Source organism: Patella vulgata, chromosome 4, assembly GCF_932274485.2.
Source record: "Patella vulgata chromosome 4, xgPatVulg1.2, whole genome shotgun sequence".
Lineage (NCBI taxonomy): Eukaryota > Metazoa > Mollusca > Gastropoda > Patellidae > Patella > Patella vulgata.
In genome coordinates, this window is record NC_065882.2 from 33310516 (window position 1) to 33598873 (window position 288358).

Consider the following 288358-nt stretch of genomic DNA (forward strand, 5'->3'; position numbering starts at 1 on the left):
CTGGCAGCCGCTGGTTTTTATTTATAGGCACTTTACATTATTTGTAGCAAAATTTGCAATTTGTGTTGATTATTTATCCCATTATGATGTTTTTATATGCCATATTTACACTTTATGTTAAAATTAATTACAATACAGATAACCGATCGGTCGGTTAATGGATCATACAGTTAATAATACTGTGTAAAAGTTATTATATTATAGTATACAGGTCACAATTCTATGGAATACAATTACTGCTTTTTCTCAGTAAAAAGCAGTAATTGTATTCCATAGAATTGTGACCTGTATACTATAGTTCAATTACTAAATGCCATTGAAACAGTTTATTATATTATACCCTGCTTAAAAAGACCTTATGTGATATATTGGAAATGAAATGAAATGGGGTTTAACGTCCTACTGTTCTGCTCCGACTTGGCTAATGAAGACTGGCATACGTAATGCAGTGTTCTGTGAGGGAAATGTTGCCCGGGCAGCGGCACTATGGCCTACTCTTATATCGAATTCCAACTGCCAAGGGATCTTTTACGTGCACGCCAATGTATACACGGGACCTCTGTTTTTCGTCCCATCCGAATGTATAAATAAAATATTAAAAATTCATGTAATACCGGTTTTTTAAATTTGTGGGATGAAACGACCCAATAAAAGTGGGATGAAAGGACCCATGTAAATTTGGGATGAAACAGCCCGAGATGAACCGGTAGGGGGATGAAACGACCTGATCCCGGTGTTTATTAGGTCAATGCCTGGGTGGTGTTCGAGGATGAGCATTTTCCGCTTAGTGTAAGCAGAGATAAGCAATTTGATTGGTTGATGCTTTGGGACACGATAACTTTAGTTCTAATTAAGTGATAGTGATGAAACTTGATGTATAGTTTCATTACATCAATACCTTGACTAAGTTCGATAATGAGTATTTTCTGCTCAGGGTAAGTAGATTGATAAGCAATTTGATTGGCCAAGATTTTGGAACACAATAACTCTCCTTCTAAGTGAGCTAGATTGTTCAAACTAGGTGTAGGTTTTTTTTTGGTCAATGCCTTGATGGAGTTCGAAGATGAGCATTTTCTGCTTAGGGTAAGCAGAGATAAGCAATTTGATTGGTTGATGCTTTGGGACACGAAAACATTAGTTCTAATTAAGTGAGAGTGAGGACACTTGGTGTATAGCTTTATTACATCAATACCTTGATTAAGTTCGATAATGAAAATTTTCTGACGAGAGTAAGCAGAGCAATAAGCAATTTGATTGGTCGAGACTTTGGAACACAACAACTCTCCTTCTAATTGAGGTAGAATGTTCAAACTTAGTGTAGGCGTTCATTAGGTGAATGCCTTGATGGAGTTCGAAGATGAGCATTTTCTGCTTAGGGTAATGAGCGATAAGCAATTTGATTGGTCAAGAATTTGGAACATAAAAACTCTGCTTTTAATTGAGGTAGAATGTTTAAACCTGATGTAGATGTTCATTAGGTGAATGTCTTTACTGATTTCAATGATTAACATTTCAAGCTAAAGTTAAGCAGAGCTAATCAATTTCATTGGTCGATGCTTTGGGACAAGATAATCTTGAATCTATCCGATAGAGAGTGATGAAACTTCGATACTTTTGAAAAAAATAAATGTGCGATTAATTAATATGTGTCATCTATTTATTTGGGGATTTCGGCGGGGGACATCAGCTCACTGTTGGCTTGTTTAGCTTGTTCTCTATCCATCTCTTGCAAAATGTGGGCGTATCCTGCCTGGCAGCCGCTGGTTTAATAATATGTTTTTTCAAATCAGGTATTGGGGTCATCGAGAGAATGAAGCTTATCGATTTTCAGCTTTCCACAACTTTCTATTCATTAGTAATCCATCCTTTGTCAATGCGATGTGAATGCGATAAAAGCTACGTTTTTTTTAATTTGGATTGAAGCAATGGGGTTAGGAGAGAACGAAGTCCTACGAATCCTATCGATATTGAGCTTTCTGCTACTTTTTTTTTCAGAGTTATCCCCCTTTTGGTGAAAACCTTGTCATCGGATTTTAACGAATGTTTGGTAAAATTTGGTGTGAAGCATTTTCCGACTTTTTGTTGCCGGAGTTATGCCCCCTATTTCTTCCAAAACTTTGTGAACGCATTAAAGGCTATAGTTTTTAATTGATCTTTTTCATATTTGACTTGAAGCATTGAGGTCATCGATCCCTACCTATCCTGAGTTATCCCCCCTTTGCCGAAAACCTTGTGAACCCAATAGAGACTATACTAGATTTTTATATGCCCACGTGGAAATGTGGTTGTATATTGCCGTTGCCCCGTCCGTCCTCCATAATCTCTTGTGAACACTCTTCGTATATGTTGTTTACATTATTAAGATTAAGAAGACTATATATTTTAACAATTTCCGTTAATTACTTCTGGATTTTACAGATTTGGCATATTTAAAATCTGAGTAACCTATCAATTATTTACTGCTATTGTCATATAAACCTTGTAATCGTAGTTTTCGAGACCTTTTTTTCAAACTTGCTGGAATTCTGGAAAAAATGTTTTCAAAATATTGAAAAATTGGTGACAACTTTTGCAGATAGTGCCCAAGCTGCAATTGACTGTATGGTTACATATATGCTTATTAAAAAAGGGGTGCCTCTTTAACAGTATCTTGTTGTATTTTACAGTCCTTAATTCCATTAATATTATTATTGTATATTTTTCAGACGTATGTGAATGAAAGTAGTAAGAAATTTAATGAAATGACAAAGAAATATGGAGAAGGGGAATGTGAACCTGCCCATGTTTAAGATGCAATAATTTAACTTTGCTCAAAATTACAAATCATTTTATCATATCATACTTAATATTTTCCTCATCTGATAATGTGTACATTTACAAATAGATAGATTGGCCTATATTTTGTACGCTTTGTAATATTGTGATAAATGGCATAATAAGAATATAAGTGTACCATTTCATGATATACATGTATTTCTTTCACTCTCAAAATTTTAAATATATTACAAATTAGAAAATATATATTCAACTTAACGCTAAAATATTTTTGTTAACAAAAACATCATGTCTTGATGAGGTACAAGGTCAATAAATGGATGAGCTATATCAACTTGTGAAAGATACTCTTGCTCCTCTTATACCAGTGGCAGAAACTGGGTCCTGTTTCGCAAAAAATAGATTTTAACTAAAATTAAAACCGAATTTTAAATTATATACATTTTACGGAAATTCGATTGTAACTTAAAATGGAATTTTAATAGATTTCAGTTAAAATTGCTTTCACCTGGGTTGTGTCGTTTTTCAGTAACGGGCATACGGGTGTGAAGAGATCTCTTAGTCTCCGTCTGTCTCAAAAGACAATGGACTGCGCCTGGAATGTCAATTCCTTGATGTGGAACAGCGTTGACTGTGACTGTGGCGTCCAATTCTCGAATGGCAGTCTCTGTCACATTTGCTGCAGCTGTATTATGTTGGTATTATTAGGTGTGTTGAGGCTGTTTGCAATCACTGCCGCTCCCTCCTGTTATGCCACTGCTGCTCCCTCTTTGCCTCCACTCTCTCCACCCCCCTGCACACCACTTGATGCCAGTTGCTGCTATCGGCCACGACTGCTTCCCATGTGCCTGGAATGATGTCAGCAGACCTCATGTCTCTTTTGCAGTCATCCTTGTAGGGCAGCTTGGGCGGCTAACTGGTCTGGAGCCTGATGTGTGCTCGCCATAGAGAACATCCTTCAGCAGGCGACCATCCTCCATGCGCCTCACGTGTCCAAGCCAACGTAGGCGTCACTGAGGGAGCATGGCGATGATCATGCTTTGGATGTTGGGGAAATGAAGACGGGCATACACCATACAGTGTGCTATGAGGGGAAAGTTTGCCCGGACAGCGGCACTACGGCCTACTCTTATATCGAATTCCAACTGTCAAGGGATCTTTTACGTGCACGCCAATGTGTACACGGGACCTCGGTTTTTCATCTCATCCGAATGACTAGACAGCTGTCCTTGTCAGGCCCTCCGTACTGCATCACTGACAAGGGGGAACCACGCCGGAAAATCTGGATGAACTTTCTCGGCCAATGCAGGGATCGAACACCCGACATCCAGGCTAGCGAGCCAGCGCCTTACCCACTTAGCCACCGTGATACCCTCAGTCTGGTGAGTTTGGTGTCGATGATGGTTGTTTTCCTTGATTCGTCAATCTGACGCAGGCTGTAGTTTCTTCTTCTTACTTTCTGTTTTTGTTTTGCTTGGTTCGATGTTGCGATCTGCTTTTCGAGCTTTACTCTAAGCTCCAGGCAACCACTGAAGCAGACGGACCATGGCGGGTCAGCGCCTTACTAACGCTTGAGGCTGCTCGGCTTGAGGCGGGCGGTAGCTGACCACTGGGATACGAAGATCCCTCCCACTGTCGGAGACAACCCATAGCGCCCTGACCTTCGCCAATTGGTCTGGGCTTATCACTCATAACTGCTGTCCCCCGTGTTGTTTCTGACGCTGTGAACAGTGACACTGAAGTGACTTCTCCAGGGCACATACCTGGGCGAGGTGTATGGAGATCCTGGGGTGCCCAGTCGTCAGGATCACCCTCTCGGCCTCAACAATGTTGTCCAAAGGAAAGCAGAGCAATACATTTGGCATCGCTTTGGCTGCAGGAACTGCCAGAAAGAAGTCGGAAGTCGGCTATCCATCCGCCTTAGGGTTCCACTCCGGATTTTCCCTCAGGGTTGACTCCCGAAGCTTTTCCCATGGGTGGGTATGGCCGCAAGGCAGCGGAGGTTTGAAATCAGGGTTTCCTTCCCCTAGGTGAGCTGCCTTCCTAAGTTCCTAGGCTGACGAGCCCCATCTTCCAAAAGCAACTGGTTTTAAGGCGCCAGTGGCCCCTTCTCCTGTCAGTAAAAACAGTTTCGCCAGGCTTAGAGGCTAAGCCACACAGGAAGGTCAGGAGTTGGACTATTAGTTGACAGAGGCTGTTGGAGACGCACGCCATGGGGGCACTTTATAGATAGTGGGAGCTTATCCCCACTACCACCCCCGGCTATGACAACCTTGAAACCAAGATACGGAACTGAAAACTGTTTACAGGTTGAACTGGGAGATTTTTATGCATTTTCGCCATGTTTGCACAAGGTCTGACAGTTGTAGAGATGAAATAAATTATTGGAATGAGTTTATTGCATTTTGTTCAATTAGAAACATATCTTTGGGTTAGCCTTGAACTTTTGTCGCTTTCATGACCTTGGCATTTGATTTACTAGCTGTCTTCAATGGTAATAATGCGTATCGACGAATGAAATTGCTTGAATTTCGTAGTTTTATGGTATTTTTGATAACAAAGACTATTGAGAATTGTCACTTAGTTACAAACATATGATATTTATGGGTGTGTTTCGGGAATTTATAAAACATGATTAATATTTTTAAAAGGTGAATAAACGGAACTGAGCGATGTAAGGTGCGACTCAAACGACTGCAATTGTGACATTTTACAAGTTAATCAGGTGGTAAATTATTGTCGAATTTTAAAAGTATTGTTAAAACAGCTTTAAAATTAATCCACCAAATGACCATTGTTCTGATGCCTAGATTTGAAATGTAATCCCCATTAACCCTTTCAAGGCTCCTTCGAAAATGCCAAAGTGCCACATTCCTTATCAGATAAGACCTATGTATCTTATTCAATTATAATGATTTTTTCCCCAAGAAAAAATACTGTGTGCTTCTCTGATTTTATCTTATGTTATTAACGCCAATAACATTTTTCAATAAACAGATGTGAGCTTACTGATTTATCTTTTTACAAATAATCATAACCCAGGGCCATTTTAAACCAGGACAGTTTTTTTAGTATATGAGTGCTCTCCTGCCATGACATAAGGTATGAAGTGAGTTCAGATTGTTTTGTTGGTTTTTTTTTGGGGGGGGGGGGGGGGCTGTTCATGATTTAAAAACATTTATCATTTTAAACCAGGATGATATTTTTTTTTGTATATGAGTGCTCTTCTTTCCATGACATTAGGTATAAAGTGAGTTCAGATTGATTTACTTTAAGGGACTTTGGGGGTGGGAAGGGGCCTGTTAATTATTTAAAAATAGTATAATTTATAATTTTAAACCAGGACAATATTTTTTTTTGTATATGAGTGCTCTTCTTTCCATGACATTAGGTATGAAGTGAGTTCAGATTTACTTCTAAAAGTACTTTGGGAAGGAAGCTGTTTTTTATTTAAAAAATAGTATAATTTATAATTTTAAACCAGGACGATATTATTTTTTTGTATATGAGTGATCTTCTTTCGATGACATTAGGTATGAAGTGAGTTCAGATTTACTTTTAAGGGTATTTTGGGGTGGGGGCTTTTAATTATTTAAAGATAGTATAATTTATACTTAAATCATATGGTAATATATAAAACAGTAACAAAGGCTTTTGTTTGCTGGGCTTTTTAGTAGGGGTTTGTCTTGGGGGTTCTAATTTGGGGCGTCATCTGTTTTTGTGAGTAATGGTATGGTAAAATTGTGTGACCCATTAGCTAGAATATTAGCCCCAATCAATGTTTGTTAATGTTGTGATCTTAAGTTAGGAGAGGGAGACGGCTCTACTAAGTGAAAATTAATATTAGTTAAAATGGTCGCTAGAATAGTTTTGTGAAACACCACTATCTTATGCTGAGATAAAATTTTAACTTAAATATTATATTAGTGAATTTTAGCTAAAATGCTAAAATCATCTTTTAGATGCATTTAGTAACTGGACTAAAGTTCAATGCGTAAAATCGTTTTGTGAAATTCATGTATCTTAAGTTAGGATGAAATTTTATTTTAAGACGATTTTAATGAGATTTAAGTTTTTGTGAAACGGGGCCCAAGTCTGCAATTGTTATTTATTGTTATATACACCCACATCCTGTCAACAGATTCAGCCAGTGTAATTGACACATCATCAAGCTCCATAGGCAGCCCTGCAGCAACATCTTCTCCCAAGCCAACATCAACCAAGCAGGTAAACCACCCCAAAAAAGGGATACGTATGCTTATAGCGAACTTCCAAAGCATTCGAAATAAAGCTCCAGAACTAACTGTACTGATTGTGACATCAAAGCCAGAAATCATAATAGGCACCGAGACCTGGACAAACAAAGATATGCTCTCATCAGAATTTTTTCCATCAAATTACTTGGTGTATCGGAGAGACAGAGGCACAGATAACTTTGGAGGCGTTTTGGTAGCAGTTACCAACACGCTCACCTCAACCGAGATCCTCAACAGCAAGACCGTGGAGTTACTGGTAGTGAAGATCGACCTGCCGAATAAAAGATCTCTCCTTGTGTCGTCATTCTACAGACCCCCAAGATCAGATGAGCAATACATCTCCAATTACATTTCCGACATCAGGGAACTACGAACTAAACATCATAATGCCATCTTCCATATTGGAGGTGATTATAATCTCCCAGACATACAATGGCCAGACGGGATCATCAACGGCAACTCCTACCCACACAAGTATAGTGAGGAAATCATAGGAGGCAGCGAGGACCTAGGACTGGAGCAAATGGTACAATGCCCGACAAGAGGTGACAACACGCTTGACCTACTGTTCACGACACACCCATTAGTGGAGAAGATTAAACCATTACCATCAATAGGGAAGAGTGATCATGATATTGTCCTCTGTGATACCGACATCAAGCCTACAAGATCCAAGAGCCCACGGAGGAAGGTGATCCTGTGGAAGAACGCGGACGTGGAGACCATCAAGGAGAACTTACAGAACTTCAGCATAGAGTTTGACTCGCAGCACAGAGACAAGGACGTAAATCGTATGTGGTCAAGCTTCAGATCAAAAATTGAACAGCTAATCTCGGCTCACATACCATCCAAGATGACGGCTACCAAACAATCGCATCCATGGATGAACAGAAACCTCAACCGATTAACCAGACGCAAAAAACGAGCGTACAAGAGAGCCAGAAGAAACAACACAAATAGGGAATGGATACGGTACAACACCCTTAAGGCAAAACCCCAAAGAGATATCCGACGAGCACACGACTCCTACCTTCAAGATATCATCAGTGGAGACATGAGACTCAACTCAAAACGATTCTGGGCTTACATAAAACACAAGAGGCAAGACTCAAACAGTGTAGCTCCCCTTAAGAACAACGACGGCCTACTATACAGCGAATCTGACATCAAAGCTGAAATCCTGAACAGGCAATTCCACTCTGTCTATACAAAGAAGAACACGACAAGCATCCCAGAGAAGGACCCCAGTCCTCATCCAACCGTGGATCACATCACCGTGGATACTCGTGGGGTCCACAAACTACTGAAGGGCCTAAAACCACACAAGGCCAGTGGACCTGATGAAATACCAACAAGATCTTTGCGCGACTACCTTGATGAATTAGCACCGATCCTCACCACCATCTTCCAGACTTCCCTAGACAGTGGCACAATACCAGATGACTGGAGGGAGGCGGCAATAGTCCCGATCTTTAAGAAGGGAGACAGACATCAGCCATCCAACTACAGGCCCGTCTCGTTAACATCGGTGTCTTGCAAGGTGCTAGAGCATATCGTACACAGCCAGATAATGAAGCATTATGACATCAACAGCATCTTAACTGACAAGCAACATGGCTTTAGATCCAAGAGGTTGTGTGAATCTCAGCGAATCATCACCATCGATGCCCTTGCTAAATCACTCGCCAGAGGGGAACAGGTCGACGTGATATTACTTGATTTTGCCAAGGCCTTCGACAAGGTCCCTCACCACCGACTTCTCCAGAAGCTTCAGTTTTATGGGATAAGAGACAACACGTGGCAACGGGTGAGAGTCAACCTTGATGGGTGTTCCTCCTCCTACGCAGACGTCATATCTGGAGTCCCCCAAGGCACGGTGATGGGACCCCTTCTGTTCCTTACGTTCATCAATGACCTGCCCGAATACACCACCTCAGATGTCAGACTCTTCGCTGATGATGCCCTCATGTGTTGACACATTCACAGTGAAGAGGATGCCCAGGCACTACAGAAGGACCTATCATCACTTGCCAGATGGGAGTGTGCATGGCAAATAGAATTTCACCCCCAGAAATGCACGGTAATACATGTCACCAACAAGAGAACCATCACCAAGTACAATACAACCTGCATGGCCACACCCTAGAGTCAGTTACCATCAGCAAAAACCTAAAGTGGAACGAACACATCAGCATCATACGATCCAAAGCCAGCAGGACCCTCGGTTTTATCAATCGCAACCTGAAGGGCTGTAAACAACCAGTGAAGGCCATCGCATATACCACCTTAGTGAGACCCACACTGGAATATGCCTCGTGCAACGGAGAGCAGCTAGATTCGCAACAGGCAATTACTCTGATAGGACCCCAGGCAGCGTAACATCCATGCTTCAACACCTACAGTGGGAGTCATTAGAAACACGCCGAGTCAGGTCTAGACTAGCCATGTTCTACAAGATGACACATGAGCTGATAGAGATCCCACCGCTAGACTACTTAACACCAGGCGATGGCAGAACTAGAGGAACCAACAAGTACCGTCCACCACCAACTCACAGAGATGTGTACAAGTACTCTTTCTTGCCAAGGACCACCACAGATTGGAACACAATGCCAAACGAAATAACACAAGCCACCAACATCGAGGAGTTCAGAGTGCAGCTAAGCAAGATCCCAGCTGCACAGCTGACCCCCAATGTGTGAAGTGAACTGACCTGCTTTTAAAATGTTTTTAACTGTACATACAAGCCAGATGGTTTTTAGCTGTCTTTCAAGATGCGCCAGTGCATATTTACGCTCTACTAAAGTCAGGCACTATAGAGGAAGAAGAAGAAGACATTTCCGTGTGAGCGTATTCGTCACCCTGTCTGTCGGACTGTCAACAATTGGATTGTGAACGCGATATAGGCTAGGGTTTTAGTCAGATTATTTTCAAATTTGGGGTGAAGCATTGTGGTCATGAGAGGACGAACCCTACGTACCGATTTTCAGCATTCTACAAAAAAAACGCCTGCGACTACGGGTTAATCCGAATGAATGGTGTCCTACAATATTGATGGTTACCTTTGGGGAATCGGCGCATTGAATTACCCAATAACACCCAATATAGCTCCAAAATAACACATGGCGTTTTTGTGAGTCGATTAGATTAGGTTTTGATTTGCTAGTACGATTTGGTATGATTTCGATTTGATTAGCTATGGTCCACAAATGTGAAATTTGATAATTACGATTTGGTACGGACACCGATCAGAAAAAAAAATTGTCTCTGCTAATTATTGATGACTTGTTAAAGACAAATGAAGGTTATCTACGCAAAAAAGGAAAAATGGTTGCCGTTAGAAACAATCTCCTATGTCCAACAAGTTCAAGTATTTTTTTGAAAACTGAAGTGACAAAACATGTAAAAAGTTTACTGAGAAAACCTAGGATCGAGGAATATATTGAAAAAACTGTAAATGAATAAAATTGCTTAGAGGTGATCTAACATTCTTGTGGACTATAAAGTTAACATTAAACACGTCAAATGCGTTTTAAAAAAACATTTTTTATGGAAAAAAACAACAATAAGCATTAAAAATTACTTACGACGTCGAACATTCCGCCATTTTGAAAAAGTCAAATCTAATCGCCTAAACACCTCCTGGGACGATTAGGTCGATTTGCCTAATCAGTTGAGTTAAATCGTCTCACAAATGTAACGATTAGCATAATCAACTTGGTTCACAAATGCGTATAATAGCTAATCGGTCTAATCTAATCGGTTCACAAAAACGCCTCTAGTAACTCCAAAATGTTGACTTTGGAAACATAAAATAACAGTTTAGTTGAATTTAATTGCTCGCTGTGCCCAAATCACTTGCCTGAAACGAGATAACTCGTGTATGTGGGTTTTTGCTGACACTAATGTTCGCTTTCGTTGCAATTCGTTGTAATGTATTGTAATTAGTGATTGATTAATATTATATACAGTGCAATAAACAAATTAATATTAATTAGGCTATCAGACTTTTGTCTGAAATCCTATTGGGATTACTAAAACTATTATTAGGCTTTCAGACTTTTGTCTGAAAGACTATTGTTTTTACTAAAATTATTATTATTATTAGGCTTTCAGACTTTTGTCTGAAAGACTATTGTTTTTACTAAAATTATTATTATTATTAAGCTTTCATATTTCATATGAAAGTTTATTGTTTCTGTTAAGATTATTATTAAGCTTTCATATTTCATTCTGACCTATATTTCGATGATTTTTTTTGAAAATTTTGATCCTTAATTTCAATAAGGGGAGATGATTTAGCAAATTTCTAATTATATTTTTGAAGTCGCATCGGTAAGATCTACTTACATGCTAAATTTCATGAAAATCGTACAACTATTAAAGAAGTTGTCAAATTGGTCATAAATACCGGTTCGAAATCACAGCGACGAATTTTCGAAATTAGAAAATCTGAATCTGCAGATTTGAAGTAATTGTCTCAAGGTACTCAAAGAAAAAATAGGTCAAATAGTCACAAAATTACAGCATTGTAGGTCAAATGCATTCGTTCGTAAAATTCGAGGATTTCGGATTCGTAAAACGTTTTGAAAATATATTTAATCAACAGCCACCACCCATTTTTGGGGGGATAGGTAAAAGTTTCAGAAAGATCCTATGGTTAGATTCTGAGAAATCCGATTTGTGGATAATAATAATAATAATCTTAACAGAAACAATAAGCTTTCATATGAAATATGAAAGCTTAATAATAATAATCTTAACAGAAACAATAAGCTTTCATATGTAATACATATGAAAGCTTAATAATAATTTTAGTAAAAACAATAGTCTTGTAGGAAAGATCACTTTCGTTTTAGCTTGTTTTCTATCTATCTCTCGAAAATGTGGGCGTATCCTGCCTGGCAGCCGCTGGTTTTTTATTGGGGGAAGCTAGATCTCAGCAACTATAAGAGATAGAGGTTTGAAATTTGATTTTCTGTCGGAAAAGTAGTGTGCAGCTACTGCTTAAAGCTATTTCGAAATTTGTGCGCATAGCGGAAATGAGTCAAATCTTTAACGTGCACGAAAATTGATAATCGGCCATAACTCTGTTAATTCTCTATCGATTTTTGAGATGTGTACATTTTCGGATAACGGGAGACATTTCCGAGCAGATAGCAGTTCAAAACTGTGGAATTTAGAAACTTTGTTGCTATCATTTTTTGGGTGAAAAATGGGAAATTTTCAAAATTTTCTAAAATTTTTATTTTTGGGAATTTTGAAATTTCAGTTATATTTTTGGATAGCTGACATCAATCCGATTCCAACAATATAAGTTTTGTTCTGAAATGTTGAATTTGATTTTTCACTTTTTGTCGCATTTTGGTCAAATCGTAGAGTTCTTATTTTTTTTAAAACGGCTCCAACGATTTTTATGAAACTTCAGGAATATGAAGTCGAAGGACCAAACCAGTCCATGAACTATAAATGAAAATCCTCTAATCACCGGAAGTAGTCAAGACAGGTATCCAAACTTTGACAAAATTGTGAAAAATAGGTGCCTGTGCGGAAAATGCGATGTATCAATTTTGTTCTTGTCGAGTAGTTAAAGTTTTATATCGTTTAATAGCCAATTGAATTGTCTATCGGATGGTACTAAAGCGGCATGTTTCTATCAAAAATTTAAAAAGTTATGTGACTTTGAAAAGTAACGTTTTTACGATTTCGAGCAACTTTGGACGCATGTTTCTCGGAAACGCCCCCAACGATTTTTTAAAAACTTTCTCAATCGAGAGGCTAATGGGTACTCTGTTTTGTGAAACCACTCTATCATTTTTATACGCCCACATTGAAATGTGGTCGTATATTGTCGTCGCCCCCGTCCGTCCGTCCGTCCGTCCGTCGGTCCGTCGGTCCGGCGTCCACAATTGCTTGTGGACGCTCTAGAGGCTAAAGTTAATATCTGATTGACTTTATACACAGTGTTTAAGGTCTTGAGACGAAGAATCCTATTGATTTTCAGCGATTTCCGATAATTACTGCCAGAGTTATGGCCCTTGATCACTTTGATAAATCTTGTGGACGCTCTAGAGGCCAAAGTTAATATCCAATTGACCTTAAATTTATACACAGTGTTTGAGGTCATAAGACGAAGAAACCTATTGATTTTCAACGATTTCCGATAATTACTGCCAGAGTTATGGCCCTTGATCACTTCAAAAAATCTTGTGGACGCTCTAGAAGCGAAAGTTAATATTCGATTGACTTTAAATTTATACACAGTGTTTAAGGTCATTAGACGAAGAAGCCTATTGATTTTCAGCGATTTCCCATATTTGCTGCCAGAGTTATGGCCCTTGATCACTTTTAAAAATCTTGTGGATGCTCTAGAGGCCAAAGTTAATATCTGATTGACTTTCAATTCATACACAGTGTTTAAGGTCATGAGACGAAGAAGCCTATTGATTTTCAGCGATTTCCGATAATTACTGCCAGAGTTATGGCCCTTGATCACTTCAAAGAATCTTGTGGATGCTCTAGAGGCTAAAGTTAATATCCGATTGAGTTTAAATTTATACACAGTGTTTGAGGTCATGAGACGAAGATTCCTATTGATTTTCAACGATTTCCGATAATTACTGCCAAAGTTATGGCCCTTGATCACTTTGCAAAATCTTGTGATGCTCTAAAGGCTAAAGTTATAATCCGATTGACTTCAGATTGATACACAGAGTTTAAGATCTTGAGACGAACAAGTATATTGATTTTCAATGAATTTTTATGACTTAAACAGTTAAATCCGTGATATTAAAAGCTTTGCATACAAAACGTTAGCATGGGGCAGAACTTTATAAAAACCAAACAAATTCTAATAGTTTTCTGATAATTACTTCGTGAGTTGTTGCTCTTAATCAGATTTTAGTGTATTATAAATGTTTCATTACCGAAAAAAGTAAAAATATGCGACAACCCTTGTTGACTGCCCGGACGATTTAGTTGCTGTGTGTGTATGTTTCGTTGCCTGGCAACCTATCTTTTGAAATGTCAGGGGTAGCCGAAAAAGGAGATCGAAAACGTCGTATTTTTACGATTTGGAGCATTTTTAGAGGCCTATTTCTCGAAAAGTCAACATAATTCTTTTTTTGGAACTTCTTCTACAGAGAGGCCTATCGGTAGTGTTATACATAAAACGATTGTACAACAGTCCCAAATATCAGGAGTAGGAGAACAGAGGGATCGAATATTGAAAACGGCAGCTATCATTGTTAAGCGAAACATAGGGTGGATACAATCTGTACGTTTTGTCAACGTATAGAGCCTGTTCAAGAGTGTTTTTTTTTTTCTTTCACATTGACGATATTTTGAATTAAAATTATTTCAACTATGAGTGTTTACTTCTATCCAGTGATTGCAGTGTGTAATAATTAGTCTTTGAATTAATATTGTTGCTTCTTTGTCAAGATTATCTTATAACCGTAATCATCTAGACAGAAATGGACGGCTCGCGCTGTTTATAAGCAAATCCAATTTTTTAAATTTAGGGAGTAGTATCGTACAGATGTATCGAATATTGCACCTCTGATAAAGTCATGACGTTGTTTGAGCATGGACTCTATCTGAAATTATTATTAAATTTTTATATGTTAGTGACGTCAGATATTTTACGTGCACGAAACCAGAAAATTGGCGATATTTCATTGAATATTCAATCAATTTTTGAACCAGTTACATATTTGAGTAGCTGACATGAACGCGATTCCGAATTCTCGTGTACAAATTGGTGTGACCGTAAAAGATCCCTTGGCAGTTGGAATTCTATGTAAGAGTAGACTAGCGCCTCTGTACGAGCATGTTAGAGGTCTTTTTCCCAAAAAGGCAATCTAATATTTTTCTGGGAACTCCTTCTATAGAGAGCCTAATTGATATATCTGTGTATGAAACCACCGTACAACTGTCAAAAGTATCAAGAGTGGCCAAACAAATGGCACTGTATATCGACAAAAGTCCGAAATGGTCATAATCGGAACGTTTTGCATACGTATAAAGCATATATAGAGACCTTTTTTTAAATGGCAATATTTGAACTAAGGGTATTTTACTGTCAACCAAAATACGGAATTGGTGCTTCTAGGCTGAAAATAAGTTATTTTAGTAAATAACATTTAGTCGTAGAATTTATGTGCGAGGTCATTTGTCTACATGATGTCATCACTTGATACCATTGAAAATAAAGGAATCCGATGCGGCTATTTATAAGGAAGTCGCCTTCTTCTCATCAAAAATGAAAATCTAATGCTTGTAAGTATGTTTTAGGTTTTGGTAGTTATCTTAGCCCTAAGATTCCTTTTTTGTCCCATTCGGAAAACTGTTTTGTTTATTCCTTTTCTAATTCGTGTAGATCTTTGAAACTGTGACAGGTAGAGTTCTGAATATTGATTTTCACATGTTTTAAACTGTTAGTACTTATAACTATCGCGAAAGTTATGAACAGACCTGAAGTGAAGTAAATCTTTAACGTGCACGAAAATTGAAAATCGGCCCTATGTCAATTCCCAACCGATTTTCGAAAAAGGTATATTTTTGTACAGCTGGGGAAATCGCGGATGCGATAACGGCCGAAGTGAGATATCGTGTTGTTCTCATTTTTTCTTCAAAATTTGAAAATTTACTAATATTGTTATTTCTTGTAATTTTGAGTTTTCGATTACATATTTGGATTGTCGGCATGTGTTCGATTCTACCGATCTAGGATTATCATGATGTGAATTGTTCAGCTATATTTTTCAATTCCCTTCTATCGTAATGCGCATGAAAAGAACTTGTCAATATCTGAGTTATGCAAGTATGTGATTTTATGTGAGGGTGGGGGGAGTGGCGGGGATAGTTTTTGTCATGGATCTGGCGACCGTGTGACGCCTTGGCTAGGGTGAAAGCCTTCAGTCTTGCAAGCAAGTCTAGTTATTAGGCTTTCAGACTTTTGTTTTTACTAAAATTATTATTAGGCTTTCAGACTTTTGTCTGAAAGACTATTGTTTTTACTAAATTTATTATTAGGCTTTCAGACTTTGTTAAAAGAAACGCCGTAGTATTAATAATAATCATCGAATTTTAACATATGATGCATTTTGACATAGCCGGAGACCAGGCACATAGCTGTGCTACTTTTGATATTTGATTGTCGACGAATCTTCGTAGATATTAAGCGCCAAATTTCGAAAATTTAAAATTTTACACTTTACGATTTTCTACTAGTCACTTTTCAAGGTTTTTGGTCTATAACAGTGTCAAATATTATTCGATTTTCATAAAATTTTCACCATGTCATGCCTTATGCCATTTCTGATTTCATAAAACTAATTTAACATTTTCATTCTCACCGGAAGTAATGTCATTTTAGCAAAAACTGTATTTTTAGCCTTCAAAACAATTATTTGTTTGAAGTGAGTTATATTTAGTATTCGTTTACCATTATGATATTTCATTCCAATGGAAATATAGATTGGATCAATACGATCATAAATATGTCAAAAAATAGCTTCTAGCATCTTCTCTTGCAAAGAAATAACCAATTTTGTCAGGATCACTTTTTAAGACTTTTCGCATTTTTATTACAGTTTATGGGTTCTAAATTAATTATTTATTACCTGATTTGTATAAAACAAAAGCTCGTATACTCCTTGGTGCAAATTCTCAACTTATTTCTACCTGTAAAGTTTTCTGTCAGCACCGGAAGTGAGGTAATTTTGCCTAAAATTTAAATTTTGACGGGTCGGGAGCATGGGTTCCACGTCGGCCGTATATGCCGGTCGAGACCTACGGCTATGGAAAATGACCGTTCCTAGATCTGACCTAACGGTCATTTTGCACGCCGGAAAAGGGTCTTTTTTTTAAAAAAAAAAAACAATTTCAAACATGGCTACGATCGACCTTCACTGTGTAACTATACAAGAATGCACGTCGTCTAGAAGCCAATCTCGTGATTGGTGTTATAGAGTTGTATATATAGTCGTCAACAGATTATACTGAGTGTTGTGTTGATAATTAATGATGAGTGTCTGGTAGTAGAACAATAAATGTTAATTGATAAGTGGGAATCTAATCAACGGCGTGAAGCGGCCCATTGTTAATCATTCACGTATTGTCCACGTGTCATAAGAATTTTCAACAACAAAGCCGTTTACCGCTATTACGGTCAGGCACAATGTAAACAAGGTTATTATGATCTTCGAAAAAGGGCAATTGATATGAAGTATTGCTCTTCGAATCCAACCAACTGTCATATAAAATAAAAAAAAGCATAGAAATTACGTAACTTGTCGTAAGTCCTCAACAACGTACGTGTTGGGAGAAAAATGCATTTTAAAATGTTTATAGCGGTATTACGGCCTTGTGGAAATTGTTGAAATAAAATCTAGAGATTAGTTAACTTGCTTACCGAACAATTAAGAAAAATACGTATTCCAGTTCTATTGTGCAGCAATATTGATAATTCCACGTGTAGAAGAAATGTCGTGTATATACGATTACTCTTATACACGACCTTATTCTAGGGGGCGCTAGTGTCGCTAGCCGTGAAGTTAGCTATCCGTTAGTCATTTAATTATACATGTACATTATTAGGATTTACGTCACAATTCTGCGGCCCGCAATTCCGTAAGAGATGGTCTAAAACCAAAAAAAAATGTGAGATATATGCCATGGATTATTATATATTTATCTTCATTTCAAAGTTATTGTATTACAACTCAGAATTATCCAGGTCAGTGTGTTTTCTATAGAGCACGTTAATTACGTGTGGGCTACTGAAATGGTTTTTCTCCGGCCAATTCAACTATTTCGTTATTTAAGTAGCCAAAACGGAATATTTAATTATTAAATAATTATCATGAGCCTTACTAATATTTCATTTTTAAGTCAAATGTATTTTTTTTTTTTTTTGTGCACCCCATGGTGACAAAGTGGTATAGACACGTGAATTCACAATACCCTACCATAAATAAAAAACATGAAATATGAATTTACTTTGAAAAGTTTTCGTGCGTTATCAAAAATGACCGGCAGTGGAAAAAATCTTAATTTCTACAAATCTTATCAATGAAGATGACTGCTCCTACTACAGGCGCAAAATATGTCGGGCTTAGTTTTTTTTTGTTTTTTTTTATATCAGTTTTGTATTTGCGCCATTTGGATATAAGGTTGAAAAAAAGGAGTAAAAATCAGCTATTTACAACCCATTCATCGTCTTCATATTTTAGATTATTTCTACGCAACTTTCATAATTTTGTAGCATCAATCCATACGAGGACAATGTATGTCAAAATTAGATTGTAATATGCGCAGTTTCAAAGAAATAGGCAATTTTGTTACCATGTGATGTCTCATGCGACCTTTGACTAGGTCAATCCAATTTAACATTTTCACGGTCACTGAAACTGACGAAATTTGGAAAAAAAACCATACGACCATACAGATATCACAAAATGGTTTCTAATTTGTTCGGTTGCAGAGATATAGGTTTTGGTCTATAAAAGTGTCAATTCTTATTCGATTATCATAAAATTCTCACCATGTGAGGCCTTATGCCATTTATATTTTCATAGAATTAATGTAAAAATTTTATTATCACCGGAAGTAATGTAATTTTGGCAAAAACTGTATTATTAGCCTTCAAATTGTTTTGCAGTGACTTATATTAATCATTCGTTTAACATTATGATATTTGATTCCAATGGACATATAGATTGGATCAATACGACCATATAGATGTCCAAAAATTGTTTCTAGCATCTTCCCTTGTCGAGAAATTTCCCATTAAAAAGTCAGCCAACTTAGCTGTAAGTTAGTAACAAATTTTGTAATGATAACTTTTTTGACATATGTAACACATGGTAACAAATGTATAAATGAAATTAATATTGCTGGGTAACTGGCACCGGAAGTGGCATAAGTTCAAGGGTAATGTGGCACTGGTGAAAGCCGTCATTACTGCATCGCAGTTCTAGTTCTTCTTATTATTATTTTTTTTTCCCACTTGAGCATATCTCAGAAACTATTTGTCGGATCGTGGGTGTGACTTAGAGATTAAAGCCATTTCGAACTTTCTGTGACAATGCGAAATGTCCGAAATCATCGAAGTTGTCGTTTTTTGAAATATTGCCGTAATATTAACAATCATTGTCGGATTTTAACATTTGATACATTTTGACATATTAGGCGCCAAATTTTGAAAATTTATCTCGGCTGCTTTCGATATTGGCATGTATCGGATCGAAACTTCATGGATTATGGCCCCTGATGGTACGAAAAATCACGTTTTTAGCTTGTGGATCCTATAGGGGTCACAATTTTTATCCGATTTTTTTGTAACTTGAAATCTAAGTTTATAACCCAAAGATCCCGGTTCCTTTCGATATTCGCGCATATCGGACCGTAACTTCCTGAATTATGGGCCTTGATTGCACGAAAAATCGCGTTTTTAGCTTGTGGACCCTATAGAGTTCATAATTTTTATCCGATTTAAAAAACCGTATTATTATATCACCGTTACACCCTAAGGATGGCTGAGTTCGAATTTCGTGAAAATCGGCCCAAAATTGACAAACAAAATGGCCGCCGTTCCTCTCAAATAGCGTAAAAATATGGTATATCAAGGTTGTGGACCCTATAGAGGTCACAATTTTTATCCGATTTTGTTGAAAATTGAAATATAAGTTTATAACCCAAAGATCTCGGTTCTTTTCGATATTCGCGCATATCGGACCTTAACTTCCTGAATTATGGCCCCTGATTGTACGAAAAATCGCGTTTTTAGCTTGTGGACCCTATAGAGGTCATAATTTTTATCCGATTTAAAAAAAACGTATTATTATATCACCGTTACACCCTAAGGAAGGGTGAGTTTGAATTTCGAGAAAATCGGCCCAAAATTGACAGACAAAATGGCCGCCGTTCGTTCTCAAATAGTGTAAAAATATGGTATATCAAGGTTGTGGACCCTATAGAGGTCACAATTTTTATCCGATTTTGTTGAAACTTGAAATGTAAGTTTATAACCCAAAGATCTCGGTTCCTTTCGATATTTGCGCATATCAGATCGTAACTTCATGAATTATGGCCCCTGATTTTACGAAAAATCGCGTTTTTAGCTTGAGGACCCTATAGAGGTCATAATTTTTATCCGATTTAAAAAGCCGTATTATTATATCACTGTTACACCCTAAGGCCGGCTGAGTTCGAATTTCGTGAAAATCGGCCCAAAATTGACAGACAAAATGGCCGCCGTTCGTTCTCAAATAGTGTAAAAATATGGTATATCAAGGTTGTGGACCCTATAGAGGTCACAATTTTCATCCGATTTTGTTGAAACTTGAAATGTAAGTTTATAACCCAAAGATCTTGGTTCCTTTCGATATTCGCGCATATCGGGCCGTAACTTCCTGAATTATGGCCCCTGATTGTATGAAAAATCACGTTTTTAGATTGTGGACCCTATAGAAGTCATAATTTTTATCCGATTTAAAAAACCGTATTGCTATATCACCGTTACACCCTAAGCACGACTGAGTTCGAATTTCGTGAAAATCGGCCCAAAACTGACAGATAAAATGGCCGCCCTTCGTTCTCAAATAGCCTAAAAATAGGGTATATCAAAGTTGTGAACCCTATAGAAGTCACAATTTTTATCCGATTTTGTTGAAACTTGAAATGTAATTTTATAACACAAAGATCTCAGTTCCTTTCGATGTTTGCGCATATCGAATTGTAATTTCCTGAATTATGGCCATTGATTGTAGGAAAAATCACTTTCTTCTTAGCTTGTTCTCTATCCATCTCTCGAAAATGTGGGCGTATCCTGCCGCTGGTCATTATCACCGGAAGTAACGTCATTTTGGCAAAAACTGTATTTTTAGCCTTCAAAACGGATATTTCATTCAAATGAGTCTGATTTGTAATGTTCTTAAAATTATGATATTTGATTCCAATCAACAAATAGATTGAACCCATACGATCATACAGATACCAGAAAATGGTTTCTAACTTGTACGGTTGCAGGGGGGATCACGGTGGCTAAGTGGGTAAGGCGCTGGCTCGCTAGCCTGGAGGTCGGGTGTTCGATCCCTGCATTGGCCGAGAAAGTTCATCCCGATTTTCCGGCGTGATTCCCCCTTGTCAGTGATGCAGGACGGAGGGCCTGACAAGGACAGCTGTCTAGTCATTCGGATGAGACGAAAAACCGAGGCCCCGTGTACACATTGGCGTGCACGTAAAAGATCCCTTGACAGTTGGAATTCGATATAAGAGTAGGCCGTAGTGCCGCTGTCCGGGCAAAATTTCCCTCATAGCACACTGTATGGCGTATGCCCGTCTTCATTAGCCCAGTTAGGAGCAAAACAGTAGGACGTTAAACCCCATTTCATTTCATTTCATTTTTGTACGGTTGCAGAGAAATAGACGGGTTTCTACAAGTCACTTTTCAAGGTTTTTGGTCTATAAAAGTGGCAATTATTATTCGATGTACATAAAATTTTCACCATGTGATGCCTTATGCCATTTCTGATTTCATAAAACTAATTGAACATTTTCATTATCACCGGAAGTACTGTACACTTACATGTAACAAATGTATAAAATCAATTGATATTGCTGGATTTGGTTGATTCGGCGTCCATTTTATTTGATATGTGCAATGCTTATGTGGAAACCTGTTTAATGGTTTTCTCCGGGTCCTCCGGTTTCCTCCCACTGCTAAAGAACCCTACGCGCAAGCGAATTATGTTAATAAAATTAAACCATATTTTGTGTCGAGTGGACGTTAAACCCCATTTCTCTCTCTCTCTGTTTAATGGTTTCATTGGTACCGGAAATGACATATGTTTAGGGTAACGTGGCACCGATGAAACCGTAGTCATAAAAATATTCGATATTAAAAAAACCCAGTAAAAATCGGTGCTCTTGCAAAACTCGTGATTTCACCCTCGGGTTTGACCGGATCAAAACACCTAAATTATCGTTTGGTAGCTCGATGAATGGGCTATTGTATGACACACTTCCTTGCTGATTCCTGAAAGCCAGTTCAGTGCTGCTTGCAGGTCTAGTTCTTATTATTAAGCTTTCATATTTCATATGTTTCTGTTAAGATTATTATTGTTATTATTATTTTTTTGTTTTTTGTTTTTTGTTTTATCCACAAATCGGATTTCTCAGAATCTAACCATAGGATCTTTCTGAAACTTTTACCTATCCCCCCAAAAATGGGTGGTGGCTGTTGATTAAATATATTTTCAAAATCACCGAATTTTACGAACGAATGCATTTGACCTACAATGCTGTAACTTTGTGACTATTTGACCTATTTTACTAAATCTTTTTTCTTTGAGTACCTTGAGACAATTACTTCAACTCTGCAGATTCAGATTGTCGAATTTCGAAAATTCGTCGCAGTGATTTCGAACCCGTATTTATGACCAATTTGACCCTTTCTTTAATAGTTGTACGATTTTCATGAAATTTAGCATGTAAGTAGATCTTACCGATGCGACGTCAAAAATATGATTAGAAATTTGCTAAATTATCTCCCCTTAATGAAATTAAGGATTAAAATTTTCAAAAAAATCATCGAAATATAGGTCAGAATGACCTAAAAATTTTTCGATACTAGACAAGTAATTACTGATTCATATACAAAATATGGAGTTTGTCGATCGAACCGGAAATGCCACCATCTTGAAACGTGAAAAGTCTTAATAACTTTTGCGATATTGCACTTACAGACATGGGAGTTATATTTTCTGAATCCCTGAAGGAATGCCTAAAAAACGTTCAGACTAGAATTTTGATTTAGGTCAACTGATGGCCGCCATTTTGAAGTGAATATGAAAATAGCGAAAAATCGACATTTACGGTCTTCTAAACAAACACAATAGGGCATAGTATGTTCAATACGTCTCCTATTTCTGAAATTAATACATTTCAGGATAGTCGGGATACGGGTCGAATGTTTGGTATTTGAATATTTCAAAAATTCGAATTTCGCCTTTGATGTTTTCCGTGCCGACAAGGTTGTTTTCGAGTGTAGACCCGCGCATGCGCGTCACAACCCTACTATCGTGCACACCAACTTGAAACTCACCGGGTATCTGGCTTATGGCCCCAAGCACAATTCCAAACAAGAAATTTTAGGGCCCGACCCATGGGGGGCGAGCGGTGGCCATTTTCCCGGGGGTACATAAAGTAAAACAAGAAAATAGAGATGGAACTAGGTGTTCGGTTTTAATCTGGAGACAATTTTTGGATGCGCCGAGGTCGGAAATGGGGGGTTAGCCGAAGTTTCGAAGAGATAGGTACATTTTGTAAAAAAATCCCTTCATAACAAACATATTTAGCTGTTTTTGACTTCGCGCGTGCGCAACGCTGTAACCAAAGGTACCATGTCTACCAAATTCCGGCGAGGAACTTTTCACGTTGGTACCTAGGTGCCCTGAAAATTTCAAGACGATACCTGCATTCCTTCAAGTCGTTTGTTCTTGGCTCGGTTCCAGGTCGGTTTTTTTTTCTAAGTCAATTTACGGCTTCCGTAAGGGGAAAAAGGGGGAATTTCGCCACGAGACCAGAACGGATTGTCCGAGAACCATGAAATTTGGAAACAATACACCTATTACCCCCCCGCTGATTCTGTACTTTACTTCCATTTTGATCCGATTAAAAAAAAGATTTTTAGCAAAAAAAAAACGATTTTCGGAATAATAATTTTAATTAATTTTGAAATTGCAAATGCAAAGGGATTTTATCGCCTCTTTCGTATATGATAGGTATTAGTACTATACAAATTATCCTTAAAAGACAATTTTTTAAAATGACCGCAACGATGTTTGCGACACTAAAATCCGAAATCGCCTATTTTGACCTTTTTTGACTGCGGAGGCATCCTTCCGGTGGTCAAAATCTCTGGAATTTCTAGCGGTTGGCTGCGCCGCGATGATATTTATCACATATTGAAAGGAGAAAATACTCAGATATCAAGAACAATAAAAAATCGATAAAATACGGCAAGTTTTTAAGCAAAAAAACCATTGATGGGTGGGAGTGGGCTTCGAATTTATTTTCAACGTTCTCGGAATTCCACACTCTTCTATTTTTAATATGTAATAGCTAGAATCCCAAGGTACATTCCGGGCAAATTTGAAGGCAATCGGACCAACGGAACGTTGCCTGGGCAGAGCTAACTAACCCCGGTCGCGAAAATTTGCTCATTCTTTAACGTTATTATAATATTGTATTACGACCGCCATCTTAGATCCATCTGGGTCCCCAATCCACCGTCACTTACCAATCCACTCCCAAATAGACCCAAAATCGACCTTAATTTCTTTTGCCTTCGCGCATGCGCCACGCTGTTACCAAAGGTACCATGACTACCAAATTACGGCGCGGAACTTTTCACGTTGGGACCTAGGTACCCTGAAAAATTCAAGGCGATAACTGCATTCATTCGGGTCGTTTGTTCTTCACACGGTTCCTGTCGTTCGGCGTTTTCCGCCATTTACGGCTTCAGTAAGTGCGAAAAAAGTGGAATTTCGCCACGACACCGGCACCGATTGTCCGAAAACCATGAAATTTGGACACAATACGCCCATTACCACCCCGGACTTTGTGCGTTACTCCCGTTTTGATCCGATTAAAATAAAAAGAGTTTTAGCCAAAAAAAAAAAAAAGATTTTCGGTAAACTGATGGTCTCCATTTGGAATTGAATATGAAGAACAGTGAAAAATCCACTTGAACAGACGTGAAAATAACACAATAGGCCGTAATATGTTCAATGCGTCTCTTATTTCTGAAATTAATGCATTTCAGGATAACTATGGATCAAGATCGATTTTTCGCCTTTGACCTTTTACGTGCCGACAAAGTTGTTTACAGGACAATTTATGCCTTTAATTTTCAAAATTTACAAATTTAACCTAAATATTCGAACAGCTAAGGTCAAAATATTAGTTCCGTTCAAAGTTATTTCATTTATTTTTTTGATATTTTCCTGCCCTTTTTTATATGCCCACATTTTCATGTGGACGTATTATGCCATCGCCCCTGTCCGTCCGTCCGTCCGTCCACAATTGTTTGTGGACTCTCTACAGGTCACAATTCTTATCCGATTTCGACGAAACTTGAAATATAGGTTTATCCCCAAAAGATCTCGGCTGCTTACGATATTGTCATGTATCGGATCGAAACTTCATGGATTATGGCCCCTGTTTGTACGAAAAATCACGTTTTTAGCTTGTGGACCATATAGAGGTCACAATTTTTATCCGATTTTGTTGAAACTTGAAATGTAAGTTTATAACCCAAAGATCTCAGTTCCTTTCGATATTTGCGCATATCGGACAGTAACTTCCTGAATAATGGCCCCTGATTGTACGAAAAATCACGTTTTTAGCTTGTGGACCCTATAGAGGTCATAATTTTTATCCGATTTAAAAAACCGTTCTATTATATCACCGTTACACCCTAAGGATGACTGAGTTCGAATTTCGTGAAAATCGGCCCAAAATTGACAGACAAAATGGCCGCCGTTCGTTCCCAAATAGCGTAAGAATATGGTATATCAAGGTTGTGGACCCTATAGAGGTCACAATTTTTATCCGATTTTGTTGAAACTTGAAATGTAAGTTTATAACCCAAAGATCTCGTTTCCTTTCGATATTCGTGCATATCGGACCTTAACTTCCTGAATTATGGCCCCTGATTGTACGAAAAATCACGTTTTTAGCTTGTGGACCCTATAGAAGTCATAATTTTTATTCGATTTAAAAAACCGTTCTATTATATCACCGTTACACCCTAAGGATGAATTTCGTGAAAATCGGCCCAAAATTGACATGCCTATTGAGATTACTAAAATTATTATTATTATTTACCGCGGGAGCCTATTTCTCCATGATCGGAAACAGATATCGATCTGGAACCAAATTTTCTATCCGGAAACCATGTGGTGGTTACTTGATAAAGTATTTTTGAAACTTCTGCCCAGACCGGAAGTGGCCGAATTTTGAACGGTAGCAATAAATCAAAAAGCGGCCGTGGTTTCGCCAATTTTTTACCTATTTTAAAACAATTCACATATTTGGAAACCCCGAATCTTTTCCGAGACAATGGCTATCTCACATTTTTAAATTTCGAACATTCATCTATGGCTTTTGTCGTTCGAAATTTGAAAATTTAAATTTTTACAAAAAACTTTTTTATTTATGAATATTTTTCAGTCGTGTTTTTCACAAAATTAACGAGTCATCTGACTTGGGCAAAAATGTGAATATTTTTTGTCCCAGTAATTTTCCTTGGCCGCCATTGGCTAATTCAGTTTTTCAGTCCTAGATTAATTATTTATTGCTCGATTTGTATAAAACAAAGTTCATATACTCTGTTGTCTCAATTGTCATTTTTTTGTTACCGCTAGAGATATCTGTCGGCACCGGTGGTGGCTTAATTTTACCAAAAACTACAATTTTGACAGTAAGGTACTATTTTTCGAAAGCAAATATTATTTTTTTTAAAAACTGATATAACTAAAAAAGTGTGCCCTTTAAAGGCGCACAAAATGTTGGGATCGGTTTTTATACGCCCACATTGAAATGTGGTCGTATATTGTCGTCGCCCCCGTCCGTCCGTCCGTCCGCTCTAGAGGCTAAAGTTAATATCCGATTGACTTTAAATTTATATACAGTGTTTAAGGCCATGAGACGAAGAAGCCTATTGATTTTCAGCGATTTCCGATAATTACTGCCAGAGTTATTGCCCTTGATCAATTTAAAAAATCTTGTGGACGCTCTAGAGGCTAAAGTTAATATCCGATTGACTTTAAATTTATACACAGTGTTTAAGGTCATGAGACGAAGAATTCTATTCATTTTCAGCGATTTTCGATAATTACTGCCTGAGTTATCGCCCTTGATCACTTCAAAACATCTTGTGGACGCTCTGGAGGCCAAAGTTAATATCCGATTGACTTTAAATTTATACACAGTGTTTAAGGTCATGAGGCGAAGAAGCCTATTGTTTTTCAAAGATTTCCGATTAATTACTGCCAAAGTTATGGCTCTTGATCACTTTGAAAAAGTTTTAGTGTATTATAAATGTTTCATTACCGTAAAAATATGCGACAACACTTGTTGACTGCCCGGACGATTTAGCTGCTGTGGGCGTATGTTTCGTTGCCTGGCAACCTATCTTTTTGATTTGGATTTCATTTTCGAGCAAATCCGATTAAGAGGTGAAAAAAGGTGTAAAATTGACCTATTTACAACCCATTCAGGCTTTCCAGATTTCAAAATATTTCTACGTAACTTTTATAAACTTGTAGCTATAATCCATACGAAGAAAATGTATGTTAAATATAGTTACCTAGAAATGGGCAATTTTGCATAAGTCAATGTTTTCGTTATTTTGCCTGTAAAATAGTCAATTATTATTGGATTTTCACAAAAGTGACACCATTTGATTCAAAAAGCAAGTATGCGTCGTATCAAATTGATTACAATTTAAAATTGACACCGAAGTGACGCCATTTTGTCAAGAAATGCATTTTAAACTTATAAATCAATATTTTTTTCAACCAAGAATTATTTAATATGTATTAATAATTTTAACTTTTGGTTTACATTCACAATTAATAAAATTCAGAAGGTCATATAGATTTCACAAAATTGTTTCTAACTTGTTCAGTTGCGGAGAAATGGGCAATTTTCAACAGGTCACTTTTCAATGTTTTTGGTCCATAAATGTGTCAATTATTATTCCATTTTCATAAAATTTTCACTGTGTGATACCTAATGCCATTTACGATTTCATACAAGTAATTTAAGATTATCATTATCACCGGAAGTAACGTCATTTTGGCAAAAACTGTATTTTTAGCCTTCAAAACAGATATTTTATTCAAATGAATCTGATTTGTAATGTTTTTAAAATTATGATATTTGATTCCAATCAACAATTAGATTAAACCCATACAATCATACAGATACCAGAAAATGGCTTCTAACTTGTACAGTTGCAGAGAAATGGACGGTTTTCTACAAGTCACTTTTCAAGGTTTTTGGTCTAAAAAGTGGCAATTATTATTCGATTTACATAAAATTTTCACCATGTGATGCCTTATGCCATTTCTGATTTCATAAAACTAATTGAACATTTTCATTATCACCGGAAGTACTGTACACTTACATGTAACAAATGTATAAAATGAATTGATATCGCTGGATTTGGTTGATTCGGCGTCCATTTTATTTGATGTGTGCAATGCTTATGTGGAAACCTGTTTAATGGTTTCATTGGTACCGGAAGTGACATATGTTTAGGGTAACGTGGCACCGATGAAACCGTAGTCATAAAAATATTCGATATTAAAAAACCCCAGTAAAAATCGGTGCTCTTGCAAAAATCGTGATTTCACCGTCGGGTTTGACCGGATCAAAACACCTAAATTATCGTTTGGTAGCTCGATGAATGGGCTATTGTATGACACACTTCCTTACTGATTCCTGAAAGTTGGTTCAGTGCTGCTTGCAGGTCTAGTTCTTATTATTAAGCTTTCATATTTCAATTTGACAACTTCTTTAATAGTTGTACGATTTTCATGAAATTTAGCATGTAAGTAGATCTTACCGATGCAACAAATATGATTAGAAATTTGCTAAATTATCTCCCCTTAATGAAATTAATGATCAAATTTTTCAAAAAAATCATCGAAATATAGGTCAGAATGACCTAATTTTTTTTTGCCGATACCAGACAAGTAATTACTGATTCATATGCAAAATATGGAGTTTGCCGATCGAACCGGAAATGCAACCATCTTGAAACGTGAAAAATTACTTTGCTTTTGCGATATTTTACTTACAGACATGGGAATTACATTTTCTGAATCCTTAATGGAATGCCTAAAAACGTTCAGAGCAGAATTTTGATTTAGGCCAAATGATGGTCACCATTTTGAATTGAATATGAAAAATAGTGAAATATCCACATTAATGGGCTTGAAAACATACACAAATGGTCGTGGCTTAAAGAATCTATCTCCTATTACCGAATTTAATACATTTCAGGATAGCCTGGCTCATTGTCGAATGTTTTGTATTTAAATATTTCAAAAATTCGAATTTTGCCTTTGATGTTTTCCGTGCCGAAAAGGTTGCTTTGAATTTAGCTGGTTTTGATTTCGCGCATGCGCTACGCTGGAACCAAAGGTACCTAGAGTACCAAATTCCGGCGAGGAACTTTTCACGCTGGTACCCAGGTACCCTGAAAATTTCAAGGTGATACCTGCATTCGTTCAAGTCGTTTGTTCTTGGCACGGCTCCAGGTCGTATTTACGGCTTCTATAAGGGGAAAAAGGTGGAATTTCGCCGCGAAACCGGCACCGATTGTACGAAAACCATGAAATTTGGACACAATACGCCCATTACCACCCCGGACTCTGTGCTTTACTCCCATTTTGATCCCATTTAATATTGGTTTTAATTAATTTTGAAATTGCAAATGCAAAGGGATTTTATCGCCTCTCCCGTATGTGATAAGTATTAGTACTATACACATTATCCTTAAAAGACAATTTTTTAAAATGACCGCAAAGATGTATCGACACAAGAAACCGAAATCGCGTATTTTGACCTTTTTTGACTGCTGAGGCATCCTTCCAGTGGTCAAAATCTCTGGAATTTCTAGCGGTTGGCTGCGCCGCGATGATATTTATCACATATTAAAAGGAGAAAATGCTAAGATATCAAGAACAATAAAAATTCGATAAAATACGGCAATTTTTTAAGCAAAAAAACTTTGATCGATGGGGGTGGGTTTCGAATTTATTTTCGGTCAACTGATGGTCTCCATTTGGAATTGAATATGAAGAACAGTGAAAAATCCACTTGGACAGACGTGAAAATGAACTACAATAGGCTGTAATATGTTCAATGCGTCTCTTATTTCTGAAATTAATGCATTTCAGGATAGCTCGAGATCAAGATCGATTTTTTGGTGTTTGAAAATTTTCAAAATTTCGTATTTCGCCTTTGACCTTTTACGTGCCGACAAAATTGTTAACAGAACAATTTATGCCTTTAATTTTCAAAATTTACAAATTTAACCTAAATATTCGAACAGCTAAGGTCAATCTGATTCAAACAATGTTAGTTCCGTTCAAAGTTATTTCATTTATTTTTTTTGATATTTTCCTGCCCCTTTTTAGTTCTTTCCCGCCATTTTCGTTTCATGTTCTCATCCGTCCCGTTTTTAAACGGCTTGATCCATTTTTCTGAAACTTCTGGAACGGAAAGTTATTCCGATTACAGCAATCCAACTCTCAGTTATTTCCCTTTAGTTTTCAGATTATTTTGTTGCCCGGGTGCAATGTTTCTCACTATATTTAGACTTGTAACTTCGCGACTTTTTCACCGATTTTGATAATTATTTTTTGTTCTTTTTTCTTTTAAGATACTTGATATAATCCATGTCACGTGACGATGAATATGAAAGCTTTCATATCTGTATGGGACAGTAGCAGATCTAGTTATTATTATTATTTTTGTATACTTTCTCAGAATCTAACCATGGGATCTTTCTGAAACTTTAACCTACCCCCCCCCCCCCGAAATTGGGTGGCAGCTTTTGATTAAATATATTTTCAAAACGTTTTACGAATCCGAAATCACCGAATTTTACGAACGAAGATATTGACCTACATACCAATAACTCTGTGACTGTGTGACCTATTTTACTTACTCTTTTTTCTTTGAGTACCTTGAAATATTTACTTGAAATCTGCTATTTCCGATTTTCGAATTTCGAAAATAACGTCATTGACACTTCCTCCCGGAAGTAAAACAGAATTGACAACTTCTTTAATATTGGTACGATTTTCATGAAATTTGGAATGTATGTACATCTCATTGACCCAACTTCAACAATACTATTAAAAATGCCCGAACTTATCTCCCCTTGAAGAAATTAAGGATTAAAGTTTTCAAAAAAATCGACTAAATATAGGTCAGATTGCCTTGAAATTTTTTTTCTTTACTAGCTACGACACTTCTGATTCGTTCACAGAAAATGGAGTTTGTAGCCCATTCCGGAAGTGCCAGCATCTTGAAATGTGAAATGTCGCTAAGGCTTTTTTGATATTTTACTTACAGACAAAGGGATTATATTTTCCGAATCCTTGAAGGAAAGCCCATAAAATGTAGGCAGTAGAATTTTGATTTAGGTCAACTGATGGACGCCATTTTCAATTGAAAATGAAAAATAGTGAAAAATCCACATTAATGGGCTTTAAAACATCCACAATTGGTTGTGGCTTAAAGAATCTGTCTCCTATTACCGAAATTAATACATTTCAGGATAGCCTGGCTCATGGTCGAATGTTTGGTATTTGAATATTTCAAAAATTCGAATTTCGACTTTGATGTTTTCCGTGCCGACAAGGTTGCTTTGAGTTTAGCTGGTTTTGACTTCGCGCATGCGCTACGCTGGAACCAAAGGTACCATGAGTACCAAATTCCGGCGAGGAACTTTTCACGCTGGTACCTAGGTACCCTGAAAATTTCAAGGTGATACCTGCATTCCTTCAAGTCGTTTGTTCTTGGCACGGCTCCTATAAGGGGAAAAAGGTGGACACAATACGCCCATTACCACCCCGAACTCTGTGCTTTACTCCCATTTTGATCCCATTAAAAAAAAAAGTTTTACCAAAAAACCGATTTTCGGAATTTAATATTGGTTTTAATTAATTTTGAAATTGCAAATGCAAAGAGATTTTATCGCCTCTCCCGTATGTGATAGGTATTAGTACTATACACATTTTCCGCAACGATGAATCGACACTAGAAACGAAATCGCCTATTTTGACCTTTTTTGACTGCTGAGGCATCCTTCCGGTGGTCCAAATCTCTGGAATTTCTAGCGGTTGGCTGCGCCGCGATGATATTTATCACATATTAAAAGGAGAAAATGCTCAGATATCAAAAACAATAAAAATTCGATAAAATACGGCAATATTTTAAGCAAAAAAACTTTGATCGGTGGGGGTGGGTTTCGAATTTATTTTGAACGTTCTCGGAATTCCAGACTCTTCTCTTTTTAATATGTGATAGCTTGAATCCCAAGGTACATCCCGTGCAAATTTGAAGGCAATCGGCCCAACGGAACATTGCCTGGGCAGAGCAAATCAACCCCGGTAGCGAAAATTTGCTCATTCTTCAACGCTTATTATAATAGATCAATCCGTGCAACGTGCACGAAACCAGAAAATTGGCGATATTTAATTTTTGAACCAGTTACATATTTCAGTAGCTGACATGAACGCGATTCCGAAGTCCCGCATTCACATTGGTGTGACTGTAAAAGATCCCTTGGCAGTTGGAATTGTATATAAGAGTAGTATAGCGCCGCTGTACGTTCGAAACATTCCTTATGGTCCATTCCGAGCAGAATGGTGTTAAACCCCATTTCATTTTACTTTGATATTAATATCTATTGCGACATTGCTTTTCGTCCATTTCGCGAAACTGTTCTTTTAACATTTCGAGTAGATCAACTTTATTTTTCGATTCCCTTCTATCGTAATGCGCATGCAAAGAACATGTCAATATCTGAGTTATGCAAATGTGTGTTTTTATTTGGTTGGTGGGTGAGTGTGTGTTTGTTTAGGGGGTGAGAGGTTGGGATAGTCTTTTGTCATGCATCTAGCGATCGTGTGACGCCTTGGCACGGTGAAAGCCTTCAGTCTTGCAAGCAAGTCTAGTTAGGCTTTCACCTTCGATGAAAGACTATTGTTATTACTAGGATTAATATTATTATTTTTTTTTTATTGGGGGAAGCTAGATCTCAGCAACTATAAGAGATAGGGGTCTGAAGTTTGGTTTTCTCTCGGGAAAATGGGTGGTGGTTAGTGCTTAAATGTAAAACCAAATTTGTGCACATAGCGGAAATGCGTCAAATCTTTAACGTGCACGCAAATTGAAAATCGGCGACAATTCTGCTAATTCCCAACCAATTTTTCTAATATTTACATTTTTGGATAGCTGGAAACATTTCGGAACAGATAGCAGTTCAAAAACGTCGAATTTATAAACTTTGTCGCTTAGATTTTTTTGGTGTAAAATTTTCAAAATTTTCTAAAATTTTTATTTCTTGGAATTTTTATAAATTCTGATTACAGTTTTGGATAGCTGGCGTCAATCCGATTCCAACGATATAAATATTTTTCTGCAAAGTTAAATTTTATTTTTCACTTTTTTTCGCATTTTAGTCAAAACGTAGAGATCGTACCCATTTTAAACGGCTCCAACGAGTTTTCTGAAACTTCAGGAATATGAAGGCGAAGGACCAAACTATGGCTTAAAGTAAAATTGAAAATTGTCTAATCACCGGAAGTAACCAAGAAAAGTACCCAAACTTTGACAAAATTCAGAAAAATAGGTGCCAGTGCGACAAATGCGATGTATCAATTGTGTTCTTGCCGTTTAGTTAAAGTTTTATATCGTTTAATAGCCAATTGAATTGTCTATCAGATGGTATTTCAGCGACAAGTTTCTATCAAAAACTAAAAAAGCTATGTGACTTTGAAAAGTAAGGTATTTTGCGATTTCGAGCAACTTTAGACGCATGTTTCTCGGAAACGCCCTCAACGATTTTTTTAAAATCTGATTCAAACAATGTTAGTTCCGTTCAAAGTTATTTCATTTATTTTTTTGATATTTTCCTGCCCCTTTTTAGTTCTTTCCCGCCATTTTCGTTTCATGTTCTTTTTTCTTTTAAGATACTTGATATAACCCATGTCACGTGACGATGAATATAAAAGCTTTCATATCTGCATGGGACAGTAGCACATCTAGTTATTTTTTTTTATTTTTTTTTGGTGTTTTATCCACAAATCGGATTTCTCAGAATCTAACCATAGGATCTTTCTGAAACTTTTACCTATCCCCCCAAAAATGGGTGGTGGCTGTTGATTAAATATATTTTCAAAACGTTTTACGAATCCGAAATCACCGAATTTTACGAACGAATGCATTTGACCTACAATGTTGTAATTTTGTGACTATTTGACCTATTTTACTAAATCTTTTTTCTTTGATTACCTTGAGACAATTACTTCAAATCTGCAGATTCAGATTTTCGAATTTCGAAAATTCGTCGCTGTGATTTCGAACCCGTATTTATGACCAATTTGACCACTTCTTTAATAGTTGTACGATTTTCATGAAATTTAGCATGTAAGTAGACCTTACTGATGCGACTTCAAAAATATGATTAGAAAACATTGATGGGTGGGGGTGGGTTTCTAATTTATTTTCAACGTTCTCTGAATTCCACACTCTTCTATTTTTAATATGTAATAGCTAGAATCCCAAGGCAATCGGACAAAGGGAACGTTGCCTGGGCAGAGCAAATCAACTCCGGTCGCGAAAATTTTCTCATTCTTCAACGTTATTATATAATATTGTAATATTAGATCCATCCGGGTCCCCGATCCACCGCCACTTACAAAACCACTCCGAAATAGACCCAAAATCCCAAAATCAACCTTAATTTCATCCGATTAAAAAAAAGAGTTTTAGCAAAAAAAAAGATTTTCGGTCAACTGATGGTCTCCATTTGGAATTGAATAACAGTGAAAAATCCACTTGAACAGACGTGAAAATAAACACAATAGGCCGTAATATGTTCAATGCGTCTCTTATTTCTGAAATTAATGCATTAAGCGTCTTCGGTCCTAATGATCTCAGGACATGTCTATTGGACAACAACACCCCTCTAAATGCGAAACAGAAGGTGTTTATCGACATTGTAACATGCTATTTTTTTTTAGAATTTTTAAAGAACTTATTTTATTGTGTAAACTTCAAAATTCGTCTTACTGCAAATCGGTTTTAGTGACGTAAAAAACAATGAAATCAATTTTGACGTAATGAAAACGTCGTGACGTAGCGGGGTAACTGGCTGCTCGTGTTAGATTTGGCTCGCTTATCGTCTGGTTGCTATAGTAGCCGTATGATTATAGACACACAAAAAAAACCCTAAAATTCTCACTTCATTTTTTTAAAAGTAGTTTTTGAAACAAAATTTATGTTTCTGTAATAGATTTTTGAATATTTTTTTGTTTGTAGCTGTTACCTGACAAGGGGTTGGCGTTTTAAGTGCATCTTCGGACATATCTCCAAATATTTCATCTAATGTACCGAGATCAAAATTGATTGTCTCCATTGTGGTTATCGCCATTAAAGTAGTACGCATGATATTAATACGCAGTGATTTTTCTAATTTAGAGGGGTGTTATTGTCCAATAGACAGTGTCTAATCGACCAATCAAAACGCAAGATTCACCCTTCAGCATGTTACAATTCAGGATAACTCGGGATCAAGATCGATTTTTTGGTGTTTGAAAATTTTCAAAATTTCGTATTTCGCCTTTGACCTTTTACGTGCCGACAAAGTTGTATGCCTTTAATTTTCAAAATTTACAAATTTAACCTAAATATTCGAACAGCTAAGGTCAGTCTGATTCAAAAAATATTAGTTCCGTTCAAAGTTATTTCATTTATTTTTTTGATATTTTCCTGCCCCTTTTTAGTTCTTCCCGTCATTTTCGTTTCATGTTCTCATCCGTCCCGTTTTTAAACGGCTTGATCCATTTTTCTGAAACTTTTGGAACGGAAGTCAATCCAAGTCTCAGTTATTTCCCTTTAGTTTTCAGATTATTTTGTTGCCCGGGTGCAATGTTTATCACTATATTTAGACTTGTAACTTCGCGACTTTTTCACCGATATTGATAATTAAGCTTTCATATTACATATGAAAGCTTATTGTTTCTGTTAAGATTATTATTGTTATTTTTTTTTTGTGTTTTGTCCACAAATCGGATTTCTCAGAATCTAACCATAGGATCGTTCTGAAACTTTTACCTATCCCCCCAAAAATGGGTGGTGGCTGTTGATTAAATATATTTTCAAAACGTTTTACGAATCCGAAATCACCGAATTTTACGAAGGAATGCATTTGACCTACAATGCTGTAACTCTGTGACTATTTGACCTATTTTACTAATTCTTTTTTGAAACATTTACTTCAAATCTGCAATTTCGAATTTTGGCATTTCGAAAATTCGTCGCTGTCATTTCGAACCGGAAGTTATTACCAATTTGACAACTTCTTTAATAGTTGTGCGATTTTCGTGAAATTTAGAATGTTAGTAGATCTTGCCAATGCGACTTCAATGATGTCCTTGGAAATTTTCTAAATTATCTCCCCTTGGTGAAATTAAGGATCAAAGTTTTCAAAAAAAATCGTCGAAATATAGGTCAGAATGACCTAAAAAAAAAATTCGATACTAGACAAGTAATTACTGATTCGTACACAAAATATGGAGTTTGTCGATCGAACCGGAAGTGCCACCATCTTTAAACGTGAAAAATCAAAAAGGCTTTTTTGCTATTTTACTTACAGACTCGGGCGTCATATTTTCGGAATCCTGGAAGGAATACCTAAAAATCTATCGGATCAGAATTTTGATTTCGGTCACGTGATGGTCACCATTTTGAATTGAAAATGAAAAATAGAAGCAATTTGAAGGGCCGGGACTTTGGAACACAAGAACTCTCCTTCTAATTAAGCTAGAATGTTCAAACTTGGTGTAGGCGTTCACTAGGTCAATGTCATGATTGAGTTCAAAGATGAGCATTTTTTGCCTAGGGTAAGCAGAGATAAGCAAGCTGATTTGTTGATTCTTTAGGGCACGATGACATTGGTTATAATGAATGGAGGGCAATGAAACTCTTGTCAATCGAGAGGCTAATAGCTGGCCTGTTGTGTGAAATCATTGTATCATTTTGTATTCGAATTTCTCCTTTGATGTTTTCCGTGCCGACAAGGTTGTTTTCGAGTTTAGCTGGATTTGACTTCGCGCATGCGCTACGCTGGAACCAAAGGTACCATGAGTACTAAATTCCGGCGAGCAACTTTTCACGTTGGTACCTAGGTACCCTGAAAATTTCAAGGTGATACCTGCATTCGTTCAAGTCGTTTGTTCTTGTCACCTGCCTTTCGTCGTTTTTTTTCTAAGTCAATTTACGGCTTCCATGAGGGGAAAAAAGTGGAATTTCGCCGTGACACCGGCACCGATTGTCCGAAAACCATGAAATTTGGACACAATACGTCCATTACCACCCCGGACTCTGTGCCTTACCCCCATTTTGATCCCATTAAAAAAAAGAGTTTTAGCAAAAAAACGATTTTCGGAATTTAATATTGGTTTTAACCCTGTACCCAGACAAGATATAGATATTATTATAATCCCTATGAAATATTTTAATTATTTACTGCTATAATATGAATTATCACTTATTCCCCGTTAAATAAATATCGGTCACCGGGTGCAGCTGTACAACTTCAAGGACCCTGGCTTCAAGTCAATTTACGGCTTCCATGAGGGGAAAAAAGTGGAATTTCGCCGTGACACCGGCACCGATTGTCCGAAAACCATGAAATTTGGACACAATACGCCCATTACCACCCCGGACTCTGTGCCTTACTCCCATTTCGATCCGATTAAAAAAAAAAAAGTTTTAGCAAAAAAACGATTTTCGGAATTTAATATTGGTTTTAATTAATTTTGAAATTGCAAATGCAAAGAGATTTTATCGCCTCTTCCGTATGTGATAGGTACTGGTACTATACACATTATCCTTAAAAGACAATTTTTTAAAATGACCGTAACGATGTATCGACACTAGAAATCGAAATCGCCTATTTTGACCTTTTTTGACTGCTGAGGCATCATTCCGGTGGTCCAAATCTCTGGAATTTCTAGCGGTTGGCTGCGCCGCGATGATATTTATCACATACTAAATTGAGAAAAATCCTCAGATATCAAGAACAATAAAAATTCGATAAAATACGGCAATTTTTTAAGCAAAAAACCTTTGATTGTTGGGGGCGGGTTTTGAATTTATTTTGAACGTTCTCGGAATCCAACACTCTTCTATTTTTAATATGTGATAGCTAGAATCCCAAGGTACATTCTGTGCATATTTGAAGGCAATCGGAGCACAGGAACGTTGCCTGGGCAGAGCAAATCAAAGGCTTCTTCGTCTTATGACCTTAAACACTGCGTATAAATTTAAAGTCAATCGGATATTAACAGCAAAAGGGGGGCGACGACAATATACGACCACATTTCAATGTGGGCCTATAAAAAGTAAATCATTGCCAATAGAAAAGACCCACCTTTCCCCCAACAACAACCATGTAATGCACTAGCTATAATGGGGATTTTTCTGGAACACAGCGAAATGGGTCTTTTAAAATGTTCACAAGTGTATCACAAGGAGGGTTTGCTTCTTCTCTATGGGACACCCGATACCACTTCTCAACGAGGAATTCAGTCACACAGCCAACACCATTTTGTATGTTTGTGTAATCTTTATTCAGTATAAATCAAGTAATACAAATAAAAAAATACTTGGATTGATGAAAACATAATTTTTGAGAGTTATTCATACATGTAGCATAATTGTTCTTATTTAAAAAATGTACATGATTACATGTTTGTCATAAACAACATTAAATAAACAATCATGTTTCTTCACGATAACAGTAACAGTATAACAATTGTATGAAATATATTTTCCTTTATTTTTTTTTATTTTTAGAAAGGCCACTTCCTTGGTTTAAAATATATCATAAATTGTAGTTATCTAACATATACTTCCATGTATGTTTATCTAACAGATTACCACGTCGCCTTATCTAACAGAGAGTAAATGGTATACAATATCAAATTATAATCTACCAGCATTACTTGTTTCAGTAATTTAATCGTGTGTTATTCTTGTATTTAAGTGAGAAGAGTGAATAAACTATCATGGGTTGAAACAAATATATTGGAGTAGAAATAAACATTGTATATTGGTTTGCAAATAAATAATTGGTACAGATAATGCAATGTCATACAACATACTTTTTGGATTCGGTACAAATACAACCTTTTTATCATCAATGAAAATAATGTGATTTCAAAGTAACGATGAATAAAAAAACATTGCTTATATAAAGTACATGTAATTGGGTTCATTTAATTCACTTTGTATCTATAATATACATGTAGTATTAAACAATAAATATATTGATTAATGCCAATTCTATACAAATCTCATAGTTGTATTCATGTTTTCTTTACCATAACAAGAAACAGTACAACAGATTTAGTAACAATATATTCCTTTCTACATCCGTCAGAGTGGTTGATGATTCATAGATTCTAATAACCCCTTTTGAAGTTTATATGAAAGCTTTGATATCTGCTATGCAGATCTAGTTAAGCTTTCATATTACATATGAAAGCTTATTGTTTCTGTTAAGATTATTATTGTTATTTTTTTTTTGTGTTTTGTCCACAAATCGGATTTCTCAGAATCTAACCATAGGATCGTTCTGAAACTTTTACCTATCCCCCCAAAAATGGGTGGTGGCTGTTGATTAAATATATTTTCAAAACGTTTTACGAATCCGAAATCACCGAATTTTACGAAGGAATGCATTTGACCTACAATGCTGTAACTCTGTGACTATTTGACCTATTTTACTAATTCTTTTTTCTTTGAGTATCTTGAAACCTTTACTTCAAATCTGCAATTTCGGATTTTGGCATTTCGAAAATTCGTCGCTGTCATTTCGAACCGGAAGTTATTACCAATTTGACAACTTCTTTAATAGTTGTGCGATTTTCGTGAAATTTAGAATGTTAGTAGATCTTGCCAATGCGACTTCAATGATGTCCTTGGAAATTTTCTAAATTATCTCCCCTTGGTGAAATTAAGGATCAAAGTTTTCAAAAAAATCGTCGAAATATAGGTCAGAATGACCTAAAAAATAAATTCGATACTAGACAAGTAATTACTGATTCGTACACAAAATATGGAGTTTGTCGATCGAACCGGAAGTGCCACCATCTTTAAACGTGAAAAATCAAAAAGGCTTTTTTGCTATTTTACTTACAGACTCGGGCGTCATATTTTCCGAATCCTGGAAGGAATACCTAAAAATCTATCGGATCAGAATTTTGATTTCGGTCACGTGATGGTCACCATTTTGAATTGAAAATGAAAAATAGAAGCAATTTGAAGAGCCGGGACTTTGGAACACAAGAACTCTCCTGCTAATTAAGCTAGAATGTTCAAACTTGGTGCAGGCGTTCACTAGGTCAATGTCATGATTGAGTTCAAAGATGAGCATTTTTTGCCTAGGGTAAGCAGAGATAAGCAAGCTGATTTGTTGATTCTTTAGGGCACGATGACATTGGTTATAATGAATGGAGGGCGATGAAACTCTTGTCAATCGAGAGGCTAATAGCTGGCCTGTTGTGTGAAATCATTGTATCATTTTTTATTCGAATTTCTCCTTTGATGTTTTCCGTGCCGACAAGGTTGTTTTCGAGTTTAGCTGGATTTGACTTCGCGCATGCGCTACGCTGGAACCAAAGGTACCATGAGTACTAAATTCCGGCGAGCAACTTTTCACGTTGGTACCTAGGTACCCTGAAAATTTCAAGGTGATACCTGCATTCGTTCATGTCGTTTGTTCTTGTCACCTGCCTTTCGTCGTTTTTTTTCTAAGTCAATTTACGGCTTCCATGAGGGGAAAAAAGTGGAATTTCGCCGTGACACCGGCACCGATTGTCCGAAAACCATGAAATTTGGACACAATACGTCCATTACCACCCCGGACTCTGTGCCTTACTCCCATTTTGATCCCATTAAAAAAAAAGAGTTTTAGCAAAAAAACGATTTTCGGAATTTAATATTGGTTTTAACCCTGTACCCAGACAAGATATAGATATTATTATAATCCCTATGAAATATTTTAATTATTTACTGCTATAATATGAATTATCACTTATTCCCCGTTAAATAAATATCGGTCACCGGGTGCAGCTGTACAACTTCAAGGACCCTGGCTTCAAGTCAATTTACGGCTTCCATGAGGGGAAAAAAGTGGAATTTCGCCGTGACACCGGCACCGATTGTCCGAAAACCATGAAATTTGGACACAATACGCCCATTACCACCCCGGACTCTGTGCCTTACTCCCATTTTGATCCGATTAAAAAAAAAAAAGTTTTAGCAAAAAAACGATTTTCGGAATTTAATATTGGTTTTAATTAATTTTGAAATTGCAAATGCAAAGAGATTTTATCGCCTCTTCCGTATGTGATAGGTACTGGTACTATACACATTATCCTTAAAAGACAATTTTTTAAAATGACCGTAACGATGTATCGACACTAGAAACCGAAATCGCCTATTTTGACCTTTTTTGACTGCTGAGGCATCCAAATCTCTGGAATTTCTAGCGGTTGGCTGCGCCGCGATGATATTTATCACATACTAAATTGAGAAAAATCCTCAGATATCAAGAACAATAAAAATTCGATAAAATACGGCAATTTTTTAAGCAAAAAACCTTTGATTGTTGGGGGCGGGTTTTGAATTTATTTTGAACGTTCTCGGAATCCAACACTCTTCTATTTTTAATATGTGATAGCTAGAATCCCAAGGTACATTCTGTGCATATTTGAAGGCAATCGGAGCACAGGAACGTTGCCTGGGCAGAGCAAATCAAAGGCTTCTTCGTCTTATGACCTTAAACACTGCGTATAAATTTAAAGTCAATCGGATATTAACAGCAAAAGGGGGGCGACGACAATATACGACCACATTTCAATGTGGGCCTATAAAAAGTAAATCATTGCCAATAGAAAAGACCCACCTTTCCCCCAACAACAACCATGTAATGCACTAGCTATAATGGGGATTTTTCTGGAACACAGCGAAATGGGTCTTTTAAAATGTTCACAAGTGTATCACAAGGAGGGTTTGCTTCTTCTCTATGGGACACCCGATACCACTTCTCAACGAGGAATTCAGTCACACAGCCAACACCATTTTGTATGTTTGTGTAATCTTTATTCAGTATAAATCAAGTAATACAAATAAAAAAATACTTGGATTGATGAAAACATAATTTTTGAGAGTTATTCATACATGTAGCATAATTGTTCTTATTTAAAAAATGTACATGATTACATGTTTGTCATAAACAACATTAAATAAACAATCATGTTTCTTCACGATAACAGTAACAGTATAACAATTGTATGAAATATATTTTCCTTTATTTTTTTTTATTTTTAGAAAGGCCACTTCCTTGGTTTAAAATATATCATAAATTGTAGTTATCTAACATATACTTCCATGTATGTTTATCTAACAGATTACCACGTCGCCTTATCTAACAGAGAGTAAATGGTATACAATATCAAATTATAATCTACCAGCATTACTTGTTTCAGTAATTTAATCGTGTGTTATTCTTGTATTTAAGTGAGAAGAGTGAATAAACTATCATGGGTTGAAACAAATATATTGGAGTAGAACTAAACATTGTATATTGGTTTGCAAATAAATAATTGGTACAGATAATGCAATGTCATACAACATACTTTTTGGATTCGGTACAAATACAACCTTTTTATCATCAATGAAAATAATGTGATTTCAAAGTAACGATGAATAAAAAAACATTGCTTATATAAAGTACATGTAATTGGGTTCATTTAATTAAGCTTTCATATTACATATGAAAGCTTATTGTTTCTGTTAAGATTATTATTGTTATTTTTTTTTTGTGTTTTGTCCACAAATCGGATTTCTCAGAATCTAACCATAGGATCGTTCTGAAACTTTTACCTATCCCCCCAAAAATGGGTGGTGGCTGTTGATTAAATATATTTTCAAAACGTTTTACGAATCCGAAATCACCGAATTTTACGAAGGAATGCATTTGACCTACAATGCTGTAACTCTGTGACTATTTGACCTATTTTACTAATTCTTTTTTCTTTGAGTATCTTGAAACATTTACTTCAAATCTGCAATTTCGGATTTTGGCATTTCGAAAATTCGTCGCTGTCATTTCGAACCGGAAGTTATTACCAATTTGACAACTTCTTTAATAGTTGTGCGATTTTCGTGAAATTTAGAATGTTAGTAGATCTTGCCAATGCGACTTCAATGATGTCCTTGGAAATTTTCTAAATTATCTCCCCTTGGTGAAATTAAGAATCAAAGTTTTCAAAAAAATCGTCGAAATATAGGTCAGAATGACCTAAAAAAAAATTTCGATACTAGACAAGTAATTACTGATTCGTACACAAAATATGGAGTTTGTCGATCGAACCGGAAGTGCCACCATCTTTAAACGTGAAAAATCAAAAAGGCTTTTTTGCTATTTTACTTACAGACTCGGGCGTCATATTTTCGGAATCCTGGAAGGAATACCTAAAAATCTATCGGATCAGAATTTTGATTTCGGTCACGTGATGGTCACCATTTTGAATTGAAAATGAAAAATAGAAGCAATTTGAAGGGCCGGGACTTTGGAACACAAGAACTCTCCTTCTAATTAAGCTAGAATGTTCAAACTTGGTGTAGGCGTTCACTAGGTCAATGTCATGATTGAGTTCAAAGATGAGCATTTTTTGCCTAGGGTAAGCAGAGATAAGCAAGCTGATTTGTTGATTCTTTAGGGCACGATGACATTGGTTATAATGAATGGAGGGCGATGAAACTCTTGTCAATCGAGAGGCTAATAGCTGGCCTGTTGTGTGAAATCATTGTATCATTTTTTATTCGAATTTCTCCTTTGATGTTTTCCGTGCCGACAAGGTTGTTTTCGAGTTTAGCTGGATTTATCTTCGCGCATGCGCTACGCTGGAACCAAAGGTACCATGAGTACTAAATTCCGGCGAGCAACTTTTCACGTTGGTACCTAGGTACCCTGAAAATTTCAAGGTGATACCTGCATTCGTTCATGTCGTTTGTTCTTGTCACCTGCCTTTCGTCGTTTTTTTTGTAAGTCAATTTACGGCTTCCATGAGGGGAAAAAAGTGGAATTTCGCCGTGACACCGGCACCGATTGTCCGAAAACCATGAAATTTGGACACAATACGCCCATTACCACCCCGGACTCTGTGCTTTACCCCCATTTTGATCCCATTAAAAAAAAAGAGTTTTAGCAAAAAAACGATTTTCGGAATTTAATATTGGTTTTAACCCTGTAATACCCAGACATGATATATTATTATAATCCCTATGAAATATTTTAATTATTTACTGCTATTATATGAATTATCACTTATTCCCCGTTAAATAAATATCGGTCACCTGGTGCCGCTGTACAACTTAAAGGACACTGGCCTCTAGTCAATTTACGGAGAGAGAGAGAGAGAGAGAAATGGGGTTTAACGTCCACTCGACACAAACTAGGTCATTTCGGGACCAACATATGGTTTAATTTTATTTCAATAATTCGCTTGCGCGTAGGGGTCTTTAGCAGTGGGAGGAAACCGGAGGACCCGGAGAAAACCCACAAGGTTGGACAGGCGACCCTACTCCTTGCGTCAATTTACGGCTTCCATGAGGGGAAAAAAGTGGAATTTCGCCGTGACACCGGCACCGATTGTCCGAAAACCATGAAATTAGGACACAATACGCCCATTACCACCCCTGACTCTGTGCTTTACCCCATTTTGATCACATTAAAAAGAAAAGAGTTTTAGCAAAAAAACGATTTTCGGAATTTAATATTGGTTTTAATTAATTTTGAAATTGGAAATGCAAAGAGAATTTATCGCCTCTTCCGTATGTGATAGGTATTGGTACTATACACATTATCCTTAAAAGACAATTTTTTAAACTGACCGTAACGATGCATCGACACTAGAAACCGAAATCGCCTATTTTGACCTATTTTGACTGCTGGGGTATCTTTCCGTACGTGACAAGGAGTAGGTCGCCCGTCCAACCTGTGTATTTTTTCAGGATCACCCGGTTTCCCCCCACTGCTAGACCCCTACGCGCAAGCGAATTATTGAAATAAAATTGAACCATACGTTAGTCCCGAAATGACCTAGTTTGTGTCGAGTGGTCGATCAACCCCATTTCGCTCTCTCAATTTTAGCACTAAAACTAAATGCAAGGAACGGGCCTATTTACAGAGGTCACAATTTTAACCAACATGCACACCTACATGATATACATATTATTATAATCCCTATGGGATATTTTAATTATTTACTGTTATAATATGAATTATCACTTATTCCCCGTTAAATAAATATCGGTCACCGGGTGCAGCTGTACAACTTCAAGGACCTTGGCCTCAAGTGCATGGGACCAACTCTACATTTTCTGAAATGTCAATAAAAGCCCTGGAATGATTTCATTTAAAAAAAATAATCAGAAAGTAAATCTAGTTTTATTTATATGCTATTTGTTGCCAGAAAATATATTTTGTTACGAGTCTAATTCAAATTTAAAAATAAACAATGGGTCTGAGGCATATTTTATTGATATATAGAAATAAATGCAGTGTTCTCATTATGTGATAAAAGAGTGCCAGAAATGTCTCGAAATTCAGCCATTTGTGTATTTAGTATATCAAGTATATGCGTGTATTACAAAGCTCTGATTTGTGTGATTTGTGTACACCCCCCCCCCCTCCTCGTGTCACTATCATGTACATATCAATTCTGCTGCCAACCCACCCACGCGAACATGACTAAATTATGAAACATTGTCTAGTCGTTTGTATGTTACGACAAAACGAGGCCAGCGTGGCTCATTTGCTGCAGAACGGAAGGCCTTGCAAGGATTAGTGTCTAGTCGTTTGGATGGTACGAAAACCCGAGGTCAAAGTGGTTCCCCGTTGGCAGTGGTGAAGTATGGAAGGCCTAGCAAGGATCTGTGTCTAGTCGTTTCGATGGGACGAAAAACGCCCGTCCCCTCGTCCATGGTACAAGGATTAGTGCCTAGTCGCTTGGATGGTATGCAAAACAGAGGTCCCCGTTCTCTCCCTTTGTCTGTGATTCTTGACCGAAGGCCCGACAACTAACTTTGCGTGCAGTTTTTTAGGTAGGACGAAAAATCGAAATCCTGTGTGCATATTGGCGTGCACGAAAAATAACCTTTTGCATTTGGAATTTTATGCACCCACCCCACCCTCGAACAACGCTTAACATAACATTTTGTTTTCATTACCTACATTGTAAAATTTGTTTGATTTCAGATGACTTAGCCCCGGTTTTTCACAGTGAAAGATTTTGATGAAACTTGACATGCATGTTTATAACCCAAAGATATGGTTCCTTTCGATATTTGCGCATATCGAATCGTAACTTCATGAATTATGGTCCCTGATTGTAAGAAAAATCACTTTATATTTCGCGTGTTCTCTATCTATCTCTCGGAAATGGAATATGGAAATACACAAGCTAGCTAGTGTATTACAGGTTGGTGGTGGTGGGGATGAGGTCTTCTATTTGCAATGATTTTTTGACTACAAAATATACGCTCTAACTCATTACTCAAACTACAGCAAAAAAAAAGCGGAACGGAAACCCGATTTTATATATTCTTACAATAGCAACGCACTTCGGGATTAACTTAGAAATGGTTCCACTACTGATGTCTTCCGCCTGAATCCTGCCACAGTAGTGGCTTGTCCTACGGAGTTCCTTTCCGCAAGTTTTTTTTAGTCAAATGACTACAAAAAGGTTACTGGCCTATGTATAGCTCCCTTAATTTACACATAAACTGACCTAAAACTGCACTGCACATATAATAAACCAATTCCCATTGAAATAAAGGTGAAGCCGTACCGCATAATAATATGATTTGATGAAACCCAACTGCTACCTGAAGTTTCTCGCCTATCGAAGTTATAATATCCGCCGGTGTCATGGCGGCTCGCACATTATAAGAATCATTGCTTTGAAAATGTAGAACGCATTAACACAAAGAAAAACTGATGGGTAACTAGTTTAGTGGTCCAGTCTTCACTATAATTTGTGATAGAATTACTTATTTAAAAAAAACTGAATGATGTAAAAATAAAAATGGTTGGAGTGCCCAAGTTTAAATTTGTCGTTGATTTCATAAAGATGTTAGGATATAGAACGTTAAATACTGTTTGATTCAACATGGCGGCCGAGGGGTTTAATATGATATAAGTACAAAATACATGTACATGTAGTACCAAATGGTTTATATGTATGAGAGTCAAGGTTTGGACTAAATGTCTTGGGGAAGTAGGGGGCGACTAGCATGTGCCTCTCTTTAGTGGACCGATGTGAGATTGCCCATTGTATTAACTGGACGGGTAGGCCTATTCACCTTCAGTTATGTGTCAATGTCAAATAAGCGGCTTCGTATCTGGGCCGGTTTAATTCTACGTATCTCTCGTAGCTGAGAGAAAAAATTTTTTTTAGCCCAGAGAATATCTTCCGTCAGAGTGGTTGTTGATTCATAGATTCTAATAACCCCTTTTGAAGTTTATATGAAAGCTTTGATATCTGCTATGCAGATCTAGTTCACTTTGTATCTATAATATACATGTAGTATTAATTTTTTTTTTGTGTTTTGTCCACAAATCGGATTTCTCAGAATCTAACCATAGGATCGTTCTGAAACTTTTACCTATCCCCCCAAAAATGGGTGGTGGCTGTTGATTAAATATATTTTCAAAACGTTTTACGAATCCGAAATCACCGAATTTTACGAAGGAATGCATTTGACCTACAATGCTGTAACTGTGTGACTATTTGACCTATTTTACTAATTCTTTTTTCTTTGAGTATCTTGAAACATTTACTTCAAATCTGCAATTTCGGATTTTGGCATTTCGAAAATTCGTCGCTGTCATTTCGAACCGGAAGTTATTACCAATTTGACAACTTCTTTAATAGTTGTGCGATTTTCGTGAAATTTAGAATGTTAGTAGATCTTGCCAATGCGACTTCAATGATGTCCTTGGAAATTTTCTAAATTATCTCCCCTTGGTGAAATTAAGGATCAAAGTTTTCAAAAAAATCGTCGAAATATAGGTCAGAATGACCTAAAAAAAAAATTCGATACTAGACAAGTAATTACTGATTCGTACACAAAATATGGAGTTTGTCGATCGAACCGGAAGTGCCACCATCTTTAAACGTGAAAAATCAAAAAGGCTTTTTTGCTATTTTACTTACAGACTCGGGCGTCATATTTTCGGAATCCTGGAAGGAATGCCTAAAAATCTATCGGATCAGAATTTTGATTTCGGTCACGTGATGGTCACCATTTTGAATTGAAAATGAAAAATAGAAGCAATTTGAAGGGCCGGGACTTTGGAACACAAGAACTCTCCTTCTAATTAAGCTAGAATGTTCAAACTTGGTGTAGGCGTTCACTAGGTCAATGTCATGATTGAGTTCAAAGATGAGCATTTTTTGCCTAGGGTAAGCAGAGATAAGCAAGCTGATTTGTTGATTCTTTAGGGCACGATGACATTGGTTATAATGAATGGAGGGCGATGAAACTCTTGTCAATCGAGAGGCTAATAGCTGGCCTGTTGTGTGAAATCATTGTATCATTTTTTGAAAATGTCCGGGGTAGCCGAAAAAAGGAGATCGAGATCCAAAAAGTCGTATTTTTACGATTTGGGGCATTTTTAGAGGTCGTGTAAAGTAAAATAAAGCATGCATATACATATATTATTTTTTTAACTTATATCTACATGTATGTTTGTAATTTGACCATTAATCATATCCGAAATAGTAGTTCACAGCTACATGTACAGTTGTAAATATACTGTAGTGGCTAATTGAAAGGGAACATGTATGTGGGTTTAGAATGTTTATCTTAGTGGAAAAAAATCATGTGGTTCAATGCTTATAAAGTGCTACTGATCTCCATTATTTCAAAAGCATATCACTCAACTACTGTCAAACATATCCCCTGGCTAGAATATGCTACAAATCGACTCTAGCATGTTCCATACAAGCGATAATTTCTGAGCAAACATCCAACAACCAACCCTAACAGGCCCTTGAGATCCAACAAACAAAATAATTATTGGGCTTGTTTGCCCACACCTGGTCTTATGATTCATACAAGACCTGATAGTCTATCAATTACAGGCATTTGACAGAAAGGGAGATAATTCTTTTTTACCGTTAATGGATTTCCACAATTCTTTATTCACCCATGACATTTGTGTTTTGAGCATTTTTATTTACATCAAAATCTGTCCAATAAACTGTTCATTGCCAAGGATGAAGGCATGAGGTGTTTTACCAACTATTTAATTTTATGTCAACTTCAGAATTGTTAGTACACAAATAGCATTTATTTGACAATTTTGACGAATTTCATCTGGCCCTAAATCAATAAATTGCAAACATTTTGCTTGGAACTCCCAGATTTTGTCTTCCTGGCATCATAAGCTTTCCAAAAATGTATAGTTTTTCTTTTATGGAAGACCGTGTAGCGGAGTTGTGTTTCTAAGCTAGCTAGAAATTTTGGCTGCAGGCCTACACCTCCCAAGCTAAATTTCCCTCATGTCATCCTGTATAGCAAAGGCATATGCCTGTCTTAATTAACCCAGTACTAAACACAATTTACTTGTTTAATTTTTCCAGCATTTTTCAGGATAGCTGATGGGATGCGGGTCAAGTTATGCCACTTGTCTATTTAATTATTTACCAGTGAAAAATCGAATTAACTTCACCAAATTTTTACTCATTATAATGATTTTTTTTTTTCTGTTCATATTATTTCTATGACATGTGACAGTGACTGTGAATATGAAAGCTTTAATATCTGCTTAGCAGATCTAGTTATTATTATTTTTATTGGGGGAAGCTAGATCTCACCAACTATAAGAGATAGAGGTCTGAAGTTTGGTTTTCTCTCGGGGAAAATGGGTGGTGGTTAGTGCTTAAATGTAAAACTAAATTTGTGCGCATAGCGGAAATGCGTCAAATCTTCTCATATTTACATTTTTCGATAGCTGGAGACATTTCGGAGCAGATAGCAGTTCAAAAACGTCGAATTTAGAAACTTTGTCGCTTTGATTTTTTAGGTGAAAATTGCAAAATTTTCAAAATTTTCTAAAAAAAATGTATTTCTTCGAATTTTTAAATTCTGATTACAGTTTTGGATAGCTGGCGTCGATCCGATTCCAACGATATAAATATTTTTCTGCAAAGTTAACTTTGATTTTTCACTTTTTTTCGCATTTTAGTCAAAACGTAGAGATCGTATCCATTTTAAACGGCCCCAACGATTTTTCTGAAACTTCAGGAATATGAAGGTGAAGGACCAAACTAGTGTTTAAAGTAAAAATGAAAATTGTCTAATCACCGGAAGTAGTCAAGAAAGGTATCCAAAGTTTGACAAAATTCAGAAAAATGGGTGCCTGTGCGGAAATTATTTATTGTTCGATTTGTATAAAAAAAGTTCATATGCTCTGTTGTCTCAATTGTCATTTTTTTTGTTACCGATAGTGTTATCTGTCGGCACCGGAAGTGGCATAATTTTACCAAAAACTACAATTTTGACAGTTAGGTACCATTTTTCAAAAGCAAATATTATTTTTTTTAAAACTGATATAACTAAAAGAGTGTGCCCTTTAAAGGCGCAAAAAACGCTGAGCTTAGTTTTTTTAATTTCGATTTCATTTTCGAGCAAATTCGATTTAGAGGTGAAAAAAGGTCTAAAATTAACCTCTTTACAGCCCATTCAGGCTTTTCAAATTTTAAAATATATCTACGTAACTTTTATAACCTTGTAGCTATAATCCATACGAAGAAAATGTATGTTAAAATTAGTTTGTAATATAAGCAGTTGCCTAGAAATGGGCAATTTTGTATAAGTCCCCGTTTTCGTTATTTTGCCTGTAAATAGTCAATTATTATTGGATTTTTATAAAAAAAAAAGACATAAAGGATTTTTCTGAAACTTCAGGAATATGAAGTCGAAGGATGAAACTAGTCATTAAAGTAAAAATGAAAATTTTCTATTCACCGGAAGTGGTAAAAAAGTGCCCAAACTTGGACAAAATTCAGAAAAATGGCTACCTGTGCGGAAAATGCGATGTACCAATTGTGTTTTTACCGATTAGTTAAAGTTTTATATCATTTAATAGCCAATCGAATTGTCTATCAGATGGTACCACAGCGACAAGTTGCTATCAAAAAATAAAAAAGTTATGTGACTTTGAAAAGTAACGTTTTTTACGATTTCGAGAAACTTTGGATGCATGTTTCTCGGAAAGGCTCCCAACGATTTTTTAAAAACTTTCTCAATCGAGAGGCTAATGGGTACTCTGTTTTGTGAAACCACTGTATCATTTTTTGAAATGTCAGGGGTAGCCGAAAAAAGAGATCGAAAATCGAAAACGTCGTATTTTTACGATTTGGAGCATTTTTAGAGGCCTATTTCTCGAAAAGTCAACATAATTCTTTTTTGGAACTTCTTCTACAGAGAGGCCTATCGGTAGTGTTATACATAAAACGATTGTACAACAGTCCCAAATATTAGGAGTAGGAGAACAGAGGGATCGAATATTGAAAACGGCTCCTTTTATTGTTAAGCGAAACATAAGGGGGGATACAATCTGTACGTTTTATCAACGTATAGAGCCTATTCAAGAGTGCTTTTATCAGTGATGATATTTAAACTGAAATTATTTCAACCATGAGTGTTTTCTTCTATCCAAAATATGGGTTTAGTGACCCTGTAACAGAAATAGTTGATTGCTCTGTGTAATAATTAGTCTTTGAATTAATATTGTTGCTTCTTTGTCAAAATTATCTTATACCGGTAATCATCTGGACAGAAATCGACGGCTCGCGCTGTTTATCAGAAAGTCCAATTTCTTAAGCGGTTGCAGAAGTATCGTACAGTAGTATCGAATATTGCACCTGTGATAAAACGTGCACGAAACCCGAAAATCGACGATATTTCATTGAATATTCAATCAATTTTTGAACCAGTTACATATTTGAGTAGATGACATGAACGCGATTCCGAAGTCCCGCGTACACATTGGTGTGACTGTAAAAGATCCCTTGGCAGTTGGAATTGTATATAAAAGTAGACTAGCGCCGCTGTACGAGCATGTTTAGAGGTCTTTTTCTCAAAAAGGCAATCTAATATTTTTTGGGGAACTCCTTCTCTAGAGAGCCTAATTGATATAACTGTGTATGAAAAGAGAGAGAGAGAAATGGGGTTTAACGTCCACTCGCAACAAACTAGGTCATTTCAATAATTCTCTTGCGCGTAGGTGTCTTTAGCAGTGGGAGGAAACCGGAGGACCCGGAGAAAACCCACGAGGTCGGACAGGCGACCCCACTCCTTGTCACGTACAACCGTGGAATCGAAACCCCGCCATTTGACTCAATGACAGACCGTATGATACAGCGCACGCGCGCCCGCGTGTTACCCCACCCCCCGTATGAAATCACCGTACAACGGTCAAAAGTATCAAGAGTGGCCAAACAAATGGTACTGTATATCGACAAAAGTCCGAAATGGTCATAATCGAAGTCCGAAATGGTCATAATCGAAAAGTTCTGCATACGTATAATATAGAGAGCTATTTTTCAAAGTGGCAATATTTGGACTAAGGGTGTTCTACTGTTAACCAAAGCTGGCACTGGTGCTTCTAGAGTGAAAATATTTCATATTAGTAAATAACAGTTGCTCCTGAAATTAATATCCCATTTTTTTTTGTGTACATGACGTCATCTCTTTATACCATTTAAAATAAAGCTCTCTGCTGCAGCTATTTATAAGGAAGTCGCCCCTCTATATTTATAAAGAAAATTTGATGTTGATAATTATGATTTAGTGTTTTTAGTTGTTATCTGAGACTTAAAAGACTGTTTTGGTCCCATTCGGAAAACTGTTTTTTTTTTTTATTCCATTTACAATTCGTGTAGAACTCTGAAATTAACAGAGTTCTGAATATTGAGTTTTCCCTTGTTTTTAGCAATTATTACTAATAACTATCGCGAAAGTTGTGAACAGGCCGGGAGTGGTGTAAATCTTTAACGTGCACGAAAATTGAAAACCGGCCCTAATTATGCCAATTCCCAACCGATTTTCGAAAAAATTATATTTTTGTACAGCTGGGGATATTGCGGATGCGATAACGACCGAATTCAGATACAATGTCGTTCTCATTTTTTCTTCAAATTTGAAAATTTACCAAAATTGTTATTTCTTGGAATTTTGAGTTTTCGATCACATATTTGGATTGCCGGCGTCTGTTCGATTCTACCGATCTAGGATTATCATCATGTGAATTGTTCAACTCTATTTTTCAATCCCCTTCTCTATCGCAATGCGCATGCAAAGAACGTGTCAATATCTGAGTTATGCATATTTGTGTTTTTATTTGGGGGTGGGGGGGGTGCGGCAGTGGTGGGAATAGTCTTTTGTCATGCATCTGGCGACCGTGTGACGCCTTGGCTACAGTGAAAGCCTTCAGTCTTGCAAGCAAGTCTAGTGATGATTGTTTTTACCAAAAAACAATCATCCAACACATTGGCCGTTTTATTTTCCACTTGAGTATATCTCAGCAACTGATTGTCGGATCAATCCGATATCTTTGGTTTTACAGGAAAGATGGCATGACTTAGAGATTAAATCTATTTCGAACATTCTGCGACAATGCGAAATGTCCGAAATCACCGAAGTTGTTTTTTTTCTAAATATTGCCGTAATATTAACAATAATTGCCGGATTTTAACATTTGATACATTTTGACATAGCCAGAGACAAGGCACATAGCTACGGCTCTTTAGATTTTTGATATTCGATGAATCTTAGGCGCCAAATTTGGAAATTTAAATTTTTACAATTTTTTTTTTATTAATGAATATTTCTTTATGGTATTTTATCCAGAGCTAAAGGGTCATCTGATTTGAGCAAAAATGTGAACAATTTATTTCTCAGTAATTTCCGTTAGCCGTCATTGGCTAATTTAGTTTTTCGGTCCTAGATTGATTATTTATTGTTCGATTTGTTTAAAACAAAGTTCATATGCTTCTTTTTACAAAATATCATTTTTTTTTTGTTACCGATAGAGTTATCTGTCGGCATAGGAAGTGCCATAATTTTAACAAAAACTATAATTTTGACAGTTCGGTACCACTTTTTGAAAGCAAATATTATTTGTTCAAAATTTGATATTACCATAAGAATGCGCCATGTAAATGTGCACAAAACATCGGACTCAGTTTTCTTAATTTCGAATTCGTTTTCGGGCTATTTCGATTAAAAGGTGAAAAACGGTGTAAAATTAAGCTATCTACAACCCATTCAGCGTCTTCATATTTTAAAATATTTCTTCGTAACTTTCAAAAACTCGTAGCAATTATCCATACGAAGAGAATGTATGTGAAAATTAGTTTGTAATATGAGCGGTAGCCGAGAAATAGGCAATTTTTGCATGCGTCAGTTTTCACCTTATTTTTCCTGTAAAGGCGTCAATTATTATTCGATTTTCATTTTTTTTACCATTTGATGCCTTATGCTAATTTTGACTAGGTCAAACCAATTTAACATTTTCACTGTCAGCGGAAATGACATCATTTGGGCAAAAAATGTATTTTTAGCCTTAAAAAGAGATATTTTATTCAAATGAGTCGTATTTGTTATTTTTTTTAAATTTTGATATTTGATTTCAATCAACTAATAGAATGAACACAAACGATCATATAGATATCACAAAATGGTTTCTAACTTGTTCAGTTGCGGAGAAATAGACGATTTTCAACAGTTAACTTTTCAAGGTTTTTGGTCCATAAAAGTGTCAATTATTATTCGTTTTTCATACAATTTTCAGTGTGTGATGCCTAATGCCATTTACGATTTCATACAAGTAATTTAAGATTTTCGTTATCATCGGAAGTAACATCATTTTGGCAAAATCTGTATTTTTAGCCTTCAAAGCAGATATTTTATTCAAATGTGTCTGATTTGTAAAGTGTCTAAAATTATGATATTTGATTCCAATCAACACATACATTGAACCCACACGATCATACAGATACCAAAAAATGGTTTCTAACAGAGAAGGTTTTTGGTCTATAAAAGTAGCAATTAATATTCGATTTGCATAAAATTTTCATCATGTGATGCCTTATGCCATTTCTGATTTCATAAAACTAATTGAACTTTTTCATTATCACCGGAAGTAATGTAATTTTGTCAGGATCACTTACATGTAACAAATGTATAAAATGAATTGATATTGCTGGATTTGGTTGATTCTGCTTCCATTTTATTTGATGCGTGCAAAGTTTGTGGATATCTGTTTATCGGTTCCATTGGTACTGGAAGTGATGAGTTCAAGGGTAACATGGCACCAAAAGTGACATAAGTTCAAGGGTAACGTGGCACCAGTGAAACCCGTCATTACTGCTTCGCAGTTCTAGTTATTATTATTATTTACCGCGGGAGTCTATTTCTCCATGATCGAAAACAGATATCGATCTGGGGTTCAATTTTCTATTGGGAAACCATGTGGTGGCTACTTGATAAAGTATTTTTGGAACTTCTGCGCAGACCGGAAGTAGCCGAATTTCGTGTGGTGCATAAAATTACAAATGACATTTTCAGAAACCCTGATTCTTTTCTCGGACGATAGCAGTTGAAAATTTCGAAATTTCGAAACTTCGTCGCTGACTTCTAGCGTTCGAAAAATAAAAAATGTTGTTTAAGAGACAATTTTTGGTATTTTTCAAAATTTTCAAATTTGACCTACATTTTTGTGTACCTCAAGGCAATCCGATTCCAGTAATATAACTTTCATTCAGAGTTATCACCCTTTATTTTTCGATTTTTTTCGAATTTTCTGCCCATTTTGTGAGATCGAGTTTCGTTTTACGGCCGAATCGACGTTTCTGAAACTTCTGGAACATGAAATTATAGTCCAAGTCCAACTGATAAAGCTATTTCGACAAGGATCCTTAAACCGGAAGTGGTCGAAAAATTGTCCGATATTTTGAAGAAAACGCAAAAAATGGGTGCTTTTGGGGAAAACGTGATTTCTCCACCCGATATCAACGGATTAAAGAAATTAAGGTATCGTTGGGTGGCCCGGGTATTCGACGGTCATATGATACCCATTTCACACGGATCCTATGGGAGGGCAGCAAAATATGACATGCTGAAAATCAGGTATTTTCTCATTTGGAGCGTTTTTGGACGCCTGTATCTCGAAAACTGCTCCAAGGATTTTTTTTAACTTTTCCTATCGAGAGTCCCTCTGGTAGTCTTGTGCATGAATCCATCCAATAAGACATTGAAATTTCTGGAATAGGTAAAATAACGTACTGAAAATCGAAAAAAGTTGAAAAATCGTAAAATTTTGGAAAATGCTCTATTGCTTTATTATTTAAACAAATTTTTACAAAAAAGTTACATATTCTGATAGCTGACGTAATTACGATTCTAACGATGTATAATATGTATTGAAATATTTAAATTTATTTTTCGATATATTTTATCTGACCAGACAATGTAATATATAATTACATAGCCCTGTGGCTATTTGATAAGCCGATCCGGTTATTAAAACTATCCCGACAATAATCTCCATACCGGAAGTATGCAAAAATGAAGAAAAAAGGTTTAAAAAAATAGCGCTCTTGCGCAAAACTTGATTTCTCCATCAGATGTTAGCAGGCCAAAAGAACTATAGTATCGCTGGATAGCCCCATTAATAGACTATCATATGACATCTGAATGATACGATTTAGATGGCTAGAAAATAATTTATGGTACGCCGAAAATCTAGTATTTTCCGTTTTGGAGCATTTTGAGACGCCATTTTCCCGAAAACGAAAACTACGATTTTTCTTAAACTTCTTTTACTCAGAGTCCTATCGGTGGACTATGGCGTGAGTCCAAAAATAAAAGCATTGAAATAATATAAGTGGTCCAAAAAGAGCCTCAATCTTGGAAAAACGTTGAAAAATCCTTAAATTACTGAAAATGCTCTTCTATTTTTCTTTCTTTGGAAAACAGCTGAATGGATTTTTCTGAAAATTCTTGTACAGAAGGTTAGGTAACCAAACAACTTGTTAAAACAATCCCGACAATGATCAAAAAAACGGACGTAGTCGAAAAAATATCCGATATTTTGAGAAAAAAAAAAACAAAAAGGAAAAAAAAATGGTGATCTTGCGAAAAAAGTTATTACTACGTAATATTTCACCGAATCAAAACAACTAAAGAGTCATTGGAGAGCTCGAACAATGAACGATTGTATGACATCTAAATGGTAAAAATTCGCGGGTTAGGCAATATATAATGAAACGCTGAAAATCTATTATTTTCCTTTTTGGAGCCTATTCAGACGCCTTTATCTCGAAAACTTCTCTTATTTCCTTTCTTAAACTTATGTTACTTAGAGTCCTAACGGTGGTCTATGGTGTGGATCCAAATTTAAAAGCCTCAATATAGTATAAATAGTTCAAAAGGGCCACAATCTTTGAAAAAAGTCGGAAATCGTTATATCTGTAAATCTGCTTCTAATGGTATAAGGGAGGTAACATACATTTCAAGTTATCTACATCGGATTAAAATTGTGACCTATTAGTGTTTCCACAAGCTAAAACCAGAGGAGTGTGGTATAGCTTGTAAATATGACCAAAGATTGCAGGGGGCACAAGTAATTTTACTTTCGGAAGTGCATGAGCAATTAAGAAATAATCGAGTTGGTGAATATGTGGTTTTATGTTTATAATGATGCATGGCTATCTCAATGGCGGAGACAGAGGAAGCATGAAATGTAAACTGAATGTTGCCAACGCAAAGAATAATTTGCATGTGTAAAGATGATTTCAACACTAATTCACCAAGGCGAAAGAACCCTGCAAAAGGGAGAAAATGGCTCGTAAAAGAATGCGATGTACCTGAAGTGGGATGACCAGTGGGAGGACATGCAAGAGGCGTTTTAATAATGGTAGTGTAATTGGTAAACGCTTATCCGACTGGGGATGGAATCGACGTGCTCCACGTAGAAGGTTACGCAGAGAAAAGGAATTAATAGTGTCTGTATAGCCCAAGGATTTCTGAACAAATGCTAGAGCAAAGGCATAGGAACTTATAGTTGATTGGCAGTAACCCAAATCAAACAAGTGGGCACAAAAATTAGTGCTTAAAATGGTTGGAATGAAAAATCTGGTCCAGGCACGGCGGTAAGATGATTCGGGGCTGTTGAGAAACTAGCATCCATAAGGTAGGCAGCAGTGTCACTTAAAGTTTGATAAGTTTGATCAAGTCTGGAGGGATTGACTGTGGTACTGGATCCAGCCACGGAGCCGCTATTCTGGCTTGCTGAAATTGAAAGCGAGATAAGTGATCAGCAACTAGGTTGTGGGAGTTACTGTTTTGGAATCTTTTATATGTATACCAAGGAATAAGGCAAGAGACCAAAGGGCAGACACATGTCTGTGAAATAATAACGCTGCTCACCCAGACAAACAGAAAACCCTAGCAACTCATAGTCTGTAGGGTGGATGGGAATCAACCGGAAAGCACTTTCAATGTCAGCTTTGGCCATGAGAGCCCCTGGACGAAAATGCTTGACCAAACTAACAACATTGTCAAAAGAGTCATAGGAAACAGCAGTGAAAATAGGGTCAATACCAGAATTTATGGAGTGGTGCCAAGGAAAGGAGAGGTCATGGATCAGACGGAAAGAGCCTGGTTCATGTTTAGGAACAATCCCAAGAGGGGAGCAAGTTAAATTTGGGAATGGGGGACTAAGAACAGGACCTATGACGCGGCCAGCGTGTAGCTCATCGTTAATTTTATTAACTAAAACATCCATGTGCTGTGCACAAGATGGGTGATTATTGGCGATAGAGGCAATTCTTGAACCTGAAAATGGTATATGAAAACCGAAAGAGAAACCTGTGATTAAATATTCGACTTCCGTTGGATCATAATCTCGCAGAATGTCTTCAAGTCTATTTACCCGTATTGAAGTTGGGACCTTTATGGGAGGATGTACTTGGTTTACGAAAGGAATATCTGGGTTTTGGGATGTTGTTGGAATAACGCGAGACGAAAGGTTGATTGTGCAGAAGGCAATTGGGAATAGGGAAGCATTGCAGGTGGAGGTAGCATACGTGGTTGTTGGGGGGCTTGCGAAACTGAAGGGAGTGTTCCGGGGTGTGGGACATGTGTGAATAGGTGCAACGGGGTAACTGGCAGCCAGAATGGCTGTTAAATTTTAAGCAAACTCTTTGTATTTTTGATGTATTTGTTCTGGGTGTAAACTGACTAGGTCCACGCTGGCTATAGAGCGTAGGTCCGCGTGAATTTAGCCCCATGGAAGAGAGCTTGATTGTCGTAACAGACGAATTTCGGCATCGTAAAAATTGAAAGCCGCAAGGCCATAAACACTAGCCAGGTCTGTGACCAAGCTATTTACAACAGTAAATGACTTGCGGCTTCTGGGCGTTTTTGATATAAATGTCCATAAATATAGAGAAAGCTTTTTGCCAGCGGTCGAAGAAAAGGGTTTTAGACTTTTGTTTAGGGGAGATAGTTAATGTGGGCAAGTCATTAACATCCTGAAGGTTGAAGGCATACTGGGTGTCGGAGGCCCCAGGTAACAGGGTGGATAAGTCCACATATTTTTCCGACTAGATGTCCAACTTGGCTTTATCTGAAACATGATATGACAAGGAACTAGTGATATTAGTATTACCTTCAACATTATTAAATAATTGAGAGGCTTGGATGGAAAAAAAACGGATGGTGTGGGTACTTCCAAATGGTGTGAGTGGGAAGTTAAGGGATGGTGCCTGGATTGTTGTTGGTTAGGTTCGGGTGGTGATGCAGTTGGTACCGCTGTTGCTGGTGGTTCTGATTGCTGTCCCAGTGAAGATGCTAAGTGAGACGGTTGAGAAGTTGATCGGCTTGAGGGTTGCGACTGGTATTCTGGTGGTGGTTGAAGAGAGCTTGGAGGCTGTATAGGTGAAGGTTGAGTAGGTGGAGGAGCAGCGACTTGGCACGACACGGGTGGTTGGAAAACAATCCCACGTTGCAGCAATTTGTCGATCAGGATGTCAGCCAAACGATCCTCCGCCGTTGACATAGGTGCAACATCTGATGTGCTAGTTACTGTCGCATCGCCTGAAGGCAGCTTTGATTCCAGAACAATAAGCATAAAATTGTAAGGCAGCTTGCGTTAAACCGTAAAGACAGGCATATCAAAAGCACGACAGTATGTATATAAAATAATAAACGATTAAAAATAGGCAATAGAGCACATGCAGCAGGCAAGATTCAATATATAAGCAGCCATTTTTTTTTTATTAATGTAATAGAGCACAACAGGCAAGATTCAATATAGCACAGCAGACAAAGTATATATGTAAAGAAATAAAAGCAATATGTGCAATAGAGCACGGCTGGCAAGATTCAATATATACTCAGCCAAATTAAAAACTTGACACTGATGAATTTCAACAAATTTTTTTTTCTGGTAAGTCAAATAAATTTTAAAGTGTTTCTAACGATAGTAAGTAGTAAGAAGCCTTTAATTTCATAAAATTGTAAAGTCACGTGGATCACGTGACTTTTGAGCATATAAAGATGAAAAACCTGAAAAACACGTGCAAACACAAACTCGTGAGGTCAATCGATGCAAGTTTGCTTAAACTGAACACGCACACGTAACTTGAACTGGAAAAACAAATTAAAATTGTTATTTTCATCTTTGTTAGAAAATGCCGCGCCTTTCAAATGTAGAACGTCTACGTGCTACAGGTAGGCCCTATGCTGGCCAGACAATAATTAATCTTAGAATGAGAGTGCTTCAAACTGGAACTATTGCCGATCGCCCAAGGGCGGGAGCGCCACGCGTGACGTCACTCCAGGAAGATAAAGCAATACGATTACGTCATCTTAGTAACAGATTTGTCACTGCAACCTCCACAAGTAGAGAGATGTTTGGTGGAAGGGTAACTGCACAAACTGTTCGAAATCGCTTGCAGGCTGCTGGTCTTCGAGCTCGGAGGCCCTATAATGGACCAATATTGACACCTCTTCATCGCTGTAACCGACTTGTGTGGGCCACAAGACACATAAGATTTACTCAAAACAGTGGAATTCGGTGGTCTTTAGTGACGAATCTCGATTCACTTTGAGATTTGCCGATGGCAGGGTCCGAGTGTACCGTAGACGAGGTGAACGTTACGCTCAAGTATGCGTCAGAGAAGTTGACCGATATGGTTTCGGCAGCTTCATGGTTTGGGGTTCTTTTTGTGCACATGGACGTTCTCCTCTTGTTGTTGTCCAAGGGAACTTAAATGCTGTCCAGTACAGGGATCAGATTTTGCAACCTGTTCTTCTTCCGTTTATGCAGAGACATGGGCCTGGACTAACGTTTCAACAAGACAATGCTCGACCCCATACAGCAATTGCTACCCAGAATTTTTAAAGAAATGTTAAAGCCGGTGTCCAAGACCTAGATTGGCCGTCGCTTAGCCCCGACCTTAATCCTATTGAACACATCTGGGACGAACTGGGTCGACGTGTTCGTCAGCAAGTGAATCCACCACTGACGTTGCATGACCTTCAACATGCTCTTGCTGAGCAGTGGCGATGTCTTCCTCGGGTAGTGTTAACTAATGTTCTGAGATCCATGAGAAGACGTTGTGTGGCAGTACGAGACGCTAGAGGAGGCCACAACCGTTACTAAACACTTTATTCCGATTGTTCTCCAAGTCTGTGAATTTCATTTTGGGGGGTACTGTGACATCACGAACGTTATCAAAGTCAAGGACTTTCGGCGAGACGTATTCTTGCTTTGTCTTGATGTCAAGGCCGTCTGTGCACAACATAACACTAAAATAGTTGCCTTAAACCAAATATTAAAAATCTAGTCCCAAAAATCCCGAGTGTCAAGTTTTTAATTTGGCTGTGTATATAAGCAGGGTTTTTTTTCTTATTTTTTATTAATGTAATAGAGTACAGCAAGCAAGATTCAATATAGCATAGCAGACAAAGTATATATGTAAAGAAATAAAAGCAATATGTGCAATAGAGCACAGCAGAGTGATTCAATATAGCACAGCAGAGAAGATTCAATATAGCAAAGTAAGCAACCCAAACACGGAATGGTTATGGAACGGAGGTCCACAACTAGATTTGGAGTACGGCCAACCCTCTGGAGTGATGCAAGAGAAAGCGTAAAAAAGTGCGGGTGGTATGTACTTTGACCTAAATAAACGGGCACCAAGCGCAAGGAACTAGGGCGGTTTTCGACACGTCGAAAGTGTGCGCAAATGCAAGAAACAAAAAGACTTACCAACGTAAATTGACAGGATTAGCGGCTCCAAAAACATAAATTTCGAAGAAATTCCTTCCTAAGCAACAATAGCTAGTTGAGATATAAAATTACCAGTAATAAGTCGTAACTAAGCGTGCTGTCCGTATAGCGCCAGTTAGAATTTACTTCAACCGTTGACCTACAAAACGTACGGAAGCGTAATAGCGCTACATATTTTTTTTATTATTCTATTTTCAATTTTTCAAGTTACTAACTTGAATTTTCAAGTTACTAACTGTATTGCCTTATTGATAGCTGTAATTAATGTGAATGTTCTGTACATTAGAATAACAATTTTTAGTTCAAACAGTTTTCGATTATAACCCCCCCAAAATTGATTTAACACTAAGAATTAGTGCATCTTTTTAATTTTTACAGACTACTTGTATGTTATAAGTTTGTTACGGTGCTACTACAAATGGTCAAAATATGATCATCATTCCACAGATAAAAACTGCCATTAAAGTTATTATGTTTATATCATATAAATTCGTTTTTTATACCCTCTTTAGTTTAAAAGTTTGTGTAAAATGCTAATGACATCGTATATGATGTTTTACCATGCTAGATATTTTAACTACATGTAATAAAAGTTATGCCTTTTATTTAAAATAACGCAATTTGTTCTGATTTAGTGTCTGTGTGTAATTGTTGTAGCTTGAGGGAAGGTCCCAGATATTTTTAGAGGATAAAATTGTTTAATTTTGTGTGAAAATCCAATACAAACCCTACCTTAGCCCCGTGCAACTATCCCAAACTATGTGACACGTTTTCAAACAAATATAGCTTAGACTGCTGTACCCATAGAAATATGCAAACATATATAATATATATTTTCTATGCATGTCCCAGCTTTGTAAAAATTGTCTGGAAACACCCGACGATAAGTTCATTTACTTTAACATTGTATCTAAGTGCCACGACCATAAGGCCACTCGATTACTTATTTTGGGTCTAGCCCCCCCCCCCCCCACCGGACATCCTCTCGACATTTGCCTAACCCTAACCCCTAACCACCAGCCTGTACATAAAAAACAGGGATCATGTACCCTAGTTTCAACGCGTAATACATGTATCTAACCCTAACCCTGTGAATAATGGTTCTAGATCAGGTATCAACCCCTATCCCTAAACCTAACCCAGGAGAAATGTCCTGTTTCCATTTATTTAACTCAAAGTAGATAAAAGAGATTTTGACATACGTGTCAAAACGACTCACTATTTTTTGCTAAACAGTTTAAACGGGAGAAATTTATACGTAAAATGACTTTTATTTTTTATCTGAGCTATCAGTTAACATTACTTTTACGTACGACGATTGAAAAGTACAAAGTAAGCCGCCTCATACAACAATACCTAATATCGATTACATATTGGGTGATTTTAGCTCCATATATACAACACAACAGTTTTCAGCATTGGTCATCTATCTGTGCGAACTGTTGTAATGGTTCTTAGTCAAACCCCTTCACCGAGCCCCCCCCCCCCCCTGCCGCAGGACATCTGCCTCTGGGCTTCACCCCCTGGACATTTCCCCACTAGAACATCTGTCCCCTAGGACATTTATCCCCGAACTTTTCCCTCCTGGACATTTCCACCCCTAGGACATCTCCCCCCCCCCCGTTAGGACATCTACCCCCGGGACTTTCACCCCCTGGACATTCACCTCCTTAGGACATCTACCCCCGGATCTTCTCACCCTGCCCCCCACCCCCCCCAAGTATTAACGAAGTTATAACCGACTGTGATGTATATTTGGTCCAGGCTTTTATCCGTTACATATCCGTTACATTTCTGGTAGCCTATATTTGCGTAAAGGCTGCTGTGTGGGCGTATTATTTTTCTTGTATGGCCTTTTACTACCCGAAATTTGTAAGTTATTGACTTTACAGGCTTTAAAATTTAGAAAAGAATAAATTAATGGCCCTATTACGCTTCCGTAGAATTAACAGAGGGGGGAAAGAATATTGCGTTTATACTCAGCTCTGATAAAAAAAAAAACATGTCTTCTCTTCATAAACTGGCAGTATTGACCTAAATAAATGAATGAGTGAATGTTGTTTATAGCACGTCGACACCGTAAATCATGTCAATCTACGTGTTATCGCCGATAATCTGCTTATGTTCTGGGAGTACCCCTAAGTGATCGGATAGGCTGCTCCCACACCTTGTCACTAAGATAGCAGAGAATGGGACTCGAACCCTCGACACCATTGATGGCAGACCAAGGCGTAGCCTATCGACCACCCGACCCTCTCCCCAAGAGTCGCCTTCTACGACACGCTAGGAATGGGGCGATGGACATAATCTACCATGTAACTCTGTACTATTGGCCTGCAGGGGCGTCGTGCAAAATTTTTATCGGGCCCAATTTTCTGCAAGTGTGTTCATGGTAAATTAAATGTACTGGCCGCGGAGCTTGAGGGTGGCAGCGCCCCCCCCCCCCCCACATCGAACGCCGTAGGCATGAGCATGCAAGGGGGGTGCGGGGGGCCCTCTCCCGGAAATTTTTAAAATTAGAAGCCGGGAAACGCCATTTCGATGGATTAGAGACAATAAAGTTATGATTGAAAAATGGTCGGGGTTTTTTTAGTGATAATTGTAATTTATCACTCGAAAATTGAATTATATTTTATTCATCTCAACTTAGATTTAATTATTGAATGGACATTTCGAACAACTTCATGCAAAAAGCCATTCCTTCCTCCACCCGAACCTCTGCCAGGGTTATGCCATTTATGGTCAAATACGTATTTAGATGTATTTGTATTTTAATAAAAAATACTTTCAGCTTTATTTTTGACACCCGTATATGGCTATTTTATCAAATACAACATACAATCATTAATAGGGATTTTCTAGTTACAGCAAACTCTTAACTCCCGGAAATTTTAGATCGAAATGATATGATAGAGTGTACGAAGCGAGGCCGCTGTTGAGCGAGGCCTTATGACATCTAAACTAAAGTGCAATAAACTAAACACAGATAATGACAAATTATACAATTCCTGGAGACCATATGATGACTAAAACAGACGGACAGCCCCCCCCCCCCCGGGCCCCAATGGGCACGACGCCACTGTTGGCCTGTAAAATAATGCACTGTAAAAAAAATTATATTTATTTTACATTGTTGCTTGAAGTACCTCGTAACGTCCAGGCTTCTAAAGGGTGGGGGGTGGGGGGGCAGTGATGTCCTAGGGGCAGATGTTCTGGAGGAAAAATTTCCGGGGGGGGGGGGAAACTCTGGGGGTAGATGTCTTAGGGGGGTGGGGATAGATGTCCCGGGGGGGGGGGCAGATGTCCTAGGGGGCAAATGTCCGGTGAGTAAAAGTCCAGGGGTAGATGTCCTAGGAGGGAAGATGTCTTCAGGAGGAAATGTCCTGGGGGTAAAAGTCCTAAAAAGGGGGGGGGGTCCGGGGGCTGAAGTCGGGCGGTGGAGATATCTAGGGCCGGGGGTGAATGTCGTGTATTACGTCAATAAAAACTATTTTTAGAACACCATTCGTCATTACGCACCACATTTAATTTTTTTTTTTGTACCTCAAAAAGGTTTTCTATAGGGCTCAAAACTGTTAAAATGAATGAATGAATGAATGGTGTTTTATGGCACTCCCGCACCTTGTCATTGAGGTCGGCGAGAACGGGTTCGTACCTCGACCCCAATGATGACAGACCGACCACCCGACCACCCTCAAAACTGTTGGACTAGTAAAATAGAATTTAATGAGATGATTTAAACTAAAGGCAGAACACTAACACATAGAATTAGAATAAGGCCTTTTTTGAACCAGCGAGAGTGGAATTGTCCAATTTAAGAAGATAAATTGTCTACAGATGATAACGCAATATTTATTGTTACAACAGTTCACTTTTTATTTCCCGCCTCAAGTTTAGGTACAAGTCACGCAGTTGAGAGTTCAGTGGTGGAAACTCCCAAGTAAATTCTGTCATTAATATTTCACATATCTCTCTAAATGTCTTGTCACACGCAGAATCACCTTTAAATGTGAATTCGGATCCACACAATCTTAGCGCATTATTTGCGATTGATTTAAGGTGGTCTTCAACTTGATATAGATCTTGCATAGCATACATAATAAAAGGTATACCATGTGATAATTTTGTGATAATTCCAGTTTTCCACCATATCATTGATTTCCTTCTGCAAATAAAATTATTAAAAAATTTCTGGTAAGAGAATAAATCCAAATAAGTGTCCCTGATTGTTATACAAATCATGAATTTTTGATCACTAAAATAATTAGCAATCATTCGGTGATTATTATCAATAATATGATAAAATCAGTAAACAAATAAAAATGCTGTTCAAAATAGTCAGGTTTACAGGTAGGCCTATGATTGATTATATAATTTACAGTTGTTCATACTTTTCGACATGGTTTATAACTAACTATATTTACCATAATACCACTTCTTATGTAACATTTATTCATCATTGTAACATGCTTTCTTTTGACAATAATACCCCCTGAATTAGAAAATTTACAAAATCCTAAATAATTCTATGTCCTGAGTCCTGATATTTTTCATAATTCATTAGAGCGCGCGACGCGTCCTAATGGTCTCAGGACATATCTATTAGACACCCCTCTAAATGCAAAACATGGAGTGTTTACCTCCTAAATACTAGGAGTTTCTAATATAAACTCTCACTATAATTATATTTTATATACAGCAATACAAACCTGAATTGCATCCAGATAACAGAAGATAACTAAGTTTTTATCCAGAAAATCTACAGAAAAATATCCATCATATTTTAAATTTTTAAAATGTTGAATCCAGTAGTCTAAACATTGTTTTCTTAAAATGCCCCACCAACTCTCAATTCTTTGATTTAATGTACTTGATCCATATAGAAAACTATTTTTCGCCGCAAATTCGTCAACGTGTTCGAGTCTTAATAAATATTGGAGTTGTTCAATAACTCGATTTTCTGTTCCTTCATCAGACCTAATTCGTTCAGAACATCCATCTAATCTTTTGACAGTTTCTATAAAATATCCTGCAGTTACTTTAGGGTCATTATTTATCGACCAGGCTTCCGCCCACAGAACATTCCTCGAAAAGCCATTAATACACCCGTGGATACATATTCCATAAGGTTTAAGTTTATCATACCCATCTATATGCCATACAGAGTTTGGGCCTTTTGATCGATATTGACGCCTACGAAGTCTCCGCCGCTTTCTTGAATCAACCCCATCGGGATCTACTTAGCCAAGCAATATACGAACAGTTTCTTGGTTAGTGTTAATTCCAGCTTTACGTAACTCACGATACATCCATCTATATCCATGCTGACAACTAGAACTTTTACAAAGCTCGCATATATACATGGCTATATCTAAAACATCTGAATAATGTTACCGTTATAAGATAATTTTGACAAAGAAGCAACAATATTAATTCAAAGACTAATTATTACACACAGCAATCAACTATTTCTGTTACAGGGTCACTAAACCCATATTTTGGATAGAAGAAATCACTCATAGTTGAAATAATTTCAGTTCAAATATCATCACTGATAAAAGCACTCTTGAATAGGCTCTATACGTTGAAAAAACGTACAGATTGTATCCCCCCTTATGTTTCGCTTAACAATGAAAGGTGCCGTGTTCAATTTTCGATCCCTTTGTCTAAAAATCTGGAATATTCACAGAAAATCTCCAGATTCTCCCATTTCGAGGTAGAAATTAATGCTTTCATGACTACTCAAATGAGTCAAAATGTCTAAAAATGCCCTTATTTTCATTGCTTATATAACTTAGATGGAATCTATAATCAATGCAACTGATTTGCAATTTTTCTGTTTGCATATTGTCCACAGATTCTAAAAACACATTTCTTGCCAGTCTGGATATTTAAAAAAGTGGAAAATTATTGGTATTTTGAAAGATGCTACATGTAAATTTTGTACATTTTTCATGACATGGCAGTAAAAAATTATTTTTTTGAAAAAAACCTCCAAATTATGAGTGTTTTCTATGTAGTTTATTTGCAACTTGTCTAATTTTTTCAAAGAACTCAAATACTGCCCCTAATAAGAAAGATTTTTAAATTTTAGCACAAAAAGCCCATGGACCGGAGATGCACCACTGTACATAAAGCAGCATATATACTTAAAGGGCCATCATTTTTGTGGTTATTCTTTGATTTTGATTTCCTTTCACCAGCATGTTGCCAGAACACATGGGAAGCAAATAAAAAAGGCCTTTTGGTGATACCTGAAGTTTCACCCCTATATATGTGTATAACAAGGCTGTGACTGACATGCCTTAGTTTTGAAAATATGAAGACTAAATTATCAGAAAATATTTATAAAATATTTTGATTACAGAAAAACTAAAAAAAATGTTAAATCTTAAAAAAAATTATCGATTTTGGCGAAAAATTGTGATTTTACTGCAAATTTCTCAATTTTCAGTTTTTATTTAATTTCTAACAGCAAGAAAAATATTTTAATGTCCAATTTTGGCTTATTCAGCCTCAGAAAGCACAGACAAAGTGAACAGTATTGTAATTTCACCTAATTTTGTCTAAAAATCTGGAATATTCACAGAAAATCTCCAGATTCTCCCATTTCGAGGTAGAAATTAATGCTTTCATGACTACTCAAATGAGTCAAAATGTCTAAAAATGCCCTTATTTTCATTGCTTATATAACTTAGATGGAATCTATAATCAATGCAACTGATTTGCAATTTTTCTGTTTGCATATTGTCCACAGATTCTAAAAACACATTTCTTGCCAGTCTGGATATTTAAAAAAGTGGAAAATTATTGGTATTTTGAAAGATGCTACATGTAAATTTTGTACATTTTTCATGACATGGCAGTAAAAAATTATTTTTTTGAAAAAAAACTCCAAATTATGAGTGTTTTCTATGTAGTTTATTTGCAACTTGTCTAATTTTTTCAAAGAACTCAAATACTGCCCCTAATAAGAAAGATTTTTAAATTTTAGCACAAAAAGCCCATGGACCGGAGATGCACCACTGTACATAAAGCAGCATCATTAAAGGGCCATCATTTTTGCAGTTATTCTTTGATTTTGATTTCCTTTCACCAGCATGTTGCCAGAACACATGGGAAGCAAACAAAAAAGGCATTTTGGTGATACCTGAAGTTTCACCCCTATATAGGACACAGCTCACCAAATATTTCTACGCCGTCACCCACGTAACAAGGGCCAAAGTTATTTTTAGTCTCTCTCTCCCTTTCCCTTTTTCCCCCTTTTGCATGGCTATTTTTGTTGACTTTTTGGTGTAGAATCGAAAAAAAGGGTTTGAAAATACATTTTCTGCCAGGTTTTGGTGAATATTCATGATTTTGAGGCGGAAGGATACAAGAGTTGTGAGGTTGGTTACGTTGAAATGTAGGGCCGGAAATCGCATGTTTACTTGTCTCTACTTCCAACTTGTGTATCTCAAGTTTTTTATGGTGAACCTCATACATGCTTTTGGCCAAGAGTTTGCCACATGTTGCTCCATCTGTGGCAGAAAGCGTTCTACCCAACGAAAATTTGGGAAAAAGTTAGAGTCGGTCTAAGAGACGAGAATTAACATTAAAGTCAATGGGGAAATAGTTACTGATCTGTGGCCTACTCTGAGATATTATTAATGTTATCATATTCTGTAAGTTTCATGGAAATCGGTTGATAATTGTGGTCTGTAGCCGTGCCACGTGAAATGTGTGGTAACCTGATATCTCGGAAACCGCTAACCGCAAGTGGTCGAAATTTTGGCTACTCCGAGATATTATTTATGTTATCATATTCTGTAAGTTTCATGGAAATCGGTTGATAATTGTGGTCTGTGGTCTGTAGCCGTGCAACATGAAATGTGTGGTAACCTGATATCTCCGAAACCGCTAACCGGAAGAGGTCGAAATTTTACCTACTCTGAGATATTATTAATGTTATCGTTATCTGTAAGTTTCATTGAAATGGGTTAATAATTGCGGTACGGAGACTTGCCACATGTGGCAAATAGTCTCCGGATTGTCTTACCACATGTGGCACATAGCCCCAGCCTTTTTAATATTGATATCTTTTGTAAAGCGCCTTTGAATACTGATGTGCGGCGCATTGAGGTACAGGATCCGACAATCGATTGATTCAACAACACATGTCGATTCAATCAACTCAATAGATTTTTAAAACGTTCCGGATTGTCTTACCACATGTGGCACATAGCCCCAGCCTTTTTAATATTGATGTCTTTTGTAAAGCGCCTTTGAATACTGATGTGCGGCGCATTAAGGTACAGGATCCGACAATCGATTGATTCAACAACACATGTCGATTCAATCAACTCAATAGATTTTAAAAACGGACGACTTGATAGTAACGTCATCTGTCGAATCAATCAACTCAGTGGATTCTCAATTGAAACGCACGATCGATACGATCGACACGATCGACAACGATCGAACGTCATCTGTCGAATCAATTACAAATCAAACTTGAAGCGCTATCACTTGCCGAAAAGCAACTTGAACAGACTTCGGCAAGTGATAGCGCTTCAAGTTTGATTTGTAATTAATAACGCTGTGAAATGACCAATTTAATTACATCGGAAGCTGAATAATGATCAAATAAGGTCTCGTTGGCAATAAAAACGACGGGAAGTGTTAGAACTAGTGAGTATTGTGAGGTGATAGCAGAAGAAATGTCTTGAAGACGTGTAAACAAAGATGGCGTCTGAAATACCTTTTATATACTATAATATATAGTCAAGCAGTAGTAAGAAATTTTATTTGAATCCCTTCAAGTGCCTGTGTTATGCACTGGGAGTACTTGCGCTGCAGGGGTTGTGGGTACGTACCCCTGCGTGATCGTCTAGGCTATACACCAAAAACATTGTCACGGACATCACAGAGAACAGGACTCGAACCCTCGACCTCATTATTGACAACCGATAGATAACCTATCGGCCACTCAACCACTATCCACAAAAGTCGCCTTTTACGAAACGCTAAGGAGGGGCGATGGACACATTATCCTAAAAAAAAAGGTCCACAGGGGGAAGGGACGAAGATGAAAATAATTTCCAAAGTAAATACAATTTCCATACCAGTAAAAATTTCTAATAAATTAGCACGCCTCCCCTCCCCCCCCCCCCCAAACGGTGAACATTTTATCCTTCCCCTTGGAGGCATCGTCACGTAAAAATTGATATTTTTCAATTTTTATTGGTTTTTCCGAATATTTTTAGGGTTAGGTTTAAGAATTTGGGGGGAGAGGTTAAGTCTCCACATAAGCACTGACCTAGGATGATGAAAAATTAGTTCGTGATATTTCCTAGTTTTATTAAAATACATACAATACATTAGATTTATATACAAAGGCGATTTCACTGTTTATTGGTGTTGGTGGCGCTGATGGTCTTCCTTGGGTGGTGCTTCTGGTATTCTGGTATTATTGTTTCTGAAGAAAAAAGAAAATAAATTTGAGGCTCTCGGGAGAGAGCCACATTAATGTGTTTCCTACAACGGATTGGATTTTCTAAAAAAAATCGTGTTTGTTCCACATCACCGGGTTACGGCTAGGGATTCTTATATCTAATTGATTTTAATTACTAACGGTTAGGCATAGGATTTGATATATGGTTTGTTTTGGGTCAGGGTGGAGACTGGTCTTATTTAATCTAATTTACTGTGCACTAGGATGTCGTTCAGATTTTTATTTTTAGAATATGCAATTATAAGTTTCTGTGTGAATATTTTCGGGTGATTTTCTTGGAGATCAGTATAGTGTTTTCTGATGATTTTGGACGCACTTGCTGCTGTTGCGCTAAATGGAACTACAAAAGGAGCTATTGCGCTAGCCGTATGAATATTAAAACCTAGGGGGGCTGTTGTTTTCAATTTGTCAATCCAGAATTTTTCTCTTGTTAGCCTAAACGTTTTAATTTCTTCTGAAGTTTCAAAGTCGCTCTTGGTCTTTTCTATTGGCGTGACAATGAGATCTGAAATGTCATGATTTGGTTGGTTGAAATGAATTGAGACAGGTTTGTCTTTTTTGGTGACTATGTCAGACCGGTGACCGTTAATTCTTTCCCTAAGTGCATTTTGAGTCTCCCCTACGTATTGCTTGTCACATTTTCTGCATGAGATTAGATAAATTATGTTTGAACTACTGCATGAAAGTTGGTCTAATATTGGGAATTTTGTGCCAGATGTTTTGTTATGGAAATGGTCGGATATGTTTAAGATTTTGCATGTTTGACATCTTGGATGGCCACAAATTTTGGTTTTATGTGCTGATTGTATATTATTTGTTTCTTTGGCGGCAAGCTCAGCTAGAGTGTTGTTTTTTATACGTCGTAGATAGCGTTTAGAGTACCCCCTTTCCCGTAGTTAGAGACAATAAAGTTATGATTGAAAAATGGTCGGTTTTTTTAGTGATAATTGTAATTTATCACTCGAAAACTGAATTATATTTTATTCATCTCAACTTCGATTTAATTATTGAATGGACATTTCGAACAACTACTTAGTTGTTCGAAATGTCCATGGTCAAATACGTATTTAGATGTATTTGTATTTTAATAAAAAATACTTTCAGTCTTTATTTTTGACACCCGTATATGGATATTTTATCAAATACAACATACAATCATAAATAGGGATTTACACAACAAGCACAAAATCAACTCTGTACGTAAACCCCCGGATGGCTTGGATTTGGCTTGGATTTAAACAGGATTTCATTGATTGATTAAATTTTTAAATGGCGACGTGAGCGGAGATTAACCGTTACGTTGACGTCATACTCCCGGAAATTTTAGATCGAGGCTAAATGATAGAGTGTACGAAGCGAGTTATATAGAAATATAGCTCTATGGCGAGGCCTTAACAAATGATATCTAAACTAAAGTGCAATAAACTAAACACGGATAATGACAAATTATACAATTCCTGGAGACCATGTGATGACTAAAACAGACGGACAGATCTTTTGTCTTAATAATATCAATAAAAATATTTTTATTTCACTGAGAATTTGGGGGGGCCCAGCCACCCCCCCCCCCCCGGGCCCCAATGGGCACGACGCCACTGCCCATCGGTCGATCCTGAGTACGATCGTATCGATTGAACACGATCGATACGATCGTACTCCCAGTCTAGGAGAGCAGTAGTGTTGACTGAGTTGAACCTATGTATCGATCCTGATTACGATCGTATCGATTGAACACGATCGATACGATCGTACTCCCAGTCTAGGAAAGAAGTAGAGTTGACTGAGTTGAACCTATGTGTCGACCCTGATTACGATCGTATCGATTGAACACGATCGATACGATCGTACTCCCAGTCTAGGAGTGCAGTAGAGTTGACTGAGTTGAACCCATCTGTCGATTATGATCTCTATATAACATATATAAAAATGTTTCAACGATCGTAAACAGTAGATAGTGAATTGACATAGTAATTGAAAAAGCGTCGATTGAATCGATTGTCGGATACTGTACCTGTGTCGTGCAGCGCTCAGTAACGAGCGCTATACCAAAGTTCGATCTGGGTTCCCTTATTTCCCAGTTTTATAAACTTAAACTTAAAATAATAATTTGAAGCTAAAATAAAGACCTGAAAGGGGCAGATTTAGCACATAAATGGAGTGTTTCGAAAAAGACCGGTGAGCTTGAATTTTCCAACAGAATGTGTCGCAGGCATAAGAATTAGCTTTCCCGCCACGTGTATCAAAACATGAACAATGACTCGACTGTGAGACGAATTGCTTAAAATGGAACTGACAGCTATTTCCATTTAGGTAAAAGGTTTACCGACCAATACCAGATTTAATAATTATGAGACAATTAATTATTTCTTCTTTATTTTAGACGGGTCAATCCGTCTTAATTTCTTTTACGGAACCACAGGTCGCCTCTCTATAATCAAATCTACTCCAGAGTGTCTTGAGGTTTCGTTCACACGTAACCACGGGCACAAGGTTCTTCAAGTACTATTTTGCTGTATTTGTTACCGCTTGGAAATGTGTTGTTTCCCACTAGAAAGTAGTAAATACCAAACTTGTCGAGTTCGGGTGCACAAGTGGGAAAGTCAAAATAGCAGTCATCCCCGGCGCGTCGAATTACCCAATAACACCCAATAACATAACACCAAAATAACAACCAATAAGTACAAAATGTTGACTTTGGAAATACAAAATAACAATTAAGTTGAATTTAAGAAGCATCGCTGCTTTGTGTCCAAATCGGAGTTTCACGCTCACTCGCCTGAAGGGAATTAACTCGTATATGTGATTTTTGTTGACAAGAAATTAATAACACCCAATAACACCAAATTGTTGACTTTGGAAATACAAAATAACAATTAAGTTGAATTTAAAAGACTCGCAATGTTGAGCCAGGGTTCGAATTTTATTTTTAACACCAGAAGCAATTTTTTGCTTGTTATTTTTAAAATTAGAAGCAAAAACAAAGTGTAACAAGCAAAAATTTCAATAGTTGTAATTAAACCTTTTTAATTCAAATTTACATAAAGTTAACACATTTTATTGCCTGCTGCCAAATGGAACAGAATTTGGTCGTTTGGACCTTTGTCCATTCAACCACCACTTGTTTACAAATGGTCTCGGGTTGAAGTCATTTATTATGGTGGACCTTCCAGGTCAATTCTCATTAACATGTCCACAGTACTATTAGACAGTCTACACCTCCAGTCACTTTTTATACGTTTCATCATAGAAAAACCCCTTTCACATATGCATTTGACAGTGGAAAACAACTATGGTAAGATGAATCACTTTCATAATGTTGCTATAATTGTTATTGACATCTTCCTGACTGACTTTTTGCCAAACAGCAAGGGGATGATAAGCTCTAAAATGAGTATTTCTGGCCACATATAACTTTAAATCTGACCATTCAGTGATTACAGAATCAGTATTACCAATATTTTGCAGAACATGCTGAAAGTGCTGGATAATATACTTTAGGTCTAAATTACCATAATGATATAAGGCTGGTAAGTCATTTTCAGCAGGCCAGTTCTTATGGTCAAAAATTTGAGCAGCAGTGAAAACTGACTTCCCACCTAATATCTTCGAATCGACTTTTAAAACAATCAATAATTTTATTGAGAATGCCATGTTTCTGATCTTCAAGGACATCCAGGTCCACAACACTCAACAGATTTTGGCCCTTGTAGGAATTTCCACTCACATCATTATTAAATGATTGTAACTGAGCACCTGGATGATCTATCATCTGCTGGAGAGAAATCTGTGTGGATTTGATTTTAGTCACAGCACTGCTGACATCAATGTCATCACGTTGAAATAGTAAGCTTACTCTGCTGACCTCGGATAGGACATCTTTAATGAAATAGAGATACCATATAAATTTAAATTGAGTAAGCCTTTTGATGTAGCCTTGAGTTTTAGCTCTATCTTCTCCTTTATTGGTGTTGGCTGATGCATAATTAGACATATGAGTCAAAATAACTCCCCAGCTATTCAAAAGTTTGGTGACTGCTCAAAGTTTGTGTTCAACCCATCTTGTCCCATTAGCTTTTGTTGGTTTGGAGAAATGTTCATCCATTATCTCTGCAATGTCTGTAGCCTCTTTATTCCTTTTTGCAGAGCCCTGATAAAAGTGGTAGACATTCTGCAAACCTTCAATTATATTGTTCATATAAGTATCATTAAATGCATCTTTTACTGCTAGTTCTAACCGATGTGCTAGACACCAGACAGATACTATATAATCTGCATTAGCTTCTTCTTTCAACAAGCTTATAACTCCTCTTCTTTGGCCCATCATAATTTGCACCATCAGAACAGACGCCTATCAATTTCTGTTTATAATTTGGTACTCCCAAGCTTTCAAAGGCAGTGTTGATTGCTTCCAATATTCCTGTTGCTTTTGTAGTAGGTGGTTGTTCCAGTTTGGTATATTTTATCTTGGGGTAGAAGTTTTCTAAAACTTTTACCATAATCAATTCTTTTTCCACTTCTGTCCTATCAGTTGAACCGTCACAAAAGATGCAATGTAATCAGCCTTTGTCAACAATTCTTTCAATCCTTCAGAATAACTATCAGCTATTACTGAAACAAAATTCTTTACAGCTTTATCATTACAGTAACCCTTTCCAATGTTAGCATCATTAAAATTTTGAAGTTCCACTAAATCTCTAAAATCATTGAAAGGCCTTTCTTTTTTTACCAAATAATAGGATGTTCTAAACAATTTGTCCATTTTAATAAGCTCATCTTCTTAAAGGCTGTTTCAATTGGGGGAAGATGGTCTTTTTTAGTGATATCAATAGCAAGTTTGGCCTGAAATGCCCTATCATGACTGATTGATTTCTTGTGTTGCTGGACGGATTCTTTCTTTACTCTTTGACTACCTGTGACAAAAGAAGAATTTCTGTCACTGCTATAACCTTTACAAACAGTGCACCAAATTTCACAATGTCTGTATTGGTTCCATCATCATTCTGTTTGACCTTATAGCCAATATCAATGTTCATATCATGCATCCATTTCTTGACAGTTTTGACACTTGCCTGAGGAGTCATTGACTTAATTGTTTTACTAGGTGACTGTACCAAGTTTCATTGTTATCTTCGCATTCCTGGCTATGTGTATTTTCTTGGTTTTTGCGTTTAAAAAATGCGGTGATCATCGTTTACACGAAATTCTATGGTAGTAGTAATTTCATAGTATTTTCGTTACGGATGAGTAAGCCGTGGGAAATGAGCTTTTCACCTTCCCACGGTCAATACAGTTAGGTATAACATGATTGGTCAATAATATCACATGGTTTTAGTTTTGCATATATTATTTGTCGGATGATGTGTTGTTATTTCATTGGTTAAGTTACGCGTGGGCGATTATTTCCATACTCTTCGTTGAGACCCGGGTGTACTCGGAGTTTGTTCAAGGGAAGTAAGTCTTACCGAGACCCAGTCTAAACACAAGAAAATGGCGTCATACATGAAATTTTGTCGTAAACGCTTTCAATCTATTCGAAGAGTTCAGCTATAGAAAAACTAAAGTATTAAAATATTCTTTTTAATCAAAATTACGTAGACGCAAAACTTTGCGTTATATTATAAATCTAACACGCTATTTTCATATTTCAACACGCATTTTGCGTCTTTGCGTTTGCTAATTTCGAAGCCTGGTTGAGCCCAAATCAGAGTTTTACGCTCACTCGCCTGAAGGGAGATAACTCGTGTATGTGATTTTTGTTTACAAGAAATTAATGTATGCTTTCGTTGCAATTCGTTTTAATTATACATGGGCGTCAAATATCGAATAACTATTTCAACCCTTCCATGGGTATCGTCAGGCGGTTGCAATAACAAAACGTTATTACAGATGTCCCCGCTATAGTTTTTCATGAAATTCAAATTAACTTCCAATAATTTAGCGCAAAAATGCGCTACCCGACGACATAACGATTAGTCTGTAAAGAAATTCTAATTAACTGCCAAACATTCTACGCACATAGGCGCTACCTGACGAGATAACGAGATACTTGGCTGTTAATTTTAATTCCTTTACAAACCAATGTTTTATAAAAAAACATACATATATTTAAAAATGTTTCATATGAAAATATTATAAAGATAATAAAATAATTAGTCTGTAAAGAAATTCTAATTAACTGCCAAATATTCTACGCACAAAGGCGCTACCTGGAGAGCTAACGAGATACTTGGCTGTTAATTTAATTCCTTTACAAAACAATATTTTATTAAAAACATACACATATTTACAAATGTTTCCTATGAAAATATAAAGATAACAAAATAATTAGTTTGTAAAGGAATTCTAATTAACTGCCAAACATTCTACGCACAAAGGCGCTACCTGATGAGGTAACGAGATACCTGGTGGTCAATTTTAATTCCCTTCCAAACCAATATTTTATTAAAACATTTAAACCCGTTTCTTATGAAATCTTTTATTAAAACTACCTGACGAGGTAATGAGATAATTGGCGTTTATATTTAATTCCTTTACAAACCAATGTTTTATAAAAAAAACATACACATATTTAAAAATGTTTCATATGAAAATATTATAAAGATAATAAAATAATTAGTCTGTAAAGAAATTCTAATTAACTGCCAAACATTCTACGCATAAAGGCGCTACCTGACGAGATACTTGGCGTTTAATTTTAATTCCTTTCCAAACCAATATTTTATTAAAACATTTAAACCTGTTTCATATGAAATATTTTATTAAAACTAACATAGCCATTCAATGAGTTTTTTCTGCGCGCCTTCGTTTACGTTGCCCTGTTTTTTTGCCAGACGTTTCTTTGGGCTTTACGCACCCGAAATCAACATTTTTTGAATTAACAATATTTACATTATATACATTTTTCTTCTTCATTAAATATTTATTCAACATGCGAGTTTTCTTGTCCGCTTCCATACAAGCCCATGTTTCAGGACGGATCTCAGATTTGTGGTCTACAAGTTGCCAATTACCTGTCCCGTGTAAAGCCCAACGTATGTTGAGAATTTGAAATGTTGACACTTTAGCCAATTTTGTAACAAGGTCAGGTAAATTCTGAATATGCCAATCGGTTTCTTGTTTCAATCTATTATTAATTGATTCTGCGTTGTTATTAGTCCATAAGTCTGAGATCATTTTTTTTTGGAGGGGCTTAATAACATATAATAACAATTTATGGTTTAAATATCTGTCCCAATATTGTTCAAATCAAGGATATTTTTCAAAATAAACAAACAAATCATCTTTTTTCATTTCAAAATCCATGTCATTTTTTGAATATACAATTTCTTCCTTACCAAAAATTAAATTTCTTATAATTGAGCGTTTTTTTTGTGGTGTACCCGATCACTCTAAATATCGATATAAATTTTCCTTAATGTGTTTTGTACAAAGTAAGAAATTAGAATTTTGGAATACTTCATACAAAGATTTAGTCATAGATTTTTCTTCATCGGTACCAAATATTATTTTATCACTACCTAACTGGGAACGAAGATGTGAAAAGAAATAGTGATAGGTTGGTGCTTCGCCATCCCAATGGAGCATTATGGGGTTTTGATTCGTTTCGCGATATAAAAATAACTATCTGTACAGGGATATCTGTAATAACTTTCTGTTATTGCCACCGTCTGACGATACCCATGGATACTGAACGGTTAAACGGTTCGAATTCAACGGTACGGTTATTCGGAGATTTCCCCCATTACATAGAGTTGTGTCTGATTATATTCCTTTTTATAACAAAACTTGCCCGTTGTCATTTTGTATTTGATGTTTGAAAATCTTAGAATGTAACAGTCGTCCTACGATGTCGACTGCTAAAAAATAATACTATTAATAGCACTCGTCGTAGTCATACGGCAAAGTGGAGTGGTTGAAATAGTTATTTATAGATTGATGGCCATCTTATATATAATAATAATGCACTAGTTAAACGATATGTAATGATTAGTGCTCCTACGACTAGTCGGATAGCCGTAAACGGTTAGAACTGAACGGTTAAACGGTTCGAATTCAACGGTACGGTTATTCGGAGATTTCCCCCATTACATAGAGTTGTGTCTGATTATATTCCTCTTTATAACAAAACTTGCCAGTTGTCATTTTGTATTTGATGTTTGAAAATCTTAGAATGTAACAGTCGTCCTACGATGTCGACTGCTAAAAAATAATACTTTTAATAGCACTCGTCGTAGTCATACGGCAAAGTCAACGGACCTTGTTCTGACTTTTGCTATTGTTAATCCAATCTAAATACTTCTCAGCATTTCTAACTATATTCTACCTTGTTTATTATTTACTTCAAAACGTAACCACCATTCAAAATATAATCATAAAGGCTAGAAAATGACATTATACTAGATTCGTTACGACATTGAACACGTTTCATATCTCGTAATTTCTCGCAAGAATTCTACTTTGGTTTTCAGTTAAATTAACCAATCATAAAAATTCTACTTTCAAGCGAGGAATTATTTCTTTATTGTCGAATCAATAGACGCCTTATTCCAATTTACTTTATTCTATTCTTAGTAACATTGTGTAATCGTAATATTATCGCCATCTGTCACGTACGAAGGGAAATTGAGTATTGTTTTGTATATTATCGTTATATTGAATTAAAAAAATGTTTCAAATGAACCAAGTTAACCAGGTAAATATATAACTACGGCCTTAGATAGTATAAATTTTCATTAAAGAATTGTACATGTCTGAAAAATTTCTGAAATTTTTGCGCGTGTAATGCCTTTTATAAGGCGAGTATAGCGTGCGCACGAGTAATGACTCGCACCTCCTGACAAGCTCTGTTTTATGTTTAAAACTGATACCATACGGTTAACGGTTACTAACCGGTTAATAGCTACGGCTATTCGAATAACAAAAAGCCCTAACCGTAGGAGCACTAGTAATGATATATAAGGATTAAAACTTACACAAAATAGTATTAGCTATGTAGATAGAGGGATGAGATTTAACGTCCACTATGTCATTTCAATAATTCTCTTGTGTGGGGGCAGGGGGGGTCTTTACCAGTGTGATGACCCAGAGAGAACCCACGGTTCTGGACAGACGACACTACTTCTTGTCAGGTATAACCGGGGAATCGCATACACAAGTTATCTCCCTTCAGGCGAGTGAGCGTGAAACTCCGATTTGAATATCAAAACCAGCATAGTTGGATCTGCAAGACCTACATATGTAGTCTTCACTTGAACATTGAAAAAAATTCAACTGAGTAGTATCTACTTTCTCACAATCTGAATGGCACCAACGTTGACATACTTCACAATATAAGCTTTGAATATCGCGAGTTTCTTTCAAACATGATCCGCAAGGATACTCCTCTCGGGTATTTTTCCTCTCATGTATAATTAAAACGAATTGCAACGAAAGCATACATTAATTTCTTGTAAACAAAAATCACATACACGAGTTATCTCCCTTCAGGCGAGTGAGCGTAAAACTCTGATTTGGGCTCAACGTTGCGAGGCTTTTAAATTCAACTAAATTGTTATTTTGTATTTCCAAAGTCAACAATTTGGTGTTATTGGGCAGTTATTGGGTGTTATTGAGCAGTTATTGGGTGTTATTGGGTCCAATTAGTTGTGGACGCTCTAGAGGCTAAAGTTAATATCTGATTGACTTTAAATTTATATACAGTGTTTAAGGTCATGAGACAAAGAATCCTATTGATTTTCAGCGATTTCCAATAATTACTGCCAGAGTTATGGCCCTTGATCACATTGAAAAATCTTGCGGACGCTCTAGAGGCTAAAGTTATTATCCAATGACTTTAAATTTATACACAGTGTTTAAGGTCATGAGACGAAGAATCCTATTGATTTTCAATGATATCCAATAATTACTGTCAGAGTTATGGCCCTTGATCACTTCAAAATATCTTGTGGACGCGCTATAGAGACTAAAGTTAATATCCGATTGACTTTAGATTTGTACACAGTGTCAGGGATAGAACTTTATTTCAAATGTACAAGCTAAAATAGGATTTTGAAGAAATTCAAGGGGAAATTTTTTTCTCTAATGAAAATACTTTTATTATCTTTGGATTACATGTACAATTTATGTTAAACATTGGAGTGTACACATATTCCTTACAATTTCATTAAAAAGCTAATGGGACCATCGCTGATTGGGACTAAAAGTCAAAGCTGATTGGGACCACATTCCAGGCTGATTTGGACCACTATGAGGCTGATTCGGACCATGCGATAAAAAAATACTAGAAACTGAGGTTTTGATATTGAATTAAGTTTTAAAGGTGTTTTATCTAGGCTATAGCGTGACTATAATTATGTGCTTTTATGTAGGCCTATGTTATTTATGTTTATAAATTTTTATGTAAAGTTACTATATTAACAGAGATTATCTCATTAATCTTATGTAAATTATTATACGTTTTATGCAATTTAAACATGCCATTTTTATTTTATTTTATAAACTTCATAGCTTGTTTCGGAATCCATTATATATATTGTGTGTAATTATATGTTAGAAATACCTTTTAAACCAATTTCTGCTAATTTCAATAAGTCATACAAATTTGAAAACTAATACTAGCAATACAGTAGCATAACGGAAATCCGAATCTTGTATATTGCTACCTAAGTTTTATACTATAAAGTGTGATATAATTAACTTTGTTTAATGTGTATATTGCTAAGAAAATATTGTCAACCAATTTAGTGCATTGCATTCAACACTTGTCTAGATAAGGAAGGTCTCTGTCTCGGCTACTACTTGGTTAGATTACATTTATCAGAATATGTGACCGCGTATATCAAAGTGAGTCGGAATACGCAAAATCTAATTTTGGACTGGAGACGAAATAATTGAAAATGTTGATTTTGATCGAAATTGAGATTTTCACAAAAATAAGCATTTAAAATCGCCAATACACTAGCAAAGATCATAAGCCCTCAGGTTGCTGAAGCTGTTGTAAAATTACAGAACAAGGTAGATCGATTGGAAAAAAAACTTCAAGAGAAGAACGCCCAAATTAGTGAGATCTACAATAAGTGTGATGAACTGGAACAGTATGGTAGGAGAGAAGGGGTGTGTATCTCAGGAATTGTAGTAATGTAGTAATTAATGTACCAATAACCAGAAATGACATAAATAGGAGTCATAGGGTAGGCCCCCCTGGGGCATATGATTCTGTTTCCAAACCTAGATCTATCATAGTGAGGTTCAAAGGCAACTATACCAAACAAGCCTTCATGAAAAACACCAAAAGACTAAGAAAAATATATACGACCCCCAAAAACAAATGCAGGTGTTAATAATGTTAATAATGACTCACGTGAAGAAACATCGTTGGAGACCCAGGAAACATTCAACTAATCAAATAAATCCCGTAAATAATGACTAACAGTTGTATATTCTGCATTTGAATGGTCTTAGAAATAAGCCAACCATGATGCTGACTCCATAAATAACAAGAAGCATATCTTTTCTACTTTTAAAAGCAGTATATGCACCCTTCTGTTAGAAAACTTGAAATGATATAATTTATTATCACATAAGGCGTTTTTGTGAGTCGATTAGATTAGGTTTTGATTTGCTAGTATGATTTGGTATGATTTCGATTTGATTAGCTATGGTCCACAAATGTGAAATTTGATAATTACGATTTGGTAAGATGGCTGCCACCACGGACACCGATCAGAAAAAAAATTGTCTCTGCTAACATGACGAGGGGGGCGTGTGTTTCACGTGTAGTCCAAGTTACCTACAGATTACAGTGACACTGCTGGCACCCAGAGGGCCTAAAATTGCTTAGAGCCAGAGGTGATCTAACATTCTTGTGGACTATAAAGTTAACATTAAAGGAGCTAAATCGCTAACATTTGGGACCTAGAAATTGACAAAAGTGGGTCGCAATGCATATAATACTGTAATATGAATGTATATAAACTGATTTACATTCAATGGTTTCCGTCTTTACTCCAATTTCAAATCCGTTATGTTCGGCGAAATAAGCCAGCAGTCTCAAGCGAGTGCAAATTTCTAGCGTCTGGTTATTCCAGTTTACATACGCCGTTTGATTTGGTGCAATGTGTCTAGCCTCGTCCCTCGAGTCTCTTGATACAACTAGGGCTGAAGCGCATTATGTACCAATGGTAAAATTTTATTTTGTCTTAAATATTGGATATAAAAAGCCCATCTTTTCCCGTTAAGATCACAACATGAATGTTGATATAATTTGACAAATAAATCGTGTTTTCAATGTTGAAGATTTTGGATGATATTGAGTTAGAGACTTAGCTACTTTAAACACATCAAATGCGTTTTAAAAAAACATTTTTTATGGAGAAAAACAACAATAAGCATTAAAAATTACTTACGATGTCGAACATTCCGCCATTTTGAAAACGTCAAATCTAATCGCCTAAACACCTCCTGGGACGATTAGGTCGATTTGCCTAATCAGTTGAGTTAAATCGTCTCACAAATGTAACGATTAGCATAATCAACTTGGTTCACAAATGCGTATAATAGCTAATCGGTCTAATCTAATCGGTTCACAAAAACGCCTATAGTCACTACTGAGTGACGTATATAACACAGGGAGCTATTGAACGATGTTATTGATTATTGCATATTATAGTGTGCGAACATGATTGGTTATGCAAGTATATACACACTAGTACTTGGATTCATCCATTTATGATTGATTAATCCAGAACTAAAAGAAAGTTTATACATCCTAGTGTATGTTATTTCATAAAAGAAGGTTCAAATGGTCTAGTACATATAGTCTAGGGAATGTAGAATATCACCTGACAAAAATTGCAATAATATCTAAATGTTATGTTAAAAATGTAGAAAAATGTACGCACAGGAAAGTTCGTTATTTTTTAATTTGTTTTATGCCGTGCGGTGTTTGATTACCGACAAAGAAGCCGATACTGTTGGGCCGCCGTACAATGTAAGGGAGGTAAGAAATGTATATCCGGTATAAACAAAAGTTTACCAGACGGCACAGTTTGAGTTGAATAAATAAAACTAACACATAATCTACTGATAATTCGGTAAGTTATTAATATTATCAATATTTATATATTTTTAAAAGATAGTTGTATGTATATGTGAAGTAAAAAGGACACACATTGTAAGATATATTACGCCTCGCTATTTAGCCTAGGCCCACGGCAACGCTCGATAATTCGACGACCTGTTGGTTGTTGCTACGTTTTTGGGGGGTTTGTTTTTGCTATAATTTCATAATATTTGATCGCAATTTCGTTACTAGTATTCCAAAATCTTAACAATAGCAATACCGGTACCCAACAATTCAAATTGTTGTAGCAGAATTCAAGGCTAAACGCTGTTCAATTTTTAAAAGTATGGAAGCCCACAACAGCCATATTCTTTAATGCCAAATTTAGTAAATTGTGTCATATCTGACCCTGAGACTACTAAGATAAGCCAGAATCTATAATTTAATTAAATTTGTATATATTCATCCACCTTCATAATATATGATATTATATAATACCTTAACCTGTATGAAAAAAATTATATCAAAAAAGAAAATTCTACAAATAACAGTAAAATAAGGTGCATTCGCAAATTTTGTTCGTAGTTATTAGCCTGATTTAAATTGTAGTTTGATTTTAAAAGAATTTTTATTTTTTTATTTTTAGGTCTTCTTTGGCCAGCTGCAAGTTAAAATGGAACAATGCCCTTTTTGTAAGGATATTTTAAGTAATGGCGAACAGCTAACTAGGTTGACTGAAAAGGGGTGCACAAGTATTCGGGTAGCAGCTGATCAACGAAATGAACAAGTAACAGTAAAATCTGGCCAAAATGTGCACACTGTCTGCCGACAACAGTTTACAAATAAAAATGTCATAAAGAAAGATGTAACTCCCAAAAAAATGGATCAATTGAAGGGAAGGGAAATAGAACTCAGATCCCCACAAACAAAGTTTTCTTTTAAAGAACAGTGTTTGTTTTGCACCCAACGTGTTGCCTTAGAAAAAAAGAACAGCAAATTGAACAACGCTTTCGCCGTTAGAACAGTTGAATTGAAGGACACACTTATTAAAAAATGTGAAGAAAGAGGCAAAACGGATGAGTGGTCTAATAGTGTGATGGCCAGATTAGTGATGGTGAACGACCTGCATGCTGCTGATGCGGCATATCATCAATTGTGTTGTGTGAATTTTAGAACAGGTAAACAAATTCCAAGTAGATTCCTCACAATCGAAACACCACCACATGTTAAACATGGCAGACCAGAAGATCCCGAACAAGCAAACGCGTTCTTGGAAATAGTTGACTACATTGTTAAAAATGAGGATGAACAAATATCATTAGTGAATCTTGTAGACCTTATGAAATCATTTTGTGGTGACAAAGCATTTCGATCATCTTACATGAAGAAGAAAATATTGGATCATTTTGGTGATTCTGTTTTTATTGCAGACATGAATGGGACAGAAAACATTGTGATGTTTAGACAGATGGCGAGTAATATACTGAAGAAGTATTACAATAAAGAAAAGAAAACGGAGGTTGAAGAGAAAACAGCCATTATTGAAGCAGCTGCCCAATTTGTTAGATCAGAGATCAAGTCTATGACAAATACAAAAATGTTCTATCCGACAAAGGACGACGTTGCATCACAATTAAATAACATAAATTTTGTCCCAGAAACTCTCAGATTTTTCTTACGATCGGTTACTGGCATGAAAGAAGACACTATTAAAATTGCGTCAATTGGCCAATCAATTGTTCAAGCAACACGACCAAAGTCAATATTGGCACCACTACAAATAGGTTTGGGAATACAGTGCCACCATCATTACGCATCCAAATTCCTCATTGACACATTATATCGTCTTGGGTTTTCATCATCTTACAAAGAAGTCCAACTATTTGAAGCGAATGCTGCAAAACAACACGCATCTGATCAACAACATACCCTACCAAGTGGACATTTTGTTCAGTTTGTTGCTGACAATATCGACCATAATTTAAGAACACTAGATGGCCATAATACATTTCATGGAATGGGCATGATGTCTGGGTTTTCTCCGGCTGTAATGTATGAAAGAAGGATACGTCGCCAATATGTCAGCACGAATGAAATCACTGAGCTTGGTCGCATCAATATTATGTCGTACTGTGCACCGGGGGAAATTTCTATGGACAACTTTCGAAGTATCAACTTACCAGAAACATACATAGATGAACGCGATCCATTTCATCTCCTTCCAAACTTAGTATGGTGTCTAAGATCTCCAACTCCTGGATGGTCAGGGTTCATGCAAATGGTTGAAGATGGACCTCACCCTGGGAAATCGTCTTTCACATTCTTGCCTATAATTGATCTCAACCCGTCAGATATGTCATGTATATATTCAACTCTTCATTATATCAACAATCTAGCCAGAAAATATAATGTAACACCTACACTGACTTTCGATCAGCCCTTATACTGGAAGGCAAAAATTATTGTAGCCAATGAACGTGATGACATTTACAATATTTTCTTGAGACTGGGTGGTTTCCATATCCAACTTAGTTTTCTTGGAAGCATCGGGCATCTTATGGGAGGTTCTGGCCTTAAGGAACTGTTGGAATGTGTATATGCACCAAATGCTGTTACTCATATGATAAGTGGTAAAGCCGTCTCCCGAGCCATTCGAGGACACATGCTGGTGGATAAAGTGTTACATGCGTTGGTGATAGAGCGCATTTACAGTGTCACTGTGACCGTTGAAGACTTTCGCTCTGACAATGGGGAGACAAATAATATAACTCCATTACCATCTGGAGATCTCCGTGAAATTGTTGAATTATATGACCATATTCAAGTGTCAAATTCCTTAAATCCACTACATGACTCTACAGTGTTAAAGAGAATCCAAGGAAACATCGAAAAAGAAAAGTCAAACCTTCGGAAATATCGTACTGCATCAATTTGGTTTATGTACATGGATATGGTGATGCTCCTCCGTGGGTTTATCACAGCAGAACGGACGGGAAATTGGAAAGCTCATATTCACACGCTACAGAAAATGCTTCCTTACTTTGCTGCAAGTGGCCATAACAACTACACCAAATCGGTTAACTTGTATTTGCAAGATGCTGTAAATCTCACCACATCTAAACCAGACGTATTCAATTTCTTTTCCAATGGGCACCATGTCCTTAGGCGCAGTGACAGATATTGGGCTGGTCTTTCTACAGATTTGATCATAGAACAAACTTTAATGCGAAGCTGTAAAACTACAGGAGGTATGACCCGTGGACGAGGAATGACAGAACATCAACGGGCACATTGGCTTTTATCCATGCCAGCATGTGCTGAAATCAATGTAGCAATGCAAGATTTACTTGGAATTGATTTCCAGACCAGTGAACAACACAAAGAGTGTTCTGTTGCTAGAATGGCTAGAGATCAATTGGATTCACAAAAATTGTTATCTTTTCTAAAAACTAGGAATCCTTTTGACGAAATAGAATCATTACGGAATATTGAATCGGGTGATTTAGCCTCAGAAAAGGTAAATGCAGATAGCTCATTGGAACTTGGAAATAGAATCATCGAGACGATGGAAAACCAAAGTCCTCTGATGTACACATTCAAACGGACACGGCAAGCAGTCACGCTAGCAGCAGACACACATATACTTAAAATTGACGGTGAAAATGTACATATTGACCCCCAATTACTATTTCAGCGATTATTGACAGCAGCAAATGTACAAGACGAGCCATTAAAATTGTTTGAATACGAGTTGTGTACATATCCGCCATCATTGTTTGATGATAGTGGTCTAATGAGACTAGCAAAAAAAAGTGCTCTCGCCGATGCTCTCTGGGGCCTGTGTAATATCACAGATATCTCTTTACCAACATCTCCAATACAATATGTTCTGGATGGTGGATCTTTAATCCACAAAATTCCTTGGAGCAGTGGTTCTTTTCAATACATTTGCAATTCCTATGTAGGATATTTGTGGAAACGATATACCACTACAACCATTGTATTTGATGGTTATCCGGCATGTTCAACGAAGGACACATGGTATCATTGGGAGATCTGTGCTGTTCACACCAGACACCATATTACGATCAAAGAAAGAACAATTTCTATCAAACACAGAAAACAAAGTTAACTTTATTAAAATGCTGCAAAATATTTTAGAAAAAAACGGGTACTCTACACTCATTGCAGATGATGACGCTGACACTCTTATTGAAAGAACTGCGATTGAAAAAGCAAAAGACACTTGCACAGTTTTGGTTGGTGAGGATATACTGATCTCTTAGTGTTGTTGTGCCATTTGACTCCAATGGACTCGAATAATATATACTTCAAAAGTGAACAAAAACAGCCAGCCAGCAAGCCCGTAAGAATATGGGATATTCATAAAACAAAGGCAGCGCTTGGACAGTCACTCTGCAAACTCTTACCAGTAATTCACGCACTTACTGGATGTGATACGACTTCAAGGCTATACAGCATAGGAAAAAATATAGCGCTGAAGAAAGCAACTAAAAATGAAAGTCTGCGACAGTATTTGGAAGTATTTTGTGCACAGTCCTCTCAAGATGACATCATCAAAGCCGGAGAAGGGGCGATATCAGCATTATACAAAGGAATGCCACACAAGGAGTTAAATTTATTGAGATTTAGAATGTTTACCTCCAAAACAGCTAGCAGCAAAACATCCGCTGTGGTGGTAACCAGTCTTCCGCCTACATCAAATGCTGCAAAATATCACAGTCTTCGTACATACCAGCAAGTACAAATGTGGATGAACAACTGTTATTTGGATCCAACAGAATGGGGATGGAAAAAGATTGAAGATCAATTGATTCCGGTTAAGACATCTCAACCGGTAGCACCTGAGTATCTACTTAAGGTTATCCGATGCACATGCAAGGGTTCCTGTGACACCAAACGATGCAGTTGTAAACATGGTATGAATTGTGCTATGGCCTGCACAGAATGCAACGGAGTCAGCTGTTTGAATTCCTCACCAATCGAAAACGAGGACGACGAAGATGAACTAGAATAGTAAACTCTATTAGGTTATTATGTGATGTTTATTTCCGACTTTAAGGTACATCTAATAGACATTAATGTGAATTTTGACAATTTGTGACCATGAAATGGCTTTCAATGAGATACAACATCTAAATATATTCTTTCCACGATTTGTATTGTGTTTCTTTTTTTCATATAATTAAAAATATGCTAAAATATTTATTAACATTTCGAAAGCCACAATGTGCGAATCGAATATACACTTTTCAATATATGACCTTTAATAACCTTGAAAAAAATACATTTCCAAACGTAGTACAGCTCTACATTTTTAACAAATTATTCAGGACACATTGTACTTACAATATATCACTTTAAAAATTCTGTTGCAATTTTTGTCGGGTATGGCCTAATTTTGACATAAAGTCACTGGTCTAATAGAGTTACTCATGGATATGATTTATTATATCATAATTATAAGGAAGTTTATGTATTCAAATATATGGAGTCCGCTATTAATAAGATTGAATCAGTGATATGATTGATTATTTCATAATTAAAAGAGTTTTCTTACATTTTAGTATATATATGGAATCATTCATTGATATAATGGATTGATACAAAATTAAAGAAAAGTTTATACATTCTAGTCTATTGAGTCATTTAGAGATATGATTATTTCAAAGTTGCAAGAAAGTTTGAAACATTCTAGGATATGCAGTCATTCATTGATATTTTAGGATATGGAGTCATTCATTAAAAGAAAGTTTATAGATTCGAGAGTACGGAGTCTTACATTAATGATTTCAAAACATAAAAGAAATATTATATACTCGCACATGGAGTCTTACATAGATATGATTGATTATTTCACAATTAAAAGGAAGCTTATATATTCTAGTATATAGAATCATTGTTGATATGATAGATTGCATCCAATTAAAGGAAATAATACACTTTAGTATATCATATGAACCACTCATTGATATGACTATTTGTTAATAAGAAAGTTTATATATTATATATTCTAGTCTGGAGTTATCCATAGATATGATTGATCATTTCATAACTAAAGAAAGTTTATATAATCTAGTATATGGAATAGTTCATTAATATGATTGATTATTTCATAATTAAAAGAAAGTGTGTACATCCTAGTATATTAGATCTTTCATTGATATAGATTGAATATTACATAACTGAAAGAATGTTTAAATAGTCATTCATTGATATGATTAATTATTTCATAATTAAAATAAAATTTATACATTCTAGTATAAGGAGTCTTTCATTGATATGATTTATAAAAAAAAGGTTTAAATGATCTAATATATGAAGTTATTCATGGATATGATTCATTATATCATAATTATAACGAAGTGTATGTACTTAAGTATAATGGAGTTGGCCATTGAGATGATTGATTTAGTGATATGATTGATTATTTCTTAAGGGCGTTGCCATGTCTAAGATTCGCACTAACTTTTCAAACTATTTCTCAGTGATACTTTAGTACCTGTCTCCTTTTCCCCTAAAAACACAAATTGTCAACAGAAAGAAATGTTCACTTCGCCGGATTGGTCAGGATTGTTGGCCAAAGGGAGGGAATCCCTCACCTTGGTTGATCTAAAAATAGTATTCAAATTTGTTTTGAACGTTTCGATAAGTATAGTAGCTCATTTTTCTTTGTTTCTGTATAGAAATATGCTTCTGTAGCCTGGTTTTGGTAATTTCTGATACACAGAAACTAGACTAGGGGGAATTCATTCAAACTCGAATAAACGTTCTTTTTCACAGGTGCCAATAACGACAAAATGGCTCCATTCGTTTTCTTTGTTTTGTGTGACAAAGATCTCATATTATTTTTCATAAACTACACAGACAGGAGCAGCAAAGTCTACACATTGCTAATTCATGATATTTTGTCCAATATTTACAAATATTTTAAAACCGCTAAAAAATATAAACCACCTCCGCTTGTTGCTATGCTGCCTACTTGTTTGCTGATTGGCCCATACACAGAGTGAAAAGCATTACGGTTACGTGGCTGACTCGAGCGGGCGATAAATTTTTGGTTTTGGCGATAATGATTTTGGGTACTCTGATAAGTGGCAGAAAAAAATTCTGATCGTATATAGATTGCCGTTGAGTGTTAATCCAAACCACATGGCTGATTATGTAAATTAATCGACGTGCAGGTGGGTGTCATTGAGTTATACTAATCAACTGTCACGGGTCAATGATAAAGCCGTCGATAACTCCTTATTAACTCTGAATAATTAATCCAAGCGATGATTATTTGATATCTCATATCATCTTTAAAAGAAATAATTTATAAGCCTTAAATGGAAACAAACAAAATGGCCAATAATTTTCTTTTCGAAGAGAATTTTTTTGATAGATGAATTCCCTTTACTGTCGCTTCTTCATACGGCATGCAAAGTATAGAATGCATCTTGGATATTATTGTTTAAAATTCTCTTATCACCATGGGTCTAAAAATGAGCTTCTTTTCATAATACAGGAATGGCTGCGCATTCACTTTCAGTGCAAATGAACTCATTTGACCTTTGACCCCGAATATCTCGACAATGCCCCAACGGCGGTCTGATTACTACTCGGCATCGTATTCTACGCAAAATTTTACTCTAGAAAAGTTGGGTCTGATTTGTACCCATTTGATGGACCCCCTCCCCCCCCGCGCTGAGCCTCCGGTCTATGATGGAAAATGTGCTCACATCATTGCTCCTTGAAACTTATATCAAGATGCCTGTGCCAATTTGTCTGTGTTGTAAGAAGAGAGTATACATTACAAGAACCACCTTGCCAATTTGTCTGTTTTGTAAGAAGAGAGTATACATTACAAGAACCACCTTGCCATTGATTGTGATGTGTGTGGAGGTTGGCAACACAGAAAATGTAATACAAGTATGTTAAATTTGCTAGTCTTATTTTTCTTTTTGAAACAAGGGGGATCATATTGACATAATTAATTAGACACACATGATATTAGGAAACACTTTGCATTTCAGACTAGATCAATAATATATTCAATATATTTCTAAACAGTTTAATATGAAAGGTAATATTTCACGTCTTTTATGTTTAGGGATATCGCTACAAGAATACAACCAGGCTGTAGAGAACGATTCTGTATTTGAGTTTATATGCAGCGAATGTAGAACGCAAGAATCTGTATGTGATGTTAGCTGTATTGAAGATTTATTACCAGATCTAACACCGATAGATGAAAGTAGCAGATTGTCGTTTGCAGAAGAAGTTTCTCTGAGGTAAATAGATCTCCAACAAGCCTTTTCTGACGATATGAACACAAATCAATAACGTTGATAAAAAAGATTTTATTATCACCCAACCCTTTCTAACACGAATTGTAAGGCAACTTTTTCATAAATTCATTAATTGTAGTTACAGATTCTCCTCTCTTGTCAGATTGTAATTATTAGACTCCATGGTTGATGTTTAATATGATCATACTTTAATTCCATTACAGAATCCCGCCCCTTTGACAGAGTGTAATTATTGTTAGACTACGTGGTTAATATTTAATATGATCATATTTTAGTTCATTACAGATTCCACCCCCCTTGGCAGAATGTAATTATCGTACTTACATTACAGATTCCCACCTCCCTTGTCAGATTTACATGTATCAACTGATTTACCAGATCAAACACCTATAGAAGACGATGCCTTTAATGTATCACAAGCTCAGAGAATATTACCAATTGAAGATTAAGAATTGTAAGTAATAAAACTTGTCTTTTTCATAACTTCCTTGCTAAAAGTTTGGTATACAAAACTTCTTTTTTTCCGTCTGTAATTGACAAATGGACTATTTTGCCTGATAATAATAATGTACAGGGGTGGCATAATAAACTGAACACAAGGGCAAAGAAGGGGTGTTTACTGTTTTATTTGTTGATTACTCTTTTATACCAGGCAGTGGACCAAATACCAAGCCAATTAAAATTAGTTAAGGAGGGAAAGCTATTAGATACCAGACAACACAAACTAGAAAAACAGAGGGGAAAATAATGGAATTGTGGAGAAAATATTGTGAAAATGAAATTACCACAAGACGTCTACTGAACAAAGCCACGCATATATATGGTCCAACTGTAAACTAAATCATAATAGAGCTTGTAAATAATCATTTTTTTTTTTTTTTTTTAATGATTATATTGTTATATGAAAGGTTTTGAAATATGTGTATTTTTTTAATTTTGGATTTTTATATGAAACATTTTGAAATGTGTATTAATAGAATATGTATTTTACCGCTTTTTTTATGAAATATTTTTAAATATGTGTATGTTTTATTTTAATAAAATATTGGTTTGTAAAGGAATTGAATTTGACCGTCAAATGTCTCGTTATATGAAATAAAATGATATTTACTAATTAAAATATTATACAAAGAACAATTGTCTGTCATTATTTCAATTTCATTCATTACAAAATATCGCATTCGTTGCATTAATTATACTGGTATGAGGCTATTTGATATTGGGTTACAATTTGATAATACTCGATAGTATTTATTGTTATGCAAACTTATACTGAGCGCCATGGAAATCGCATCACTTAGTTTTTCGTATAACAAAATGATCCCGTAAACATATGTTTTTTATTTTGCTTCTTATTGAGAACAATATTCAAATAGGAACACATCAATAACAACAAATTTGTACACTTATGGATGTTAAATCTGTAATCAACGGTACAAAGTCAGAGGGGTCAAAACCAAAAGTACAACACAGATGTCAGTAGTGTGTGTGTCCTCCACGGGCTCTTACGCACGCTATGCAGCGACCTCGCATGGAATTTACCAATACCAATGTTTGAAAGAAGGCCTGGGGCAATTTGTTCCATTCTTGGACAAGAGCAGCTTCTAAAGCAGCAATGGTGTGCATCTGTGGTCCCAGATACAGATGGCGTCCAATCTCATCCCAGACATGTTCTATCGGTGCCATGTCCGGAGACATGGCTGGCCAGTCCAAGACATTGATGTTGTTAGCAGCCAGGTAGTCCATACTAAAACGGGCGGTATGCGGACGTGCATTATTCTGTTGGTAGTGCTGAAGTTGTGGGTGCGCTCGAAACATCGGAACAACAATTGGTTGCAAGACATCATCACGGTAGGCTACAGCATTAACGCGACCCCTGCAAATGTGTAGGGCGGTCAGGTGATGAAATGTGAAGCCTCCCCACACCATTACACTTCCCCCACCCCATCGATTCGTTTCGAAGACGCAGCAGTCTGCAAGACGTTCCCCAAGACGTCTCCACACACGTTGACGGCTATCAGCGTGATAAAGATGAAAGCGACTCTCATCACTGAAGAGCACACTTTAACAGTCTACTCTTCTCCATGTCTGGTATCCTTGAGCCCATATCAAACGCCACTGACGGTGATGATCCCTGAGGATAGCTCCAACATAAGGTCGTCTTGCACGGAGTCCTACTTCTCTTAGACGACGTCTTATGGTGTTGGCACTTACTGGTCCTTGTCTTCCGACGACTGCTGCACCTGTTCGAGTCGCTGGGCAGAATCTGTCGCGCAGATGAGTGAACCGGATGTAGCGGTCTTGAGTCTGGGTTGTAACGCGTTGTGGACCAGGACGTTGACGGTCACGTGTTGATCCAGTAACTCGAACATGTTCCACCAACCTAACAATAGTGGACTGATGACAATTGAAGTGTCTGGCAATAGCACATGTAGACATGCCAGCCCTGGACATTCCCATGGCTTCATTCCGTTGATTTTCAGTAAATCTCGGCATCTCTAGCTCTATTCCGTCACACGTCCAACAACAAATTACGACAGATTGACGTTTCACAGTTCATGTACTGCACATTAACTTGTAACATGCTTTTAAAGGGCTCACACACAATGCTGCACGTGAATATTGGGTTTTTCATGTGCATCGTGTGCAATTTTTTTTTGTGCACACAGGCTGATATTTTTTGCGTTTGGGAGCATTGTATGAAACAATAGTTCATAGTATTGCATAATATTATACATACAAAACCACCTAGTAATAAAATATTTGGGAAAAAAAGTGATGCGTTTTCCATGGCTCTCAGTATATTTTAAATACTCTTGTCAATGGTCTGATCATGGTCCGAATCAGCCAAGAAGCTGGTCCGAATCAGCCAAGAATGTGAAGCATCTTCTCTGTGATTTAGCTCATTTGTATTGAAGCCGTCAATCACTAATTACACTATTTATTGTGACTAATTACACTATTGATTGTGACTAATTACACTATTTATTGTGACTAATTACACTATTGTCATTTTTCTCTTATCAAATATATGCAAACATATTTTAAATACTCGCGTCATTTAAATAATGGTCTGAATGAGCCTTGTCGTGACCCAAAACTGCTCTCAACACTAGACCTGGGCGATATCCCTGAAAATATCGCAATAAATCACTATATTGCGATATTTTATGAAATGTCAATACTTTCAGTTTATCATCTTTTAAATGTAAATAAACATGCATAAAAAGTTGGAAATACCCCTGGAGTATTCACTTGAAACTTTCTAGTCAATAACTTTATTTCTAGTCAATATTATTTTTAGCACACAGTACTGAATTTACAAACAAAATTTACAAACTTGCAAAAGTTGTTGTTATATTACAATTTTAATTTTCAAAATATTAATTATAATATTTTTATTTAAACATACATGTACATTATGCCAGAGCTATATCTGTCTGTTGCAGGTCTTTTTTTAGGCCTGAAATGTTACCTAAATTATTAATTAGACATTAATTAAACACACATTATGCAAGATCTAAATCTGTCTATTGCAGGTCTTTCTTTAGGCCTGAAATGTTAATTAGACATTAATTATCCTATCCAGACCATAATCAACTCTAGATGGCATCGCTAGCCTGCGATCTTTAGTGGATTGTGAGCCGATTTACTGCATAACTTTCCTTCACAATTTAATGATTAAATGGATAATCAAGACTATGCTGTTAATCGTACTGACTTAAGTAATGATGATCAAGGCTAGGCAGAAATTCAAGCGTAAACCTTCTTGAAGGTGCATTATATAATACAAGGGTAGTAAATTAAACTATAAAACATAAGTACTATGTCAAAAAGTGTCCATTGATTTTGTCCGACGCTGAATGATAATTAAATCATCTACCGGAACTCTGAAAATATGTATATAGTTGGCAATGTTGGCATTAGGCCTATTTATATTTCTGCTTTATTAAAATTTATTTCTATCTGAAAATCAATGATTCCTTTGGAAAATCAAACTATCGTTATAAACAGTTTGTTAAGATGTATAGAAATTGAACAGAAACGGATAATGCTACGGGTGGAAAAGTGAGTGAGAAGTCATGTGACGTAAACAAAGCTCCTTATCGGGTAGACTAATCACCAGAATTCACCGGAATTCATTTACAATCACTGGAATTCACCAGAATTCACTTCGAAAATCCCAGATTTCTCCCACAAAACTAATGTATTTTAAATGTATAATACTTTATAATATAACGAATAACTATTTTGATCTCTCCACAGGCCAGATGAAGGCGCTGTAAGTGTATTTATTTGAAAGACTACCTGAATTCATTTCAAATATACTCAGCCAAATTAAAAACTTGACACTGATGAATTTCAACAATTTTTTTTTTCTGGTAAGTCAAATAAATTTTAAAGTGTTTCTAACAATTGTAAGTAGTAAGAAGCCTTTAATTTCATAAAATTGTAAAGTCACGTGGATCACGTGACTTTTGAGCATATAAAGATGAAATGACTTTTGAGCATATAAAGATGAAAAACACGTGCAAACACAAACTCGTGAGGTCAATCAATGCAAGTTTGCTTAAACTGAACACGCACACGTAACTTGAACTGGAAAAACAAATTAAAATTGTTATTTTCATCTTTGTTAGAAAATGCCGCGCCTTTCAAATGTAGAACGTCTACGTGCTATAGGTAGGCCCTATGCCGGTCAGTCTGTGGTCACTGTTGCAAGAGCCTTTAATTGTTCACGCCAGACAATAATTAATCTTAGAATAAGAGTGCTTCAAACTGGAACTATTGCCGACCGCCCAAGGGCGGGAGCGCCACGTGTGGTGTCACTCCAGGAAGATCAAGCAATACGATTACGTCATCTTAGAAACAGATTTGTCACTGCAACCTCCACAAGTAGAGAGATGTTTGGTGGAAGAGTAACTGCACAAACTGTTCGAAATCGCTTGCAGGCTGCTGGTCTTCGAGCTCGGAGACCCCTGTAATGGACCAATATTGACACCTCTTCATCCCTGTAACCGACTTGTGTGGGCCACAAGACACATAAGATTTACTCAAAGACAGTGGAATTCGGTTGTTTTTAGTGACGAATCTCGATTCACTTTGAGATTTGCCGATGGCAGGGTCCGAGTGTACCACAGACAAGGTGAACGTTACGCTCAAGTATGCGTCAGAGAATTTGACTGATATGGTGGCGGCAGCATCATGGTTTGGGGTTCTTTTTGTGCACATTGACGTTCTCCTCTTGTTGTTGTCCAAGGGAACTTAAATGCTGTCCAGTACAGGGATCAGATTTTGCAACCTGTTCTTCCGTTTATGCAGAGACATGGGCTGGACTAACGTTTCAACAAGACAATGCTCGACCCCATACAGCAATTGCTAGCCAGAATTTTTTAAGAAATGCCGGTGTCCAAGTCCTGGATTGGCCGTCGCTTAGCCCCGACCTTAATCCTATTGAACACATCTGGGACGCACTGGGTCGATGTGTTCGTCAGCAAGTGAATCCACCACTGACGTTGCAGGACCTTCAACATGCTCTTGCTGAGCAGTGGCGACAACTTCCTCGGGTAGTGTTTACTAATGTTGTGAGATCCACGAGAAGACGTTGTGTGGCATTACGAGACGCTAGAGGAGGCCACAATCGTTACTAAACACTTTATTCCAATTGTTCTCCAAGTCTGTGAATTTCATTTTGGGGGATACTGTGACATTACGAACGTTATCAATGTCACGGACTTTCGTCGAGACGTATTCTTGCTTTCTGTTGATGTCAAGGTCGTCTGTGCACAACATAACACTAAAATAGTTGCCTTAAACCAAATATTAAAAATTTAGTCCCAAAAATCCTGAGTGTCAAGTTTTTAATTTGGCTGAGTATATAAGCATCATGATTATGATAACGTTGGGCGCGTTGAATTATCTAATAGACCTAACTCCAAAATAACACAAAATAACAATTTGCGTCAAATTATCCAATAACTCCAAAATAACACCCAATTACTCCAAAAATGTTGACTGGATACACAAAATAACAATTCAGTTGAATTTAAGAAGCCTCGATGCTTAGTGCCCAAATCAGAGGTTCACGGGAGATAACTCATGGAAGTGATTTTTATTATGGTGTGTGTGTGTGTGTGTGTATATATATATATAAAATATATATATATTAAAAGGGTGCTTACCATAAAAGGATATCATACATTCTAAAAGATTAAGTAGAAAATACCATCAAAGAAATTTTATTTAAATGCCTACATGTTTCGCCGTTAGGCTTTCAAGGCAATAATAGATAATGGCGTTACGTCATTATGTAGCGTCGTTATGGAGAGATAATTACAATAATTTTTCATAAAAATTAAAACAAAATAATATCACTGGTTAAGTTTGGGTTTGAATTTGTTTATAAAATACTCTTCTTTAACTCTTAATTTTGTGATATTATTATCAGACAGTTTATAAAAGGGGAAAATATGAAAATGTGGCGATTTATTTTTAGCACACGCCGCGATATGCCCACTTAATGGGATTTTGCGGTATACTTCCTCTTTTATATGCTGTTTATGTACTGTCACACGCTATAATATTCATGATGGATATATTTGAAATAAATTCCGGTAGTCTTTCAAATAAATCCATCCTTGTGGGTTTTCTCCGGGTCCTCCGGTTTCCTCCCACTGCTAAAAGACTCCTACGTGCAAACGAATTATGGAAATAAAATTGAACCATATGTTTGTTTCGAGTGGACGTGAAACGTGGGAGGAATCGTAGGTTTTCGAAGTGTGTTCCTGTGATTATATGTGAATTCCGGTGATCGTAAATGAATTCCGGTAAATTTCGGTGAATTCCGGTGATTAGTCAAGTCCCTTATCGGCATTTGCAAACTTTGTGGAATGAATACTCAGGAGTTTATAACAGTATTTATTCATAATTAAGCAATAAAATATTGTAAATAACATCAAAAGAAAAACATTTTTTTATACACCCACATTTTCATGTGGACGTATATTGTCGTCGCCCCTGTCCGTCCGTCCGTCTGTCCACAATTGTTTGTGAACAGTCTACAGGTCACAATTTTTATCAGATTTCAATGAAACTTGAAATATAGGATTATAACCCTAAGATCTTGGTTCCTTTCGATATTGGCATGTATCTGACTGTTACTTTATGGATTATGGCCCCTGATTATACGAAAAATCACATTTTTAGTTTGTGAACACTGTAGAGGTCACCATTTTTTTTCCGAATTGGTTTAAACTTGAAATGTACGCTTATAACCCAAAGATCTCGGTTCCTTTCGATATTCGTGCATATCGGAACGGAACTTCCTGAATTATGGCCGCTGATTGTACGAAAAATCGCGTTTTTAGCTTGTGGACCCTATAGAGGTCATAATTTTTATCCAATTTAAAAAACGTATTATTATATCACCGTTACACCCTAAGGATGGTTGAGTTCAAATTTTGTGAAAATCAGCCCAAAACTGACAGACAAAATGGCCGTCCCTCGTTCTCAAATAGAGTAAAAATATGGTATATCAAGGTTGTGGACCCTATAGAGGTCACAATTTTAATCCTATTTTGATGAAACTTGAAATGTAAGTTTATCACCCAATGATCTTGGTTCCTTTCGATATTCGCGCTGGAACGTAACTTCCTGAATTATGGCACCTGATTGTACGAAAAATCGCGTTTTTAGCTTGTGGACCCTATAGAGGTCATAATTTTTATCCAATTTAAAAAACGTATTATTATATCACCGTTACACCCTAAGGATGGTTGAGTTCAAATTTTGTGAAAATCAGCCCAAAACTGACAGACAAAATGGCCGTCCCTCGTTCTCAAATAGCGTAAAAATATGGTATATCAAGGTTGTGGACCCTATAGAGGTCACAATTTTAATCCTATTTTGATGAAACTTGAAATATAAGTTTATAACCCAATGATCTTGGTTCCTTTCGATATTCGCGCTGGAACGTAACTTCCTGAATTATGGCCCCTGATTGTACGAAAAATCATGTTTTTAGCTTGTGGACCCTATAGAGGTCATAATTTTTATCCAATTTGAAAAAACGTATTATTATATCACCGTTACACCCTAAGGACGACTGAGTTCGAATTTCATGAAAATCAGCCCAAAACTGACAGACAAAATGGCCGCCCTTCGTTCTCAAATACTTGAAATAGCGTAAAAATATGGTATATCAAGGTTGTGGACCCTATAGAGGTCACAATTTTTATCCGATTTTGTTGAAACTTGAAATGTAAGTTTATAACCCAAAGATCTCGGTTCCTTTCGATATTCGCGCATATCGGACTGTAACTTCCTGAATTATGGTCCCTGATTGTACGAAAAATCGCGTTTTTAGCTTGTGTACCCTGTAGAAGTCATAATTTTTATCCGATTTAAAACCCCGTATTATTATATCACCGTTACACCCTAAGGATGACTGAGTTCGAATTTCGTGAAAATCGGCCCAAAATTGACAGACAAAATGTCCGCCGTTCGTTCTCAAATAGCGTAAAAATATGGTATATCAAGGTTGTGGACCCTTATAGAGGTCACAATTTTTATCCGATTTTGTTGAAACTTGAAATGTAAGTTTATAACCCAAAGATCTCGGTTCCTTTCGATATTCACGCATATCGTACCGTAACTTCCTGAAGTTTGGCCCATGATTGTACGAAAAATCGCGTTTTTAGCTTTTGGACCCTATAGAAGTCATAATTTTTATCCGATTTAAAAAAACGTATTATTATGTCACCGTTACACCCTAAAAACAGCTGAGGTCGAATTTCATGAACATCGTCCCAAAATTGACAGACAAAATGCCCGCCGTTCGTTCTCAAATAGCGTAAAAATATGGTATATCAAGGTTGTGGACCCTATAGGGGTCACAATTTTTATCCGATTTTGTTGAAACTTGAAATGTAATTTTATAACCCAAAAATCTCGGTTCCTTTCGGTATTCGCGCATATCGGACCTTAACTTCCTGAATTATGGTCCCTGGTTGTACGAAAAATCATGTTTTTAGCTTGTGGACCCTATAGAGGTCATAATTTTTATCCAATTTGAAAAAACGTATTATTATATCACCGTTACACCCTAAGGACGACTGAGTTCGAATTTCATGAAAATCAGCCCAAAACTGACAGACAAAATGGCCGCCCTTCGTTCTCAAATACTTGAAATAGCGTAAAAATATGGTATATCAAGGTTGTGGACCCTATAGGGGTCACAATTTTTATCCGATTTTGTTGAAACTTGAAATGTAATTTTATAACCCAAAAATCTCGGTTCCTTTCGGTATTCGCGCATATCGGAACGTAACTTCCTGAATTATGGCCCCTGATTGTACGAAAAATCATGTTTTTAGCTTGTGGACCCTATAGAGGTCATAATTTTTATCCAATTTGAAAAAACGTATTATTATATCACCGTTACACCCTAAGGACGATGGAGTTCGGATTTCGTGAAAATTGGCCCAAAATTGACAGACAAAATGGCTGCCGTTCGTTCTCAAATAGCGTAAGAATATGGTATATCAAGGTTGTGGACCCTATAGAGGTCACAATTTTGATCCGATTTTGATGAAACTTGAAATACATATTTATAACCCAAAGATCTTGGTTCCTTTCAATATTCGCACATATTGGATCATAACTTCCTGAATTATGGCCCTTGATTGTACGAAAAAATGACTTCTTTTTTTGAGCTTGTTCTCTGTCCATCTCTTGCAAAATGTGGGCGTATCTTGCATGGCAACCGCTTGTTTTTCGATTTTTTTCGAATTTTCTTCCCATTTCCCAACCCTTATATTTTGGGGAAAGGATAAATTGATATTTCTGAAAGTCCTGGAACATAAAGCTATATAGTCAGACCGCTTGATAAAGCTATTTCGACAAGGATCCTTAAACCGGAAGTGGTCGAAAAAATGTCTGATATTTTGATGAAAACTCAAAAAATGGGTGCTTTTGGGAAAAACATGATTTCTCCACCCGATATCAACAGATTAAAGAAAATAAGGTATCGTTGGGTGGCCCGGGGATTTGACTGTCATATGATACTCATTTCACATGAATCCTATCAGAGGGCAGCAAAATTTGACATGCTGAAAATCAAGTATTTTCTGATTTGGAGCGTTTTTGGACGCCTGTATCTCGAAAACTGCTCCAAGGATTTTTCTTAAACTTTCCCTATCGAGAGTCCCTCTGGTAGTCTTGTAAATGAATCCATCCAATAAGACATTGAAATTTCTGGAATAAGTAAAAAAAACGTACTGAAAATCGTAAAAAGTTGAAAAATCGTGAAATTTAGGAAAATGCTCTATTACTTTATTATTTAAACAAATTTTTACAAAAAAAGTTACACATTCAGATAGCTGACCTAATTACAATTCTAACGATGTATAATATGTATTGAAATATTTAAATTTAATTTTCGATATATTGACATTTTTGCATTTTTGGCACTATTGAACATAGGATTTCCAAGGGGCATTTTATCTGATCAGATCATTACACAGCCCTGTGGCTATTTGATAAGCCAATGCGGTTATTAAAACTATCCCGACAATAATCTCCATACCGGAAGTATTCAAAAAATGAAGAAAAAAGGTTAAAAAAAAAATAGCGCTCTTGCGAAAAACTTGATTTCTCCATCAGATGTTAGCGGACCCAAAGAACTAAAGTATCGCTGGATAGCCCCATAAATTATGCTACGCCGAAAATTCGCTGGTTAGGCAATATATAATGGGACGCTGAAAATCTAGTATTTTCATTTTTGGGGCTATTCAGATGCTTTCATCCCGAAAACTTCTCTTATTTCCTTTCTTAAACTTCTGTTACTTAGAGTCCTAACGGTGGTCTAGGGTGTGAATCCAAATTTAAAAGCCTCAATATAGTATAAACTAGACCTGCAAGCAGCACTGAACCGGCTTTCAGGAATCAGACAGGAAGTGTGTCATACAAAAGCCCATTTATCGAGCTACCAAACGATACTTTATATGTTTTGATCCGGTCACACCCGACGGTGAAATCCCGATTGTTGCAAGAGCACCGATTTTTTTACTGTCTTTTTTTTTTAGATATCGAATATTTACTTGACTACTTCCTGTTTACGGATCATTATCGGGATAGATTGAACACGTTGTATGGGAACTTAACTTCCTGTACCAGAAGTTTCAGAAAGATCCATTGGACAGTTTTACCTCCCTTATTCCATTAGAAGCAGATTTACAGATATAACGATTTTTCGACTTTTTTTCAAAGATTGTAGCCCTTTTGGACCATTTATAATATATTGAGGCTTTTAAATTTGGATTCACACCATAGACCATCGTTAGGACTCTAATTTACAGAAGTTTAAGAAAGGAAATAAGAGAAGTTTTCGAAATAAAAGCGTCTGAATAGGCTCCAAAAAGGAAAATAATAGATTTTGAGCGTTCCATTATATATTGCCTAACCCGCGAATTTTTACCATTTAGATGTCATAAGATCGTCCATTGGTCGAACTATCCAATGACACTTTAGTTGGTTTGATTCGGTGAAATCTGGCGTAGTAATCACTTTTTTCGCAAAATCACAATTTTTTTTACTTTTTACGTTTTTTTCTCTCAAAATATCGGAAATTTTTTCGACTACTTCCGGCTTGTTTGGTTACCTTACCTTCTGTACAAGAAGTTTCAGAAAAATCCATTCAGCTGTTTTCCAAAGAAAGAAAATTAGAAGATCATTTTCAGTAATGTAAGGATTTTTCAACCTTTTTCCAAGATTGAGGCTCTTTTTGGACAACTTATGTTATTTCAATGCTTTTATTGTTGGACTCACGCCATAGCCCACCCATAGGAATCTGCGTTAAAAAAGTTTCATAAAAATCGGAGTTGTCGTTTTCGAGAAAAAGACGTCTAAAAAGGCCCCAAAAACGGAAAATACTAGATTTTCGGCGTACCACAATTTATTTTCTAACGATTGAAATCGTACCATTGAGATGCCATATAATAGTCCATTAATGGGGCTATCCAAAGACACTTTACTTCTTTTGATCCGGTAATATCTCACCGAGAAATCCAGCTTTTCGCAAGAGCGACAATTTTTTAACCTTTTTTTTTTTCATTTTTTGAATACTTCCGGTATGGAGATTATTGTGGGAATAGTTTTAATAACCAGTTTGGGCAATTAAATAGCGGCAGGGCTCTGTAATGATATATTACATTATCTGATCAGATAAAATGACCCTGAGAAATCCTATGTTCAAAGGTGCCAAAAATGCAAAAATGTCAAAATATCGAAAATTAAATTTCAATAACTCAATACATATTATACATCGTTAGAATCGTAATTAGGTCAGCTATCCGAATCTGAATCTTTTTGTAAAAAATTGTTTAAATAATAAAGTAATAGAGCATTTTGCAAAATTTCACGATTTTTCGACTTTTTTCGATTTTCAGTCCCTTTTTTATCGTATTCCAGACATTTCAAAGTCTTATTGGATGGCATAATTCACAAGACTATCGAATGGACTCTCGATAGAGAAAGTTAAAAAAAAAGTTGTGGTTAAGATTTCGAGATACAGGCGTCCAAAAACGCCCCAAATCAGAAAATACTTGATTTCCAGCTTGTCATATTTTGCTGCTTGGTCATAGTATTCGTATAAATTGGGCATCACACGACAGTCCATTCCTCGGGCCACTCAACGAAAGCTTAATTCGTTTAATCCATTAATACTGGACGGAGAAATCGATTTTTTACCCAAAACACCCATTTTTTGCGTTTTTTTTCGAAATATCTATCATTATTTCCACTACTTCCGCTTTACGGATCGTTGTTGAAATTGCTTTATGCAGTGGTCTGACTATATAGCTTTATGTTCCAGGACATTCAGAACTATCAATTTATTCTTTCCCAAAGATATATGGGTTGGGAAATGGGCAGAAAATTCGAAAAATAAAGGGCGATAACTCAGAATGAAAATTATATTTCTGGAATCGGATGGTCTTCAGGTATCCAAAAATGTAGGTCAAATTTGAAAATTTTGAAAAATAACAAAAATTGTCTTTTAAACAAAATTGTTCATTTTTCGAAGGCTAGAAATCAGCGACGAAGTTTCGAAATTTTCAACTGCTATCGTCCGAGAAAAGACTCAGGGTTTCTGAAAATGTTATTTGTATGAAAATAGGTACAAAATTGACGAAGCTACGGCCGTTTTTTTAAGTTTATGCACCGCACGAAATTCGGCCACTTCCGGTCTGCGCAGAAGTTTTAAAAATAGTTTATCAAGTAGCCACCACATGGTTTCCCAATAGAAAATTAGGTCCCATATCGGTATCTGTTACAGGCATTGAGAAATAGGCTCTACCAAAAAAAAAAAATAATAATAACTAGAACTGCGAAGCAGTAATGACGGGTTTCACCGGTGCCACGTTACCCTTGAACTTATGTCACTTCCGGTACCAATGAAACCGTTAAACAGGTTTCCACATAAGCATTGCACACATGAAATAAAATGGACGCAGAAACAACCAAATCCAGCAATCAATTCATTTGCTACATGTCAGTGATCCTGTCAAAATTACATTACTTCCGGTGATAATGAAAATGTTAAATTGGTTTATGAAATCAGAAATAGCATCATCACATGGTGAAAATTTTATGTAAATCCTATAATAATTGCCACCTTTATAGACCAAAAACCTTGAAAAATGACTTGTAGAAAATCGCCTATTTCTCTGCAACCGTACAAGTTAGAAACCATTTTGAGGTATCTGTATGATCGAATGAGTTCATTCTATTTGTTGATTGAAATCAAATATCATAATTTTAAAAACATTACAAATCTGATTCATTTGAATAAAATATCTGTTTTGAAGGCTAAAAATACAGTTTTTGCCAAAATGACGTTACTTCCGGTGATAATGAAAATCTTAAATTACTTGTATGAAATCGTAAATGGCATTATGTATCACACAGTGAAAATTTCATGAAAATCGAATAATAATTGACACTTTTATTGACAAAAAACCTTAAAAAGTGACCTGTTGAAAATTGCCTATTTCTCCGCAACTGAACATATTACAAATTAATTTTCAAATACATTCTCTCCGTATAGATTATTGCTACGAGTTTATGAAAGTTACGAAGTAATATTTTAAAATATGAAAACGCTGGATGGGTTGTAAATAGCTTAATTTTACACCTTTTTTCACCTTTTAATCGAAATAGCCCGAAAACGGAATCGAAATTAAAAAAACTGGTCCCAACATTTTGTGCGCCTTTAAAGGGCGCACAATTTCAGTTATACCAGATTTGAAAAAAATAATATTTGCTTTCGAAAAATGGTACCCAACTGTCAAAATTGTAGTTTTTTGTCAATTTACGCCACTTCCGGTGCCGACAGATAACACTATTGGTAACCAAAAAAATGACAATTGAGACAACGGAGCATATGAACTTTGTTTTATACAAATCGAACAATAAATAATTAATCTAGGACTGAAAAACTGAATTAGCCAATGGGGGCCAAGGAAAATTACCGAGACAAAATTTTTTCACGACTAAAAAATATTCATAAATAAAAAAGTTTTTTGTAAAAATTTAAATTTTCTAAATTTAGCGCCTAATATCTGCGAAGATTTGCCGAAAATCAAAAGTAGCGTAGCTATGTGCCCCGTCTCCGGCTATGCCAAAATGCATCGAAAGTTAAAATCCAATGATTATTGTTAAAATTACTGCAATATTTCTAAAAACGATAGCTTCGGTGATTTCGGACATTTCGCATTGTCGCAGAACGTTCAAAATAGCTTTATCCTCTAAGTCACACCCACTTTTCCGATAAAACCGAAGAAATCGTAACGATCCGACAATCAGTTGCTGAGATCTACTCAAAACAAAAGAAGAATAATAATAATAAGAATAATAATTTTAACAAAAACAATAGTGTTTCACACAAGCTACGCAGTGTGAAACCCTAATAATAATTTTAACAACTAGAACTGCGAAGCAGTAATGACGGGTTTCACCGGTGCCACGTTACCCTTGAACTTATGTCACTTCCGGTACCAATGAAACCGTTAAACAGGTTTCCACATAAGCATTGCACACATGAAATAAAATGGACGCAGAAACAACCAAATCCAGCAATCAATTCATTTGCTACATGTCAGTGATCCTGTCAAAATTACATTACTTCCGGTGATAATGAAAATGTTAAATTGGTTTATGAAATCAGAAATAGCATCATCACATGGTGAAAATTTTATGTAAATCCTATAATAATTGCCACCTTTATAGACCAAAAACCTTGAAAAATGAGTTGTAGAAAATCGCCTATTTCTCTGCAACCGTACAAGTTAGAAACCATTGTGAGGTATCTGTATGATCGAATGAGTTCATTCTGTTTGTTGATTGGAATCAAATATCATAATTTTAAAAACATTACAAATCTGATTCATTTGAATAAAATATCTGTTTTGAAGGCTAAAAATACAGTTTTTCCCAAAATGACGTTACTTCCGGTGATAATGAAAATCTTAAATTACTTGTATGAAATCGTAAATGGCATTATGTATCACACAGTGAAAATTTCATGAAAATCGAATAATAATTGACACTTTTATTGACAAAAAACCTTAAAAAGTGACCTGTTGAAAATTGCCTATTTCTCCGCAACTGAACAAGTTAGAAACCATTTTGTGATATCTATATGATCGTAAGGGTTCATTGTATTAGTTGATTTGAATCAAATATCAAAATTTTAAACAAATAACAAATATGACTCATTTGAATAAATTACTGGTTTCGAAGGCTATAAATACAATTTTTGCCCAAATTACGTCATTTCCAGTGATATTGAAAATGTTAAATTGGTTTGACCTAGTTAAAATTGACATTACACATCAAATGGTGTCACTTTTATGAAAATCGAATAATAATTGACTCTTTTACAGGCAAACTAGCGTAAAAAGTGACTCATGCATAATTGCCCATTTCTCGGCAACTGCGCATATTACAAATTAATTTTCAAATACATTCTCTCCGTATAGATTATTGCTACGAGTTTATGAAAGTTACGAAGTAATATTTTAAAATATGAAAACGCTGGATGGGTTGTAAATAGCTTAATTTTACACCTTTTTTCACCTTTTAATCGAAATAGCCCGAAAACGGAATCGAAATTAAAAAAACTGGTCCCAACATTTTGTGCGCCTTTAAAGGGCGCACAATTTCAGTTATACCAGATTTGAAAAAAATAATATTTGCTTTCGAAAAATGGTACCCAACTGTCAAAATTGTAGTTTTTTGTCAATTTACGCCACTTCCGGTGCCGACAGATAACACTATTGGTAACCAAAAAAATGACAATTGAGACAACGGAGCATATGAACTTTGTTTTATACAAATCGAACAATAAATAATTAATCTAGGACTGAAAAACTGAATTAGCCAATGGGGGCCAAGGAAAATTACCGAGACAAAAAATTTTCACATTTTTGCCCAAGTCGAGGACTCGTTATATTTGTGTAAAACACGACTAAAAAATATTCATAAATAAAAAAGTTTTTTGTAAAAATTTAAATTTTCTAAATTTAGCGCCTAATATCTGCGAAGATTTGCCGAAAATCAAAAATCAAAAGTAGCGTAGCTATGTGCCCCGTCTCCGGCTATGCCAAAATGCATCGAAAGTTAAAATCCAATGATTATTATTAAAAATACTGCAATATTTCTAAAAAAACGATAGCTTCGGTGATTTCGGACATTTCGCATTGTCGCAGAACGTTCAAAATAGCTTTATCCTCTAAGTCACACCCACTTTTCAGATAAAACCGAAGAAATCGTAACGATCCGACAGTCAGTTGCTGAGATCTACTCAAAACAAAAGAAGAATAATAATAATAAGAATAATAATTTTAACAAAAACAATAGTGTTTCACACAAGCTACGCAGTGTGAAACCCTAAAAACAATAGTGTTTCACACAAGCTACGCAGTGTGAAACCCTAATAAATAATAATAATTTTAGTAATCACAATAGGCTTTCAGACAAAAGTCTGAAAGCCTAATAATAATTTTAGTAAAAACAATAGTCTTTCAGACAAAAGTCTGAAAGCCTAATGAATCGTTTCTTCCATATCTCGGTCTTGTCCCCAGTCTGCTATGAATATCAGTGAATTGAAATTTTGGTGGTCGACCCTTATACAAATTCAGTACTCTAATGATCCCATGATGTCATACTAGCTGTGCTGTAAAGGGAAGTTTTCGACGAAATTTAGGGAATGGGCTACTGCATGTAGAACACCAGTGATTGAAAAAATTAATTGTGGTCTGCATCAAAATATATTGGATAATTAACCACCTAAAAAAAACAAAACTGCTGGTTAGGCATGGGTAAGGGAACTTTTCGTGAAACACTGACAACAGTCTAAAACATCTTCTGTACGTTGAAGATTAGGGGGTTGTGGGTTTGGAGACTACGCGACTTGATGCAAGTACAGACCCTTGTTATTTCACGTGTGTAATAGCTGCTGAAGTGCTGCTTTCTGGGTTTTGTAGCTTATTCCGATGAAAACTCAGAAATATCGTTAAAATTGTACTTTTAATAAACGAGTGTCCAAAACTGGCTAACGGTCACAATAACGAGATAGGTATCGCTAGGGCGAGCCGGTCACCAGATAAAGTTACAGTAGAATATAGAACATATATACAAGCTTAGGATTAAAATAATTATATAATAATATTTGATCAGAGATATTAAATTGTACATAGGAAACAGATGTTTAAATACAGAAGAATATATCGACATAGTAAGAACGCGTGTTAACTATAATAACGTAATATATATCGTTACATTAAGTATAAACCCAAACAGTTAAAAGACAAGAAACATTAAAGAAATATCAATTCGGACATTGGTCAATTGCTATTTTGACTAGAATTAAATAGTAATAAAATATATAGAAAGACACACTATAACAACATCCTGTCGCCACGAAAAACGCTTTTCTCCGTAAAAGCAAACAATAAATCACACACAGTAGGTGTTTCAATTGACTAGAGACTAATTCAATTAATAAGATAAAACCTACAAAATATGGTAGACTAAACATAACACTAAGGAATGAACAATTTAGATTTTGAGGACAACCAATAACCCATTCTATTTTATATAGAAAATGGTGAACTTAATAGGTACACATAAATGATATATTAATGCAACACTTCATATAATCCCAATAGGTAGGACATAATGACAGAGATATAACAGGGATAAATTCACTATTGGATCTAGAGGTTAGCGAGTTGTGGTCTAAGGTGTCCATCCAAATGTAAAAGACTTGAAATGATATAAATGGTCCAAAAAGAGCCTGAAACTTTGAAAAAAAATTGAAAAATCGTTGAATTAATGAAAATGCTCTTCTATTTTTCTTTTTATTCAAAATTGTTCAATGGATGTTTCTGAATCTTCTGGTACAGGAAGTTAAAGGCCAACGCCACGTTTTAAAACTATCCCGAAATTGATACGTAAACCGGAAGTAGTTGATACGATATCCGATATTTTGAAAAAATGCGTAAAAATAAAGATTTATGCCAAAAACGCGATTTCTCCGTTGGATATTACCAGATCAAAAGAGCTAAAGTATCATTCGATAGCTCAGTGAATGGACTTTCGTATGCTTTCTTCGGGTCTGTTACCTGAAAGCCGATTCAGTACTGCCATGCAGGTCTAGTTAGGCTTTCAGACTTTTGTCTGAAAGCCTATTGGGATTACTAAAATTATTATTAAGCTTTCATATTTCATATGAAAGCTTATTGTTTTTGTTAAGATTATGATTATTATTATTATTATTATTATTAAGATTTCATATGAAAGCTTATTGTTTTTGTTAAGATTATTATTATTATTATTATTTTTTTTTTTTTTTTTTTTTTGTGTACTTTCTACAAATCGGATTTCTCAGAATCTAACCATGGGATCTTCCTGAAACTTTGACCTACCGCCCCCCCCCCCCCCATAAAAAAATTGGGTGGCAGCTTTTGATCAAATATATTTTCAAAACGTTTTACGAATCCGAAATCACCGAATTTTACGAACGAAGAAATTGACCTACATACCAGTAACTCTGTGACTATGTGACCTATTTTACTAATTCTTTTTTCTTTGAGTACCTTAAAATATTTACTTGAAATCTGCTATTTCCGATTTTCGAATTGGTCGTGGCTTAAAGAATCTGTCTCCTATTACCGAAATTAATACATTTCAGGATAGCCTGGCTCATGGTCGAATGTTTGGTATTTGAAAATTTCAAAAATTCGAATTTCACCTTTGATGTTTTCCGTGCCGACAAGGTTGCTTTGAGTTTAGCTGGTTTGGACTTCGCGCATGCGCTACGCTGGAACCAAAGGTACCATGAGTACCAAATTCCGTTTTTAAACGGCTTGATCCGTTTTTCTGAAACTTCTGGAACGGAAAGTCATTCCGATTACAGCAATCCAGATCTCAGTTATTTCCCTTTAATTTTCAGATTATTTTGTTGCCCGGGTGCAATGTTTCTCACTATATTTAGACTTGTAACTTCGCGACTTTTTCACCGATTTTGATAATTATTTTTTGTTCTTTTTTCTTTTAAGATACTTGATATAATCCATGTCACGTGACGATGAATATGAAAGCTTTCATATCTGCATGGGACAGTAGCAGATCCAGTTATTATTATTATTATTAATTTTTTTTTTGGTGTACTTTCTGCAAATCGGATTTCTCAGAATCTAACCATGGGATCTTTCTGAAACTTTGACCTACCCCCCACCCCCCCCAAAAAAAATTGGGTGGCAGCTTTTGATTAAATATATTTTCAAAACGTTTTACGCATCCGAAATCAACGAATTTTACGAACGAAGATATTGACCTACATACCAATAACTGTGTGACTATGTGACCTATTTTACTAATTCTTTTTTCTTTGAGTACCTTGAAATATTTACTTGATATCTGCTATTTTCGAATTTCGAAAATAACGTCATTGACATTTCGTCCCGGAAGTAAAACAGAATTGACAACTTCTTTAATATTGGTATGACTTTCATGAAATTAGGAATGTATGTAGATCTCATTGACCCAACTTCAACGATACCATTAAAAATGCCCTTGGAGAAATTAAGGATTAAAGTTTTCAAAAAAATCGACTAAATATAGGTCAGATTGCCTTGAATATTTTTTTTGTCCCCCGCCTTTCGAAGAAAGCAGGGGACTATTAAAATGGGTTCGTCCGTCTGTCTGTCCGTCTGTCTGTCCGTCACACTTTTTGGGACACAATAACTCTCTTCCTAATTGAGCTAGAATGTTCAAACTTGGTGTATGTGTTTATTAGGTCAATGCCTTGATGGAGTTCGAAGATGAGCATTTTCCGCTTAGGGTAAGCAGAGATAAGCAATTTGATTGGTTGATGCTTTGGGACACGATAACTCTCTTCCTAATTGGGCTAGAATGTTCAAACTTGGTGTATGTGTTGATTAGGTCAATGCCTTGATGGAGTTCGAAGATGAGCATTTTCCGCTTAGGGTAAGCAGAGATAAGCAATTTGATTGGTTGATGCTTTGGGACACGATAACTTTTAATTGAGCTAGAATGTTCAAACTTGGTGTATGTGTTTATTAGGTCAATGCCTTGATGGAGTTCGAAGATGAGCATTTTCCGCTTAGGGTAAGCAGAGATAAGCAATTTGATTGGTTGATACTTTGGGGCACGATAACTCTCTGCCTAATTGAGCTAGAATGTTCAAACTTGGTGTATGTGTTGATTAGGTCAATGCCTTGATGGAGTTCGAAGATGAGCATTTTCCGCTTAGGGTAAGCAGAGATAAGCAATTTGATTGGTTGATGCTTTGGGACACGATAACTTTAGTTCTAATTAAGTGAGATTGATGAAACTTGGTGTATAGTTTCATTACATCAATACCTTGACTAAGTTCAATCATGAGCATTTTCTACTCAGGCTAAGCAGAGCGATAAGCAATTTGATTGGTCGAGACATTGGAACACAATAATTCACATTCTAATTGATGTAGAATGTTCAAACTTGGTGTAGGCTTTCATTAGGTGAATGCCTTGATGGAGTTCAATGATGAACATTGTATGCTTACGGTAAGCAGAGATAAGCAATCTGATTGGTTGATGCTTTGGGGCATGATAACTTTGAGAGAGATGAAACTCCGAATATAGATTCATTATATCATTACCTTGACTAAGTTCGATGGTGAAAATTTTCTGCTAAGGCTAAGGAGCAATAAGCAATTTAATTGATTGGTCAAGACTTTGGAACATAATAACTCTGCTTTTAATTGAGGTAGAATGTTTAAACTTGATGTAGATGTTCATTAGGTGAATGTCTTGACTAAGTTCAATGATTAACATTTCGAGCTGAAGCCAAGCAGAGCTTATCAGTTTCATAATCTTGATTCTATTTGATAGACAGTGATGAAACTTAGTCTATAGTTTAACTGTTCGATACTTTTGAAAAAAATAAATGTTCTATTAATTAATACGTGTCATCTAATTATTTTGCTATTTCGGCGGGGGACATCAGCCTCACTGTTGGCTTGTTTTCTTTACTAGCTACGACACTTCTGATTCGTTCACAGAAAATGGAGTTTGTAGCCCATTCCGGAAGTGCCACCATCTTGAAATGTGAAATGTCGCTAAGGCTTTTTTGATATTTTACTTACAGACAAAGGGATTATATTTTCCGAATCCTTGAAGACGCCATTTTGAAAAATAGTGAAAAATCCACATTAATGGGCTTGAAAGCATCCACAATTGGTCGTGGCTTAAAGAATCTGTCTCCTATTACCGAAATTAATACATTTCAGGATAGCCTGGCTCATGGTCGAATGTTTGGTATTTGAATATTTCAAAAATTCGAATTTCGCCTTTGATGTTTTCCGTGCCGACAAGGTTGCTTTGAGTTTAGCTGGTTTTGACTTCGCGCATGCGCTACGCTGGAACCAAAGGTACCATAAGTAGCAAATTCCGGCGAGGAACTTTTCACGTTGGTACCTAGGTACCCTAAAAATTTCAAGGTGATACCTGCATTCGTTCAAGTCGTTTGTTCTTGGCACGGCTCCAGGTTGGGGTTTTTTCTAAGTCAATTTACGGCTTCCATAAGGGGAAAATGGTGGAATTTCGCCATGACACCGACACCGATTGTCCGAAAACCATGAAATTTGGACACAATACGCCCATTACCACCCCGGACTTTGTGCCTTGCTCCCGTTTTGATCCGATTAAAAAAAGAGTTTTAGCAAAAAAAAAAACAGGTTTTCGGTCAACTGATGGTGTCCATTTGGAATTGAATAATCCACAATACGCCCATTACCACCCCGGACTTTGTGCTTTGCTCCCGTTTTGATCCGATTAAAAAAAAGAGTTTTAGCAAAAGAAAAAACAGGTTTTCGGTCAACGGATGGTCTCCATTTGGAATTGAATAACAGTGAAAAATCCACTTGAACAGACGTGAAAATAAACACAATAGGCCGTATTATGTTCAATGCGTCTATTATTTCTGAAATTAATTTATTTCAGGATAGCTCGGGATCAAGATCGACTTTTTAGTGTTTGAAAATTTTCAAAATTTCGTATTTCGCCTTTGAAAGTTGTTTGCAGGACAATTTAATTTTAATTTTCAAAATTTACAAATGAAACCTAAATATTTGAACAGCTAAGGTCAATCTGATTCAAAAAATGTTAGTTCCGTTCAAAGTTATTTCATTTATTTTTTTGATATTTTCCTGCCCCTTTTTAGTTGTTTCCCGCCATTTACGTTTCATGTTCTCATCCGTCCCGTTTTTAAACGGCTTGATCCATTTTTCTGAAACTTCTGGAACGTAATGTCATTCCGATTACAGCAATCCAAGTCTCAGTTATTTCCCTTTAGTTTTCAGATTATTTTGTTGCCCGGGTGCAATGTTTCTCACTATATTTAGACTTGTAACTTCGCGACTTTTTCACCGATTTTGATAATTATTTTTTGTTGTTCTTTTTTCTTTTAAAATACTTGATATAATGTCACGTGACGATGAAATTTCTCAGTGCCTGTAACAGATACCGATATGGGACCTAATTTTCTATCTGGAAACCGTTGTGTGGCTACTTGATAAACTATTTTTGAAACTTCTGCGCAGACCGGAAGTGGCCGAATTTCGTGCGGTGCATAAAAATTAAAAAACGGCCGTAGCTTCGTCAATTCTGTACCCATTTTCATTCAAATGACATTTTCAGAAACCCCGAGTCTTTTCTTGGACGATAGCAGTTTGAAATTTCGAAACTTCGTCACTGACTTCTAGCGTTCGAAAAATGAAAAATGTTGTTTAAGAGACAATTTTTGTTATTTTTCAAATTTGACCTACATTTTTGTATACCTGAAGACCATCCGATTCCAGAAATATAAGTTTCATTCCGAGTTATCGCCCTTTATTTTTCGATTTTTTTCGAATTTTCTGCCCATTTCCAAACCCTTATATTTTTGGGAAAGGATAAATCGATATTTCTGAAAGTCCTGGAACATAAAGCTATATAGTCAGACCGCTGGATAAAGAAATTTCAACAACGGTCCGGAAACCGAAAGTAGTCGAAATAATGCTCAATATTTTGAAAAAAACGCAAAAAATGGGTGCTTTTGGGAAAAACGAGATTTCTCCGTCCAATTTCATGAAACCATCCAATTAGAATTTGAAATGCCTGGAATAGGATAAAAAAAGGGACTGAAAATTGAAAAAAGTCGAAAAATCGTGAACTTTTGGAAAATGCTTTATTCTTAGTTTACTTTAACAGATTTTCAAAAAAAAGTATAAATTGAAAAAAACTGACCTAATAGCGATCCTAAACATGTATAATATGTAGTCAGTTATTGAAATTTAATTTTCGATATTTTGACATTTTTGCATTTTTGGCACTTCTGACCATAGGATTTCTCAGGGTGATTTTATCTGATCGGTTAATTTAGTATATCATTATAAAGCCCTGTCCCCATTCAAGTTCCAAAACCGGATGTTAAAACTACCCGACAATGATTCGTATACCGGAAGTAGTTTAAAAAACGAAAAAAAAGGTAAAAAAGTGGCGCTCTTGTTAAAAACTCGAATTCTCCGTCAGATATTAGCGGACCAAAACAATTAAAGTGTCCTCGGATAGTCCCATGAATAGATTATCTTATGACATCTAAATGATACGAATTCGATGGTTAGGAAATAAATTATGATACGCGGAAAATCTAGTATTTTCTGTTTTGGTGCATTCTGGGACGCCTTTTTCTCGAAAACGACGCCAACGATTTTTCTGAACTTTTTTTTAATCAGAGAACTATCGGTGATCTAGGGTGTGAATCCAAAAATAAAAGCATTGAAATAATATAGGTGGTCCAAAAATGGCCTTAATCTTTGAAAAAAGTTGATAAATCGTTAAATTATTGAAAATGCTCTTTTATTTATCTTTTTTTCGAAAACTACTCAATGGATGTTTCTGACATTTCTGGCACAGGAAGTTAAGTATCTATACAACTTGTTAAAGCTATCCCAACAATGATCCAAAACCCGGAAGTAGTCGAAAAAATATCCGATATTTTGAAATAAATGCAAAAAAATGAAGATTTTTGCCAAAAACGTGATTTCTCCGTTGGATATTACCAGATCAAAAGAGCTAAAGTATCGTTCGAAAGCGCAGTGAATGGACTTCCGTATGCTTTCTTCGGGTCTGTTGTCTGAAAGCTGATTCAGCACTGCCATGCAGGTCTAGTTATTATTATTATTATTATAATTGTGAAGTTACCGTAGGTCAGACATGGCAACGCCCTTAAGGTCATGAGACAAACAAGCAAAACAAATTTCAATGATTTCTGAAAATTACTTAGTTGGGTTGTTACTCATCAGATTTTAGTGTGTTGTAAATGTATTCATTACTGACAAAAGAAAAAATATGCGACAACTCTTGTCGACTGTCGGACAACTTAGCTGCTGTGGTGTATGTTTCGTTGCCTGGCAACCTTTTTATTTCTGTAACAGTTTTATATCGAAAAAAACGAAATATCTCGCCAGCTCTAAACAGAATAAATATGCCACTGCTCGGACGATTTAGCTGCTGTGGCGTATGTTTCATTGCTTATCAATACCCCCAAACTTAAAGTGTGTAATATCTTGTCCTCAACTGTTTCCATCTGTGCATCTCCATTAAACATTAATTTTAGATTTTTTTTTTTTTCCAGAGTAAAAGGGAAAAGGACATTGTCTTCAATATGGAAAGTGTGAATATACCAATTCTAACAACTGGCAAACAAGACAGCCAGGGAAGCCATGTGACATCTTCATGTAATTATTTTATTAGCTTCTATTTCTTTACCAGCACCCAAGTGGATCTATCTGACTGAAGTTTTTTTGTCTTCCCCCCTTTCGAAGAAAGCACAGGACTATTAAAATGGGTCTGTCACACTTTTTTTGATGCAATAACTCTTTCTAATTTAGCTAGAATATATAAACCTGGTTTAGGTGTTTATTTAGTGAATGCCTTGATGGGGTTCGGAGATAAGCATTTTCTGCGTAGGCTAAGCAAAGACAAGCCAACAGTGAGGCTGATGTCCCCTGCCAAAATCCCAGAATAAACAGATGACACATCAATTAATAGCACATTTATTTTTTTCAAAAGTATCAAGCAATCAAACTAATTATTAACTATACACTAAGTTTCATCACGCTCTATCAGATAGAATTAAAGTTATCTTGTCCCAAAGCATCGACCAATGAAATTACTGAGCTCTGCTTAGCTTTAGCTCGAAATGTTAATCATTGAACTCAGTGAAGACATTCACCTAATGAACATCTACATCAAGTTGAAACATTCTACCTTAATTAAAAGCAGAGTTGTTATGTTCCAAAGTGTTGACAATCAAATTGCTTATCGCTGCTTAGCCTAAGCAGAAAATTCTTGGTCAAGGTAATGATATGATGAATCCATACTTGGAGTTTAATCACTCTCAAGATATCATGGCCCAAAGCATCAACCAATCATATTGCTTATCTCTGCTTAACGTAAGCAGACAATGTTTATCATCGAACTCCATCAAGGCATTCACCTAATGAACACCTACACCAAGTTTGAACATTCTACTACCTCAATTAGGAGAGTTATTGTGTTCCAAAGTCTCGACCAATCAAATTGCTTATCGCTCTGCTTATTCTGAACAGAAAATGCTCATTATGGAAGGTATTGATTTAATGAATAGGGCTGTGTCGATACAGCTTATTTTGGATACGACACTGATACGCGATACGTATCACGATATGGTGACATCACGAATTATGCCCAAAATAGTCTAAAACTACAGTATTATTATTAAGATTAATATTATTATTATTTTTTTTTTTTATGTGTTTTGTCCACAAATCGGATTTTTCAGAATCTAACCATAGGATCTTTCTGAAACTTTTACCTATCCCCCCCAAAATGGGTGGTGGCTGTTGATTAGATATATTTTCGAAGGTTTTTCGAATCCGAAATCACCTAATTTTGCGAACAAATGCATTTGACCTACATTGCTGTACCTTTGTGACTATTTGACCTATTTTACTAATTCTTTTTTCTTTGAGTACCTTGAAACATTTACTTTAAATCCGCAATTTTGGATTTTCGAATTTCGAAAATTGGTCGATGTGATTTAGAACCGGAAGTTGAGACCAACTTTACAACTTCTTTAATAGTTGCGCGACTTTCATGAAATTTTTGGGGATCACGTGGCTAAGTGGGTAAGACGCTAGCTCGCTAGCCTGGAGGTCGGGTGTTCGATCCCTGCATTGGCCGAGAAAGTTCATCCAGATTTTCCGGCGTGGTTCTCCCTTGTCAGTGATGCAGGACGGAGGGGCTGACAAGGAAAGCTGTCTAGTCGTTCGGATGGGACGAAAAACCGAGGTCCCGTGTACACATTGGCGTGCACGTAAAAGATCCCTTGGCAGTTGGAATTCGATATAAGAGTAGGCCGTAGTGCCGCTGTCCGGGCAAAATTTCCCTCATAGCACACTGTATGGCGTATGCCCGTCTTCATTAGCCCAGGTTAGGAGCAGAACAGTAGGACGTTAAACTCCATTTCATTTCATTTCATTTCATGAAATTTAGTATGTAAGTAGATCTTACAGATGCGACTTAAAAGACGTCATTAGAATTTTTCTAAATGATCTCCCCTTGATGAAATTGAGTATCAAAGTTTTCAACAAAAAAAACCCGACGAAATATAGGTCAGATTGCCTTGAATTTTTTTTTTCTGTACTAGCTAAGAAAGGACTGATGTGTACAGAAAATATGAAGTCTGCCGATTGAACTGGAAGGAGCAACCATCTTGAAACGTGAAAAATCCATAAGGCTTTTGCAGTATTTTACTACAGACATGGGAGTTAATTTTCTGAATCCTTGAAGGAATGCCTAAAAATCTATCGGATCTGAATTTTGATATCGGTCAACTGATGGTCACCATTTTGAACTGAATATTAGAAAAAGTGAAAAATCGACGATAATGTACATGAAAATAAAAACAATAGGCCGTAGTTTGGAGAATACGTCTCCTATTTCCAAAATGAATACATTTCTGGATAGCCTGGATCAGGGTCGAATTTATGGTATTTGAAAATGTCACAATTTCAAATTTTGCCTCTGACGTTTTTCATGCCGACAAAGTTGTTTACGAGTGAAAAATCGCATTAACTTCGCGAGTTTTTGACTGATTTTAATGATTTTTATACATCCACATTATGAATGTGGACATATATTGCCGTCGCCCCTGTCTGTATGTGTGTGTGTGTCTGTGTGTCGCCTACAGGCCACAATTCTTAAGTGATCATCTTCACACTATATATACTTATTCCTTATACCCTAAGGATGATCCCTATTGTTTTTGGTGCATGCCCGACCCCCAGGGGAAGAGCCACGCCCATTTTTTGTATTTCTTTGTCATCTACAGGCCTCATTTCTTAACGTATCATATTGAAACTTTAAATACTTATTCTTTGTACCCTAAGGAACATCCCTATCGTTTGGGGTGCATGCCCAACCCCCAGGGGCAGAGCCTCGCCCATTTTCTTTTTGTGTCTTTGTGTCGCCTACAGGCCACATTTCGTAAGTGATCATCTTGAAACTTTACATACTTATTCCTTATACCCTATGGATATCCCTATTATTTTTGGTGCGTGCCCAATATCCAGGGGCAGAGCCACGCCCATTTATTGTATTTGTTTGTTTGTCGTCTACAGGCCGCATTTCTTAACGTATTATATTGATACTTATTCTTTGTACCCTAAGGAACACCCCTATCGTTTGGGGTGCATGCCCAACCACCAGGCACAGAGCCGCGCCCATTTTCTTTTTGTGTGTCTGTGTGTCGCCTACAGGCCACAAAAGCCCACAATTCTTAATCAATCGTCTTGAAAAAATTTCGTATGAATTCCTTATACCCTAAGGATGATCCCTATTGTTTTTGTTACATGCCCGACCCCCTGAGACAGAGCCACGCCCATTTCTTGTATTTTTTTTGTTTGTCATCTACAGGCCGCGATGTTTAACAGATCATTTTGAAACTTCGCATACCTATTCGTTATACCCTAAGGATGCCCCCAATTGTTTTTTGGTGATTGCCCAACCCCCAGGGGCAGAGCCACACCCATTTTTCGTTGTGTCCAGTGTTTAAAATTCGTCAAGAAAAGTTGTAAGCCAACAGGACCCGCTGGTAGACGCCATTCATGAAAGTTGTAGGTCCTAACATTAACTTGTGGGCCCAATAAATATTAACAAAACACACGTACACTACCCCACCTCACCCAAAATTCCTTGAACTTCTAAGTTCCGTAGGTGTCTTCTACAGACATTTGGGACAGGTTTAAAAGTTAAGATATGTATTCAAATTGAGATTACTAAAATTATTAGGCTTTCAGACGAAACTATTGAGATTACTAAAATTATTATTATTATTATTATTTACCGCGGGAGCCTATTTCTCCATGATCAGAAACACATATCGATCTGGAACCAAATTTTCTATCGGGAAACCATGTGGTGGTTACTTGATAAAGTATTTTTGAAACTTCTGCGCAGACCGGAAGTGGCCGAATTTTGAACGGTAGCAATAAATCAAAAAGCGGCCGTGGTTTCGCCAATTCTTTACCTATTTTAAAACAATTCACATTTTTGGAAACCCTGAATCTTTTCCGAGACAATGGCTATCTCACATTTTTGAATTTCGAACATTCATCTATGGCTTTTGTCGTTCGAAATTTGAAAATTTAAATTTTTACAAAAAACTTTTTTATTTATGAATATTTTTTAGTCGTGTTTTACACAAAATTAACGAGTCATCTGACTTGGGCAAAAATGTGATTTTTTTTGTCTCAGTAATTTTCCTTGGCCGCCATTGGCTAATTCAGTTTTTCAGTCCTAGATTAATTATTTATTGCTCGATTTGTATAAAACAAAGTTCACATACTCCATTGTCTCAATTGTCATTTTTTTTGTTACCAATAGAGTTATCTGTCCGCACCGGAAGTGGCTTAATTTTACCAAAAACTACAATTTTGACAGTAAGGTACCATTTTTCGAAAGCAAATATTATTTTTTAAAAAACTGATATAACTAAAAGAGTGTGCCCTTTAAAGGCGCACAAAATGTTGGGAACAGTTTTTTTAATTTCGATTTCATTTTCGAGCAAATTCGATTAAGAGGTGAAAAAAGGTGTAAAATTGACCTATTTACAACCCATTCAGGCTTTTCAGATTTTCAGATATTTCTACGTAACTTTTATAAACTTTTAGCTATAATCTATACGAAGAAAATTTATGTTAAAATTAGTTTGTAATATACTATTCAAGACAAGTAGGGGATATTTGATTTTGGGGGCATAATACTAAAATATGCAAATGACATTTCCAGTTACATGTGACGCCCAAACGCACCAATAGCTACCGCATGGAATGCAGGTGATGCTTGGGATCATCATGGGGGTCCAACCCAAGATTTGCACGACTCTGACTTTGAATGTTACAGTCATTGTGGCATTGAATTCCAGGGTGGAAACATCAGTTTAATTGTTTTAGTGACCAGAAAACAAATTTTGATATGCGTCGGCTTACCCAAAATGAAAGGTTACGTGCCCTTGGCATGCTACAGATCGGCACAACACAGGCGGTTGTGGCGCGGACGATGAATGTTTCTCAGTCTGTCATAAGCAGGCTATGGTCCAGATACCGTGATACACAATCTGTACAGGACAGACCACGCTCAGGTCGACCAAGGGCGACAACTCAAGCCCAGGATCGATTTATCCGTACCTTGGCCTTGAGAAATCGTGTCATCACAGCAAATCAGATCAGCGCTCGTCTTCAAACAGACACTGGTGTGAGAGTGAGTGGCCAGACGATTCGGAATCGACTGCATAGGGGTCACCTTCGCGCCCGACGTCCTCGCGTGATCCCTTGTTTGAGAGATCATCACATTCAGGCAAGACGTCGTTGGTGTAGGGATCGTCAACACTGGGATAATCGACGCTGGAGCAATGTGATGTTTTCAGATGAGTCAAGGTTCACTGTTGATTTTTTGGACAGACGTAGGAGGGTGTGGCGTCGTCAAAACGAGCGCTTCCAAGACGATAACGTCATCAGACATGATCGATTTGGGGGTGGTTCTGTTATGGTGTGGGGAGGCATCACTGTTGCTGGAAGAACGGCTTTACATGTTGTTGCAGGGCGTGTTACAGGCCAGTACTACCGGGACAACATCTTGGCAGTCCATGTTGTGCCGTTCGCACAGGTTACCTCCAACAACAGAACATCACCACATTACCTTGGCCAGCACTGAATCCCGACCTCTCCCCCATCGAGCATGTCTGGGACATGCTTGGACAGAGGTTACGTCAACGTCAACAACGTCCTGCCAATGTCCAAGAACTTGCTGCTGCGTTGCAACAGGAATGGGACAATCTGGACCAAAATGACCTTAGACGTCTCATTAGGAGTATACCACTTCGGATCAATGCTTGTTTGGCAAACAGAGGAGGATTTACCCGTTACTGACTTGGTTGTGATGCTGTGGTAACTTTGCTGTTTGACCCCGGGTATCATTTTACCCTTATAATGGTCAGTCTGTGCCTTACTTAGTCTAACGATCATTTGGAATAAATCGATGAATGTGAACTTCATTTCATTTTGTCATTTGTTTCTTCGTCAGTTTCATTAGGTGACTTTAATAACACTTATATAAAACCATTGTACAACAGTTCCAAATTTCAGGAGTAGCAGAACAAAGGGGTCGAAAATTGAACACTACACCTTTCATTGTTAAGCGAAACATAAGAGGGGATACAATCTGTACGTTTTGTCAACGTATAGAGCCAATTCAAGAGTGCTTTTATCAGTGATGATATTTGAAGTAAAATTATTTCAACTATGAGTGTTTTCTTCTATCCAAAATATGGGTATAATGACCCTGTAACAGAAATAGTTGATAGCTGTGTGTAATACTTAGACTTTGAATTAATATTGTTGCTTCTGTGTCAAAATTATCTTATACCGGTAATCATCTGGACAGAAATCGACGGCTCACGCTGTTTATAAGAAAGTCTAATTTATTAAATGGTTGTAGTAGTATCGTACATAGGTATGGAATATTTCACCTGTGTTTAAAGGTATGACGTTGTTTGAGCATGGACTCTATCTGTAATTAATATTAAATTTTTATTAGTGACGTCAAATTTTTAACGTGCACGAAACCAGAAAATTGGCGATATTTCATTGAATATTCAATCAATTTTTGAACCAGTTACATATTTGAGTAGCTGACATGAAGGCGATTCCGAAGTCCCATGTACACATTCTTGTGACCTTAAAAGATCCCTTGGCGGTTGGAATTCTATATAAAAGAAGACTAGAGCCGCTGTACGAGCATGTTTAGAGAGATCATTTCGGGACTAACATGTTTTTTTTTTTTTTCATTTCAATAATTCGCTTGCGCGTAGGGGTCTTTATCAGTGGGGGGAAACCGGAGGACCCGGGGAAAACCCACGAGGTTGGACAGGCGACGCTATTCCTTGTCACGTACAAGCGGGGATTCGAAACCACGCCAGTTGACTCAATGACAGGCTTTATGATACAGCACGCACGTGTTAACCATTTGGCCATCCAACAACCCCCCCCCCCCCCCCCCCCGATCTTTCTAACCTGGTGGTCCCGTGTTATATCCCTGCGTGAGCCGAGGTAGTTCATCGGGATTTTACGGAGTAGTTCATCCTTGTCAGTGGTGCAGGACACAGAGGGACTGGCAAGGGACAACGTATAGTCGTTCGGATGGGTCGGAAAACCGAGATCCCGTGTACACATTGGCGTAAAGGTGAAAAATCACTTGGCAATTTGATTCGATATACCACACTAAGTCGTATGGCCGTGTCCATTACCTCAGTCGGAGCAGAACAGTAGGAAGTTCAAAACCATTTCATTTCATTTTTTAATGCAGAAATATGAAATTTCCCATTATCAGGAACAATTAACACCTCAATGCTAACAATAAATACTAATATTTATTCAGCGTAAACAACCAAGTTGAACGTTTCTGTCTGGACTACAGCTGTTGTTGCAAGTCGAATAGTAATGCTGGCCAGCGCTGGCCCATCATATTTACACATGGACTACACAGTGGACACAAGTAGGAGCCATAGACAACTTATGCTATATTCAATGAAGCTTATATTCTGTAATTCTTATTATACTTGACCAATTTACTTGTCCCTATTAAGATATATTGTTGGTGTGATTATTAAAGAACAAATCAAATTAAATGTGTTAATTTTATTAGCTGTAGATAAATACAGAATAATATAATGAAGGCTAAATGTGGGTTACAATTAATAATAATGTATCTTTAAACCAATGACACATTATAAACATAAAAAATATTCTTATAAAACAAAGATAAATAATAACCTTTTTAAACATTTTTTGAATACTTCCGGTGTGGAGATTACTGTCGTGGTAGTTTTAATAACCGGTTTGGGCACTTAAATAACCGTAGGGCCCTGTTATGGTTTATTACATTATCTGATCAGACAAAAATGCACCTGAGAAATACTATGTTCAAAGGTGCCAAAAATGTCAAAATATCGAAAATCAAATTTCAATAACTCAATACATATTATACATCGTTAAAATCGTAATTACATCAGCTATCTGAATATGTAACTTTTTTTTGATAATCTCTTAAAATAAAAAAATAGAGCATTTTCCAAAATTACACGATTTTGCGACTTTTTTCGGTTTTCAGGTCGTTATTTGACCTATTCCAGATATATCAAAGTCTTAAAGGAATGTTTCGTACACAAGACTACCAAAGTGTATCTCGATAGAGAAAGTTTCAGAAAAATTTCAATAACTCAATACATAATCGTTATCTCATAAAATAAGAAAATAATAGAGCATTTTCCAAAATTTCACGATTTTTCGACTTTTTTTCGATATTCAGCCCGTTATTTGACCTATTCAAGATATTTCAAAGTCTTTAAAATGGAATGTATCGTACACAAGACTACCGAGAGGACTCTCGCTAGAGAATGTTTCAGAAAAATCGCTTGAGTAGTTTTCAAGATATGGGCGTCCAAAAACGCTCAAAATCAGACAATACTTGACTTTCAGCGTACCATATTTTGCTGCTTTTTCGTAGTATCCATATGAATTTGGTATCATAAGATAGTCCAATAGATACTTAACTTCCTGTAACAGAGGTGTTAGAGTTAATATTACGTCACTTCCGTTGCCGACAGAAAAATTTCACCGTAACAAAAAAATTACAATTGGGACCACGAAGCATATGAACTTTGCTTTATACAAATCTAACAATAAATAATTTTTCTGGGTACGAAAAACTAAATTAGCCGATGGCGGCTAACGCAAATTACCGAGATATTTTTTTTTCTCATTTCTGCTCAAGTAGGATGATATACTATTCAAAAAAAGTAGGGGATATTTGATTTTTAAGTGTTATTAAAGTCACCTAATGAAACTGACGAAGAAACAAATGACAAAATGATACCCGGGGTCAAACAGCAAAGTTACCACAGCATCACAACCAAGTCAGTAACGGGTAAATCCTCCTCTGTTTGCCAAACAAGCATTGATCCGACGTGGCATACTCCTAATGAGACGTCTAAGGTCATTTTGGTCCAGATTGTCCCATTCCTGTTGCAACGCAGCAGCAAGTTCTTGGACATTGGCAGGACGTTGTTGACGTTGACGTAACCTCTGTCCAAGCATGTCCCAGACATGCTCGATGGGGGAGAGGTCGGGACTCAGTGCTGGCCAAGGTAATGTGGTGATGTTCTGTTGTTGGAGGTAACCTGTAACGATCCTGGCCCTGTGACATCTTGCGTTGTCATCCTGGAAGATGAAACGGCGGCCTTGACGTCGTGCGAACGGCACAACATGGACCTCCAAGATGTTGTCCCGGTAGTACTGGCCTGTAACACGCCCTGCAACAACATGTAAAGCCCACACCATAACAGAACCACCCCCAAATCGATCATGTCTGATGACGTTAACGTCTGTCCAAAAAATCAACAGTGAACCTTGACTCATCTGAAAACATCACATTGCTACAGCGTCGATTATCCCAATGTTGACGATCCCTACACCAACGACGTCTTGCCTGAATGTGATGATCTCTCAAACAAGGGATCACGCGAGGACGTCGGGCGCGAAGGTGACCCCTATGCAGTCGATTCCGAATCGTCTGGCCACTCACTCTCACACCAGTGTCTGTTTGAAGACGAGCGCTGATCTGATTTGCTGTGATGACACGATTTCTCAAGGCCAAGGTACGGATAAATCGATCCTGGGCTTGAGTTGTCGCCCTTGGTCGACCTGAGCGTGGTCTGTCCTGTACAGATTGTGTATCACGGTATCTGGACCATAGCCTGCTTATGACAGACTGAGAAACATTCATCGTCCGCGCCACAACCGCCTGTGTTGTGCCGATCTGTAGCATGCCAAGGGCACGTAACCTTTCATTTTGGGTAAGCCGACGCATATCAAAATTTGTTTTCTGGTCACTAAAACAATTAAACTGATGTTTCCACCCTGGAATTCAATGCCACAATGACTGTAACATTCAAAGTCAGAGTCGTGCAAATCTTGGGTTGGACCCCCATGATGATCCCAAGCATCACCTGCATTCCATGCGGTAGCTATTGGTGCGTTTGGGCGTCACATGTAACTGGAAATGTTTCTTCTGTTAGGTTCTATAGTGACTTTTTTCGTAGTCATTTGCATATTTTAGTATTATGCCCCCAAAATCAAATATCCCCTACTTTTTTTGAATAGTATATTTTAACCCTGTGTAAAATACCATCAAAAAATATTCATAAATAAAAAAGGTTTTCGTAAAAAAAAATTAAAAAGGTTTTCGTAAAAAAAAATATTTTTTCAAAATATCGGACATTTTTTCGACTACTTCCGGTTTTACGATCATTGTCGTGATAGCTTTATGAAGTTCTTTGGATACTTAACTTTCTGTACCAGAAGTGTCAGAAACATCCAATGAGTAGTTTTGGAAAAAAAGATAAATCAAAGAGCGTTTCCAAAAATTTTACGATTTTTCAATTTTTTTCAAAGTTTGAGGCCATTTTTGGACCACCTTTATTATTTCAATGCTTTTCATTTTGGATTCACTATATAGACAACCGATAGGACTTTGAGTAAGAAAAGTTTAAGAAAAATCGTAGGCGTCGTTTTCGAGAAAATGGCGTCTCAGAATGTTAAAAAATCGGAAAATACTAGATTTTTCTTCATACAATAATTTATTTCCTTACCATCAAAATCGTATTATTTAGATACCATATGATGGTCCATTAATAGGGCTATCCAACGACGCTTTAGTTCTTTTGGTCCGCTATTACCTAAGGGAGAAATCAATTTTTTCGCAAGTGCGACAATGTTTTTAACCTTTTTTTTTCATTTTTTTGAATACTTCCGGTATGGTTATTATTGTCGGAATAGTTTTAATAGCCGGTTTGGGCACTAAAATAGCCACAGGGCTCTGTAATGATATATTACATTATCTGATCAGATAAAATGCCCCTGAGAAATCCTATGTTCAAAAGTGCCAACAATGCAAAAAAATTAAAATATCGAAAATTATATTTCAATAACTACATACATATTATACATCGTTAGAATCGTAATTAGGTCAGCTATAAGAATATACAACCTTTTTTTTAAAATCTCTTCAAATAAAAAAATAGTAGAGCATTTTCCAAAATTTCACGATTTTTCGACTTTTTTCGATTTTCAGTCCGTTATTTCACCTATTCCAGATATTTCAAAGTCGTAATGGAATGCTTCGTACACAAGACTACCACAAGGTCTCTCGATAGAGAAAGTTTCATAAAAATCGCTGGCGTAGTTTTTGAGATACAGGCGTCTAAAAATCAGAAAATACTTGATTTTCAGCGTGCCATATTTTGCTGCCTGATCATAGTATCCGCAGGAATTGGGTATCATTCAGTGGTCCAATCACCGCCAGACCAATGATACCTTAATTTGTTTAATCCGTTGATATCGGACGGAGAAATCGTGTTTTTACCCAAAACACCAATTTTTCACGTTTTTTTAAAAAATATCGCATATTATTTCGACTACTTCCCGTTTAAGGATTCTTGTCGAAATTGCTTTATAAGTTGGTATTGGACTATAACTTCATGTTCCAGAATTTTCAGAAACGTCAATTCTGCCATAAAACGAAACCCGAGCTCACAAAATGGGAAGAAAATTCGAAAAAAATCGAAAAATAAAGGGCGATAACTCTGAATACAACTTATATTACTGGAATCGGATGGACTTCAGGTATCCAAAAATGTAAGTCAAATTTGAAAATTTTGAAAAATAACAAAAATTGTCTCGTAATTTGCTTGAAAATGGATAAAGAATTGACGAAACTATGGCCAATTTTCAATTTTTAGACAATGTACAAAGTTTGGTCACTTCCGGTATGCGCAGAAATTTCAAAAATATTTTATCAAGTAGCCACCACATGGTTTCCCAATAGAAAATCTAATTCCAGATCGATATCTGTTTTCGATCATGGAGATCTAGGCTCCCGCGGTAAATAATAATAATAATAATAATAATTTTAGTAATCTCAATAGGCTTTCAGACGAAAGTCTGAAAGCCTAATAAGAAGAAGAATAATAATCTTAACAAAAACAATAGTGTTTCACACAAGCTGCGCAGTGTGAAACCCTAATAATTTTAGTAATCTCAATAGGCTTTCAGACGAAAGTCTGAAAGCCTAATAACTAGACTTGCTTGCAAGACTGAAGGCTTTCACCGTGCCAAGGCGTCACACGATCGCCAGATGCATGACAAAAGACTTTCCTCACCACTCGCCCACACCCCCCCTCCCCCCCAAAACAGTTAAAATCGGTGCTATTGCAACAATCGTGATTTAACGGTCGGGTGTGACCGGATTAAAACACCTAAAGTATCGTTTAGTAGCTCGATGAATGGGCTATTGTATGACACACTTCCTGTCTGATTTCTGAAAGCCGGTTCAGTGCTGCTTGCAGGTCTAGTTAAGCTTTCATATTACATATGAAAGCTTATTGTTTCTATTAAGATTATTATTGTTATTTTTTTTTTGTGTTTTGTCCACAAATCGGAGTTCTCAGAATCTAACCATAGGATCGTTCTGAAACTTTTACCTATCCCCCCAAAAATGGGTGGTGGCTGTTGATTAAATATATTTTCAAAACGTTTTACGAATCCGAAATCACCGAATTTTACGAAGGAATGCATTTGACCTACAATGCTGTAACTTTGTGACTATTTGACCTATTTTACTAATTCTTTTTTCTTTGAGTATCTTGAAACATTTACTTCAAATCTGCAATTTCGGATTTTGGCATTTCGAAAATTCGTCGCTGTCATTTCGAACCGGAAGTTATTACCAATTTGACAACTTCTTTAATAGTTGTGCGATTTTCGTGAAATTTAGAATGTTAGTAGATCTTGCCAATGCGACTTCAATGATGTCCTTGGAAATTTTCTAAATTATCTCCCCTTGGTGAAATTAAGGATCAAAGTTTTCAAAAAAATCGTCGAAATATAGGTCAGAATGACCTAAAAAAAAAATTCGATACTAGACAAGTAATTACTGATTCGTACACAAAATATGGAGTTTGTCGATCGAACCGGAAGTGCCACCATCTTTAAACGTGAAAAATCAAAAAGGCTTTTTTGCTATTTTACTTACAGACTCGGGCGTCATATTTTCGGAATCCTGGAGGGAATACCTAAAAATCTATCGGATCAGAATTTTGATTTCGGTCACGTGATGGTCACCATTTTGAATTGAAAATAAAAAATAGAAGCAATTTGAAGGGCCGGGACTTTGGAACACAAGAACTCTCCTTCTAATTAAGCTAGAATGTTCAAACTTGGTGTAGGCGTTCACTAGGTCAATGTCATGATTGAGTTCAAAGATGAGCATTTTTTGCCTAGGGTAAGCAGAGATAAGCAAGCTGATTTGTTGATTCTTTAGGGCACGATGACATTGGTTATAATGAATGGAGGGCGATGAAACTCTTGTCAATCGAGAGGCTAATAGCTGGCCTGTTGTGTGAAATCATTGTATCATTTTTTGAAAATGTCCGGGGTAGCCGAAAAAAGGAGATCGAAATCCAAAAAGTCGTATTTTTACGATTTGGGGCATTTTTAGAGGTCGTGTAAAGTAAAATAAAGCATGCATATACATATATTATTGATATTAAATATATCATATAAAAAACTAAACAATGAATCAGCTGTCATTGACAGATTTTATATTATAAGCATGGTCAGTGGAAGGTCAGCGTATTGTCCAACTTGAACTCACTGACTCCGTAACATTATTGTGGGTATGGTATAAGCTGAATTTGATGAGATGCACATATCTCGTATGACTATTTGGTACTTACAGTGTTAGACTTTGTCGTAACGTTACGGTCTCCATTCATCAAATCGTCGTTGGGACTATAATACGATTTTGAATCAAGTTATTTATCACTGAGGGACTCAAAATTAGGTTTGATGTAGCTCTGCTCATTTACAGTGGCGAATTTAACGGGCTCATGGGTTCCAGCTCCCTCCTCTAGAAATTTCACAGCACCCGCATGGATTGTGGCTAATTTTGTGGCAGAATTTTATTTTTCTGGGGGAGGTATTTCTAAATGGCTCCGACACAAGTGCCTGAAATGCCATGAAATCACGTTTTCGGCCTCCAATTAAAATTTCTTAGCGGGAGAACCCCCTGACCCGACCCCCTTGCGGGGCTTCACGGTCGGTATCAGCCCCCCTCCCCACCACCATGGTTAATCCGGCGTTGATGTTCCCTCTTGTGCAGCTGCAAAAGAATGTACAAGTTCATTGCCTCATTGTCAAAGATCCCACTTTTCTACCCCAGTTCGGGTAATGAGGTCGAGCGTATATTGTATAGGGGATATTAAACAAGCAAACAGTATGGCTGATGTCTCCCGCCAAAACCCCAAAGTAAAAGATGACACATTAATTAATCGCACTTTCATATTTTTTTCAAAAGTATCGAGCAATCAAACTATACTGTAAATTGCATCACTCTCTGTCAGATAGAAATCAAGGTTATCTTGTCCCAAAGCATCGACCAATGAAATTGCCAAGCTGTAGCTCAAAATGTTCAGTCAAGACCTGATGAACATCTACACCAAGTTTAAACATTCTAGCTCAATTAAAAGCTGGGTTGTTATGTTCCAGTACTTCATTATAACCAAAGTTATCATACCCCAAAGCATCAACCAATTCAAAGTCCCGGCCAATCAAGTTGCTTTGCTTATCCTGACTAAGAGAATGCTCATTGTCGAACTTGGTCAAGGTAATATGGTCAAGGTACTAATGTAATGAAACTATACACAAAGTTTCATCAAATTGCTTATGGCTAAAGTTAATATCCGATTACTTTAAATTTATACACAGTGTTTCAGGTCATGAGACGAAGAAGCCTATTGATTTTCAGCGATATCCGATAATTACTGTCAGACTTATGGTCCTTGACCACTTCAAAAAATCTTATGCGCGCTCTAGAGGTTAAATTCAATATCCGATTGACTTTAAATTTATACACAGTGTTTAAGGTCATGAGATGAAGAAGCCAATTGATTTTCAGCGATTTCCGATAATTACTGTCAGAGTTATGGCCCTTCATCACTTAAAAAAAATCTTGTGGATGCTTTAGAGGCCAAAGTTAATGTCCGATTGACTTTAAATTTATACACAGTGGTTAAGGTCATGAGACGAAGTAGGCGATTGATTTTCAGCGATATCTGATATTTACTGCCACAGTCGTGGCCCCTGATCACTTCAAAATATCTTGTGGACGCTCTAGAGGCCAAAGTTAATATCCGATTGACTTTAAATTTATGCGCAGTGTTTAAGGTCATGACACGAAGATGCCTACATTATTGATTTTCAGCGATATCTGATATTTACTGCTATTTCCGATAATTACCGTCAGAGTTATTGCCCTTTATCACTTTAAAAAATCTTGTGGACGCTCTAGAGGCTAAATTCAATATCCGATTGACTTTAAATTTATACAGTGTTTAAGGTCATGAGATCAAGAAGCCAATTGATTTTCAGCGATTTCCGATTAATTCCTGTCCTGCGTACTCTGTATATAATATACGGTTTTCTAAATATGCCTTGGATGGTAGCCATTTTGTTCATAAGGTAAATGTAATTTTTCAGATACCTGATGACATTTATACTTATTGTTTCAATAGATTCTAATAACCCCCTTTGCAGTTCATATGAAAGCTTTCATATCTGCTATGCAGATCTAGTTATTTATTATTATTATTTTATTTTTTTTGGTAGAGCCTATTTCTCAGTGCCTGTAACAGATACCGATATGGGACCTAATTTTCTATTGGGAAACCATGTGGTGGCTACTTGATAAACTATTTTTGAAACTTCTGCGCAGACCGGAAGTGGCCGAATTTCGTGCGGTGCATAAAAATTTAAAATCGGCCGTAGCTTCGTCAATTCTGTACCTATTTTCATACAAATAACATTTTCAGAAACCCTGAGTCTTTTCTCGGACGATAGCAGTTGTAAATTTCGAAACTTCGTCGGTGACTTCTAGCCTTCGAAAAATGAAAAATTTTGTTTAAAAGACAATTTTTGTTATTTTTCAAAATTTTCAAATTTGACCTACATTTTTGGATACCTGAAGACCATCCGATTCCAGAAATATAATTTTCATTCTGAGTTATCGCCCTTTATTTTTCGAATTTTTTCGAATTTTCTGCCCATTTCCCAACCCTTATATTTTTGGGAAAGGATAAATCGATAGTTCTGAAATTCCTGGAACATAAAGCTATATAGTCAGACCGCTACATAAAGCAATTTTGAAAACGATCCGGAAACCGGAAGTAGTCGAAATAATGATAGATATTTCGGAAAAAAAACGCAAAAAATGGGTGTTTTGGGGGAAAAACTTGATTTCTCCGTCCAATATCAATGGATTAAACGAATTAAGCTTTCGTTGAGTGGCCCGAGGAATGGACTGTCGTATGATGCCCAATTTATACGAATACTATGACCAAGCAGCAAAATATGACAAGCTGGAAATCAAGTATTTTCTGATTTGGGGCGTTTTTGGACGCCTGTATCTCGAAATCTTAACCGCAACTTTTTTTTTAACTTTCTCTATCGAGAGTCCATTCGATAGTCTTGTGAATTATGCCATCCAATAAGACTTTGAAGTGTCTGGAATACGATAAAAAAGGGACTGAAAATCGAAAAAAGTCGAAAAATCGTGAAATTTTGCAAAATGCTCTATTACTTTATTATTTAAACAATTTTTTACAAAAAGATTCAGATTCGGATAGCTGACCTAATTACGATTCTAACGATGTATAATATGTATTGAGTTATTGAAATTTAATTTTCGATATTTTGACATTTTTGTATTTTTGGCACCTTTGAACATAGGATTTCTCAGGGTCATTTTATCTGATCAGATAATGTAATATATCATTACAGAGCCCTGCCGCTATTTAATTGCCCAAACTGGTTATTAAAACTATTCCGACAATAATCTCCATACCGGAAGTATTCGAAAGATGATAAAAAAAAAAGGTTATTGAGTTATTGAAATTTAATTTTCGATATTTTGACATTTTTGTATTTTTGGCACCTTTAAACATAGGATTTCTCATTGTCATTTTATCTGATCAGATAATGTAATATATCATTACAGAGCCCTGCCGCTATTTAATTGCCTAAACTGGTTATTAAAACTATTCCGACAATAATCTCCATACCGGAAGTATTAAAAAAATGAAGAAAAAAAAGGTTAAAAAATTGTCGCTCTTGCGAAAAGATGGATTTCTCGGTCAGATATTACCGGACCAACAGAAGTAAAGTGTCTTTGGATAGCCCCATTAATGGACTATTATATGGCATCTCAATGGTACGGTTTCGATGGTTAGAAAATAAATTGTGGTACGCCGAAAATCTAGTATTTTCCGTTTTTGGAGCCTTTTTAGACGTCTTTTTCTCGAAAACGACAACTCCGATTTTTCTAAAACTTTTTTTAACGCAGAGTCCTATCGGTAGTCTGTGGCGTCAATCCAAATGGAAAAGGTTTGAAATAATATAAGGGGTCCAAAAATGGCCTCAATCTTTAAAAAAAAGTTGAAAAATCTTTAAATTATTAAAAATGTTCTTTTATTTATCTTTTTTACAAAAAAGTACTGAATAGATGTTTCTGACACTTCTGTGACAGAAAGTTAAGTATCTAAACAAATTGTTAAAACTATCTCGACAATGGTCCAAAAACCGGAAGTAGTCGAAAAAATATCCGATATTTTTGAAAAAACCCCGTAAAATCTAGTATTTTCCGTTTTGGAGCATTTTGAGACGCCATTTTCTCGAAACCTAAAACTAATTTTTTTCTTAAACCTTTTTTACTCAGAGTCCTATCGGTGGACTATGGCGTGAGTCCAAGAATAAAAGCATTGAAATAATATAAGTGGTCCAAAAAGAACCTCAATCTTGGAAAAAAGTTTAAAAATCCTTAAATTACTGAAAATCATCTTCTAATTTTCTTTCTTTGGAAATTAGGTAACAAAACAACTTGTTAAAGCTATCCCGACAGTGATCCAAAAACCGGAAGTGGTTTAAAGTTTCCGATATTTTGAGAAAAAAACACGTAAAAAGTAAAAAAATGGCGATCTTGCGAAAAAAGTGATTACTACGCCAGATTCCACCGAATCAAGACAACTAAAGTGTCATTGGATAGTTCGAACAATGGACGGTCTTATGGCGTCTAAATGGTAAAAATTCGCGAGTTAGGCAATAAATAATGGAACGCTGAAAATCTATTATTTTCCTTTTTTGAGCCTATTCGGACGCTTTTATTTCGAAAACTTCTCTTATTTCCTTTCTTAAACTTATGTTACTTAGAGTCCCAACGTTGGTCTATGGTGTGAATCCAAATTTAAAAGCCTCAATATAGTAATAAATGGTCCAAAAGGGACACAATCTTTGAAAAAAGTCGAAAAATCGTTATATCTGTAAATCTGCTTCTAATGGTATAATGTCCAATGGATCTTTCTTAAAGGACAATATTGGTGTCAGTCATTTTAAAATATGTGATAGAGCTCGTTAAATACATCCCAAATATAATTTTAACACAGAAATCATTGCTCCGATAGCTGAGAAACAAGCACGTGAAGAAACGGGAAGTGACGTCAAACATGACAAACACGAGTTGTCTTTCTATATAACAGACAAACGATCGAATTTCATTTCACTGATCACTATTGAACATAGGATTTCCCAGGGACATTTTATCTGATCAGACAATGTAATATATCATTACATAGCCCTGTGGCTATTTGATAAGCCAATCCGATAATTAAAACTATCCCGACAATAATCTCCATACCAGAAGTATTCAAAAAATGAAGAAAAAAGGGTTTAAAAAAATAGCGCTCTTGCGAAAAACTTGATTTCTCCATCAGATGTTAGCGGACCAAAAGAACTAAAGTATCGCTGGATAGCCCTATTAATGACATCTGAATGATACGATTTAGATAGCTAGAAAATAAATTATGGTAACCAAACAACTTGTTAAAGCTATCCCGACAATGATCCAAAAACCGGAAATAGTCGAAAAAATTTCCGATATTGAGAAAAAACACTGTAAAAAGTAAAAAAATGGCGATCTTGCAAAAAAAGTGATTACTACGCCAAATTCCACCGAATCAAAACAACTAAAGTGTCATTGGATAGTTCGAACAATGGACGATCTTATGACATCTAAATGGTAAAAATTCTCGGGTTAGGCAATATACAATGGAACGCTGAAAATCTATTATTTTCCTTTTTTGAGCCTATTCAGACGCTTTTATTTCGAAAACTTCTCTTATTTCCTTTCTTAAACTTATGTTACTTAGAGCCCTAATTTAAAAGCCTCAATATAGTATAAATAGTTCAAAAGGGTCACAATCTTTGAAAAAAGTCGAAAAATCGTTATATCTGTAAATCTGCTTCTAATGGTATAAGGGAGGTAAAACTGTCCAATGGACCTTTCTGAAACTTGTGGTACAGATAGTGAAGTTCCCATACCACTTGTTAAATCTATCCCGATAATGATCCGTAAACAGGAAGTAGTCAAAAAAATATTTGATATTTTTTTTTTAGAAAAAAAAGACAGTAGAAAATCGGTGCTCTTGCAACAATCGGGATTTCACCGTCGGGTGTGACCGGATCAAAACATCTAAAGTATCATTTGGTATAATCCTTGTAAGACATATAGAGGTAGATTTCACATATTAAAAACACTTATATGGATATACTACTTCTGAATTTATTAACATGCTACGTTTCGATACACATACAGATATCGTTATCAAGCAAATAATGATATATAACAAAACTGTGGTGCAATATATAGTTAACAAATTGGAAACCATGTAACAGATTAATCATTAATTAAGAATAAATAAGGTGAGAGGTAATAATATGGATAAACAATTACAAAGGGATTAACAAGATGAAAGACTGTAATGTATTGATAACAATTAGAAATATTAGCAGATCGAACTAATAATTATAAGAGATTAACTATATGAGAGATAGGAATATATAGATAACAATTAATACACTAATTAGCAGGTGAAACCATAACTACAAGATGAGGGGGTTAAACACACAGGCAAGAAATCGAAAACTAGGGGAAGGAAACCATAATGTATTGATAACATTTAGAAATTAGCAGATAAAATTAATAATTATACGAGATTATTGGGATAACTGCCTTGTGATGCTCTTTTGTTCTCACTGAAATCGGTCGGGAAGTTTCTCCAATGTACGCCAAATCGCACTCACAATTTATTTTATATACGACACCCTTTGGATCATCTCTTGGTTTTAGTATCCTACCATCAGCTTTTAACATAGTCTTGAGTGTGGTTCCGCTGCTGAATACTACCTCTGCGCCGATTTGCTCCGTTAAAATTCTTTTAATATGGTGGCTAGCTGGTCCTATAAATGGGATGTGGAAGAGTACCGGACGACTTTTTCTAATGGCATCGGGTGGTTTGCAAGTATGCGTCAGAGTTTTCTTCATTGTTGTTTTAACTGTGTTGACAGGGTAGTTGTTGTATTCTGTAAGGACGTGGTTGATGTGCTGTAGTTCAGCGTCGAGTAGATCATCATGACATACTAATTTTAAGCGTCTTGTTAAGGTACTTATGATTCCTGTTTTGACTTTGGTTGGATGGTTAGAACTATTATGTATATATTGGTCCGTGTGGGTTGGCTTGCGGTAAACAGTGGTTTTTAGGCTATCTGCGGAGTTGATTACTAATACATCTAGGAAGGGTAATTGGTTGTCTTTTTCTAATTCTACAGTAAATTTCATTCGAGGGTGGACGCTATTGAGGTGTTCGAGAAGGTGATGTGGATTCTGACCTAGTTCCAAAATGGCAAATACATCATCAACTTTTCTAATCCATGTTATAGGTGGGATAGGTGTAGACTTTAGGACAGATTCTTCAAAATGGGTCATATACACTTCTGTTATGAGAGGACTTATGGGGGATCCCATGGGTAATCCATGCACCTGTTCATAAAGACAGGATTGCAATGAAAAGTATGAAGAATTGATGCATTGCTCTATTAGTTGAATGATACTGTCGATTTTGAGGTTTGTGGTTAGTTCTTGGTAAATGGATTCAATTTTTTGCCTTAACACTTGTACTGCTTCATCCCGAGGTATATTCGTAAACAAATCAACAACATCATAACTAACTAACTGACCATTCACATTATTTTGATTAAGTCTATGACAGAATTCTGCTGAATCTTTAATATAGGAATTAGCACTAGTTGCAATGGGTGATAATAGTTTAGAGATATACTGTGCCGTGTTGTAGTACACTGATCCACGAGAACATGTTAACAGTCTAATTTTGATTGGGTCTTTGTGAATTTTAACCTGTACTCTAGCATAAGGTGGCGTCGGATGGGATATGTTTAGTTTCTCATAAAGTTGTTTATCTATTTCATTATTGTTGCGGAGGGTTTTTAATGTGGATTTAAGTTGTCTATCAAGTTTTGCTGTAGGGTCCTTTTTTAGTTGTTTGTAGGTTGAACTGTCTGATAAGGTGTTGTTTACGAGTTCATTCAGGTGACAAGTATCTATTAGTACAGTGGCTTTACCTTTATCAGCTGCAACTATTGATATCTCTTTATTTTCCTTTAGTTCTTTGATTGCACTGGTTTCCTCTTTAGTTAGGTTAGCTTTGGTTACTGCTGGTTTCTCTAGAATCTTCTTGATTTGGTGTCTAATATAATCTATTTTACCATTCAGGGCTAGTTGCTGAAGGCCTTTCTCTATATTGGTAATGAACGTTTCAATTGCTGGTTTGTTGTTGGATGGTATAAATGGTATAAGTCCTTTCGATAGGAGGTGTATCTGGTCATCTGTAAGCGTGTGGGAGGAAAGGTTGATAACTGTTTTCTTTAAGTATTCTTTCTTACTTTTATCTGATGCTTTGGTTTTACCTTTTTTGCTCTCCTCTACTTGAAGATGGTTAAACTTCTTTCTTTGTCTCTGTTTAGTTTCTAACTTAAGTTTATCTATCGCCTTCTGATTTAACTTGATAAAGTTTGTATAATCTGAAGGTGTTAAAGTCTCGAATAGTTTATTTAACAATCCAGTTTCAGTAATTTACCTCGGGTTTGACCAGATCAAAACATCTAAAGTATCGTTTGGTAGCTTGATAAATGGGCTATTGTATGACACACTTCTTGTCTGATTCCTGAAAGCCGGTTCAGTGCTGCTTGCAGGTCTTATTATTATTATTATTATTTATTGGAGCTTATTTCTCCATGATCGAAAACAGATATCGATCTGGGGTTCAATTTTCTATCGGGAAACCATGTGGTGGTTACTTGATAAAGTAGTTTTGAAACTTCTGCGCAGACCGGAAGTGGCCGAATTTTGAACGGTAGCAATAAATCAAAAATCGGCCGTGGTTTTGCCAATTCTTTACGTATGTTAAAACAATTCACATTTTTGGAAACCCTGAATCTTTTCCGAGACAATGGCTATCTCACATATTTCAATTTCGAACATTCATCTATGGCTTTTGTCGTTCGAAATTTGAAAATTTAAATTTTTACAAAAAATTGGGCAAAAATGTGAATTTTTTTTGTCTCAGTAATTTTCCTTTGCCGCCATTGGCTAATTCAGTGTTTCAGTCCTAGATTAATTATTTATTATTATTACAGCATATTATTTTGCTCGATTTGTATAAAACAAAGTTCATATACTCCTTTGTCTCAATTGTCATTTTTATACGCCCACATTGAAATGTGGTCGTATATTGTCGTCGCCCCCGTCCGTCCGCCCGTCGGTCCGGCGTCCACAATTGCTTGTGGACGCTCTAGAGACTAAAGTTAATTTTCAGCGATTTCCGATAATTACTGCCAGAGTTATGGCCCTTGATCACTTTGAAAAATCTTGTGGAAGCTCTAGAGGCCAAAGTTAATATCCAATTGACCTTAAATTTATACACAGTGTTTGAGGTCATGAGACGAAGAAGCCTATTGATTTTCAACGATTTCCGATAATTACTGCCAGAGTTATGGCCCTTGATCACTTCAAAAAATCTTGTGGACGCTCTAAAGGCCAAAGTTAATATCCGATTGACTTTCAATTGACATTGAATTTATACACAGTGTTTAAGGTCATAAGATGATGAAGCCTATTGGTTTTCAGTGATTTCTGATAATTACTGCCAGAGTTATGGCCCTTGATCACTCTGAAAAATCGTATATTGTCGTCGCCCCCGTCCGTCCGCCCGTCGGTCCGGCGTCCACAATTGCTTGTGGACGCTCTAGAGACTAAAGTTAATTTTCAGCGATTTCCGATAATTACTGCCAGAGTTATGGCCCTTGATCACTTTGAAAAATCTTGTGGAAGCTCTAGAGGCCAAAGTTAATATCCAATTGACCTTAAATTTATACACAGTGTTTGAGGTCATGAGACGAAGAAGCCTATTGATTTTCAACGATTTCCGATAATTACTGCCAGAGTTATGGCCCTTGATCACTTCAAAAAATCTTGTGGACGCTCTAAAGGCCAAAGTTAATATCCGATTGACTTTCAATTGACATTGAATTTATACACAGTGTTTAAGGTCATAAGATGATGAAGCCTATTGGTTTTCAGCGATTTCTGATAATTACTGCCAGAGTTATGGCCCTTGATCACTCTGAAAAATCTTGTGGATGCTCTAGAGGCCAAAGTTAATATCCGATTGACTTTCAATTTATACACAGTGTTTAAGGTCATGAGACGAAGAAGCCTATTGATTTTCAATGATTTCCAATATTTGCTGCGAGAGTTATGGCCCTTGATCACTTTCAAAAATCTTGTGGACGCTCTAGAGGCCAAAGTTAATATCCGATTGACTTTCAATTTATACACAGTGTTTAAGGTCATGAGACAAAGAAGCCTATTGATTTTCAGCAATTTCCGATAATTACTGCCAGAGTTATGGCCATTGATCACTTCAGACAATCTTGTGGATGCTCTTGAGGCTCAAGTTAATATCCGAATGAGTTTAAATTTATACACAGTGTTTGAGGTCATGAGACGAAGATTCCTATTGATTTTCAACGATTTCCGATAATTACTGCCAAAGTTATGGCCCTTAAGTTATCATCTGATTGACTTCAGATTGATACACAGAGTTTAAGATCTTGAGACGAACAAGTATATTGATTTTCAGTGAATTTTTATGACTTGAACAGTTAAATCAACCATATTAAAAGCTTTGCATACAAAACGTTAGCATGGGGCAGAACTTTAAAAAAACCAAACAAATTCTAATAGTTTTCTGATAATTACTTCGTGGGTTGTTGCTCTTAATCAGATTTTAGTGTATTATAAATGTTTCATTACAGAAAAAAGTAAAAATATGCGACAACCCTTGTTGACTGCCCGGTCGATTTAGTTGCTGTGGGCTGTGTTTGGTTGCCTGGCAACCTATCTTTTTTGTTACCGATAGAGTTATCTGTCGGCACCGGAAGTGGCTTAAATTACCAAAAACTACAATTTTGACAGTTAGGTACCAGTTTTCGAAAGCAAATATTATTTTTTTTAAAAAACTGATATAATTAAAAGAGTGTGCCCTTTAAAGGCGCACAAAATGTTGGGATCGTTTTTTTTAATTTCGATTTCATTTTTGAGCAAATTCGATTAAGAGGTGAAAAAAGGTGTAAAATTGATCTATTTACAACCCATTCAGGCTTTTCAGATTTTAAAATATTTCTACGTAACTTTTATAAACTTGTAGCTATAATCCATACGAAGAAAATGTATGTTAAAATTAGTTTTTAATATAAGCAGTTACCTAGAAATGGGCAATTTTGCATAAGTCACTGTTTTCGTTATTTTGCCTGTAAAATAGTCAATTATTATTGGATTTTCACAAAAGTGACACCATTTGATTCAAAAAGCAAGCATGCGTCATATCAAATTGATTACAATTTAAAATTGACACCGGAAGTGACGCCATTTTGTCAAAAAATGCATTTTTAACTTTTAAAATCAATATTTTTTTCAACCAAGAATTATTTAATATGTATTAATAATTTTAACTTTTGGTTTACATTCACATATTAATAAAATTCATAAGGTCATATAGATTTCACAAAATTGTTTCTAACTTGTTCAGTTGCGGAGAAATAGGCGATTTTTATCAGGTCACTTTTCAAGGTTTTTGGTCCATAAAAGTGTCAATTATTATTCGATTTTCATAAAATTTTCACTGTGTGATACCTAATGCCATTTACAATTTCATACAAGTAATTTAAGATTTTCGTTATCACCGGAAGTAACGTCATTTTGGCAAAAACTGTATTTTTAGCCTTCAAAACAGATATTTTATTCAAATGAGTCTGATTTGTAATGTTTTTAAAATTATGATATTTGATTCCGATCAACAAATAGATTGAACCCATACGATCATACAGATACCAGAAAATGGTTTCTAACTTGTACGGTTGCAGAGAAATAGACGGTTTTCTACAAGTCACTTTTCAAGGATTTGGGCTATAAAAGTGGCAATTATTATTCGATTTACATAAAATTTTCACCATGTGATGCCTTATGCCATTTCTGATTTCATAAAACTAATTGAACAATGACTCTAAATTCTCCGCTCGAAGTTTTGACAATTGTATACGTTATTAGCACTCGCTGCCAAACATTAAATAGCCTCAACTGATTGACAGATTAATTGTTTTACAGTATTAACCTCCTCACTCCATAAGCAAAATTTCAAAAGGAAACAAGTATGATGTGATGAAATAATAATAAAATAGAATAGTAAAATTGTTTATATTATCACTTGAGTGCGCAATGCTGTGGGGTCAAGGTTGACATATGGGTCACTGGGTCAAAGGCTGTAATACTAATAATTTAAAAATATATATTCAAGTCTTATTTTGGTGCAACAAATAGTTTGATAGAAATTTTTTATGGGTTAACCGGTTACGGTTGGGTTTTTAACAACCAGTTAACCGGTTCAAGAATTTTTGAACCGTTACATCCTTACTTCTTGGGTTTACGGGATACAAGTTAACACTGTGTTTAGACTTCCCGCAATGAAATTTATTCATAACGACCTAGGTCACGTATATATTCTCACTTACTGATTGGTTCAATAGCAGTAGATTATCGGAATGAGGCAAACGACTTTGGCAGAATAAATGTTAGATGTTTTTATTTTACTTTTTTGATTCGTGTTGATTGAGCAAAAATGGGAGGGCCGCAGATTACAGGAGTAGTTATACACAAATTTATTCACCTCATTGATTTTTTGGATATCATGGATAGTCTTAATAATTGTGGCTAAAGGGAGGCAAGTTTTTTTGTTCGCTGCTCAAACAATTTGCAAATTGAAAGTAAGATTTCATACTCGGCATACACAGACACTCATAAACATTGAAATAAGTAAGAAATTATGAGTATATGAACTTTTGATGTGATTTTGTTCAAGAATTTCATGTTTCCGAATTATCCGAATAGTATTCGGATAGGAAACAAAAGTATTCGGATCACAAATCTCGATCCGATTTTCAACACTAAATTCGTATCGCAACAGGTCAGTACTAAAACTAACACTTATTACAATATTTCAACATTGTGCAGCAAAATAGACATTCGGCGGCAAAACTGAACGATGACCAACAACTAAACACATCGTAATATCTGAACATCGCATGTGAAATTTGATGTTTGACAACAAAATTGAACACCTTGCGTAACTAGACACCTTGACAGATTTTAAATCACGGCTCAGGAAATTGAACGGTCCAACTAATTATTGAACAGTCGTGCTAATTGGACGGGATGCTTATAATTCAACACGTGTCGAGAAACTAAACACTAGTTAATTAGACGCTTGGTAATCAAAATTAAACAGTGAGATTGAAATTCGATAGAAGTACAAATTGAGCACTATTCGCCGAAATTCAACAATATTTATGAATAATTGGAAACAGAGTAGAAATCAACGCTATTTACGCTAGATTAAACGGTACCAATGTTACAGTGTATAGTGAATGACCCATGTGCTGTACTTGACAACGGAAGGTAAATTTCACCTACACATTATTTTTATAAAATAAAAGTCTGGTTTTATCCAGACACTGCATAATACAGCTTGGGACACTGGTCTCCATTTTCCAGATGAAGACTGGCGGTTTTAAGTTGTTTGAAAACTTATCACAAATATTGAGTTAGATGCTCAGCCCTTAGCTAAAGGATTTTAAGGGATTTTAACACAAAATTAAGCAGTCTTATTCTCCCCAAAAATATCGGGATTAGCCCTTCACATTATTTTTATAAAATAAAAGTCTGGTTTTATCCAGACACCACATAATACAGCTTGGGACACTGGTCTCCATTTCCAGATTAAGAATGGCAGTTTAAAGTTGTTTGAAAACTTATCACAAATATTGAGTTAGTTTTTAGGCCCTTAGCTAGAGGATTTTAAGGGATTTTAACAGAAAATTAAGCAGTTTTATTCTCCCAAAAAATATCGGGATTAGCCCTTCAATATCTGATTGTCTTTAGATTTATGCACAGTGTTTAAGGTCATAAGACGAAGAAGCCTATTTGAAAACTTATCACAAATATTGAGTTAGATGCTCAGCCCTTAGCTAAAGGATTTTAAGGGATTTTAACACAAAATTAAGCAGTCTTATTCTCCCCAAAAATATCGGGATTAGCCCTTAACATTATTTTTATAAAATAAAAGTCTGGTTTTATCCAGACACCACATAATACAGCTTGGGACACTGGTCTCCATTTCCAGATTAAGAATGGCAGTTTAAAGTTGTTTGAAAACTTATCACAAATATTGAGTTAGTTTTTAGGCCCTTAGCTAGAGGATTTTAAGGGATTTTAACACAAAATTAAGCAGTTTTATTCTCCCAAAAAATATCGGGATTAGCCCTTCAATATCTGATTGTCTTTAGATTTATGCACAGTGTTTAAGGTCATAAGACGAAGAAGCCTATTGATTTTCAATGATTTTCACTTTGAAAAATCTTGTGGATGCTCTAGAGGCTAAAGTTAAATCCGATTGACTTGAAACTTACACACAGTGTTTGAGGTCATGAGACAGAGAAGCCTATTGATTTTGAACAATTTCGGATAATTACTGCCAGAGCTATGACCCTTGATCGCTTTGAAGAATCTTGTGGACGCTCTAGTGGCTGAAGTTAATATCAGATTAACTCTGTTTCCTTGCCTGGCAGCCTATCTTTTATCATTATTAAACTGACCTGATGTCATACGTGGGGATAGCCTTTATTTATGAAACGATAAAACATGCCTGTTTTCGAGGATTTGGACTCCAGTACGGTAGTGACATCTTTTAAATTACAAGTGCTAGAAAGAATGGCAGGAAAGGCCACTCGTTTCATCGTGCTGGAATTATATTGTTACCGGTAGTTATGCTTTCAAGGAATTTTCAGCTCTGGTTTTTACACGTCCATCTGTGAGATGAAGAATCCTATTGAATTTCGGCAATTTCCGTTCCTTACATCTAGAGTTATGGCCCTTGTTTCACTTTATTGAACCTTGTGAATTATTAGAAGTATATTTTGATGATTTAAGTTCAAGCAATAACTATGTCAGGAATATATTGGGATTTCTTGATTAATTACAGATAGTAAATATGATGATTCAAGATTAAGTTTGTCTTCATGGGGTCTTCCACAGCCAGTTTTAAAATATTACAGAAAAATTGGAATAACCAGATTGTTTCATTGGCAGGCTGAATGTTTATGTACTGGAAATGTATTAGGTAAGGTTATGGAATATTGAAAAAATGATATATTAGCACATTTGTCATGTCAAATCAAATGTATGCAAATCGGTTTGATTTTGTAGCAAGTTCAACAATATTCAGCTAAAAATAGTTTCTTTATTTTCCGAGCAAGCTTTCACTTTGCTCCACGAAAACTCATTTTGTCTGTCCTTGCGTCTCTTTTGTTTCCAAAGCAGAACTCAAAACTATTCAGTGCTTTTGCTTTCAATTTTGTCCACTAAATCAGTTGCATGCTGAGGTGGTGCCATTCGTCCGTTGTTCCATTCGTTGTCCACAATTTCTTGTGAACAGTGTACATACATTTATCATCTGATTGTTTTGAAACTGATTTGACACAAGCCATGATAAGGTGTAAGAACTTCAAATGAAACGGCAGCAAAGTTTAAATTATTTTTTCCATTTCTTGCAGGGTCAAAAACTTTAAATAATTCATCTTTCAAATTTTGTGAAATGAAATGAAATGTAATGGGGTTTTAACGTCCTACTGATCTGCTCCTATACCGGGCTAATGAAAACGGGCATACGCCATACAGTGTGCTACGGCCTACTCTTATATCGAATTCCAACTGTTAAGGGATCTTTTACGTGCACACCAATGTGTACATTGGAGCTCGGTTTTTGGTCCCATCCAAACAACTAGACAGCTGTTCTTGTCAGGCCCTCTTTCCTCCATCACTGACAAGGGGGAACCAAGCCGGAAAATTGGGATGAACTTTCTCGGCCAATGCAGGGATCAAACACCCGACCTCCAGGCTAGTGAGCCAGCGTCTTTCCCACTTAGCCACCGTGATCCCCTTCCAATTTTGTAATGGAAAAGATAACTTGTCGTTCTGTTTTTGTGCAACACATTTTGTAGACGTTACATGCCCAAAATTTGCTAATGAATACTGGACCAGTTTATTTGAAGTGTGATAATATCTAAATCTATATTCTTTAATTTAAAAATATGGCTTTGTGCCGTGTTACACCAAGAAATTGGCAAGGATCTTTCCTGGACATCTGGTTTCAAAACGGTGAAATTTCTGCACTGATAACTCTTCTACTCTCTTTCTTGGGCATGATTTCTTTGTTATTCTCAGCCATTATGTTGCAATATTAGATCAATGATTATTATATTATTAAATTATACTGCTCTGTACTGTTTTGTCCATATTGTACAAAATATTTATAACAGATGTGACTCCCTACTATGTACGGAAAGAACATTTTGTAAAAAACATTACTATTCACCCAATTAACAGGGCGAGGTGTATCTGAGTACAATGTCGGTGTTTACCTATCTTTTACATTCTTAGAGCGATCTTTTCCATTCTTAGTTGAAGGACCCTGATAGTACGAAAAATTGTGTTTTTAACTTGAGGTCCCTGAAGATGTCACAATTATTATCCGATTTAAAAATTTCCTGGGTTATAGCTCCTGTTTGTTCGAAAAATCGTATTTTTAGCTTGCAGATTCTCTAGAGGTCACAAATTTTTTTTCTGATTTTAAAAACCGTTTAAATATTTCACCATTCCACCATAATGAATGTTGAATTCGAATTTCGGAAAAATCGAAATGGAACTACCCGATAAAATGGCCGCTCTTTGTACGCAAATTGTGTAAAAGTATGCTATACAAAGGTTGTGGACCCTCTAGAGGTCACAATTTTTATCATATTCTGATGAAACTTAAAACATATCTTTATAAGTCCCTTTCGATATTGCGCATTTCAGACCATAACTTTTGGATTATTGCCCCTGATTGTACAAAAAAACCTGTTTGTTTTTAGCTTGTTCTCTGTCCATCTCTTGCAAAATGTGGGTGTATCCTGCCTGCCAGCCGCTGGTATACACATGCTGACAGAGGTTTAATTTTAAATATTGTAGTTATTATTGAAAGCTATGTCATAGTGATACAGAATTTTATTTTGTAAAGCAATTTCAGTTATGGTTGTCACCTGATCATTTTGCCATTTGTGTATCATCTACGAATGATTAAAAACTTTACAAGTGACGTGATAGACAAAAACAAAAATTTGTGTCAAATATGAAGAAATACCATGGTGCCATAATGAATCCTAATTTCGATCGACTGATAAACTACTATTATTACGAACATTTCGCTTTATCCAGAGAATAAATGAAGATAGTAATTTGTGAATTTTACTAGGGGTGACTATTGTTGGTAATTTTCATCATTGCGATAATATTGCTATTGGGTAAACAGCTATTGCAATACTATTACTATTGGGGATTAAATATTGTGATACTATTGGGCTATTGCGATAGTTTGATTTGTTTATTAGTTTAGGTTTAAAACATTTAATCAAACTAAAATCAATGAAACACTAGAAAGTTCTAGGCAATGTTAGTTAATATAATAACTACTAGTTTATCTAGTTAGTAACAGAAAACGTAACAAAAACCATCAGTTGATCTTGTATATGGACGGATGACAATATTTTAGGCAATCAGATCAGTATACATGAAGTAGCTAGCATTTAGGTTTCCAATTTTTTTTAAAGAAAATTAATTTGTCCACATGTTTTGGTTTAAGTGCAATGTTGAGTTGAATGTTATGGAACTACTCGCCCCTGTTTGTCCGTCCAGACGTCCATTCACAATTTGTTTGTGGACACTCTACAGGTAACAATTTTTATCCGATTTTGGCGAAACCTGAAATATAGGTCTATCTCCCAAAGATCTTCGTTCCTTTCGATAACGTCATGGATTATGGCCCCAGATTGTACGAAATATCACGTTTTTAGCTTGTGGACACTCTAGAGGTCACAGTTTTGATCTGATATTGATGAAATTTGAAATGCATATTTATAACCCAACTATCGTGTTTCCTTTCGATATTCGTGCATATTAGATTGTAACTTCCTGAATTATGGCCCCTGATTGTACGAAAAATCGCGTTTTTAGCTAGAGGTCACAATTTTTATCCGATTTAAACCAGCGGCTGCCAGGCAGGATACACCCACATTTTGCAAGAGATGGATAGAGAACAAGCTAAAAACAAAAAGATTTTTTGTACAATGAGGGGCCATAATCCAGAAGATTATGGTCTAAAACGTGAATATATAAAAAGGGACTCAGATTTTTGGAATATAAAGATATGATTCAAGTTCCATCAAAATAGGATACAAATTGTGACCTCTAGAGGGTCCATAACCTCGTATTACATACTTATACACCATTTGCATACAAAGAGAGGTCATTTTGTCCGGCACTTTCATTTCGATTTTCCCGAAATTCCAATTCCGCCTTCATTATGGTGGAATAGTGATATATCTAAACTGTTTATAATATCGGAAAAAAAACCCTGTGACCTCTAGAGAATCCACAAGCTAAAATGCGCTTTTCGACCAATCAGGGGCCATAATCCAGGAAGTCACATTCAAATATGTGTGATTATCAACAGGAACCAAAATCTTTGTGATGAAATCATATATTTAAAATTTCATCCAAATCGGACAAAAACTGTGGCCACTAGGGTCCACAACCTTGATATACCATATTTTTTGCGTACAAGGGGCGGCCATTATGTCCGTCAGTTTTGGTGCGATTTTCACAAAATTTGAACTCATCATTATTGTATAACTGTGATATATTCACACATTTGTTTTTTCAGTCGGATAAAAAATTGTGACCTTTATTGGGACCACAAGCTCAAAACGCGATTTTTCGTACAATCAAGGGCCATAATTCAGGAAGTTAAGATCCTTTTGATATTTGCACAATTCAGACCATAACTTTCTGGATTATGGCCCTGATTGTACAAAAAATAGTTTTTGTTTTTAGCTTGTTCTCTATCCATCTCTTGCTGGTTTATATTAATCACCAAATAGGGAAGATATAGCACTATTGGGCTGTGTTGTAGAAGACTGAATCTCGGGAACACACTAATAGACGGCTTGACAATGTTGACAATATAGGTGTCATGATTTAGGAACTTTGTGGTTGGTGCGAACTTTTAATCCCCTTGATAGAATGATAATTTCGTCATCGGTTAAGTCTCAATCACTAAGGTTGACTACTGTTGTGGTTAATAATTGTCTGGTACTATTTGAAACAGGGCATTCGGACTGATTTGTTTTTCTCTCACTGTGTCGTAATATTTTAGAGACAGTATAGATCGGAGCTGAATACACTGTTGTTCAGAAAGTGTGAATAAGTGGTGCTTCTCATTTCTATTGTAGGTAAATACACCACAAAAAGCTATCCATTAATCATTTGTGTTTATTTCAGGTAAAGTGGTCGTTGATAACATTTTATCAAATTTCATCTCCTTTGAACGTTTGTCATTATTAAAACCTAAGTAATTTTTTGTGAACAGAATGTTGACACATTAGTGATTAATTCATCACAATTCCAAGACATTACGAGAAGGTTTAGAATCTGTACACAGTTTTGATGACGTGCGAAATGTGGTATGACGTGATTGAGAGATTGATCTATGTAGCGCACTACTGTGATTCCGCCTCCTCTCCCTGGACCAAGATTTTGGAACACCACAGGAACAACTCTCTGGTTCAGGTCGATTCCACCCCAAATCATTATGCTTGGACCTCACCGTGAGTCTTGTTGATTGTGTTTGTCACAAAATTCTCTGGATAGCCGTTGAATTTTGTGAAGACATATTTGAGACGATCAATTTCCTTGGAGAGGCTCTCAGTATCCCATATCTTTTTCGCACGGTTCACCAAAGTTGAAATTGTGATTAGGGTGATTGGATTTGAAGTGAATATATTGGTCGGTGTGGGTTGGTTTCCTGTAGACACTGATACTGATTGAGTTGTTGGTTTTGGATACACAGACATCGAGGAAAGGTAGTTGATTATTATTTTCTGTTTCCATTGTGAATTTTATACGTGGGTGTTTCTGGATCATCTTGTTTGATAATAACAAAGGTATCATCCACTCGTCTAAAAAAGCATGTCAGGGTTATGGTGGACGTTCGAAGTGCATTCTCTTCTAAATCAGTTAAAAATATTTCTGAAATTAAGGGAGAGAGTGGGGTACCCATGGACAATCCATTGGTCTCTTCGTAAAAGTCGTCACCCCAGGAGTAATATGTTGAATTTGATGCATTGTTTCAACAGGAGTATGATGTTATCTGTTGATACGGAGGTCACCAGTGGGTTGTCTAATCTATAGGGGTGATGATTCTCCGTGATCGCGGAAAAATCGCGGAAATCGCAGAATTGTCCACTCAAAACGGAATTTGAAATCTCACACGGAAAAAGACGGAAAAGCCGATATTTGCTGATACTAAACACAAACTCAAAACAATTTTGCAGTTATCCAAGTATTTCATCTTTTTATTCATAAAAATCGGAAATATTGAATGATATCGCGTGGTTTTGTCACTGTCTATTTTAGTATTTAGCTACTTTCATTTCATCATTTAGGAATCATAATTTTAATCGAAACGAAAATCCGTCTTTCATGTATCCCTGTATACAATTACTCTGTAGTTGAACTTGAATTAAACATTGTAATGTATATATATGCTTTAAAAAAACTTCTGTCACTTCATAAAAGTAAAAATCGTTTCATTTACTTCTTATTTTACTGACGGGCTCGTGACTCGTGTTTATCCGCATTAACCATGTGACATCACAAATATACCGTAGCCTTGTGAATCCAGCCCTTATTCTCGAAGAAACGGAAGTAACTACGAAGATGTCTGGATAAATCGCGACTACAACTAGCAGCTGAGAAAAATGGCTTCGTCTGCTAAAAAGATGAAACGAGCTCACAAGATGTAATTTTCTGTTATTTAATTCGGGAAACAGATTTAAATAATAACTGGTCATTGAACATTACAAGTCATTCACAATTCATCATTTGTTATCATTGGTTTAAAATGATCCGTTTTGTAATAAAAGGCATTTTAAGATGTTTTATTCATTTATTCATAAAATAACATTTTATCTCGAAAAAATGGAATATGGTCAGCTCTGAAACGGAAAATTCTCCAGAGCCTCTCCCCTGGGTACAATTGTAAACAAATCTACAACATCATTTGAGACCATCCTCCCCTGGTTTTGAATATTCTGCAATTTCTCACAGAATTCAACCGAATCTTTGATGTAGGACGATGCTCTTTTGTGCCAAGTATTCGCCTATGTTGTAGAAGACTGAATCTCGGGAACACACTAATAGACGGGCTTGACAATGTTGACAATATAGGTGTCATGATTGAGGAACTTTGTGGTGGGTGCTAACTTTTAATCCCCTTGATAGAGTGGTAATTTCGTCATCGGTTAAGTCTCAATCACTAAGGTCGACTATTGTTTTGGTTAATAATTGTCTGGTATTTGTGTTTATTTCAGGTAAAGTGGTCGTTGATAACATTTTATCAAATTTCATCTCCTTTGAACGTTTGTCATTATTAAAACCTAATCAAATCATTGTATACTAAACAGCAAAAAAAAAACGTCAGTAAGATTTCAAAATCAGAGAGGCACTTTAATCAAATCATTCTTGAAAAAGAAATTTTTTGTGAACAGAATGTTGACACATTAGTGATTAATTCATCACAATTCCAAGACATTACAAGAAGGTTTAGAGTCTGTACACCAATACATCAGTATCTGGAGTATCCACCGCGAGTGTCAATAACATGGAGTGGACCAGACGATTGATGAACGCCATTGGCACCTGGAATCACACTCTCAGAAAAGTACTGATGGGTCTTCCGTGTGTGTGGTCCCACTGTCTGACGTGCTGTCTCAGACAGGGCTGGGGTCATTACATTGCCAATGTAATTAATTACATTACCATTACTTTTTAAATGTAATCATTACAATTACTTTCTCATTTTTATATGCCCACATTTTCATGTGGAGGTATATTGTTGTCGCCCCTGTCCGTCCGGAAGTCCGTCCGTCCACAATTAGTTTGTGGACTCTCTACAGGTCACAATTCTTGTCCGATTTTGACGAAACTTGAAATATAGGTTTATCCCCAAAGAACTCGGCTGCTTTCGATATTGGCATGTATCGGATCGAAACTTCATGGATTATGGCCCCTGTTTGTACGAAAAATCACATTTTTATCTTGTGGACCCTATAGAGGTCACAATTTTTATCCGATTTTGTTGAAACTTGACATGTAAGTTTATAACCCAAAGATCTTAGTTCCTTTCGATATTCGTGCATATCGGACCGTAACTTCCCGAATTATGGCCCATGATTGTATGAAAAATCGCGTTTTTCGCTTGTGGACCCTATATAGGTCATAATTTTTATCCGATTTAAAAAAATGTATTATTATATCACCGTTACATCCTAAGGAAGGTTGAGTATGAATTTGGGGAAAATCGGACCAAAATTGCCGGAAAAAATGGCCGCCGTTTGTACGCGAATAGTGTAAAAATAGGGTAAATCAAGGTTGTGGACCCTGTATGGGTCACAATTTTAATTGAAATGCATGTTTATAACCTAAAGATCTTGGTTCCTTTCAATATTGTCGCATATCGGATCATAACTTCCTGAATTATGGCCCCTGATTATACGAAAAAATCGCGTTTTTAGCTTGTGGACCTTATATAGTTCATAATTTTTTATCCGATTTAAAAAAAGGTATTATTATATCACTGTTACACCCTAAGGAAGGTTGAGTTCGAATTTGGGGAAAATAGGACCAAAATTGCCGAATAAAATGGCTGCCGTTTGTACACGAATAGTGTAAAAATAGGGTAAATCAAGGTTGTGGACCCTGTATGGGTCACAATTTTAATTCGATTTTAATGAAACTTGAAATGCATGTTTGTAACCTAAAGATCTTGGTTCCTTTTGATATTGTCGCATATCGGATAGTAACTTCCTGAATTATGGCCCCTGATTATAAGAAAAATCGCGTTTTTAGCTTGTGGACCCTATATAGGTCATAATTTTTATCCGATTTAAAAATACTTATTATTATATCACCGTTACACCCTAAGGAAGGTTGAGTCTGAATTTGGGGAAAATCGGACCAAAATTGACGGACAAAATGGCCGTCGTTTGTATGCGGATAGTGTAAAAATAGGGTAAATCAAGGTTGTGGACCCTGTATGGGTCACAATTTTAATTTGATTTTGATGAAACTTGAAAAGCATGTTTATAACCTAAAGATCGTGGTTCCTTTCGATATTGTCGCATATCGGATCGTAACTTCATGAATTATGGCCCCTGATTATACGCAAAATCGCCTCTTTTAGCTTGTGGCCCCTCTGAAGGTCACAGTTATTATCTGATTTTAAAAATCGTTTGAATATATCACCGCAACACCATAATAAAGGTTGAGTTCAAATTTCCTGAAAATCAAACCAAAACTGCCGGACAAAGTGGCCACCGCTTGTACGCGCAAAGGTGTAAAAATATGGTATATCAAGGTTGTGGACCCTGTAGAGGTTACAATTTTAATCTGATTTTGATGAAACTTGAAATGCATGTTTATAACCCAAAGATCTTGGTTCCTTTCGATATTTCCGCATATCAAATTGTAACTTCATGAATTATGGCTCTTGATTGTAGGAAAAATCACTTTCTTTTTAGCTTGTTCTCTATCCATCTCTCAAAAATGTTGGCGTATCCTGCCTGGCAGCCGCTGGTTAGCAATGTAATTAATTACCATTACCCATTACTTTATGACTATATAAGAAAACATTTTTCATAGAAATTAAAAAGAAAACCTTATTTTTATGCCATGAAGTACCTACAAAATCAAACTCAAAATAATCCTTGATTCACTTAATAGATATTTATGAATTATTATTTCTAGCAATTATAACATCAAGGCAAATTTTATAGTGACGGGTAGTGGTGACAAAACCGACATTTTCACTGTATGACTTGAAAAATGAATCAAAACTATAGTTAATTTACTGTATTTTCTTTTAAGTAATTTTTAAAAAAAAATTAAATCAGTCCAAATAGTTTTTCTATAATATATTGTATAATAACTGGTAAATTATTCAGCATGACTATGCTGCCCTGGTAGACAACTAATGTAAACCACACCAATCGAGTTTAAAAAAATTTTTATTTAAAACTTCTTATGATGACATCTATCAAGGTTCGTGGTACACGTAACATTCATTGAAACATTGACGTAATGGTAAATTAATCGTGAGTCTGCTCAGTTTAGCAAGCTTTTAAATTCGTAATCACAATTTGTGGAGCACAAAATGTCCCGCGGGTTCCGCGATAAATAACAATGGGTTCGAACAAGGGGAGACAACTAGCATCGACAGATTTTACACGTCTAAACTAACACAAGGTATCAACCACGGTGTAGGGGGAGTAACTCGCGCTACTCTGCCATCACACTCCCCGTCTGGTATGAATTTTATACCACTAATACTATAATATTATCAATATATTTCACTCGATCAGCAAAACTATTTCATTAATAGGACGTAAATATGTTGCACGTTTTCCATCCTTTATGATCCGAACATTTACTTTACGGACTTTCTGATCCTCACTTTTGAAAGTTTCAACAATAATACCAACTGGCCAGTTATTTCGGGGTACACTTTTGTCTCTTAGTAAGACAACATCGCCAACCTTTAGATTATGTCGTTCTGAACTCCATTTACGACACGATTGAAGACTTTGAATGTAACCTTCTCTCCACTGTTTCCAGAAAAGGTCAGCGAGCACTTGTGCATGTTTCCAGACACTAACATATATGTCTTTGATATCCAGGGACTCCGCAATTACAGGGAGACCATCCACCTTCCCAGTAAGCAAACAAGAAGGTGTAAGAACCAATAGCGAATTAGGTTCGGATGCTAACGCAATCAGCCTGTTGTTCATTATTGAACAAACTTCTGTTAAATTAGTTATTAATGTTTCATGTGTCAATGTTTTGGTGTAGTCTGTTGTGTGAAACCATTATATCATTTTTTGAATTGTCAAGGGTAGCCGAAAAAAGAGATCGAAAATCGAAAACGTCATATTTTTACGATTTGCAGCATTTTTAGAGGTCTTTTTCTCGGAAAGTCAACATAACATTTTTTTGGAACTTTTTCTACAGAGACTCTTATTCGTAGTGTTATGTATGAAATTATTGTACAACAGTTCCAAATATCAGGAGTAGGAGAACAAAGGGATCGAAAATTGAAAACGGCAGCTTTCACTGTTAAGCGAAACAAGCAGTGAGGGTGGAAAGGCCTACAATGTGTACATTTGGTCAACGTATAGAACCTATTCAAGAGTGCTCTTTTTCTTTCACAGTGACGATATTTGAACTAAAATTATTTCAACAATGAGTCTTTACTTCTATCTAAAATATGGGTTCAGTGACCCTATAAAAGAAATAGTTGATTTCTGTGTGTAATAATTAGTCTTTGAATTAATATTGTTTCTTCTTTGTCAAAATTATCTCATAACCGTAATCATCTCGACAGAAATCGACGGCTCGCGCTGTTTATAAGGAAGTCCAATTTGGTCCAAGGTTGCAGTGTTATCGAATGTTGCACTTGTGATAGAAGGAAGGCGTTGACTCTTGTCTGTAATTTCAAAAATTCATTGAATATTCGTGCAGACGAAACCAGAAAATTGGCGATATTTCATTGAATATTCAATGAATTTTTGAACCAGTTACATATTTGAGTAGCTGACATGAACGCGATTCCGAAGTCACGTGTACACATTGGTGTGACTGTAAAAGATCCCTTGGCAGTTGGAATTGTATATACGAGTAGACTGCCGCCGCTGTACTGGCAAAACTTTCCTCATGGTTCGTTCCGAGCAGAACAGTTAGACATTAAACCCTATTTCATTGCATTTGATATTAATATCTATTGCGATTTCAGTTTTTACCATAACTTAGGTGTGGACCAAGACATTGCTTTTCGTCCATTTCGCGAAACTGTTCTTTTTCCATTTCGCGTAGATCTCAGAAACTGTAAGAAGTGATAGAGAGCGAGAGAGAAATGGGGTTTAACGTCCACTCGACACAAACTAGGTCATTTGTGACTAACATATGGTTTAATTTTATTTCAATAATTCGCTTGCGCGTAGGGGTCTTTAGACTTTAGCAATGGGAGGAAACCGGAGGACCTGTAGAAAACCTACGAGATAGGACAGGTGACCCTACTCCTTGTCACGTGTAACCAGCGATTCGAAACCACAGTTAACACTTGTAACTATTGTGAGCAGATCGAAAATGATGTAAATCTTTAACATGCACAAAGACTCTGTAGAGACTTTAACCGGTATTCGTGTGTATGAAAACTTTGAACAACAGTCAGAAATATCACGGTAGGAGAAAAGTGGACCGAGAATTGAACAAAATGCGTATTTTGCCGTAGGAGTGGATAAAATCGGTACGTATTATCAACGTATAAAGCATATTTATATAATCGAGAGCTTTTTTTTTTACAGCAACAATAGTTGATGTATAAGTGTTTTACTGTTAACCAAAATATGGAGTTGATAATTCTAGCGTCAAAATATGTCATTTGACTATGTAATAGTTTACCCTGAAATTAATGTCGCAGGTTTTATCTGTACATGACGTCATCACTTGATACCATTGAAAATAGAGCGATCCGATGCAGCTATTTATAAGGAAGTTGCCTTTCTTCTTTGACAAGGTGAAACTAACACCGATATGTATGACTTAGGCTGTGTTATCTGAGACATGACACTCCTTTTTTTGTCCCATTCGAAAAACTGTTGTTTTTTTTTTAATTCCTTTTCCAATTCGTGTAGATCTCTGAAACTGTAACAGGTAGAATTCTGAATATTGATTTTTCCCATGTTTTTAACAGTTATTACTTATAACTGTTACGAAAGATGTGAACAGACCAAAAGTGATGTAAATCTTTAACGTGCACGAAAATTGAAAATCGACCCTAATTATGTCAATTCTCCCAACCTGTCCCTTATATTTTTAGAGGATTTTTGTTCTTGTTTTCTTAGTACAAATTGTGTATTGTTATAGTTGTACTTATATAATGCAAATCTTATTTAACTTCATGCACATGGCCTCACTACCTGTGCTTTATCAACTTCCCACTATCCATACATGCTACCCTTTTGAAGGGCTTCATAACTGTTAATAACCCTCTAATCATTCAGTATCAGTGCTTATTAGTAGCTAATTACCTTGTTATTGTTAAATATCCTTTACACCTTGATTATTTCTATTACTGTTATTCTTAATCCATGCAGATGGTTTCTTATTAATTTCATATATATTGTCCACAAGTTTACAAAATTGTCATTTTTGCTTGATAACGATAAGAGGATACTTGTCGAAACGTCGTGCTTTTAGAATAAACTAGTGATTGTATCCCATAAAAACTGTATTCTGTTAATTTGTTCCCTGATCGCTAAATGCCACTTAAAGAATAAGATCAAATAAAACCTACTAAATACATTGTAACATATAGTTAATGTGGTCTGATCTAACAGTAGTTATCTCCCATTAATCAGTAAGCACACTGTTGGACTCAGACTACAATTATTTCCCCATTGACTTCAATGTTAAATGACTGTAACATCACAGGCTGTAGTTTTTTGCTCAACATTCTGTTGGTTCCAATCTTTATAGGCACAATGGGGACAACATTTGGCAATCTCATCATCATAATTTTGTAGAGGGGGTGACCATTTAGATTTTTTGCTACGCGGATTTGAAGTTGACTGGGGTGAAAATCTCACTTCCGACACAATGATTGCTCTGCAGAAAGACACTTTACACCCCCTATCCCTCCACTGTAATATCATCAGTATTACCCAAAACTGCTATGAAATTGCAAATTTGATCCCTTTTCTCCAATTCTAGACCAAAAATCCAACCAAAAAATGCAGGAAGAGGGGAGAAAAAAATTAAGGGAAAAATTGTCTATTTATAACTCGCACTACATTCGTCCATCATGAAATAAGGGAAAATAATTACTACCGGTAGTCTTAGTCCTATATACCTCACATGTTTCTGCAGTTTAAACAAATCTGTTGTTATCTAATAAACAAACATATATGCAATTCCCTGGCCAAAGAATATGAAAATCTATGCATTTTCAGATGAGCTGTGCGGCATTCTGCAAACACTATAATACATCAGAAAACTGCGGAATTTCAGACAGAAATTTAAAAAAACATGATAATTTAAAAGCATATGAATTTTGAATTAAACAGAACATTTTTATTTTTGAACATAAATGCATTTGTAAAAAGATGAGATAAATTCAATATAAATCAAACAGGAAAATACTTTAAAACAGTAATCATGATGCAATATTAGACTTTTTAACACTTTCATCGAAAACAACACAGTTTTTCTCTGTTAACGTAGTTTCAAGTGCCAAATCGTGGTCAAATCTAAAATGTTGAAACATGCAGTGCCTATCAATTTTAAAATATATCCTATATAGCTGTATTTCCATAGGATAAGTAAGTTGAAATAATCTGATTATGTAACACTACAACAGCTTTTTCATCCGCACCCCCCAGTTTGGAATCTGATAATTTAAAAGCACATGAATTTTGAATTCCACAGAATATTTTTATTTTTGAACATAAATGCATTCTTCAAAAAGATGAGATGAATTCGATATAAATCAAACACGAAAATACTTTAAAACAGTAATCATGATGCAATATTAGACTTTTAACACTTTCATCGAAAACCACACAGTTTTTCTCTGTTAACATAGTTTCGAGTGCCAAATTGTGGTGAAATCTAAAATGTTGAAACATGCAGTGCCTATGAATTTCAAAATATCTCCTATATAGCTGTATTTCCACAGGATAAGTAAGTTAGTTAGTGTTAGTTGTATTTTACGTCCGCTTCCACCGAGGTGATATCGCAGACAATGACGTGTTATGTGTACAAGGTGCATTAATTTACAATGTGATTAGTGAGAAATATCAGGATGGTTAGGTTTTCATATATATGTACATAGGACAATAAACAACAGTAGGATAACATGTGCAAAGGACGAAACAGGTGCCAGTAGACATTTACAAACATGCGATTTGACGGAACAGACATGGACAAAGACGGACATTTTCACAGACATAGACATATTATGTACATATATATATATTTTGGGTCGATTGGGTTGGTCTGGTCGTTCTGTCCGGTAGAATGGCAGGGCGGTGCAACTCTACCTTGGGGCTTTGTTGGTGAGTTTGAGTCCTGGTCCATTCTTCCTTCCATTTGGGTATGTTGTCCGGTATGGTAGCGTTTTTACATCTTTATTTATGTTATTCATTCCTTTTATTGTTGGTTCTCTGAAGGAAGAATCCAGCACCTGAAAAAGAAAGCTAGAGAAAAGAGAGTATCTGATCTTACTGTGATTTTTTGGTTATTTCGTCTGGTAAGGCTTCGTGGGGGGGGGGGGGGCGGGGAATCATTTTAAACTAATAATAAAAATAATAAGTGAGAGTAAAAGAAAATAGAGTGTTAACTGAATTGCAGATAAATAATAAGAATAATAAATAGATATTAATGGTAATAATGAGAATAATAAATTACTCATGAATTATGTTAATGGTAGATTAGTGGTTTTATTATAAATGTAGGGAGGTTTACGCTTCCTTCTAGAGGACATTTTTGCGCTCCATCCTACTGTTGATTAATTGGTTTTATTAGTTGGTAGATTAATGGTTTTATTATAGATGTAGGGAGGTTTACGCTTCCTTCTAGAGGACATTTTTGCGCTCCACCCTACTGTTAATTGATTGGTTTTATTAGTTGGTAGATTAGTGGTTGTATTATAGATGTAGGGAGGTTTACGCTTCCTTCTAGAGGACATTTTTGCGCTCCACCCTACTGTTAATTGATTGGTTTTAGTTGGTTTATTAATTTTATCGGAGTTATATTAGTTGTGTAAGGCGGTTTACGCTTCCTTCTAGAGGACATTTTTGCGCTCCATCCTACTGTTAGTTGGTTTTATTAGTTGATTTATTAATTATATCGGAGTTATATTAGTTGTGTAGGGCGGTTTACGCTTCCTTCTAGAGGACATTTTTGCGCTCCACCCTACTGTTAAATGATTAAATTCATTATTTTATATATATCGGAGTTATATTAGTTATGTAGGGCGGTTTACGCTTCCTTCTAGAGGACATTTTTGCGCTCCACCCTACTGTTAACTGATTAAATTCAGTATTTTATATATATCGGAGTTATATTAGTTGTGTGGGGCGGTTTACGCTTCCTTCTAGAGGAATCTGATTATGTAACACTACAACAGTTTTTTCATCCCCACCCCCCAGTATGGAATCTGATACATTGCTGACCAATCATAGGTCTCCCTTTTCACTCTGGCCTGTCAAATGATTAACAATGGTGATGGTGCCTACAACTTTCCTGACCAAAAGATATGCACAACCGTCGATCAACACACAAGCCATTTATGTTATCTTCCAATATGAGAGGCCATGATAAACACAAGGGCATCCTTTTCAAGCTCGGAAATGAAGTCATCACCAAAAAGCAAAGTTTACAGAGGTCCTCGGGGCTGGAACCCAAACTGATTACGATTTGCCCTCCACTTCCACCACAGGTGTCATAGAGATCAGGGATGAAATTGATATGCATCATCGTTCTACTAAAGCCAGTCCAGGAAGAAATCGGGTTTTGATATGTAGACCTGAAATGTTAAATTTGGATCAGAATGAGAATTCTGGGGCGAATACTATCCAGGGAAACGGTCATTGACATCCAGAAAATGATCAAAATGTGGAATTCTGTCATTCAGTTACATGTCAAGGGGAGAAGACAGGCCTGTGCCGTACCAAATTTCCAGCCCATTACTATTAGTGAGCAGAAGTGGGGATCAGGTTGGATGTACTTCTTAAAGTGTATGAAATGCACATTTATCTCACCTGTTTTGCTTCTTTTTTTTTAATACTTGTGTTGAGGTCAATCATTCCACTCTATGAAACATTACCCTGGCACCTGAAATGATAGGAGGCTGGGGATAAATATGCAATAAAAAACAGTGAGAAAATAAGGAAAAAAAATGGTTTCAACTGGAAATAGAAATAAACCTCTTTATTTCTAGCGAACAGCCCGTCACTGGCCCTCCAAATAGAAACCAGTTAACAGTCAGTAAAAAAGTAAACCTTGAGTGTTACATAAGTCTAAGCCAATCTCAAAGATAGATGCCATGTTTTGAGGTTCGGTCTAAATGTTTATTAAGGCCAACTACATGTTTGGTCAAAAGTCACACAGGTGTGAATTTGGGAGTGAACATGGTAACATTTCATTGTATGATGTCAAAACATGTTAGGTCTAAATATTAAGGCCAACTGCAGACTTGGTTCAAAGTCACAACATGTAAATAGGGTTAGGGCACGTGATTTTTTGACACAATTGTGGGTTAGGGCTAGGGTCAGGACTAGGTCTTGGCTTAGGCCTAGGCTACATGCTTTTTGACAAGATTGTGGGTTAGGGTTAGGGTAAGGACTGGGTCTTGGGCTAGGTTTAAGGTCAGTCTTGTTTACATCTCGTGACTTTAGACCAAATCTGCAGTTGAGTTGGCCTTAATATTTAGACCTAATGATGTTTTGATATCATTGTGAACAAAATGTTACACATTTACAACCCAAAATTCACACTCAGCCAACGGATACCCCCAATCATGGCTATTTTGATACCAAATAGTCAAAAAACTTACTGCTGGGCAATAAAAAAGCAGTATTCTTACCGTTTCTGACACTTTCCATTCATAACTTCAGGAAATAAGCCGCTGAAAAAATATCAACATCCCAAGTCGGCCATTCTTCATTATATCATCAGGACTCAGACTAGCAATTACACTAGGGATTTGGTATCGTTTAGAACGGGGTTTTTAGTGCTGGAAAGTATGCATAGAGTTTACTTTCAAAACATCGTTCGATAATTGATAAAAATCGTTTAAGAATTACATGAACCAGTAAGTTAGTACTATGGCTTAGTTTAATGGTAACGGGTTTAGTTTCTCCGAGAGGCGTTTAAAAATGGACGACCCGTTCACTTATCTACGACGTTCACTTATTAGACGCGCCGTCTGCTTTTCGAGATACGTTGAAAAATCAACACACTGTTTACTTATCTACGGCCTTTACTTATTAGACGAGCCGTTTACTTTCCCGAGATACGTTGAAAAATCAACACACGATTAATTTATCTACGCCGTTGAAAAATTAGATGAACCTTTTAATTTCCCGCGAGCCGTTTATCCGATCGGTTAATTTTTATCACGATTATTTACATATGAAGTGTGAATAAAAAGGGGAATATAAAAAAATGCACACCCATAGATGATCACCTTACCGTGGTCGTAGCATTATATATTATTCACTGTCCTATAAACTTAATATTCCATCACTGACAAATAAATCAAAAATCAGTAAATCACGGCCCAGGTAATTATACAATTGGAAATCGGCAAATCACGTCCCAAGTAATGTATCTTTTTTTAAATCACAAATGAATTAACTAGTCTTCCATCTGTACACGTGTTCATAAGTCGAGCTCTCAATAGCAGTGCGATAATCTCCGCTTAATCTGTATTCCCATACACATTAATTACAGAAAAGAGAAAATGCCTGTGTATATACGGTATTATTGGCTATTTACCTTTTGGTCAGCCGGTTGTTATTTGGAATATAGGATGGAGTTATGTGTTAAATTTACTATGACAAAGGGATAAGACGACCCGTCCTCTCTTCTCTAGACAGCAAATTTATAAGTGTGCTTTAAGAAACTTTTGGTATCCGAGGACCTTTTTATTTTGTGTTTTTAACAATTTTCATGTGTAAATAATTTAATTAAATCAACCTGTCCATAATATCCTATCCATTGTATTGGACGTTAAATCTTTAATAAACAACAACAACAACAACGTCATAAATGAACGTTATTACAGTATAAATTAATTATTTGATTGGTCGAATACTATTGTTTTATTAATTCACACCTGTGGTCAAGTGCCTGGATGCCATATGAAACCATGCTTTTGAATATACATGTTCGTAAGTACAGTATGGATTAATTCTTTGATTGACCGAATGCTATTGTTTTATTAATTATCACCTGTCTGGGTGCAGGTGCCATACAAAATAATGCCTTTGAATTTACAATTGAGTCATAAATGTCCCTTTTTATTAACATTAATTATTTGATTGGTCGAATGCTATTGTTTTATTAATTCCCACCTGTAATTACCAGCCGGGTGCGGGTCAGTTCATCCCACAACCATTTCACCTCGGACTGTTTCAAGTTTTTATAACCCTCGAGTCACAGACTCATTGGGAAAAACAAAAATATTTACAAAAAAAAAAAAAAGCAATACAAATATCCATATATACTATTATATAAACACAGTATTACTATTCCGTTTACTCACTTATTTTATTTGAAAAATATAAAAATCTACAAGGGTTTACAAGTTCAGATACATTTTTAGTACATAAAAGATTAAATAATTTATAAACACTGGGGTTCGAATAATAATACTTTTTTTATATATTATTATCTCAGACTTTTATAAATTAAAACAAAATGGTACTCAACTTCAATGTCTTCAAAATTAAACAATGTACATAATCGTTTACTTCTCTCAATATATTTAGAACTATATCGTAACCTTTCAATATTTAAATTATGACTGGACAAACGGATTCTTGTAATTTCACGTCTGTATTTTCTATCTATTGGTTTAGTCAAATAATATTGTAAGCCAAATGTATTCACAATATGCTTATAAATGATACATTTACTTGATAATTCAAATTTCTCAATACACTTCTGTCTAAATATGTATATTAATCTTTGTCTGATGATATGGATACAATTTGTGTTTATGAGATGAGCAGGTTTTTCCCATAAATCTCCCAAGCCAAGTTCCTTCTTAACATTCAGGACCCACGGGTCATTATTTTTTAACATATTAGAGTAGCAAGAATAAGGTAAGACATTAGTAGAAGAACGTATTTTAATCCAGTATTTAAATATCCGTAATTTTCTTGTAACAATTAAAAGGAAACGTCCAAGTTCATTATAGATCATGTGGGAATTTGTGGTTGTTCTTGTATCTAAGATTTTCCTAAGGTACCTTAAATGTATTTGTTCTGTATCATGTCCCGAATGAAATTTCCCCATAATTCATGTCCCCATAATTTAGAATACAAGAGATAAAAGTATAAAAAATACCAAGTTTAGTTACAATATTAAAATAATTTTCATTACAAACTTTTGAGACTGAGAGGAGAGCTTTTCGACCCTGTTCAGCAATGTGTTTTTGTATAATTAGATATTTACCATTATTTTTGTTATTGGACTGTTTCACCCCCCTTGTTATTATAATTAACTGAGTTGTACTTATCGTTAAATAAACTGTTACATAAACAATAATGTATGGAATAAATATGTTTTACTCGTCGATTTTTGTTGATTACTGATCACAACAAGGATTAGTTCACCGCTGTATGTTCGTATTGTTTGTTAATTGGCGTTATGATTTTAGATCTTAGGTCAGTTCACCGATGTTTTTGTAGTAAAGTATATATTCGTATTGTTTTTATATTTGCCGTTATGATTTTAGATTAGTTCACCGATGTTTTTGTAATAAAGTATACTTGTATTGTTTGTTAGTTTATGATGTCTAACATCATTTATGTTCTTTATAAAAAAGGTATTTTATAATTATATAGGAAAAGGTACGAATCAATTTGCGGTACAAATCACGTGTGTATTTAATTCTCGTTAGGCAGCCATTTTTATAAATTTAGCGCAGCCTTTGGATTTAGGAAAAGGAACTAATCAATTTGAGGTACAAATCTCGTGCATATTCTAATTCTGGTTCGGCATTTTCAATTTCTTTCAACTGATTTCAACAACATAGTACGAAACAGCCAGGTTACGAAACAGCCTGCACCCCTAAGCATTAGCCAATAATCAACTAAATGGCACAGGGGCCTCCAATCAAGTGATTACGTTGTCTCAAAATGGGCGACAGCTTGTCTATAGAGATTGACAGTGACTGTTTTTGGCGCCAGTCTAATGTACAGTCTCGCGAGATTATCGCGCTGCTTTTGAGAGCTTGACATATAAACACGTGTACATAGGGAAGACTAGTTCATTCAATTGTGATTTAAAAAAGATACATTACCTGGGATGTGATTTACCGATTTCCAATTGTATAATTACCTGGGACGTGATTTACCGATTTTTTATTTATTTGTCAGTGATGGAATACTAATTTTATAGGATAATGGATAATATATAATACTACGGGAGCAGGTCGTTTCATCCCACTACCGGATCACCCCGGGCTGTTTCATCCCAAATTTACACGGGTCCTTTCATCCCACTCGAGTCCTTTCATCCCACAAATTTAAAAACCGGTATTACATAAATTTTTAATATTTTTTTTATACATAAATACCAATAACAATATGCCATTGCAATTTTATCATGAATAGTTGGTTTCACTATAACAGGATTGCCAGTGATAGAACAGATCAAAGAATAAAATTGCACGTAGCCACTATTTTGACACGTTTAGACCACAATGTGTTACGATTCACATTTTGGTATTCTAAATGAATTCTTATATGGAATTGTTTAGTTTCATTTCGTGTACGGAAATTAAATCAACGATTATTTTTAAAATTAATTATCACTCTAATTTGTCTTATTTAATAGGGGCTCCTGCGCAATTTAGTTGATTATTTGATAATACGTATAGAGCCCATGATGTATTTTGGCGAGTGATTAAGCTGTCAATATGTAATTATAAAATACCTTTTTATAAAGAAGATAAATGATGTTAGATATCATAAACTAACAAACAATACATACGAGTATACTTTATTGCAAAAACATCGATGAACTAATCTAAAATCATAAGGGCAATGAACTAACAATACAAATAAATAATACGAATATACAGCGGTGAACTAATCTCGGTCATGATCGGTAATCAACAAAAATTGACGAGTAAAACTTATTCATCCCATACATTGTTTATTTAACAATAAGTAAGTGTTTAACAGTTTATTTAGCGATAAGTACAACTCAGTTAATTGACTGCTATTATAATAACAAGGGGGATGAAACAGCCCGGGATGAAACAGCCCAATAAAAAATTAGGTTGGGATGAAACAGCCCGGGGTGAAACGGTTATGGGATGAACCGACCCGCATTCTAATACTACGACCACGGTAAGGTGATCATCTATGGGTGTGCATTTTTATATTCCCCTTTTTTATTCGTACTTCATACGTAAATAATCGTAATCAAAATTAACCGATCGGATAAACGGCTCGCGGGAAATTAAAAGGTTCATCTAATTTTTCAACGCCATAGATAAACTAATCATGTGTTGATTTTTCAACGTATCTCGGGAAAGTAAACGGCTCGTCTAATAAGTAAAGGCCGTAGATAAGTAAACAGTGTGTTGATTTTTCAAAGTATCTCGGAAAAACAGACGGCTCGTCTAATAAGTGAACGTCGTAGATAAGTGGACGAGTCGGCCATTTTTAAACGCCCCTAGGAGAAACTAAACCCATCACCATGAAACTAAGCCATAGTACTAACCCATTTATGTAATTCTTAAACGATTTTTATCAATTAACGAACGATGTTTTGAAAGTAAACTCTATGCATTCTTTCCAGCGCTAAAAACCCTGTTCTAAACTATACCAAATCCCTAGTGTTATTTGCTCATTGACTTCAATGTTAAATGACTGTAACATCACAGGCTGTAGCTTTTTGCTCAACATTCCGTTGGTTCCAATCTTTATAGGCACAATGGGGACAACATTTGGCAATCTCCTCATCATAATTTTGTAGGGGGTTGACCGTTTAGATTTTTTGCTACGCGGATTTGAAGTTGACTGGAGTGAAAATCTCACTTCCGACACAATGATTGCTCTGCAGAAAGACACTTTACACCCCCTATCCCACCGCTGTAATTGCAAATTTGATCCCTTTTCTCCAATTCTAGACCAAAAAGTCAACCAAAAAATGCAGGAAGAGGGAGAAAAAAATTAAGGGAAAAATTGTCTATTTATAACTCGCACTACATTCGTCCATCATGAAATAAGGGGAAATGATTACTAGTCTTAGTCCTGTTAATACATTAGAGTTATGCTCTCTTGCTATATATGCACTTCCTGTTTTCCCTGTACCACTACATGGCCACAGATCACTAAAGATTTCCCCATTGACTCCAATGTTAATTCTCGTATCTTAGACCGGCTCTAACTTTTTCCCAAATTTTCGTTGGGTAGAACGCTTTCTACCACAGATGGAGGAACATGTGGCAACCACTTGCCCAAAAGCACGTATGAGGTTCTTCATGAAAAACTTGAGATACACAAGCTGGTTGTAGAGACAAGAAAACATGTAATTTCAGGCCCTACATTTCAACCTAACCAACCTCTCAACTCTTGTATCCTTCCGCATCAAAATTATGAATATTCACCAAAACCTGGCAGAAAATGTATTTTCAAACCCTTTTCCTCGATTCTACACCAAAAAGTCAACAAAAATCGCCATGCAAAAGGGGGAAAAAGGAAAAGGGAGAGGAAGACTAAAAATAGCTTTGGCCCTTGTTTCGTGGGTGACGGCGTAGGAATATTTGGTGATCTGTGTCCACATGGAGGCAGACCACCATTAATTTCCCCATTGACTTCAATGTTAATTCTGGCCTCTTTGCCCACCTCCAACTTTTCCCCAAATTTTCGTTGGGCTGAAAGCTTTTCACTACAGACAGAGGAACAGATGGTCATGTCTTTGCACTAAAATTTGTATGAGGTTGACCACCAAAATTTTGAGATACACAAACTTGAAGAAGCATACTAAAAACATGTAACTAGTTGCCGTATATATCGCCGTAGCCAACCTGATAACCCTGTTATCCTTCTGCCTCAAAATCATGAATATTTCCCAAAACCTGGCAGAAAATGTTTTATTCAAACCCTCTTCGTCCATTCTAGACCAAAAAAATCAACAAAAATGGGCATGCAAAAGGAGAGAAAAAAAGAGAGAGAGAGAATTGCTATAAATAGACGAACTACAATTTGTAGGTACCGAGATGGTGAAATTTAATGGTGGTCTGCCTCCTATATGTCAAAATTCTTTTCTTTATAGCTTCACATTTATTTTTGCAAAAAACACATCTACAACATATCCATTTTGGGGTGTGGACTCCATTTGGAAGAAATGTCATAGAATTAAATGTTTGGCCATAAACAAAAAGTCTTAGAAATCCTTGAAATCTTATATGTAACTATTTGTTTGTGTCAAATAAAATGCTCGGTTACAATTCAAGCACAAAATCCAATTACTGCTAATTTGGAGTCAACAAATGTTCAATTGAATATCCAAATATCATGTTCAAGAAAAGGGGTGGGGTGGGGAGGGTGAGCCAGTCTAAATGAAATGAAGAAAGAGAAATTTCCCTGCAAACACATAGATTTTACTTTCTCGAGAAGGGAAATGCAACAATTTCAGGTTTTGAAAGATTAAAATTGTGTTAGGCCAGAGGAAAACAACAGCAAAATGCAGTTCACTCATGTTTTGAAAATTCTAACACACCTAAGCAGAACATAATTATACTAAATTTCTTAATTTTTAAATACTTTTTCAATATCTGACAAACACATGGATCCTTTCCAAGTTATTTAACATTAAAACTAAAGAAATGCAAGACATTTTGGTTCATTTTACAACAGATGAATAATTAAAATTTTGACAGCAATATTGGGTGTAATCAAAAGAATTTCAGACAATTGATCATGATTTTTAGGCAAAATTGAGTGAAATTATGATGCTTTCTTCGCGTCTAACCTTTATGATCCAGAAAAAGTAAAAATCATACATTAAAATATTTTCCACTAATTTTGAAAAGTAAATAAACACTGAAAATCACAAAATTTTGACTAAAATCAAAATTTCCCCTGCGAAATTTGTCAAATATTTTTGAAATTTTACCATTTCACTTTTTTTACTATCAAAATGCCATATATCACATTTTCTGACAATTTGGAGATCATATCATCAAATTTAGGCCTTTCATCCACTGTCAGGTTGTTTTCATTGGGAGAGGAAATTTTGATTTTAGTCAAAATTTTGTGATTTTCAGTGTTTATTTACTTTTCAAAATTAGTGGAAAATATTTTAATGTATGATTTTTACTTTTTCTGCATTATAAGGTTAGATGGGAAGAAAGTATCATAATTTCACTCAATTTTGCCTAAAAAATCATGATAAATTGTCTGAAATTCTTCAGATTACCCCCAATATTGCTGTCAAAATTTTAATTATTCATCTGTTGTAAAATAAACCAAAATGTCTTGCATGTCTTTATTTTCATTGTTAAATAACTTGGAAAGGATCCATGTGTATGTCAGATATTGAAAAAGTATTCATGTGTTTGTCAAAAATTTAAAAATTAAGAAATTTAGTCTAATTATGTTCTGCTTAGGTGTGTTAGAATTTTCAAAACATGAGTGAACTACATTTTGATGCTGTTGTCCTCAGGCTTAACACAATTTTAATCTTTCAAAACCTGAAATTGTTGCATTTCCCTTCTCGAGAAAGTAAAATCTATGTGTTTGCAGGGAAATTTCTCTGTCTTCATTTCATTTAGACTGGCTCACCCTCCCCACCCCACCCCTTTTCTTGAAGATGATATTTGGATATTCAATTGAACATTTGTTGACTCCAAATTAGCAGTAATTTGATTTTGTGCTTAAATTGTAACAGAGCATTTTATTTGACACAAACAAATAGTTACATATAAGATTTCAAGGATTTCTAAGACTTTTTGTTTATGGTCAAACATGTAATCCTATGACATTTCTTCCAAATGAGTCCACACCCCAAAATGGATATGTTGTAGATGTGTTTTTTGCAGCTTAATGTTTTACATTTTGGATGTAAATCTATTATTTGTGGTGATCTTTTAAAATGTGGCACTTACAGGGCAATGAAATATTAATTAATAGCCTTTTCATACCCCTTTTATGCTATGAATCATGTCAGAACTCCCTTTTTCCATCTCATTTTGTCAGGACATTGATGTAAAAATTAAAACAATTTGCTTCCACATAATATTTACACTATGTAATTTCAAGGATACCTCTGATTGTTAAAGTATTTTAAAAACTGAAATATTCCCATTTTTTAAAAAAAAATAGTGCTTTGCGACCCTTTTATTAGAGTGGCTGGTTGTCACCTAAATACAGCATTTATTTTAAATTTATCAATCCACATTTTAATAAATAATTCATACTTCTTATAACAAACTGTGTTTATATGTATGTATATAAGCCAGGGGTAGAAGAACATGGCTTTTAGCCATATTCCATCAACAGTATTACTTATGTGGACACAAGTGGGATTTATTACCACACCAACATTTTTAGGGGGTGGGCTTACAGGTTTCACAATAGTTCCTTACAGTTACCTTCAATGCAACAAATTTGCAGCTTGTCTTCCTGTATACCGGCCAAGGTTTCTAGAAATAAATGCCTTTCATCTCAGACATTCCCAGAAATAGGGAAATATTAGCATTTTGAGGCATGCAAAGTGTCAAAAATGGACCATTTTGTAGAAAAAGGTAAAAGAAAGTCAATTTTTGAAAAATATTCCAATATTTTGAATATTTTTGATGTGACTTGTTTGAAACTCTTTAAATCTTTTCGCAGACCTCACATTTTGACAAAATTAAGAAAGAATCTTCAATTCTAGAACAAAAGGCCCATGGACCTGAGCTGCAATCCGGTATACAAAACAGTACATAACTTTAAAGGGTCACCATTTCTGCAGTAATTATTTTTTTTTTGATTCTGTATTATAATAATATTGCAAAAATAAATGTGAAGCTATAAAGAAAAGAATTTTGATGATATATGAACTTATAAAACCATATAGGAGGCAGACCACCATTAAATTTCATCATCTTGGTACCCACGATTTGTAGTTCGTCTATTTATAGCAATTCTCTCAACCTCATACAAATTTTAGTGCAAAGACATGACCATTTGTTCCTCTGTCTGTAGTGAAAAGCATTCAGCCCAACGAAAATTTGGGGAAAAGTTGGAGGTGGGCAAAGAGGCCAGAATTAACATTGAAGTCAATGGGGAAATTAATGGTGGTCTGCCTCCGTCTGATCTAACAGTAGTTATCTCCCATTAATCAGTAAGCACACTGTTAATACATTAGAGTTATGCTCTCTTGCTATATATGCACTTCCTGTTTTCCCTGTACAACCAAATGCTCTACAAATAAACACGTCATTCATACTACTGGTCTTTTATCAAAAAGAAATGAAATGAAATGAAATGGGGTTTAACGTCCTACTGTTTTGCTCCGAACTGGGCTAATGAAGACGGGCATACGCCATACAGTGTGCTATGAGGGAAATTTTGCCCGGACAGCGGCACAACGGCCAACTCTTATATCGAATTCCAACTGTCAAGGGATCTTTTATGTGCACGCGGGACCTCAGTTTTTCGTTTCATCCGAATGACTAGACAGCTGTCTTTGTCAGGCCCTCCGTCCTGCATCCCTGACAAGGGGGAACCACACCGGAAAATCGGGATGAACTTTCTCGGCCAATGCAGGGATCGAACACCCGACCTCCAGGCTAGCGAGCCAGCGCCTTACCCACTAAGCCACCGTGATCCCCTTTATCAAAAAGAAGAACCCATCACATACATTTCATGCTTATATGTAACGCATAACTTTTTCAAACTTTATTTCAGAGAAAGCCAATTTAAAAAGGAATTGTATCATATATTTAAGTTTAATTTTTAATAAAGAATGGGGATATCATAAATAAGTTAATTCGATGTTTTTGTGACATGTACTATATTAGATGAGATCAAAAGAGCATTGTAGATTAGGGGTTACAGAACAACAAGTAAGGTGGAATTAAAAAGTCGAACGGAACTGTTCTTCCGACTGAAGAACATAAAATTTTACTGACTTCGTGCTGCCATACTTTCTAGGCAGTAATAGCTCTTAGGAATTAATGTCTTCGTTAGAAATTTTGGCATTACCTGTGACAATAATTTTAGCTTCGTGCAAAAATCGTGAAGCATAGGCTATAATTTCAACTTGGAAGAAATGTTAGAAAATGGCTAACAAACAATCAGCTTTGTAGATTGTAAAACATTCTTGGTTAATTTTCTGCTTGAACGATTGCTGAATACCATGTACACGTATCAGTCCGATAATACCATGCTGACTTTTTCATTTTGGCAACAAAAAGTCTGGTGGATGCATACTGTCAATCAAAGTTCCATAATGAGAATTGACATGTATCATCAAAAGAAACCGATTGATAGAACGTAGACGCCCCTTTAACAACAAACTGTTACCTTCTTGTAGTCGTGTGGACAATATGACTTTCATTGTTAATTGTCAGTAGTAATAATTACAAATTTTGAAAAGAGATGTCGATGTATTGGTGATTTTACATGTAGCTTCAGTCCATTCAATAACCTGTATTTATTACTCAAATGGTTTCTCAATTAGCAGAATGTCAAAATAAAGAAAACACAGTTACACTTACAATATGACTAACTAAGAAGTTATTCGTCGCGATTTGGCCGGCCCCCCCACTCCACCTGTAACATGTAATACCAATTTGTAACGAGTTATTGTGATTACTGTGTTACGGTAAAACTCCTGTTTTTAGGAATGTGGACATGTGAGATTGTTTAATTTTTTTTAAATCGGTACGTACTTGAAAGTTCGCGCATGCAGAGCATCTTCTGAACAAACTGATGTTTACCGGTGGTAATTATTTCATTGTCTTGTGCACAAACGTCATTCCTTAAATAGCCCCACACCCCTTTAACAACTTATAAAGCATGATTTTTCTGTTAGGCAATTTATTCTTCACTCTTTGATATGCTTTATAACTATTGAAGAGGCCCGAATTCATAAGATCTGGTTCTTAGATGTGTTTTCTCTGTCACTCTGTGTGTTGATGGATAAAACAATCAAAATTAATATTTGTGTTGGTGATAATTATTGGAAACGGAACGTTTTTCTTAAATTAGGATATTAGTGTCTATGGCATGAATACGGTAAGCAGTTTGTATTTGGAATTTACAAGTTGAACGGGTGTCAGTTAACCCGTTCAGAAGCAAACCTGTACACAGTTAAGGTAATACTTGACTCGTATAAAAATTGGTTGGAATAAATCAGTTTTACTCGTTGGTTGTTTATATTGTTTTATTTACCTAAAAATCAACTAGCTTGGCTCGCCATAACAACAGAGATTAATTCGCCGATGTTTTTGTAATAAAGAACAATAGTATTGTTTGTTGATTAGCGTTATGATTTTAGACAAAATGATAAGTTCACCAATGTGTTTGTAATAAAGTAGACCCGTATTGTATTTTAATTGACTTTATCCCATGATTTAAAAAAATTGGCGATGGTTAATATTGAGTCAAAAGTAATTTCTTAAAGTGCGCCGGAGCCCCTTTTAGATAAACAAAGTGGCTATGTGCAATTTTATTCTTTGATCTTTTATACACGGGACATTTCTGTTATTCAAACCAATCTGCACATGAATGACTACATAACAAGTTGACAGTTCATCATTGATTTGGGGTTCATGTGGAATAGGCTCTTCGCTTGAAATACAGTTATTCTTTTCTAAAATAAAACAAGTGCCTTGGATTTTTGTGTGGATTTGATAGCGGTCATAATTAACTAATATTCTCTTACATTGGAGACTTGTGTTGCGTTCAATTCATTTTTACGGTAAGTATGAGCTTACATCTGACTTGAAAGCACTTTCGAATCCCTTTGCAAGTTCTATTTATGTCTTATTTCTATTTGTAAGACCGATAACCAACATACCTTTATAGTTTGCAATTAAAAAGTCTATCTTTGCCGTAATTCAAGAGTAATTCTTAACAATACACTCTTAACCATACACTCTTAAAACAGTAAATATGCAAATCAATTTGAACACAGCATAAATATCTAAACTGTGTTATACATGTATAGTCTTATGCATACGTGTCCTTTAAAATGTTCTAGACATGCAGCTTTACATACTGGTTGGAAATATAACCACATATATATATCGTGCAGAATATGTGAACACGCGTGTTCTCCCTATACAACGTGGACTAACGCGTACGTATTATTAACGAAAATATTCAACATTCATAACATCGTGGCAGTATATCGTTTTGATATCGATTGTTTATGACAAACAAATACCATTAATTTTGCATGTAAAATTACACCGAGGCCTGTTGTGTCACACGATAGCGACTGCTACACCGAATTATTTATCGGGGCGTTATCGTGGCAATTTTCAACAAAAAACGACACGATAATCTTATTTCGTCATCCCTTCACGACGTTTGTACCGATACCTGCCGTCGTATGAATCCTGAAAAATAATAAAATGAACGATGACCAACCACTAAACCCATCGTAATATCTGAACATCGCACATGAAATTAGATGTTTGACAGCAAAATTGAACACCTTGTGTAATTGGACACCTTGACAGATTTTAATCACGGCTCGGGAAATTGAACACAGTGTTTAATGGTCATGAGACGAAAAAGCCTATTAATTTTCAGCGATTTCCGATAATTACTGCCAGATTTATGGCCCTTGATCACTTCAAAAAATCTTGTGGACGCTAGTGTTGAAACTACTATTCGGATATCCGTTAACAGATACAAAATAAGGGTTATCCGAATCATTTTACTATCCGTTTGCTACAATATATTCTGACATTCCCTATGCTCTATATTTAGCCATTTTTACATCTGATTACTTTGAAATTTTCCCCAATGCTATTGATCACGTACACAGCTTTGAGCATGAATGTTAATATCACGCGCATTATTTAGCGATAGTAACTAATAAAAATATTAATGCAGTGCAACAATAATAGTAGTCTAAATAAAAAAATATTCATTCATTCCTCGCGCTGGTTTACGCTAGATAGAAGCTTCTTCTTGGGTTTACAGGATACAAGTTAACACTGTGTTTAGACTTCCCACAGTGTAATTTATTCATAACGACCTAGGTCACATATATTCTCACTTACTATTGGTTCAATAGCAGTAGATTATCAGAATGAGGCAAACGACCTTGGTGGAATAAATGTTAGATGTTTTTATTTTACTTTTTTCATTCGTGTTGATTGAGCAAAAATGATAAGTGGGAGGGCCGCAGATTACAGGAGTAGTTATACACAAATTTATTCACCTCGTTGATTTTTTTTGATATCATGGATAGTCTTGATAATTGCGGCTAAAGGTAGGCACGTTTTTCTTCGCGGCTCAAACAATTTGAAAATCGAAAGTAAGATTTCATACTCGGCATACACAGACACTCATAAACATTGAAATAAGTAAGAAATTATGAGTATATGAACTTTTGATGTGATTTTGTTCAAGAATTTCATGTTTCCGAATTATCCGACGAATAGTATTTGGATAGCAAACAAAAGTATTCAGATCACAAATCTCGATCCGATTTTCAACACTAGTGGACGCTCTAGAGGTCAAAGTTAAATTTATACACAGTGTTGAAGGTCATGAGACGAAGAACTAATCCTATTGATTTTCAACAATTTCCGATAATTACTGCCAAAGTTATGGCCCTTGATCACTTTGAAAAATCTTGTGACGCTCCAGAGGCTCAAGTTATCATCCGATTGACTTCATATTGATACAAGTTTAAGGTCTTGAGACGAACAAGTATATTGATTTTCAATGAATTTTTCTAAATCTATGATATTAAATGTTTCGTATACTAAACGTTAGCATGGGACAGAACTTTATAAAAACCAAACAAATTCTAATGATTTTCTGATAATTACTTAATGAGTTGTTACTCTTAATCAGATTTTAGTGTATTATAAATGTGGGCGTATGTTTCGTTGCCTGGCAACCTATCTTCTACAAAATATAAGTGAGATGGCTCCAATACATATCCCAAAGATCTCTGATGGGTTCCATTTTGGCAGATATTTCAGGATTTTTTGGCCCAGATTGTGCCAAAATGGTATTGTTAGGTTGTGGACCCTCTAGAGATACGAAGTTTGTGGACCCTACAGATTTTAAAAGGCCTTCCCCACCCTTGAACACACATTTTTATACGCCCACATTTTCATGTGGATGTATATTGTCGTCGTCCCCGTCCGCCCCCCCGTCCGTCCGTCCGTCCACAATTGTTTGTGAACAGTTTACAGGTCACAATTTTTATCCGATTTCAATGAAACTTGAAATATAGGTTTATCCCCTAAGATTTCGGTTCCTTTCGATATTGGCATGTATCGGACCGTAACTTCATGGATTATGGCCCCTGATTGCACAAAAAATCACGTCTTTAGCTTGTGAACACTGTAGAGGTCACAATTTTTATCCGATTTGGTTTAAACTTGAAATGTATGCTTATAACCAAAAGATCTCGGTTCCTTTCGATATTCGTGCATATCGGAACGTAACTGCCTGAATTATGGTCCCTGATTGTACGAAAAATCGCGTTTTTAGCTTGTGGACCCTATAGAGGTCATAATTTTTATTCGATTTAAAAAAACGTATTGTTATATCATCATTACACCCTAAGGATGACCGAGTTCGAATTTCGTGAAAATCGGCCCAAAACTGAGACAAAATGGCCGCTGTTCGTTCTCAAATAGCGTAAAAATATGGTATATCAAGGTTGTGGACCCTATAGAGGTCACAATTTTTATCCGATTTTGTTGAAACTTAAAATGTAAGTTTATAACCCAAAGATCTTGGTTCCTTTCGATATTCCCGCATATCGGACCGTAACTTCCTGAATTATGGCCCCTGATTGTATGAAAAATCACATTTTTTGGTTGTGGACCCTATAGAGGTCATAATTCTTATCCGATAGTAAAAAATCGTATTATTATATCACCGTTACACCCTAAGGACGGCTGAGTTCGAATTTTGTGAAAATCGGCCCAAAACTGACATAAAATGGCCGCCCTTCGTTCTCAAATATGGTATATCAAGGTCGTGGACCCTATAGAGGTCACAATTTTAATCCTATTTTGATGAAACTTGAAATGTAAGTTTATAACCCAAAGATCTCAGTTCCATTAGATATTCACGCATATCGGACCGTAACTTCCTGAATTATGGCCCCTGATTGTACGAAAAATCACGTTTTTAGCCTGTGGACCCTATAGAGGTCATAATTTTTATCCGATTTAAAAAATCTCATTATTATATCACCCTAAGGACAGCTGAGTTCGAATTTCGTGAACATCGGCCCAAAACTGACAGACAAAATGACCGCCCCTCGTTCTCAAATTGCGTAAAAATATGGTATATCAAGGTTGTGGACCCTATAGAGGTCACAATTTTTATCCGATTTTGTTGAAACTTGAAATGTAAGTTTATAACCCAAAGATCTTGGTTCCTTTCGATATATTTGCGCATATCGAATTGTAATTTCCTGAATTATGGCCCTTCATTGTAGGAAAAATCACTTTCGTTTTAGCTTGTTTTCTATCCATCTCTCGAAAATGTGGGGGTATCCTGCCTGGCAGCCGCTGGTAAATTCTGTAAATAAAAAATTTTGCTTACAATAATGTTTCAGGTGGAGGTAATTTAATTTATTCCGCACCTACAAGTGCTGGCAAAACAATGGTTGCAGAACTGCTGATCTTAAAGCAAGTTATGGAATACAAGCGTAAAGCACTATTTATATTACCATTTGTGTCAGTAGCAAGAGAAAAGATGTTGTCACTTCAGGTATTTATATTAAACATTCATGAAAGAAATAAGAGGACAAAGTTCGTTGGTTGTTGATATTTGTACTAAAAAAATCAAGGGCGTCTGTTGCTTCCAAGTGTAAATGATCGACTCTTTACTGTATATATTTTTTTGAAACAGCCGTACATATGGAGCGGAGTATATCGTCGCTCGGAAGTCAAAAGCATGTAACTCTCTATTTTCCCATTTTCATGTTTTTTACACTATTTGAATGTTCCCGCTGCCATACACCTCGCCTTAAATGCTTTTACCTCTAGTCCAATAAAAACATCACTTATGACCATGTGATCAATACCCCCTAATTCTATTGGCCTGGAGTTTAGTCCATCTAAACCTTGTAACTAGATTAAAACCACGCGGAGGCTGACTGAATCAACACCAATGATAATAAATGTGAGTATTCAATAAATTAAAACATTTTCATATGAATTTCAATTCAAGTAAACAAATAATAGAATTTATACGGTAAAAATTACTTGGACTTTATTCAAACCCTGAATATAATTTTTATACGCCCACATTTTCATGTGGACGTATATTGTCATTACCTCCGTCCGTCCACAATTGTTTGTGAACACTCTAAAGGTCACAATTTTTATCCGATTTCAATGAAACTTGAAATATAGGTTTATCACCCTAAGATCTCAGTTCCTTTCGATACTGGCATGTATCGGACTGTAACTTCATGTTTTTAGCTTGTGAACACTGTAGATGTCACAATTTTTATCCGATTTGGTTTAAACTTGAAATGTATGTTTACAACCCACAGATCTCGGTTCCTTTTGATATTTGCGCATATCAGACGATAACTTCCTGAATTATGGCCCCTGATTGTACGAAAAATAGCATTTTTAGCTTGTGGTCCCTCTAGAGGTAACAATTATTATTCGATTTGAAAAAACGTTCGAATATATCACCGTTACACCGTAATGTTTGTTGACTTCGAATTTCATGAAAATCGGGCCAGGACTGCTGGACAAAATGGCCGCCCCTTATACGCAAATAATGTAAACCGATTAAACACATCACCATTCCACCATAATGAAGGTTGAATTCGAATTTCGGAAAAAGCGAAATGAAACTGCCCAAGGGGTCAGCGTAGCTGAAAAGTGTACCAATTTTCTCCTATATGATATCAATGCATGTATATCTGGTATCATCAGAATATAAGTCCTCTGGGTTTCTGGTGGTGGGTGTGGTATTCCACGCCCAAAATGTAATGCCCCCCAACTAGGCTAGATTAGCTCAAAAGTGTACCACATGAAAATCGTACAGCAGTGTACCGTACATCCTCAGGTATTACAAAAACACTCTGTATGGAAGAGGTTCCCCACCACTAGAAATGTCTGTCAGGGTGTTTTTATACGCCCACATTTTCATGTGGACGTATATTGTCTTCGCCCCTGTCCGGATGCCCACAATTGTTTGTGAACACTCTACACTCTACAATTCTTATCCGATTTCAACGAAACTTGAAATATAGGTTTATCTCCCCAAGATCTCGGTTCCTTTCAAAATTGGCATGTATCGGACAAAATGGCCGCCCTTCGTACGCAAATAGTGTAAACATCTTGGTACATCAAAGTTATGGACCCTCTAGAGGCCACAATTTTGATCCGATTTTGATGAAACTTGAAATGCAAGTTTATAACTCAAAGATCTCAAATCCTTTCAATATTCGCGCATATCAGATCGTAACTTCCTGAATTATGGCCTCTGGTTGTACGAAAAATAGCATTTTTAGCTTGTGGTCCCTCTAGAGGTCACAATTATTATTCGATTTGAAAAAACGTTCGAATATATCACCGTTACACCGTAATGTTTGTTGACTTCGAATTTCATGAAAATCGGGCCAGGACTGCTGGACAATATGGCCACCCCTTGTAAATCAAGGTTGTGGACCCTTTAGAGATTACAATTTTGATCCGATCCGATTGGTAGCACGACTTACCTTAGACAATCTCTTCATGCCAGATGAATAACAATATGTATCACTTGATATTCCATCAAAATGACAGGACAAGCAGCTGAAGGGAATAGACGAATGGTGTCGAAAAAAAATGAAATGAAATGAAATGGGGTTTAACGTCCTACTGTTTTGCTCCTAACTGGGCTAATGAAGACGGGCATACGCCATACAGTGTGCTATGAGGGAAATTTTGCACGGGCAGCGGCGCTACGGCCTACTCTTATATCGAATTCCAACTGTCAAGGGATCTTTTACGTGCACGCCAATGTGTACATGGGACCTCGGTTTTTCGTCACATCCGAAGGACTAGACAGTTGTTCTTGTCAGACCCTCCGTCCTGCATCACTGACAAGGGGAAGCCACGCCGGAAAATCGGGATGAACTTTCTCGGCCAATGCAGGGATTGAACACCCGACCTCCAGACTAGCGAGTCAGCGCCCTACCCACTTAGCCACGTGATCCAACTCAGTCAAATTTTCACAATCATAATGGAACCATACACCACAACAATCGCACAAGATACTTTTAGTCTTTTCACAATCTCGCCTGCACACACCACAAGGCCAAAAAAAGGCCCTACTTGAGTATTTAATCTTTCTACGAGTAGCCATCGGGATTGCTAAAGATATTAAAGATAACGATTTGCAATGATTATAGAAATAATTGCAAGTGAGGTGTTGGTAAATGCGGTCGAACCATTTATATCATTTTATGTCCGGACAATCCCATGTCAGTATTTTGTGTAATGTGATTGTTGTTGTTTATTACAGATTTCAACAACAACAATGTTGTAAGTTCCTGTTCCTGTTAACAAACAGATTAAACATAAATCTGAACTTCATATCCACTGCAATTAATTATTAAAATAACTACCGAACACGTCAGTGTTGTTTTAAGGAATAATCAGTAAGGATTAAGCCAAAATTGTGTGACCCCTGTGTTAGTGGCACAAGACAACTCACAATTACACTTGACACTTCATTTAATCTGGACTGCTTCATGCTACAACGGATTATCTATGAAAACATCCAAACCATTATTGATGAGACTTTATTTGATTGGCTTATTACTAGGCTTATTACTAAGTTAATTTTCGAATAAACTTAGCTCATCTACATTCGAGAAATGTTTGGTTTGACATTTTATATGGATTACTGCTGTGTTCTTATCATATTGTGTTTCCCCAAGTTGACCATCTGGAAATATCGTTTTACAGCAGATACATTGTAGTATTAATATTAATGCAAATTAGAAGTAAATACAATTGTCTTGGGTCGAATTCCAATTTTCTCAAAGTGAATTCCGGTGTTTTAAAGTGATTTTTTCATTGATGTAAAATATTAGTAAATACGAAGGTCTTAAGTGCGAATTCAGATATTTTGTAAGTGAATTCCGGTGTTTTAAAATAATTTATTATTAGTGTAAAATATTAGTGAGTACGACTGTCTGAAGTGTGAATTCAGATATTTTGTAAGTGAATTCCGGTGTTTTAAAATAATTTATTATTAGTGTAAAATATTAGTGAGTACGATTGTCTGAAGTGCGAATTCAGATATTTTGAAAATGAATTCCGGTGTTTATATGTTTTCAATGTGAATTCCGGTGATTTTCAGTGTTTAAAAGTAATTTATTATTAATGTAAAATATTAGTAAATGGTACGTTCCAAATTATAAAAAATAGGTTATATGATATCTTTGCCCAAGAAAATATGGAAAAAATAAAATCGTCCGCCAAAGGTATAATTTATCAACATTTAACCATTAACTTTACGCTGCAGAGCTATTTGAAAAAAAAGCGTTAAATCTATTTTCCTTAAAACTATAAGCAAAATCCGAATATCCGCGCACACTTTGTAATCTGAACGACATAGAAGACAAATTTCATTTTATTTTAAGCTGCCCTTGCTATTATCACCAACGTTGTCGGGGCTATTCTGCGTTTGAATATGCACCCAGGTGATACATATGTAATATTTCATACATATGGATGAGCTAGGATTGGGGGTGTTATAGCTCATTCGTGGAGGAGTATTCTAGTGAAGGTGGTCACTGTGCATTATAAGTCCAATTCCAAATCCATTTCAATATTACTTTATATACAGTTTAAAAATACATTATTTACAAGAGCATATCAAAGGGTTACTAAAGGTCTTAACCCTATCTCTTATCTCATCTGATCTCACTGTATATTTTCATCATTGTCTTCTGTCTGTGTAGGGGTCTTTTAAACAAACTAATTTGCATACAGACAAAAAGACAATCATTTCAACAAATCAGATTAAGATAAAATTAGGGATAAAAATATTTTAACGAATCAAATGAAAGAAGTTAAATTAATATATAAATTTCATTGGCTAAAAGTTTTACAATAACATATAGAATTAGTTAATAAGCTTTAAGCCGTAAATAAAATTAAAAGCGTCGACACTTGATTGGCACTGATCTGACTGCATTGTTAAATGTATTAATCTTTATTTCGAGCTTTCTACTAATAAGCCTGTTGGCACCTCAAAGATTATATTAGTACAGTCAAGACCATTCTTGCTTAGGGCAATCACTTTAAGGGGTTTAAATCAAAATAATAAAATCTAAATCAATGAATAGTATAAAGTCAGCCATATTGATGAATATAGAAGTAAGAATTAAATTATGCATTATTTAAAAAAGAAATTAATATCACTATTCGGTGAAACTATAATAAATTGCGTCACCAATTTATCAAACCATACTTTTTACGAAACCTTAATATATTAAAATTAATTCAGTTATAAAGTACAACTTCAACATTCGAAATACGGAACCTGGGCAATTTCTCATTTCTGCAGATAAGAAAAGAACCACTCTATTAATTAATAATTAAACTTGCCACATTACCTGACCTAACTAAAATGTACCCTTCGATTTAACTGTTTATTTTGTTATTAGAGTTTCACACTGCGTAGCTTGTGTGAAACACTATTGTTTTTGTTTGGATTATTATTTGGGTTTCACACTGCGTAGCTTGTGTGAAACACTATTGTTTTTGTTGGATTATTATTCTTCTTCTTATTATTATTAGGCTTTCAGACATTTGTCTGAAAGCCTATTGGGATTACTAAAATAATAAATAATAATAATTTTAGACTATTGTTTTTACTAAAATTATTATTATTAGGCTTTCAGACTTTTAGACTATTGTTTTTACTAAAATTATTATTATTAGGCTTTCAGACTTTTGTCTGAAAGCCTATTGAGATTACTAAAATTATTATTATTATTAGGGTTTCACACTGTGTAGCTTGTGTGAAACACTAATGTTTTTGTTAAGATTATTATTAGGGTTTCACACTGCGTAGCTTGTGTGAAACACTATTGTTTTTGTTAAGATTATTCTTCTTATTATTATTTTTTTTTTTTTCCAATTTGATTGTATCTCAGAAACTACATGTCGGTTTTATTGGGAAAGTGGGTGTGACTTAGAGATTAAAGCTATTCTGGGCATTCTGTTACAATGCGAAATATCCGAAATCACCGAAGTTGTTGGTGTTTTTAAAAAATGCCGTAGTATTAACAATAATCATCAAACTTTAACATATGATGCATTTTGACATAGCCGGAGACAAGGCACATAGCTGTGCTACTTTTGATTTTTGATTGTCGACGATTCTTTGTAGATATTAAGCTCCAAATTTCGAAAATTTAAAATTTTACAAAAAACTTTTTTATTTATGAATATTTTTATATGGCATTTTAACCAGGGTTGAAGAGTTATCCGATTTGACTAAAAATGTCAACATTTTTTGTGTCCGTAATTTTCCTTGGCCGCCATTGGCTAATTCAGTTTTTCAGTCCTAGATTAATTATTTATTAAATCGATTTGTACAAAAGAAAGTTCATATGCTGCATGGTCCAAAATGCCATTTTTTTGTTACCGGTTAAGATTTGTGTCAGAACCAGAAGTGAAGTAAAATCAGCAAAAACTACAATTTTGACAGATTTTGACAGTTCGGTACAACTTTTTGAAAGCAAATATTTTTTCAAAATTTGATATTACCAAAAGTATACGCAAAGGTGCACAAACCATCGGACTCAGTTTTTTTAATTTTGATTTTGTCTTCGGGCTATTTCGATTAAAAGGTGAAAAAAGGTGTAAAATTAAGCTATTTACAACACATCCACCGTCTTCATATTTCAAAATATTTCATCGTAACTTTCATAACCTCGTAGCAATAACCCATACAAAGAGAATGTATGTCAAAATTAGTTTGTAATATCAGCAGTTGTCGAGAAATAGGAAATTTTGCATGAGTCACATTTCGTGCTATTTTGCCTGTACAAGTAGTCCGGGAGCTAGGTGGGTTTTGTTTAACATGGAAGGTGCGGAAGGTTTGGCATGCTAGTGGTGTATGGCTGGGTTAGGAGACCTCAGAAACCCAATTCTTAAGTTGCGCCAGTGGTGGGTGTGGTAAGAAGAGAATAATGCTGGTTTGCACTGAATGACCCCTAATTAGAAATTTAATTAACATGAAAGGTGCGACATTGGAACAAGATGTAAAATGTAGGGACTGATCATAGGATTCACAACCACTAACTTAAGAATGAATATTTAGGTGGTAAATGAACTTAAGAACAGCAGATGTGACCAATAACCTTAAAAAATTAGTGACAAACATTGCATTATGCCCACAATGCTATGTTTCCTTTGATCTCTGATAGTAACAGTGATACATTAATTACCGCCCACTTCTTTCATACTAAGAGTCATCTAAAACATAGATCTATGTCATGTTATTGCAGATATCAATCAAGACCCAATCAACCAGAACCTAACTTAGGAAAGGCAACTGTCTTCATCAGAGGAAGCAGTGTCAAAGTCATCATCAGATGTATCCTGATCAGATTGCTCAGCGCTCTCTTCAACCAATGACTCCCAGAGTTCAGGACCATTAAAACGAATGATTTCATTCTGTCCTTTTCTCAACTATCTTCTGGCGATCGGTGCTGGGTAATTCCTGATTTATCAGCGTTTCCTGAAATCTTGGCGACAAAAGATGCCACTTTTGATTTGTAGTTACACTTCTGATTCGCAAGGAGGACTCCTGCTATCATCGATGCCCTTTAGTTTCTCCAGAAGATTTTTACATCTTGTGACAGTATTGGGTCTTTATATCAGGTTCAGATGACAAGACTAGTTTAACATCTTATAATACTTTTATTCTCTGCTTCTTACATATCACGTACAAACATCGTAATGTTAAAGACACACAGAACTAACTTGTATTGAGGGAGCCATGTCCTAGTTTGGCTAGGCACGAGTAACTCCAAGACGCTCTCCCTCGTTCCGTCTTGTCTCGCGCCAAAGGCCTCTGCTCTTGTGTCCTGGCCGGACCTAACTGACTATGTCGTTTCCATTCTGGGTTTATAAACCCTTCAAGACAATGGATCTTATTAGACACCTGGCTAATGTATCATATCAGGTCTAACACTCAACACATTCCTATCAGACAAAGAAAGTTTAAATAAGACATGCCAACAACAGGTTAAGATTACATAATAACATAAGGAATGCCACCAAGACCTCCAGGGGTGTCGATAGCAGACAGGTTTAAAATCACTTTCGCGTGTCAAGATGGTAGGAAGCGTCTGTAACATCTGTTATTATGTAACAATCTTGCCTTTGGCCCATTGCGTCTTCTCAAACACGATATAGCGATATCATTCACCGTGTAGATGTATGGGGCTAAGCGACAAGCAATCTCGTCACTCAACAGGCATCGCTACACCGTGTTTGAGAAGACATAATGGGTCTTAGGCAAGATGCAAAAATCTTCTGGAGAAACTGAAGTGTCACTACAGATGACAGGGGCATTTTTGGTCGCAAAGTATAGGGAAACGCTGATAAATCAGGAATTAACCAGCACCCATCGCCAGAAGATGGTTGGGAGTTTAAGGAAAGACAGTATGCAATCTTATGGTTTAATGTTCCTGACCTATGGGAGTCATTGTTTGAGGAAGGCATTGAGGAATGGAGAATCTGATGATGCTTAATTTGATGGAAATGGTTGCCTCTCCTAAGTTAGGTTCTGGTTGATTGGGTCTTGATTGATATCTGCAATAACATGACATAGATCTATGTTTTAAAGGATTCTTAGTATGAAGGAAGTGGGCAGTAATTAATGTATCATCAGTGTTACTATCAGAGATCAAGAGGAAACATAGCATTGTGGGCATATTGCACTGCTTGTCACTGACATTTTATGGTTATTGGTCACATCTGCTGTTCTTAAGTTCATTTACCACCAAAATATTTATTCTTATGTTAGTGGTTGTGAATCCTATGATCAGTCACTACATTTTACACCTTGTTCCAATGTCGCACCTTTCATGTTAATTAAATTTCTAATTAGGGGTCATTCGGTGCAAACCAGCATTATTCTCTTCTTAAGTACACTGACCACCAGAAATTTCATTCTTAAGTTGATGATACTGATTTCTGAGATCACTCCATTCGATTTAGGCTGGGTTTCTCACTTGCAGCTTCCATGTTGATTAAAATTTTAATTACCGATGGGGGTCAGGTGATATTTCCGTTATTTTTTAAATTGTCATACTTTTAAATAAACTTTCATTTATTTTATTTCTCATATTTTTGCTACTAGCACTATCAAAAGGGTCCATGTAGTTTTGTGCAATATACATGGAATAGATCACGAGATAATGGAAAGGTCGTTTTCAGTAAAATCGAAAAATTGCTAATTAGTGACCTTTGACCTCTTCTTAAGTGGCCTTTCCACCAAAAATCCCATTCTTAAGTTATATTTCCTAATTCAGGGCACATTCCTCTATCAAATGCCATTGAAGTGGAACTTGCACCTTCCATGTTGAATAAACCCATTTTGGGGGGTACTATGGGTGGCTCCTCCTACCACACCCACCACTGACGCAACTTAAGAATTGGGTTTCTGGGGTCTCCTAACCCAGCCATACACCACTAGCATGTCAAACCTTCCGCACCTTCCATGTTGAACAAAACCCTCCTAGCTCCCGGACTAAAGACTCAATTATTATTCAATTTTCAATTTTCTTTCACCATTTGATGTCGAATGCCACGTTTGACTAGATTAAACCATTTTAACACCTTGACTGTCACCGGAAGTGACGTCATTTGGGCAAAAACTGAATTTTAGCCTTCAAAACCGATATTTTTTTCAAATGAGTCGTATATGTTATTTGTTTAAAAGTATGATATTTAATTTTAATCAACAAATAGAATGAACCCATACAACCATATAGATACCACAAAATGGGTTCTAACTTGTAAGGTTTCAGAGAAATAGACGATTTTCTACTAGTCACTTTTCAAGGTTCTTGGTCTATAACAGTGTCAAATATTATTTGATTTTCATAAAATTTTCACCATGTGATGCCTTGTGCCATTTCTGATTTCATAAAACTAATTTAACATTTTCATTCTCACTGGAAGTAATGTCATTTTAGCAAAAACTGTATTTTTAACCTGCCAAACAAATATTTTTTTGAAGTGAGTTATATTTAGTATTCGTTTACCATTATGATATTTCATTTCAATGGAAATATAGATTGGATCAATACGATCATAAATATGTCAAAAAATAGCTTCTAGCATTTTCTCTTGCAAAGAAATAGGTAACCAATTTCGTCAGGATCACTTTTTAAGACTTTTCACATTTTTATCACAGTTTATGGGTTCTAAATTAATTATTTATTGCCTGATTTGTATAAAACAAAAGCTCATATACTCCTTGGTGCAAATTCTCAACTTGTTTCTACCTGTAAAGTTTTCTGTCAGCACCGGAAGTGAGGTAATTTTGCCTAAAATTTAAATTTTGACGGGTCGGGAGGTCTTTTCCTAAGGAAAAATCTTAATTTCTACAAATCTTATCAATGCTCCTACTACAGGCGCAAAATATGTTGGGCTTAGTTTTTCGGGTTTTTTTTTATATCAGTTTTGTATTTGCGCCATTTGGATTTAAGGTTGAAAAAAGGAGTAAAAATCAGCTATTTACAACCCATTCATCGTCTTCATATTTTAAATTATTTCTACGCAACTTTCATAATTTTGTAGCATTAATCCATACGAGGACAGTGTATGTCAAAATTAGATTGTAATATGCGCAATTGCAAAGAAATAGGCAATTTTGCATGCCCACTTTTCACGTTATTTTGCATGTAAAAGAGTCAATTATCGTTCAATTTTCAATTTTTGTTACCATGTGATGCCTCATGCCACCTTTGACTAGGTCAATCCAATTTAACATTTTCACTGTCACTGAAAATGACGACATTTGGGCAAAAACCCATACGACCATACAGATATCACAAAATGGTTTCTAATTTGTTCGTTTGCAGAGATAAAGGTTTTGGTCTATAAAAGTGTCAATTATTATTAGGTTATCATAAAATTTTCACCATGTGAGGCCTTATGCCATTTATATTTTCATAGAATTAATGTAAAATTTTTATTATCACCAGAAGTAATGTAATTTTGGCAAAAGCTGTATTATTAGCCTTCAATTTTTTTTGAAGTCAGTTATATTTATCATTCGTTTAACATTATGATATTTGATTCCAATGGACATATAGATTGGATCAATACGATCATATAGATGTCCAAAAATGGCTTCTAGCATCTTCCCTTGTCAAGAAATTTCCCATTAAAAAGTCAGCTAACTTAGCGGTAAGTTAGTACCAAATTTTGTAAGGATCACTTTTTTAACATATGTAACAAATGTATAAATGAAATTAATATTGCTGGGTAACTGGCACCAGACGTGACATAAGTTCAAGGGTAATGTGGCACCGGTGAAACCCGTCATTACTGCATCGCAGTTCTAGTTCTTCTTATTATTAGGCGTCAAATTTAGAAAATTTAAATCTTTACAAAAAACTTTTTTATTTATGAATATTTTTTAGTCGTGTTTTACACAGAATTAAAGAGTCATCTGACTTGAGCAAAAATGTGAATTTTTTTTGTCTCCGTAATTTTCCTTGGCCGCCATTGGCTAATTCAGTTTTTCAGTCCTAGATTAATTTTTTATTGTTCGATTTGTATAAAACAAAGTTCATATGCTCCGTTGTCTCAATTGTCATTTTTTTTGTTACTGATAGAGTTATCTGTCGGCACCGGAAGTGGTGTAATTTTACCAAAAACTACAATTTTGACAGTTAGGTACCATTTTTCGAAAGCAAATATTATTTTTTTCAAATCTGGTATAAATGAAAGGTTGTGCTTTTAAAGGCGCACAAAATGTTGTGCCCAGTTTTTTCAATTTCAATTCAGTTTTCGGGCTATTTTGATTAAAAGGTGAAAAAAGGTGTAACAAAATCGGTGCTCTTGCAACAATCGGGATTTCACCGTCGGGTGTGACCGGATCAAAACATCTAAAGTATTGTTTGGTAGCTCGATAAATGGGCTATTGTATGACACACTTCCTGTCTGTATCTAAAGTGTTTTCGTTTGTCGTCGCGAGCGCGAGAATTGCCTGTGTCGTCTGCCGCCATTTTGGCACCCTCGTCATCAAGAGAACAAAAATTCCAAGTTTCACTGGCAAACAAAGGAAAGGAATTTTGCCAGGAATTTGTTCACAACTCGGAGCACCCGCTCACAATACAAAAACACAGACAAGCCTGTCTGACAGTACAATTTTTTCTATCTAAAGTGTTCGTGTTGCGAGCACTCACCATTTGTCCGCTGCCATTTTTTGGCACCCGATCATTGTGACAAAACAAAACATAATCCGAGTGCCATGGCAAACTAAGAAAAGAAAATTGATTAGAAATCGAAACACACGAACAACTTACAAAAAAACAGATAAGCCACAGTAAAAAACTAAGCACCGCAAATGTGCAACACAGTAACTCTTTAGATAATACTACGTTACAAAAAACACTTTCACAGTAGCTCACTGCTTGAGAAAATTCCCAGGAATGCATTCACCGGAAGTTGAGATTCCCGCGGACTGGAATGTCGGTCAAATGCCCATATGTATAACCTCAGCTCAGTGCATCAACACAAATTTGATTACGTACGTAATCTCTATTTATAGTTCATGGACTAGTTTGGTCCTTCGACTTCATATTCCTGAAGTTTCATAAAAATGACCTAAAAGACGACAGATCTATCACAATTGTTTCCGCCGACAAGGGAAAAGCAACAGTCATCATGAATACTCACAAGTACCTCACAACGGTCAACGGTTTACTCCAAGATCCAGCAACATATAGAAGAATCCGCAAAGACCCAACAAACGCGCACAAGGACAGCCATGAAAACTTGCTTAAAAAACTAAAAGAAGACAAACAGATCTCTGAAGCTCTCTATTACAAGCTCAGACCAAACCACCCTCGACCACCTTATGCCAGGGCTACTATAAAAATCCATAAAAACCCCATGAAAGCCCGTCTGCTGGTGTGTTCTCGAGATTCAGTCTTCTACAACACAGCCCAATATTTATCAAAACTACTTTCCTCACTTGGCACAACTGCATCGTCCTTCATCAAAGATTCAGGTGAATTCTGTGAGAAACTGCAGAATATTCAAAACCCCGGGAGGATGGTCTCATATGATGTTGTAGATTTGTTTACAAATGTACCAAGGGAAGAGGTCCTGAAGATTCTACGCAAGCGCATAGAAAGTTTAGAAAACCCACTAGAGACTTCCCTATCAACAGACATCATACTCTTGTTGAAACAATGCATCAATTCAACATATTTCTCCTGGGGTGACGATTTTTACGAACAGACCAATGGATTACCCATGGGAAGCCCCCTCTCCCCTTTAATTTCAGAAATATTTTTAACTGATTTAGAAGAGAAGGCGCTTCAAACATCCACCGTAACCCCAACATGCTTCTTTAGGCAAGTGGATGATACCTTTGTTATTATCAATCAACAAGATGATCCAGAAACACTGTTACAACACCTCAACAGGCAACACCCACGTATAAAATTCACAATGGAAACCGAAAATGATAACCAACTACCCTTCCTCGATGTTTGTGTATCTAAAACCAACAACTCGATCCATACCAGTGTCTATAAGAAACCAACCCACACCGACCAATACATTCACTTCAAATCTAATCACCCGAATAGCGTCAAATCGGCCACAATTTCAACTCTGGTGAACCGTGCGAAAAAGATATGTGATCCTGAGAGCCTCTCCAAGGAAATTGATCATCTCAAACATGTCTTCACAAATTTCAACGGCTATCCAGGGAAGTTTGTGACAAACGCCATCAACAAGACCCTGTCGGCGAGTGCAGCTAAACCAAAAACCCCGACTGCCCCAGTCAGAATCTTCCTCCCTTCCAACGGCAAAGTCTCCTACCAAATCAAACGGCTACTAATGCAACAACCAGAAATAGATGTAACTTTCACAAAAAGCTACAGCACTAAAGATATATTAAGAGCCAATGGTAAACAAAATCCTACACAACCACCACAACCAAAGGGATGTGTTTATCAAATAGTATGCAATTGTGGGATTGCATACATCGGGGAGACAAAGCGACCATTAAATAAAAGGATAGATGACCACAAGTCGAAAGCAGCAACCAACAACTCAGCTGTAGCTGAACATTTGAACTCCAACCCTCGCCACAGAGTCCAATGGTCCAACGTAAAACCACTATGCAAGAATATAAGCAACAAGAGAGCGCGCCGATTACATGAAGCCATTCAAATACGACGACACAAACCAACGATGAACAGAGATCAAGGATTGTTCCTCCCCAGGGCGTATGATATTCTTATCACATAATCAAGGCTAAGCATAATTCTACTTTTTTCTTTTTTATCATATTTAATACTTATCAATATTCCAGTAATAACTTTAAGTTTGTAATAACCATCATAATATGCAAAAATGACAACTAATAATTCCCAACTATTTTTGCTTTTCAGGCATTTTTGCTTTTCAGGCATTTTTGCTTTTCAGGCCTGCGGTTATTGTAATTTAATGCACTCAATATTTCTAACCCTGCTTTTCTACATCACTATAACATCCAGTGAAGTACCACTCAATATTTTAAATCGTCAGCCTTCAGGGGACTATTGATCATTTGTGCAGTCATTGTTCTAAGGGTTTTTCGTATATCAGTGTAATCACTCGCATCAACATCCACATATCAATTATTTTGGTCATAACACCAATCAAATCTCATCTTCGTGGGATGTTGTCATTATCAAAACCTCATCAAATCGTTGTAAATACTCCACAACAATCTATTCTTTTATCATTTGTATTTATTTCAGTGAAAGGGGTCGTTGATAACATTTCATCAATTTTCATTTTCTTGCAACGTTTGTATTATTAAAACCCACTAATCATTGTGTATACTCCACAACAACTTATCCATTAATCAATTAGTCAATTTTTTAGGTTAATTGGTATTATTACTTATTAGCGTACAATTAAATCAGATTACCATTAGGTACACGTAATTAAGTTACATCCCTGGTTTGTCAGCATTAACTTAGCATTGTTGTGTACATGTATATATTGTCCTGTCATATTTTCATTTTTTATCATAGCTTGATAATGACTAGAGAAGCCTAGTCGAAACGTCGCTCAGTAAAAAGCAGTAATTGTATTGCATAGAATTGTGACCTGTATATTTCATAAAAATCATAAGCGCCGTTTTAAAAAAATAATAACTTTACGATTTGACCAAAATGCTAAAAAAAGTGAAAAATCAAAGTTAACATTTCAGAACAAAACTTATATTGTTGGAATCGGATTGGTGTAAAATTTCAAAATTCAAAAAAATTACAATTTTTGAAAATTTTGAAAATTTTTCAATTTTCACTAAAAAAAATAATCCTTATCACTGTATTCTTTGCAACACGTGCTATGGCCTAGAACTGTAATTAAACGGAATAGTCATAGTAAAACACATACGTTTTTTTTTACGCGAGACGCCACTGGTGAGAAGTGTTGGCCGCTTATGTCATGATGAGAGCCAGTGGTTTCACGTAACATTCAGTTGTGCCCCTTATCTCTTCATTTCTGGAACTGGAATATTGCAATTATATGGATCTCCCAGTGACCAGGAGTAAATACAAATTATGGTACATAATAACATTTGTGTGATTCAGCCAATCAGAATCTTTATAATCATTTGTCTCAGTCTAATGACGCTATTAATTAGGTCATGAGATTTACATACTTGAGACAAAAGGAACTGTGGCATTCTAGCTATTTTTTTGCACTGCTTGTTTGAGGAAGGAATTGTGCTTTTTTTGTGTTGCCTGCAGTGCTTAATTTCAACTACAGTGCACTCTGTCACATATGACATCGTACGGGATCGTTACAATATGTCAGATTACGCAGAGTGTCGGAATACCCAGTTTTCTCAAAAACGGAAATATTTTAACTTCGAAAACCGGAAGTATTATTATAATGTAGCTTCGAACATAGAACTTCAAATCACCAGAATGTTATTCCCTTTAAAAATGATAAACCTTTCTGTACATTCAAAATTTTATTACATTACTTTTTATTTCATTTAACATGCGTAGGCATTTTGAATCTTCTTCATCGTCTTCAGTTGATCGCACTCTTGTTTTTGCTATGACGTGTTCATTGATAATGGGCATACTCGATTGAACGTTTCGGAATTGAATTCTCTCAATCCCAAAAATAGTGACAATCGAGTGAACATGGGTACTTCGGGCTACAACGCATGCGTCGACTGGATATATAAATATCTCATCCAACCATGCAGCCGAAACCTGTTCGTCGTGTTTAATTACCTCACAATTCTACTCACACCACCTCCATCGTCGGGACTGACAGAACTGTAACAGGACTGAATTCCTTTTCTCGATTCTGTCAATTCGGGACGTTCCGGACTGTAACTCGAGCATCCTAGGTCGTCGTCACACGGTTCGAAGAGATCTGTAGGGTGACAAAACTTAAAAGTTATTCAGGTTCGATCGGCATGCGCAACAAATGTTTCCAACAGGTGCTAGGAATATTTTTACGACTGTGAATTCGGGGGATATTCTTGAGTATTTGTCACAACTGTCGTACAAGAGATTAAAATTATAAAAGTAATCAACAAAGACCCACGGTAGCGAGTTTTAATCTCACAGATCATTGATTGGTGATTGCTTGTTAATCTTTTGTGGCTTCACACCCATCCGGCTTTAATCTCACAGATAATTGATTGGTGATTGCTTGTTAATCTTTTGTGGCTTCACACCCATCCGGCTTTAATCTCACGGATAATTGATCGGTAAGTGTTTGCTTCACACCAACGGATTGAAGGCCAGATTATACGGTTTTGATTCAATGGAAATCGTATGACGGGACGGCTGATTGATGTCGTAATCTGGAATGTACAGAGGTCGAATTACCCAGAGATTTTTTGGCTGAAGTAATAAGGAAATAAATCGGGACATGAAAATGGTGTCGGATGTAACAGAGTGCCGGAGTGATCAGAGGTCGAATGTAAGTAAGTAAAGTAAGTAAAGTATTTGCTTTACTTACTTCAGAGGTAACTTTATTATACTACGTTCGGTGCAAACTTTTGTTTTACGTAATTCGTTCTGTGGTGCTTTGTGTCGTTACACTTTCTCCTTCGCTTTCAACAGTACTGGCACGATTCCTTTGTTCTGTTCATAATGGCGACTCTATGATATGGCAGCATAGATCGCAGTCATGTGTTTACTTCAGAGGTAACTTGGATAAAATGCCGGTTGCACAACTTTGTTTACGCAATTAATTCTGTGGAGCTCCGTATCAGTTAAACTTTTACTTGAACACCACTTGCCCGATTCCTTTGTTTTGTTTTAAAATGGCGGCTCTGTGAGATGGCAGTGGCTGCGTGGCATGGCGCGACTTTTGCGTCATTAGATTTGGATACAGAGACATTTCCTGTGATTCTGATTAAGGTAACTTTGTTTGGTTCGTGGTATATCAAACATTTAATTCCGCATTTACATGGTGTGCATTCTAATTTACATTTGGCGTTCTATTCCGTGTTTTGGCTATGGTGGGTTATGCGATTTGAACGACAGCATTTGTATCAGGGATATGACCGTTATATTGCCGTCGCCCCTGTCTGTGTGTATGTATGTGTGTGTGTGTGTCTGTGTGTCGCCTACAGGCCACAATTCTTAAGTGATCATCTTGAAACTTTACATACTTATTCCTTATACCCATTTTTTGTATTTCTTTGTTTGTCATCTACAGGTAGCATTTCTTAACGTATCATAGTGAAACTTTGCATACTTATTCTTTGTACCCTAAGGAACATCCCTATCGTTTGGGGTGCATGCCCTACCCCCAGGGACAGAGCCACGCCCATTTTCTTTTAGTGTGTGTGTGTCGCCTAGAGGCCACAATTCTTAAGTGATCATCTTGAAACTTTACACACTTATTCCTTACACCCTATGGATTATCCCTATTGTTTTTGGTGCATGTCCGCCCCTCTGGGACAGAGCCACCCCCATTTCTTGTATTTATTTTTTTGTCATCTACAGGCCGCAATTCTTAACAGATCATTTTGAAACTTTGTATACCTATTCCTTATACCCTATGGATGTCCCCTATTGTTTTTTGGTGATTGCCCAACCCCCGGGGGCAGAGCCACACCCATTTGTTCTTTGTGTCCCTGTGAGTTGCCTACAGGCCACGATTCCTAATGGATTGTCTTTGAACTTGGGATATGTACTCCTTATAGCCTAAGGACAACAACGGAATGTGCCGCCCCCCAGGGGCAGAGCCAGGCATACGTTTATGATTCGCAGGGCATTCACTTGTCGGATGCTGTGGGATGTATTTTGTTTATGAAAAGCATCAGAGACACTTTGCTAAGCCACATGAGATGGTGTCAATTGCTGTCACCCACACCTTCACACTAGGGACCGGGTATCGTCCAGACTTGACGAAAAAAGGAAAGAAACTAAGCTTATCGTCAAGAATTTAATACACGTATCCATCTAATAGATTGCTGTCAAGAATGTGTTAAATGCCGTCAAGATTCACCAAAAACCGCCCAGTTTGTGCTACGGTGTAGATTAAGAAACACCGTTTACTTTTGACAACGATCATCTGCTTTACGACCGTCCAGTTTCTCGGGATGTTTTTTAGAAATGAACACTACCATTTAGATTTGAAAGGGGTTTAGCTTTTAGACAAGGTATTTATTTTCCCGGACGTTGTCAAGAAATGAACAGAGTGTTTAATTATTTAAGGCGTTTAGATCTTACGCCCAATTACCACTTTACCGAGAGCCGTCTAGTAATATACGAGTGAGAATAATGCAATGCCGTTTACTTTTCAAGTTTTGTAATTAGTTTGCCCAGTGTCATCTAGAAAACTTAAGGCGTTTGTTTTTGTGTGAAATATTTAATTTCTGTCTGCAAATTTTAGAAACTATGTTCACATTTAGAATCTGAGTATAGTGTCTAAAATTCTCGAATGAATTGCATATTTGTTGAATATCGTCCATTCTTCGGTATTGCTGAAGTCCGTTGGGAAAAGTTGATTTACAATGAATTGACAATTGCCCGTACATTCCCTTGTTTTTATTCATTCTATACTTAATAAAAACATGGTAATGCACCGACTTTTTCTCATATTGACAGTCAATATTTTTTTTTTCAATTGTCAGATATATGCTAGTCAAGTCGTCCACACGAAAAATCTGGTTAAGTCATCCACGCTGCATTGGTTGACTCGTCCACGTGACTTAGTTTAATTTCGGTATGTAGAATAAGTCGTCCACATGACATTGTGTAATGTTAGGGACGCAGAAATATTCATAGTCAGTATAATATGAATGTTTGATATAAGTATAATTTTCTATACGCCAAGTAGCAGACTCGGTCGCATTTATAAATAACAAACAACAAAATAAATCACTTTATTCAATAACAATTTCATTAATACATAACGTCACTACACAGCCACTAAACGACTCACCTCTATAGTCCCGGTACACTTTTATTCCCCAGTTTATATAATTCCCATTTTATAAATATTTTACCATGAATAGTGTCCAACGTCTTCCTTTACATACGCTTTAGCTTATTTTCCGAACACGCCAATTCTCGGCACCAATTTCACTAAAATTACATCGCCTACAATCGAGCGATCCTCAATGCAAAACTTTCAACTTGTAATATAGTCCCTTTCCTGCAGGTTGGTTTCACCATAACAGAATTGCCCTGTGATATAACAGATCAAAGAATAAACTGCACATAGTCACTTTTTCGACACGTGTTATCTTCAGTTGTTCAGAGTACCTGGCACCTCAATTAACCCAACGTTAAAAGAAAGCATGCAGTGTCCACCTTACAACAGGTTCCATTCATTTATGATTTATTATCCTGCGCCGAACGAAGTTAGGGAGGGATATTGAAATGGGGTTCGTCCGTCCGTCCGTCTATCCGATTTCTTTCCCGGAGCATATCTCATAAACCGTTCAAGATATCTTTCTGAAACTTTGCACACGTATCAACATATTACAGTAGTTGTGCCTTTTGCTATTTAGGAATTTCTGGGATTTATATTTTTTTTGTGTTTCCATGGAAACAAAAATGACATAGTTTTTTGTGTACAATTTAGTTTCCGAAGCATATCTCATAAACCGTTCAAGATATCTTTCTGAAACTTTGCACACACATCAACCTATTACAGTAGTTGTGCTTTTTGCTATGTAGGAATTTCTTGGATTTATATTTTTTGTGTTTCCATGGAAACAAATTTGACTTAGTTTTTGGTGTATAATTTTGTTTCGGGAGCATATCTCATAAACCTTTCAAGATATCTTTCTGAAACTTTGCACACACATCAACCTATTACAGTAGTTGTGCCTTTTGCTAATTAGGAATTTCTGAGATTTATATTTTTTGTGTTTACATGGAAACATATTGACTTAGTTTTTGGTGTATTATTTTGTTTCCGGAGCATATCTCATAAACCGTTCAAGATATCTTTCTGAAACTTTGCACACACATCAACCTATTACAGTAGTTGTGCCTTTTGCTATTTAGGAATTTCTGGGATTTATATTTTTTTGTGTTTACATGGAAACAAATTTGACTTAGTTTTTGGTGTATTATTTTGTTTCCGGAGCATATCTCATAAACCGTTAGAGAAACTGAACTGCAAATGCTAAAAGAAAAATGTCCGACATATAAGTGCCTCCAACAATTCAAACGCATAGGCTATAGAAAAAATATGCGTCCCATGACATTCGGGCAAATGTCAAACGATGTCTTAAATAAGCACGGTTTAAAAGGAACAATCATAGAAACAAAAACTTATCCTGTCACTCCACCCTGGCAACTAAAAGATCCAATCATCAACACGCACCTAATTAACGTTACAAACAAACACGCTAATCCCATAGAGGCTAGAGCACTAGCATTAGAACTAATAGACACCAAATGGGCAGACTATCTCAAAATCTATACAGATGGATCGAAAAATAATACACAGGGATTAACAGGGTACGGCATTTTCATACCCAAAGCAAAGCTAAACATCAGGAAAACAATACCAGAACATTGTTCTGTGTACACAGCAGAACTGATGGCCATTAAAACTGCAATAGAATGGCTAGCCATGCAAACACACCAAAAAGCCGTTATCCTATCAGACTCCCTAAGTAGCATCAAATCCATCGAATCAGATTATTCCAAAAGCAGACATGGCATAATCCACCAAATTAGGGATATCACTCAAACAATCAAGAATAACGGAAGAGAGGTAGTCCTTGCATGGATCCTCTCCCACATCAATATTTTCGGCAACGAACAAGCTGACACGCTAACCAAGGAAGGGTTGTCACTGAATGATATAGAAAATTTAGAATACAGCAGTCAGGAATTCACAAGCATAGCTAAAGATAAAATTAAAAATGCATGGAAAACCCGTCTAAAACAAGAGAATACTCATCGCTATCAAATTGATAGCAATCTTGTAGAGAAGGTTTACATCAATCATCCCTCAATTAAAATATGCAAACTCATCACGAGGCTTAAAACGATAAACGTAATAAAAGACTTCACCTTTACACCAATTAAATGCCGATGTGGACAAATTGCGACCACGTCACACCTGCTAATCAACTGTAACCAATTAAACAAAGAACGTCAATCCGTAATTAAGAATCTAGCAGGGAGGGGAAAAACTCTCTGTCTCAAATCTCTCCTTTCTCTACAACCTGACGATAGATACTGGACATCACAACTTGTCTGGGATTTTATTGAGAATATAGGGATGACCAAATATATAAAATAATAAAATTAATCAATCAAACAATAGGGCGGAACGTAAAAATGTCCTCTAGAAGGAAGCGTAAACCGCCCTACACTAATAATAAATATAGGCATGACCAAATACATAAAATAATAAAATTAATCAATTAACAGTAGGGCGGAACGTAAAAATGTCCTCTCGAAGGAAGCGTAAACCGCCCTACACTACTTATAAAACTCTGATAAAATTAATAAATCAATTAATAAAATTAATCAATTAACAGTAGGGCGGAACGTAAAAATGTCCTCTAGAAGGAAGCGTAAACCGCCCTACACTACTAATAAAACTCCGATAAAATTAATAAATCAAATTATACAATGTAGGATGAAGCGAAAAAACGTCCCCTACACCACAAATAAAACTATTAATTAATAAATCAGGGTGATATCGCAGTAGGGCGGAACGTAAAAATGTCCTCTAGAAGGAAGCGTAAACCGCCCTACACTACTAATAAAACTCAGATAAAATTAAAAAATCAAATTATACAATGTAGGATGAAGCGAAAAAACGTCCCCTACACCACAAATAAAACTATTAATTAATAAATCAGGGTGATATCGCAAAAATGTCCCCATAAGAGGGAAACGCTACACACCCTGAAATATTCTTTACACTTTTATTTACTTGACTAAATAAGTATTGATTGTAGATCATATTAAGCCACCATATATGTATTATTGTATTTATTAACTCCTAATAAATTTTGATTGAATGTATATCATACTAACTTGCCATAAATGCATTTTTTTTTTTTTTTTTTTGATTAGAACAAAGACAAGACTAATTATAAACTAGATACGATTTGCGGTCCTTGCCCGTTTCAATGTAGGGAAACTGTACCTACAATTGTTAGCAATTCCCCTCCTTCGGTATTTCTTCAACATCCCCAAGGGGTGAGGATACAAAAATAAATGTTGACGAAAATAGTCCCCCAAAGACGTCTAGATAATGACGTTTCATTTGTGGCCGAAACGAGAACTGCACACACTAATCTGTAAATTCGCAAATACATTTGTTATTAATTGCGGAAGCGGGTAAATAACCCAGAAAGCAAGATTATAAGTAACAAGATATATGTCCATTGTTTTGTTATTTTCTAATAAATAAAATGTGAGTTTTATCTACGCCGGGAAAATTGTCAATTCATTGTAAATCGACTTTTCCCAACGGATGTTGGCAATACCGAAGAATGGACGATATTCAACAAATATGCAATTCATTCGAGAATTTTAGACACTATACTCAGATTCTAAATCTGAACATAGTTTCTAAAATTGGGAGACAGAAATTAAATATTTCACACAAAAACAAACGCCTCAAGTTTCTAGATGACACTGGGCAAACTAATTACAAGACATGAAAAGTAAACGGCATTGCATTACTACTCACTCGTAAGTTACTAGACAGCTCTCGGTAAAGTGGTAATTTGGAATAAAATCTAAACGCCTTAAATAATTAAACACTCTGTTCATTTATCTAAACAATACACACCACCAGTTGACAAGTGTGTACGTGTCGGTCCAATTAACATGTGACTGGCATAATCATAATCACCGAATTATCGTCTTGCGTTGTTATAGATTAGACAGTTGTGATTGGAATATTTTAAGGTGAATTTAAAATGCCGTAGATCCATTTAAGGTGCCATTGTTTAAATAGGCCCCGTGACAACTGAAGAAGACCTAAGCAATTCGGGCATTTACCGGTAATTTGGATAACCTCGTAATACTTGATATCCCAAACTATTCTCTATAAGTACAGAAATACAAATGGTGCCAGTCAATTGTCGATATATTCATTATTAGCTATATTATTATATAATAATAATAACCATTTTTATACACAAAGAACAACTTTTATCGTAACTCCATTTGAAATTTAGGGTCGCCTGTCCAACAATGTGGGTATTCTCCGGCTCCGGTTTCCTCCCACTGCTAAAGACCCCTACGCGCAAGCGAATTATGAAAATAAAATTGAACCATATGGTAGTCCCGAAATGACCTAGTTTGTGTCGAGTGGACGTTAAACCCCATTTCTCTCTGGGTAAGACGCTAGCCTTGAGGTCGGGTGTTCGATCCCTGCATTGGCCGAGAAAGTTCATCCAGATTTTCCGGCGTGGTTCTCCCTTGTCAATGATGCAGGACGGAGGGGCTGACAAGGAAAGCTGTCTAGTCGTTCGGATGGGACAAAAAACCGAGGTCCCGTGTACACATTGGCGTGCACGTAAAAGATCCCTTGGCAGTTGGAATTCGATATAAGAGTAGGCCGCTGTCCGGGCAAAATTTCCCTCATAGCACACTGTATGGCGTATGCCCGTTTTCATTAGCCCAGGTTAGGAGCAGAACAGTAGGACGTTAAACTCCATTTCATTTCATTTCCATTTCTCTCTCTCTCCTCCGGTTTCATCCCACTGCTAAAGACCCCTACGCGCAAACGAATTATGAAAATAAAATTGAACCATATGTTAGTCCCGAAATGACCTAGTTTGTGTCGAGTGGACGTTAAACCCACAGCGAATATGGAATTTTCCGATGACCATGCATAGATTGCCCTCATTTCTAAGCCAATCAACGCTGGGAATCTTATTGCCGTGTACGGTTCCATGCACTACGGGCGTAGTAACTGAGGTTAAATTGCATGGGATTCATGGACATGAATATCAAATACATTTGATCATATGCAGAGTTCCTGGTGCCGTTTGGTGAGTTATTAAACTGTCAATGCAATTGTAAAATAATTTCATTATAAAGAAGATTTCATATCAAGTCAATTAAATGTTGTTTAAACGCCAGTCAACAAATAATACGAGGCTACTTGATTACAAAAACACCGGCGAGCAATAAGTATTGAGTAAATAATATTATAAACAACTGATGAGTAAAACTTAACTATTTTATACAATTAATATGTGTGTGTACGATTCTACCATTAGTTTATTCGTGGGTACTACGCACATTATAAAGAAGATTTCATATCAAGTCAATTAAATGTTGTTTAAACGCCAGTCAACAAATAATACGAGGCTACTTGATTACAAAAACACCGGCGAGCAATAATTATTGAGTAAATAATAATTATAAACAACTGATGAGTAAAACTTAATTATTTTATACAATTAATATGTGTGTGTACGATTCTACCATTAGTTTATTCGTGGGTACTATGCACACGTTTCACCTTGAGTGATGTCTTTGATCTGGCCGGCGTAAAAAAGATAATTACCTAATCAGCATTCTTAATTCCACTAACAAATACTGCTAACACCGAGATGTAAATTAATTTATGACCCCCAAGTCTGTATAACTTTAGTCGGATTGATTAATTAATGACAGATATTTCTGTTATATATTATTATCAATACACAAAGATAGTTAGACGACCCTTCTCAATCTGTCTGTTATTCCATTTAGATGGTTACCAACAAAATTTATTTGTACTGTTAATTCTAAAGTATATTGAGATATTTTTTCGTATTTCATTTTTATGGTCTATTTCAGAGTAATGAAGTCAAATCCGCCGTATGATGATAACGGACCGTCATTTACAAATCGCTTTTCAATCATGTTTGACTTTTATGATACATTTTACATGACCACATCTTTTTACCCCTGTACTCTTTTACTCGGGGAAATTAGAACCACAATACTCTTTTGACGAAAATGTATCTCGAATCGATTGGACTGCACACGATGTAAGAGGGTATTAAAATTGCTGTCGTGAGAAACGAGAGTGACCGTACATTATGAAACAAATTCGAAATTGGATCTTAAATTAAAATTAATTATAAAACAAATTATTCCTTAGTCAATTGTTTTATTTCATTAGGGGGATTAAGGAATCAGTCAGGCGTTAATGAGTACACACGCCGGCTGTATATAGCTAATTAAGGAATAAACATTCCGAATATGCATTCGATCACTGTGACGTCACTGGCGTCTGAGGGGATTAAGAGTGTTTTCGATAATTGGCAAAGTCGATTTTACGGGAGGTTCATTTTTACGACTTTGAGTGAAGATAACTGAATTAATTTCAATCAGATTGGTGTGAACTTGCCGTAAAGTTGATATAGTAACCATTGGCTACACATATCCAAAAGTTCCCAAACCCATCTTATGTGCACTTTAAGGTCGTACAACAAAGAAGCCCAGTGGTTTTCAATGATTTCCGATAATTACTACCAGAGTTATGGTCCTTGATCACTTTGAAAATTCTTGTGGATGCTCTAGAGACCAAAGTTATCATCTGATTCACTCTGGATTGATAAACAGAGTTTAAGGTCTTGAGACGAACAAGTATATTAATTTTCAATGAATTTTGATAACTTGAACAGCTCAATTCATGATATTAAATGTTTCGTACATTATTAAGTTATTATTACAACTTCATTTGTTCTTGAAAACAACAAGAGACATGTGTGTAAACAAGTGATTGTTTTCCATATAAATTGTGTTGTGTTTTTTTAACTTCAATAACTTTTTGACTTCAAATCATTGTGTAGCTCTGTCTATGGGCATTTAAGAAATAACTATAAACAGATCCTGTGTCCACACATTTAATTCAATTAACAATTTTATTTTTTGTCCAGATCAAATAGATCATATCATTTTAATTAAGTTAATATTAATACATGTAGCCTACTTGATTGTTGAGAAAATGTTTAGTAAATAATCTTAAAGATACATTATGGGAGATAAGATAAAGGGATTGCAGTTCTCGCTATACTAGTTAAAAACTACATAGTGTAAAGGTAATTTGCTGAAAATTTCAGTCAAATTGATCCACTATGAGCCGAGAAAGAAGCGGGTGAAATTTTTGCATAGTCTCGGTCATCATTACTAAAATCATTAATATTAACAGCATAGTCTCGATTATCCACTTTTTTTTTATTTAATTATCAATGGCCATTAGCGGCATATAGGAATCTAATCCAGCCAACATCGAAGGCTAGCCTTGACATCGAGAGTTTATTATGGTCTGGATAAGTTAATTAATGTCTAATTGATAATTTAGATAACATTTCAGGCCTAAAGAAAGACTTGTAATAAGCAGATTTTGCTCTTGCATAATGCATGTTTAATTATAGTTTTACATAGTTTTAAAAATTGTCTAATAGAAGCAACAAAATCCATCATGTGGCGTAAACAATGCACGTCATCCAGGAGTTCCATTTACTCCAAAAACCGGGCGTGCCGTGAACACTAATCAATTTGCTAATGGAAAAACAATGGCGCACTGTCAGTGACGTAATATTGGCGTAGGTACTTTTTAATTTGTGTTAAGTGTGCATTATCAATAAAGAACAAAAACGAAACTTAAATCATTAGAAAGGTAATTTAATGGACTTTTTAGTCATATAGTTTAAAATATACTATTCAAAAAAAGTAGGGGATATTTGATTTTTAAGTGTTATTAAAGTCACCTAATGAAACTGACGAAGAAACAAATGACAAAATGAAATGAAGTTCACATTCATCGATTTATTCCAAATGATCGTTAGACTAAGTAAGGCACAGACTGACCATTATAAGGGTAAAATGATACCCGGGGTCAAACAGCAAAGTTACCACAGCATCACAACCAAGTCAGTAACGGGTAAATCCTCCTCTGTTTGCCAAACAAGCATTGATCCGACGTGGTATACTCCTAATGAGACGTCTAAGGTCATTTTGGTCCAGATTGTCCCATTCCTGTTGCAACGCAGCAGCAAGTTCTTGGACATTGGCAGGACGTTGTTGACGTTGTTGACGTTGACGTAACCTCTGTCCAAGCATGTCCCAGACATGCTCGATGGGGGAGAGGTCGGGACTCAGTGCTGGCCAAGGTAATGTGGTGATGTTCTGTTGTTGGAGGTAACCTGTAACGATCCTGGCCCTGTGACATCTTGCGTTGTCATCCTGGAAGATAAAACGGCGGCCATGACGTCGTGCGAACGGCACAACATGGACTGCCAAGATGTTGTCCCGGTAGTACTGGCCTGTAACACGCCCTGCAACAACATGTAAAGCCGTTCTTCCAGCAACAGTGATGCCTCCCCACACCATAACAGAACCACCCCCAAATCGATCATGTCTGATGACGTTAACGTCTTGGAAGCGCTCGTTTCGACGACGCCACACCCTCCTACGTCTGTCCAAAAAATCAACAGTGAACCTTGACTCATCTGAAAACATCACATTGCTCCAGCGTCGATTATCCCAGTGTTGACGATCCCTACACCAACGACGTCTTGCCTGAATGTGATGATCTCTCAAACAAGGGATCACGCGAGGACGTCGGACGCGAAGGTGACCCCTATGCAGTCGATTCCGAATCGTCTGGCCACTCACTCTCACACCAGTGTCTGTTTGAAGACGAGCGCTAATCTGATTTGCTGTGATGACACGATTTCTCAAGGCCAAGGTACGGATAAATCGATCCTGGGCTTGAGTTGTCGCCCTTGGTCGACCTGAGCGTGGTCTGTCCTGTACAGATTGTGTATCACGGTATCTGGACCATAGCCTGCTTATGACAGACTGAGAAACATTCATCGTCCGCGCCACAACCGCCTGTGTTGTGCCGATCTGTAGCATGCCAAGGGCACGTAACCTTTCATTTTGGGTAAGCCGACGCATATCAAAATTTGTTTTCTGGTCACTAAAACAATTAAACTGATGTTTCCACCCTGGAATTCAATGCCACAATGACTGTAACATTCAAAGTCAGAGTCGTGCAAATCTTGGGTTGGACCCCCATGATGATCCCAAGCATCACCTGCATTCCATGCGGTAGCTATTGGTGCGTTTGCGCGTCACATGTAACTGGAAATGTTTCTTCTGTTAGGTTCTATAGTGACTTTTTTCGTAGTCATTTGCATATTTTAGTATTATGCCCCCAAAATCAAATATCCCCTACTTTTTTTGAATAGTATATGTAGACTCGATCAAAAAGTGAGTTTTATATCGGTTAGTATTTGTTGGCTCTCTGTTCGACAGGATTGTAGGACACGAGTCAATACGCTGACTGGGTGTCACACAGCCCTGAGGAAAGATATTGTAATGCTACTTTTAGAATGGTTGGTATTTTTCTTTAGATTGAAATTGACTAAACATATGGTCAACTAGAACTGTGATGCAGTGATGATGGGTTTCATCGGTGCCATGTTACTCTTGAAATGATGTTACTACCCAAAACAATGAAAACGTTAAATTGGATTTCCACATTTGGATTGCTCACGTGGAATAATTAGCCAGTAAATCCAGCAATATCAGTTCCATTTATACAACAAAGTCTCAACACGATGACATCACTTCCGTTATCAGCAAATATTTAAATTGGATTACAGAAATAACCACTTCATTTGTCCTTTGCATGACAGAAAATTGATTAAAATTCAAACAGAATTAACCCTTATTAGATTGTGTAAAACCTTAAAAAGTGATACTGACAAAATTGGTTATGTAGTACAGATAATTATTTTATAGGAATTGTATCAAGATGTGGGTGTCCGAGTGAGTGGATTTATGGGAAATTTCAATGCATCAGGTGGTTTTAGTAATGTTGATGTTGCTGTGTGTACTATAGAAAAAGGTAACAGTCTGATAAATAGATTACTAATAGAAGACAGAATAAAAGAGCTTGGTGAGTGTGAATTTAGAAATAAACAATTGTGTGTTTTGATCATCTTGAAAACTTTACATACATATACCTATAATTATCGCCTACCCTCATGGCCATGCTCTAGCTATGCGAAACGTGTTCCCACCATGATCTCGCCGTTAGCAGTCAGCTATAGGGATACGTTCTCACCTAGCTACGAGAATGTAACTAAAAACATTGAGTAATACTGATGTGCTTGTTTTTAGCTACGATTGGGTGCCTTTAGTTTCACCTGGCAAACTTAATTTCTTTATTAATGCATGTACCATCTTAAAAATAAGTTAATTTTATACTATTAGTACTTATTACACATATGCAGCTCAATCTACTGAAACAACATTCATTTATCAGCAAATATTGACAATAAAAGTAAACCAAGCGTTGTTTTTTATACGCCCACATGGAAATGTGGTTGTATATTGCCGTCGCCCCCGCCAGTCCGGACGGACGTCCGTCCGTCCGTCCATCAGTCGTCCACAATTTCTTGTGAACACACTACAGACTACATTTATCATCTGATTGTTAAGAAATTGATATATGTTGTTTGCATTAGTGAGATAAAGAAGCCTATTTGATTTCAATAACTTCCATTATTTTCTTCTGGTGTTATTGCCCTTGTTTCACTTTGTTGCACCTTTTGAACGCTCCAACGACAAAAGTTATTAACCGATCTGTATGAAATTTATATGCATCATATAAATTAGTAAAACAAAGAAGCCTATTGAATTTCAGCAATTTCCGTTAATTACATCTAGAGTTATGGCCCTTGTCTCACTTTGTTGAATGTTGTGAACGCTCTTACGACAACAGTTATTATCCGATCTGTTTGAAATTGACATGCATCATTTAAATTAGTGAAATGAAGAAGCCTATTGAATTTCAGCAATTTCCGTTAATTATGCCGTGAGTTATCACCCTTGTTTCACTTTGTTGTACCTTGTGAATGCTCTAACGACAAAAGTTATTATCCGATCTGTATGAAATTTATATGCATTATTTAAATTAGTAAAACAAAGAAGCCTATTGAATTTCAGCAATTTCTGTTAATTACATCTAGAGTTGTGGCCCTTGTTTCACTTTGTTTAATCTTGTGAACGCTCTAATGACAACAGTTATCATCCGATCTGTTTGAAATTGATATGCATCATTTAAATTAGTGAAAAGAAGAAGCCTATTGAATTTCAGCAATTTTCGTCAATTCGCCGGTAGTTCCGGCCCTTGTTTCACTTTGTTGTACCTTGTGAATGCTCTAGCGGCAAAAGTTATTATCCGATCCGTATGAAATTTATATGCATCATTTAAATTAGTGAAACAAAGAACCCTTTTGAATTTCAGCAATTTCCATAAATTACATCTAGAGTTATGGCCCTTGTTTCACTTTGTGGAATTTTGTGAACGCTCTAATGTCAACAGTTATCATCCGATCTGCTTGAAATTGATATGCGTCATTTAAATTAGTGCAACGAAGAAGCCTATTGAATTTTAGCAATTTCCATTAATTACGACGCGAGTTATGGCCCTTGTTTCACTTTGTTGTACCTTGTGAATGCTCTAACGACAAAAGTTATTATCCGATCTGTATGAAATTTATATGTATTGTTTAAATTGTGTTATTTCCCGGGGTCAAAGGATTTTTAAGAGGGAGAATAATACCTATTATCGTAGAATAGTGAGTTGACAACCTATTGAGCAAAAGACATAGAAATAATTATGTTTTGACTTTCTTAGAAAATATGAAAGTTCTCATCCTAGCTTTCTGAAATTTATATGCATTATTTAAATTAGTGAAATGAAGAAGCCTATTGAATGTCATCAATTTCTGTCAATTACTTCTAGAGTTATGGCCCTTGTTTTACTTTGTTGAACCTTGTGAACATTCGAATGACAAAAGTTATCATCCGATCTGTATGAAATTTATATTTCATTAATTATTTTATCCTGATACCATAGACAACTACTTAATCAATATAAGCACAACATCCCATTTTGCTACCAAAAATAGCTGCAATCCCATTGTGATCATTTTACACAATTGTAAATGACAGAAATGGAATCTTTGCCCCGAAAAAATATATCCTGTTACCATAGCTGACTACTTAATCAATATCAGCACATCATTACATTTTCCCGCCAAAAATTGCGGCCACCTTTGAAATATGCAAAATAGGTGAACTTGTGATCATTTTACACAGTTCTAACTATCAGAAATAGAATCTGTGCCGTTGAAAACATATATATTGGCACCATAAAGACGACACCGTCCCATTCCCCCCCCCCCCCCCAAAATGGCCACCATCTTTGACATGTGCAAAATAGGTGAATATGTGATCATTTTACACAGTTGTAACCATTAGAAATGGAATCTGTGCCCCTGAAAACATATGTATTGATACTAAACACTATTACCTAATCAAAATCAGTATATCGTCTGATTTCCCCACCAAAAATGGTTGCCATTTTGGAAATATCTTTATGATGTGATGGAAAACTATCTGAAATGTAGTCACGACCCCTGCCAATATTAATACATTGCCAAATCACGGTTGAAATGTCGATAACATTATAAATAAGGTGAAAATAAAAAGGTAAGTTAGAATATTATCGCAAAATGGCTACCCTCTAATAATGGCCTCACATACCATGAAGAAATGTCAAATTTGAGTTCAAATTTTGTGAAAATCTGACCCAAATTGTCGGACAAAATGGACGCTCCTTGTACTTAAATAGTGTAAAAGTATGTAATACCAAGGTTGTGGACACTCTAGATGTCACAATTTTTATCTGAATTTGATTAAACTTAAAATATATCTTTATATCCCAAATATCTCAATCCATTTCGATATTCGCGCATTTCAGACCATATCTTCCCGGATTATGGCCCCTGATTGTGCGAAAAATCACCTCTTGTGACCTGTGACCTGTACAGTGCCCACAAACAAACTGTGGACAGACGGACAAACAGACATGAGGACAGACAGGGACGACGACAATATACATCCACATGAAAATGTGGGCGTATAAATAATATTTAAATTAAGAAATGTTCAGGCAATCTATTGAACTTGCAAATTTTTATTTGTTGAACATTCGATCCCAGTAGAAATATTAAATCATATTTTACTCATGTTATAAGTGTTTTCTGACCATCAGAATTCTGTAAAATCTTCTCCCAAAGTCCAGGAAATGGCATTTCAGGGACTCTAGATTCCAAAAAATTCCATGGGTGTGGGGTTGGGGCACCCCTGGACCCCCTAGAAAACTCACACTTGTGGTGCTCGGCTCCTGACTGAGTCACTCGTATTAGGGGCAAGTGCATAAGGCGGTCGCATTTTTGCTAAACACCCCCTCAAACTAAAGTGTTATGTACGCCCCTATGCACGTAAAAGATACCTTGGCAGTTGGAATTTGATATAAGAGTAGCACACTCTGAGTATAGATTCATTATATCAATACCTTGACTAAGTTCGATGATGAGAATTTTCTGCTTAGGCTACGTAGCGATAAGCAATTTGATTGGACAAGGTTTTGGAACATAGCAACTCTGCTTTTAATTGCGGTAGAATGTTTAAACTTGGTGTGTATGTCTTGACTGAGTTCAATGATTAACATTTCTCGCTAAAGCTAAGCAGACCTAAGCAGTTTCATTGGTCGATGCTTTGGGACAAGATAGCTTTGATTCTAACTGATGGAGAGTGATGAGTGATGAAACTTAGTGTATAGAGATTCATTGGGTCAATACTGTAGAAATAGATCAAGAAATTATCAAATCAGGATATATATAGCAAAAGCAATGTCTGAATTTGTTTTGGTTAACACTATTGTTGTCTGGAGACTATATCTTGTCATTTTATCTAGCGTTACATTAGTTACATTATGTCATCAATACTGACTTCAACACTACTTTAAAAATGCTTTTGACCTCACTCACTATAACTGCATATTTTGTATTGAAAACTCCTTCAGGTGCTGTTGTGGTTGATGAATTGCATATGGTCAGTGATACAAGTAGAGGATATCTCTTGGAATTGCTGCTAACAAAGATTTGTTATGTAGCCAGAAAGTGTGAGCCAGTCAAAGAAATGTAAGCAATTAATATGTCAGACTTGTAACATGGACGCTAAATCTTCCTTTGTTCTTTTCGTTGAATAAGCAGATTGTTTTCCCTCTAGTAGATTTGATGGAGCTTAACCGTGCAATAACTAGACATGTTCAATGTTATTGCACTCTTTTGCTGGTTTACACATTAGTTTTAGTAGAAATTATATAGAGAAGTGGGGTAGGTTTTGTGTGCAATAACAACAAGCGTGTTCAGCAGGTGTTAATGGTACAAGTCATTTATAGCATGCTTCATTCGTTAACAGGTTTAACATCTCGACTTGCGGTCTCGATGTTTAAACCTGTTAACTCATATAAGCCGTGCTATAAATATAACTTGTCTTACAGTTGCTCAGTAAAAATATCTGCTTCTAGTTCTGGTTTGACAATAAGCAGTTATCACCTATCTTTTTGTCCCCCGCCTTTCGAAGAAAGCAGGGGACTATTAAAATGGGTTCGTCCGTCTGTCTGTCCGTCTGTCTGTCCGTCACACTTTTTGGGACACAATAACTCTCTTCCTAATTGAGCTAGAATGTTCAAACTTGGTGTATGTGTTTATTAGGTCAATGCCTTGATGGAGTTCGAAGATGAGCATTTTCCGCTTAGGGTAAGTAGAGATAAGCAATTTGATTGGTTGATGCTTTGGGACACGATAACTCTCTTCCTAATTGGGCTAGAATGTTCAAACTTGGTGTATGTGTTGATTAGGTCAATGCCTTGATGGAGTTCGAAGATGAGCATTTTCCGCTTAGGGTAAGCAGAGATAAGCAATTTGATTGGTTGATGCTTTGGGACACGATAACTTTTAATTGAGCTAGAATGTTCAAACTTGGTGTATGTGTTTATTAGGTCAATGCCTTGATGGAGTTCGAAGATGAGCATTTTCCGCTTAGGGTAAGCAGAGATAAGCAATTTGATTGGTTGATGCTTTGGGACACGATAACTCTCTTCCTAATTGAGCTAGAATGTTCTATCTTGGTGTATGTGTTTATTAGGTCAATACCTTGATGGAGTTCGAAGATGAGCATTTTCCGCTTAGGGTAAGCAGAGATAAGCAATTTGATTGGTTGATACTTTGGGGCACGATAACTCTCTTCCTAATTGAGCTAGAATGTTCAAACTTGGTGTATGTGTTGATTAGGTCAATGCCTTGATGGAGTTCGAAGATGAGCATTTTCCGCTTAGGGTAAGCAGAGATAAGCAATTTGATTGGTTGATGCTTTTGGACACGATAACTTTAGTTCTAATTAAGTGAGATTGATGAAACTTGGTGTATAGTTTCATTACAGTAATACCTTGACTAAGTTTGATAATGAGCATTTTCTGCTCAGGGTAAGCAGAGCGATACGCAATTTGATTGGTCGAGACTTTGGAAAACAATAACTCTCCTACTTTGATTGTCCCCCGCCTTTCGAAGAAAGCAGGGAACTATTAAAATGGGTTCGTCCGTCTGTCTGTTTGTCTGTCTGTCCGTTCCGCTTATGGTAAGCAGAGATAAACAATTTGATTGGTTGATCTTCGAATTGAGTAAATGTTCATGCTTATTGTCCCCGCCTTTCGAAGAAAGCAGGGAACTATTAAAATGGGTTCGTCCGTCTGTCTGTTTGTCTGTCCGTTCCGCTTAGGGTAAGCAGAGATAAACAATTTGATTGGTTGATGCTTTGGGACACTATAACTTTAGTTCTAATTAAGTAGATAAACAATTTGATTGGTTGATGCTTTGGGACACTATAACTTTAGTTCTAATTAAGTGAGAGTGATGAAACTTGGTGTATAGTTTCATTAAAGTAATACCTTGACTAAGATCGATCAATTGAGCAATTCCAATACAATCCAATACAATGAATATAGGCAAGGTAAATAAACAAATAAATGGAAAAAACAAATTGAAAAAGAAACTATTATAAATTAATTAAATATGTAGTATGCAATAATGAATTGACATTTAATGACAGAAAGAAAACAGTGAACTTTGCACAACTTGCAGCAAGATGGAAAATAGACCCGTTGATACAACCAAACTCTAGATCTGTAGGCATAGAGCATGTTTTCCCCTTAATATGCTATAATTATTCCATCAAAAACATTGTATGCTTAGACTATAAGTAAAGATATACTGTTTGATTGTTCAATACTTTGTAAAAGATAATTTGTGATAAATTTATATGTGTCCTCTAATTATTTTCCTATTTCGGCTTGTTATTATTTTTTATGCGCCCACATTTTCATGTGGGCGTATATTGTCGTCGCCACAGTCCGTCCATTCGTCTGTCCACAATTTGTTTGTGTGCACTCTACAGGTCAAATTTTTATACGCCCACATTTTTATGTGGAGGTATATTGTTATAATCCTTATAAGACATATAGAAATAGATTTCACTAAAAATAAAACACACTAGTATATCCATATAAGTGTGTTTTATTTTTAGGTATATTGTTGTCGCCCCTGTCCATCCGTCCGTCCACAATTTGTTTGTGGACACTCTACAGGTCACAATTGTTATCCGATTTTGACGAAACTTGAAATATAGGTTTATCTCCAAAAGATCTTGGTTGCTTTCGATATTGACATGTATCGGATTGAAACTTCATGGATAATGGCCCCTGTTTGTACGAAAGATCACGTTTTTAGCTTGTGGACCCTATAGAGGTCACAATTGTTATCCGATTTTGTTGAAACTTGAAATGTAAGTTTATAACCAAAAGATCTCGATTCCTGTCGATATTCGCGCATATCGGACCGTAACTTCCTGAATTATGGCCCCTGATAGTACGAAAAATCGCGTTTTTAGCTTGTGGACCATATAGAGGTCATAATTTTTATCCGATTTAAAAAAAAGTATTATTATATCACCGTTACACCCTAAGGACGGCCCAAAACTGACAGACAAAATGGCCGCCCTTCGTTCTCAAATAACGTAAAAATATGGTATATCAAGGTTGTGGACCCCATAGAGGTCACAATTTTTATCTGATTTTTTTGAAACTTGAAATGTAAGATTAAAACCCAAAGATCTCGGTTCCTTTCGATATTTGCGCATATCGGACCGTAACTTCCTGAATTATGGCCCCTGATTGTACGAAAAATCAAGTTTTTAGCTTGTGAACCCTATAGAGGTCATAATTTTTATCCGATTTAAAAGAACGTATTATTATATCACCGTTACACCCTATGGACAGCTGAGTTTGAATTTTGTGAAAATCGGCCCAAAACTGACAGACAAAATGGCCACCCTTCGTTCTCAAATAGCGTAAAAATATGGTATGTCAAGGTTGTGGACCCTATCACTGATAACTACTAAGAGGTTGATCTGTACGCAGCCCTTATATAAATCTCCGTTTGGCTTGTTTTTTGTACGTCTATCGAAAGAAAATTAATTTTCCGACTGGTACTCGGTATTGCCACGTTAAAGTTGTAAATAAGGTGCGTTAATTAACAAGGGTGAAAAACTGTCTTGAGAGGTGAGTTAAAGGGGAAGACCAACGATTTTCAACAAGGTTTCCAAAAATCTTAAATATATATTGATAAATAATCCCATCGGTAGCACAAGCAAAAACGATTTTGTAAGCGAGAAATTAATTTTTATTAAAACCGGAAGTGACATAGTTGGTTCAACACGCTCAGTGTTCTCTATATTAAGCATACAGATTTGGCAAGTTTACAGCTGTATTGTGTTCACGCGTCGTCCTTTGGTCAAAAATCTGATGAAATGGGATGTTTATTTGGATATTATAAACACGAATTTATGTTTTTTTAATGTTTAGTACACTAAGCCGCAGCATAAATTCACTCATACTGAACAGTACGCTGTGCCTCAATTCACGCTGCACATGGATAATTGTTTACATCACGTCGTTTGATTGACAACTTGCCAGTGACATGTATTTCGTCTGCTTCGATGTTTTTGTGCTTGCTGACAGCTTTTTTCAACATAAACAGATCAAAATTATGGGTATGTAAGACATATACTATAGTGCATTTTGGCACATAATGTCGGCGTGAACGGCTTTTCCCTTTTTCTTCCATTTCCTCTTGAGAATGGCTGGGGTCGAATGTTTATACGGCATTACTGTAGACCCATAGAAGAGATATTTTATATTCCAATACTTTGGTGTTTGACGTTGACAAACCTTGGAAATTTATATATTTATTTGAATATATATGTGCCACAAGTTCGTTGAAATAAATAAAAACAATGTCAGCAGACTCAGCATGCACAAAAACATTCAAGCAGACGAAACATCCAGGCCACGAAATTTCACGTGAACGATACCAATCGGTTACGTGCGGTCGCGCTACCTCAAAAACATGCGACCGATTTCCTGGTTACGCAAATTGAAATATCGGTTACGTTAACAAATTTCATTAACAGATTTATTCACATTTGATCAATTTTTATACAGGATGACTTGTGACACAGGTCTAAATTATTTGTATTATAGCACAAACTCCATTCATTCATTCTTGGCATTTCATTCCTCCATCTTACCGGTACATTGACAGATCACGTATTTTGACACCACGTAGGCTATTGACCAGTTGCAAGCAGGTGGATTTAAAAATGCCCCTCACCCCTAATTCTTTAAATGATTAGTTATGCCATAAATATTTGAAAGCGTACCTTTGGATTTTCAAACACAAAATGAGAAATGAGTTTGACTATTTAACATGTCAGCTATATTTCCAAAGAATTTACTACACGTGTTCCTTTCAGTTTTCACTACAGCCATGCTGTAGTACCAATGACCCGTATGTTTGTCGTCAACATTGACCCCCTCCCCTGCATCGCTCCAGCGATAATCTAAACGATTTTACTGCCCTGTCTATTTTAATATTATTTCATGACATCAAACTATTCTGTTTCCTTTTGAGACTTTGTGTATAGAGTGCCGAGGTTTATAAATACTGTTTGTCAATCAGTCACTACCTATGAGTGAGGCTATCTCATGCTACAGTACGTGCTTGGATGAATGATTGCAAGTGACAAGTGTAATATGAAGTACGCATGTAGTCTTCAGTGACCGAAAACAATGCGGTAGCTACCATTCCTGAAGGTCAGATATGATACAAAAACGAAAATCCATTAGTAATTTTTAGAACTGATTCCCCTCATTATTAAAATGTATAGGTATTTAGTGAAGTGGAACATTTTTTTTTCTAACGTTTTATTTTTTAAATGGGGACACCGTGGGATTTAAGTAATAAACACTTAACCTCAAAATATATAATATTAAATATAAAAGAATATAAATTAGTCAAGTTATTTCTTTAAAAAATACATTCACTGCAAGTGGAAATGAATAATAGCACCATTTAAATCTGGATAAAACATGAAAACAGCGCAACCATTTTATGTAACCAATTGGTTACGCAATGGTCATCTGACGTAACCAAAGAAAATGGTTACGCAGAGCATAAACCTGCAACCATTTTTCTGGTTACGCCAAAATTTGAAATTTCTTGGCCTGACTATTAAAATGGGTTTGTCTGTCCGTCCGTCTGTCTGTCCTTCACACTTTTTGGGACACAATATCTCTCCTTCTAATTGAGCTAGAATGTTCAAACTTGGTGTAGGTGTTTGTTAGGTCAAGGAGCGATAAACAATTTGATTGTTCAAGATTTTGGAACATAGCAACTCTGCTTTTAAAGGTGAATGTCTTGACTGAGTTCAATGATTAACATTTCCTGCTAAAGCTGAGCAGAGCTAAGCAATTTCTTTGACTTTGATTCTATCCAAAAAAGTAGCTTGCTTAATACATGCCGTAGTTTAAATAACCATTGTCAGTCCCCAAATAGTATGGTCTATAAAAACTATAGTTTCAATAATGAAAAAATAACATATTTGGGCAGATTTGTGTGGGTTAGGGTAAATTGTGCTGTTGCTGGTAATCAGTTAACGAAACGAAATGAAGTGAAATGTGTTTAAGAATGAGTTCACAAGAGAATCATGCAAAATTTTAAAAAAACGGCACAAGCGGTGTCGGGCGATTTTAACCAAACTTTGCAGATTTGGTCATTGGAAACGAAATGAAATGAAATGTTCTGCTCCGAACTGGAATAATGAAGACGGGCATATGCCATACAGTGTGTTATGAGGGAAATTTTGCCCGGACAGTGGCACTACGGCCTACTCTTATATCGAATTCCAACTATCAAGGGATCTTTTATGTGTACGGCAATGTGTACACGGGACCTCAGTTGTCCTGCATCACTGACAAGAGGGAACAACGCTTGAAAACCTGGATGAACTTTCTCGGCCAATGCAGGGATCGAACACCCGACCTCCAGGCTAGCGAGCTAGCGTCTTACCCACTTAGCCACGCGATCCCCTAATCAGTTAACATGCATACAAATTGAACTAAAGAGGCGAGAAGTCAAGGGAGCGAGAACACCAGGATATCCAAAGGCTAGAAAGCGACAAGCTGCGGGCAAGAAAGCCAGAAGTCAGTGAGAAAGCCAGAAGTCGTGGTAAATAAAATCGTGTTCTCGAGACGAGTAGCTCGCATTCTCGTCCTGTTCCCTCGCTATCTTTCACTCCCACTCCCTCGTCGGGATTGTGAAATGGCAGCAATAGTTAGACGATTTTCTTTTCAATACAGCAAAGAAGAATCTGAAATGTTAAAACAACAAACAAAACACTCTAAACTAACAAATAATTCCAGCAGAAAACTTCTTTGGAGGAAAAAAAATCAAACAAATGCCGCACTGCTTCACCACTTGTCCCATCCATAAAACACTTCCTGTTTGTCAAAAATGACCCAATTTATATTTAATAAATACTTAAATAGTTCCATGGAAACCAACAATATCTACGTTGGCAGAATGTTTGCACCATGCCAATGTAATTATCATCCAGGGTTTTGGACCTGCTTATGGTCCAACCTTCGACGACGGGTTATATGTTCAGTCTAGTTGGGGGTGTGAGATGGAACATACAATAATTCAATAACACATTTCTTCTTGGTATAATCTTATATTCTGTAACAATACTTAACAATAATAATATATATACAATACTGACCCACAGGCTAGGTAACTTAATAAGGAACAGCATCTAAGAAATAACTTATCAGAGACCTGCCCTTCAGAACTTTTATACCTTAGCTTTGTTTCTTAGTTACCCCAACTTTATAATCCTTAATACCTTACTGGATTAACTTTACAATAGATATTAATTTATGAAACAATGTCTCTCTAATATAATTACAGAGTTTATTTTAATTAGGATTCTGGCTAATCTATAATGGCTGTACAGAGTTTATTTTATTTAGGATTCTGGCTAATCTATAATGGCTGGGGTCTCAAATTAACTATGCTCTTATTCTACCTGGTCATATAATACTTAAAAAAGAGGAAAAAGATAATAAAACAACAAGACCTGCATTAAAGTAGTACCAACGTGTTGGGGGGAAAATCAAAAGGCCTTGGTAATTTCTGGAAGCGGTTGAACAAATTTTAATATGTCATTTTGAAGGCATCAGTGTGTTCCTTATTCCTACCAATTTTCAACTACTAACGGAGATACACCATCTCGAAAAAAATGCTTAAAAAAACTTTCGCAAATCTTTGATGCTAAAAATAATCAAGCAAACTTCAGTGAGAGCCCTTTTCGAATGCGTCCAAAGAATCCAAAAAATCCCAAAAGGAAAACCTGACGAAGATCCGTTGAAAAATAACCAAGATATGAGCAATCTAAGATTATGTTTTGTCCCATCCGTATTTAATAAATAGCAGGCATGATTTTTTCTGTTTTTTAACGGATTTCTGCTATTACAGTCGTCCATGGGTCGTTCCTGTGATTCGTCTGTTGAGAGGGAGGAAAGACGTTATATGTTGATTAAAAACTGGGTGTACAAACTGGGTGATTTAATGGTATATATGGACCAAAAACATATTCAAACTAATTAATTTGTCATAATTATGCTTCAAATCCTTCTCAAACATTGTAATTGCGAAGGAATGCCCTGCTATTAAAATTCGATCAAACCAGGTCATGTTTACTTCACGTCTTGGGAGTCAGAGGAGAATTCATTGCATACATAAGACGATGTTGTCTTTAATCTCTTACTATTTATTACAAATATCGAATCTTAATTAAATTCTCAGATTATCCACTACCCGCGTCTTTTTTCCTCATTTTTATCTCAGAAAGTATTGTACGTCTAACTCTTCATAAAGTTTATCAAGTTGTACATCAAGCGCTCAATGTTAGCTTGTGACACTTGACATCACGCATGCAGAAGTTCCTAATCGTCGGGTTGAGACTAGGGGAACCCTTACATTTTTGTCCTGTATACCCTCCATGAGTGTTTTTTAGGGAATCCAGTATTTTTCTAGTAAGATTGGATATCTCTACTTTCCATATATACCAAAATTGCCATACTTTTATTGGAAATAACCACCTGATAAATACTTTTCTGGGAACCCATCTTTAACTACTAGATTTCACTTAAATACATAACTTCCTGTAAGTTATGGGTAAGTGGTATTCAAAGGCCAATTTAAGTGACAAAAATCCATATAACTTTGATTATAATGACTTCTTTTAACCAGAGTACACAATGTAGTAGCAGATTGAGATTGAAACAAAGACAATGTCGCTGGGCGTAGTTGCCCTCAAACTTTTATTTTATCATCTACATTGATATGGGGGCTGATTGGTATCATTTTGTGATGTCGCCCTTCATGATTCCTCTTTGACAGGGGTGCAGGGCCTGGCAAAGGATAACTTGGATTTCAATAGAAGAATAGGCCGTAGCGCCGCTATCCGGACAAAGTTTCCCCTCATAGCATATGTCCAACTTCATTAGCCCAGTTGGAGCAGAACAGTATGTACCTTAAACCCCATTTCATTGTATTTTCTTACACCAATTGGACTATTGATGTTGTAGTGCCATAATAATGTATAAGGTTACTACCACCAAGATGGTAATGGATTCTTATACGCCCACATTTTCATGTGGACAAATATTGTCGTCGCCCCTGTCCAATGAAGGTCGAGTTTAAATTTCGAAAAAATCTGACAAAAACTGCCGCTCCTTGTACGGAAATAGTCTAAAAGTATGTAATACCAAGGTTGTGGACCTTATAGAAGTCACAATTTTTATCCGATTTTGATGAAACTTGAAAAGTATGTTTATAACCCAAAGAACTTAGTTTCTGTTGATATTCGTGCATATCAGACCGTAACTTCCTGGATTCTGGCCCCCGATTGTTTCGAAAAAATCATGTTCATTAGCTTGTGGAGGTCACAATTTTTATAAAATTTAAAAAAAACGTTTAAATATATCACTTTTCCATAATGAAGGTTGAGTTTGATATGATATTGAATGACTGTTCAAGATTAAATACACAAGATTAAATTATACCTGGGTTACAGTGCACTATAATTGGCATCGCTCAGTCCTGGGACAAGTGCAAAATGTTTCTGCAAAATAAAGGACAACTAACGGCTTAAAAAACCTGCTAATGAATCTACTGAAAGATTCAACAAGCGGTTGCCATGCATGACAATAAAAAATTGATTTTGGCGATAATTTTTAGGGTTACATGCGATTCTCTCAGAGAACTGGCAGAAATAAACCTTAAACTTCTGATCGTGTACAGATTGTTGTTGAATGTTAACCAAAACCATGTAGCGGAGTACTAGTACTGTTAATTAATCAACAGGTGGATAATTAATGATTAGTTGATTAATAATTAGAAATGCATACGGCATACAAAGTATATAAGCGTGCATAATTGGATATGGGTCGGAAAAATGGGAACAACCAATGTGTCATTACACCGCTACCAAAATGCACGAAAGTGAATATAAGCATTTTTTATACGCCCACATTTTCATGTGGACGTATATTGTCGTCGCCCCTGTCTGTCCGTCCGTTTGTCCACAATTGTTTGTGAACACTCTAGATGTCACAATCTTGGTTCCTTTCGATATTGGCATGTATCGGACTGTAACTTCATGGATTATGGCCCTTGATTGTGCGAAAGGTCACGTTTTTAGCTTGTGAACACTGTAGAGGTCAAATTTCTTATCCAATTTGGTTTAAACTTGAAATATATGTTTATAACCCACAGATCTCAGTTCCTTTCAATATTCGCGCATATCGGATTATGGCCCTTGATTGTACGAAACATCGCGTTTTTAGCTTGAGGTCCCTCTAGGGGTCACAATTTTTATCTGATTTAAAAAAAATGTGTGAATATATCACCATTACACGAAATGAAATGAAATGGGGTTTAAAGTCCTACTGTTCTGCTCCGAACTGGGCTAATTAGGGCTGTGTCGATATATCGATACACTGATATGTATTGATACTTTTCAGCAATATTTATATCGATACATAATATAGCCGTATCGCCATATCGTTGAAAATATTCTTCAGTTAAGAAAGACCACAAAACCCACGTGGTGAAGGACGGCGATCTCGGCATGGTTTGCCAATCGAGCGTCTTCCACGCTCCGTATGAATTCCAGGTACCGGTAGATATTAAAATAATAAATGGATCATACATTGATGGATTCACTGACCAGTTGTTAGGTATATTTAAATCTTCATTGAATATAATCCCCTGATAGAACACCGAATACACCGAAAAACAGTCATTTAATAAAATATTTTCCTGATAGAATTCCAATGACATGTGACATATCGCTTGGAATTAGGTCAATGAACCAGTTCTAAATAGAGTTACCCTTATGATTTTTCTTATATTTTATACACATTCTGACAAAGGCTTAATTTTAAAAATATTGTTTTTATTGAAGGCTATATCATAATCGTACTGAATTTTTATTTTAAAGCAATTTCAAGAATGGTTGTCATGTGACAATTGTGCGGTGTGTCTATCAATTGTGCCGTGTGTCTATCAATTGAACAATAAATAAAAACTTTTGCCAATTTACGTGACTAGTTACCTGATAGGCAAAGACTAAAAATTGTGTTATGAAGAAATGCCATGGTGCCATATCAACTTATTTTGGCTACAGGATTTTCTGATACTGGCAATAGTTGAAAAATGCTAATATTTAAGATCATCAACTTATGAAACGTGAACATTTCATCGAATAAACAAAGACAGTAATTAATTTATTCTGGAATATTACGAACGTGAACTTCAAGATAGTACGTAAATTAAATATGGAAAATATTCAAAATGTGTATCTGTCGTTATTTTTGTGGTAATCACATACATTAAAATATGACATTCTCCACAACAATTTGCCAAAAATTATTTTTGTTGAAGTCTAGTTATATTAGAGGGAATGGAGCTTACAATTAACCCATATCCTATGGGACCTCAATTGTCCTGATTCTGGCCGGTTTGTTTCAAAATGGATTAAGAACACTGATGCTTACCCATCTCAAACATCTTGAACCAGAACGTAGTTTGAGATTATTTTGGACATAATTCGTGATGTCAACATATCGCGATACGTATCGAGTATCGGTTTGCCGTATCGTCAATTCATATCGTATTGAAAATGAACTGTATCGACACAGCCCTAGTTTCAGGTAGGGTTGGGCGATATACCGGTTTATCGGTAACTGTCACCCTACGAAATATGATGTTGAGTGACATCGTTTGCTAAATATCAAAATAATAGCACTTTCACAGCAAAGTCAACGCACATTGTTCCAATTGTTGCTATTGTTATTCCAATACAAATACTTGTCGGAGTTTCTAAATATAAATAGTTTGTATAATTTTTATTTTTTTTTAAATATAACCAACATTCAGTAAATTCAGTCTGTCTGTCCGTCACACTTTTTGGGACACAATAACTCTCCTTCTAATTGAGCTAGAATGTTCAAACTTGGTGTAGGTGTTTATTAGGTCAATGCCTTGATGGAGTTCGAAAATAAGCATTTTCGGCTTAGGGTAAGCAGAGATAAGCAATTTGATTAGTTGATGCTTTGGGACACGATAACTTTAGTTCTAATTAAGTGAGAGTGATGAAATTTGGTGTTTAGTTTTATTACATCAGTAAGTTGACTAAGTTCGATAATGAGCATTTTCTGCTCTGGGTAAGCATAGCATTAAGCAAATTGATTGGTCCAGACATAGGAACACAATAGCTCTCATTCTAATTTAGCTAGAATGTTCACACTTGGCGTAGATGTTTATTAGGTAAATGATATGATGGAGTTCGAAGATGAGCATTTTCTGCTTAGGGTAAGCAGAGATAAGCAATTCGATTGGTTGATGCTTTGGGACGCAATAACTTTAGTTCAAATTAAGTGAGAGTGAGGGATCTTGGTGTATAGTTTTATCCCATCAATATCTTGACTAAGTTCGATAATGAGCATTTTCTGTTCAGGGTAAGCAGAGCATTAAGCAATTAGATTGGTCGAGACTGTGGAACACAATAATTCTCCTTCTAATTGAGGTAGAATGTTTAAACTTGGTGTACGCGTTCATTAGGTGAATGCCTTGATGGAGTTAGGTGATAAACATTGTCTGCTTATGGTAAGCAGAGATAATCAGTCCGATTGGTTGATGCTTTGGTTATAATTAAGTGAGAGTGATTAAACTCCAAGTATGGATTCATGATATCATTACCTTGACTAAAAATTTTCTGCTTAGGCTAAGGAGCGATAAGCAATTTGATTGGTCATAACAACCCTGCTTTTAATTGCGGTAGAATGTTTAAACTTGATGTAGATGTTAATTAGGTGAATGTCTTGACTGAGTTCAATGATTAACATTTCAAGCTAAAGCTAGGCAGATTTAAGCAATTTCATTGGTCGATGCTTTGGGACAAAATAACTTTGATTCTATCGGATAGAGAGCGATGTAACTTAGTGTATACCGGTAATTGATAATCAGTTTGATTGCTTGATGCTTTTCAAAAATATAAATGTGTGATTAATTAATATGTGTCATCTATTTATTTGGGGATTTTGGCGGGGGATATCAGCCTCACTGGTGGCTTGTTTTATTCTATTATTAGTAACACCGTGTGATCGCCAGTCACGTGCGAATAGAAACCACGCATTGTCTTTATCGAAGATATTGGAATAAAAAAAAGTTCAAATGAATCAAGAACAAAACTTAGAATAAAACTCAAGTTAGTCCTACATTTAGCAACTAATTATTTTACATTAATTGATTTTTTTTTTTAAAATACATTGGCACAGTATTAGACTAGGATAATAACACTACCGTAACTCGATGAAAGATTATTGCCCGAAATGAATGGAAAAACATTCGTCTTACACTACACCGCTTCGACTTATGTATGGACGGAGGTTGGAAAAACAGTAAAATATGACGATTCGACTTATACCCTTCATTGACTTATACCCCATGAAATACTGTATTTACGTCAGTCGCAACTGTCACTGTCTTATAATTATAAATATCAAACCCTTCCAGTTATGTTTACGTATTAAATCATCATTAGTATTTTACTTTGACTAATATACAACATTCTATTGATAGAATTAAATTCATCCGTAAAAAATAGCATTATTAAGTACCAGCTGGTCTAAGATTGATCTCCATCACCAACGTTAGCAACAAAAATATGGCATCAAGCGACGATTCAAAATTTGACTTCTTAAAACACGTGTATAAATTATCATTGATCATGATAATATCGTTTATCGTGATATTTGATAAATTATTATCATGATATTTTTTTTTCATTATCGCCCTACCCTAGTTTCAAGTTTTATCAAAATCGAATCAGAATTGTGAGCTGGAGGTGCACAAACCTTGATATTACATACTTTAACACTATTTGCGTACATAGAACGACCATTTTGTCCGGCAGTTTCGGTCTTGATTTTCACGAAATTCGAATTCAATCATCGTCATGGTGTAATGGTGATATATGAGAATGGTTTTTTAAATCAGATAAAAATTGTGACCTCTAGGGGGACCACAGGCTAAAGATACGATTTTTGATACAACCGGGGGCCATAATCCAGGAAGTTGCAGTCCGATATGCATGTATATTGAAAGGAACCGAGATCTTTGGGTTATAAACATATATTTCAAGTTCATCTAAATCTGATAAAAATTCTGACCTCTAGAAGTAGAGGGTCCACAAGATGAAAACATGATTTTTCATACAATCAGGAGCTATAATCCATGAAGTTACGGTCCGATACATGCCAATATCGAAAGTAACCGAGATCTTTGGGATATAAACCTGTATTTCAAGTTTTGTCAAAATCGGATAAAAATTGTGACCTGTAGACTGGCCACAAACAAAATGGGGATGGCTGGACGGGCAACGACAATATACGTCCACATGAAAATGTGGGCGTATAAAAACGCGAGAAAAGAAAAAGAATTTTTGCGAAAATCAATCGAAAATAAAAAGAAAGAAGGCAAAACGTATGGAGCTGGCATGTGCTAAAAAGAAACATACAAATTAATTATAGACATGAGAAATAAGTCAAATTCCTTCAAATACTGTATATAGAGAAAAAAAAAATACTTATAGAAAATATATGTAATGAAAGAATTTTTTATTAAAATAAGATATATATTAATTGATTATATTGGCGTTCGTTGTTCTACTGAAATACTTAGACTGTGGTTGTCGATTTCTCAAAACAGTTTTTTTCTACTGTTTATAATTTTAGTCATGCACTATGGTTACTTAAACAATAAGAGAATTTTAATGAAATCTGCAAAATGGTTGCCATAGAAACCATGGCACTTACTGGAAAACATTTGACATTGACACTAAAATATTGATAACTTTCTTTCTAATTGTAATTTTGTAATGAAACGTTTCTACAAAGGAACATGTCAGTACCCTCTGCAAAATTTGAAAACGTTCTTTAAGATCCAAGATCGCCACTGTAATCCATAGAAACGGGTACCTCCAGGAAAATTTTTCGACCATTTTTGCATTACTCACATTGTTCTTAGATGTGTAAGTATGATAAGTTACCCCAATTGTTTTAAAAAGAAAAATGAAATTTTCTACTGTCCACCCCCTTAAGAATGGTAAATTCTGTTTATAATCCATGGAAACGTGTGAGAATTATATGGGTTGTCAGTAGTTGGTTAAACACATTAGTAAATGAAATGAAATGAAACAGGGTTTAACGTCCTTCTTCGACTGGGCTAATGAAGATGGACACGTTAGTACTCGAATCCTATGCCCGACTTCCTGTATAAATGGTCAATAATATTCATAACGTGAGTATTTAAATTAATTAGTAAGTATTCCTTACTTGTGCCGGTATGTAAAAATAGCATGAGTAATTAACAAACATGAGTAAAACTGAACAGATCACTAGCCAGACTTGTGCGGAAAAAATTGGCAAAAGTGTTGCTAATTAAGAAAACGTCACTATTATTAAGACTACATTAGATCAAACCACCACTGCTGCTAGTGGACGTATCTTTGAAACACTATATTTTTAGGGTGTGCTAGAGTTAATGTAGCACCATGGGTCTTCTGTCAGACGTGGAGAGCGGGTCAGTGATTTTGGTCGCCACATCCTACGTATGACCCGTGCATCTTTCCTTACTACATATCTTAGTAGCCTTGTGATCGTCTTTGCTTCCCATTCATGTTGTGTACATGTATTTACTTCTTACTGTTTTCTTAAGACGTTTGTCTTACCAGGAATAACAATGCAACAGTTTTATATATCATAGCTGCTTACATATGGTACAATGCTTAATAGAATAAAGTCATTCTCTCAAACCTCATCCAGCCAGATTCGCTGGACGAGTCTGCTACATCATATGGTCTAGAAACTCAAATGGTAATTTCTCCGGAATCCAATGAAATCTGGCTTAAAAGTTTGCCATGATTTCTTTTATAGGATCTATGGACATCACGCACAGACAAAGCTATTCCTGACCCTGAACCTGTGTAATTACTGATATGATTGGTTACTTTAGCCAAATGATGCAATTAGTAAATTTCCAATCACATGTAATCTGGTGGTATTTTGTTGACACATATAACCAGCTATGTTTGGGTTTTATAACTCTTTTGATGTGTCAACCGGTCACTTATATTTTTAGTGCACATTTAGTACAATTGACCAAAGACATTAATTAATACAATATAATGCCATCATTTTTCTCTATTCCTTGTCTATAAATTTGAAAACAATGTCGCAACTACAATATTTCTACATTAATTGCAATAATTTTATATCACAAAGATTCCTTGTGGTACAGCATTGGTTAGATAACCTTATGTGTACAATTCAATGATATTTTTCAGATCAGAAAACACCCATAGAAACCCTGTTCAGATAATAGGAATGAGCGCAACATTACCAAATATTCATCTACTTGCAAAATGGTTATTTGCTGATCTGTATGTGACAGATTATAGGCCAGTACCATTGACAGAATGTATAAAGATAGGCACAAGTGTATATGATTCCCAGTTTAAAAAAAGATGTGATATCTACAATGATTATATTGTACCAGGAGATGATGAACATATTATTCCTCTTTGTTTAGAAACTGTTTCAAGTAATCATTCAGTACTTATCTTCTGTCCAACCAGAAACTGGTGTGAAAAACTGTGTGAATCCATTGCTCGTGAGTTTTACCGCATAAGTCGTGACAGCAAATACCAGGGTGAAACAGGTTTTATTTTTTTACTCACCTTGATAATATTCAGCTTATTCTAATGTTGTCATTATATTATTCAGAATATGACATGCTAAATACACTGAGAAGTAGCAAGGGTTTGATCTGTATATTTGCCATATATAAATCCATCTTTAATAGAAGGCTTGATCTCGCTTTAACTACGTACATCTTATCAAGGCCTTCACGTAATACCCTGCATATTTCGGCACTAATTTCGATTGGGTAGAAGCCCAGCTTGTGAGCCTATCGGATTCCTCGATTGTCGCGAATATCAAGTCTCGCGCTTTCAAGCTAAAATGTCTACCTGTGATAATCGAGTTGCAAAGTTCAAGGTTCATTCAATGTCAAGGTTTCCGTGGAGGTCGTGATGTCACAACCGCTGGTTGGACGCTACTGCTCACCTGTCTGTAGATAACATATGTTCTTATCTCAGTTAAATTTACAATAACCGCAACAAATCTCACATAAATGGGTTACATCTGTCACTAAGGTGTGTTAATTTAATAATAATAACTAGACCGGCAAGCAGCACTGAACCGGCTTTCAGGAATCAGACAGGAAGTGTGTCATACAATAGCCCATTCATCGAGCTACCAAACGGTACTTTAGGTGTTTTTATCCGGTCACACCCAACGGTGAAATCATGATTTTTGCAAGAGCACCTATTTTTACTTTTTTTTTTTAATATCGAATATTTTTTCGACAACTTCTGGTTTACGGATCATTTATCGGGATAGATTTAACACGTTGTATGAGAATTTAACTTCCTGTACCAGAAGTTTCAGAAAGATCCATTGGACATTTTTTAAAAGAAATGAAAATCAGAAGATATTTAACGATATTTAGCAAAAAGAACTGCGATGCAGTAATGACGGGTTTCACCTGTGCAACGTTACCCTAAACATATGTCACTTCCGGTACCAATGAAACCATTAAACAGGTTTCCACATAAGCATTGCACACATCAAATACAATGGACACCGAATCAACCAAATCCAGCAATATCAATTCATTTTATACATTTGTTACATGTAAGTATACAGTATTTCCGGTGATAATGAAAATGTTCAATTAGTTTTATGAAATCAGAAATGGCATAAGGCATCACATGGTGAAAAATTTTAATGTAAATCAAATAATAATTGCCACTTTTATAGACCAAAAACCTTGAAAAGTGACTTGTAGAAAACCGTCTATTTCTCTGCAACCGTACAAGTTAGAAACCATTTTCTGGTATCTGTATGATCGTATGGGTTCAATCTATTTGTTGATTGGAATCAAATATCATAATTTTAAAAACATTAAAATCAGACTCATTTGAATAAAATATCTGTTTTGAAGGCTAAAAATACAGTTTTTGCCGAAATGACGTTACTTCTGGTGATAATGAAAATCTTAAATTACTTGTATGAAATTGCAAATGGCATTAGGTATCACACAGTGAAAACTTTATGAAAATCGAATAATAATTGACACTTTTATGGACCAAAAACCTTGAAAAGTGACCTGTTGAAAATCGCCTATTTCTCCGCAACTGAACAAGTTAGAGACAATTTTGTGAAATCTATATTACCTTATGAATTTTATTAATATGTGAATATAAACTAAAAGTTAAAATTATTAATACATATTAAATAATTCTTGGTTGAAAAAAATATTGATTTTAAAAGTTAAAAATGCAGTTTTTGACAAAATGGCGTCACTTCCGGTGTCAATTTTCAATTGTAATCAATTTGATAGGACGCATACTTGCTTTTTATACGCCCACATTGAAATGTGGTTGTATATTGTCGTCGCCCCCGTCCGGCCGGCGGTCCAGCATCCACAATTATTTGTGGACGCTCTAGAGGCTAAAGTGAATATATGATTGACTTTAAATTTATACACAGTGTTTAAGGTCTTGAGACGAAGAAGCATATTGATTTTCAGCGATTTCCGATAATTACTGCCAGAGTTATGGCCCTTGATCACTTTGAAAAATCTTGTGGACGCTCTAGAGGCCAAAGTTAATATCCAATTGACCTTAAATTTATACACAGTGTTTGAGGTCATGAGACGAAGAAGCCTATTGATTTTCAACGATTTCCGATAATTACTGCCAGAGTTATGGCCCTTGATCACTTCAAAAAATCTTGTGGACGCTCTAGAAGCGAAAGTTAATATTCGATTGACTTTAAATTTATACACAGTGTTTAAGGTCATTAGACGAAGAAGCCTATTGATTTTCAGCGATTTCCAATATTTGCTGCCAGAGTTATGGCCCTTGATCACTTTGAAAAATCTTGTGGATGCTCTAGAGGCCAAAGTTAATATCCGATTGACTTTCAATTTATACACAGTGTTTAAGGTCATGAGACGAAGAAGCCTATTGATTTTCAACGATTTCCGATAATTACTGCCAAAGTTATGGCCCTTGATCACTTTGCAAAATCTTGTGATGCTATAAAGGCTAAAGTTATAATCCGATTGACTTCAGATTGATACACAGAGTTTAAGATCTTGAGACGAACAAGTATATTGATTTTCAATGAATTTTTATGACTTAAACAGTTAAATCCATGATATTAAAAGCTTTGCATACAAAACGTTAGCATGGGGCAGAACTTTATAAAAACCAGACAAATTCTAATAGTTTTCTGATAATTACTTCGTGAGTTGTTGCTCTTAATCAGATTTTAGTGTATTATAAATGTTTCATTACCGAAAAAAGTAAAAATATGCGACAACCCTTGTTGACTGCCCGGACGATTTAGTTGCTGTGGGCGTATGTTTCGTTGACTGGCAACCTATCTTTGAATCAAATGGTGTCACTTTTGTGAAAATCCAATAATAATTGACTATTTTACAGGCAAAATAACGAAAACAGTGACTTATGCAAATTTGCCCATTTCTAGGTAACTGCTTATATTACAAACTAATTTTAACATACATTTTCTTCGTATGGTTTATAGCTACAAGTTTATAAAAGTTACGTAGAAATATTTTAAAATCTGAAAAGCCTGAATGGGTTGTAAATAGGTCAGTTTTACACCTTTTTTCACGTCTTAATCGAATTTGCTCGAAAATGAAATCGAAATTAAAAAAAACGATCCCAAGATTTTGTGCGCCTTTAAAGGGCACACTCTTTTAGTTATATCAATTTTTAAAATCTCAATCGTACACCAAACCAGGCAAAAAAAAAAATTCAATACCTCGTCATCAATTCTACACCAAAATGACAATTCAGATAGGCAAGCAAAATGCCTGAAAAGGAGGGAGACAAAATATATCTCAAAATAACCGGCACTACCGAGATATTCAGAGAGAGAGATGGGATTTAACGTCCACTCGACACAAACTAGGTCATTTCGGGACTAACATATGGTTTAATTTTATTTTAATAATTCACTTGCGCGTAGGGGTCTTTAGTAGTGGGAGGAAACCCGAGGACCTGGAGAAAACCCATGAGGTTGGACCGAGATATGAAAGAATCGAAGGAAGCATTCGAATACGAAATTCCATTCACTGAGCTATCGAACGATACTTTAGCTCTTTTGATCTGGTAATATCCAACGGAGAAATCGCGCTTTTGACAAAAATCCTTTTTTTTCTCTCTTTTTTCAAAATATCCGATGTTTTATCGACTATTTCCGGTTTAAGCATCATTTTCGGGATAGTTTTAACACATGGCGATGGCACCTAACTTCCTGTTCAAGAAGTTTCAGAAACATCAATTACCAGATATTTAACGATTTTTAGCCAATAATTGGTAGCCTGATTCCACCGTTCTTAGAGATAGTTACCTCCCTTATACTCTTATAGTAGAGTTACAAATATATATAACGATTTTTCGACTTTTTTTTCAAAGATTGGGGCCCTTTTTGGAACATTTATACTATATTGAGGCTTTTAAATTTGGATTCACACCCTAGACCACCATTAGGACTCTTTAAGAAACACCAATAACTTCCAGCAATCTGTATTAGGGTTCACCACCAAAATTCAATACCTAGTCAACAATTCTACACCAAAATGACAATTCAGATAGGCAAGCAAAATGGCTGAAAAGGAGGGAGACAAAATATATCTCAAAATAACCGGCACTACCGAGATATGGAGATAGAAATGGGGTTAACGTCCACTCGACACAAACTAGGTAAAGGAAAAAAGAGAAGTTTTCGGGATGAAAGCATTTGAATAGCCCCCAAAAATGAAAATACTAGATTTTCAGCGTCTCATTATATATATATATTGCCTAACCAGCGAATTTTTACCATTTAGATTTCATACGATCGTCCATTGTTCGGGCTATCCAATGACACTTTAGTTGTTTTGAAATCTTACGTAGTAATCACTTTTTCGCAAGATCACATTTTCAGATGTTTTTTTTCTCAAAATATCGGATATTTTTTCGACTACTTCCGGTTTTTGGATCATTGTGGGGATAATTTTAACAAGTTGTTTGGTTACCTAACCTTCTGTACAAGAAGTTTCAGAAAAATCCATTCAGCTGTTTTCCAAAGAAAGAAAAATGGTAGAGTATTTTCAGTAATTTAAGGATTTTTCAACTTTTTTCCAATATTGAGGTTCTTTTTGGACCTTTTATATTATTTCAATGCTTTTATTTTTAAACTCACGCCATAGTCCACCGATAGGACTCTGAGTAAAAAATGTTTAAGAAAATTTGTAGTTTTCGTTTTCGAGAAAATGGCGTCTCAAAATGCTCCAAAACGGAAAATACTAGATTTTCGGCGTACCATAATTTATTTTCTAGCCATCTAAATCGTATCATTCAGATGGCATATGATAGTTCATTAACGGGGCTATCCAGCGATACTTTAGTTCTTTTGGTCCGGTAACATCTGATGGAGAAATCAAGTTTTTCAAAAGAGCGCTATTTTTTTAACCTTTTTTCTTCATTTTTTGAATACTTCTGGTATGGAGATTATTGATTATTGTCGGGATAGTTTTAATAACCGGATTGACTTATCAAATAGCAACAGGGCTATGTAATGATATATTACATTGTCTGATCAGATAAAATGCCCCTGGGAAATCCTATGTTCAATAGTGCCAAAAATGCAAAAATGTCAATATATCGAAAATTAAATTTAAATATTTCAATACATATTATACATCGTTAGAATCGTAATTAGGTCAGCTATCTGAATGTGTAACTATTTTGTAAAAATTTATTTAAATAATGAAGTAATAGAGCATTTTCCAAAAGTTCACGTTTTTTCAACGTTTTTCGATTTTCAGTCCCTTTTTTAGCCTATTCCAGACATTTCAATGTCTTATTGGATGGATTAATGCACAATACTACCAGAGGGACTCTCGATAGGGCAAGTTTAAGAAAAATCCTTGGAGCAGTTTTTGAGATACAGGCGTCCAAAAACGCCCCAAATCAGAAAATACTTGATTTTCAGCTGGTCATATTTTGCTGCTTGGTCATACCATCCGTATAAATTGGGCATAATAGGACAGTCCATTCCCCGGGCCACTCAACGAAAGCTTAATTTGTTTAATCCATTGATATTGGACACAGAAATCGAGTTTTTCCCCAAAACACCCATTTTTTGATTTTTTTTCGAAACATCGGACATTATTTCGACTACTTCCGGTTTCCGAACCGTTGTTGAAATTGCTTTATCAAGCGGTCTGACAATAGAGCTTTATGTTCCAGGACTTTCAGAAATATCGATTTATCCTTTCCCAAAAAGGGCAGAAAATTCGAAAAAAAATCGAAAAATAAAGGGCGATAACTCGGAATGAAACTTATATTTCTGGAATCGGATTGTCTTCAAGTATCCAAAAATGTACGTCAAATTTGAAAATTTTGAAAAATAACAAAAATTGTCTCGTAAACAACGTATTTTCAAAATTCGAATGACAAAAGTCATAGATGAATGTTCGAAATTGAAAAATGTGAGATAGCCATTATCTCGGAAAAGATTCAGGGTTTCCGAAAATGTCATTTGTTTGAAAATAGGTAAAGAATTGACGAAACCACGGCCTCTTTTTGATTTATTGCTACCTTTTAAAAGTCTGAAAGCCTAATAATAATCTTAACAATAGTGTTTCACACAAGCTACGCAGTGTGAAACACTAATAATAATCTTAACAAAAACAATAGTGTTTCACACAAGCTATGCAGTGTGAAACCCTAATTAGTTCCATGAAATCATAAATGGCATAAGGCATCACATGGTGAAAACGTATGAAAATCGAATAATAATGGCCACTTCTATAGACCAAAAACCTTGAAAAGTGACTTGTAGAAATCATCTATTTCTCTGAAATCGTACAAGTTAGAAACCATTTTGTGGTATTTGTATGATCGTATTAGGGTTCATTCTATTTGTTGATTGGAATCAAATATCATCATTTTATAAAACGTTACAAACCAGACCCATTTGAAAAAAATATCTGTTTTGAAGGCTAAAAATACAGTTTTTGCCCCAATGACGTCATTTCCATTGAGAGTGAAAATGTTCTAATGGTTTGGCCTAATCAAAATTGCCATTAGGCATCAAATGGTAAAACAAATTTGAAAATCGAATGATAATTGACTCTTTTACAGGCTAAATAACGACAAAAGTGACGCATGCAAAATTGCCTATTTCTCGGCAACTGTGCAATATCACAAATTAAATTTCACATACATTCTCTTCGTATGGATGATTGCTACAAGTTTATGAAAGTTACGAAGAAATATTTGAAAATATGAAGATGCAGGATGGGTTGTAAATAGCTTGATTTTACACCTTTTTATATGCCCACATTTTCATTTGGACGTATATATCATCCGGGGTTTTGGACCTGCTTACGGTCCAACCTTCGACGATGGGTTATATGTTCAATCTAGTTGGGGGTGTGAGATTGATTATACAATAATTCAATAACTCATTTCTTCTTGGTATAATCTTATATTCTGTAACGGGGGGGGTTGGATGGCCGAATGGTTAGCACGTGCGTGCTGTATCATAAGGCCTGTCATTGAGTCAACTGGCGTGGTTTCGAATCACCGGTTGTACGTGACAAGGAGTAGGGTTGCCTGTCCAACCTCGTGGTTTTTCTCTGGGTCCTCTGGTTTCCTCCCACTGCTAAAGACCCGTACACGCAAGCGAATTATTGAAATAACATTAAACCATATGTTAGTCCCGAAATGACCTAGTTTGTATCGAGTGGACGTTAAACCCCATTTCTCTCTCTCTTTATATTCTGTAACAATACTTAACAATAATAATATATAACAATACTGACCCACAGGCTAGGTAACTTAATAAGGAACAGCATCTAAGAAATAACTTATCAGAGGCCTGCCCTTCAGTATGTCCCTTGCCTGCCTGTGGTTAAGTACCTATGATCTACAATCTTTCCTCTAATATACTAGAGGTTACTTGGTAACAATAAACAATGAATAGTAATTATATATATTTACACTTAATAATATTTCATAGTTGTTAAGGGGTAGTATTTAAGTGACATCCATTCATTCATTTACTAAGTTGACTATTTGTGCCTTGATTATCCCATTTAACCCTGAGCCAATTAAGAGAGTAGCTACCCTACCCCTAAGCTAATTAAATCAGTAGGGCCCATCTCCCTAAGCCAATTAGTGGATTATTGTTAATCCTAATAGTAATACCCTCTACAAAATTGCAAATAACTAAAAAAAATATTTTCTATACATAGAAATACTCTGTTACAAAAATGTACAGATTGTCGTGTTCTTTCCAATGATATAAAATTCAATTTTACAAAGTAGAAATTATATTACTATAAATAAGATTGAAAAGTCAGTTCAAGGTATATATAAATATAACTTTTAAAAAGAAATATCACCCCAAGTGACGGTGACTTGATCGCTATCGGCATTTTAACATTTCTGCCTTTCATTGTATATATGGTTGTCTTCTTTGCTTTATTGCGTCGAAAATAAAAATATATAGTTGAAATCTTCGACAATGTAATATTCCTCTATGTAGGTTGTATTAAATCCCAAAAGTTTTGATTCAATTTAGTTTTCCAAAGTCTAGAATTATTAGCCGTAAGTTTTTTGTTATCGTCTGTTTGAAAGCATACCGGATCCAAGATGGCGGCGACAAACTTGATCTCGGCTCGAGTAACCGTATTCTTCGCATCATAACGTCAAAAAAAATAACAAATAGTTGATTTCTTCCACATTATCATATTCTACGATATGCCTGGCAGTAAATCATAAAAAATCTGATTCCATTTCACTCTTCATATCATAAAATTATTAGTCGTAAGTGACAACGTGAAAATATTGGAATACTGCCAAAGTCATTGACACAGTGTGAATTTTCACCTCTGACCTATTACGTAAATACTGGAAGATCCTTTGTTGCAACGTATGTTTTTATTCGATAATTGGCGAATATAACATTCCTTGCCATTGGGTGCTTTATTTTTATTACTCAATCACCATTAATTTATGAAATAAACACAATAGAAATCTGTTGATTGATATGGCGCTTTTGTTCGCTAATGCCGTTGCAAAGAATGATGGGTCCGCGAGTTGATTCGCTACCGTGAGTCACTTGGTGCGAGTTGTTTCGCTATTGTCAAAAATGGGTTAAGTAATGTTTATTGATGGATTATCTCATTACTACTAATTGTCTATTATCTCTGTCATAGCTGACTATTATTAACTCACTTTAGATAATCCATCTTGGGTGTCCATTTTATATGGTGTAAGTCTATTACCTTGTACTGAGTGAATGGCTGTGTTAAATACTACCTGGTCATATATATTGTCGTCGCCCCTGTCCGTCCGTCCACAATTTGTTTGTGGACACTCTACTGGTCACAATTCTTATCCGATTTTGACAAAACTTGAAATATAGGTTTATCTCCAAACGATCTGGGCTGCTTTCGATATTGGCATATATATCGGATTGGAACTTCATGGATTATGGCCCCTGTTAGTACAAAAAATCACGTTTTTAGCTTGTGGACCCTATAGAGGTTACAATTTTTATCCGATTTTGTTGAAACTTGAAATGTAAGTTTATAACCCAAAGATCTTGGTTCCTTTCGATATTCGCGCATATCTGACCGTAACTTCCTGAATTATGGCCCCTGATTGTACGAAAAATCACGTTTTTAGCTTGTGGACCCTATAGAGGTCATAATTTTTATCCGATTTAAAAAAACCGTATTATTATATCACCGTTACACCATAAGGACGACTGAGTTCGAATTTCGTGAAAATCGGACTAAAATTGACAGACAAAATGGCCTTGTTCGTTCTCAAATAGCGTAAAAATGTGGTATATTAAGGTTGTGGACCCTATAGAGGTCACAATTTTTATCCGATTTTGTTGAAACTTGAAATGTAAGTTTATAACCCAAAGATCTCGGTTCGTTTCGATATTCGCACATATCGGACCGTAACTTCCTGAATTATGGCCCCTGATTGTACAAAAATCGCGTTTTTATCTTGTGGCCCTATAGAGGTCAAAATTTTTATCCGATTTAAAAAAACGTATTATTATATCACCATTACACCATAAGGATGGCTGAGTTCAAATTTCGTGAAAATCGTCCCAAAATTGACAGACAAAATGGCTGCCGTTCGTTCTCAGGGGCGACGGCATAATACGTCCACATGAAAATGTGGGCGTATAAAAACGACACCTTTGGTGATTTCGGACATTTTGTATTGTAGCAGAATGTTCGAAATATATTTGGGGGGGTTGGGTGGCTGAATGGTTAGCATGTGCGCGCTGTACCATAAAGTCTGTCATTGAGTCAACTGGCGTGGTTTCGAATCCCCAGTTGTATGTGGCAAGGAGTAGGGTCGCCTGTCTAACCTCGTGGGTTTTTTCCGTCCGGGTCCTCCCATTTCCTCCCACTGCTAAAGACCCCTATGCACAAGCGAATTATTGAAATAAAATTAAACCATGTGTAAGTCCCAAAGTAGTTTCTGTGATATGCTCAAGTGGAAAATAAAACTGTGATGCAGTAATGACGGGTTTCACCGGTGCCACGTTACCCTTGAACTTATGTCACTTCCGGTGCCACATTACCCAGCAATATCAATTTCATTTATACATTTGTTTCCATGTGTTACATGTGTCAAAAAAGTGATCCTGACAAAATTTGTTACTAACTTATCTCAACAAGGGAAGATGCTAGAAGCAATTTTTGGACATCTATATGATCGTATTGATCCAATCTGTATGTCCACTGGAATCAAGTATCATAATGTTAAACTAATAATAATACAGTTTTTGCCAAAATTACATTACTTCCGAGGATAATGAAAATGTTAAATTAATTCTATGAAATTATAAATGGCATAAGGCATCACATGGTGAAAATTTTATGATAATCGAATAATAATTGACACTTTTATTTCGATTTAAAAAAACGTTTGAATATATCACCGTTACACCTTAATGACGGTCGTGGAGCCTTTACATCTGACAATTTTGATCCGATTTTGATGAAACTTGAAATACATGTTTATAACCAAAAGATCTTGGTTCCTTTTGATATTTGCGCATATCGGATCGTAGCTTCCTGAATTATGGCCCTTGACTGTATGAAAAATCGTGTTTTTAGCTTGTGGTCTCTCTAACGGTCACAATTTTTACCCAATTAAAAAAAAAACGTTTGAATATATCACTGTTACACCCTAATGATGGTTGAGTTCAAATTTTGGAAAAATTGGACCAAAACTGCCGGACAAAATGGCCCCCCCATCGTACGCTTATAGTGTCAAAATATGGTATATCAAGGTTGTTGACTCTCTAGAGGTCACAATTTTCACCCGATTTTGATGAAACTTGAAATGCAGGTTTATAACCCAAAGATCATGGTTCCTTTCGATATTCGCACATATCAGACCGTAATGTCCTGATGAAACTTGAAATGCATGTTTATAACCCAAAGATCTTGGTTGCTGTCAATATTTGCGCATATCGGATCATAACTTCCTGAATTATGGCCCCTGATTGTACAAAAAATCGCTTTTTATTTAGCTTGTTCTCTATCCATCTCTTGAAAAATGGTGGCGTAATCCTGCCTGGCAGCCGCTGGTTTATTTTAAAATAAATAAAATGCATAAAACTATTTATTTCAGGTTGTGGCGATCTGTCTCATTTTCATAATATACCATTAGATTACAATGCATTGTATGATGTTAAAGAACAGCTACAAAGATCACCCTCTGGTCTGGATAGTACATTGAGTAAAACTGTTCCCTTTGGTGTTGCTTATCATCATGCTGGTATGTTAGTTCAGTTTTATTTGGATTTAATTTTTATACGTCTACATTTTCATGTGAATGCCTCTGTTCGTCCATCCACATTATCTTTGTGGCCACTCTACATGTCACCATTTTTATCAGAGATTGACGAAACTTAAAGACCACGTAAGATCAAAAATTTAAATTTCATGTACGTATAGCCCATACAAATGGTGCCAGTCATTTGTCGATATATTCATTATTAGTTATATATAATAATAATAACCATTTCTATACAAAAAGAACAACTTTTATCGTAACTCCATTTGAAATTTACAGTGAATATGGAATTTTCCGATGACTATGCATAACATGTACAATAGATCGCCCTCATTTCTCAGTCAATCAACGCTGGGAATCTTATTACCATTTACGGTTCCATGTACTACGGGTGTAGTAAATGAGGTTAAACTTCGGTGCGAAAATTGCACAGGATCATACGTGGAGTTCCTGGTGCCGTTTGGTGAGTGATTAAACTGTCAATGCAATTGTAAAATACTTTTATTAAAAAGAAGATAAACGATTGATGTTTAAACGCCAATCAACAAATAATACGAGGCTACTTGATTACAAAAACACAGGTGAGCAATAATTATTGGGTAAATAATAATTAATGACAAATATTAACGACACTACACTTTATGTGCAGTAAAAAACACATAGCTGGGCCCGTATATTATTTACATATTAAAAGTGTTCGTCCAATAAGTTCCATATTGTAAAAAATTAATTAAGAGTTCAAGACTTCAAAGTTTAAAAGTTGTAGGCAATCTAAATTGAATCTTAAATTAAAATGAATTACAAAACGAATTATTCCGTAGTCAATTGTTTTATTTAATTAGGGGGATTAAGGAATCCTTCAGGCGTTAAAGAATACACACGCCGGCTGTATATAGGTAATTAAGGAATAAACATTCCGAATATGCATTCGGTCACTGTGACGTCACTGGCGTCTGAGGGGATTCGATAATTGGCAAAGTCGTTTTTACGGGAGGTCTATTTTTACGACTTTGAGTGAAGATAGCTGAATTAATTTCAACCAGATTGGCGTGAACTTGCCGGAAAGTGGATATAGTAACCACTGGCTACACACATTAAAAAGATTTTTCGTCCATCTTATGTGCACTTTAGTAGATTATAGCCCCTGGTTGTGCGAAAAATCATGTTTTTGGCTTGTGGAACCCCTAGAGGTCTCAATTTGAACAAACGTTCAAATATATAACTGCCACACCCTAATGCCGCTTGAGTTCGATTTTCGTGAAAATCGAACCAAAACTGACTTATAATATGGCCGATCTTCATATGCAAATTATGTAAAGGTATGTAATACCAATTAAGGTTGTGGACCCTCTGGATGTCACAATTTTTATCTCCGTTCCTTTCGGTATTCTCCGCATATTGGACCGTAACTTCATGAAATATGGCCCCTGGTTGTACAAAATATCGAGTTTTAGCATGTGGGTCCTTCTGATATTGCCGCATGTCAGACTGTAACATCCCAGATTATTGCCTCTGATTGTTCAAAAAATTGCTTATATTTTTTTCGCTTGCTCTCTATTCATCTCTTGTAAAATGTGGGCGTATCTTGTATGGCATCCGCTTGTTAGCTTGTTGACCCTCTATTTTAATCCAATTTTAAAAACTGTTCAAATAAATCACCATTACACCCTAATGAAGGTTGAGTTTGAATTTTGTGACAATCGGACCTAAACTGACCAACAAAATGACCATTCCTCATAAGCAAATAGTGTAAAAGTATTTTATATCCCAAATATCTTGGTTCCTTTCGATATTCACCTCCTGCGAAAATACCAGGAAGCTTTAATGAACTGGAGAGGACATGACTTTGTTTCACCATTATGACGATTGAAGCCAGTGACGTCATATTGGTTAACCCAAAACATTAAAATGAATTGGTTGTGCCCAGTGAATAAAACTTTTTTATACACCCACATTTTCATGTGGACGTATATTGTCCTCGCCCCTGTCCGTCCGGACGTCCGCCGACAATTTGTTTGTGGACAGTCTACAGATCACAATTTTTATCCGATTTCAACGAAACTTGAAATATAGGTTTATCACCCTAAGATCTTGGTTCCTTTCGATATTGGCATGTATCGGACTGTAACTTCATGGATTATGGCCCCTGATTGTACGAAAAATCACGTTTTTAGCTTGTGGACACTCTAGAGGTCACAATTTTGATCGGATTTTGATGAAACTTGAAATGTATGTTTATATATAACCCAAAGATCTTGGTTCTTTACGATATTTGAACATATCGGATGGTAACTTCCTGAATTATGGCCCCTGATGGTACGAAAAATCGCGTTTTTAGCTTGTGGTCCCTCTAGAGGTCACAATTTTCATCCTATTTTGATGAGATTTAGAATGCATGGTTATATCCCAAAGATCTTAGTTCTTTCCGAAACTCGCGCATATAGGATCGTAACTTTCTCAATTATGGCCCCTGATCGTACGAAAAAATCACGATTTTGGCTTGTGTTCCCTCAAGAGGTCACAATTTTTATCCAATTCAAAAAACCTTTTTAGTACATCACCTTTACACCCTAATGATGAATCAGTTCGAATTTCGTGAAATTATAGCGTAAAAATATGGTATATCAAGGTTGTTGACCCTCTAGAGGTCACAATTTTGATCCGATTTTTATGAAACTTGATTGAAATGCATGTTTATAACCCTAAGATCTTGGTTCCTTTCGATATTCGCGCATATCGCCCAAAACTGACAGACAAAATGGCCGTCCCTCGTTCTCAAATAGCGTAAAAATATTGTATATCAATGTTGTAAACCCTCTAGAGGTCACAATTTTCTTCTGATTTTGATGAAACTTGAAATGTAAGTTTATAACCCAAAGATCTCAGTTCTTTTCAATATTTGCACATATCGGATCGTAACTTCCTGAATTATGGCCCTTGATTGTTCTAACAATCGCGTTTTGAGCTTGTGCAGTTGTGGTCCCTATAGAGGTCACAATTTTTAACCGATTTAAAAAAAAAAACGTGTGACTATATCACAGTTATACACTAATGATGGTTGAGTTTGAATTTCGTGAAAATCAGAAAAAAACTGACGGACATAATGGCCACCTTTTGTACGCAAATAGTGTAAAAATATGGTATATCAAGGTTGTGGGCTCTCAAGAAGCCAGTTTTTATCCGATTTGGATGAAACTTTGAATATGTTGATAATCGTACATATCCGAACGTAACTTCCTGGATTGTTACCCCTGATTGGTTGAAAAATCACATTTTTAGCTTGTGTATTCTCTAGAGGTCACAATTTTTTTTCCGATTTTAAAAACCGTTTAGATATATCACCATTCCATCATAATGAAGGTTGAATTGGAATTTTGGGAAACTGACCGACAAAATGGCCGTTCTTTGTACGCAAATTGTGTATAAGTATGTAATACAAAGGTTATAGACCCTCTAGAGGTCACAATTTTTATCCAATTTTGATAAAACTTCAAACATATCTTTATATTCCAAAAGTCTGAGTCCCTTTTGATATTTGTGCATTTCAGACTATAACTTTCTGGATTATGTCCCCTGATTGTTCAAAAAATCGTTTTTGTTTTTAGCTTGTTCTCTATCCATCTCTTGCAAAATGTAGGCGTATCCTGCCTGGCAGCCGCTAGTTTTTAAAAACGAGAATCAGATAATACTTTATTATCCCAGAGGAAATTTGTTTTACGTGAAAGGCAACACATGTACAGATATAAATAATAAACTAGAATTGCGATGCAGTAATGACGGGTTTCACAGGTGCCACGTAACCATTAAATTTATGTCACTTCCGGTGCCAAGTTACCTTTGAATTTATGTCACTTCCGGAACCAATGAAACCATTAAACAGATTTCCACATAAGCATTGCACACGTGTTATAAAATGGACACAGAATCAACCAAAGTCAGCAATATCAATTCCATTTATACATTTGTTACCATGTGTTAGATGCCAAAGAAAGGGGGAAAAAATGTGTTATTAACTTCGCTGACTATCTAATGTGATATTAAAATGCGAAAAAAATCTTAAAAAGTGATCCTGACAAAATTGGTTAGATGTGGACAAGGGAAGATGCTAGAAGCAATTTATAGACATCTATACAATCGTATTGATTCAATCTATATGTCACTCGGAATCAAATATCATAATTTTAAACGAATAATAAATATAACGCACTTAACAAAAATATTGTTTTGAAGGCTAAAAATACAATTTTGCCAAAATGACATTATTTTGGGTGATAATGAAAATGTAAAATTAATTCTACGAAATCAGAAATGGCATAAGGCTTCACATGGTAATTTTTTTTTTTATAAAAATCGAATAATAATTGACACTTTTATAGACCAAAAACCGTGAAAAGTGACTTGTTGTAAATCGTCTATTTCTCTTCAACTCTACAAGATAGAAACCATTTTGCGACATCTATATACCTTAATTTTAAAAAAATTACAAATGTGACTCAGATGAATAAAATATTTGTTTTGAAGGCTAAAAATAGAGTTTATGTCGAAATGACGCCATTTTCGGTGATATTGAAAATGTGACATTGTTTCTGCCCAGTCAAACATGTCATTAGGCATTCATCTTGATCTTGGGTATTTCTTGGCAACGGTAGGTGTTAAAAAAAATTTGTATATGCCCACATTTGAACACTCTACAGGTCATAATTCTTATCCGATTTTGACGAAACTTGAAATCTAGGTTTATCTCCAAAAGATCTCGGTTGCTTTCGATATTGGCATGTATCGGACCGAAACTTCATGGATTATGGCTCCTGATTGTACGAAAAATCATGTTTTTAGCTTGTGGACCCTATAGAGGTCACAATTTTTATCCAATTTTGATGAAACTTGAAATGATTTAAAAAACGTTTTAGTATATCACCGTTACACCCTAAGGATGGTTGAGTTCAAATTTTGTAAAAATCGGACCCAAACTGACAGACAAAATGGCCGCCCCTTGTACTCAAATAGCGTAAAAATATGGTATATCAATGTTGTGGACCCTCTAGAGGTCACAATTTTCTTCTGATTTTGTTGAAACTTGAAATGTAAGTTTATAACCCAAAGATCTCAGTTCTTTTCGATATTCGCGCATATTGGATCGTAACTTCCTGAATTATGGCTGCTGATTGTACGACAAATCACGTCTTTACCTTGTGGACCCTATAGAGGTCATAATTTTTATCCGATTTAAAAAAACGTTTCAGTATATAACCGTTACACCCTAAGGATGGTTGAGTTCAAATTTCGCTAAAATTGGACAGACAAAATGGTCGCCCCTCGTACTCAAATAGCGTAAAAATATGGTATATCAATGTTGTGGACTCTCTAGATTTCACAATTTTCTTCTGATTTTGATGAAACTTGAAATGTAAGTTTACAACCCAAAGATCTTGGTTCCTTTCAATATTCGCGCATATCGGACCGTAACTTCCTGAAGTATGGCCCCTGATTGTTACGAAAAGTCACGTTTTTAGCTTGTGGATCCTATAGCGGTTTTAATTTTTATGCGATTTAAAAAAACTTTTAAACATATCACCGTTAAACCTAAGGATGGTTCAGACCGGCCCAAAACCGACAGACGAAATGGCCGACCCTTGTACTCAAATAGCGTAAAAATATGGTATATCAATGTTGTGGATCCTCTAGAGGTCACAATTTTCTTCTGATTTTGATGAAACTTGGAATGTAAGTTTATAACCCAAAGATCTCGGTTCCTTTCAATATTCACGCATATAGGATCGTAATTGTATTTTTAGCTTGCAGATTCTCTAGAAGTCACAATTTTTTTTTCCAATTTTGAAAATCGTTTAAATATTTCACGATTCCACCATAATAAAGGTTGAATTCGAATTTCGGGGAAATCGAAATAAAACTGCCCAACAAAATGGCCGCTCTTTGTACGCAAATTGTGTAAAAGTATGCAATACGAAGGTTGTTGACCCTCTAGAGGTAACCATTTTTATCCGATTCTAATGAAACTTAAAACATATCTTTATATCCCAAAGATCTCAGCCCCTATAGATATTTGCGCATTTCAGACTTTAACTTTCTGGATTATTGCCCCTGATTGTACAAAAAATTGTTTTTGTTTTTAGCTTGTTCTCTATCCATCTCTTGCAAAATGTGGGTGTATCCTGCCTGGCAGCCGCTGGTTTGATATCAATTTGATCGTATTGATTTATACTATTTGCAGGGATAGAACTTTATTTGAAAACACACAAGCAAAATTTTGCTTGTTGATTTCAAATGTACAAGCAAAAATAGGATTTTGAAGAAATTCAAGGGGCAATTTTTTTCTTTGATGAAAATACTTTTGTTATCTTTGGATTACATGTACAAGTTATGTTATACATTGGAGTGTACACATATTCCTGACAATTTCATTAAAAAGCTAATGCCATGGCTAATAAAACACAACGATGAACACCCAAAACTGCCCTGAACACTAGAGCTGGGCGATATTCCTGGAAATATCACGATATAATCACTATATTGCGATATTTTATGAAATGTCAATACTTTCAGTTTATCATCTTTTAAATGTAAACATACATAAGAAGTTGGAAATACCCCTGGAGTATTCACTTAACACTTTCTAGTCAATATTATTATTTCTAATCAATATTATTTTTAGCACACAGTACCGAATTGATAAACAAAATTTACAAACTTGCAAAAGTTGTTGTTTAAATTCTATTTTTTTTAATTTTCAAAATATTATAATATTTTATTTAAATCAAAAATATTTACATATGAGGGAGGCACAAAAAATATATAAAAAAAGTTTGTGTTCTTTCAGCTGGGCATATTTTTATAGCTACCTTTGAAAACTCTTTTTTTCTCATTCAAACGTATACCTTTTTGAAGATGCTTTATATAATACAAGGATAGTAAATTAAACTATAAAACATAAGTACTATGTCAAAAAGAATCCGTGAATGATAATTAAATCTGTCTACCGGAACTCTCAAAATATATAGTTGACAATGTAGGCATTATTTGTATTTCTGCTTTATTTAAATTTATTTCAATCTGAAAATCAATGATTCCTTTGGAAAATCAAAGTATAAACAATTTGTCAAGATGTATTGAAATTGAACAGAAACGGATAATGCTAATGGGTGGAAAAGTGAGCGAGAAGTCATGTGACGTATAAACAAAGCTCTGAATCGGCATTTGCAAACTTCGTGGAATGAATACTCAGGAGTTTATAACAGTATTTATTCATCATTAAGCAATCAAATATCGTAAATAACATCAAAAGGAAAACAATCTTTCAATATTTATGTTAAATATCATCCAGAAAAATCCAAACCGCAATATATCGTGATTTTTTACTATTAATATACTGTTTGTGTTGTGTGAAACTTGAAAACCTTTCGCCAATAACGTATATTTTTGACCGATGTCGGAATTTGTTTAATGGAATATTACGACAATAATGAAAGGACAGATAGTCTAACACTAAAAGAGGTCAATTATGATATATGTGTATTGTTTTTATTGAATAGGGTAAACTCCTAGCCGATAAAATATAAGATATTTACCACAATAAAAACGATCAGTTCGGAAAAAAACTGAAGAATTCCGAATGTCTGACGAAGAAATCTGAATACATGACGCATGCGCATATGTCACAAAATGCCAGATATAGACATCGCTTTATTTACATTTTGCAAGGAAGGAAAATAATCAAAAGAATTTACGTTTTTTGTCATAATTATGGTCTTGATTTTGTGATTATTCAGTAACAATAAGCGAAAAAATGTTACACGCATTTCTTTTCGTGTGACATATTTTGTAACACGCAGTCTACAAAATCAACACGCATTTTGCGTGTTTGCGTTCGTCAAATTCGATCCCTGCTATTTGTTCATTGGAATCAAATATCATGATTTTAAACGAATAATAAATAGAACTCGTTACAACAAAAAATTTGTTTTGGAGGCTAAAAATACAGATTTTGCCAAAATGACATTACTTTCGGTGATAACGAAAATCTTAAATTATTTGTATGAAATTGTAAATGGCATTAGGTATCACACAGTGAAAATTTTATGAAAATCGAATAATAATTGACACTTTTATGGACCAAAAACCTTGAAAAGTGACCCGATAAAAATCGCCTATTTCTCCGCAACTGAACATATGACGTCCGTCCGTCGGTCCAGCGTCCACAATTGCTTGTGGACGCTCTAGAGGCCAAAGTTAATATCTGATTGACTTTAAATTTATATACAGTGTTTAAGGTCTTGAGACGAAGAAGCCTATTGATTTTCAGCGATTTCTGATAATTATTGCCAGAGTTATGGCCCTTGATCGCTTTGAAAAATCTTGTGGACACTCTAGAGGCCAAAGTTAATATCCAATTGACCTAAAATTTATACACAGTGTTTAAGGTCATGAGACGGAGAATCCTATTGATTTTCAACAATTTCCGATAATTACTGCCAAAGTTATGGCCCTTGATCTCTTTCTGACGCTCTAAAGGCTAAAGTTATCATCCGATTGACTTCAGATTGATACACAGAGTTTAAGATCTTGAGACGAACAAGTATATTGATTTTCATTTCTTTTTTATGTCTTGAACAGCTAAATCCATGATATTTAAAGTTTTGTATACAAAACATTAGCATGGGGCAGAACTTTATAAAAACAAACAAATTCTAATGGTTTTCTGATAATTACTTCATGAGTTGTTGCTCTTAATCAGATTTTAGTGTTTTATAAATGTTAGATAAATTTATTGATTTTTCGTTATTGTTACCTGGATTGAATTCCAGTACACTTTCATTAAATATTTCTGAAGGGGATGATAGTTCAATCTTTCAGATCTCATCATCCCCCAAGGTAAAATCGATCAATTTTGAACAATGGCGTAGAGCCTTTTTAATAATTTCGTACGCTCCGCGCTACATACCACCTGCCCTGGAATCAGATGCATTCCGAATTGTGGCTGAAGGCTTCCACTGTGTACGCCACAAAAAACAATGTCCCAGTGGAAGCTAAAGGTTCTACCACTGCACGGGGTCAACTATGCCAGTTCCCACGAACCAACCTAGGGCTACAACGTATATTTATCTGTCTAATACTCGGTATTCCTTTCGGAAAGGCAGTGCCTCGGCCAGCAAAAATGCCCACCCCAATTAATCCCATTATACTTTTTTCTGCCCTAGAAGGCTATAACCCAGGGGAGCGTGCCTTTTTGGTAGATGATTTCACCAATGGATTTCTTATTCCATATACAGGCACACGAAATCTTTCTGTAGCAAGAAATCATTCTTCTTGTTCTCAGAATTACGATATATTATTTCAGAAAATAAATCATGAGTTGCTGCATATTCGAGTTATGGGTCCATTTCTTGTCCCTCCTTTCCCAAACTTAATTTGTTCCCTATTAGGTGTTATTCCCAAAGAAGAAAAGGGCGCGTTTCGATTAATCCATGATTTATCTTTTCCCTTACATAATTCGATTAATTCTAGTATTTCAGAGGAACATACCATGGTATCTTATGAAAGCATAGACGATGTGGTTGCCATAGTTAAACGAATGGGCCAGGGAGCCTTAATGGCCAAATCGGATATCCAGGATGCATACAGATTATTACCTATCTATCCTGGCGATGATGAGCTCCTTGGCTTTACAGTTTTGCTTAATCACCAATTATTGTATTTTGCTGACATGTGTTTACCTATGGGCTTAAGTGTAAGCTGCCAAACATTTGAACGTTTTAGTACTTCTTTCCAGTGGATTATGGTAACTAAATATGGTGTGGTCATGAGTCACATGATTGACGACCTTTTCTTTGCGGGTCCGACAAATTCTTCTAATTGCTTGGATTCTCTCAATATGTTCCTTTCGTTAGCAAAACATTTAAGTATCCCCATTAAGGCCTCAAAAACTGTTTTACCTGCGACCACTTTGACCATTTATGGTATCGAGGTAGATTCAGAGTTAATGTTAATTTGATTACCAAATGACAAGTTAGTCAAGATTCGTGCGGTGGTTATGGGGTTAAAGTCATGCTCCGACAGTTGCAATCTGTGTTAGGTCTGCTTAATTTTGCTACCTTAGTGGTAGTACCTGGTCGCGCCTTTCTGCGACAGTTATACGATTTAACCATAAATGTTGCAAAACCACATTATAAAATTCGGATCACAAATGCAGCACGCCTTAACCTTTTAGTTTGGTCCACTTTTTGGGATAAATTTAATGGCCGTTGCTTGTTCTTGAATAATAGCTGGCTTCAACCAGGTTCGCCGCAGTCTTTGGTTCCAAATGGTTCGCTTATTCTTGGCCTGATGCTATGAAACATCTGTCCATTAATGTGATGGAATTATTCCCTATCGTTTTGGCTCTTGAGACTTAGGGACCTCTTTTACAAAATCATAAACTATTAATACTTTCAGATAATCAATGTGTTACCTTTGTTATAAACAAAGCGTTGTTGAAATGTGCACACATCATGAAATTGATTAGATGCCTTGTTACAGCCACTATAATATTTAACATTCTCATTAGGGCCAAGCATATTGAAGGAAAAACAAATTTAGTGGCTGATCGTCTGTCTCGTTTTCAATTTCAGACAGCCAGGAATTGGGCTCCATGGTTGGATCAGAAGCCTCAAGTCGTTTGCCACACCAACTTAACACTTTGACTGTTTGCTTGCTCACACATTGGCTCCGAGTTCTCGCACATCTTACGCTCGAGCTTGGAATACGTTTATTAATTTCTGTTCAGTAACAAATATCAGTCCCAACTTGCCAGTTGCGCCTGTTGTCATCGTCAAATTTTGGGCGTCCTTATTTGAGAATGGTTTGGCGGTAAGCACTATTTCGTCGCACATCTCGGTTTTTGCCTTTGTGCATAAATCTGTGGGTTTTCCTGACCCCTGCAATAATTTTTTGGTCCATAGCCTTTTGAAGGGAGCTAAACGGTTGACAATTTCAATTCCTGCGTCTCGGCTTCCTATTACGTTGCCTATCTTGTTAAAACTTATCAATGCCATACCAATTGTATTTAGTTGTCGATCACAACAAATTTTGTTACAGGCTTTGTTTTCGCTAACTTTTGCAGGATTTTTCCGCATCGGCGAATTAGTCGTTAAGACGCAGGCGAATTTATCTCATGTGGTACAAATATCTCACATTAAGTTCAGTTTCAACCAAAATAAATTAATTGCTTTGGAACTCTCGCTGCATCATTTCAAACACCAGCCGTAAATGGAACCAGTGTTATTGCATTTTAAATGTTCCTGTAGATCATTGGTTCAATCGTGTGCCCCCTGTTTATTGCTTAGGTATGTTCGTTCGTCCCCTCATTCTTCTGGCCCGCTGTTCCAATGGCATAATGGAACCTCGGTATCTTATCAGTTTGTCAACACTTCCCTAACCCGCTTAGTAGCATTCATTGGTTTAGACACCACTCGTGTTAAATTACATTCCTTCCGCATTGGCGCTGCAACTACAGCATTTTTAAACGGACAATCAGAAGCTCAAATCAGACTGTTTGGGCGGTGGCACAGTAACGCAGTACGTTCTTATATTCGCCTGCCCGTCCTCCAACTTTAGATCATAACGGAAATCCTTCCTTCAACAGGAGTCAATTGTTGTCAGTGTAGGCTGCTACAGTGTCTCCGTTTTTTGTTATCATGCTCATCCTTAGATCATTATATTAGTGTTATGGATTATATTGTGTTCTATCTTGTATACCACTTTTCATGCATAGTTGTTGGATCCCATTGTATTAGATTGTGAGTCATTATTTATGTATCACAATGACATGTATTAGTAGGGCTAAGTTTGTAGGCCATTTCAATTATTTCTTGTTATTTAGCCTAGTGTGTTGTGTCTTGTTTTCTACCTTGTATATCATTTTGCATGCATAATGGAGTTCGTGCTCAGCTTAAATCATTATATTAGTGTTATGGATTATATTGTGTTCTATCTTGTATACCACTTTTCATGCATATATAGTTGTTGGATCCCATTGTATTGAATTGTTAAAGTGCCATTATTTATGTATCACAATGACATGTATTAATAGGGCTAAGTCTGCAGTCTGTGTAGGCTGTTACTATTTTTCCTTGTTATTTAGCCCAGGGTGTTTTGTCTTGCTCTATCCTAAGTATACCATTTTGCATGCAAAGTTTGAGATCTCATTGTATTGAAGTATTAGCCTTATTTACACTAGACGTAGCATTTCTGTCAATAGTAGGTGTCCATAATAGTTAGGTCATAATATACTATATCACATACTTGGCTACCCCTTATCTTTCACAGTTTATTACTAATTAGTGTAAATACATAGTATAGTCAGTGTCCTTTGTTGGGCTAGACATCCAATGCTGGGTTCCAGCTTGCAGATGCTTTTGGTTTAAATGGGGGCTCTAATTTAGCCCAACAGGATTCATAGGTAGGGGGGTTTGCATGTTAATGATTACTCATAAATGTTTTTTTAAAATTTTGTTACAGTCATTTATTTGTTTATGAATAATAAATGACATTTTACACTATACCCAGATGTGTTTGTTGATTCTTTGCTTGAGGCACACAAATACAAATTTTGGTACATAATAACATTTGTGTGATTCAGCCAATCAGAATCTTCATAATCTTTTGTTTCAGCCTAAAGACGCCATTAATTAGGTCACGGGATCTACACACTTGAGACAACGGGTTCTACGTCAGTTTAGCTAATTGCTTTGCATGTGTTTGTTTGGGGAAAGAATTGTGCTTTTATTTAGTGTTGTCTGCAGTGCTTACCTCCGCCTCCCCAAGCTCCTCCTTATTGTATAAATATCTGTATTGGTTATGTACCCATAGGCTTAAATGGGGGCTCTAATTTAGCCCAACAGGATTCATAGGTAGGGGGGTTTGCATGTTAATGATTACTCATAAATGTTTTTATTTTAATTTTGTTACAGTCATTTATTTGTTTATGAATAATAAATGACATTTTACACTATACCCACATGTGTTTGTTGATTCTTTGATTGAGGCACACAAAAGTGACTTGTAGAAAATCGTCTATTTCTTGGCAAATGAACAAGTTATAAACCATTTTGTGGTATTTGTATAATCATATGGGTTCATTCTATTTTTTGATTGGAATCAAATATCCGTCTTCATTAGCCCAGGTTAGGAGCAAAACAGTAGGACGTTAAACCCCATTTCATTTCATTTCATTTCATTTCGGAATCAAATATCATATTTTACACAAATAACAAATACGACTCATTTGAAAAAAGTATTTGTTTTCAAGGCTAAAAATTCAGTTATTGCCCTAATAACGTCACTTCCGGTGACAGTGAAAGTGTTAAAATGGTTTAACCTAGTCAAAAGTTGCATTAGGCATCAAATGGTGAAAGAAAATTGATAATCGAATACTACTTGATGCTTTTACAGGCAAAATAAAGTGAAAAGTGACTCATGCAAAATTGCCTATTTCTCGGCAACTGCCGATGTTAGAAACTAATTTTGACATACATTCCACTAACGTGGAAAGTGACGCATGCAAAATTGCCTAGTTTTTGGAAGCTGCGCATTTTACAAATTAAATTTTACATACATTCTCTTCGTATGGATTATTGCTACACGTTTATGAAAGTTACAAAGAAATATATCATAATATGAAGATGCTGGATGGGTTGTAAATAGCTTATTTTTACATGTTTTTTCACTTTGTAATCGAAAAGGCCCGAAAACGAAATGAAATGAAATCAAATGGGGTTTAACATCCTACTGTTCTGCTCCTAAACTGGGCTAATGACGACGGGCATACGCCATACAGTGTGCTACTCTTATATCGAATTCCAACTGCCAAGGGATCTTTTACGTGCACGCCAATATGTATACGGGACCTCAGTTTTTTGTCCCATCAGAATGACTAGACAGGCCCTTCGTCACCGAAAAACAAAATTGAATTTAATAAAACTGAGTCCGAGATTATGTGCGCCTTTACAGGGCGCATATTTGCTTTCAAAAAGTGGTACCGAACTGCCAAAATTGTAGTTTTTGCTAAATTTACGTAACTTAGCGGTAACAAAAAAATTGACATCTTGAACAACGGAGCATATAAACTTTGTTTTATAAAGGGGGGTTGGATGGCTGAATGGTTAGCACGTGCGTGCTGTATCATAAAGCCTGTCATTGAGTTAACTGGCGTGGTTTCGAATCCCCGGTTGTAAGTGACAAGGAGAAGGGTCGCCTGTCCAATCTCGTGGGTTTTCTCCGGGTCCTCCGGTTTCCTCCCACTGCTAAAGACCCCTACGCACAAGCGAATTATTGAAATGAAATTAAACCGTATGTTAGTCCCGAAATGACCTAGTTTGTGTCGAGTGGACATTAAACCCCATTTCTCTCTCTCTCTTTTTTTTTTTTACAAATCGAACAATAAATAATTAAACTAGGACTGAAAAACTGAATTCGCCAATGGCGACCAAGGAAAATTACGGAAACAAAAAATGTTGACATTTTTGCTCAAACCCTGGGTAAAATGCCATATAAAAATATTCATAAATAAAAAAGTGTTTTGTAAAATTTTAGATATTAGAAGATTTGTTGACAATCAATAATCAAAAGTAGCGCAGCAATGTGTCTTGTCTCCGGCTATGTCAAAATGCATCATATGTTAAAATCCGATGATTACTGTTAATACTATTGCATCTTTTTTAAAAAAACGACAACTTCGGTAATTTCGGACATTTCGCATTGTCATAGAACGTCTGAAATAGCTTTAATCTCTTAAGTTCCCAATAAAACCAAAGAAATTGTATCGATCCGACATGTAGTTTCTGAGATACAATCAAATTGGAAAAAAAAAAAAAAAAAAAAAAAAATAAGAATAATAACTAGATCTGCTACTGTCCCATGCAGATATGAAAGCTTTCATATTCATTGTCACGTGACATGCAGGGTTCGTACGCTTCCTGGAAAACCTGGAAAGTCATGGAATTACACCTATGAAAATTCCAGGCCTGGAAAACCTGGAAAATGAGTAGTGGGCGGCAAACTCCAGAATCGACGACAACGAAGTTGTTCTGTCTAAGCTGTTCTCGAAACGGCAAATCTTCACGGCGTCTATGATTGACAGTTAACCCATTCTTTCTCAATGTGTGGATAACATGCGGCGCTCTATCTATTTGCTTTATCTATTACCGCACTCTTTAGCGGTTCGTCTTGAAGTCATTCTCAATAAATAATTTTCAAAAGTTTGATGGAAAGTTCATTGGTATTTACTATACATTGCTGTAAATTATATTTTTAGCCGTTTCAAGTTACCGATAGTTTTCATGCAACGATAATTCACTGATTAACCCATTGTTATAATTTACCGGTATCGTTAATTATCTACCGGTGAGTTGTCATCGCATGCTTTATGAAGGTGTTTGTTGTTCACAAAATCATTGTTTCTTTGATTGGTTTTAAAAATGCTATTGTCTTATGATACTGATCGATATAAATGGCCTCAGTCTAGGTATTGTCATGCTGCGTGTAGTGGGCGGGACAATTGACACAATCGTTTGATTGTCAGTTGTTTGGATAGTATAAAATAAACTAGAATTATTGTTTCTCTTTTTACCGGAAGTCAGGATTTAAGCCTTGAGTAACTTTCGTTTTTTCAAAATGGTAGCCGTAGTCGGGCTTAACAGGTCTTTTCTGCCGCACGGGCTATAATTGTTTAAGTAGAAATAGGCCTATAGTCTACCTATTAACATGCTCCTCCAAAAAACAATACGTACGTAGGAGAAAGCAAACGTGTCTTTTCAAAACGAATAAAGGAACACCATGCAGATATTAGACACAACAGGCCAAAGCCGGCCGCACTACACTTCAACTTAGATAGACATAAGAGTAATAATATTATGATTAAAATTATAGAGCTTTGTAAGACTGACCCAGATAACGGCAAAAACGATGCCGTAAGGAAAGCCAATGAATTCAGATAGATTCACACTTTAAAAACATTTGCACCGGATGGCATTAACGATAAGATGTGGTCCCGAGGGGTCCCCCACTTTATTGTTTATGGATTATATCAAGTATTTTAAAAGAAAATAGAACAAGAAAAAATAATTGTCAAAATCGGTGAAAAACTTGTGAAGTTACAAGTCTAAACATAGTGAGAAACATTGCACCTGGGCAAAAAAATAATCTGGAAACTGAAGGGAAATAACTGAGACTTGGATTGCTGTAATCGGAATGACTTCCCGTTCCAGAAGTTTTAGAAAAATGGATCAAGCCGCTTAAAAACGGGACGGATGAGAAAATGAAATGAAAATGGCGGGAAAGAACTAGAAACAGGCAGGAAAATAAATGAGATAACTTTGAACGGAACAAATATTTTTTGAATCAGATTGACCTCAGCTGTTCGAATATTTAGGCTAAATTTGTAAATTTTGAAAATTAAAGGCATAAATTGTCCTGCAAAAAACTTTGTTGGCCCGTAAAAGGTTAAAGGCGATATTCGAAATTTTGAACTTTTCAAATACCAAAAATTTGACCTTGATCCCGGATATCCTGAAATGTATTAATTTCAGAAATAAAGAGACGCATTGAACATTAGACGGGAGCCCAGGGGGTTAACCTAGCTGAAAAGTGTACCAATTTTCTCCTATATGGTATCAATGCATGTATATCTGGTATCATCAGAATGTAAGTCTGCCGGGTTTCTGGTGGTGGGTGTGGTATTCCCTGCCCAAAATGCCATGCCCCCCAACTAGGCTAGATTAGCTCAAAAGTGGTCCTAAAAATTGTGCCAGGATGCGTAAAATACTAATACCTAGCACGTATGGAAGAGGTGATACTCTGTGGTTTCAGGAACAATTTTTTTTTTCAAAAACACATTTTTAACCCCATAAAACGTTTTATGCCCAAAAATCAATTTCTTGTAACCGCAGTTTATCGCCTCTTCCATACGTGCTAGGTATTAGTATTCTACGCATCCTGGCTAAAAATTGAATTTTTTAGAACACGGGAACGGTGCCTGTTAATCTAGCTTAGTTGGGGGTGTGGCATTTTGGGGCGTGTCTATTAGGGGTAACCCACCGCACAAACTGCAGTGGTCATTCATGATTCCTGTGGTGGTACGTTTTATGCCCAAAAATCAATTTCTTGTAACCGCAGTTTATCGCCTCTTCCATACGTGCTAGGTATTAGTATTCTACGCATCCTGGCTAAAAATTGAATTTTTTAGAACACGGGAACGGTGCCTGTTAATCTAGCTTAGTTGGGGGTGTGGCATTTTGGGGCGTGTCTATTAGGGGTAACCCACCGCACAAACTGCAGTGGTCATTCATGATTCCTGTGGTGGTACTGAACAACTCCAAAGCTGTTTTAGTGGATACAGATTAGGGCTGTACGATATTTTCGATATTGTCATTTATCGCAATATGGTATTTTCAGACCCAACTACGATATCATGTGGCCAAAAATCGTCGATATAGTGGTTTATTGAATATCGCCAAAAACTTCAAATATCGAAAAAAATTATCATAAAAATAGATAATAAATACACTATACAGCAGTGGAAATTAGCCGACGACAATAAACTATAATAAAACTAATGTTTTAAGAATCGTATTTGTTAAACTGTTTGAACTTACAATACAAGACTTGAAGACCACACCTATGTACTTCCACTGCAGGTGATATTTGAGAATTTTCTTATCCAAGGTCACAACTAGACACTTTTTAAACATCAGCGGTTGTATTTAATTTTTATCCAAAAAGGATGTTTTGTTCATTTTAATAAATCTATATTATAAAAAAAGCAAAGTTTAAAGTGTATGAATAAAGCAATTCTTACCCACAAGTCTTACTCACACTGTAGTCAGGTTTAATGCATTTATATTTAATTTATTTAATAGCAAAGTGACACTATTTAACTATATCGTTGAAAAAAATGCCAATATCGATATCGTCCCTTTTTGCAATATCATACAGCTCTAGTACAGATTTCAACTAATCTAGCCTAGCTGTGGACTGGAAATTATATAACTTTTGTCAGGGATGGAGGCAGACCACCATTAATTTCCCCATTGATTTCAATGTTAATTCTGGCCTTTTTGCCCACCTCCAACTTTTCCCCAAATTTTCGTGGGGCTGAATGCTTTTCACTACAGACAGAGGAACAAATGGTCATGTCTTTGCACTAAAATTTGTATCAGGTTGACCACCAAAATTTTGAGATACACAAACTTGAAGAAGCATACTAAAAACATGTAACTAGTTGCCGTACATATCGCCGTAGCTAACCTGATAACCCTCTTATCCTTCCGCCTCAAAATCATGAATATTTACCAAAACCTGGCAGAAAATGTTAATTCAAACCCTCTTCGTCCATTCTAGACCAAAAAATCAACAGGAAGACAAGCTGCAAATTTGTTGCATTGAAGGTAACTGTAAGGAACTATAGTGAAACCTGTAAGCCTACCCCCCTAAAAATGTTGGTGTGGTAACAAATCCCACTTGTGTCCACATAAGTAATAATGTTGATGGAATATGGCTAAAAGCCATGTTCTTCTATCCCTGGCTTATATACATACATATAAACACAGTTTGTTATAAGAAGTATGAATTATTTATTAAAATATGGATTGATAAATGTAAAATAAATGCTGTATTTAGGTGACAACCAGCCACTCTAATAAAAGGGTCGCAAAGCACTATTTTTTTTTTTTTAAAATTGGAATATTTCAGTTTTTAAAATACTTTAACAATCAGAGGTATCCTTGAAATTACATAGTGTAAATATTATGTGGAAGCAAGTTGTTTTAATCTTTACATCAATGTCCTGACAAAATGAGATGGAAAAAGGGAGTTCTGACATAATTCATAGCATAAAAGGGGTATGAAAAGGCTATTAATTAATATTTTATTGCCCTGTAAGTGCCACATTTTAAAAGATCACCACAAGTAATAGATTTACATCCAAAATGTAAAACATTAAGCTGCAAAAAACACATCTACAACATATCCATTTTGGGGTGTGGACTCATATAGAAATCCTTGAAATCTTATATGTAACTATTTGTTTGTGTCAAATAAAATGCTCGGTTACAATTCAAGCACAAAATCAAATTACTGCTAATTTGGAGTCAACAAATGTTCAATTGAATATCCAAATATCATCTTCAAGAAAAGGGGAGGGGTGGGGTGGGGAGGGGAGATTGAGCCAGTCTAAATGAAATGAAGACAGAAAAATTTCCCTGCAAACACATACATTTTACTTTCTCGAGAAGGGAAATGCAACAATTTCAGGTTTTGAAAGATTAAAATTGTGTTAAGCCTGAGGAAAACAGCAGCAAAATGCAGTTCACCCATGTTTTGAAAATTCTAACACACCTAAGCAGAACATAATTAAACCAAATTCCTTAATTTTTAAATTTTTGACAAACACATGAATACTTTTTCAATATCTGACAAACACATGGATCCTTGCCAAGTTATTTAACAACGAAAATAAAGACATTTTGGTTCATTTTACAAAAGATGAATAATTAAAATTTTGACAGCAATATTGGGGGTAATCTGAAGAATTTCAGACAATTTATTATGATTTTTAGGCAAAATTGAGTGAAATTATGATACTTTCTTCCCGTCTAACCTTTATAATGCAGAAAAAGTAAAAATCATACATTAAAATATTTTCCACTAATTTTGAAAAGTAAATAAACACTGAAAATCACAAAATTTTGACTAAAATCAAAATTTCCCCTCCCAAATTTGTCAAATATTTTTGAAATTTTACCATTTCACATTTTTTACTATCAAAATGCCATATATCACATTTTCTGACAATTTGGAGATCATATCATCAAATTTAGGCCTTTCATCCACTGTCAGGTTGTTTTCATATAGGAGGCAGACCACCATTAATTTACCCATTGACTTCAATGTTAATTCTGGCTTCTTTGCCCACCTCCAACTTTTCCCCAAATTTTCGTTGGGCTGAATGCTTTTCACTACAGACAGAGGAACAAATGGTCATGTCTTCGCACTAAAATTTGTATGAGGTTGACCAAAACCTGGCAGAAAATGTTAATTCAAACCCTCTTCGTCCATTCTAGACCAAAAAATCAACAAAAAAGGGCATGCAAAAGGGGAGAAGAGAGAGAGAGAGAGAATTGCTATAAATAGACGAACTGCAATTCGTGGGTACCGAGATGATGAAATTTAATGGTGGTCTGCCTCCAGATTTTGTTAGAAAAATATATTATTAATGACTGTTTCTCAGTGTATTCGGTGTTCTATCAATGAAGATTTAAATTTATCTAACAACTGGTCTGTGAAACCATCAAATGTATGATCCAATTATTATTTTAATATCTACCTGGAATTCATATGGAGTGTCAAAGACGTGCGATTCTCGAGATTCACAATACAATCCATGACGAGATTCACCTGGCGTATTTTCACAGGTGTTTATTTATTTGAATTGATAAGATTGATTAGCAGTAAAATTTTGTTTTCATTAGACTGGTAAAATTACAAGTGGACCGGGCTGTATTTTCCTCACTCACCGAATTACCTCGGCCATGTTTGCTATGGAAATGTAAGATGGGGAATCCTCTTTCTAAATATAGTATCATATATGGAGTCAGGAACGTTTTGCACCAATCAAGGCAATCTTAATTAACCCGTGGACAATAAACAAATTGACTTGTTGCTAAACAAGAAGGAAATCCCCTCATTTGATTGGCTGACCGGGCCTTGCGCATGCGTAAGTAACTCCCTTGTACTATTTCTGATCCTACGTCAAGTGATCGAAGAAATTTTGAGGAAATGTCAAAATGTAGCCTATTAGTATTTATTGTCCGAGGAGCGTTTGTAATACGATATTTGTTCTGATTCGTGATACTTATTATTGCGAATAGTGATTCATATGCATCAAAGGGCGAATTCGCCCCACCAAAAGCGACTTCTATTTCCTATGTCGAAGAATGAATGAACTTTTTATCTTTTGAGAATTAGACCTATTGTTTATTAGTACATTTTGTTACACCGGAAAATGACAAAAGTTTCAGAATTCAGGTGAGTTAACAGTTAATTTGTTTTCTTTCTAAAATACTTCTGATGTCATTTCCATATGACTCTTTTTGTATAGAATTATTTCTTTTAGATGGTAGGCCTATTTAATACGTAGTCTACTATAATATAGCCGAGTGGGCCTACTGCAGTATGATATTGATAAGACACTATTGTATACCTAGCAGTCATATTTCAAACACCTGCATAGCCCTTACAACTAGTCTAATAAAAATTGAACTTACTTCAGTGTAGCCTATGTTCAGTCCCAAATGACAATTTTGAAAGTTATTAGTAACTGCATGTGTCAACTACAATATTAATTTGAGGCTGCGATGTCTAACGAATAACAATTTTACATGCACACCCAGCCAGTGTCAGGCGAATATATGACATGGGCCTATGCATCCGGTGTCGGACGCCACAGCCGTATGTAGTATGTACAGATCAGTTGCCTGACAAATAGCGAATTGATATACGAATTTGAGTATACACAGCCTTTTCAGATTCGCCATGCATCATCGACAAGAAATTACTATACAAATGTAGATCTTTTAATAGTTTTCGCTTACTTTTTTAAGATTATTAAAATAGTAGATTAAACATGCATTATGCAAGAGCAAAATCTGCTTATTACAAGTCTTTCTTTAGGCCTGAAATGTTATCTAAATTATCTATTAGACATTAATTAACTTATCCAGACCATAATAAACTCTCGATGTCAAGGCTAGCCTTCGATGTTGGCTGGATTAGATTCCTATATGCCGCTTAACGCCATTGATAATTAAATCAAAACAGTGGATAATCGAGACTATGCTGTTTATATTAATGATTTTAGTAATGATGACCGAGACTATGCGAAAATTTCACCCGCTTCGTTCTCGGCTCATAGTGAATCAATTTGACTGAAATTTTCAGCAAATTACCTTTACACTATCTAGTTTTTAACTATTATAGCGAGAACTGCCATCTCTTTATCTTATCTCCCATAATGTATCTTTAATACGTGCTTATTTAATTATATATTTTAGATCCAGTGTTGATTCTTTAGGGGAATATCTTATTATGAAATAACATGGATCATAAAGTTTGCCTACATCAGAGTCGGAGGACATATTGCTTGGAGATTTGCTGAGACACCAATCACAGCCTAGTTAAGTTTGACCTTTAATTGTCTGACCTTGACATTGTACTCTTTTTATTAATCATTAATGGCTTCCAAGTAAAAGTCAATTGTTTTATCTGTGTTGGTCTTTCTGACTAATCTGAACAATAAGTATGTTAGTGGTCTTTACACAATAGCATAACATTACATGGTGGCTGGAGTGCGTGTATATGCATCATTTTCTGTATTTCTGGATGTTATTTTGGACATTTTGTGTTGAAAAGAGGAAAACTGACCGCATGGATTTTGTGACGTCATGTCTAGACTGGGTCCGCCATTGTTAATTTCTGCTACAAGTCTCGTCTGATAAATTGGCAAGTTTTTTCTTAGAATTCTGATATTTCTTCTGATATTATGGCACAACAAGCTGTACAACAAGCTGTACCACAAGCTGATAGACACCCTGTGGTAAATATACCTCCACCTGCTCCACTTATTATAGGAGAAAATCCAATAGAAAATTGGAAAATTTATAAACAAACATGGTCAAATTATTCTATTGTTGCTGGACTGGCTCAACGTCCTGCTGTATATCAAAAGGCATTGTTCCTTCACAATCTGAGTAAAGAGGCACTCATCATATTTAATTCTTTCCAATATAATGCTGATGAAGATCAAAATAGTATTGAGGTGATTATGACCAAATTTGATGAACATATTATAGGAAAAACAAATAAGACCTATGAAAGATATGTGTTTAATTCAAGAAAGCAAGAATCTGGTGAAAGTTTTGATACATTCATGACTAGTCTGAGGACTCTTCGTAAATCTTGCAACTTCTGTAACTGTCTGGCCGATACTCTGTTACGTGATCGAGTCGTGATTGGAATACGTGAGCAGCCGATACGAAAACGTCTTCTTCAAGAATCAAATCTTACTTTGCAATCCTGCATTGACATATGCAGAGGAATGGAAGCAACTTCTCTACATCTGAAATCAATGTCTGCTGAATCATCTACTTCTGAAATTAAGACTGAATCTGCAAATAAAGTGTTTCCAAGAAATAACAATAATTATTCATCTCATCGTGGTAAACAACATTCTTCGAGTAAACCTTCACATAATAAAAGTTCTGTCAATGAGCCTAGAAATGATTACAAAAAGTATAGTCCACAATCTTCTAGTCCGTCTGATAAAAAGCTATATTGCAAGTTCTGTGGAAATTTCCATGCCTTTAAAAAAGGTGAATGTCCTGCATGGGGTCATTTCTGTCAACAGTGCAAAAAGGCGAATCATTTTGCTAAAAAGTGCCCAGCAAGAATACATGCATTGGATAATCATGAAGAATTATTTTCTGTTACTGAATCTGTTTATACAGTTAATGCTAAACAAATTTATATATCTCTCTGTATGGATAATCAACTTATTAACTTTCAAGCTGATTCTGGTGCTACAGTAAACGTAATACCTTCAAGATATGTTGAGACATATAATTTGAGAAAAACTCATACCAATCTGAACGTGTATAATGATTCCGTTATACAACCATTGGGCTGTTGTACTTTGAAGTTACATAACCCAAAGACTAAGACTAATCATTTTGTTGATTTTATGGTTATCAAACAAGATTTAACTCCCCTTCTAGGTAAAAAAGCCTGTGAAGATTTAGGTTTAATAACAGTGAACTATAAAAACTTTAACTGCTGTCAATTCTCTAATTTTTGAAACTGAAAATGATATTTTCAAATAATATGCTGATGTTTTTGATCCAAACAAGATAGGAAACCTACCTGGAGAAGTTCATTTTGAAATAGATACAACTGTAACCCCCCAAATATCATCTCCAAATAAAATTCCCATATCTCTGGTGTAAAAGGCAAAAGAAAAATTGGATCAATTGATTAAACAAGGAGTTATCATTGCTCAAGACGAACCAACGACATGGAATAATAAGATGCTTATCGCAACGAAAAAATCAGGTGATCTTTGTGTATGCTTAGACCCAAGACCTCTAAACAAAGCGTTAATGAGAGAACGATATCAACTTCCTGTTTTAGATGATGTTTTACATAAATTGTCATGTACTGAAAATGACTCTGGACAAAAATTATTTAGATTATTTTCAAAACTGGATCTGGCTAATGGTTACAGGCATTGCAAATTAGATTATGAATCAAGTTTATCAACAACTTTTCAAACTCAATTTGAAAGGTTTAGATGGTTGAAATTACCATTTGGGACCAATGTAAGCTCTGAAATATTTGCCAAGCGCTTATCTGTAGCTCTGTCTGGCTTGGATGGTGTTCTCAATATTGCAGATGATATAGTAGTTTTTGGTCAAGGCACATCTGAAAGTCTTGCACGTAGAGATCATGATAAAAAATTAATCTGTTAAATCGATGTCGAGAGAGAAATATTCAACTGAACAAATCAAAATGTAATCTTCGACAAACTGAAATTCTGTTTTTGGGACACATCATTTCATCTGATGGTTTGAAGATTGACCCAGAAAAATTGAAAGCTGTCGTCAATATGCCGAAACCTGGTAATTGTGAAGATGTACAACGTTATTGTGGTTTTATAAACTATCTATCTCGGTTTTTACCAAAGTTGTCTGAAATAATAAAACCCATAAGAGATTTATCACACAAGGACACACCTTGGAATTGGTCAAAGGAGCAAGATTCTGCATTTGATCAATTGAAAGACTTAATAACGAAGGCTCCAATATTGTCATTTTATCAACCTTCTTCTGAACTAGTAATCCAGTGTGATGCTAGCCAACATGGACTTGGTAGTGTACTCCTTCAACATGGTAAACCAATAGCATATGCAAGCCGATCATTAACTGCAACTGAAGTGAGGTACGCCCAGATTGAAAAAGAGATGCTGGCTATTGTGTTCTCGTTAGAAAAATTTCACCAGTACACCTTTGGACGTCTCACACATGTAGTCTCTGATCATAAACCTTTACAGTCTATAATGGTAAAACCTATGTCATTAGCTCCTCGTAGACTACAAGGGATGTTACTGCGAGCTGCTGCCTATAATATAAAGGTAACTTATGAAAAAGGATGTAATATGTACTTAGCTGATCTTCTGTCTCGAGCTTATCTACCAAATAGTTCAAGTAATCAAACTGTATTTGAATCTGTAAATGTGATTAATGAATTACCTCTCAATTCCTCTGTACTAGCTAAAATCAAAGATGCTACGGATAAAGATATGGTACTACAAGCATTAGTTAAAGTAATTATAAATGGATGTCCTGAAAATAAATCTGGTTTATCAATTGGATTAACGCCTTACTTTACCTTCCGGGATGAATTAACAGTCATTGATGGTATGGTCTTCAAAGGCAACTCTGTATTAATCCCTGCATCATTGAGGCCTGAATTTAAGAAATGAATTCACTCTTCACATATTGGGATAGATGGATGTCTTCATCGTGCCCGTGAATATCTGTTCTGGCCGGGTATCACTTCTGATCTGCGTGAGTACATATCTTCTTGTGAAATATGTCGAACCTTTGAAATAACACACCAAAAGGAAACCTTGATTAACTATGATGTTCCACAAAGGCCATGGACTTTGCGAAAAATTGGGATTTTCGTCATCTGATCAGTAGTCCATATAATAGCAAATCTAATGGAAAAGCTGAAAACGCTGTAAAAACAGCCAAGAACCTCTTAAGAAAAGCTAAAGCAAGTCAAGAAGACCAATACTTAGCATTGCTTGATTTCCGCAATACACCCAGTCAAGGCTTATCATCTAGTCCTGCCCAGCGATTGATGAGTCGTAGAACTAGAACGTTATTACCAACTCAACCTGTTCTTTTAAAACCTGATTCAACTCAACATGATCAAGATTACAAGCTGCTTATGGAACAAACAGAGAAGCAATCATTATATTATGATCTTACAGCTAAAGATTTGGAACCTTTGAATCCAGGAGACATAGTTAGAATCAAACCTACAAGAAAAGGACAGAAAGAATGGATTAAAGGCGAAGTATTACGAAATTACAACAACAGATCTTATATTATCAGCACACCAAGTGGAACATTTCGACGCAATCGACAGTTTCTTAGAAAATCAAACGAGTCTGTGGATACTGACTTTCCGTATCCACATCCACCTGTTCAAGAACCACAGAATCATCTCCCACCTCCTTATCATCCACCACAAGTTCAACAACCAAATCCTGATGATCCTGTAGTGAAAACCCGCTCTGGAAGAATATCCAAACCACCCACTTATCTGAATGACTTTCAACGTTAACTATTTTAATTATCTTTTTGGTTGTGTTCTGTCTCCTTTAAAACAAAGGGGATGTGTCATTATTGCTTATTCTTTATGTTTGAACTTTAACCTTTAATTGTCTGACCTTGACATTGTACTCTTTTTATTATCATTAATGGCTTCCAAGTAAAAGTCAATTGTTTTATCTATGTTGGTCTTTCTGCCTAGTCTGAACAATAAGTATGTTAGTGGTCTTTACACAATAGCATAACATTACACAGGGCAAGTAATGATACAGACTTCACTCAAAATGAAAAAAAAGAAAACAATGATTTACAACAAAGATTCAACAGGGATAATGCTACCATGTCAACAGTGATTGTCTCCTGAATTGCGTTTCTTGATGGTGATAGTATACCAGTGGGTGTCATAAGTTAAAACATCAAAAAAAAAAAAATAATAAGGGTGATAATCTGAATAGAATTTCAGAAAACATTAAAAATTAATCAAGTGTAGTGAGAAAACAGGAGCAAAGCCCACCAAAGAACACATTCTTTAGGGACAACACTAGGGACCGGGTATCGTCCAGACTTGACGAAAAAAGGAAAGAAACTAAGCTTATTATCAAGAATTTAATACACGTATCCAGCTAATAGATTGCCGTCAAGAATGTGTTAAATGCCGTCAAGATTCACCAAAAACCGCCCAGTTTTTGGGGGACTATTTTCGCCAACATTTATTTTTGTATCCCCACCCCTTGGGAATGTTTAAGAAATACCGAAGGAGGGGAATTGCTAACAATTGTACGTACAGTTTCCCTACATTGAAAAGGGCAAGGACCGCAAATCGTATCTAGTTTATAATTAGTCTTGTCACAATAAAATCGAGTATTTCTAATCAAAAAACAAAAGCAAAACAAGCAGGGTCATTATAATATCTAATATCCAAATACATGGAAAGTTCCTCTACAAACTATATGCACATAACACTTATCAGTTTACACACTAACATTTTGGATACCTCACATCCAAGTCTAAAACCTAATCCGCGTATTGTTTACAAACACAAAATATAAAAACATATTTACACAAAAGTTCAAAATTTAATCGGCGATATCAGATTATATTCTTTGAATGACCTACTGCTATTGTTTTATAAATGACAAATTCCAGCCATGTCCAAGCTGTCTCTGTTCCATCCGAAACTATAGCCTGTGCCGTCGCTTGGAATATACAGTCATAAATGCTCGTCATTACAATTTAGATCATATTCTTTGAATGACCGCCTGCTTATATCACAAATTCTAGCCACCTGTCTCGGTTCCGTCTGAAACCATATCGCTCACAGACATGTAATTACACCACCATCGCATGGAATATACAACAGTCATAAATGTCTGTCGTTAGATTCTTTGAATGGCCGCTACCTATTGTTTAATTAATCCCCTAATCCAGACACATGGTTTTGTAGTGAAGTATATTCGTGTTGTTATTTAATTGTCGTTATGATTTTAGATTTTTAGAATACTTCACTGATGTTTTTGTAATAAAGTATACTCGTATTGTTTGTTAATTGGCGTGTCTAAATTAGTTGACGCCAGTGATTGGATTTCAAAATTTTTCTTGTCGGACATTTTTACCGAAAATAAAGGGACATAACTCTTATCGTTATTTAAGATGACAGTTTTTAGACCACACACAAAAATCACGTGTAAACAAAATATTCAAATTCGTCCGTAATATAAAAATAGGTGCACCTCGTTATTTTTCATATTTAATTCCCGTACGGTATACAAATTTATGTCAGTAATATTCCTACAAAATTCGTAATACGATAGAATGAAAGCGTGCCGACTACTGCCGATCTGTACTGTTTCAAATTCCTCCAAAATTACTGTATTTTCGGGTCATAAGTCTCTACATTTTTCAGCAGAAGTCCGGCATTCGTCTTATACTCCGTTACGACTTATGTACAGAGGGTAAGAATATGATATCCTAAAAATTTTTGGGCAATAAACGTCGCTATACCACAACGAGGAATGACACCATCCGCTAAATAATCGCATTCTACTCTAGCACGCGCTATCGTCTAAAACAATTAAGTACTTACACTATTCTAATCGACATATTCGTCAACATTGCGTAGATTACTTATTTCTTTATTTAAAAACATAAACCCCATTCAAAATATGATAATATAAACGAGAATATGCCATCAAAATAGAATCTTTTCTTCGACATTAGAAGCGTGAATTTAGTCTTGTATTCATTTCATAATTTCACGCGTCTCACAAGATTTCTAATACCGGTTCAGCACTTGGCAAACCTCGGCAGATTCCGTTACTCTCACTGTAATTGCACTGAGATCTGTGTCATAGACCATATTCCTCACTGAGATTCCACTATAATTTTTGTGTTGTTTTTTTTAAATTTCAACAAACCAAAAAAATCTATTATAGACATTTTTTTTCGTACCTCTTCTATTCATTCATTCTTGACATTTCATTTCTCCATCGTGCATGCTTTGACAAGTCACATATACACCAGTTGAAATCAGGTAGAGAACAAATTTCGGGAAAATAGAATCCAAATTGCCCGACACTGGCGGATCCTTGTACGCAAATTGTCTAAAAGTACGTAATATAAAGGTTGTGGTCCCTCTAAGTCTAAGAGGTCACAATTTTTATCCGATTTTGATGCAACTAAAATATGTGTTTATATCTCAAAGATCTCGATTCTTCTCGATTTATGGCCCAGATTTTCATGTGGACGTATATTGTCATCGCTCATGGCCGGCCGTCCACATTTTGATGAAACTTAAAATATATCTTTATATCCCAAATATCTCAGTTCCTTTCGATATTCGGGCATTTCAGATCTTAACTTCCTGGATTATGGCTCCTGGTTGTATGAAAAATCATGATTTTGTTTTAGCTTGTCCTTTATCCATCACTTGCAAAATGTGGGCGTATATTGCCTGGCAACTGCTGGTTAAATTAAATCATTAAAGGAACGAACCGTTCTAATCTACTTTGGTCATGTTAATAAATCTCTAATTAATAATTTATATGACATTGAAGGCCTAAATAAAGAAAGACCTGCTATAGACAGATTTAGCTCTTGAATAATGTAATACCACATGATGTCTATGTTGAGCGCAAATTACCCTCCTCGGACAGATTACTCCCGCGCATGCGCGAATCTCCGTCTTATTTCCGATGAGTAATCTGCGCGTACGAAGTAAACTTTGTCCGGACTAAAATGGATTACCGTGATGATAATCCGCCTAATCTTACTCGGTATTCACTATGGATCAGTGCATTAGTATTAGTCATTTTAATGATTACATTTTAATAAATTTTGTGACCGTCAGTTTACTGGTCGAGCAAATCGATACGGAAAGAAAAGTATCACCGCATTTGACTACCAGAAAAGAGGAAGTAGTAGAAGGGCTTTTGAGTTATAAAGCAGTTTCCGTCGCGAGGTCCACATGACATACTTTGTGAACCTACATACGGGTCTCTAAGACTTCGTTACTAAAGTAACTACGATTGGTCAAACTATTATTACACTACAGCAAATATTTTTGACATTCAGTCACGTGGTCAACACTGATTATGAGATATTGCTGACTAGAATTAAAAATCTTTATTTTTACAATATCTCTAAAAACATCGTGGGGTAATCAGCGCAAAGTTGGCAATCTGCACGCCAGCTTCATAAGCGCAGATTGCAATCTGGGCAGGATGACAGCGCATGGATGACAGCGCATGGTACTATTTTACCGCGGGAATCAAACACAAACTCTGTGTTTTTGAAGTAATAATTGGTTCACGCTTCCTACGCAATCAAAAATACACACCAAATGTTGATTACGATATAATTCCTTCAAGTGATCGGCATTGACGGCACCTGTATGTCTATATTAGTTCATGCGGTAATGAATGATACATCAAAGCGATAGCTTCCTGACCTTTTTGTCAACAGTGGCAATCACGTGACATTCTCCCGCCATTTCTAGAACTATATTGTTAAAAATAAAACTTATTTGTTGGTAATATTATTGATTAATAAAGTATGATCTATATTATGAGTTATTATTTGTTAAAACAAATTATGTAAAATTTTAAATGTAACAATACAAATCACTAAATTATTTCTAAATTTTTATCGGCATCTAGAAGCCAGAATGTCTGACAGTAATCACGCGACATCAAAGGATATCCCCCCCACCCCTTTCATCCTTCATTCCAATCACGCGTAAACCAGGTGATATTTTCCCCACCTTTTCCAAAAGTTTTACTCCTTATGGTAGTGGCAGACAATACTAGCAGTGAACTAGATAAAATGAAGGAAAAAAATTCTGCGAAGTAGTAAGATTCGGAACTGTTTCATGATAAGCGACGCTTCATACCAGCACGGTATGCAATGATGAGCCATTTTATTTATTTATTTATTCTTCAAGTAAAGGTTAAAACATGACAACAATAAATATATATATATGAAATAAGAACTATGTGCTGCATCGTATGATTGGCAAGGTGATAACAATCAATATAAATATGAAATAAGAACTATGTGCTGCATTGTATGATTGGGATGTGAAATGACGAGAATAGAGAAGTATGATAGGTATGGTGTCATGAGGAGACCTTTACTTAGGATAACCCATAAAGCCAGACATATATAACATCCATTGCTTATTTCCAATGGGGTCCAAAGTTGTCATGGTCGCGTCAGGTCATCATTAGGAGACAAAACCTAATAAATATGCCATTCTCTGCAATTTATCTCAAATAATTAAATATATTTTATATATCAACCAATTTTATTAATTAGGAGATCATTTGCTATCAGTTGCTTTTACGGTATGCAGGGGCGTACATAACGATTTTGTTTGGGGGGTGTTTAGCCAAAATGCGACCGACTGATGCACATACCCCCAGTACGAGTGACACAGTCAGGAGCCGCCCACCACACGTGCCAGTTTTCTAGGGGTCATGTGCAGTAGCGGATCTAGAAGCTGGGAATAGAGGGTGGGGTGGTTCCAAATCTAGTACGCCATCCACAATCCCACCCCACAATGAATGTCAACAAAATAATGGCTATAACATTAAGCGTCCCAGTAGAACATAGATAGTATTGTATAATTATATAGTTGTTCGCCGATCGTTGTCTCGCCGGAAAGCAGTTTTATTTAAGTTGACATAAAGTTTATGTCATATATGATGATTGTGCCTATAACACTGAGCAGCCTGAGAAAATTTTGAAAAATTGAGTCAATATCCTAGCATTTGAGATCATTGCTGGGAGAAAGTCTTGTGGACGAGAGGACCAGAAATGTGAGTCAATGGGACAGAATCTCGAGATGTGCACCTGTCAATTCAGCCTGTTTTGCAAGAGTTGACATATCATTTGTATAGTCTGACGCTCCACGACCCACACACCAGTATAACCGTGAATATGATAGTGCCGAGACAGTATAAGACAACAGAGGAATAGAAGAATGATGTTATAACGGAATCGAGCGCCGCAGGCTTGAAAAATTTAAGATATGTAACCGAGCTTATAATTTTTCGGGACTGGGCTTGAAAATTTTAGTCCATTTTATAGCAAATGGAATCAAATTCTCGTTAAAGAGAGGATAAGAAATGGGACAGAATATTGTGGCCTATCTGTCAATTTCGCCTCTTTTGTGATTGTTTGTTTACCTCATTAATTCATTTAGTATGAGACCGACTGCAGTGATCAGTACTTTTTTTGAGACCGACTATTTTTTTGCCATGGGGGAAAAACAGTTCATAGAACAACATACTCACAACAGAATAAGAGTGACAAACATTTTTTCAAACATGACAAGCAGACATGGTTATTTTATACTATAGTTTTGTGTAACGTATGCATTTTAGGCTCACAGATTCACGCAAATACAAAGTATTTGGGATCTATTCTGGCATTGTTTGTTTACCTCATTAATTCATAAAGTCGCGGATGCATAATTTTGAGACCGACTGTAGTGACTTCACTTATTTTGAGACCGACTGTTATTCTCCCTGGGAGAAATTTGGTTCTTAGACCAACATACTCACAACAGAATAAGAGTGAAACACAACATTTTTTAAACATGATATTGATAAGTTGACAACCTTATTTTATACTAAATTTTTGCGTGAGTAACGTGACGTATGTAGTGAGCACTTAGAAGTTATTTTGATACCGAGTGCTCTTATTTTGCGACCGACTGCACTGATTTTGCGACCGACTATTTTTCTTCCCCCCCACACCACACCCCACATTTACGCCCCTGGCGGTATGGTTATTGCAGCTTATAGTAAACTGTTTAATATGACTTAGTTTACGCTTAGGCCCGAAAAGAATACATTTGGTTTTACCGAGATTATTATCGATGAACCATTCTGAACAGGAATCAAGAGCATAACTAAGTGTTTGTGAAACAACTAAAGGATTCTGGTCGGAAAATAATATTGTACTGTCATCGGCCTATAAGATAAGTTTACATTCAGGGGGGATGCTGATAGCCAAATCGTTTACATAGCATAGAAATAATAAAGGTCCCAGGATACTACCCAGGGGCACGCCACAGGTTATGGAAGCAGGTTCGGATAACGTATCACCAACATTGACTACTTGTTTCCTGTTTGACAGATATGAGTAAAACCAATCAGTTTACTGAACACCCATCAGTTTTAGTTAGTTGTACGTTGATCTCTGTCTGCACATGCACAGAAATGGTATTCTCAAAAATCGCATAGAGAGACCTGAGCTCTCAAACAGTGTGTGAATAAGGATTTAAAAAATAATGGAGACCGGTAAGGATTGCATAATATTTTAAAAGTATTTACCGAGTTGTTTTGAATAGATATCGGCAAAATGGCTGTGTATCGGCCGATACCAATTTTTCCCGATAGGCCACTTATCGGCCAGTTACCTATGTTGAAACCGATTATCGAACCATCACTAGTTTGTGTAGAAGCGTTCATTCAAACTGTAAGTGTTTTTTTTTTTTTATGTGAACTAAAGAGATTTTGATATCATTTCAGGATTAACATTTGAAGAGAGAGATATTGTAGAGGGAGCATTTAGACAGTGTCATTTAAAAATTTTAGTAGCTACTTCCACTCTGTCATCTGGTGTTAATTTACCAGCTAGAAGAGTTATTATACGTACACCTATCTTTCACGGTCAACTAATAGATACTTTAGTTTATAAACAGATGGTTGGACGTGCAGGAAGAAAAGGTGTTGATGAAGAAGGTAGGTACTGGAAATCAATTACCTAATGGCGTTATTTTGCTAATGGAATTAATCAGGCATGATTTTTTCCATTTTTTAGTTGATTTCCACTATTACAGTCGTCCACGGGTTGTTCTTGTGACTCGTCTGAATTTACAATAGAAAATTGGTGGGGTGGGGGGAGTCTTGAGACGGAGAAGAGTCATAAGTTGATTAAAAACTCAGGCTTCACCTCGAACCCAGTGTTAAAAGTAAACAGTTTACATCATTATCAAGTCTCTTGTCTGTTATTACCGTCCTGTATAATTTAAAAAATCAGACCTACACGATCGACAGTTGAGACTACAATAATAATTGACCAATGAAATTCTCAAGTGGGAACTGTGTGGGTCAATTCGGAGTTTTAATAATAATCATGTCACGCTTGTTAGGAACGGGGAAATTGAAATTTTTTGTACTATTTTATTATTAATTTGATATCAAATCTTATTATCCTATCGTCCAAGCCACCAGGTGATATTAAAATTGAATTTGAAACATCTGGATATGAAACCTGTAATATAAAACGACCTACGAATAAATACTATGAGTCGAATTCTCCCATTTTTCGGCTGTGAAATAAAATGGTGGCAAAGCAAAATATCGAGATGACGTCCATGATATTAAGAGCCTTGACAGCGTAAAGAATCCATGGAAATGTAGTTGGTTAGAGAGGGATGTGGGCGGGAATGCGATGCGCTTTTTGATTAGGAAATTACATGTACGTCAACGAGAAAAGGCTACGGCCAATGTGTTGTGTAAGGAAATTAAATACGTAAGTCAGGTGGTGGAAGTTTGTAATTGTTTTTTTTTTTTTACTTCACTGGAATTTGATGTACCACGTAAGTATACAGCTACTCCAATGTTGACCAAACAGTGCTCCCAGAATGCACCATTGAAAGTTAAATTGTACAAATTTCTCCCGGGGTGGGGGGGCATGCCTCAGGACCCCCTAATTAAGCGGCACGCCTGCGGTGTCCCGCACTCAGCCTGACGATTTTTTTGTCCCCCGCCTTTCGAAGAAAGCAGGGGACTATTAAAATGGGTTAGAGAGAGATGTGGGCGGGAATGCGATGTGCTTTTTGATTAGGAAATTACATGTACGTCAACGAGAAAAGGCTACGGCCAATGTGTTGTGTAAGGAAATTAAATATGTTAGTCAGGTGGTGGAAGTTTGTAGTTGTTTTTTTTTTTGACTTCACTGGAATTTGATGTACCACTTAAGTATACATCTACTCCAATGTTGACCAAACAGTGCTCCCAGAATGCACCATTGAAAGTTAAATTGTACAAATTTCTCCCGGGGTGGGGGGGCATGCCTCAGGACCCCCTAATTAAGCGGCACGCCTGCGGTGTCCCGCACTCAGCCTGACGATTTTTTTGTCCCCCGCCTTTCGAAGAAAGCAGGGGACTATTAAAATGGGTTCGTCCGTTTGTCTGTCTGTCTGTCCATCACACTTTTTGGGACACAATAACTCTCTTTCTAATTGAGCAACAATGTTCAAACTTGGTGTAGGTCTTTATTAGGTCGATGCCTTGATGGAGTTCGAAGATGAGCATTTTCGGCTTAGGGTAAGCAGAGATAAGCAATTTGATTGGTTGATGCTTTGGGACACGATAACTTTAGTTCTTAGTTAAGTGAGAGTGATGAAACTTGGTGTATAGTTTCATTGCATCAATACCTTGACTAAGTTTGATAATGAGCATTTTCTGCTCAGGGTAAGCAGAGCGATAAGCAATTTGATTGGTCAAGACTTTGGAACACAATAACTCTCATTCTAATTGAGTTAGAATGTTAACACTTGGCATAGGTGTCTATTAGGTGAATGCCTTGATGGAGTTCGAAGATGAGAATTTTCGGCTTAGGGTAAGCAGAGATAAGCATTTTGCTTGGTTTGATATACATGAGACACAACAACTTTAGTTCTAATTAAGTGAGAGTGCTTTATTACATCAATACCTTGACTGAGTTCGACAGGGTTCCCGCATTCCTTGAAAATCCTTGAATATCCTTAAATTTAAAATTTCATTTTCAAGGTCTTGAATATCCTTGAATTTCGCGGAAATAGGAAAATATCCTTGAATTTCAGTTGAGATCCTTAATTTTGTTTCAAATTGGTAATAATAGTAAGTTGATATGAAAATCCCGTAATAACAAGATAAGCCAATGACATTTACCGTTAGGCAACCAAATATTCTTACGTGACCCCATTGTCCAATTAACATACTAGAAGCCACTACACTGACAAATCAAAATCGGTATTAGTAATTACATTAAACTATGCATAATAACGAAGGCAAGCCTGCATGACATTGAAAATAAAACATGTCTTGCAAATTTCAAACTTCGTGGCTTGATAGCTATAACTGGCTAAGTCGCGATGAAACAAACATTCATCAAGCGAAATGCTGCATATGCAAGAAGAGTTTCAGTATCAAGAAAATGGGTATATCCGCTGTACGTTCACACGAAAAGAGTGAAAAACAGATCAAATTAACGAAAGCTACGTCATCAAATATGACTATTAGTTTCACAATGGAAAACAAGCGGCTATATGAACAAGCATCTCAATATTAGGTCATATATCAGTATTATTCTTTCAAAGACAAGCTTGTTACACAGAGTTCGATCGAATCTGAATAATGTTCGGCAATGGGCAATATAACCGTGGGTGGAAGCGGGCGCATGTCTCTTTTCATCAGTGTTATTTGATATGTGAGTTATCATTTGTTATATATAGTGAGGAAATTACTTTTTCTCGGTAGTCCTATCTATGACCCAGGCAAGAAACTATACATTTATATATTAATACGCAAACACGTAGTAAATATAGCAGTGACGAAAACTTATAGATTTTCATTAATTGTGCAATTTTACATTTATAAACTTGCTTTCGAAACAAGATTCGTTAATCTGACAACAATGGAGATTAGAATATATCAGATAATCAAATTGGGGTTGGTTATGATATCGGGAAATGACTGTACTGCGTGTGATCAATTTTAAGATACGAGCATTTATAGTTCAGTGGTACGCACGATAATTTGTAAACAAATTAAACCCACAAAAAAGATCAAATATATAAATAACTGCAGTCCGACTATGGTACGAAGTACAAAACACATAGTATTCATCAAGAAATGAAATACGTATAAGAAAGGATATACGTACCTATCCCACGTATAAATCCATGTATAAAGACCTACACTTAAAAAAGACCGATCTGCATAAAACACAAAGTCGAAAAAAAAATCGCACGGTAAATTTGATTTAACACCTACGCGTCAGATAAAGCCTGCTGGTCCTTGATAAATCACCTTTTGCTACAGTTATAACACGCTTTCGCGAAAACTCACCTAACAAAGAATACACACTGTGTCAGTCGTTTTTAACCGTTCGTTAATTAACACACCAGTACAGAAAACGCACCGTCGCCGAGATTTTCACCCCTAGCGATAATTATATCACCTTTCAGTCAATTTCTCACCCCTGTTTATTAACACACCGTACCTACAGATTTTAGCCTCTTCGTATTAGATTTGTTGCGATAATTAGAATTTTACCGATATTGGTACATATTTACTAAAAAGCGAGAAATCTATACTGTAAACGTACAAATCTCACCTTTACTACTTCTCAGTGTATTACAAGATTGGTTACATAAATTTTCTTTTCACTCCATTTCTTTATATATGGCTTTCCCTCCATACGTAATTTCTTGTTTTTGTTTCTTTGCCATTTGTTTGGATCAGGCATTCCTCTTTTGGACCTCACCCCTTCATTTTGAGTGTCAACAACTTCTTCATGATCTACCTGAATGAAATTTATTCCAACATCCTCATTGTCACTTCCGTTAACATCATCATGACTTGTATTAACCCTTTCAATGCTAGACGTAAATCCACTGCCTGTGCTAGACCCTTTTTTGAGGAAAAAAGGGAGGTTGGAACTGAATGCCAAGCAGTACTTATGGAAGCTTTTATGAAAAATCTTTTTGTCTGTTGGGATGGGCATGAGGTTGGGCTAAGAGGAAAAAATAGAATTTTGGAAATTTGCATAATAATGTAGTCACGTGACGTCATGGCGGCCATTTTGGATTTCTCATTTCACACTAAAGCTAACACGAAAACAAATTTTTCTCCATGAAATACTTAAAAGATATTGTTTTTTTTACTGGATTTTGATAAAGATATATAAAATGAACAAAAATATCAATAGCAGCCATGAGCAATGCCGCCGCGAACACGCGCATCACGTCTCCCGCTGCCATGACCACGTGCGGATTGCAATACCTTGTTTTTACTTTCACTTTCATCCCCAAGTCCCATATCATTATCAATATAGTCAGTCAATAGATCTACACGTTCGGGAATCAGGAATTACCTACGTATTTTACGATCCAGCAGGCCAGCATTATTATCAACATCAGAATTATTGTCAGAATCTACTGCAGACACAGGGCTATCGTGTTCACATTGGGCTTGTTCATCATGCACGGGAGACATAGCTAGCCATGGGCGGAACGTCGCGCAACAAATCACGCACTTCATAATACCAATCACTGTCCTGACTACTATCATTATCAAGTAACTGGAAACGAATTATGTGTATCACCCGCCTCGAAATTGTCCACATGTTGGTCAGCAAGACGTCATTCACGACTTCGTCGAGAGTGCATCGTCTACGTTGTCACAATGCACTCCGCCATTTTACGGTTTGCTGCTTTGAAACACGTGGAAATATGTTCTAGTGTATAGAAAATACAATAGATGGCACTTGCAGTTACGGTACTAATTTTAGCGAGGGCTTTACTGAGTACACGGTAATACCGGGTACGGGCATTTTACCGACATTTTATAATACCCGGTACTACCGGGTATACGCAGTGAAAGGGTTAACAACACTGTTATGATTATCAGCATCTTTTTGACTTCTATCAATATGACTTCTATATCAACATCCCCATGACTTCTATCAAAATGGGCCTGACAAGGAAAGCTGTCTAGTCGTTCGGATGGGACGAAAAACCGAGGTCCCGTGTACTCATTGGCGTGCACGTAAAAGATCCCTTGGCAGTTGGAATTCGATATAAGAGTAGGCCGTAGTGCCGCTGTCCGGGCAAAATTTCCCTCATAGCACACTGTATGGCGTATGCCCGTCTTCATTAGCCCAGGTTAAAGGAGCAGAACAGTAGGACGTTAAACCCCATTTCATTTCATTTCATTTCATTTCTATCAAAATGCCCATAACTTCTATCAATATGATTTCTATGAACATCTTTATGACTTCTATCAACAGGACTTCTACATCTTTATGATTTCTATCAAAATGACTTTTATCAACACCCCAATGACTTCTATCAACATGACTTCTGGCAAGTTTATAGATATATTAGTAGAAATACTGTTTTGGGAGAACTTATATGCACCCCCCCCCACCCCCCCCGCCACATCCCAGATTCCTTGAACCGTCCATTTTTCGGGCACAACCGCACAAGCATCAGAGAATGGAGAATAATTGTGTAATTAATTAAAAATAAACAACCCTCACAGCTTTGTGGAAAATTGAATTTAGTTAATGATTAATTAATTCAGAAAATTTAGGTGACAAAAATTCATTCAGAAAATTTGGGTGACAAAGAAATTTTTTGGGCAAATAGGCTCAGCACCCTCCCCCCCCAACCCCTAACTCCCAAATGAGATTGCCCCCCCCCCCCCTACACACATGTAGCCTCTTACCTTTTGTTTAATCCGATTCAGCCTCTTGAATCAAATATTGTTTAAACTACGGTATTATTTTCCCTCCCATCCGTACGACTGGGCATTGTCCTTCCAGCCCACTCCCATCCTGTATCACCGATAGCGGGGAACCGCACCGGGGTTGTCTTGTACATGTACATATCTAATCTGTGTAAGTGTAGAAAATGTGAAAATGAAACAAAAAGACTGTTAAAGAAACCGAATTTGATGTCTATACATGTAGTGACGGTGATGGTGATAACGACCAACTTTGATGACATTTAAAGTGCAGAGTAACTGCGTAATTTTGATTTTTAATAATTGTTTTACTTCAATAAATAATTAGTTTTTTTCTTATATCTATATTTCTTAGCATATTATAATTACACAATTATAGATGCGGTTTCAGTTTAAATGTTTGTAATTCGGCCTTAAATTTCTGAACTAGAGGTTTACAGCTACCTGTAGTAAAAATAATGTAGGGTCTAATTGAAAGGGTATGTGGGTGTGGGTTTATGTTTTAGAAGAAAAAATCATGTGGTTTCAATGCGATTTACAAAACTACAGACAGAGTTCGCTCTCCATTACTTCATTGCTGGGTTCTTAATCCATTTTGAAACGAACCGGCCAGAATTGGGTCAAATGAGGTCCTGGTAGGAAATGGGTTAATTTTAAGCTTCCATTCCCTTTAATATAACGAGACTTCCACAAAAATAATTCTTGGTAATTTGTTATGGAGAATGTCATATCCTGAGGTATGTGATTACCACAAAAATAACGACAATTAGGTACACCTTTTGAAAATTTACCATATTTAATTCACGTACCAGTTCACATCAGTATAATACTGAATAAATTACTATCTTCGTTTATTCGATGAAACGTTCGTGTTTCATCAATCGATGATCAAAAATATTAGCATTTTTCTACTATTGCCATTATCAGAAAATGCTGCAGCCAAAATAAACTGATACGGCACCATGGCATTTCTTCATAACACAATTTGTAGTTTTTTGTCCATCACGTAACTAGTCACGTAACTTGCAAAAGTTTTTATTCATTCGTCCATGATAGACAAAAGGGCACAATTGTCACTTGAGAACCATAATTGAAATTGCTTTAAAATTAAATTCTGTACAATTATGATATAGCCTTCAATAAAAACGACAATATTTTCAAATTTAAGCCTTTGTCAGAATGTGTATATAATAAAAAAAATCATAACGGTAAACGCTATTTAAAATTAGTTTATTAACCTTATAATTTCAACTGATATGTCACGTGTCATTCGAATTCGGCATTGGACATTCTATCGGAAAAATATATTAATAATGACTGTTTCTCAGTGTATTCGGTGTTCTATTAGGGGATTATACTCAATGAAGATATAAATTTACTTAACAACTGGTCAGTGAATCCATCAATGTATATGATCCAGTTATTATTTTAATATCTACCGGTACCTGGAATTCATACGGAGCGTGGAAGACGTTCGATTGGCAAACCATGCTGAGATACTCTTCTTTCGCCACGTGGGCTATTTTTACAAAAGCAGCTTACTGAACCTGTTATGAATAATCAACAAGCTTGATTTATCCAAATTTCCGTTAAATGTGCTAATTACGCTACTCAGATTATGAACCACATGGCCGATTCTCACTAAGGTATGGCTGTTGTTGTATCTACCGGTACCTGGAATTCATACGGAGCGTGGAAGACGTTCGATTGGCAAACCATGCTGAGATACTCTTCTTTCGCCACGTGGGCTATTTTTACAAAAGCAGCTTACTGAACCTGTTATGAATAAGCAACAAGCTTGATTTATCCAAATTTCCGTTAAATGTGCTAATTACGCTACTCAGATTATGAACCACATGGCCGATTCTCACTAAGGTATGGCTGTTGTTGTAGCCAACAAGCAAGTTGATTGACTTCTTAATTAACATTTATGATACCATAGTGGCCGGTTCTTTGTTTTACCAATCGGCTAGATTAAACATTAATCAGTTAAAGCCGACAAAAAACAGCTGATTAAAAACACTGCTTCATAGACATAGACATATTGCTCAACCAATGTCAACATATCTCCTTGCTCATCAGACTAGGCGATCTGCCCATAATTTCTGGGTAAACACCCGCTCACCAACCCTTGCAGTCCCCTGGGACCCCATTAACGATATAAATATTGGGCTTGTGTGCTCACACAATATGGTCTTGTGCGTCATACAGCATCAGCAGTCAACACACACCTGAAATACTGTTATCAATTGCAGACATTTGACAGAAAGGGATATAACTCTCTATTACCGTTCATATTCCCTTGTCCATTATGTTTTCTGCATTTTGGTTTAAATCAAAATTTAACCAATAACATATTCTTTGCCGAGGATGAAGGCATTGGGTTTTTCGCCAATATTTAATTTTATGTCAACTTCACAATTATTAGTATAAATATAGATAAATATAGTGATAATTTTCATCTGGCCCTAAATCGAGTTAGTGCAAACATTTTGCTTGGAACTCTCTGGATTTGTGTTCCTGGTGTTATAAGCTTTCCAAAAATGTATAGTTTGTTTATTAGGGAGGACCATGTAGCGGAATTGTGTTTCTAAGCAAGCTAGAAATTTTGGCTGCAGGCCTATGGTTGTCACTGTATTTTACTTGTATCTCCATTGTTACACAGAAAACGATCGGACCTATGTGAGTTTTCTGGGTTGTTTTACAAGTGGAACAAGTATGCAAAGTCTTAATAAGATTGGCGCAGAAAAGTTAGTGCAAATCTTAGACTATTCAGTGCCCTTAATAAATGTCTAATTAATAGTTTATATAACATTTCAGGTCTAAAGAAAGACCTGCAATAGTCAGATTTAGCTCTTGCATAATGTATGTTTAATCAGATTTGAGTGTATTATAAATGTTTTATTACCTGTCAATCTATCTTTTAAACTTTCGATCCTAGTGTTGTAATGAAATTTTGAACTATAAAAAATGAAACTTAATATAATCTGTGTTTAAACAGATTGAAAAATGAAATGGGGTTTAACGTCCTACTGTTCTGCTCCAAACTGGGCTAATGTAGACGGGCATACGCTATACATTGTGCTATGAGGGAAATTTTGCCTGGAGAGCGACACTACCGCCTACTCTTATATATCGAATTCCAACTGTCAAGGGATCTTTTACGTGCACGCCAGCGTCTTACCCACTTAGCCTCAATGATCCCCCTTTAATCAGATTGAACGTCGTTAGAACGATATTAATTAATGTTTAATAACCCCCCACATTATCAACGATGTAACATCCAATAAAACATGTTTGAAACATTATTCTAAAGTTTAATTGCAACTTTTGCCAATGAAGCATTAAAAAACTTCTAAATTAATCATTTAGTCAAAACTACAGAAAAAAAGATGTAACACGAAAATAGAATCAATATAACGTCATGAATAAATAATTCAATAATGTTCAAGGAATCATAGGTTAAAACATCCAAAATAACATTAGGTCATTGTTAAATTACAGGAAAAGGATGTAACATGAAAATATAATGTTTTACAAACTTTATTGGAAGATAATTTTTATAACCGTTTTTAGATTAGAAAAACGGACCGTTTTAAAAACCAAAATCCAATGTAATCAATGTAACGTCATGAACAAATATTAATAACGTTCAAAGAATCATAAGTTAAAACGCTACAAAAGTAACTTTAGAAGAACATAGTTCACTACCGTTTACAGGTTGTCTGACCAGGCTTAGGAAAACCATTGAATCAGATGGTTCATTTGAAGTTCTTCGAACAACTAATCTGAATGGTTCTAAAATAAACGTCACTAGAACGATTTTAATTAATGTTTAGTAACGTCTCACAGTATCAACGATATTACGTCAAATAAAACAGGGTTGAAACATTAATTTAATGTTTTAATGCAATGTTTTTAGATTAGAAAAACAGAACATGTGTTTTGTTGCCTGGCATCCTATCTTTGTTGCATGGTGGAATGAATGAATGTATCATGTTTGTTTCAAAATAACCAAATTATTGTGTAGACAGATGACATTATACACTGTTCCATTCTTTCAAATTCTGATTGTACTCCCGCCTTAACATCCATCTCCATTACACCATTCCTCTCAATCCAAGTGCATTGGGAATTTTTTCAGGAGAGAGCATATTAATCTGTAAAGAAAGTGAAAGATGTAAAGTAGTACAACTCTTGCATTCTGGTTTACCACCTGTTAAAAGTTGTTTGATAAGGGACAACAGTGAACTCAGTACTAGTTTAAAAAGAGCAATACTAGAGGTAAGATATATTGTATTTTTTATGTTCGCCCCTTCGATTACTGTATGTTGTTGTCAATACATCTTTCCGCGCATACTTTTATACGCCCACATTGGTCCGTCCGTTAAAATTTAGCTTGTGAACACGATAGAGGCTACTTGTTTTTACAGATGCTTTGCAAATTTGGTGTAAATCACCTTGGTCATGACAGGACGAGTGGACGACCCCTTTTGATATTCAACATTCCGCGACCTTTTGTACCAGACCTATGCCTCTTTTTCCAAAATCCTTGTGAATGCGATAGAGGCGACAGTTTGAAAAAAAAAAACGATAACCCTGCACTGAGAACTGCTAAAGGGTGAATCTGTGCTCAGCCATCATAGAATTCTCAGTCATGGTTGTTATTTGTACGTGTATCGAAAGAAAATTAATTTTCTGACTATTACTCGGTATTATCGCGTTAAAACTGTAAATAAGGTGTGTTAATTAACAAAAGGGTGAAAAACTGTCTGAGAGGTGAGTTAATTAGCGCTAGGGGTGAAAAACTGTGCGACAGTGCGTTTTCAGTAGAGGTGTTAATTAACTGACCGGTAAAAAATGAATGTCAATGTTGTGTATTGTTTAATTGACGTGTTTTCTCGCTAGTTGCGATAACTGCACCAGAAAGAGTATAATCAAGGACCAACAGGCTTTATCTGACACGTATAGTAAATCAAAATTTGGGAAGCAAAACTGTTTTACCGTGCGATTTATCATTCGACCGTGTGTTTTACGCAGGTCTTTGTATAATTAAAGACAGGTCTTTAGATAGGCGTGTGTGCTCGCTATGATCTACGTTTCTCTTATGTGTCTTTTGTATTGCGTACCATAAGTTGCATTTAATGAAATCAAAATATGGACCTATCGTATAGGGAAAGGCGAATGTAATGTCGCCATTTATAAATACCCAGCAGTCAGAGCACAATTTGAATATCCACGGGAATATAGAGAGTAAATCCAGCAAAAACAAACAGTTGCTTTATTAGTAAAAAGACGCGCATTCACCATTTGACATTTATTAAATTTATAAAAACGTGCCACAATGCGTTAATTGTGCATCTTACCTTCAATAGCAATATCCATAAAACAGACATCTCCATATTGATAAACAATATGGCACAACCAACCGAACAGTGGTAATTTCCACACAAATAGAGATTACGTACATGGCACTCAGATTATGTTTTGTTTTGACACAATGATACGGGTGCCAAAAAATGGCGGCGGACAATATGCTAGTGCTCACAACGCGAACAATTTAGAATAATTGTACTGTCAGACAGGCTTGTCTGTGTTTTTGTATTTTGAGCATGTGCTCCGAGTTATGAACAAATTCCTTGCAAAATTCCTTTCCTTTGTTTGCCAGTGGAACTTGGAATTTTTGTTCTTATGATGATGCAGGTGCCAAAATGGCGGCAGACGACACTGGCAATTCTCGCGCTCCCAATGACAAACGAGAACACTTTAGTTACCGAGTAGGAATAATTTTACAGTCAGACTTGTCTGGTTTTTGTGAGTTGCTCTTGTGTTCCGAGTTTATAAAGCTACTCGTAATGGTGAATCCCCATCATAGATTAAAATATTTAATTGTCCATGTTTGGCTGCTATTTTAATTTTCCATGTTTGGCTGCTATTTTTATTGTCCATGCTTGGCTGCTATTTGTTTTTGTCCAGGTTTGGCGGCCATTTAATTGTCCATGTTTGGCTGCTATTTAATTATCTAGGTTTGGCTGCTAATTAATTGTCCATGTTTGGCTGAACTGTTTAGTCCATGTTTGACTGAATTTCAATTGTCTATGTTTGGCTGAGCTTTAAGGGTCCTGTTGGCTCGGCTTTTATATTGCCATGTTTGGCTTACTTCTTTGTTTACCCTTTACAGTTAAGGATACCTTGCCCAGGTTTAGCCATTGACTGGCTTATGTGTGGCTTATGTGTTTAATGTTAAGGAGACCAGCTTGCGCGTATGTGTCTTTAGCTGTGGGAGGAAACCGGAGGACCCGGAGAAAATCTCTGAGGTTGGACAAGAGACCCTACTTCTTGTCACTTACAACCGGCGAATCGAAACCATGCCAGTTGACTCAATGACAGACCTAATGATACAGCATGCACGTGTTCACTATTTGGCCACCCAACCCCCGTTAAGTATTAAACCTATAACGTCCATTTAAACACATTTTCCTGTCTGTTATATGAACAACATCTAGAAACTATTCCGAAATATAGCAGTAGTTTTGTGCTTTCGGAACCGACATCACATTTTGATGTGTACACCCGAATTTGAGATTTTGCGGAAGAAGAAACAGAAATGAAACGATAAAATTCCTAATTAGATTGCATAGGATCGCCAGAAGTCGCAAAGCGCACAATCGACCTGTTGCGTGAATACAGCACATCTATTACACTGATTAACAGTCGCACGTTGAAAACTACCAAAAAGTAATGGGATTTCGAGCATTTTATTTTGTTAACTTGAAGGCAAATGGATATTTTAGACAACTTCACCAAAAGTCTTGATGTCGAATTAACGCCATTAAAGCGTCTTGCAACTACACAGCGAAGTGCGAGATCAATACTCATCTTGGAGAAAAATCGATTTTTTTTTTTCATATATCGATTTTTTCCGAAATTTCGGGCTGAATACCGCTATAACCTTAAGACCAACCCATTGAAATTAAAAAAAAAATCACTATATTGAAATTTTTTTAGCGATATAGTAGATTAAATTGGGTACCCCTAATGCGCTATAAATAGTACTTAAAAGTATAGACGTCATCACACTTGAGACGAAATTTGTTACGAAAAACATTATTTTTTTCCGAAATTTCGAGCTGAAAACTGAGATAACCTTAAGAGCAACCCATTGAAATTTACACCCAATGCGCAAAAATAGTACTTTCAAATATACACGTCATACCACCTCAGCCGAAATTTGTTACGAAAAACATGTTTTTTTCCGATATTTCGGGCTGAAAACCGAGATGAACTGAAAACTCAAAAAAAAAATCGCCATATTGTAACCATTGCAGCGGTATAGAAAATTTAATCAGGTCCTACAAATGCGCAAAAAACTAGTACAAATATACACGTCATCACACTTGAGCCGAAATTTGTTACGAAATACATTATCTTTTTAATAATGAAAATCATGAATTATCTACTTCATCACTCATTGTTCTATGGAATATAAGTTTCCACCTGAAGCAGACCAGCTGTATATAAATATACGCAATAAGGCCCTCGTTAGATTATAGAGGGACAAAAGTTTAAGCATTGACCTTATAATACATGGACTGGCAACGGCTTATTAACCTAACCAGAGATGTGTGCCGCGCTGTAATTTGAGACACGTCACGGTAATTTGAGACGTGTCAATCACGACCAAACGGAACTTGTTAACGAGTTATGTCCCTTAGCGGTGTCTGTAGTTACCCGACATGCGTACTGCTCCATTATGAGTATAATGGCTTCCAACACCTATAAAATAAATCAGCGACCCGTCGGATGTTTATATTTTTTGCTAATATACAATCCAACGCACAATGAACACAGATCATATCCACTGGGATGATTCCGATATGAGCATGACGATGAAAGGGTGAGGGACGACACAAGTTCAGACGAATATAATCCTGATCCTCGCCTAGTTGGCGAAGAAGAAAACATACGACCCGTACAAACATATATATGTCCAGTTTGTAGAAAGATTTATAAAACCATTCGTGGTTTTCGTGGACATGTGAATATAACCCATAATATGCCAGACTTGAAAGGTAAATATCAACTTATCTCATCTAACACTAATGAAAGAATTTAAATAATCACCTGTCTTGATAAGTTGATTGACGGGGCAGA

At 36.0% G+C, this 288358-nt stretch overlaps 2 protein-coding genes across 5 annotated transcripts in view; both read left to right on the top strand.

The window, feature by feature from the left end:
• The window catches only part of LOC126817150 (choline transporter-like protein 1), a 427912-nt gene extending 424632 nt beyond the window's left edge, over positions 1-3280 (top strand). For all 4 annotated transcript variants that reach the window (XM_056100629.1, XM_050543993.2, XM_056100630.1 and 1 more), the window contains one exon: positions 2706-3280. In XM_056100629.1, coding sequence (XP_055956604.1) covers positions 2706-2789 — 84 coding nt within the window. In that variant the 3' untranslated portion in view covers positions 2790-3280. The remainder of the gene's footprint in view (positions 1-2705) is intronic.
• Positions 3281-97457: 94177 nt separating this feature from the next.
• On the top strand, positions 97458-229519 carry LOC126817153 (DNA polymerase theta). The gene is made up of 7 exons (XM_050543998.2): positions 97458-97551; positions 118412-118514; positions 146990-147127; positions 179719-179873; positions 208618-208774; positions 212756-212873; positions 229102-229519. The coding sequence occupies exons 1-7, from the start codon at positions 97525-97527 to the stop codon at positions 229517-229519; spliced, it is 1116 nt and encodes a 371-aa protein (XP_050399955.1). The 5' UTR covers positions 97458-97524.
• The last annotated feature ends 58839 nt before the right edge of the window (positions 229520-288358 follow it).

Excerpts from the sequence above, each read along its gene's own strand:
- LOC126817153 (XM_050543998.2), top strand. The coding sequence starts at position 97,525 with ATGAATTTCAACAATTTTTTTTTTCTG. Across the intron at positions 147,128-179,718 it reads ATGTACTGGAAATGTATTAG|GTGGAGGTAATTTAATTTAT; the intron begins GTAAGGTTATGG and ends ATAATGTTTCAG. Across the intron at positions 179,874-208,617 it reads AAAAGATGTTGTCACTTCAG|GAATTGTATCAAGATGTGGG; the intron begins GTATTTATATTA and ends ATTATTTTATAG.